Source organism: Lissotriton helveticus, chromosome 3_1 (assembly GCF_964261635.1).
Source record: "Lissotriton helveticus chromosome 3_1, aLisHel1.1, whole genome shotgun sequence".
Classification (NCBI taxonomy): domain Eukaryota; kingdom Metazoa; phylum Chordata; class Amphibia; order Caudata; family Salamandridae; genus Lissotriton; species Lissotriton helveticus.
In genome coordinates, this window is record NC_136061.1 from 1,939,723,894 (window position 1) to 1,940,012,251 (window position 288,358).

Genomic DNA, 288,358 nt, shown 5'->3' on the forward strand with positions numbered 1-288,358 from the left:
TGCTGTCCACCAGGTGTTGTCGGAGCTCGGGAAAACATTTCTCGAGTAGGTGCTCCTTAAGGATAAGATCATACAACCCCTCATAGTCCCCCACCTCGCTGCCTTGCACCCACCCCTCCAGGGCCTTCTTTGCATAGTCTAGGAAATCCACCCAATTCTGTGTGCCTAGTTTGTGGCTGCTCCTAAACTTCTGTCTGTATTTTTCTGGAGACAGCCCAAACTTTTTTATCAGCGCCACTTTCATGGTAGGGTAGTGGGTCTGATCTCCCTGCTCTAGGGCCAAAGGTGTATCCCTTCCTGCAGGAGGCATGTATTTATACAAGCCACCCCCCCCCAGTGTTTTTCCAATATCCCATGGGCTCTTAAGGAGACCTCATAGGCAGCCAGCCACTTTGCAATGTCATCCCCTGCGCTGTAGCTGGCGACTACGTCCTTGGGAAAATAGGGTCTGGGTTCCCTGGTTAGGTCTTTGGATTCGCTGCCACCAACAGGAGTACTAGGAGTCCCTATTTTCAGGGCCTTGAGGTCTAACTCCCTGAGACTCAACTCATAAGCCATCCTCTTTTCCTCCCTCTCCTTCTCCAACCTACCTAGTTCCCACTTAAACTGCCTTTTTTCTCTCTGGTCGGCTCATTCAGCTTCGATCAAGCTCCTTACAGAGACACTACTGCCCTCCCTCGAAAGTGTCCTATGACCTGTTAGAAGGTTCCCTCCTTCGGATTGATACAATACATCCACTCTGATGACAGTGTCCCGATCCCCCTCTTTCTCCACCTTCCTCCCATCTGGATGAGCTGCCACCCATGCTCTCAAGCTGGTTTGGAGTTCCCCCTTTTTAGCACCACGCTTGAAAAACACCCCCATACTTTGGCAGAATTCCCTGAGTTGGGCCAGAGTGTAGGTCTCCAACTCCTCCAGATCAAATTCCATTTTGCCACCAGGGTCTTGGATAGCCACTAGAAGGAGACAAGGAAGGGCGTGAAGTAAGAGTTACTTCCACCCACCACCAGGAAATAATTTGGAAAAACAAAATTTTAATTAGGGAGTCCGCTTGGAGAAAACTCCAGGTGTGGGCCTGTGGTGCACATCAAGCTACTACTAAGTGAACACAAGCACAAGCTCTAATCTCACCGCTGCCACCAACTATGTTAGACCTGGGGTTACCAGTCCACATAGGGTAGCCTGGCACAGAGCAGGGGGCTATTCTCGTAGGCTTGTGTGTTGTGCTTACATCAGTCACTTATAGTAACCCAGCGCCCAACCACCCTAAAATAAAGGACACCACACTGGTTTAGAAAAATACGGTCTGCTTTATAAATTCTCTTTGTAGTTTCTCTTTGTTTCTTAGCAGTATTTAGATTCCGCTCATTAAATAGCTCCGCATTTGATTATTAGCATAGACACATTTTCACATAGTATTAATTACACATTACTCCCTCATACAAAGGTAACTCAGTAATATCCCCGGCACCTTATGCAAGCAGTGATTATTTCCCCCCTGTTTCAGTTGAGGAAAACAGCAAAAATGACATTGCTTTACAGTTATACTTGGCTATACGTTACCCTTGAGTGCCCAAGGGTATTGCTGGCAAGAGAATACACGTTTTCAGTACATATTCCATAAACAGCCCCCTAGTACTCTGGTTTATACAGCTGGACATCTAGATAAAGATAGGCAAGATATTTTGTCATTTCACATAATCGTACAATTTGCTCTGTTATCACATTGGTTTAGCAGTTGGAACTGATGACACTCTATGGATTTGATTAACGCTGCGATAAAGAAGCAACTCCCCCTGCACTAATGCTTTCTCAGTCCTAGAACCGCTATATGAACTTGGCTCCCTCCAGCACTAAAACAAACTCCTTACAGGAATCTTTTTCCCCCTCAGTTAGGCCGGAAAAGGGGCTGAAAAGCAATGTCTCGTACTCTCAGGAGGTTCGATCACTATCACAGGTTAACAGGTGCTGATTATCTCCCAAGTCCGAATACGGTTTCAAGGTCACCGGTCACAGTCAGTTAATTCGCTTCCGCTGGAAAGTCAAGCCAACTCACTCTTCCCTCCCGCCACAACTCTCCAGGCAGCAGCACGGCCCTCTTAGCCCCAGGAACCCCACAGTGTATTTCACGGTCTTACCGGGTTCTGGGCAGTTCGTTCTACCTCCGCTAATTAAGCTGCAGCTGCTCGATCTTTATCCCGGCCCCAGCGCTGCAAGTTCCTCGCAGCTAGCTGGGCCGGAACCTCACGACGTTTCTCACGGCTCTGTCGTCAAGGAGGAAGGATGTTTACGCGGGCCAGCCTCTTCCGACCTCCGCCCCCTACTCTCAGCTGACTGACTCCCGCGTCTCCGCCTCACAGGACCTGCCGCTCTGTTACTCTACCAGCTGGGCTCTTCCCGCGGAATCTCCACAGCGGGGGGCCGCAATCGAGCGACGGCAATCTAGCGAATGGGACCTCAGCTGTCAACTGCGACCAGGTAGGGTTCTTTTAACGATCTCTTTGGGCACAGAGAGCACTCGGGGACAGACGCAGGGATACTCCAGAACCCCCCCCCCCTTTCAGCACTCTCTTTGAAGGCAGCTCCGGTTAGGTCATGGGTACTCACAAACTTTCTCTCGGGGGCCAAATTTACAGTGTGGTTTGTGTCCGAGGGCTGCACCGGTGAGGGCAGGGTCAGTGGGGGAGGGGGCAGGGCTAGAAAAAAAAACTGACCATGAGGTTGATCACAGGTCCCTGCAGCGGACGCCTTCGTCCACTGAGCCACCAGACCCGGCATACACCCATTTCTCTCTCTCTCCCTCTCGTTCTTTCTCTGTCGCTCTCTCTCTCTCTCTCTGTGTCTCCCTCCCTCCCTCCCTCTACCTCTCTCTCTCTGTCTCACTCACTCTGACTGTCTCACTCCCTCTCACTCCCTCTGTCTCACTCACTCTGACTGTCTCACTCCCTCGGTCTCACTCACTCTGACTGTATCACTCTCTCTTTGTCTCCCTCTCTCTCTCTGTTTACCTCTCCCTCTCTCTGTTTCCCTCTCCCTCTCTCTGTTTCCCTCTACCTTCCTCTATTTCTCTCTCCCTCTCTCCTTCCTTCTCCCTCCTTCCCTCTGTCTCCCTCTCTCTCCTTCCCTCTCCTTCCTTCCCTCTCCCCCTCCCTCACTCCCAGGTCTCCCTCACTCCGAGGTCTCCCTCACTCACTCTGAGGTCTCCCTCCCTCTCCCTCTGTCTGCCTGTTTCCCTCCCTCACTCTCCCTCTGTCTGCTGTGTCCCTCCCTCTACCTCTGTCTCCCTCACTCTCCCTCTGTCTCCCTCCCTCGCTCTTCCTCTGTCTGCCTGTCTCCCTCGCTCTCCCTGTCTCCCTCGATCTCCCTCGCTCTCCCTCTGTCTGCCTGTCTCCCACCCTCGCTCTCCCTCTGTCTGCCTGTCTCCCTCCCTCACTCACCCTGTTTGCCTCAGTCTCCCTCGCTCTCCCTCTGTCTGCCTTTGTCTCCCTCACTCTCCCTCCGTCTGCCTCGGTCTCCCTCTGTCTGCCTGTCTCCCTCCCTCGCTCTCCCTCTGTCTCCCTCCCTCTCCCTCTGTCTGCCTGTCTCACATCCTCACTCTTCCTCTGTCTGCCTGTCTCCCTTCCTCGCTCTCCCTCTGTCTCCCTCGCTCTCTGCCTCTGTCTCCCTCGCTCTCTCTCTCCCTCTGTCTGCCTGTCTCCCTCCCTCGCTCTCCCTGTCTGCCTGTCTCCCTCCCTCGCTCTCCCTCTGTCTGCCTGTCTCCCTCCATTTCCCTCGCTCTCCCTCTGTCTGTCTGTCTCTGTCTCCTTCCCTTTCCCTCCCTCTCCCTCTTCATCTCACCCTGCCTGTGTGTGCCCGGGCTGAGACAGCTTCTGGGCAAACACACACTCAGCAAGCCAGCCAGCCCACCCGAGCACTTGACAGGTCTTTAAAAGACCATTCGCATGCTAATGAGGCTCTGTTCACCTCTTAGGCCCCTGCAGCCCCACTCTGACGGAAATCGCCCAGCCATCACAGTCTCTGCATCGCGCTGCAGCAGGGGTGTTCGCTGAGATTCTTTAAAAAACAAACAAACACGAGTACGAAGTCTGCACGGTCCGCAGGCCGCCAGGGAAGGCTTGCCGGGCCGCCCCTGGCCTGCGGGCCGTACTATGAGTACCCGTGTAGGTCATACAGGTAAACGGGGAAAAACCGCACAATCCCTGATATAGCAAGTGGTTCTCTCCGTGGATCTCCCAGGCTAGTTTCTCACAGTTCGTTTCTAGCAACTAGGAGCATTCTTCCCCGGACAATTAGTAGGATTGGTGAGCTAGCGGTGATGAACCTATGTCAGGACTTAGTCAATAGGTAAGGGGCACGTCAGCCAGTAGTGTAGCCAGCCCAAGGGACGATCTAACCCCTAACAGTGCGCCAACCTCCCCACTCTATCGCTTCACTCCTCACCAGGCTCTCTGGTCACTCTACAAAATGGCCGCCCTAAACCTCACCTATTTATAGGCTGGGCTCTGGCTACTGGAACTGGCTAGAAGGTTCCAGAACTTCCCTATGTAGTCCTATGGGTCAGAACTTCTGGGGTAACAGTTTTGGCAGTTACAGGCCACCATTTTAGGTCTCTGGGTTCCCCATTTTATGTGTGGGCGACTAGGCCTAAAAAACTCGAGGGTCAAGGAAGCCCCTCACCCCTAGGACAACGTCAAAAATTCCAGTGGACATAAAAATAACAAGGCGTAGGAGGCAAAAAGTGGACAAAATAAATAAATAAAAGGAGGAACCACCCAAAGGGCCGACAGGTCTAACACTGCTTATTTATTTATAAATGTAATTCTTTTTTCAAGAAAATGGAAAATAAAAATTCTCTTCATAATAAAAGGAGATAGCAGTTTTCTCCTCCACCAATTAAATCTAAAGTGGTAGAGTCATCTGAACCTTCCTTATCTTTAACCCCTTCAGTGCTAATGACAAGGGTAACTCGTCATGGAGTTTCCATTGATTTCAATGGAAATTACATGAAGAAGAGCAAATACCCTTAGCATCCAAGTGGTTAATACTGGATGAAATTCAGGCACTTTGTGCTAATACAGATACAATTGCGTCAGAGGTTAAAAACGTACGCAAAGAAATGGCTAGTTTGTTAATGAAAATGTCTGACAATTCAATTAAAATACAAGGTAATGAGGTTAAAGTTGATGCTTTCACTCCAATGTGGCGAATATTTCACCTATGTGCTCACTACTGTTGGACATGGAAAATCGCAATAGACAATATAATCTACGCATATTTAATTTACCAGAAGATGTTGAGGGAGCTAACTGCAGATTATATTTGGAGAATCTAATTCCTGGCCTCTTACCAATCAAATTTCCAGAAAAATTTGAAATTGATAAGGCTCACAGGGTTCCCTCCCATCGAAACCCTCAGCACAGGAGGAGCTTGGCGGGCATCCGTGATGGCCGCGTGAGCACAGCGCTCTCCGGACCCCCGCCACTCCCGGCATGATATCCTGAACATATCCTGATTCTTCACGAGGATTTGTGTAGAGGACGCTGGGCTGATCTTCCTGGGATTTTTGGAATTTGATTTGGACCCGGGGCGCCGAAGATACGACGACTCGAACTTTTGGGGTCCGCCCTTGAGGTGCGCCCGGGACTGGGTGAGGCACTGTGGCCGTCTTGGAGTTGAACAACAGCAGCAGGGGGATTTGACTTGTGGGTCCCCCTCTTAAGTTTCGGTTTCGATTCTGCCTCGGACTGGGACATCTGGCAGGGGAGTCTAGCATTGGCTGGGCCCGGCGCACGAGACGGCTGTCGGGCCTTTGGCTAGCTTATTCTCCTTTCAGGCTGGTTCACTCCTAGTGGTACCCTTGCAGCTGCTTTTTTGGTCCCGACGCCCTACTTTCCTGCGGCCATTTCCATCGGGTCGAGTGAGTCTCCTGGTGACGCGATCTCCGACATGGCGGGCAGAGGGGACCGAGAGACACGAAAGACCAAGACGCCCCTGCGTGGGGGCCCGGTCCAGTCTAACGTTATGGACCGTTACACCCATTCGAAGGGGTCCCCTGGAGCCGCCCTGCCTGGCCCAAGTGCGGTGGACCACATTGTGGACGCGTCAACGGAGCCGTCCTTGCAGGACATAATGGGCGCCATTTCTGGCATGAAGGAAACAATAGGCCAACAGTATGAAGCTTTGGCCCACAAAATCGACACTGTGGCCATTGATGTGAACTTGATTCGGGCCGACCTATCTAAAACCAATGAGAAGGTGAAGTCATTGGATCTCAAGTCATCCAGCCTCACAGCAGACGTCTCGGAGATACAGACGGAGATTGGCAATCTCCGTAGGGTGAACGATTTCATGACCCGGCGCTTGGAGGACTTTGAGAACAGGGCACGTCGCTGTAATGTACGTGTGGTTGGCGTTCCGGAGAATCCAGAACCGCACTCTGTTGATCTCCTGGTCGAGGACCTGATCCAGAACTACCTCTCTCCGTCTGGGCTGAGTAAATTCTTCGCAGTGGAGCGTGCCCATCGTGTTCCGGGAGGCCAGGGTAAGCCGGGCGCCCCGCCGAGGCCTATTGTTGCGAAACTCTTCCACTATAGGGATCGGGACGCTATCCTGCAGGCATCGCGCGTGAAGGGCCCGGTGGCCTTTGAGAATGCCACGGTGAACTTTTATCCGGACTTTTCTCAACAAGTGCAGAAACAGCGTATGGGCTTCCGTGGAGTCAAGAAACGCCTCCGGGATATGGGATTACGCTACGCTATGCTTTTTCCGACCAGGCTGCGAGTTGAGTACAATGACCAAACCTTTTTCTTTGATCGGCCTGATTCTGTGAATGACTGGCTGGACTCTCTGCCGGACCGACCTCTTGCGACTGAGCCCGCCGCCCACCCGGGTGGTGCTGAGGGTGATGTAGAGAGCTGAACTATTTGTCTATGCCCGGGTCTTCGTGTAGAGTAACTTCTTCTGGGATTTTATGCCTAAGTGCCTCTGCTGTCTGTGTGTTCTCCTCGTTATTTGTTTTGATCGGGGTGGCGGGTGGGCCAGGGCCTTTCCTCCTCCGGGGTCTTTTTGTAGAATGGGGGTTCTTGGGCGACAGGCACACTGCATGTTGGGGTGGCTTTTTAGCTTCTTGCAGGGGTGCAGGGTGGGGGGTGTTTCCTTGATTGTTGGGGGGTGGGTGGATGGGAAGTTTGATGTTTGTGTTTTGTTTTATCAAGGCGATTTTATCTTGCTAATGATGTTTCTGATGTCATGCTCATTGGAGGGGGGTTTCGGCGTTGCTGTGTGGGATGGGGGGTAGCGGGATGAGGTTTATTTCGTGGAATGTTAATGGTCTGGGGGATCGTATTAAGCGGGGTGTGGTGTTGCGATGTTTACGACGTTTGTCTCCAGATATTGTTTTTCTACAGGAGACTCATTTGGTGGGCAATACATGCCGTGCAATGAATAGGTGGGGCTATCGCCTCGCAGCACATTCGGGGTTTACCACAGGTTCCAGGGGGGTGGGTATCCTTGTTCGAGCTTCCCTCCCCCTGGCTATTGATGATGTGATCCTTGATGATCGGGGGCGTTATGCCGTCCTCGTGGGACGCTATGAGGGTCGGACCCTTTCCTTGTTTGCCGTTTATGTGCCCCCCGGTCTACAGACCTCTACCTTTTCCGATTTGGGCCGAGTGTTGTTGGACCTCCCTGATAGTACTCTTTTCATAGCAGGTGACTTTAATTCCGTGTTCTCCGGTCTACACGATCGTCACCCCCCTAGGGACACTCCTTCGGCCCAACAGTGGCTGGGTGGGTTTCTGGATACGTTTGGCTTGGTGGATTGCTGGAGGCTTATGCATCCTACTCAGCTTCAATACACTTTCCATTCTGGGGCTCATGGGAGTCTGTCTAGACTGGATTATTTCCTGATGCCTGCGGCGCAGTCGCCGGCGGTTCGTGAGATTAGACACCTCCCCCGGGGCATCTCTGATCATTCTCCGCTCTGGCTTTGTTTTGAGGTGGGGGTGGAGGCGGCGGGCCGGGTGGCTCCTATCAACCCATGGTACCTCACCTCCCCCGAGACCCGCGATCTCTTGATTAAGTCTTTGGACAATTATTTTTTAGACAACGAGGGGTCCGTCTCCTCTGCAGTATCCCTGTGGGAAGCCTTTAAGACAGTGATTCGCGGGCAGGCCCTTTCCCTTATTGTTGAATCCAAAAAGGCGAGGAATCGGGAGGTAGTGGACCTTGAGAGGGAGATTGCTGAGATAGAGGCTGACCTAGAGTCGGATGTTACACCTGGTAAACTCCACGCCCTGGGTCTGAAACAATTTGCTTATAGGTCTTTGGTCACAGATGCGGCTAAACTGATGTTTCGGGAGCAACAGGGTCGTTTGTATGATGTGGGGGACAAAGCGGGTAAATTACTGGCATGGTTGGATAAGAAGGAGAGGGCGAATCATGTGGTGCCTGTGATTCAGACTTCGAATGGTGTGAGAGTGACCGACCCGGTTGGAATAGTTGAATGTTTTGTGGATTATTTTAGTGTGGTTTATACCCCTGTGTCTGAACGGGATGTTGATGACTCTCGCCTTTTGTTGCGGGATATAGCTCTGCCCAGTGTTTCCGATTTAGACCGAGTCTCTTTGGAGTCCCCTTTCACTACGGACGAGATAGCGACGGCCATTCGCTCACTCCGTTCGGGCAAAGCTTTGGGTCCGAATGGATTGCCAATTGAATTGTACAAGCTGCGTCCTGACAGGGTGGCACCCTATCTTCGCACCATGTTTTTGGAATCCCGGGAGCGGGGTATTCTCCCATATGATCAGCGTCTGGCTACGATTGTTGTTATTCCCAAAGAAGGTAAACCTCGGGACCTTTGTTCGTCTTATAGGCCCATTTCCCTGTTGAATGTTGAACCCAAGGTTCTGGCTAAGCTCCTGGCTACCCGCCTCTTGACGGTCATTAGTGGCTTGGTTCATCCGGATCAATCCGGATTTATCCCGCATCGCAACACTGCTCTTAACCTACGTCGTCTCCACGGAGCCGTTGCGAGGGCGGGGCTTCTGACGGAGCCGGCCATTTTGGCTTCGCTGGACGCCTCGATGGCCTTTGATATGGTAGAGTGGCCCTATCTTTGGGCAGCTCTTGAGAAATTTGGTTTCGGACCTGAGTTTATTGGTTGGGTGAAGTTGTTATACGCCGAACCCTTGGCACAGGTAGTGGTAAACGGTCGGGTTTCTGTTCCCTTCTGTCTTGGTAGGGGGACCCGTCAGGGATGCCCCTTGTCTCCGTTGCTTTTCGCGCTTGCCCTGGAACCGTTGGCTGCGTGGCTTCGATGGGAACCTTCACTCAAAGGGATTCGTTGGTCACCGGATTTTGAAGACCGCGTCTCGCTTTACGCGGATGACATTCTTCTGTATCTTACTTCCCCGCGCAAATCTTTAAATGTCTTATTTGACGTTCTTACTTCGTTTGGTGCTAACTCGGGTTTGGTTATTAATTGGGCTAAATCCTGTGTGTATGTTCTCTCGGGTGTTTTGCCCCCATTACCGGACAGATTCCCTATCCAGATTGTCCAGTCTGGCTTTAAGTATTTGGGGATCTTTATTACGCTGGACTCTTCACTCCGGTTCGAGCGTAATCTCCTCCCCCCGCTTCTTAGATTGCGACTGGATGTGGCCCGTTGGCGTAAGCTACCCCTGTCTCCTCTGGGCAGGGCTGCCCTTTTTAAAATGATGTCTTTGCCGCGATTCCTATACGCGCTTCAAAACTCTTATGACGACGTTCCCGCTACCTATTTCCGAGAGATCGAGAGTCTCCAAAGACAACTGATCTGGGACGGGCGTCCACGTATCGCCCTTGCGAAACTTACCATCCCTTGGTATGACGGGGGCATGGCGCTCCCCGATATCAAGAGATATTATTGGGCTACCCAGCTGTCTGCCATTAACCACGCAATGTATTCCCCGGGTCGAGATCCGGCCTTTGAGATGGATAGACTCCAACTGCCGGGAGGGGATTTTAACAGAGCGCTTTATTCCAGATCGGCCGGGCGCCATCTTACGGGCCCGTCCAGGACCGCAGTCAATGTGTGGCGCGCCGCGAATGTGAGTTTGGGATGGGAGAATCGACTGACAATGGCGACTCCGCTTTATGCTTCTGAACGTTTGGGGTGTCTCTGGTCTACTAAGGGCTTTGACCGCTGGGATATGATTGGGATATGTAAAGTGGGTGATGTCTGTGTGAAGGGTAGAGTGAAGTCTTTCCAGGCCCTTAAGACAGAATATGACTTGAGTGATAGAGAGTTTTTTCGGTATCTGCAGGTCCGGCATGCCCTGGCCTCAGTTCTGACTCCTGATGTGCCTCTGCCCGAGTCCTCCCCCCTTGAGGATCGCATACTGGATGGACACCTGCCCGATAGCACTATCTCCCTTATTTACAAAAAACTGATTAATAATCGCGCTGACTTACTGGTCCGACTTAGGGAGGTTTGGGTCGGTGACGGGTTGGACTTGGATGACGAGGATTGGCAGTCGGCACTCTCTTCTCCGAAAGAGGTCGCCATCCCCGCCCGTCTTCGTTTGGTTCAACTTAAGATCCTCCACCGGGTGTATGTGACTGGTCCGCGTCTGGTAGTAATGGGTTTTTCCCCGGATGGCTTATGCAAGCGTGGTTGTGGGATGAGTGCTACATTTCTGCATATTCTTTGGGAGTGCCCGGTGGTAGCAGCCTACTGTATTGATGTGCTTGCGGTGATGACTGTTGTGACTGGTATTACCCTGCGGCCTGAGGCCCGACGATGCCTGTTGAATGTGTGGGAACCCACCGACTATTCTGTGGCCCAGACCAGATGGGCGACCTTGGGATACATGGTTGCGAAGCGGGACATTGCGCAACTCTGGGGCGCATCCAGACCTCCCGACATCTCGGTGTGGGAGGATAACATGGACTGGTCCATGTTCCGAGAGAAGACCGTCTATGTGGCTAGGGGCAGACCCAGGGCGTGGACGAAGATTTGGGGTCAGTGGAACGCATATCGTGGGGATATTTGTACCCCTCCCTTGGTTGACACTCCCGATGCTACCCTATCTCCCTAGGCTGGCGTTCCCGAAATTTTTCATGCTGTTTTAGGATTTTCCTGTCCTCCCCGCTGTCCCCCCCCCCCCCGGCCTTGCCGAGTCCTATTGATTGTGCTTTTGTCTTCCTGATTAGTGGCTTTCCCCTCTGCCTTCTGGGCTGACTTGATTAATGTATATTCGCCTTGTTTAGAGTTCGTTGTTTTTTATGCCTAATACAGAAAATTGTTATGTCCTGTCCTATGTTTGAGCAATAATTGGTATCTGATGTGTGCCTGGCCACGGAAGTGATCGTTTGCTTCTTATGTTGTGCGTTGCTATTAGCGGCCAGCCCGTGTGGTTGTAGGCCCATCTTTGTAATTTTTATTTGATTGCTCAATAAAAGTCTTTAACCAAAAAAAAAAAGAAACCCTCAGCACATAAAACCACGACAAATGATCTTTAAAGTTCTTCGTCACCACCATTTGGTTTTAATCAGAAAAGCAGCATGAGAAATCCCTTCACTGATGATAAATGGGAATAAAATATTTATTCATCAAGATTTTTCCACAGGAACTGTTTCAATTCGCAAGGATTTCACTGCTCTTCATCTTCAGCTAAGAAGTCTTGGTTCCAAATATGTACTTTCTGATCCATCGACTATGCGCATTTGGAAAGTTAATTTCTCGAAATCCTTTAATCGTCCTGAAGAACTGAGACAATTTATAGATCAACAGTCACAGCATTCAGTGGATACTCATGATTCTGCTACTTGATTACTGCCAGTTATGCCTTTTCTGACAAACAGCTGATATTTTCTTACATTGGGCTCCAACGGTTCCGGTCATGCTTGTAGAGCGTGTGTGCGTTTCACATTTCTGTCTTCTGTTTGTCGTTTTTTTCCATGTTTTTCTTTTCTCCTTCCCTTCTGCTTGTTCTGGAACTACTTTTTTCTCATTCTCTTTACCTTTTCTTACTTTCCTCTTCTTGATCTCTTTTCTCTTTCCCTCCTATTATGGCTCATGTTCATAATCTTAAAGTAATTTAATTAAATGTTAAAGGTTTGCGCCATCAGTTAAGCGCACACATTTTTTTAGATTATTTAGGTAGTTGCAAAGCTGATATTTGTTTTAAACAAGAGACTCATATAGATGACAAAATCTTAGATTATATGAAGAAAAAATGAGTTGATACCATTGTCTCTTCTGCTAATGGGAAAAAATGGTGTGGCTATTCTTTTTGCAAAAAATTACACTGTCAAATTTTTTGTAAAAATTCAGATGCTGATGGTAGATATATAATCGTTAAAATTAAAGTTCATGATTCATTCTTATTTTCATTAAATGTTTATGGTCCTACTGCAGATGACCCTGTTTTTTGGGCTACTCTTACAACGGAGATTCTAAAGTTTGGTAATGTTCCTTTGATTTTTGGAGGTGATTTTAATGTAATATTGGATCCTTTATTAGATAGATTATCTCTTATTAAATTTCACCCTTCTAAAGTTTATTATGCTTCCAAATCATGTATTCAAACCACTAAGTTAGTTGATATTTGGCAATTACATTTCCTTACAGAAAACAGTTTTAATTTTTTCAAACTCTCATAATTCCCATTCTAGAATTGATTGTTTATTAGTTTCCAGGCAAACAATTAAATCTGTAATTACTCCTAAGATTGGTAACATTGATGTCTCGGATCATGCTTTGATTTCTTTTATTTTGAATTTAGATTCAACTTTTACTAGCAATCTAGATGTCGAATGAATACAGCCATAGCTTTAAATGAATATAACAAACCAAAACTTTTATCCGCCATTCAAGATTATTTTGTACTCAACCCTGAAGGTTCTACTTCTATGATTAATAGATGGGATGCTTTTAAAGCTTATAGTAGGGGTGTAATGATCTCTATTATGTCCCACTAAAATAAAACCTTTAACACAAATGTTAAAAACCTACAAAAACAAATTGCGAAATTTGAACAACTTTTTGTTACATCTAATGATCCTCAATATAGATTTAAACTACAACTTCGTTATGAGTTTAATTCAATTCTTAGTAAAAGAGCTGACATTCAGATTTCTAATGCTAATGCCGGATTTAGCTTTAATGACAACAGATCTGGAAGACTTTTAGCTAATTATTTTCGTATAAAACAAGATAAAACTCAAATCAATTCAATTCATGGTCCTAATGGTAAAATTGCTTTATCTCACAAAGAAATCGTTAATTAATTTTTGAATTTCTATTCTAATTTATATAATAAGCCCGATTTTCAGGATGTTTCCTTAATTGATTCTTTTTTAACTACATGTGGATTACCCAAGATTTCACAATCAGATAAAATTGGGCTTGATGCACCCATTACTAAGGATGAAATCTTATCAGCCATAAATTCTCTTAAAAAAAAGAAATCTCCTGGTCCGGATGGGATTGCGGCGGAATTCTATACAGAAATTCAATCACAACTTTTACCTTTTTTATTTCAACTTTTTACCTTTTTTGGTTCTACAGGAATTACCTCTGGTTCTTTTACTGAAGCCTAAATTATTGTACTTCCCAAGCTGGATAAAGATCCCACTCTTGTGTCTAATTATTGTCTTATATCTTTAATTAATCAAGAATGTAAATTATATGCTAAAATACTTGCTACTAGATTAAGCCCTAAATTAGATTCTATTATACACCCTGACCAATCTGGTTTTATGAAGAATAGATATTCTGTAAATAGTACAAGAACTTTGCTACATATTATTGAACTAAGTCCTACTTTAACTTTACCCTCAGGAATTTTGGCCTTAGTTGCTGAAAAAGCTTTTGATAAAATGCATTGGCAATTTTTATTTCATACCTTATCATCATTTAATTTTGGTGATTATTTTAGCCGCATGATTTCAGCTCTATATTTTGCCCCACTACTCCTTTATTTATCAATGGCCAAGTTTCGAATCAATTTTCCCTTTTTAGAGGTACAAGACAAGGTTGTCACCTTTCCCCACTTTTGTTTTTAATTGGCATTGAACCTTTCCTTAATTCTATAAGAAAATGTGATAATATTAAAGGAATCAATATTAAGGATGTTATTGTTAAAACCTTAGCTTATGCTGATGATGTGCTTTTATTTATTAGTGATCCTACATCCTCATTCCGCTCCTTAATGGAAATTATAGCAAAATATTCTTCAGTTTCTGGATACAAATTAAGTACTAACAAAACTGAATCTTTTCCCTTAAATATTTATTGTACTCCTGATATGATTCCCATGAATGGAATTATTTGGCAAAAGAGATTTACTCTTTTGCCAAATAATTCCATTCATGGGAATCATATCTTGGTATTTTATTTTCTTCATCCATAAAATTAACATTCACTTTAAACTGTGACTTCATGTTAAATTATATTAAAGACAAGACGTCACAATGGTCATCATTACATTTTTCATGGTGGGGTAGAATGGATTCTATCAAAATGACTATAGCTCCTAAAATCTTCTACACCCTTGCCATGATTCCTACTCAATTTCCATTAATGTTTTACAAAGATGTTGATAAACTTCTCTCCAAGTTTCTTTGGAACAGCAAGGCACCTCGTATTAGTTATAAAAAATTAAAAGTGCCCAAATATAATGCTTGGTTTGGTATCCCTGACTTTTTTCTTTATCATAAGCCTTTATTTTAAAACATAAAACAAAGTTCCATATGGTTTAATCACTCCTTTTTAAATAATCCACCCGCTTGGCTATATATTGAGAAATCAATAGTAAATCCATTTCCATTACCCACTTTGTTAACCAGGTCTAACAATGCATCATTTTTTCATAAATCAGTTATTCTTACATCCACTAAAATGATTTTTAATGACCTTGAATCAATTTTTTCTATTTCCCATGAATAATACTGAAAACGTGTCACTATGGTATAGCAATGTGATTAAATTGAATAGAAATATCAGTTTCTGGTATTCATGGATTAAGGCTGGTATTTTTTATCTTAAAGATGTTTATTACATTAGCACTTTCATTTCATTTGAGGCGTTACAAACAAGAATTAGTTTATTTCAGTCCGACTTTGTCAAATATCAATATTTGAGCAATTCGATCTTAGATTCTTTCCCTCATGCTATTCCTTCTAATGTTATAGCTGATTTATCAATTTATATTCAAACTGTTTCCAAATCATCTCATGGTGTTTCTATTCTATATAAAAAAATATCAAATACTTTAGGTAACAACATAGATATGATTTTCAACTTTTTGGAATAATAAACTTTCACTTTCCTTGTCTACTGACACATGGAAAAATATTTGGCTTAGTAGTATATCTGGATGGCTACGTTTCACTCTACCAAAACTAATTCTTATATTTTATTCAATTGTTTATGGACTTTGTTACATTTGTTCCAAGCTATACTTCTTCAATCTGCAAATTATTGGCATTGTAAAATACAACCAGGTACGTTACAACATATGCTTTTTGATTGCTCTTTAGTTTTTAAATTTTGGACTGAAGTTTGGGATATTATAAAAAAGAATTTAAAGATTCATGATGATGTCTCCTACCAAATGTTAATATGCAAATCTGCTATTTTGTCACAGAACTTAAATGATTTAGAAGGTAAACTTTTCAATTTCCTAATTTCAGCTGCGTTGAAATCCATTACTTTTTGTTAGAAAGATGTTTCTATATTATCTGTTAATGCTTTGTCGTCCTGTGTTATTTTTACGAGAAGAGTGCTCAATTGTCCACGAATGGGATTATTCATAATTCTAACTCTTATCATTCTTTTTGGATTCCTGTTGATGTATATTTATCCTCTTAATGGTATATTTATAGATTGGCTTTCTTTTTATTGTAATTATTTCACACTAAGTTATAAGATATAGTAGCTCTATTTATAGTTAGTGCATTCGTTTTTTATAACTGTTCCCTTCCTTCCTTCCCTCCCCTTTTCATATTTCATATGAATATGTAAAATTTTCTTACCTATTGTAATTATTTTGATGGTTTTGTAATTTATAAATTGTGAACAGGTATTTTCGCTCTATCGTTTTTTTCTGTATTGTCTATGTTTATTATCTATAAACAAAGTTCAATAAAATATTTTGATCTTTAAAAAAAAAGACTCAGCGATACCTAGCTGGATCACTTTTGAACGCTCTTTATTACATTCATTCTCTTTTTATGACATTTGTTCTATGTCCAACTGTACCATTATTTCCAAGTATCCCATCTTAAAATGTTCCCAACACTTGATATATTCACTGTTCACAGATGGCTCTAATTTTCATCAAGCTTTTCTTGCCTACTCCATCTGGTACAATAAATTCATTAAGTTTCCCCATAAATCATTCTATTTCAAATATTGGAAAGAGAAGGATATTTTATATGTTCACCAACTAGTATCCCATAACTCTGTCATACCCTTTAATACATTACAAGAACATTATAACTGACCCTCATCCTGCCTATCCCAATTACTCACAATTATCACAGGAACTTAAATCATTCTTGCTATCCAAAGATTTTCCTGATGACTCCACTCCATGTACTCCCCTGACTCCTTTGTACAATATCTCCTCTGACTCTAACCCCAAAGTCTCCTTATATATAAACTTTTATCTACTCCTATATCCGACAGACCAAAATCCTTAATCGAAATAGCCTGGGAACAAGACCTCTCGATACAATGATGGAATAAACTATGGCACAAAACCTTTACCACCTCCAGAGCCACCAGCATCACTTAATCCCTATTTTTCTTATATAATAGAGTGGTTCGTACACCCGTCTTTACCCATAAGATTAATCCCTCTTCCTCTCCCCTTTGTTGGTTCTGGCTTTTCCCTGATGGCACACTACTACAATTAATATATTATTGGCCTAATGTTTTTAAATTCTAGAAATCTACTTATTCTAAATCCTCTAAGATATTTCAATGTTGCATTCCATTAACAATTCAAACTGTTTTTCTTGGATCCATATCTGACGATTTTTATGACACTTCGAAGTTGAGATTGTTTGATCTTTTTTATTTCTCTTGCATTTAACTTGCTGGAAAGATCATTCTAAAGTTTGTACGTTAAAATGGTGGAATTTTATCTGTGATGAACATAGAATTTCTACTGTTTCAGTGTCAAAGTTATCTCAGAAAATCAAGTCTGATTTATTTTGGATTACATTTACTTCTTTCCTGTGTTCACACCTGTACTCTACACTAATCACTCTTTTACTGCATCTTACCCCTCCCTCCTCTTCTATCCATTTCTTTCCTCTCAATCTTTATTCTAAAAATTATAAATATACTATTATTTGATATGTACTTTTATTTCTTTTTCCTCGTTAACTGCATAAGATTGTTTCTCTTTAATGGCTTTTCTTCACCATGATAGTATCATCTCTAATATTGTAACATCTTTTAATAATACGTCTTTATTATGCTATTTCTCCACCTTATGCTAAATGTAATTTTGGTACTTTCTTATTATACCAATAAAAATGATTTAACAATAAAAAAGAAACAAATGACTGTAACTAATGTTTGTATGACAAAGCTGTTACAACCTTGTATAAGTATGGAAATGTCATTTATATAACATGTAAGCAGATGATTATTAACAAACTTCAATAACCAGATGTTTTTAAAAAATGAGAGGGAGAGGTAAGGCAGAGAAGTTACTGGGCAGTAGAGTAGAAACTGCGCTGAACCAGTCCAGTCATTAATTTATGGATAGGAATTTGGCCTTGGGTATTTAGCAGGCGCCTAGCAAGGGGCCCTCTTTCTCCTGGGAATTCTGTGAAGAGAGGTGCTTCTACAGCATTGTGTGAGGTGAGGTGGCAGGTGAGGGAGGTCTAAGGGAGGAGTAGAGCCTCGGGATGGAGGGGACATGAGGCAAGAGTCGTTTGGCACATTTGTTGTAATGTGGAACGTTGTGATGGGGTGGAGGGTCGTTGTATGCGGTGAGCTTGAGAGAGTTTACAAAGGACAAAGGGGGGTGGCTCCTCGTGTATTTTGACAACTGCCTAACAGTTTGTGTTAGAAAACAGGTTGCACCTCAGGCCTGCATGGCAACTTGGCCAGGCAACTACAATTAAGGGAGGTGTAAGATGTCAAGGATGCTGCGTTCGAGTGGGGTGTGAGCAGTGTGCATAAGGTGTGCTGGGAGGGGCAGAAGGGGAGGATAAAAAACCACAGCCCCCCCCCCCCCCGGATGAAGGTAATGAGGAATGGCTGGGGGTACTGTATAAATATTCTGGCTAGAATGTGGGGACCTCATCATTCCATTGCAAAGCTCTTAGCCTAGTTTTTCTCTTCACACTTTTCTTTTCCCGCAACGGCATCAGCATCGGTGGGGAGGTTAGCTGTCAACGTTGCTGGGCACTAGTAGGTAGGTATGCATACCAGGAAAGAGCTAGGTTTGTGAATTGCAAGCTATCTTAAATTTCCTGGGTCTCCAAAGCAGTTTACGTTGAAGTCCTTAAGACAGCAGCGGTGGCGTAGAGAGAAGTAAATGAACGCAGCACTTTAAAAGGGGGAGGGGCGCGCAAAAGATACAGAGTCGGAGCTGTTTGCATTTACAAAGGTTGGGGAGGAGGGGTTGTTCTCTAGGAGCTGTGGGATGGTGGGACAGTGTGGGGCCTACCAGGTGATACATTGTCATCTTGGAGAAGGGACGAGCGGTGCCTGGCACCAGTCGGAGCTGCGTCAATGACAGAGTTGGCCCCCTTTTCCGTTCCCCACGGGGGTGAGTGCCAGGGCAAGTGTGTGCAGTAAAGAGTGATGCCCACTTGCAGTTATGCCCCCATTCTTACATATGGGCCGGTGTGTAGGGAACCGGTGGAGGGTGCTAGGTTCTGGGCTGTAGGAGGAGAGCTGTATTCCTGGGGTCCGTTATTCATATTCCTTTTTGGCGGGTAGGTGGAGAGTTGTCACCACGCTCTGTCCTGCCAGCTTGGGTGCAAGCGGAGGTGAGGTGGTCCATGGAGCCCCATGTTCTTCCTTGTTCAAGCTTGCTGAAGGAAAACCGTGACTTCAGAAAGCAGTCTTACCTTCTCTTTCCTCCCCCATTCGTTCCCCTGTGAAATGGATTAAAAAAAGAAAGAAACACTTTTGTTAAAATGTCGTCTTTCTCTGGCATTTTTGTTCCACACTGCAGCCTCTGGACAGAAGGGGTAAATAAATGGAGAAAAACAACAGTTCTAAATATGGGGAAATAATTAATATAGTCAAACATAGTGGCTGCAAACTGACCAGATTGGTTTCAGTCACATGCAAGTACAATACTCCCATTTTACAGAGTGGGCCAGTTAAAGCGCTACTTTCGTTTTCTCCCCTTTCCTGGAACAGCAGCTTTGCAAGTGAAAGCACGCATGGTGTACTGAATGTGAGGAAAGCACGTCATGCTTGCAGTCGGGCAAAATCCATTAAAGAAAATAGTGCTTACAGACGAATTCAAACATACTGTGTCGCAACAGAAGTATAAGAACCAGTCGCCATGGGAGGTTTCAAATGAAGACTAAGGAGGGACTAACAAGGCATTTAAGGAATCAGAAGCCAGCATTTAAAAGGAAGACAGAAGCCAATGAAAAATATGGGCAGGGCTTCACATCCCTAACTCAATACAGGATGGCACGCATGTGCTGCCCAGGCTCAACCTAAAAAAGAGATATGATGTTGCTAATGCTGGCTGCGTCATAGCACTCAGCGGTACAAAAGAGGGTGGTGATGGACGGAGCATCTGAACCAATCAAACACTCACACCCAGTCAAAAGATCTGGGTTTAATCCATCACCGCTCTTTAGCCCACTCTGCCACCCCAGTTCAGACATGGCCATATGCAAATCAGTCTGACTCTGTGCCTCATGGGAACAGTCCAGCCCGAACTGCCAAACCATGCCTTCCCTGGACCGGAAACAAGCTTCCTAGGACCGGTTTCTGGCATTTCAGCCATCTTCAGCCAGGCTTGCTTGAATCCAGTGGCAAAGTGAGCAAGGGACTCACGTCTGAGCATACCCTGCCAACTTATGGCGAACAAAGCGGTACAAAAGGGGGTGGTGATGGACGGAGCATCTGAACCAATTAAACACTCAAACCCAGTCAAAAGATCTGGGTTTAATCCATCACTGCTCTTTAGCCCACTCTGCCACCCCCAGTTCAGGCAAGCCTGGCTGAAGCAAGCCTGGCTGATTCAAGCAAGCCTGGCTGAAGACGGCTGAAATGCCAGAAACCGGTCCTAGGAAGCTTGTTTCCGGTCCAGGGAAGGCATGGCTTGGCAGTTCAGGCTGGACTGTTCCCATGAGGCTCAGGGTCAGACTGATTTGCATATGGCCATTTCTGAACTGGGGTGGCAGAGTGGGCTAAAGAACGGTGATGGATTAAACCCAGATCTGTCGACTGGGTGCGAGTGTTTGATTGGTTCAGATGCTCCGTCCATCACCACCCCCTTTTGTACCGCTTTGTTCGCCATAAGTTGGCAGGGTATGCTCAAACGTGAGTCCCTTGTTCACTTTGCCACTAGATTCAAGCAACCCTGGATGAATACGGCAGAAATGCAAGAAACCGGTCCTAGGAAGCTTGTTTCCGGTCCAGGGAAGGCATGGCTTGGCAGTTCGGGCTGGACTGTTCCCATGAGGCACAGGGTCAGACTGATTTGCATATGGCCATGTCTGAACTGGGGTGGCAGAGTGGGCTAAAAAACAGTGATGGATTAAACCCAGATCTTTTGACTGGGTTTGAGTGTTTGATTGGTTCAGATGCTCCGTCCATCATCACCCCCTTTTGTACCGCTTTGTTCGCCATAAGTTGGCAGGGTATGCTCAGACGGGAGTCCCTTGCTCACTTTGCCACTGGATTCAAGCAAGCCTGGCTGAAGACGGCTGAAATGCCAGAAACCGGTCCTAGGAAGCTTGTTTCTGGTCCAGGGAAGGCATGGCTTGGCAGTTCGGGCTGCACTGTTCCTATGAGGCGCAGGGTCAGACTGATTTGCATATGGCCATGTCTGAACTGGGGTGGCAGAGTGGGCTAAAGAACAGTGATGGATTAAACCCAGATCTTTTGACTGGGTGTGAGTGTTTGATTGGTTCATATGCTCCGTCCATCACCACCCCCTTTTGTACCGCGTCATAGCACTAAGCCTAAGCACTCTAAAAACAAGAAAAAAAACCTTTTCAGCCATGTCCCCCTCTTCCTATTTCATCCAAAAATTAAAGAGGTATTTCCCTTCATCCTTTTTAGAGGTAGCATGCTCACTCACATAGTGACTCATGTTATGACTCAGTTACGCACACAGGTCAGAAAAGTGGGCACATAGACACTGCATTGCCCTACAGCAAAAAATTCAGGGAACATTGGTGGTAACACATTCCACTGGTTTCCAGCTTTATAGCTAAACTCTGTGCCTCTGGAAAGTAATTTCTTAAACCTGGGGATCCCAAGAATTTGATCCTTGACTGAAGAAAGGGTGTAGTTAGGGGTATAACTCAGAAATATTTCCTGCAGGTACTGTGGTTCCCCATTGTAGCTTGCCTGATTAACCATACACAGGTACTTAAATAGGATCCGTATCTTAACAGGCAACTAATGTAGTTTATGACTGAATGCAGTTACACGTGCCCTACCCCAAGACCAAATATCAAAGAAATCACTGTGCTTTGCAGCATCTGAAGTTTTGACAGTCCTGTTTTGCAAAGGTAAAAGTAGAGGCTGTTACAATAAACAAATATTCACAGGAATAATGCTTGTGGGGCTATTTTATACACTTCTATAGTAAAAAAAAAAATGGGAAAAAATGTCCTCCCTATTAAGTTGGAACAATCAGGTAGACTCAGTTTTATTTACCCGGACGTTGAGACATAACATCTTCGAGGTGCACCCTGAGGTTCTTCATTTGTGAGTAGTGTAACAGGGGGAAACCCACTTCCATTGTCCACCAACCATCTGACCAAATTGTCACGTTTCGACTAAAAACCAAAACTTCTTTCTTAATGGAGTTAAGTTTTAGAGCATAATTAAAGATCCTTTTGCTGTGGTGGAAAGACATTCTTTAAACCATGTTTTGTTTAACACATTTTCTACATCTATTTTCATCATCAAATGGGTATCGTCAGCATGCAGTGCAAAATAGAACTCAAAAGAATGGAGCAGTTTGGCCAAGGTGGTGATATAAATATTTAAAATAGTGGGATTTAGCAATGATAACTTTGGAAATCTGTGTTTTATCAGAATTATGTCACGCAGGGCTAAATTAATCCTCATTCTTTGTATACACCCTTGGGGATAACCACTGAGCCAAAGTGCTGCCCTTTCTACGTGGTTAGGCACCTTAGATTCAGCGAGCACAAGGGCTGTAAAACTACTTTAAGGTGAATGAAAGCATTATCCCAGGAGGTCATGAGATATTAGCTACTCCAAAAGGCCATTTTTCAACTACAGTTTTCAGAGGCGTTTCTTTTTCTACCAAATACCAACTCCTTGGACTTCTGCGTATTCATAATCAAAAATCTGTTGCTATGGGAGATCTCAAATCGAAGCTGTTTCAGGGCTCTGTTAAGCAAAACCTATTATTGGAGAACATGGACAATAGAAAAGTAGGGTCTTCCCTCCCACATCTACCTTTGAGATCATATATAGAAGTATCCTTTGAGAGATGGTGTGGAATGTAGCTAAGAGAGCTAACAGAGGCCTGCATTACTTCATCTATCCAAAATCCATCATATCTAATCTACCAGTGATATCAAAGCTAACTGAGTGCTATGCATAGCACCGAAACCAACAGACCGGCAATAAAAAGGTTACTAGATTGTGAGAATGTGGTGAAAATGCCATGCACATGCTTCTCCAAAATCTTAATTAACTGCAGCAAGGATACAGGTCGAAAATATGCAAGAAAAGCTCGATCTGCTCTTTTTTTTTAAGGATGGGAGGATGATTATGAGCTTCTAACTCAATGGAACTGAAGACGATCTGAGGGAGGTATTGCTCAAGTCCATCACAACTGGTACCAATTAACTCATGCCCTATTCCAAATTAACTGGACCGGGATCCTATGGGGATCCCGATTTCACTGAGACCAGTAAGCGGAGTGAGAGCCTCAAGAACTTAAGTCCAGCTAGCAGTAGTGGGCTCCCTTAGTCTCAGCAATATTCCCTCAGTGTTGGTGAATGTTTCACACATCTTAAGTATTTTTTGATAGCAGAATGTCGCCTAATTATCGCAAACCGTTTGCACATTCTGGGTGCTTACATTTAGGTACTCTAGGTAAGTGAAAGAGTTCACGATTTTGAAGATGTCCTTGATTTGGTAGATTCTCAGATTCAAAAAATCAAAAGAACAGGACACTTGTAACTACGTTACACAAGGTTTGTAACAGACTCCCCTCATAAACGCTATGTTATTACTTGTTGCGGTTTATGTTGTTTTTCCGCCCCACATAGTCGTTGTGGCATTTATTATCGGGTTGTCTGAATGTGCTGTATGCCAGCCTCAAAGCTGAGGCAACCTCTGGTGCTGCGTAGTAGTGTCCAGAGATATGCACAAATACCCCCGTTGAAGAAGGTTAAGGTAAAACACACATCTACATCCTAAAAAACCTTTTAATTGACACAGGATGTGATTAGTGATTAAAAGGAAAAACAGGTATGCACTGTGAACAGGTTACTGGTTCATTGCATATCACTTTATCGTCAACATGTTTCTGCTCCTTTGTGCCCAGCCGGGTCTATGGAGCATTCGTCAGGACAAGACAAAACAAAAACAAAAAAATACAGTTTAAAAGTACTCACACAACTTGTGCAGTATTCACTGAGTAATCTTAATTTCCTCAGTTTTGGTAAGGTGATTTAACCTGTCAATTGTAGGCTTCTTTCTTCGTCAGGGGAAATTGGACCCTCGGTCCCAGGCCGCATCGGAAGCGACTTCGCGTTCAGTGCTGGCTCTGCCCCTGCGTCCAGGGATATGCAATGAACCAGTAACCTGTTCACAGTGCATACCCGTTTTTCCTATTAATCACTAATCACATCCTGTGTCACTTAAAAAGTTTTTTAGGATGTAGATGTGTGTTTTACCTTAACCTTCATCAACGGGGGTATTTGTGCATATCTCTGGACACTACTACGCAGCACCAGAGGTTGCCTCAGGTTTGAGGCTGGCATACAGCACATTCAGACAACCCGATGATAAATGCCACAACGACTATGTGGGGCGGAAAAACAACATAAACCGCAACGAATAATAACATAGCGTTTATGAGGGGAGTCTGTTACAAACCTTGTGTAACGTAGTTACAAGTGTCCTGTTCTTTTGATTTTTTGATATCTGACAAGGGGAATTAACTGAACACTATATTCCTCCTCCCTCTTTTGATTGCGAATAGATTCTCAGATTCACCCAGTGAAGTGCTCTCTCCTTTGTGGTGTGGATCTTCCTTCAGGTGTAACTCTTTCTCTTCAGACGCATAATCTTTGCATCACATTCTTTCTAGTTGCTGAAAGGTGCAGAAGGTGAATTCAGCGCAAGTCTAAGTTCCTTAATTTTGCCACTGTATTTAATGCTGGTGTACTCCATTTACTAACTGATTTGTTCAGAACTTCAATATGTGTCTCCTTAAAGTCATATTGTCCAGGTATATCCTGAAGGGCAGCTTACCACGAGTCAGAAGCAATTTTGTATCAGGCCCATCTTACTATCTATCGTTCTAACTGACCTATAAGCTCTCTCTTGTACACTCACATTTCAAAGAAAGATAAGTAGTCTGTGATTTGTGTAGGACATTGGGTTGCAGTAATCTCCCCACTTTTTGCCTGCCATTTGAGGCAACTTTGACTAAAGTGCACTGGGTTCCTGCTAAACAAGTCTCCAGTGCCAGTGTTCTTTCCCCAAAACAAGACACCTGGTTATTTCATCCCCAAGCAACCAGGTGTTTAGCACCTCTGTAAGCCCCTAATAAGTGGTACCTCTGGAACCAGTTGGACATAGGTACTAAAGAGGGTCCCTAAGAGCTGCAGCATATCCTGTGCCATCTAAGGGGCCCAGCACCTAACTCCAGACTGACACTGTAGGCTGTGTAAAAAGGTGCTCTGAAAGTGAAAACGGGACATGTCGCAAACCTGTGTGGCATGTTCCCTAACACTGCATGTATTATTTGTACATCAACCCTACAGCAGACATTTAGGGTGGATTATATTACATGTTTGGCATATCTGCATGGGCAGATATGCCCCTGTGCTTGCCAGTTCAATTGCTCCCAGTACAAGTGACCAAGGAAGCCATTTTAAGTACATGTGCTGGACAAAAACGAGTTCCCCAGTCACATGATGGCTTCACTGACAATAGGGATGTTTGGTATCAAACATCTCGTATTGGTAAACCCACACTGATGCCATTGATGAATTTATTAACACATGCACCCAGAGGGCACCTTAGAGGTACCCCCTGAAAACCTAACAACTACTATTGTGGTGACAGACTGGTCCTTGCCAGCCTGCCGTCAAAGACATGTTTCTGTCCCCCAGGGGTGAGGGCCTTTGCTCTCAGGGGGGTAAGGAACAAAGCCTGCTCGGGCAGAGGGTGTTTACACCCACTCCCACACGAGGACCTGCAAATTAGCATTCCAAGGCAGGGAGCTTCAAAGAGCCTTTTGTATTCAAATCTGGTTTCCCTCCCCGTTCAGGGCCTCACTTGGCACATGGACAGGTGGGAAAATTAGTAGTCAGAGGTATGTGTTAACCTTCAGGCTAGTTCCATCCCTAAGGCGAGCTACCTGAAGTGAATACAAAAATCAGAAGTCTCCCATCTTTGTGATGGCAAACTTAGGAACTCCAGGAGAGGGTTATGTCCGCTTCCAACAGGACATGGTCATATAGAAGGCTTAGCCCCTTACCCCCTGAAAACCTAACAACTACTATTGTGGTGACTGACTGGTCCTTGCCAGCCTGCCGTCAAAGACGTGTTTCTGTCCCCCAGGGGTGAGGGCCTTTGCTCTCAGGGGGGTAAGGATCAAAGCCTGCTCGGGCAGAGGGTGTTTGCACCCACTCCCACAGGAAGACCTGCAAATTAGCATTCCAAGGCAGGGAGCTTCAAAGAGCCCACCGCCTTTTGTATTCAAATCTGGTTTCCCTCCCCGTTCAGGGCCTCATTTGGCACATGGACAGGTGGGAAAATTAGTAGTCAGAGGTGTGTGCTCACCTTCAGGCTAGTTCCATCCCTAAGGCGAGCTACCTGAAGTGAATACAAAAATCAGAAGTCTGCCATCTTTGTGATGGCAAACTTAGGAACTCCAGGAGAGGGTTATGTCCGCTTCCAACAGGACATGGTCATATAGAAGGCTTAGTGACCCCATGGCTAAGTAGCCCACTGGCTACTAACCTGCACTCCCCTAATGCCCCTCAATCTTAGTATTTAGGGGCGCCTTCTGACCTTATAGAGGAAGAAGGGCTGAAGAGCCACGAAAAGCAACAACTGTGGAAGGAGCAACTGACTTGGCGCCAACCCTGCGGGCCTGTTCGCGGTTTCTGACGATTGCACCAAAGTAGACTCACTCTGTAAGCTGCTGTGCATCCAAAAGCCCGGGAGGGCCGCCAGCACTTCTGCCAAGACTCAGAAACTCCTGTGGAGCAATGAAGCTGCTTCCCTGCACCCTGCAGGTACCAAAGAAAGAAATGTGAGGACTCCGGACCATTAAACCCGACACTGGACCCGACGCTTCGAGCCCGAGTGGAAGTAGATCAAAGGTGCCAGCGTGGTCACTCAGAGAAGAAGCCCACCTTGGGTTTGCCAAGAGAGGACTCATGGACACCACCTGCAGCTTCTGTGTGCAGCCCCCCGACCGCAAGTGACTCAGCTGTGAAACACCTGATGCCTTAAGACAACTCTGCACCCATCCACCCCAGGCCTGAGTGGAAGTGGACTCAAGGTGTCCCCACGTCAGACCTGAGCCTCCTTGTTGGTTCAGCCTGACTGGTTTCTGAGACCAAGTCTGTAGCCTCTTTTCGACCGGCCGGATCCCCTTGGGATAACATTGAGCACCCGAAACTGAAAAGCACCTCTGCACCTGGCTACCCCAGTGCTGCCCAAGGCGACCTGTTGTTGGTGTCTTGGACCTTACCCTATATTACCTTAAGTCCTGGAGATTGGTCCAGTAAGTCGCTGTGAAGTTCCCGAATGCAGTATATGTTTTCCCCCATAGGATAACACTGGGCACCCTAAGCTGAAAAGAACCTCCTCACCTGGCTGCCCTATTACTGCCCGTGGTGACCTGTTGATGCTGCCTTGGACCTTGCCCCATACTTATCTTAGGTCCAGGAGATTGGCCTGTAAGTCGCTGTGAAGTACCTGTAAGCAGTACATGCCATAGGATATTACCGCTTCAGAAATTGCAGTGTTGATTTTTCAAACCTGTAAAAATTCATTATTCTAAAAGTACTTACCTGATTTTGATGATCTTTATGGCAAAAGTTATATAAAGATAAGAGTTATTTTTATAAATCGGTGTGGATCTCCATATTGAGTTGTGTGCATCAATTATTGACCGTGTGTATTGCAGATGTCTAACACTCCTCTCTGATAAGCCTAAGGCTGCTCACTACCTCGTAGCAGAGCACCTTGGGAGCAAGCCCCTGTCCACTTATAAGGGATACCTGGACTCTTTGCACAGTATACCTCTTTTTGGTATACTGTATAAAAAGCCACCTTCCTACAATCAAGTCCATAGTAAAATGAGTTTTAGACAAATATATATTCTCTGTGGTCGAGAAAAAATTCAAAATTATGACCCATTTCATGAGTGGGTCCCTGCACAAACTGATAAAGACAGAGGGGACAACAAGCCTCCAAGAAGTTGCCCGGCCTTTCTTGGGAAGGGCAATATGCCTATAGATTAGAATCATCTTGTACATGCTCTGTCTGCCCCGACGACTAGAGTGCTGCATTAACCAGTGCCTATGCTCAGAGCATGCAGTTTTAGGCAGTCATGTTAACAGCACCAACATGGCACATACACTTTCAAACAACCCCGTAGAACTTTCCATGGTTTAAAAATCACTCCAGTAACTTTGCAACACAAAGAAACAATAAAGACGTATTTTGTTTAAAAGGCGCAAAATACAAAGTTAGTTGCGTTGATGCTTGATTTTGGCCAAGAAAAATTCTGAATGGAGTGGCAGTGTCTGTATAGTCACCGGAGTTCTGTCTTTGAAAAGTAGCAGGACCCACATCCCCACACTTAACTGTGGCATGGTTCAGGATTTATAGAGGAGAAGCGCAGTTTCACTGTATTGCCCACATTTAATCTATACTTATATGTATGAGGCATACATTTTTATCTTAGGGTACAGCAGGTATTTGCCTGGTTACTTAGTCATTTCCCTGGTGGTACTAAACTGCAAGTGAATTGCAATGGTGAGTCGATCACCACTATATTAGGGGATATGTAACAGCCAATTTAATCTAATCTTTTTAAATAAAAATTATGCTGCACTGCCCAGAGTGGAATTTGCATACAACTCCTGTTGCCCCACCTACCTGGTCGTAACCTAAGGCCTCACCTAAGGCCATGGAAACTTTAAAATACACCTTAATTCAGAGCTCTTATTAAGTAATTTTGCTTATAGTGACAGTGACTTTTATCAAGTGTTTTTAGTGGAGTATTTCTAGTATCTCATTCATCAGCATTAAGGCCTAGCCCACTGTTAATAAATGAGTGTAGCGTGCTCTATAAATCTCCCACTTACTTTTTAAGGTATTAATTCCATGCAACCGCTAATGGCCTTTGTCTCAATCAATCAGGGGCATTGTAAGCACAGTACTCACCGGTGAGGGGCTCAAAGTGCTGAGGGAGGTGGAGGGGGGAGGTGGGGGAGGACGCAGTTCTGCATTAGTCGAACAGCCAGGTCTTCAGTGCCTTCCCGAAGGCATTCAGGGAGGGGGCACATCTGATGTCGGTGGGGAGCTCATTCCTGGTCTTGGCCGCAATATAGGAGATGGATCTTCACCCTGCTCTGGCTCTGTGGATGCGCGGGGTTTCGGTGAGGAGGAGGTTGATGGAGCGGAGGTTGCATTTGGGCACATGGAGGATGATTCTGTCATTGAGGTATTGGGGTCTGGTGTTGGGTAGACATTTGTAGGCGTAGGTGAGTATCTTGAAGGTGACTCTTTTCTTGACGGGGAACCAGTGGAGCTTGCGTTGGTATTGGCTGATGTGTTCACATCAAGGGACCCTGAGAACGAGTCTAGCAGCGGCGTTCTGTATAGTCTGGAGCTTGCGGACTAGGGACTTGTTGATGCCGGCATAGTGGGTGTTTATGCGGGTGACTGTCTTTCTTGCCTCGGGGAATTCATTTGAAGATCTTACGGAGGATGCGGAGGGTGTTGAAGCAGGAGACATTGACCTGTCTATTCATGGAGAGGGAGGCGTTGAGTGCGATGCTGAGGTTCTTACCGTGATCTGTGGGAGTTTGGGGGCTGCCGAGGGCGGTGGGCCACCAGGTGTTCCACAACGAAGGGGTGGTTCCGAGGACGAGGACTTCGGTCTTCTCTGAGTTGAGTTTCTAATTTGCAGGCCAGTATTTGATCCCCATTTTGTGTTTCAGTGAAAGACTTGTTACATTACACTTTCATTGCTCCCAGTATAAAGCAGATTCCGCATTTAGACTGAGTGAGCACAAGGGTCGTTAAACCGTTTTTGGGTGAATGCAAGATACAAATATAGTTTTCGGACGTTTTTCTTTTTCTACCAAACACCGACTCTTTGGGCTTCTGCTTATTCATAATCAAAAACCTGTTGCTACAGAATCTCTTGAATAGAAGCTGTGTCAATGCTCTGATAAGCAACACCCCATCATCGAAGAACAAGGATAACAGCATCCTATTCCCTCCTACTTTTGATACAGCCGCCGCTGGTTAAGTCTTTGGCCAGTTCATGTACACACAAGTTGGAGAGTAGTGGGGCAAGGATACTGCCTTTACGCCCCTTTTTCAAGTTGTTTATATTTCACTTTATTTTCAACTTTAAAGTTGTTTGTATTAGCACTGTCCAATAACTGACTTTAATTCCACCCCTTCTCTGAGACAATCCTAGATTAGGTTTCCAAATAACTTAGCATGATTGTCAAGTAAAAATACTGGACAACAAGAAAAGTCATAGTAGTCAACCTTTTCAAATGGGGAACCATGTTCGCTTTCTTCAATGAAGGGTTTGACAATTAGGAAGTATTAGCATGAAAAGGTGATCCAGATAGGGCGCCAATCTTTGGGTTTACTTTTTTCTTTTTTAGAGCATACTAATCCAGAACCTTTCCTCATTTATGTGCCTTTAAAGTCACAGTGGCCTCTCGAAGTGCGATTGGTGCTGGCTCCTGACTCTCTGGTAAAGCTAATTGGATAGCTCTTGCTTACCCTTGTCACACATTATGATGGTTTTAGGCGAAGTCAAAGTGGGAAACTAATGTCTGTGCACTAGCTGCCTCATCTTCAACCTGTCGATATCCAGGACCCCTATGTGCTACAATTTGCCAAGATCTATTTTGCATCTTAGCTTGAACTGCTTCAGTCAGGGTTTCAAGAGTTTTTGTCTGTTTCTTCTTTTGTGCATTCAGTTCATTGGTGGCCTATTCTTGCGTTAATGATTACCTCATTATTTCTATATCTAGCTGCTTTAAAAAAAATATACATATATTTTTATAAGAAACATACAACAGTGCAATGTAAGTGCCATCAATAACGTCTCGTATTACATTCCAAGTGCAAGTCACAGCAATATTTTGTTTTGGGGCATTTTATATAGCGTAAACTCGACCCGAAGATATCAGGTATCAGAGCGCTTTACATGAGCACCAGTTTTGTTACAGATGGACACATTAATTATTAATTTTTTGTGAGGCTCGTGGAGATTGGGTGATTTGCCCAGATGCAATTCGGAGGCTGGTGGATAGTACATGGCGTAGGGAATATTTGCTGTTTGCAATTTCTTCTTTACTGGCAGAAACTCTCTGCACACTACCGGCATCGCTACAGTAACGTCTGGGAAAAATGCTACTTCGTAGCCCTGGTAGTGGATCTTTTGCTTTTGCGTGGACAGGCGCAGTACCATGTCACGATCTCGATAATTCAATAGTTTAGCAATAATCAGCCGTGGAGGGCCTTTCCGCCAGTGATCGATGCACTCGTTCCACAATCAACACGGCTGATAGTTTCTCTGAAAATAAGATCTTCTGCAGCATCTTTTCCACGTAGTCCTCAAAGCATCCAGTGTTCATTGATTCAGGGACTCCAATGATGCAGAGATTATTCCGCCTTGAGCAGGCCTCCATGCCTTTATTTTTAGCTTGAATGACCTCCAATATTTTCTGCACGTTTGAACATTTGGTTGTGGTGGCCTGGGTGTCATCTATCGCCGAGATACACTGCTCTGCTGTTGCAATACATGTAGCTTGTGTATCTAGTGGTCCATTCTCAGATGTAATGTTTGGATCTTCCCGTCAATGGATTGTAAACTGTGCTGCATGGCCAGGAGCGTATTTTAAATGCCGCAGCGCCTTGAGGGGGTTGGCATCTTGCTCCATGTCCGAAAGCGCATATTGTTGAGATCCTTAGGTGCGTCTTGTTACAACGTAAGGTGGGACCTACCCGAGGGTTGTTGTGGGGCAGGGGGGGTGGGGCACTCAGGTAAGCGCTGTCTACTGCATGGGCAGAACAGACCCCTTTCTGCTTTAGTTGAAGTTGATCAGGAGCACCACCTGTATGAAGTTCAGTGTGAACTTGCGGCCTTAACTGAGTGGGTGGGCCACAGGAACCTTATTTTAACTTTGAGGCATAGGGCCTTACCAGCAGTGTCTATAGGCCCAATGGCTGCTCTCGTGCTCTCTATGCTGCTTAGTGCTACCCCTAGTGCTTCCCAGCTAATGAGCCTCCTAGTCTCCGTATTTAGGCCTGGGGAGGGTGGAGATAGTGCGTGGGTCTGCGATCCCGCCCTCCACTCAGCGCTCTCAATCCCTGCATCACCAAGGACATTGGCTCGGCCCAACCGGACGGTTGCGTTGGGCCCGTCCAGATCGCAAGGCCATTCTCTGGGATGCTGCAGGCCTCTCCTCCCAGTCTTCTTGGCTCTTCCCGGCCCGTTTGCACAGACACATCAAATCAGCTCTCGAGAAGTGTGGGCCCGAAGCTTTTCATGCCTTCCTTGAGCACAGTTGGTGCCCAAATACTGCAATAGCAGCAAGGTGAATCGCAGTCCCAGCAGAGGTCTCCGTAATTCCCGGGAGACCTCTGCTTAATCTGGTATGTTGGTTGCAGTCCAGATCTAGGGCTCCGCACTTGGTATACCTCACCGTGGCAGGCGATCCCCCCCCACACCTGTGTTTTGCAGAGGTTTTCTCCGGCCCGCAGCTAGGCCCCAGCCACCATTTTGCTTTACTCGAGGCCATGGTGCTGCTTCACTCGGTTTATCGTTCTCGGGCGGCTGTAGGTTCTCGCCTCCAATTTGGAGCTCTTCACACCCAGAAGCCAGTTAGATGCATGTTTTATGCTGTGCTCATGGTGTCACAGAAGTAAGGCATAGCAGGCGTATTCTTTGCACTTACTAAGCTAGGATGACTGGCACCATCACTTCTGGAAAGCACATACATCGTGACCTACCTCAATCACTTTGGAACATATTTTTTTACACATGATATCTACAGTGTTCCAAAATTACAAATATAGAGACAGACATTAGTTGAATAAAACTTCCATTTTGTGTATCAGGCCTTTCAAAGTACACGCTTGCCTGACTTCTGTGACACCATGAGCACAGTATGAAACATTCTCAATTTTCTTTTTTGCTCGGGCCATTTCTTTTGCATCACATGTAGATGATGATATTAAAAAGATATAGAACAACAAGAGAATTACCCAAAGTGAATAGCAGGAGTTATAGTAAGGGTCAATCCCAGCAGGATTAGACACCCTTCTGAATTTGACAATAATAACAGTTACATATTCCCGAACAAGAGCAAACACTATTTTACCAACAACAACAAATCCACCAGAAGAAGAGTGAACCATTGCTGCCTGGGAAAAGTATCCCCTCAAAACAAGCAAAGGTGTTAGCACCTAGACCTCTACACCCAGTACAAAACTGAAAAAGAGCAACATCGACCATCTCTTATATTGGCACGGGATAACAAAAGACTACTAATAGTAATTCTATTTTTGCCAGATTAATAAAAATCATTATATTGAACAAATCATGAAAAAGGAACAGTTTTTTCAAAGATAACAAACACCAACTAAAATCTACATATGTGTCCTAGATGAAATAAAAAGGTAACTTAGCAGGGGTCTAACTCAAAAAGATCAGAAGTCAGTAATTGCCAAATGTGGTCCTGCTGTGGCACACTTGGAAGGTTAACTGCTCACCTTTCAGTTTCCGATTGCCGTATTGAAGGAGCCTGCTGCAGCCAGCTGGAGCAGGGAGGTAGGTGCATTCAGATCTTGATACTTTCTTTATTTCCTCTCAATAGTTTGGTGTCAACTGAGGGAGAGGTTTACAGCGAATCTTATCTCGTGGTATTTTCCCTGACATAGTGCTAACAATTGGTATATCAACTTTAGTAAGATTATTTTATAAATCGAGGGAAAGGAAGGAGCCCTACAACAGTCATCTAGCTATTATCAACCCATGTGATGGCTGAACTGTGATGTTTTGCCTCTGACTGGATTAGTAAACAGTTGAGATGTGGACTGTACAATGATTTGAGCTTTAGTTAGCACTATAGAGTCTAGTGATTTTAATGCTTGAAAACTCCTGGTGCAGTTAACCCAAAAGCCATTTTTTGGTGTTGCACTTATGATAATTAGTTATCTTGACCTTATTAAGGTGCCGACAAGAAGCTCTACATACAATTTAGGCATGGCAGTCTGCCGGTTAACACATTCACAAACTCTTGGCTGCGTAATGATGCCCAGTGTAAGGGCTGCCCTTGTTGCCCTGCTTCCCTAGAATTAATGGGCCATGTTCTCTTTGCCTGCAAAGCATACGTAAAACCCAGGGGGAAATGGCTACTCCCCATTTGTAGACAGCTTGGAACTCGCGATTTCAGAGTGGCACTGCGCATACTGAAATCTGATACAAGACCCTTATTTGGGTGCGCATTAGCGAAATTCCTAGGCCACTCCTGTGGGGATTAGAAGGAAGGCATTGACATCAGCCCCGATCCATCCTTGAGATCCCTAGACTAAGCTGGTGTAGGAACTAAGATCTGTGATGATTTCCTTGTAAGAAATCGGTTATTTTTAAGCCCCAGCGATTATACTCTATTTTGTTTTTGCGTAATTAACCTCCCATAGCCTCATACAACAAAAGGCTGGTTTTAACCTTTTATTATTCACTATGAATTGGACTGTGGACAATAACGTGTTACTTTTATAAATTGTGAGATTGGATGATCAAGTTTGCATTGATGAATTGTAATGTTTTAACTGAGTAAAGGTCCACTTTGAGCATGTCTTTTAAAACCTTTGCTGTGTAATGTTTACACATGAACTTGTATGGTCTTGCAACAGAATAACGTTTTTTATTGATAACTTAATCATTAGTGCATGTTTTTACTGATTATACTTTTTTTTTTTATTTCCAATAGAACATTTTCAATAGTTCCTTTCTGGGATAAAGTAGCACCAACTATAGTATTTTTATCTACCATATTCTGAGTAGATAAAACATTTATTGTTTATTTCCTGTCCATTTAGTGAGTGGGCTTTCAAAAGTCCGACCACATCTTTTGGGATGGCATAGAGTGTGCGGTTATGTGCACAATGACGAGCAGAGGCGCCATCTGGCTTTCCTCTCTCGTCATGGTGTGCGCACATCGCTCGCGATCACTTTCACTTTCGCCGCGTGCACCACTCGCAGGCTCACTTCCTGCTCCTCCTCTCAGTTAACAGCCCCTTCCCCGCCAGAGAGCGCGTCTTGTTTTACTTTGCGTCTTGTTTCTACTGCCACTGGTCTCCTCTACCCCCATCCCCTCACCCGTTGCTGGTATCCTTCTCTGTTTTCTGTCCAGTTTTAGTATGATTGTGATAGAGTAGGCACGTTTGTTAGAGTTGTCTTTTTTAGGAAATAGGTACACTGGCGCATTGTGAAACTTGCCCAGAATAACACAATTTGGTAACGTGCCAAACCCCAGAATACAAGAGTAGTGTTTTGCCTCTACTGCCAAAGACGTAAGTACCATTCTACATGGTTTCCTTATAGTTCCTTTCTCCTCTTCCTCTTCACTGTGATATTTCTCTCCAGTGCTTTCCTCTATGCCATAGACTGTGTACTACTGCAACAGGTGTCTTATTTATGCGCCTTTTTAGGTTTCGCCTATTATCATTCGCTTGCGAATGTAATAGGCGAGAATTCAAGTGCTCCATCGACTCGTCAAACCACTGCGGTTTATTCACAGTGCATGTGAGTCACGTGACCACAAAAGCGGGTCACGTGACCACACAAGCACGCGCATCTCCCTAATCCGCCTGCCACACTTCTCCTCCCCTCGCTCGCATTCCCGCCCCCCCACCAGGCTCTCCCGCCCCCATCCGGCTTCCCTCCGCGCATCTCCCTAATCCGCCTGCCACACTTCTCCTCCCCTCGCTCGCATTCCCGCCCCCCCACCAGGCTCTCCCGTCCCCATCCGGCTTCCCTCCGGCCATTTGCCAGCATTGCGAAGCCATTTGCCAGGAGCTCTCCCCCGCCCGCAGCTTGACAATGTAAACTCCTATCGCTACAATACGTATCAGTTTGCAGTTAGTAATCTCTCTTAAACTGCCTATGCACTCCCACCCACACAGAAATAGTACTGCGACTTCCTCATTTCTATCTATGTTTGCATCTGTTTCTCACTAGAGCTAGGGGTTGCACACGCTTCCCCTGGCACAGTCGTACTCTGTTAACATATTGGATTCTACGCATGCCCGCCCAGTGAAGCCCCCAGGCACCACGGGTGTAACCCCACCCTCTCGCAGATGCGGGACTGCGGGACAGTAGTATTGGTTTTGTAAATGACATTTTATATTTATATATCGTTATTGCCATTGTCAATAACAATATATAAATTTAAAATGTCATTTACAAAACCAATAGCTCCAACTTTCCAAATGCGAAACCTATTGGCAACGCCAGTGCTTGTTCATTTCTCTCTTTCACTCATCCTCACAGTGCATGCGTCTTTTACACATCTTTTTCATTGGTTGACAGTTTCTCTCATCCAGTGAAAGAATCATTTTAACACCCTTCAGGCCCACACGGGAGGCCTTGACAGACACAGCAGCTGTACAGACAGCAGTTGGACCAGACTCTGTGCTGGAGGACGTCCGTCCAGGCGTCTAGGGCCGCTGCACACGGGAAGAGCAGGCAGTCACACACTCTGCTCCCAGAGTTACTGAAGAGGACTGCATTCCTGGGGCACGCGCATGCCTGCCTCCAACAACACAACGCGCTGTGACTGTCTGTGCAAGCACTGTCGACTTCCGGCCGCGCAAGGCACCTAGAGGCAGTACCCCAGAACAGCAACGCCTACCTGCAATCTTCTGCAAATGCACCCTAAGCGTGTGCTTGAACAAGAACATAGAGGACATACACTACGCACTCCCTAAATCCTTAACTGTGTCACTGAAAAAGTGATTACAACTCTACAGACAGATTGTGCCATCTCGAGAGTAGCGGGAGTGACACCGGGCCCAGCTCCGGTATCTAGGAGCGTTCAAGAGGAAGCATGGGGTTGCCTGGTGTGTCCCGGGCGTCTGATAGCTGGGTCTGGGTGCTGGATGGTTTAAATTTACACTATATTTTCTTGGGGTTTTTCCCTATGCGCTTTATCTCTTCTGCTCTTTCCGCCTCGGCATCCTTACTCTTGGCCACACCCCTTCGCTTTACCCTGCTCTCCTGCGGATATCGCTCTCTTCTCTGCACTTCTCCCTTCTCACTCTTTGCCTCACCCTCCATTCTCTCCGCCCCATCCGCCTCTGTCATAGCTGCGGCTTCCTCTCTGTCTGACCCACCCTCATTTTCCCCTCATCTCGCCCTCCTTTTATGCTCCACCTAGTCATCCTCTGAAAGTGCATCATGCATCAACCTCCAACAGAGCTGCACTCCTTCTCTCTGCGTCACCTTCTCCTCTCCACCTCACCGTTGGCTCTCTGAGCCGCACAAGTGGCGTAATGAAACTTGAGGGGGCCCCTATGTAAAGTACAAGAGCGCTCCCTCCCCTGCACACAGTCAAGAGCTCTCAGGCCACGGGCCCGTCACCCGTGTACAGTGCTGGCGGGGTCCCCATGTAGCTCGGCCCCACCCCACCTCGGAGGTGGCGGGGGGCTAATGTTACAACTCTGAGTCACACCATCTTATATTTTCTTCTCACCCTCCTCTCTCCTCACCTCACCCTCCTCTCTCCATGCCTCACCCTCCTCTCTCCAAACCTCACCCTCCTCTCTCCCTACCATGGCTCCCTCTCTCTGCTGCACCCTCATCTTTCTCTTGCTTCATCCTCCTTTCTTCACCTCACCATTCTCTCACTGTGTGTCAACCTCCTTTCTCTAAACCTCACTCTTGCTCACCTCTCCATTCTCTCTCCAACTCACCCTCCTCACTCTGCCTCACCAACTTACCATCTTTCTTCTCTCCACCTCATCATCCTTTATCTCTCTTCCTCGCTATCCTTCCTCTCTCTACCTCACCCTGTTCCCTCTCCCCTAACCCTCCTTTCTATTAGACGCCATATTACACTCCCCTCTCTCTGCTTCACCCTCTTCTCTCTCAACCACACCCTCATCTCTCGCCACCCTACCCTCCTCTCTCTCCATCACCAACTCACCTTCTCTTTCATTCCACGTCACCCTCCTCTCTCCACCTCACCCTCCACATTACCCTCTTCTCTTAGACTCAATTCACTGATGCTGCAAATGGGGTACTGTTTTTGTGTATGTAAAGGAACCTTTGGGACTTTATAAGTGTTTAGCCATGCTAACAGCTTATGTTGTTGCGCCAAGGATATTGTGCTGGATAACTAAACACTTATAAGGTCCCAAAGGCGAGACCTATTGGCTATGCCATTGCTTGTTTTCTAATGTTACCAAATAGCTCTTTTGCTGTGATGTAGTGGTTATTCTTTTTTTTGCTGAGGGCCAGAAACCTCATCTAACTTACTTTTGTAGTGAAAAACCTATTTTCAAGTCAGTAAATATTGATTGTTTTCATGATCCTAAACCTACTGCCCAAAGTAGGCCAAATACAAGGACAATCTCTACCAAGGAGGGAAACTCCATCCCACCCTATACCCCCAAAAAATGAGCCTAGGACATTCTGTGCCCCCACTTCTGTTTCTTAATGTGCAGCCTCTAAACCCCTTTTCTAGATGTTTGTAGTTATTTCAACCCCTTCCAGCACCCTCCTAGACTGTCTTTTTCAGTTATGAGGTCTTCTATTGACACTCTTTGGCAAAGCTGCCCAGGTTAAATTAGTCGTGCAACTTTGTGTGGCGAACATTCGTTTCACAAGCACAACCTACTTCAGTCCTTACACAAAAGAAAGCCATTTGAGCCAGGGGTCTCTTATCTTCAGGTTCAAACCGAGTCAGCAATTTAACCCAGCTGTCCCAAGAGCCTATACAGAGCACTGTATCAAAACAGGGTGAAAAGAAGTCATCCAGCTCTTGCTAAATAAGGAAGCCTTTAATTATTCTCACAAAAAAATGACTGAAAGCTGAAGTAGAAGATAGTCGTGTAAATGTACTGAGGAGGTCAAAGCACACAATTAAATGTGTAATGCAGTGAGCGTTTGATGTTCTGGACGGACAGGGATTGGTCTCCTCTCACTGCATCACATTGTGATGCTCCAATCTTTTTTCCCAAGTGTGTTTTGTTTAGGTAATGCAATTGATCCATTAGTAGACAAATGGGGAATCGGTTGGGCTCTGTGACTGCGGGCGTGTTGAGTTAGCAAACTTCCCGTATTGCCCAGAAGCAATTGGGAGGGGGGCGGAGCCCTAGACTCCGCTGCAGGTTTCAAATTATTGCCTGCAGCGAGGACGCGTGTTTGATTGGAGACACCGCGCCCAGAGCTTTCTTAAAATTTGCTATTTTACTTACTCTGTCACTCGAATCTGTATACTGCTTAGGCTTTTAATTCATTTTACTTTTGCCTCATTTTAAAACTAAAGTATCCCGTTTACCTTGTTTGTGAACGAGGAATCAGTTGGGCTCTGTGGCTGCGGGCGTGTTGAGTTAGCAAACTTCCTGTATTGCCCAGAACCAATTAGAGCGCTAGTCACTAGATGGGAGGGGCCGGTGGATCCCTAGACGCCGCCGCAGGCTTCAAATTCATCCCTGCTGCAAAGACGCGCAGCAGACGCGCCAAAGGCAAGCCCATCTGCGCCTGGACGGGGCAAGGGGCATGTCACTATGGTCAAAAACATATTTACTCAGAGGCCACCCTTAAAAATGTGGCACCTTAAGATAGGCAAGTACTTGATCAGCAAGTTTGCTTGAAGTTATCAGAGCTAGGTCTCCTTTGCCCCTACCCTACACCTTACTGTAATAATCAGATGGGAGGGGGGCAGAAACCTGATCACACAGATCTGGCTAAATCACCACCCCCTTTTGTACCGCTTTGTTGGCCATAAATTGGCAGGGTAGGCTCAGACATGAGTCCCTTGCTCACTTTGCCACTGGATTCAAGCAAGCCTGGCTGAAGACGGCTGGAATGCCAGAAACCGGTCCTAGAAAAATTGATTCTGGTCCAGGGAAAGCATGGCTTGGCAATTCGGGCTGAACTGTTCCCATGAGGCACAGGGTCAGACTGATTTGCATTTGGCCATGTCTGAACTGGGGTGGCAGAGTGGGCTAAAGAACGGTGATGGATTAAAACCAGATCTATTGACTGAGTGTGAGTGTTTGATTGGTTCAGATGCTCTGTCCATCACCACCCCCTTTTGTACCGCTTTGTTGGCCATAAGTTGGCAGGGTTTGCTCAGACGTGAGTCCCTTGCTCACTTTGCCACTGGATTCAAGCAAGCCTGGCTGAAGATGGCTGAAATGCCAGAAACCGGTCCTAGGAAGCTTGATTCCGGTCCAGGGAAGGCATGGCTTGGCAGTTCGGGCTGGACTGTTCCCATGAGGCACAGGGTCAGACTGATTTGCATATGGCCATGTCTGAACTGGGGTGGCAGAGTGGGCTAAAGAACGGTGATGGATTAAACCCAGATCTGTTGACTGGGTGTGAGTGTTTGATTAGTTCAGATGCTCCGTCCATCACCACCCCCTTTTTAGCCGCTTTGTTGGCCATAAGTTGGCAGAGTATGCTCAGACGTGAGTCCCTTGCTCACGTTGCACTGGATTCAAGCACGCCTGGCTGAAGACCGCTGAAATGCCAGAAACCGGTCCTAGGAATCTTCATTCCGGTCACGGGAAGGCATGGCTTGGCAGTTCGGGCTGGACTGTTCCCATGAGGCACAGGGTCCGACTGATTTGCATATGGTCATGTCTGAACTGGGGTGGCAGAGTGGGATAAAGAACGGTGATGGATTAAACCCAGATCTGTTGACTGGGTGTGAGTGTTTGATTGGTTCAGATGCTCCGTCCATCACCACCCCCTTTTGTACCACTTTGTTGGCCATAAGTTGGCAGGGTATACTCAGACGTGAGTCCCTTGCTCACTTTGCTGCTGGATTCAAGCAAGCCGGGCTGAAGACGGCTGAAATGCCAGAAACCGGTCCTAGGAAGCTTGATTCCGGTCCAGGGAAGGCATGGCTTGGCAGTTCGGGCTGGACTGTTCCCATGAGGCACAGGGTCAGACTGATTTGCATATGGCCATGTCTGAACTGGGGTGGCAGAGTGGGCTAAAGAACGGTGCTGGATTAAACCCAGATCTGTTGACTGGGTGTGAGTGTTTGATTGGTTCAGATGATCCGTCCATCACCACCCCCTTTTGTACCGCTTTGGACGGGGCAAGGGGCATGTCAGTATGGTCAAAAACATATTTACTCAGAGGCCACCCTTAAAAATTTGGCACCTCAAGATAGGCAAGTACTTGATCAGCAAGTTCGCTTGAAGTTATCAGAGCTAGGTCTCCTTTGCCCCTACCTTACACCTACTGTAATAATCTGATGGGAGGGGGGCAGAAATCTGATCACACAGATCTGGCTAAATCTGAGGGAAGTCAACCTAACAGGGACCTAAACATTATGTACCTTAATACCGCCTCTGTTGTTAGGCACCTATTGGAACTCTTTGATCTCTTGACCACTGATTCACCAGATATGTTGTTCCTGGTTGAAACATGGTTAACAGAGCAGCCCTCCCTGGAAATTAATACAAACCAATAGGTCCTTGGGAAAAAGAGGGGGCGGGGTGGTTGTTGCTATTAAAAAAGGATTGCTTATGGAAATGCATTGTATCTTGGCCGTCCGCAACATCAGAAGCACCGTCTTCGGATGATTCAGAACCAAGCCGCTAGAATCATCTATGAAAAAGATAGACTATGCCACTTTAGCCCTCTGCTGAAAGAACTCCACTGGCTTCCGGTGGAGCAACAAATTATGTTCAAAACAGGGTGTATCCTTTTTAGAGCCATTCAGGGGACGGGTCCTAGCTATATCTCATCTAGAATCAGCAAGTATGCCAGCGCACCGTAAAACATCTATGCATTTGAACCAACTGGTTATACCGAGATTCAGTAAACGCACTGGAGGGTCGCGGTTCACTACGCCGGGCCCGAAACTGTGGAACTCACTGCCAATCACTCTGAGACTTGAAGAAGATTATGTGCGGTTTAGAAAATTGCTCAAAACCTGGCTCTTTACCTAAGCTCATAACTAGACTGCTCCAGTTTCGAACCCTCTCTGCTCAATTCATACGCCAAGAGACTGCTGGTGAACTTGCGCTCAAGAAATACCCATATAACATAACATATTTGAAGCAGACAGTGGCCTTGTTTCCACCATAAAGTTATGTGCATAAAATTGTACTTTCTGATTTGCCAGGCTTCGGTTGAGCTTATTGACTACACTATCTGCAGTTTCAAAGGTTAGTGTAGGACAGCTATGCATTTCTAGACTGGTATTGCTCTAAAATCTGTCTTTTCTGTGAAAAGGTAATTCCTCCATGAGTTAATTAACACAACACCGACCTCTCTGTGTACTTTATTAAAAGTGCCTTGGGTGTAGGCCTGGACATACTACACAGACTTGTATGCAGCATACAGGTTCAATTTCCTGATCCCAGTACAAATGGCTCAGGCATTGCAGGGAAGGTCACAAGTTCCAATCCTTCGTAATGTTTCTTAAGCAGGATAAATTCATGACATTACCAATTGTAGGTCTGAAAATGCATACTACAGAGCTGGTATATATGTACAAATACATTAAATACATTTAGAGGTTGTAGGATCTTTCCTTGCTTCCCCCTATAAAACCCTTCAATATAGGGAGGTTAGGGTGCATATATATATATATCTATATACACACAAAACTGAAACATTCCAGGGAGGGTCATGTATTCTCCCTACACACCTGCTTCTGCTCCAAATCAATGAAATACAAAGCAGTCCGATTTTAGGCCTGGCTATAGGTCATATTAGTTCTTTAAACAGCTACTGTTGTTATTCTTCTGTTCTAAAAGGAGTGTTCCTCCCAACAGTGGTGTACAATTCTGGCTTAAGTGCTACCATTGCTTTGCAGGAGGCACAATCAGGAACTATTTTACATATCAATAGTACCACAAATTATCACGCCTTTGTCACAATTGTAATTGCATTTATATAGCGCTTACTAACCCTGATGATGTGTTGAATCGCTTCACACCAGGCAGGACGCTGCTCCGGGACCCAAGGTTAATGATTAGTTACTGGTTACTCTTAATTAAAGGGATCAGTATTGTGCGCTCAGAGAAAATCATTCCATGCAGTCACTTCAGTTTGTTATGGTGGACTAAAGTAATAGCGATTGGTTGCAATCATTAGTCGGGGTGAGTTCAAGTACATGGCTGGTGGGATTAATGCATGAGTTAGAGGAAATTAGGTATTGTTAGGTAGGATAGGTATAACATTCAGCAGAGGGAGGAGGGATTGTAATCAAGTAAATGAGCAGTGGGAAATTTGCTGAAATAGAGAATAGTCGAACTTGCATGTGTCAGAGTAGGTTCTGCCCAGAGAAAGAAGGCATGCCGAGCATGGAAGGGAAGGAGAGGGACATCTGATAGAGAGAAGAAAAACAGAAGTTTTAATTAAAGGACAGTTCTTAATGCCGGATTTAAAGAAAGCAGTGAATATTTTTCATCAAGCAGTTTGAGGATGCAAGAATGTAGAAACATTATTTACTTGTGAAGATTGTACTATATTGGAGATTTTAATAGGTACGAAAAACAGGTAAACCATCTCTCTGTTGTTAAGACTACTGCTAAACCACTGCTCCAGCCAGGTCAATTGATCAGCTCAAGGGTTGAAAGTGAAAAATAATGGCTGGGCGCATATGTTGAGGAAATACATGGAAAATAATGTACACATTGATAAAGAGATTCTGGACTTCATCCTCCAGTTTGAAATAGAGTATTAATTATACAGAAGAGTGGGATACATTTTCATGCCAGCTTCTCAGACAGTGGAAGTGTATTACCTGCATTCCAGTGGCTGGAGGGCAGGGCAATGTTCGAAAAATCATAAAGGTTTTATTAGACCTGCAGGTCTAGTAACTTTAATAATCTACTCGACCTAACTGCAATGCACTTGACCCGTAAACTGGTCTCAAACTGTGTGATCAGAGGCCGATATTTTGTCTTTTGGAGCCACTTTTTTTTTATTATCACATAAGAGAGAACCTTCAAATATATAAGTTCACTATTTCTGCTGTACAAAAAACCTCTTATTTACTAGACTAAATGTTTGCTCCATGTATACTAAGAATCAAGCCCATATATAGGGTACACATGATTCCTGGCTTGCCTCTTAGTTCACTAATAGCATTGTCATCTGGGCTGGAGCAGTAATAATTCTGAGTTCATGTTTAAAAGCTCACTTTTCCTAAATATATTACCAAAGCATGATGTGGTGGTGCTTTGTCATTTACATGTAGCATATTTTCCATTAAAATGGCCACAAATCTTTCCCCACTAACATGTATCTTTACTGATAATAGTGCATACACAATTTTGGGAAATTGGGTTTCAGGCAAAATATTTAAAATTTGCACATCACCATGTAAAATTTTCTAATTTGTTTTGATCCTATGAAAATATTTCTTTCACAACAGAATTACAAAAATGGGTCTTCATAACTTATGAAATATAGTTGAAATGTTTACATTGTTCACTTAGGCTTTTTTCTAACGCAACACTGAAATAGCTGACATTTTACAGCCTTTCATTTAACATGCTTTGCACAGTTCAATTGTCACACAGTTCACTTTACAAAATCCTCTAACTTAAGTCACAGGAAGAAAAATAAATGTAATAACATAAGCTGACTTTTGACCCGTCTCTGAAAGCTAGCAAATGTGACAAGATAACAGGATTAAATGAGATTTGTATTGCTCTTTCACTTTGTGAGCAATAAAGATGCCTTTAAATCTTGCTACCTTGTCACATTTGGTCTGCTTTCAAGACAGCAGTCAAAAGTCAGTTTGTCTTCCCTGAAGTTAGAGAGTTTCAACTGACCAGCCAGGGTAGTAGTCCCTAAAAATAGCTCTTTGGGGGGCGTGGCCAAGATGGCGGCATGAGCGGTCGTGCAACTCCCGAGCTCCCACCAACGGTATAGCGCGAGCCAAGAGCCTTCTTTAGCTCTCTGTCGGCTATTGTTCGAGGGCTAGGGGGTCCCGACAGCATCTGGGACCGGTTCCGACTCAATCCTGGTGACGATCGGGCCCACGGAACCAAACACGCGAGGTCGGCGGTGCGGCCGAGAGGGCCGGGCCGAGCCGCCTGAGAGCTGCAGAGGGAGAGAGGCGGTCCTGCGGCCGAAGGCTTGTCTCGCGGTTTTGGCTAGCGGACCCGAGCGAGAGAGGGCCGACGAGGAGAGACCGAGGCGGAGCAGAACCGGTGAGGTCCGGCCTACGAGGGGCCTACGTTAGGCCCTGGTCATCAGGCCCGAACGGGGGCTGCTGAGGGCCTGCCGGCTGGGGTTACCGCTCCCACGCTGGGTGGTGGAGTAGAGAAAGCAGAGACCCTGCGGACATCGAGAGTGAGCAGGGGAGCTCGCTTACAGGACCCCGAGGTGTGGTGAGGCAGCGGTGAAGCAACGTCGGTGTGGGGCGAAGTGCACAGCCTCGGCCGCGTACATCTAAGGGCCTGGGCCCCCACGGAGACGCTTGTGGGCCCGCCAGTGACTTCTGGCCCCCTCTTTTCTTTCTTTTCCCCCTGACCCGCAGTCGAGAGGCAGGAGTGGTGGTAACAGCAGAGAGGGCCTGTGCGGCGTTGGTCGGGGCGCGATGCCCCCCTCACCCCTTAAGCGGACTTAGTCTGGTGGCGTGGACCGCGAGAGCCCGGAGCGGAGTGGGCCTCACACTGCACCCTAGTGCCTGAGGAGAAGGGTCCCCCAGTGAGAGGACCTGCTAGGGCGTTACCGACGATTCTTCGGAGGGACGCCTGTTGGAGCCCGAAGCCTGTGAGAATCCCACTAGTCAGGTAGACCGGCATAGTGACCGGTAAAGGGGGCCCCTGGTGATCTTGGCTGGTACCACGGGGGAGGCATCGGGCGAGCCGCGCTGTGGGGAATCATCACGCCCGCGGTCCCAGGAGGCCTGCCAGGGAGTGGATGGATCCACTGCCATCTTGAGACTGGGCTCCGGCAGGTTTTGGGCCTACGGGCCTGCAGCGGTAGTGGTACCCCCCACTGACGAACGCTGGAGGACACGCGGCCTCGGGTGTGGAGTGAGAGTGTCGGGGTTGGTAGAGCACCTAGGGACACGGCAGTGCGGAAACAGAAGCGGTGGCTTGTGCGAGTCTGCCGCGGGGGTGGACGTCTGCTTTACGACAGGGCCTGAAAGAGTCCTTCCTAGGGTTCTTGCCAATTGGACCCATCTGCGCCCCTTCGAGGTCTGATCCTAGAGAGGTGCTAGCGCGAGCAGACTGGGGCCACTGTGATGGACATAGCTTTGGGGAACCTGAGAGCTGAGTGATCCACACAGGACTGTGGTGCGGGCCCTGGGGCCCACGACTTCCCAGAGTGTGAGGGTGAGCTCTTTGGTCTGCACGGGTTGTTGAAGCCCGATTCGGCGCCCTTAGGCCTGTCCACCCGATTAGCTTTATTGAGATGAAAGCGCTCCATCTGTGAATCCGGGGGAGTTTGGTATACGCAATGTCCACTTCCTGGGGACGTAAGGACAGGACCTTGAAGGATCTGTCTGCTAAAGCGCCGGTGAGTCAGCAATACGACCCCATGGCGACGAGCGCTACCCCACCCACCCCTGGCGAGGGGAAGGATCGGAACCTATCACTAAGTCCTTCCTGGAGTCCTGATTCAACACCCTGCAAGATGATATCCACATCCTAAAGAGGGAACTCAAGGAGGATAGCAAAGAGGTTCACAGAGACTTGGCCGGCATTGGGAGCGTGTGGCAGACCTCGAGGGCAAAAGTGAGGGGAGGGATACCGAGGTGGAGGCACTGCAGCAGGAACTTATAAGGATCCATGAACAGCAAGTAGATTTACAGACCCACCTGGAGGATGTGGAAAACCGCTCCCGGCGCCATAACGTCAGGATTAGGGGAGTAAAGCTGACTGACGACACGAAGGATCTGTTCAGTTTTGCACGAGAACTTTTCATCCACATACTGGGGCTCCCTATGGACGTGGAGCTTCGCTTGGAGAGGGCGCACCGGGTGGGTCCCCCACGCTTTGCCTTGGCCCCACCCCCGGACAACTTAGTATGCGTGCAGGACTACCGAACCAAAGAGGAGATCCTTCAAAAAGCCCGTCAGATGCACCCTCTCTCCTTTAGAGATCACTCGCCAGTCCTATTCCAGGATCTGTCTGCCCTCACTCTGCAGAAACGCAGGACCTTCAAACCAGTTACGACATTGCTGCAAGAACGCAATATCTCCTACAGCTGGGGCCATCCGTTCCGCCTTGTGTTCAAATGAGACAATAAACTCTATCAGCTGCGCTCCCTGTCAGAAGCTTGCCGCTTGCTGGGTATTGACCCACCAACTGACGACAGTGCCTCAACCACCGTAGCCATGGACCGCGACGATTCTAGGCCGCAGAGGCGCCAACAGAGGCGGCGACGTCGAGTGAAAAAGCCCCCTATGGCGGAGATTGCAGAAGGCCAGCGTGCAGCAGTGGAGGCGGTGGCAACGGAATTAGCTTCGACCCAACCGGGCTGACTTTTCCAAGTTTATGGCCAATAGTTTCTTTGTTTTCGGCTTTGGGCCGTTGGCAGGAGGGAGTACATCGGACATCAGCGAATTACCTGTATTGTTGTACCAGCAAACATCTGCGGATGATGGACACTATGTTTGAATGCATTTTTCTAATTTTTTGGGGGTTTTCTGGTGAGGGGGGTTTGGGGGGGATGGGGAGGGAGTTTACTGTTCTTTGTCCACCAAGCGCTTAAGTTTCTATCGGGTATCCGAGGTTGGCACCCCTTGGGGTACGGCACTGATTAGGCGCATGGCTCCTTCTGGTTAGCATACTTCGATGGCTGCTTTAACACACTATAGGGTAGATGCCAGGCACGGAACTTAAAATACTCACACTTAATGTGAGAGGTTTAAATAACCCAGTAAAGCCCAGGGCAGTACTGTTATGCTTAGAGCAATCCAACGCCGACATTTGCCTCCTACACGAGACGCATCTCTTACAACGAGATTGCCACCGTCTCCGGTCTCGGAAATTCTCCCTCCAGTTCTTTTCTTCTAACTCCACTAAGACGGCAGGGGTTGCTATACTCGTGTCCCAGAGATTCAAGGGTAAAGTCCTGCATAAGGTGACCGAAATTTAAAGGTAGGTTGTTAACCTATAGGTTTTCATTAGGTTCCACTATGTTCACCATTGACTCCGTCTATGCACCCAATGAGGGTCAGAAGAGGTTTTTTCACACCGCACTTACAGAAGCCACGTCAACGCCAGACCGCCACATAGAGCTGGGGGTGACCTCAACTTGGTTTTCGACAACGTCTTGGATATGTCGTGCCAGTGCACCATGCAAGCGGGAGCCCTTTCCGCAGAGGGACTATTCCGGTTGAGAGAGTTAGGCTTCAGGGACCTATGGCGTAGCTTCGACCCCCAAGAGAGGGAATATTCTTATTTTTCTAATGCACATAAAACATATGCTCGTCTTGACTATCTGCTCGCGACCTTGCCTACACATGTCCTAGCTACTAAGGTGGAGATTGGAGTCCCTACCCTATCTGACCATGCCCCAGTGACTGTTGTCCTTTCCCTCCCCCGATTCAGTGCGCGCAGCGGACATGGCGCCTTTGGGAGACATTACTGCACCGCAAGGAAGTGGTCACACGAATACAGCGCGTTATCACGGAATACCTTTCCCACAATAGCAACACAGAAACCACACTCGCGACACAGTGGGCAGCTTTGAAGGCCGTTCTAAGGGGAGAGTTTATTGCGATCTCTGCCGCGGATAATGTAGAAAGGTAGCACAAGCGAGATGATCTCACCCAGCAAGTTAGGGAACTTGAACAAATGCACCAGAGAACGGGAGCGCCTAGGGTTTGGAGGCAGTTGAAAGCGGTTAGGCAGCAGTTAGTAGCAATTGACCAAGACAGGGCGGAGTTTGCAGCTCTACGACTACGTCACTCATATTGTACGGGAGGGGATAGATGCGGGCGGTTATTGGCACACAAATTGCGTGAATCCCGACAGCAGCAATCAGTACAGGAGATCGTTAGGGGAGATGGGAGACGCGTCACGGAGGATCATGATATTGCCATTTCCTTTAGGGATTTCGATGCCGACCTCTACTCCGGCGAAGCCACTGACTAGCTAGAAGAAGGCGCCTTTTAGACTCCATTCCCCTTCCAACACTTTCGGGAGATCAGGCGGACTATCTGGAGCGTGACATCAGACCGGAGGAGGTCATTGCTGCGATCTCTCGCCTAAAAGTGGCGAAAACCCCAGGGCCTGATGGGTTCCTGCAAGCTTTTATAAAACATTCTGTGCGCAGATCGCCCCTCTTCTAGTATGCCTTTTTAACTCCTTTTCGGCGCCAGGAGCGATTCCGAGTGATCTCTTGGAAGCCTCAATTGCGGTCATACCGAAGCCAAGAAAGGACCGGTCACGGTGTGGGGCGCACCGCCCTATTTCTCTTCTCAATCTCGACCTCAAATTATATACGGGGATCTTGGCTGCCCGGCTTGGACCTCACGTGGGAGGCCTAATTGACCTGGATCAGGCGGGCTTCATCCCGGAACGCCAAACCTCGGACAATAATAAGCAGGCCCTACATATTATTGAGAAGGCGACGTGCATGGCTGTACATGATGTTGGCTATCGACGCCGAAAAAGCTTTCGATAGGGTCCACTAACCTTATCTAGCGAAGGTACTTGAGAAGGCAGGACTGGTTCCGAAGTTCCGCACTTATGTCCTGAACTGTTACAAATTCCCGACGGCTACGGTGCGCGTCAACGGCTATACATCCCCTTGGTTTGCCATCGGGAGGGGAACAAGGCAGGGGTGCCCATTGTCGCTCCTCCTCTTCGCCCTCTACATGGAGCCGCTTTCACAGAAATTGAGGCTTAATTCAGGAGTAACGGGGATCAAATTTGGGGGCTACGTTCACACGATCAGCTTATACGCGGACAAGGTCTTGATCTCCTTGTCCCACCCAAAGGAAGCGTTCCCTGCGTGTATTGAAGACCTGGACGCGTTTGGTTGGGTTTCCGGGTTCACGGTCAACATGGGTAAGTCAGTGGCCCTTGACCTGTCTTTAGAGAAACACACCCGGGATCTGTTGCAAGGCTCGTTCCCCATCCAGTGGGTGACAGAGGCAGGTCCCTATCTGGGGATTCAGCTGGCTCCTTCCCTGAGGGATACAGCTGACATTAATTATGCTCTGTTGCGGACTAAGATTCGAAGGGAGTTGGGGCGGTGGAAGCACTACCCACTGTCTTGGTTGGGCAAGGTCGCGTCAATCAAGATGACTGTTCTCCCTCAGATCTATATTTATTTCGCACTATCCCTTTACGGTCTCCTCTAGGTTGGATGAAGCAGACACAGTCGGAGTTGGCTCAGTTCATATGGAACGGGCGAAAGCCGCGTCTGAAACTTCGACTGGCGATGCTCTGGCCAGAAAGAGGAGGGATTGGCTTCCAGACTTGATGCTCTACTTTCAAGCGGCTCAGCTACGCCTTTTGGTCGAGTGGAGTAGATGGGAGTCTGAAAAGCACTGGTTGTTCCAGGACCAGGCAGTGGCAGGCAGGGCCTTACAAGAAATTCCTTTCCTCCGTAAACAGCACAGACCCCCCCAACCTATATGCCTCATATATTACCAGGGTTCCACTGGAAGTTTGGGATCAGACAAACGTTCGCCATGACCTTACCACCTTCCCATCTCCCCTTACCCCTATCATTGACAATACAGATTTCACCCGGGGTTGGAGGCCAGCAGGATGCCGGTTTCTCTATCATGTGTATACGACTGAGGGGATAATTCCCTTCTCCCATTTCAGGCAGGAATATGGGTTGCCTGAAGTAGGGAGGCTCAGATACCTGCAGGTTCGGCACTGGCCGCTTAGTGAGCAAGTGTGCTCGGGGCGGATAGACGCCTTACACCCTACAAGTACTGACTGATCACGCGTAAGACAGATAAGAAATTAATATCCGATCTGTACAAGATGCTGCAAGTTAAATACACATACGTTTATAGTGCTGGTAGGGCACGTTGGGAGAGGGAATTAGGTAGGTCACTTAGACATAAGGACTGGGTGGGTATTTATTATAGAGCGCGTCACTCTGCATACCATATGGGGCTCACAGATACCCTTACAAAAATTGCGACTTACTGGTATTACACCCCCAAACGTCTCCATGAAATGGATCACAATAGGGATGCACTGTGCAGGAGGGGCTGCGGGCAGGTGGGTACATTGGTGCATTTGCTTTGGGATTGCACACACCTCCAGGGGTATGGAAGCAGATTCTAGACGAGGTAGATGAGCACTTTGATACAGAAATTCCCCGTCTCCCATCATACGTTCTTCTGGGGCTCCCAAACTTCCTGACATATCTGCTTCTTTCTCGCAGAGGTCGCCTGATTGCGATCGCGCTGGGCTCAGCGGTGCAAAACATCCTCACGCACTGGCGGACTGCGTTAGTTCCCACACTACATGGGTGGCTCCATCGCCTATGGCTAGTGCTTGGCATGGAAAAGCTCTCCCTGACAGCAGCTGGAGAGGGAGCCAAATATGCAGAGCTGTGGCAGCCCTTGTCCTTGCTATCTTCGGAGTTCCGTGAGGTCACCTGTACCCGATACCTTAGATTATTGCGTCTCTCGGAGATGGAGGGTGGAGGACCCGGTTAAGCGAGAGCTGGGTCTGGGTGCATTAAGTGGTGGACATTGAACATGGGTGTTCAGTGGGGTGGGATGGGCAGGGCACTGGGTTAGAGGGGGGGAGCTTGAGTTCTGTGTTCTTTTTCTTCTGTTCTTCTTTATGACGGGATTGCATGCATTTACGCACTTCGTCAGTCTATATTCCCATTAGCATGGTTGATTTCATTAACCTTCGTGGCTTAAATTCTAGTTATATCGATGAACGTAATAACTATGCCGGTTAATATATGATTATTTGTGTGACAAGCCTCTGCTTGTTAAATCTCTTGTATTTAATACATTTTAAAAGGGGGGTCTTATCAATTCCCATTCCGAATTACTGTTTTCGTTCGCTTTTGCTATGAACTTTTTTTTCCTTTTGTAAACCTTCCCTTAGATGAACGCATTTACAATACTTCTACAAAAGCTGTTCACGCAGTTTAAGCCCCATTCACTGTCAAGCTAAGATCTCTTCCCATGGAAAAGGCAGACAGCTTCTAACAGTATGCCGGAATTCCTGCTTTTTCACACTTAGTTGTGTAAAGCAGATGCTTTAGCCTTAGAACGTTTAGGCATTTCACATTTATGCCTCAGTACATTTCTGTGCACTTTATAGGCATTATCAGATTGATTTTTTCAGCTTAATCTATTTGGTCATTATGATCAAGTGCTAAATGTTGTATTAAACAATGCACGTTAAAATATGAAGTTAATAACCAAGAGCTATGCTATATTTTACTACTAAACAGGCAGCCACAAATGCAGTTACTTTGCAGACAACAGGGTCATGATTTGAATGGTGCAACAGGTGCAGTAGCACCGAGCCCAAACGTTGTCAGAGCTCCTCTAAACACATAATATTGCTATATTTGACTACTAAACAGGCAGTCACAATTGCAGTTACTTTGCAGTTAAAGGGGATTTGAAAGGTGCAGTGGCACCGGAGCCAAAAGCCCTAGGGAGACTGTTAAACCCAGATTATGGTAAGATTTACAACTTAAAAGGCAGTCACAAGTGCAGTTACCTTGTAGACAACAAGGTCATTATTTGAATGGTGCAGCAGGTGCAGTGGCATCACCCAAAAGTTCTCAGAACTCCTCCAAACACCTAATATTGCTATTTTCTACTACTATATAGGCAGTCACACGTGCAATTACCTTGCAGGCACTATCGCAAAAGGGCCAAAAGCTCTGGGAACCCCACTAAACCCAGATTATACCTAAATGTTACTACTAAACAAGACAGTCACAGGTGCATTTATCTAGCAGGCAATAGGGTCATGTTTTGAATGGTGCAGCAGGTTCAGTGCACTTGGCCAAACTCCTCTATACACATAATATTGCTATATTTTACTACTATACATGCAGACACAATTGTAGTTATCTTGCAGTTAAAAGGAGCTTGATTTAAATGTTGAGGCAGGTGCAGTGGCACTGGGACCAAAAGCTCTAGGGACTCCACTAAGCATCAAATCTTGCTATATTTAACTGCTAAATAAACAGTCACAAGTGCAGTCACCTTGCAGGCTAATGGTAATGATTTCAATGGTGCAGCAGGCGGTGACACCAGGGCCCCAAGCTCTTGGAACACCTCTCACCACCAAATATTATAATATTTTAGTGCTTAACAGGCAGTCACAAGTGCAGTTATCTTGCAGGCACTATGGGCATGATTTGAATGGCGCAGCAGGTGGAGTGGCCCCGGGCCCAAACGTTGCCATCCAAGCACTGCACTATCATCTTGTATCGCCACACTACTACCAAACTACCATACTACACTCTAACCAATACTGCACCACTATCCCTTGGTCTGCTGTTTCTCTACAGCACCGTAGAATCATTCCACCGTCTTCCGTCACCAAAAACTATCTCAGGCAGCACAATACCACCCAGTGCTGATGTATTACACTCTCAATGCTTACACTACCACCTAAAAATACCTCATCACCATCTTTCATTACACTGGGACAGCACATGAAATACACTATCACCTCACTGCACCACCCATCTGCTCCAGCACCACTCAATACTCACAACACTAATCTACCATCTCATTCCACTGACCTGTCACTGCACACAACTAAACACATCAGTTAACACACCACAACTAAACATTGCAACAAAACCTTGCACCACTCCCCCCAACAACACCACACAGACAATCCATAGCAGCACACTACTAACTGCACCACATAACGACCTTACACCACCATGAATTCACATATTACTACCATACTATCATTTCATCACTACACTGTGACACCGCCACTGTATTACCATCTAACTAGAACTAAACGAGAACTAACCCACACCAAACTGCCAAATCCACCAACTATCTTACCACTTTCCATCAATGCATTACCACCCCACCGCCTCATAGCACCACATATCGCCCCTCACAACTAAAATGCAACCACTGCAGTTCCACCCTTTTCCGCTGCAGTAACCGGTCATAGCACTAAACTACCTCTGCTATTGCTCCTCTAAAACTACAGAACTCCATACTGTACAATAACCCCATACTACAGAAGGACTGTGGTTGAGGTACATAACACCACTATATTACAGCAACATCACTTCACCAAACACCCACAAATACAGAACATCCCTATACATAAAAACAGACAACACAAATAATATAACACAATAACAGAAACACGACGCACCCCAGCAAAACAAAGCGCCCCATTTTAAAAATCAAGGCAACAGGTCTAGAAGGTATTATTAATACATGTAATCACGGTTTGGTTTGTTTGTCCCCGGTGCGAGATGTTACAGCTTAGACCAGAGTAAACAAGCATTTGAAATGCAATAGGTCTCGCATTTACGCAAGTTTAAGCTATTGGCATTGTAAATGACAATGCCTTTTATTTATGTTTTAAAAACGATAACAAAAATAAAAGGCATTGTTATTTGCAATGTCAATAGCTCAAACTCACGTAAATGCGAGACCTATTGCATTGCAAATGCTTGTTGTGTTTGTACCTCTGATAAAGTATAACCACTTTACCATCCTTTTGGTTGTCTACTTAAATCCTTTCACTGAGCACTTGTAAGGGACCACTTTTTGTATTTTTGGTTATGCACTCCATGAAAGTGCATGTGTTTGCCAGTTCTCTCCATCGTGTGCTTCTCCCCAAGAAATACTCTGCTCACTTTCTCTTGATTGCCACTCTTATGCCAAACTTCCTCTCCCTCAAACTCGGTGTTTCTCTCTACCTCCACTACGTCTCTCTCGTCCCCCCTTGTTGCTCTATTTCCCCGATTCTGCTCATTCTCTCTAATGTGATTCTTCCCTGCCAAATTACCCCCCCCCCTCTCCCCCATGCTGTGTTCTCATCAGGTGTTTCTTTCCCACTGCCCATTTGCTCTCTGCCTAGTTTGCGGGTTTGCCCTTCTCTCCCAAACCACTCTCCATTGCTCCCCCACGCCCACATAACGATTCCCCTCCCCTCCTCCAACACCGCAACCCTCAATGTGGTCTTTTTTTATTGTATTTTACAGGAGCAGGCAGTAAATTGCTGCCAGACCCTCCCATTTACAAAAAATGATTATGACCTAATGGCATTTATTTATTTTATTTAACTTTTTATCTTGGATCTTTAAATTTAAAAAAAAAACAGTACCTCTTTAATTTCATTGGCAGAGCATACGTAATGAGGCATGCTCGCGCTTGCGTGATGACAAGTGTGCACACATATTTTCATCATGCAAACGTGCACCTTTGAAATGGCGGCCACTAACTGCATCATCAATCCCGTTATCAATTCTGATAAAGTACCCAGATATTTTTGCACCTTGTAAGTGTCGTCATGCCGATGGCCTTGCAGATGACGCGTCATCCTCTAATGATGCCATGTTAATGGCTAAGGGGTCATCAACCCCACAACGCAAACCCTGTAGGGCCAACTCTGACTCACCCACATGCACCATGGTATTTTTGCTATTAGTATCAGCAGTAGTAATAAGGATATGGTCCTAAGGCTGTGCATGCGCACTATTAATAATACTATTGTAATTATATTATTATAATACCAATTGATATGGTTTAGATGGGTGTGCAAGTACACTGTCATTATTAAAATGATCGTAACATTAATTGTATTATTATTGTTAATATTATATTATTAATAATTCTTATTATAGTTTCACTTTGGATTTATGACGTTTAGGAACAATAGATATGGTAATGAAAACAACAATATTATGATGATGGTGTGCATGGGCACAGTAATTACTATTAACAATATTGTCCCTTTTACCATCGACATCATACAATAAACCAGCCATCTCTACGCTTTACGCTCACTTTAGAGAAATACAAGGGGGCATCTGGAAGCATGAACTATAAGAGAAGCTGCAGGCAGTGCCATCCTCCAGTGTGGGCACTCCCAGCACTGGCCTGAGATACAAAGAGCACAGGGCACCCTGGTGCCCGACTCCTGCCCCTGTGCCCAGGAGTGCCACCCATGCCCCGGGCACTCTTGTACCCAGTCCTGCCCCTGTGCTCAGCAGTGCCACCCTCCAGTGTGGGCACGCCCAGCAATGAGCCCCGGGCACCCTTGTGCCTGACTCCTCCCCCCTTGCCCAGCCCAGAGCCGCCCCCAGCTGCATCCACTGCATGAATAAAGAGGTCCCAGCGTGCAGACGAGGCCGGTCGCTTATTTATATGGCATTTTATGAAGACATAAATGCATTGCAATGACTCCTAAGCACATATAGATGGTTTTTGTCCTGACAGCTCTGGCACCAGCCACCGGAGCCCCCATGTGAAGGCGCTCCTTCCTGCATCCCTGAACCATGCCCCCCTCATCGCCGATGGCTCGTAAAGGATAAACAGCTGAGGATGCAGGATCTTATCTTCTGTCTTCTTTAATATAAATACATAAAAACAGTCCCAACGCTTAAACCCACGCCAGGCGTGACTTTCAAGACTCACCTCTACGTGAAGACAAAGAGAGACAGACACTGATGTGCGATCGGATTTTTAACAAGCGTGCGGTGGGAGCGTGTGAGGCAGAGAAGAGACGCCATGCGTGTGCACATCGCCTGTCTGTGCGCGCATATGGTTTGTCTCCCTTTGCGCACCAAACCAACGACAATACAGTCTCGCCAAGGCGATACAACGCATGCGCTGCATTCGCTAGGCGAGACCTAAAAATGAACACGTTTTTAGAATGTGTTGCCACTGGGAGCTGGGTTCCATTCTATGCAATGTTTTAAGCATAAAATGTTGTACTACTGTCATGTTTCCAAAAAGTAGGACCAGGTCCCTAGGCATTTCGTTGACTCGACAAAAAACAGTCAAGAGTGCACCGTATTAATTTAAGATCCTTCTTTACCGAGAGCCTCTTCCATAGTCAGAAATGAGTTTTCTTTTCACAATGAGAAAGGTTTTGTCTTCCTGTGTTATACTTCAGCAAATTTTTCAAAAAAATATAGTGAGAACGATCAATTTAAATTTTTTTATGATCAATGATACATCATGGCAAGATTAAACGATATGGAGTTTGTGATGGAGCTCAAAAAAAGAAATTATTGTTGTAAAGACTGTGTAAATATGTTTAATCATCAGTCAATTTGTTTTGGAGATCAGCTATTTTTAGGATTCGCTTGCGCTGTGCTTCTGAAATCTATTGTATTTAATACAAATGCTAAAAGGGGCTTACATCCTATTCCCTTGCTTTTTAATGGTTTCTGTGCTTGCCACTTACTTTTTCACTGTTTCTATTAACTGCAGCATACTCTTTCCTGTGGTTCCTCGTGTGCTTCTCTTATCAGTTTCCCGTTGTTAAAGTACTGTTCCCATCCCCTTTTCTGGATCTATTTTTCAACATTTATTTTAATTGTTATCCCCATTCCGCCCCTATCGCTCTTTATCTCCGCAATTGCTTTCGCTCTATTGTTCCCCTTAATTGCCTAGGAATCCACCACTCCAGAGCACAACGCAGTGCAGCGTGTGCCTTCTTCTCATGGTTAAAGCATCTGTAGCAGCTTGCTCCTGTTGAACTGCCCACTTCTTGGCCCATATGGGAGCCAGTAGGCCTGGAACACACGCGTTCCAAACATTGATTTGCTCATTTTGATAGTCCAGGGGATGGTACTCCGTTCAGCATTTCTTTAATTGGTACATTATCCTCATTCTGCTTGCCTCACTCCTACTTGAGTGTCTCACTCTTTATTGCCGTAAGTGCTTTCTCTCCATTGTTCCCCTTAATTGCCTAGGAAACCACCACTCCAGAGAACGATTGCCTTGTTCCCATTGTTACAGCAGCGGTTAACAGCTTGCTCCTGTTGTGCCGCCTACTTCTTGGTCCATATGGGAGCCTGTAGGCCTGGAACACATGTTCCAAGCCTCGATTTAATCATGGTGAGTGTCCTGCGGGATGGTGCTCCAGCGTCATCCTTCGGACACTGGGGATTAGGCTGATGCTCACAGCCACGCTTGCCTCATGTGGAAGACATCATGCAGTAGGACTACACATTTGGGCAGCCACAAACTCCACTCGATGGCAGGCCAATCTGCAGACAACACTTTGTTGCGAAATTACAGCAGAGAAAAGCTAGCATTGGTGCCAAATCCACTGATGCCAATCCAAACTAATGACTTAAAAGGAAAGGCAAAATCAGACCTTGCCTCGGTTTCTCATCTGTAGAAACAAATAGCAAGAGAGACCTGGGGGTTTTTACCAAGCCGCCAGGGGGCTATCTCCCCAGAAACCAAGCTAAAAGGTGTAGTGTTTAATAAACTGTTGCTTGGTCTATTAATGCACGCGCGACTTGTTCCCTGCACGAGCTGCCTGCCGGGGCATTATGACGTCAGGGTGTTCTACCTGACCACCGGCAGGCTGACAGTTAGAATGACAGTTGCTCGCCTGAGGCACTTGCTATCAGACGTACCCTTGGTGTCAGGTGTTGTCTTATAATAAAGACTTCATCACTTACCTGCATCCTGTCATCTTTACAAAAGGAATACCATTTAATTTACTTGACAATGCCGTGGCCCTAGTCTGAAAACATCACAGTTGTTTGAGTGAAACTTTTCATAACCGGTAAAATCACAGATAAGCTACGTACACAGGCAACGTCATGCGCCATAGAGCTCCGTGGGTTAATACAATTATTTCTGCATCCCCTCTTGCTCAGTTCGACTGCTTGTTTGTTGTAAAAACAGACGTCAACACAACAGTTATATATTGATAAAATAGGTTTGAATTTACCTGAAATAACTCCTGAAAGACAGTACTGGAAACAATGTTGAAAAACTGTGGTCCTTTCCACTAAAACTTCCTGCACTTTGCCATTTGATTCCGGTGAGACCCCACTAAAGCGGTCATTGGTGCCAAATCCACTGGATGACACCACATGTTCAGCGCTTAGTGGCACTATGTCTAGATCTCTCACTTGCTGCAAGCCTTTGACAAGTAGAACAGGAAAGCAGTTCCACTGCTTTATACTTGTCCAGTAATTCCCCCACATTCTACTACAACAATTTCAAGGTTCGCCATTTAGAACGGTCTGAACCATCAGGAACAGGGAGCACATTTGTAGTTCTGAAAAAAAACATGGTGGTGGATTCCAATTATGTCAGTCATTTAAAGGGGGCCACAAGGCTGGAGGCTGAGTATCCCCGTCCACCATTACAAGCAACTGATGACAGATAGTTGGGTTAGCCTTTCAGGTCACAGTAAGAATGCTGCCTTAGTTGGCAATTGGGAGCATCACCCAGCACAGGTGCCAGAATCACAACCCCATTGTGACCACTAACATGGATTCCCTCTTTTCTCTAGCCCTTCATAGCCAGAAGTGAATGAGGCATCTGAGCTCCATTGCCTAGGCTTTGCCATACAAGTGGAGGTCTGTATTCCTTGGAGTATAACTGAAACAACTTTTCTCTTTCTATGGCTATTGTATTTCAGGTTTGGATAACATCTACAAATCGGTGTATCCAATAGTTTATTTTTGTACTTAAGAAATCTGGAAATAAAAAAATCTATTTTGCCCTTACTAACTCCCGACTGTTCCTCTTCAGGCAAAACAACTGCAGAAAGTGAAGAGCTGCTCTGATCAATTGAGGGATAATCTCACTATTTACTTGCTATGTATGGTCCCATCACAGAGTATACAGAATGGTCTCCTGAGTAAGGAGACTTTGCTCACCCTTTTTGTCTGTTTCCATGTAGCCCACTTCATTTGACAAATGACCGGCATAATGAACACACATTTAACTGCACAGATGTATGGTTTGCTGCTTTCCCTTTTTAAATACAAAATCAGAATACAACTTTTGCGCAATTACCGCCTTGTTATAACTGCGACCATTGTGAGGCAATAAGGATATATACTGCAAGGATATTCCTTTGGTACGCAATTTGTAATTATGTGTACACTGCTGTTTGGACTAGACCTTATTTGACAAAGAAGGGTTTTGCGGTATAAAAATAATAATTCGCCATAGGCCCTTGTCTAGTCAATTCTATATATTGTGAACAGACTCTAAACGAAAAAAAGAAGGGTGAAGTGACATATAAACAGTAATCTTTCTTGCTCTCACTAATTTAGAGTCAGGCTACTGGAACAAAGATCCTATGGACACGTTTTTATCACCAATTGACCTGATTCACTAAAATCAACACGTGATTAAGTGCGCTGAAAGTCATTTTGCAGAAATAAATCAGGTACATCTTCAATGTAGAGCAGCTAAGATAGTGTCTAATAGTATATGGTAAAACATTAGTGTCTAAACAAGATCGCATGTCTATTTTTCAGCATATCAGACTCGATACTAATGAAATAGTAGCTGTCGCCATAGGAAGCGAAGTTTCTGTGTTGATTCAACAACGTGACAATTATAATGTAAGTAAAATTGGGTGTATCCCTCGTAAGGGCAACTTTAGGTTGATTGAATAGGTACTTCATCCACATCTAAATCTATCTTGTTTTCTTGATTCTTCTCTTTTCGAAGCATCTGCCTCTAATATGGAACTGTTGGTCTGGGAACCCTTTAGAAAAACTATCATAGTTAGGAGTGAAATAAAAATGTTTAAACTTTATGTGATTTTTCAATAAAAGTATACTAAATATAGCTAAAATTGAAAAACGATCATCTACAAGTTAACCTGGCATGTTTAAATTAAATAATTAGATGGTCTGGCTTTAATTTAAATTGAGTGGTTGCACTAAAATGTTAACACTGTATATATATATGCATCTGTACTGTAAATGTTATAGACCCTTGAATACAGAAACATAAATTGTGCTGTAAATTGCTGAAATTGACGTGTACGTACGAGCTGTTGATATATTTATATTTTTTCTGTCTTTGTTTTGTCTGTTTAGGTTATATCACTTTTTTTATTTATATATAATGTACGAATGACGGTCACCTGACGAAGGCCTTGGGCCGAAACGCGCGTAGTTCTATTCAACCGCATTGCCTTCATCAATCATTCCAACGACTGAATATCTCGTATATCACTGGTGTAATTTGTTTTTGATATTGTGGTTATGTAATTTTTCTGTCTACACTTATTGTCTATGTACGTCTCTAGTTGTAAATAACCAATTTCTTTCTTGTGTTTGAACATTATTTATTATATATAAATGTTTTTTAGTGTGAAAATTGAAATGAATAAGTAAAAGAAATTTAAACAAAAGACAAATATAACATGAAAATATACTATAATCAAAATAAAAAGATTGAAGAATTTTTGTATAACTCACTGTTTCAGCACATATTTATTTGAATGTTGTGGAGGGTCTATTATTATGTTTAGATTTTGATCTAGGGATTATCTATGCCCTTGGAGTTTGCTACACTTTTTCTCTACATGGTTTGCTGCTGATTCCTCTCTTTTGCACGCCTTTAAAGTCCTGCTTTACTGTTCCTTTTGCAGCTGGTCTCCTCCATGACAACTTCTTTCAGGGCGCTGAACTTTGGTTCCAACCTGCACTTAGGATCTCTGGATTTTTAAACCTTTTAGGAACAATCTCAGACCATTTAATCAGAATCAGTTTATCAGAACGGCGTCAAACATTTCTAAGGAAACATGAAGGGAACCTGTGCAGATTGCAAGAAAGCATGTTCAAGAGTAAAATGGTTTAGGGGAAATCTATTTTATTACTTGTAGGTCCCTATACGTGTTTTTGCCTATTATCAAAATGTAGGTACGGTGAGGAGATGTTCTATACTGCTTGTGTGATTAGCAGTATTTTTCTGTACTTGGATTTTTTGTGAATTTGTTCATTTGTGAAATTCTATGAGCATGCAAACAACTGCGCCAAGTAGTGTTTCAAGCAGTATATTTTTATAAAGCAGTTCCATTACAGAAAACACGTAGATGCACAAATACATTTTTTTCTTTCACATAGATTTACCTTGTACTTGTCAGTGAACCTCAGGGATGAATGTGAACCCTTTTCTGAGTTAGCAAGGGTTTCCTGCTCTTTAAAGAGTCGGTGTGTCAGTCTCAAACAATGTTCGCTTGGATAACTTATAAACATGCCTTTAAATGGAGCCTGCCACCTCAGTATTCCTTGAACTGCTAACTCTAAAATGAAGTTAGTGGTGAGCAGTGACAACAAAGTTGCGTTCCCTCCGAGTATAATGCTATAGATTTGAGGGTTCTAGTGCAGCCAGAAATTCTTGTTGAGTGATGACACGCAGGACAATCTCCACTAACCTAAATAGATTTTTCAGTCTGGCAGAACAGTGCAAATGTCACCTGACCTTTAAATCAAGGCTACTCAGCTGGTGTCGTTCCTCTTATGCCTGGTCTGAGGTTGGGAATTTCATGGCTAATTCAGCAAAGTTCCCCCTCCCAGCTGCCTGCTGGTGCACCATGCCTGTGTAGGTTAGTGTGCCATCGTGAAGTTACAGACATGTCGACTCCGTGCTGTCAGGAGTGTCCCGCTTCCTGGAAGAGTACCTGAGCACCACCCGCAGCAACTAAAGCTGCTAGATGCTTTGCTGCTGTACATCCTACGGACAGGGGGCATGTTATGTTATTATATATTTATAACACACACGAATACTCAGGAGTGTCACGGCAAGGAAGCCAATGGGAGGAGACGGAAGGGCGAAGAACGCGGCTGGATATTAATTGAAGAGCAAGGTTTTTAACTGCTTTTTAATCAGCCTAAGGTCTTGTGTGTTGGGCAATTCATAGGGAAGGGCATTCCAGGCATACAATTTGATGTATACTGTCTGAGTGCGCACCTTCCTTACCACCTGTTACTGCACAATATATTGCCTTTCTCAAAAAAAAAAAGTCATAACACTTCTACTGGGTTCCTTTAAATTATTTTGCACAACTGCTCAGCAAGTTAAAACTTTTTTTTATTATTCATCACAAAGGCAAAACCTAATGTATTTACCAATGCTTGTTAATCTCACTATGTGTATGTTTGGAAGACAGTAACAGGAGAATCGTATATACACAAATCAATATTACCAGTGTTTTCATTCATTGGTTCGGTGTTACAAATCTAATAAGGAGCGATAACAAGTTTTGTACAATGTAACATTATTTATTTCATTAAAACGGTAGTTCATGCACCATTCTCTATATTGTGCTCACATTTTTCATAATCCACTGTCCTAGTTATGAGCATGCGGGGGTCGAGTCGTTTTACTTATGCAGCAGTACCTGACTTTAATGTTTTTTGTTAAAATAGTGTTGTGTGCACGAAGTGCAAAACTAGTACAGCAATTATACGGTGTGTAACTGAATATGAAAAAAACTTGAATTAACACTGAAAATCTACGAGGAAGAATGAGTTAAGATAGTTTTTTTTTTTACTGTACATCGGTTTTAGATAAATGTGTTTGTAAAGGAAATGACGTGAACAAGTTCATGCCAATCAGTAGCCGTTTATTTGGTTACACAAGAACTCTAAAAAAAACAAAGAATTTATATTTTGCACTTAAGATGTGCCAGTAAGCAAACAAAATAGTTTGCAAGTCATGTTCCAACGTCTTGCTGTCTATTTTTATGCCAAATGACTTCATTTGTTTCTTGTGATTTGCACATGTCCACTGTTTTTTATAATAAACTGTTGTCAGCACACTGCCCAAAATCCACTTGCATAGTAGCTCCCCAAAGGTTGATTTCCCGGTTTCAAATCCAGTTTTGAGCACCAGAAGAATATTCATTACTATTAGCGTATATACTTCAACCCAATATAGTGAGATAGCGACGCTAGGATAGGACGTTATAAGACCTCTAATTACTAAAAATTATACACCGAAACCCCAGGGTATCCTGATTAATGTGAGAATACTGACGAAACCTACCATGCCAAGTTATTCAAAGGCATTCTGGAGAACGTGCAGCGTGTACGGAGATGAAGGAAGGCACACCAACACTGATACATTCCAGGGTGTTGGGAGTCGTGTTGTGCCACTGCCTGCTCATAGAAAAGACTGGGAATGTGTGATGGTATTCCGCAAGCCGGAATCACACTGTGCCTTCAAAGCGCCGTCATTAGAACGAATGCGACTTTAGTATGCATTTGTTCAGCAGGCAAGTCGTTATAACGACTTGCCTTAGGAGAGCACTGGATTTTGGAATAGGTTAATTTACTATTCCAACCCCAGTATGAGCAACAGTAGGAAAGGTGTTGGACTTTCTAAATCCTACACCATTCCACCAATGCATACCTACCCCCCTGTGCCCCCCAAAGGACTTACGTGGTGACCGAATGTGTACTAAAGGCATGTTGTTCTTTTGCTAGCACTGTAAAGGCACATCAGGATTCCGGCTGAAGGACGTTTCCCCAAGACTGGAGGACCACTACAGGCCCAAGTTCTCGCAGTTGCAATACAGAAGACCATTCCTCTGTTATGGCAAGTAAAAAACATGAATGCCAAACACATGCCTATCCAAGAGCAATCTGCTACTTGTTATTGCCAATTCAATCAATCAATCAATCAATGAACTTGTAAAGCGCACTACTTACCTGTGAGGGTCTCAAGGTGCTACGGGGGGGGCTGCTACTGCTCGAAGAGCCAGGTCTTGAGGAGCCTTCTGAAGGTGAGCAGGTCTTGGGTCCGCCGCAGATGGGTGGGGAGGGTGTTCCAGGTCTTGGCAGCGGGTGCCGCCGGAAATTGTACGTTGGATGCCCGGGACGGTGGCAAGGGCGAGGCTGGCAGAGCGGAGCTGGCGGGCGGGGGTGTAGAAGTTGAGTCTGTTGTTCAGGTAGTCTGTTCCGGTGTTGTGGAGTGCTTTGTGTGCGTGGGTGAGGAGCTTGAAGGTTATCCTCTTGTTGACGGGGAGCCAGTGCAAGTCTCTTAGGTGGGAGGTGATGTGGCTGCGGCGGGGGACGTTGAGGATCAGTCGGGCAGAGGCGTTTTGGATGCGTTGGAGTCGTCGCAGGTGTTTGGCCGGGATTCCTGCGTAGAGTGCGTTGCCGTAGTCCAGCCTGCTGCTGACGAGGGCTTGGGTCACCGTTCTTCTGGTTTCGGTCGGGATCCACTTGTAGATCCTGCGAAGCATGCGGAGGGTGTTGTAGCAGGAGGAGATGATGTTGACCTGTTTTGACATGGAGAGGGAGGAGTCGAGGATGAATCCTAGGTTGCATGCGTGGTCCGGGGGTGATGAAGCTGTTCCCATGGTTGCTTTGGTCCAGTGCTTTACATGGAAATACAGAAGTGCAATTACTCACTATTCAGAATACCTTCTTGCTCCTGAGAAGAGGAGAAGTGCAGGTAGTCTCCCAATAAATGTTTTGCAACAGAAAAGTGCAGGCACTTGCACTTTCCCTGTCAAATTAAAGAAAGACAGTTAATCAGCACTCGGCAGTACCTGCTGATTTAAAGCACTGCTTTGATCTTTATACTTCAAATTGAGCTCTGAACAGAGAGCTGCTGGGATTAGGCTTATTTATTTTCTCGAATGATATAGGGTTGACTTGTGGCAGAGAGCCACATTGGAGCGCTGAGATATAAAACATATTTTCATAGATATTACAAGGCCACCTGGCAAACCAGGTACAGGAGAACACATCACTCACTTTCTCTACAGTCAACTCTACTGTCATAACGCTAATCGCTCTGTAGGATAATAATGAGGCATGCGGAGTACGGGCAGGCGGAATGTTTCATTCCGCCTGCGGAATTGGGCGACTCCATCTTACAACGCGCAGTTCCAGCCAAATTTCATTAACCGTTGAATGACAGAATTTTTTACCCACAAGTCTCCAGAAATGCCAGCTGGCTGGCAAGATTTGGCACCCCCTAGTACAATTTTCAAACGCAGGTGGTCGTGGTGAGTGGGCTGCTTCTCAAGTAGGTTTGCTGTCACTCAAGTAGTTTTCTACTCCAGCGATACAAAATCAACTTAAATAGCCATGGGCTCTTGCTCACCGCATGGTGCAGTTCACGCTGATTTTCACCACTGCTCGTACTACTGGCACTAAATTGCAGCGCGATACGCATATTTCCACTCATTGGCAGAACTTCGCTGAATTTATATGCAACTCTGTTGGAGTGAAACTCTGCGATTTCCGCCTACTAATGTTGGCTTTGATCAACTGTGAACTAGGCATGGTTAGACACTCACTGGAATTCATATCATAATGCCTATACCCAACTGCGGAGGGCTGTTCCATCAGCTGGCTCTGTTCCTGTGCTCTGAGGTGCAAGTTCAGCAACCTTGTTTTCTTCAATATCCTCCTTTGACTGGTATTGTGGAGCCTTCTTTCTGTACCTAGCCCGATAATTTTGAGTTTTGTGGATGGAGCTCTAAGGGGGTGCTTCTTGAACGGAGTTCTCGTCTGTTCCCACCTACTGGTGTTTTTTTCATGACAGGACAGGTACAGTATGGGTGACAAGGTCACTGATGGCAATGTTTATGGACTCCTGGCACCGCTAGCTGCTGGTATTTTTCTGTTGTATTCCTTTCTAATGAAGGGGGGGGGGCATTCTTCTGCTGGCTGCGGACATGTGAAGGGCTTGTGCTGCACGTTTTGTTCTGCTGAATCCACTTAAAATGGCTCTTCCTATCACATATTTTTCTGTCCCTGGTTTCTCTGGAAGTGGAATGATATGCTGGGTGTGTGTGGCTCCTGTCTTTTCATGTGCCTGTTTCTGCGGTTGGCCGGCAGTGGGCTTTTTCTACAATGTTCAACTGAATTTGTGTCCTTGGAAATTTGTATGGTGCACCATGCCTGAGGCTGCTTTCGATTTGCCACTATGCTGCAGTTCCTTTTCCTGCTCCCCCTTGGTGTGCGGTTACAATAACTCTTGGTCTGTGGGTGACCTGGTTTTGGGATCACACTAGACTGGGGCAGAGATTTCTCTCTTGTTTTGCTGCATATTTTTTTTATTATATTTTCTGGCCAGGGTTCTGACTGATGGTTCCTGGTTGTAACTAGTGGTATATCTGTAAAGATGGGGTTCCCAGAACAATGCTGCTCTTATTTGTTCTTCCCCAATGCCTGCCCCCTCTTTCTGTAATAGTGACCTGCACTTTAGACATATGCTGGGAGAATACTGGTCCTGTGTTTCTTGTGGGTTATTGAAGTACTTTCTCCTGCCAATTGTAGCCCGCTCATGGTTTGCATTTGTAGGCTGCTCACATGGGTCTGCGCTCAGCCTCTTGTTTTGCAAGTTGCACCCTGCCTTGGGGTCAGTTCCATGTGACCATTTCTACAAGAGGACTGTCTTGGTCCAGTCTTCCATTGTTCATGCTGTAGCCCACCACTGCAGCCTATCGGCATTGTACTTCCAGGTGCTAGTGTTTTCCTTACATTTAGTTGATAGCTGGGCTGGTCGTTCTGGTATGGCCTTTTTGGTCTCCTACGTGGTCTTTTGATCCTGCTCCCCCAGACAAATGGTGAATGTTACAGGTTTAACATCCAGATGTTTCCCTGGGGGCACTGAACCCTAATTCTTGGTCTCCCTGTCCTGCTATTCAAGGTTGCATCACAACTGGCTAGATCTTTGTTACAGGCAAGACCAGTTGTTCCGGGTCCCCTTTTCGGATTAGCTGTCACCATAATAGGGTATGGTTCAGCCATTGCCCCCTGTGTCTTTTTCAGTGTTGCACTTTTGGTTACTTAGCCCTGATAATCCCCATAAGTCTGTGGTATGGGGTTCCCTCTTTGTTCCTGCAAACTATACTGCCACTGGGTTATTTCTAGATTGACTACTTTGTTGTTATTCGACTTGAGACTTTTCTTGGTGTATGGTCATGCTATTTCTCTGATATAATACATTCCGCTTTCTCCCTCAAAATCAACACACAAAGGCCTTGGCACCTCTTAATGAAACAGCCCCAAACAGCAAACAAAATCTTTGATTAACCAAATTTTACTTCCGTCATACTTCTGACTCCTCGATGCTTTTAGTGACCTGCTTGTTGCCAGTGTTGAAAAGATGAAGTGTTAATTGACATAAGTGCTTTAACAGTTTAAGTCAAACGAAAATATGAGCATAAAAAAGGTCTTGACAGCACAGAGGGCCAACTGCAATTATTTGTTCATTGGACAGTCAACTCCCCATCTCATATAGACCCTACCGCCCCTTAGTATCCCTGGAAATGTAAGTATTATTCCCCCATCGCCTGGGAGTCTGCAAGTAGCCCAAGTACCTGCGAAGATGTTGGGTTAGGTGCAGGCTGATTATTCAATCTGCCTCATCCCCAACCCCCAGGATCGAGGAGTGGGACCCCCACGTAAGTTGGTTTTCACCCACTGTGGTTGAGAGCCCTCACAGAATGATTCACTCTACATTACAGACAGTCTTCCCTGCTGGGGTCAGTAGAGTGTGGACTCTCAGCAACCTTCCACCACTATCTTGCAGAGACAGGCATGGACCAGAATAGCGCTGGAGAATCTGCCCTCTGTTGACTTGATTCAGCGTACTTCTGTCCCGTCTAGTCCTTGAGCTCTAAGAATACGGTCCTTGTCTTCTGAGGGAACCACCCCCCTCTTCAATTCTAGGGCTTCCAGAATGCCTTGCACTCTCTCAAGGCCGGTGTTCCATAATCCACTGTCCCCCATGTGGCATTGTACCCCCTATCGATGTGCGCATGCGCGTTTTCATGACGTCTCACTACCCCGCCCATTCGGGACTGTATCCCCTGTTTGTGCACACATTTACGTAAGTGCGGGTGGGGCCAGTTCTACGTTGCCATGTGTAAACTCTTCATTCATTGGCTCATCAACTGCTAGTCAACGCGCTCTCTTTAGACTACAGCCGAACGTGTGAGGGTTGGAGCTGTGAGTGAGGCACCGCGCGCGCGCGAGCTCCTCCGCCGCTGTGATTAGTCAGCTCTGGCGGGCGCTGCGATGGCGCTTCCTACCAGAGGCAGCCTCGGCGGCAGAGGGGCAGCGCTGCGGGCTGAGGCGACCCTGCTTTGACCGGCGGCAGCAGCAGCATGACCCGCTGCGGCTGAAGGGGGAGCCCGGGGCTGCCGCCACCTCTCCGCCGACCCCCGCCCGGGAGCATGGAGCCCCCCGCCGCCGTGCCCCCGCTTAAGGAGGTGCGCTAGAGTTCGGCCTCGCTGCCCCTGGACCAGCTCATCAGCTCCTACCGGCTGCCCCAGGTGGTGCGTCTGGACACCGGTGAGTGCAGCGGCGCCGCGCCGGGAGGGGCCTGTGGGGAGCGGGGAGCCAGGGTCCGACGCACCGGCTACGGTCACTGGCTGTGCAGGCGGCACCGGGCGCAGCCAGCAGCTCTCCTGACTGACCTCAGCCTCCCCTTCAAAGGAATGGCTGCGGCATCAGCTCGGGAGATTTTAATTCATATTAGAGTAGAATTCCTTTCTTAGGTATTACAACGTTCAACAGAAGTGCAGGTGACTTAAATACCAAGGGGCAGATTTCAAAGCCCCTTGCGCCACTTTTGCGTCACTTTTCCTATGTTGAAAATGACGCAAAAGTGGCGCAAGGGGCTTGTAAATAAGCCCCCAAGCTTGGGGGGCGGTCAAGGTTGCGAATTTGCAACCGAGACACGACCAACTTTATTTCTCCTTGGACTCCAATTAGGAGTGATATTGTACTTGGGACAAGTTGAGGATGGTTGCTTGTCTAAAAAGAAGCCGATCTCTTGTTCAAAACGAAGACAGACTTGTGTGAAGTAGTTACCGTCCCACCGTTCTCCCTACCTCCTTGCTGTTGTGAGTACCAGTGTTCTGAATATGATGGGTCGCTGAGGAGTCCTGGTGCTGTAATTATGCCATACATCCCCTCCGGACGCTTGTGTGGCATGGATCTCTACCTGGCATGCCCCTCAACTCTGCTTCATTTTCTGATGATTTGTTTGTTGGGCTACAAGAGAGGAGTAGAATTGGGGTTCTTGAATATTCATGTGTTATACCGCTTTGTTTGTCTATTTTGTATGTCAATTACACAAAGGCATTAATACAGAAAACATACAGAATCACGTCTCGGGCTTACAAATTAGAGCACATCCGCATTCAAATTAATAAACTACTGTGTTTTCGTGAGTAAATAGAATACTCCAGGGTGATACTTTTTTCCAGTTAAACGAATCTTTAGGGCTGACGCTAGCAAAAGACCTGATATATATTTTTTTATAAGTATAACATTTTTATATTTATAGGGTCTTCTTTCATCCAGCCCTCTTCCTCAGTCGTTCTGTTATTGTGTCATTCACATTTTTTGAACGCCACTACAGCATGAGGCAATGTGTTAGCCCATTTCACCTATTGGCTAAGGTGACTATGAGTAACAGCATTCTGCCCTTTAATAAACCGCACATCCACACACCAAGTAGTTCCATTAAGTGCCAAGGTATAGCATGGCAATGCATCCCCCGACCTGTGTCTCCTACTCGGGGGATGCCGCCGTCGTTCAATCTGCGGACTGCGCCTGGGGCGGGGGACCTGCTGTCCGACCCGGAGCATGCCTGGCTCGAGGTGCGGGGCGGGCGGAGCAGTGGTGGCTGCTCTGGAGGGCGATTTAAGGGTGGGGTGGGAGGCGCTACTGTGCACCCTCCTGTAAAGATGAGGCCCGCAATCGGAAGTATCAAGTTGTCAAGATTAATTTAAATAGACACGTTTTCTATTGTTTTACAAACTTAGCACACAATGTTACCGGTGTCGTGTTTTGCCACATTAATAGACTAACCCTGCATGTCCCACTATTGGAAATATAAATTCGTCCGCTAGACCCCTTATACTTTAACTGATGCTTAAGCCCAGAGCATCTTTACAACTAAACAACGTCATTCTTATACCAAAACGTCCATTGTGGACATGTGTAGGTCACAGGCTCGATCCTTCCGAGGTCATATCAGTCAGTTGGTGCTATGGTTAGCAAATATTTTCCCACATACAGACGTGAAAAATTGTATAAAGTGTGCGTCATGTATACTTATTATTAAAAGTTTTTTGGTAATGCACGAACCCGTGCAGAAGACATCAGTGTGACCATTACACTGGAAAAAGAAGTCAGAGGTTTATTATGAAGGAAAGCCTTATCACCTGTTCTACATCTAAAGGGCTGATCCCACAAACAAAATCCCCTTTTGTTGCACTACCCTACACAGCCACACACACTTTGATTACATTACTGTGCAAACTGTACTATTGCAGCTTCCCTTTGCCGATCCAGACATTCATTTTAAATATCATCTTTAAAAATACTGAATTCAGTGAACTCCACGTTACTACCAAGCGGTAGCCGGTGACCTGCACGGACAGGTGTATGGTTGATATGAAGGTTTTAACTTAATGAAACCTATTTTGTTTTCTCATACATTTAAAGTATTCAAGGGCGTTCTACGGTATGCCGTAATGCTAAGCTATGGCGCTTTCTGGCTATACACTCGATTACTTTCGATAATATTTCACACTCCAGATCCTTCCCTAAAGCCTTTATGGTTAACAGCGCAAAGTGCTTTGTTGTTGGCCACATAAACCACCAACATAGAGTGTTCTGCTACCATCCACAGAGCGCTCGATAGAAGAGCAGAAGGGTAGCACCGACCCTCCCCCCCCCAGCCAACTCGGGTGTCACCCCCAACTTTGTGCCCCCGTCTGGGGCACCCGAGAGCAATGTCAGGACACCCCGCTGCTTCCATGTTGCACTCCAAGAGGCCTTGTCCCCACCCTGCAGAGTTACAAAGCTTGGAACCCCCCCCCTCCTCCATCCGGACTCAGTCAAGAGCTCTCAGGCCAGGTTACTGTCCTGAAGAAGCCCTCGGGAGCTCGCTCACGCTCCCCCATCGCCCGCACCGCGGGGGCTGCCGAGGCTAACGCCAATGGTCCAACCCCTCCCAAACCTTGGCCCGGTACCTACCCACGATTAAACCCAATTTAAGCGAGACCGCCCCATCTGAAGACCCGAGCACGGACTCGGCGTCACAGATTTGGGTATTAGGAGTGCAGTAGGTGCAGGTGCTGGTACAGTCCCTGCCTCTGCAGAGCCCCCATGGCTGGAGAGTCCCTCAGCTCCCACCATGGCCATGGTACACTCCCTGCCTCTGCAGGCCCCCCATGGCTGGAGTCCTGCAGCTTCCACCATGGCCATGGTACAGTCCCTTACTCTGCAGGGCTCCCAGGTCTGGAGCCCTGAAGGTCCCATCGTGGCCCTGGTACAGTCCCTGCCTCTGCAGGCCCACCATGGATGGAGAGTCCTGCAGCTCCCACCATGGCCATGGTACAGTCCCTTCCTCTGCAGGGCCCCAGGTCTGCAGATCTCATTGTGGCCCTGGTACAGTCCCTTCCTCTTCAGGGCCCAGGGCTGGAGAGTCCTGTGGCTCCCATCGTGGCCCTGGTACAGTCCCTTACTCTGCATGGCCCCCAGGTCTGGAGCCCTGAAGCTCCCATCGTGGCCCTGGTACAGTCCCTGCCTCTGCAGGCCCCCCATGGATGTAGAGTCCTGCAGCTCCCACCATGGCCATGGTACAGTCCCTTCCTCTGCAAGGCCCCAGGTCTGCAGATCTCATCGTGGCCCTGGTACAGTCCCTTCCTCTTCAGGGCCCAGGGCTGGAGAGTCCTGTGGCTCCCATCGTGGCCCTGGTACAGTCCCTTACTCTGCATGGCCCCCAGGTCTGGAGCCCTGAAGCTCCCATCGTGGCCCTGGTACAGTCCCTGCCTCTGCAGGCCCCCCATGGATGTAGAGTCCTGCAGCTCCCACCATGGCCATGGTACAGTCCCTTCCTCTGCAAGGCCCCAGGTCTGCAGATCCCATCGTGGCCCTGGTACAGTCCCTTCCTCTTCAGGGCCCAGGGCTGGAGAGTCTTGTGGCTCCCATCGTGGCCCTGGTACAGTCCCTTCCTCTGCAGGGCCCCAAGGTCTGGAGAGTCCTGCAGCTCCCACAAAGGCCCTGGTACAGTTCCTATCTCTGCAGGACCCCCAGGTCTGGAGAGTCCTGCAGCTCCAACAATGGCCCTGGTAGTCCTTACCTCTGGAGGGCCCCCATGGCTGGAGAGTCCTGCAGCTCCCACCCGTGTCCTGCAACAGTCCCTGTCTCTGCAGGACCCCCAGGTCTGGAGTGTCCTGCAGCTCCCACCCACTCTACCGTCCTCACTCTACCGCCCTCACTCACTCTACCGCCCTCCCTCTCTATCTATCGTCCTCCCTCTCTATCTATCTATCGCCCTCCCTTACTCTATCGCCCTCCCTTACTCTATCGCCCTCCCTTACTCTATCGCCCTCCCTTACTCTATCGTCCGCCCATACTCTATCGCCCTCCCATACTCTATCGCCCTCCCTTCCTCTCTATCGCACTCCCTTCCTCTCTATCGCACTCCCTTCCTCTCTATCGCACTCCCTCTATCTCTCTCTCTCGGTCTATCTATTGCCCTCCCTTACTCTATTGCCCTCCCTTACTCTATTGCCCTCCCTTACTCTATCGCCCTCCCTCTATCTCTATCGCCCTCCCTCTATCTCTATCGCCCTCCCTCTATCTCTATCGCCCTCCCTCTATCTCTATCGCACTCCCTCTATCTCTATCGCACTCCCTCTATCTCTATCGCACTCCCTCTATCTATCTCTCGCACTCCCTCAATCTATCTATCTGTCTATCTATTGCCCTCCCTTACTCTATCGCCCTCCCATACTCTATCGCCCTCCCATACTCTATCGCCCTCCCATACTCTATCGCCCTCCCATACTCTATCGCCCTCCCATACTCTATCGCCCTCCGTTATTCTATCGCCCTCCGTTATTCTATCGCCCTCCCTTACTCTATCGCCCTCCCTTACTCTATCGCCCTCCCTCTCTCTATCGCCCTCCCTTACTCTATCGCCCTCCTTCTCTTTCTTATCTATCGCCCTCACTCTATCGCCTTCCCTCCCTCTATCGCCCTCCCTCTATCGCCTTCCCTCCCTCTCTCTATCGCCCTGTTCTCTTCTCTTCTCACGTGCTGATCTGCTGCTCTCTTCCACCCCACCTCCTTCTTTAACTCCCTGTTCTCTTTTACTGTGCTTATCTGCTGTTCTTTCACCCCGCCTCCTTCTCTAACTCCCTGTTCTCTCAGACACAACCACACCACACACAACCAAACCAGACCCAACTACACACGTTTATAAGCATTTTATCTTCTTTATTTCTCAAGCTCACTAATGCAAATGAAAACCTGTACAGCAGTGTCCTTACTGCAGTTTTCAGAATTGTAGCCAAGAAGTATCTACACCTACCAGAATGGCAACAACTGCTGCTTAGCCGACGAATTCCTTGACCACCCAACATTGGTTCTTGGATTATGCCTGCCATTATTATAAAACTGTTAACACATTTTTGCACACCATGTAACTTGCCATATCTGCATACTCTCTGCTAATTTTATGATATCAATTTGCAGGATTATGGCGGTATGCAGAGACCTGGAATTGTTGTCGACTACCAGACAAATCTGGTATTTGGTGGGCCTGCTGGAAGGTGGATGAAAAGAAAGATGATGCAATCGCTTAATAAACCCATTGGAGGGGCGTTTGTCGGCAAAAAACCTTAATTGAGAAAACCTGGATCAAATGGCAATGCGGTCTAAAAAGGTATGTTTCTAGATAGACAGCTTCTGTTTTTTAGGTTTCGCCTCTCACCCCTGGACCAGAGTACCCCTACTCACCCCTAGATCTGAGCACCCGCCACGCACCCCTGAACCAGAGCACCTGCCACGCACCCCTGGCCAGAGCACCCGCCACTCACCCCTGGATCTGAGCACACGCCACTCATCCGTGTACCAGAGCACCCCCCAGTTGAAAATTAACTTGGGTGAATCTGAAGGAGCTACATTTTAAGGTGTATTTCAGAGTGCAAAGTCTGTTACGATGAGACCCAGGGGCTTATTATGTCTGTGGTGCATTGAACCTAGGGGGCAAGTCAGAAGTGCTCACTATATCCTAGTTGGCTATTATTACTAAACCTTAGGCTTGCATTAGAGTCTAATGGGCCAGTTTCACTTGGACACAACGTGTTGCTTGTATCTGATTTAGGATATTACATAAAATGTGACAATCGTGGCAGATCAGCTCTTACCTGTGCCCTCAGCTCTTACCTGTGCCCTCAGCTCTTACCCCTCTGCCCTCAGCTCTGACCCTGTGCCACACATTGAATTGGAGATCTCTGCCTCGTTCACAGTTGATAGATGGACCATATCAGTAATATTCATTGGCAGTCTGGGATGGGACAAAAACCTGACTGGAGGGGGTAGGGGGGTTTTGGGGAACTTGGACGATCACATTGTTTAAAGTTTGTCACTATTAATGTGTACTCGCCAGACTGGCACGCTGCTGCAGCCGGTGACTGCTCCTCTGAACTCTTCTCTCCTTCCCAGAGCTTAACACCAAGATGATTGGCTTTGACGAGTTCAAAGCCAATCATCTTTGGGAAGAACAAGGACCAGGGTACCTACGATGACTTTGTGGAGGGGCTGAGGGTCTTCGACAAAGAAGCCAATGGCTCTGTGATGGGCGCTGAGCTGCGACATGTACTAGTCACTCTGGGTAAGAGGCCATTTTGGCACAGTACTATTTTCAAGGCAGAGTATAATTGACTGCTGAACTCCCCAGCCCCCCTGCAGTGTTCAGGGCCCCCCTTTCTGATTCCGAGCTTAGATTTCTACCCGCGTCTGGATATTACAGTTAATGTGCCCTGTTTCAGCCTAACAAAGTGTCCTATCAATCTCATTTAACTGTACATTCTTTTGGGGCGAGGGAGGACGGGGACACGGTTGGGTTACAAGTGGTTTTTGTGTTGCCTCTTCTACAGGCTAGAGCTTTGACTGACTAATAGTTAGTCTTGGTGAGCCATGTCCTGGAAATTGGTGGCCTCCTTGTCTTGTGGGTAGCGGCCACTTCAGAACATCTGCTCTGTCTGGTTTTACCCTGGTGGCTGGCTAGTCTCAGCAGCCAGTGCTGCTTCTGTGGCGGAAGTGTATTTGGTGGGTAAGTGCTGGGTCTGAAGCTGTGCGTGCTGCTGCATTCTGGGCAGTTAATCTGGAAGGTGTTTGATCGAAGCCTGTGTGCATTTTTGTCCTTTCCTTTGTGCAGGTGAGAAGATGTGTCTGTGTGTGTGGCTGTGTCTGTGTGGCTGTGTCTGTGTGTGTGTGTGGCTGTGTCTCTGTGTGTGTGTGGCTGTGTCTGTGTGTGTGTGGCTGTGTCTGTGTGTGTGTGTGGCTGTGTCGGTGTGTGTGTGTGGCTGTGTCTGTGTGTGTGTGGCTGTGTCTGTGTGAGAGTGGCTCTATATGAATGTCAGTGCAATCCATCACGTCATTAACAATTACAGACCTTCACATCGCAAACACCTTGGCATTGGTTTGATAGTTGAAATAATTGGGCAGTGTGGTGGTTATAATATTAATTATGGGTATCTCAAAATAAAGGCTTTGTCAATGTGAAGGGCATGTCTTTGAAATTGGATGGCCTCTTCTCCCTACTTCATTTTTTTCCAAATCCTTCGGCTCTCTCATTGACCAATCTGTGTCCTTCAAAGGGCATGTCCAGAAAAGAGCACAGACATCGGAGTCCCAGCTTACATTAAAGCACATTATAAAGCTGGCCCTTCCTCTTAAACATTTGTGGTTCACGTTCCAGGTACTTGTCTTATCATTTGACCAATGAGGCCCCAAACTACTCTCCCACAGTTCTCATTAACACCTGTCAAAGTTTCTCTTACGCGGTCGCTTTTCTAATCGCCAACAGACAATGTGAGCTTGTTTGCCCTTCTTTGAAATAATTACATGAGTTCCCTCTCCATTTCATAATCCACCTCGAAGTGTGTTGTATGAGCTACAAGGCACTTCTCTTGAGTAAACCTGAATACATTGCCTCTAAACATGGCTGGTGGACCAAACACTGCTGGCAGTTCATCTCTGGCTAGGTTCTGTTATCTGCCGACATTCCATTAAATTCAGAGGCTGCTGTTTCATGATACTTTGATTTGCATCTCTGCACCACCACTGCCATGCACACACACACACCACCACTGCCATGCACACACGGACACCAAAAAAAAATGTATGCAAAGCATTGTCATTTACAATGCCAGTAACTCAAACTTAAATGCTGCGAGACCTATTGCATTGCAAATGCTTATTTTCTATAGCTTTGCTTTTGAAGCAATTGCACCTCCTCGTCTTTATCTTACGATGTTTACAGCTAAAGCACGAGTGCGTCAAAGGTCTCGCATTTGAGAGACTTTGATCTATTTGCATTGTAAATGACAATGTTTTTTTATTTGTGTTCAGAAAATCTACCAGAGGTTTTTCCAACCATTCAATGAGACTCGGTGTAACCCGTTGCCTTGCAGTCTGCCTTGGAGTCCTGCTCACCTTGTCTCTTGGCTGTGCTCTTTTCCCTTGAGGGTTTCAGGTCACGGCCTGCTTGGTGGGGTTTGATTGCTTGCTTGTGGAGGGAGCGAGATTGCGGGTCATTCCCTAACAAGAGTCCCTGGTGTTTTTTAAACGCTTATCTGGCTCACCCTGGTGGCAGAGTAGTTTCTAAAGGGTTTCTGTCCACATTGAAGGCCTTCTCTTCTAGGTTCCAACCAAGTTATTGTAGTTGAACTAGCAGTATGTGTATAAATTAACGTTTATTTATCTAAAAAAAATTCCAGGCTTACAAGGAACAAATAACAAGCATTTACAATGCAATGGTTTTGCCTTTGTTAAAGTTAGAGCTATTGGCATTGCTCTTGACATTATTTTTATTTATGTTTTTTTAACATAAATAAATGGCATTGCCATTTACAATGCCACTAGCTTTATCTCTCGCAAATGACACACACAAACACACACAGAGCCCCCCCACACACACACCCACACAGACCCCCCCACACACACACCCACACAGCCCCCCACACACACAGCCACACAAAGCTTCCCACACACACAGCTACACAGAGCCCTCCACACACACCCACACAGCACAAGCAGGCAACAGGGGCACACGGAGGCACAAGCAGGCAACAGGGGCACACGGAGGCAGAAGCAGGCAACAGGGGCACACAGAGGCACAAGCAGGCAACAGGGGCACGAAAACGGAGGCAGAAGCAGGCAACAGGGGCACACTGAGGCACAAGCAGGCAACAGGGGCACACGGAGGCACAAGCAGGCAACAGGGGCACACGGAGGTACAAGCAGGCAACAGGGGCACACGGAGGCACAAGCAGGCAACAGGGGCACACAGAGGCACAAGCAGGCAACAGGGACACGAAAACGGATGCACAAGCAGGCAACAGGGGCACGAAAACTGAGGCACAAGCAGGCAACAGGGGCACGAAAACGGAGGTACAAGCAGGCACCGTTACAAGCAGGCAACAGGGGCACGAAAACTGAGGCACAAGCAGGCCACAGGGGCACACGGAGGCACAAGCAGGCAACAGGGGCACACGGAGGCACAAGCAGGCAAAAGGGTCACAAGCATGAATTGTAATTTAGACGGGGCTGAAGTGGAGAACGGTCAGTAGGGAAGTAGTGTGGCTGGTGAAGTGGTACCAGGCCGAAAGGTGAGAGGGGCTGTCTGCACCCCAGTTTGGACAGTTTCCACTACCTAACAGGGATTGGTGGGAGGGGGGCGTACTTCTTGCTTGCTTTAGAGCTGTTACTTCGGGGACGCAGTGCACGCTCCTGCCTGCTGCCGCCGGGACACGACAACAGGCAGGGAGAGGACAGGCTGTGAGAGGGCAGGGAGGGGACAGGCTGGGAGAGGGCAGGCTGGGAGAGGGCAGGGAGAGGACAGGCTGGGAGAGGGCAGGTTGGGAGAGGGCAGGCTGGAAGTGGACAGGCTGTGAAAGGGCAGGCTGGAAGTGGACAGGCTGGGAGAGGACAGGCTGGGAAAGGGCAGGCTGGAAGTGGACAGGCTGGGAGAGGACAGGCTGGGAAAGGGCAGGGAGGGGGCAGGCTGGGAGAGAACAGGCTGGGAGAGAACAGGCTGGGAGTGGGCAGGCCGCGAGAGGTCAGGCCGCGAGAGGACAGGCTGCGAGAGGACAGGCTGCGAGAGGACAGGCTGCGAGAGGGCAGGCTGCGAGAGGGCAGGCTGCGAGAGGGCAGGCTGCGAGAGGGCAGGCTGCGAGAGGGCAGGCTGGGAGAGGACAGGCTGGGAGAGGGCAGGCTGGGAGTGGCTATGAAGGAGATTTGAAAAAAAATTGGTTCAAATGAATTTCCGTTAAGAATGGGATGGTGGGAATTCTAAGCAATTGCATGCTAAAATGAAGCCTGTTTCTGGCAAAAAAAATATGAGTCTCCAGTTTGAATTGGGAATTGGGGCATGCATGCCTTTTTCCTCTTTTCTAGCAGAGCCGTCCTGGATCCTTAAACCATTACAGCTTTTTTATCCAACCACAACTGCATTCTGAGATTTGTAGTTTAATGCTTATACATTGCAAGAATGGGCTGTAGGCTAAAAAGGCAGCACTAACTGAAGGGAACACATGCCATCTATTTGGTTTATAATATTTCCTTAACTTAACTACCAGGCAGAATTTGGAAGCTAAGAATTCAGCAAAATGCAGCCTTGATGAATTCAAACGCTGGGAATTAGTTAGGGCTCATACATGTCAATCTAAACTTTGTTAGCTTTGCTGTTAAAATGCTCGCTGCTCTATTGATTCTTATTGGTTTCTCATCTACTCCTTTGGGTCGTTTTCTAGCCTCCCATTTGCTGAAGGTCTCTCATCTGTCCCTCCCAATCCCTGACGGGCCTTTCATCTGCCCCTCCCAGTCCTGAACAGACCTCTTATTTGTCCTGCTGGTTCCCCCTGTAGGAACCTCATCTCTCGCTTCGGATCTTTGCCTTCTTCCAGCTCCCTACAGGGCCACTTACCTAACATCACAAGCCAAAAGCGAGGGGACAAAATAAATTACTTATCCAGCAAATAACATTAGAGCAAAAATGGAAGTAGATTGAAAGAGAAAAAAGAGAGAAAAAAAATATAATGAAAAATATATTTTCCCCTCTTTTCCCTCCCTCCCTTTATGTCTCTTTGTTCCAACAAATCGAAAACAAGGAAAATGCAAATCCATATTATACACTGCTGAAACAAGGAAGGAACAGTGCCAAAACCCAGTAAGAACACAGCTGAAACAAGGAAGGAACAGTGCCAAAACCCAGTGAGAGCACTGATGAAACAAGGAAGGAACAGTGCCCAAAACACAGTAAGAACTCTGCTGCAACGAAGAGAAAAAATTGCTGACGCGAGGGAATACTACAGAAACACACACTCCATACCACCACCATGGGAACACTAATAAAACAAAGCAGATAAACTGGTGAAAATGGGCTCGCTACGGCTACAGAGGCTGTGCAGAAACAAAGTGGTAACACTGCATCAGGGGCGAGCGGAAAGGTGCGCTGTGTGACTTTAATGTGTATTATTGTTAACACGTACATGAAGCGTGTGTTTGAGGGTGGGACAGACACCCTGCCTGAAACTTATACTCGGGCAACTGTCGGTGAAACACAAGTGGTCATTAAATAAACATTAATTTTCTACGTGTTAAGGAACGTGTCTTATTTGCGCACCTGTTACAAAAGTAACCGCTGCTGCCTTTGCTGCTGTTTTGCGGCTTGGCTCGGCCTTCGGCTTCTAGAGCCAGACCGGTGCCCGGGCTCGGCTCAGGCTGGCTCGCCCATGAGTGCTCTGACTCGCCCACCCCGGGTGCAAGCAATGCCTGGGGCCAGTGTGTCACGGTGGGTGAGGGGTGGCAAGAGGTGCCCTGCACAGCCTACCTCATGTAACCTCACTCACTCGGGCAGTCAGTCACCCCTCACTCGCCCAAGCTGTGCCGGCCCCAGCCCTTCCCTTTGCTCCCCGGGGAGGCCCGCCTGCTCTGCCCCTCTCAGCCCGGCGGATTCCCAGGAATCCGGGCTATGTTTTCGGTCCGGATTCCACGAGGGGTCCCCTGGGCCGGGCCAACCTTGGCCGCTCCGTTCCCACCGAGTCACCGCTGCTGGGGGCCCGGGGGCGGGGTCACCGACTCACCCCCCTCCCCCCAGACATTCCAGTGGGGCCATCAATAACTGCCTCATCATGAGCTGCAACACCCCAGACACAGCTGCAAAGCTTCCAGTTCCAGTGAGTCCTCTCCCGGGGGTTCTCTTAGAATTCTGGGATTTGTAGTCCTGGTTTTACACTGGTTAAATAAAACCACAAGTCCCCAAATTCGAGCTTCTAGCGAGCTTTCTTTGCACGACATCCTCTCTAGTGACTTGACTGGCCTGCCACACTTCTGGACAGGCGACAGTGCCTGTGACAAAGCCAGTAGGGCTGGGACAGAGTTAGTCACGGATCCGGACGTGTTCCCAGTACACACGGGTCTCCTCGTGGTAAGGCGCAGCCACCTTTTGAAGGCCTCACACTGCTATTGCCAGCTGGCGTTTCTGTAGCGCACACTCTGACACTGGCACGGCTTCCCGGCGCTTTCAGTTGTTCTGGCACACATAGGCCGTGAGCATGTGTGGTACTTGTGTAACTAAAGCTGGCAAAGACGAGCTGCACAACAGTGGAGGGGGGAAGGGCGCAGGTAAGATGAAGAGAGGGAGGAGGGGAATTTGACAGGTAGAGGCGAGTAGCGCCACGATGTTCAGCCTTCAAGCCTGAAGCGCTTCCCATTCCCTCCACCCTCTTATCGGTACCAGACGGCGCCCTGAGGCTGCCTGCATCACGTCACGCCTTATGAAGCCACTAGCCATGGGTTCAAGGGAGAACCAGATTCGGGGGCGTTCCCGAGGCTTCTCCGCGGCCGCGAGGCCAGCATCAGGCAACAAGCGGGAGGGGGCGGGAAAGGGGGGTGGAGAGACGCAGAAGTGCCGGCAATGCCGGACCAGATTCGGGGGCGTTCCCGGCTTTCGGCTGACGTCGCGTGACGTCGGCAAAAGCCAAAGAATCTCGGGAACGCCCCCGAATCTGGTCCGGCATTGACGGACAGGCCCCTCGTCCAATGGCTAGGCTCCATTTATGGAGCCAGCCAATGAATGACGAGGGCCGACCCAAGCCACACTACAGTTCTCATCAGGTTTTCGCCTGCGCGAAAAAGATGCGCAGAGCGCATCTTTTCGCCAGGCAAAACCTAAAAAGGGAGAGCGTACTCATTGCTACAAGTATCCTAAACAACCCAGCAGTCAAGTCCCGGTACGAACAGTATGCAAAGGTAAGATTTTTAGAAGCCATATCTGAAGACATTGAACCTATTGCCTCAAGTTGAATAATTGCTTGGCCAGTTAAATCGGCAGTCCAACTTTTTCTATGAGAGCTACCACAATGGTGAGTGACCATGCCTCCCAGAATTATTGTTCTGACTACTCAGATGTCTGTCACAATTAAAGTTTTACAACCCACTGAAAAAGCCAAAGGTTCCAGGGACGTTAGTTTCATTTTTACCCACACAACCATAGAAAAGTCAGCACTTAAAATTTGAATAGGTTTTTAAAAAAAAGCAATTGCCCATGAGGAGGTCCCTCCATGTGTCCTATAGGTTCCGGATACCTGTATCCTGACTCATGTTTTCACACTGTCAAACCCCCAATCTTCCAGGGTATTGGTGAGCTGCCAGTAGATTCAGAGCTATCCGTTGGAGATGTCTGCTTTAAATATAAATGTAATCCAGCAAATTCTTTATTGGTATTTCTAGTAAGTATATTTCTGTTGCAGTCTTGTATTCAACCAGAAATATGGCCATTCTGCAGTTCTACTTAAAAGCGAATTTCACACCACTTATGGGTAACCCTTCAGCCACAGGCATAAAAGCATCAACAGCTTACCTTCTCTTTCAATAAAACTTCTCAATCTGCCCAATCTACCTTCTCTTTAGGAATGCTGGAAATCACAATGGATGGAAAGCAATTTCCTCCAGCTGAACGCTGCAAAAACGGAGGTTCTGCTCTTTGGAGATGCCCCCTCCTCTGGTCACCTTCCTGGTGGCCCCCAGAACTAGGCACACCCCGACCCCGGCAACCACAGTCAAAAACCTCTGTGTTCACCTTCAACAGTCCCTAAACATGAAGAAACACGTTACTCACACAGTCTGATCCTGCTTCCACACCCTTGGCTTACTAAGGAAAGCTTTTACTTATCTCCCCGACACAACAAGGAAAACCCTAACACAGGCCCTGATACCAAGCAAGCTGGACTATTGCAACGCCCTATTGATCGCAGCAAATGAGTCCTCCTTGAACCGATTGCAAATGATACCGAACAGAGCCGCCTGCACGGTTCTGAATGCTCCCCCCAGATCAGCTTCCTCTCCCCTCCTTCATCAGCTACACTGGCTGGCCATACGACAGCGCGTAAAATTCAAGATCTGCTGTCTCACACACAAAGCTATCTGGGGCAATGGCCCTCCCGATGTAGTAGAGAAACTTCGGCGCTATTACCCGGCTCGGACTCTGCGCGCCAGCTCCCAATCGCTCCTCAAAAGCCCCAACATAAAAAAGGCTAGACCCGGAGGCAAGTCCTTCTCGCCCCCTTCATCTGGAATCACTGGCCCTAAGACAGTGTCTGGACCATCTTAAATTCAGAAGACTCCTGAAAACTGCCTTGACAGAGTGAGGGAGTGAGAGTGGGAAAGGGAGACAGTGAGGGAGTGAGAGGGAAAGGGAGGGAGGGAAAGGAGGGAAAAGGAGTGAGAGTGAGGGAGTGACAGGGGGAAAGGGAGACAGTGAGAGGGAAAGGGAGGGAGGGAAAGGGAAACAGTGAGAGGGAAAGGGAGTGAGTGAGGGAGTGGGAAAGGGAGACAGAGGGAGTGAGAGAGGGAAAGGGAGACAGAGGGAGGGAGTGAGAGGGAGGGAGTGAGAGAGGGAAAGGGAGACAGGGGGAGGGGAACAGAGTATGGGAGAGGGAGGGAGAGTGAGGGAGGGAGACAAAGAGAGAGCAAGAGATGTGTGTATCCCGGGTCTGGTGGCTCAGTGGACGAAGGTGTCCGCTGCAGGGACCAGTGATCAACCTCATGGTCAGTTGTTTTTTTTTGTTGCTCTAGCCCTGCCACCTCCCCCACTGACCCCGCCCCCACTGGTGCGGCCCTCAGACACAAACCACAGTGTAAATTTGGCCCCTGGGAGTGAGTACCCATGACCTATGCTGTGCTTCCAAGCGCTGAGATACCCCCCTGGGGGTGATTCAAGCGCTATACACATTAAATAAAATCATTAATTAAATCAAACAGGTACACATGCTGCAAACGGATAAGTTAATTACCATCAACAATTAGCTTGCAGCCTGTAATGCTGTGGATGCACTTTCACCCTTCCTGCCACCAGGACTCACACGGCATATTGAATGTTCAGATCTGTTTACTCCTTCCTCAGCTTTGCAAATAACACTTCTTCCGTACTGAGTTTCACCCAAAAAAATTGTAGTTTCGCAGGAAATGAATTTGTTGGAAATGTGAAGACCACCCTCAATATTCCAGTCATCGCCCCCTCTGTACAAGGATTCCTCGGAGCTCATGGGCGTTCATAGACCTGGCATGGACTTTTTCCATCCTATGGTCTGTCTGGACATACTCAAAAATTTAGAAGTCCTGCATATGTTCTCCCCGTTGTAAGATGCCTTTTCTAATAATATATTCTTTCTGCTTTTTTGTGATCTGAAATCTGAGTTCTTTACTTGCACTGTACACAAGACTTTTGCTGTTACTTTTGTAATAGTTAGTGTGCATTTGTTCTGAAGAATTTTGCTAAAGATGGTTTAAAACTTGTTTACTTTTAGGGTGAGAATCCCTTTGAAATCGTTGAACAAACGGGAGAATCGGTAGTTGAGGAAACAACTGATGCGAATGATGAAGACAATGAGCAAAACGAAAAGGAGGACATTGATGGTGAAAACGATGAAATGAGGAGCAGATCATGTGGAGGCAGAAAGTGCAGATGCGGATGATGCTGCTGACCCAAATGATTACTCTGGGGACTTAACCACCACTGATGAAAACTAGTTGAGAAACTGCCCTGAAAGACCAAACACTTTAGCACACTGCATTGGTGTACTTAAAGAACAATTTTCCGCAAAGTTGAGCAGTTCGTTCACCCTGCATGCATTCCACTTCTGTTTTAATTGCATATGGTCAAACCGGTTTTAAGTTTTGTTTTTTTAGTAAACTAAAGCTTGTATTAAGCACAGCAAATGCTTCAGTATTCTTCCAGTGTAAATTGATTTGTTCATGGTTACGTTTTAAGTAATTTTGAGCAGTTGGGGTTCTAAACATTCCAATGTGATTTTTTTCCAGTTTTTAGCGCCCAATGCAGTGTTGTATATAATTCAAGCTGTTGTAGCAAAGAAACCCTGATTATGTCCTGCAGTAATAAAGGCTTGAAACAAGATTATACACTTATTTTGCACCTCTCCTATATGGTACTGTCTACCTCAAAGAACGGGTACACTCAAGGTGGTGTATAATGTGTTTTATGCCCGGAGGTAGCGCCCCAGGGGGGAGCACTCGCCTGTTTAATGCTGATCAAAGGCTCTTTGCTGAGGTGTGAGATTGGAGAGGGGGCCGAGGGTATTCTGGGTGACGAGGTGTTACTGTAAGGCCTGGTAGCCTCTGGATAATCAGCAGAGGTGGGGATGGCAAGAAACATCCGCTCTGCCTATGGGGGCCTTGTGACACCAGCTGGGTGATTCAGCCACCGAGGTGTTCCTTTCTTGCTTTAAAGCGTTCGATTTGTCTTGTGTTTTTTCTGCACTTTTATTTAGCGCGAACCCTATCGGAAGGTATTGCAGCGCTTTAAATGAAAACTAGTTACATCACACAAGGTCACTTTTTAAACCAGAAAAACAAGCATTTTCGGAAATTATGTAGAATATTCCATTTGTGGAGTGCTGCAGTCGGGGTCGGAGCTGAATTTTAATCGGGGGGACTGCAGTGATGGGCTGCAGTGTGTCTGCTGTTATACCAATGGCATAAATCACGCCGAGCCAGACTCTGCACCCACAGGCACCAGCTCCCGACTGTCAGGGTGGTCGAGAGGCAGCTGGAAAGGTCGGAGGTACCAGGGAGAGGGGGCTGGACACAGACAGGGACGGAGGAACCAAGGAAACAAGAAAGAGCGGGAAAGACGAGGGAGGAAAGGAGAGGAGGAAGAAAATAATATGATAAGGAAGGAGGAGGGGCGAAGAGAGGGATAAACTGAGGAGGGGGTTATGAGGGAGGAGAACAGAAGTGGATTGACAGAATAAAGACTGCGGAAATAAAGCGCGAAAATGAAGGAAGCAGTAGAGGCGGGCATGCAGGGTGGAAGGAGTAGTGGGGAAAGATCAACAGGATAGAAAGAAGAGAATGGAAGGAATAAAGCCGGGAAGCTGCACATTGGGGACACAAGAAATAATGAGCAGAAGTAGAGACGGAGAAAAGCAGAAGCACAGAGAAAGAGACTGAAGAGGATGGGGCAATGTTGGAAAGAACGAGGAATGAGGTAAGAAAGAGAAAACCGGAGCGAGAACAAGGAAGGTGGAATGAAGAAGAGGAAATCAAATAAAGAAGGCAGTAATAAAGAAGATATGAGAATACAGGTGATGAAGTTGTAGAAAATATGGAGGAAGGGGAAGAAAGGAGAAAGTACCCAAAAGCATGTAAAAATAAAAGATGCATCGAAGATGAAGAATGGGAGACAGGGAGATTGACAAGAAGGAGATAGAAATGGGAGGAAAGTGAACAAGTCAGTGTAAAGTGGTAGGTGGAATGAAGCATGGGCCGCAAAGAACACCAAATAAAAAGCGAGAAAAACTAGCTCTGGCATTGCGCGGAGTGGGGCGGGGGAGCGGCTTCCTTTCAAGTCTGATGCCGAGGCATGGTGTGGGATGTGGCTGGCGATGTGCACGCGCCTGGCTCACATGAACTGAATTGAATCCGCAGTTTGGGGAGACTTTTCGGAACAACTACACAAACACAATTAGGAGGGGACCCAAGGGAAAGTTTAACGACCGAGCTCTGGATACATTCCCTACAGTATACTCCTAACAACAAAGGTACCAGAGGGTCAAATAGTGTCAAGTGTACTCGGACTGGGACTAGATACTGATACCAGCAGCTACACCCTGACTCTTACCAGTAAGATAAGCCAAACCTGTGGATGGTCTTGAACACCCATCAGTCACCACTCGGAACCGCCCTTCATCATTTGGGGGTTCCGTGAGAGACCCACACACCAAGATGTCTTATCACAAACAGGAATGGGCCGAGCAGATGACCATTGGTCCCTCCCCAGTCGGCACAGATGCCGGTTTGAAGTACCGACGGAAAGAGCGGTGCTTCACTTTTGCCCTGAGCCGCTGCCAGGTGGGGTGAGGTCTTCACACCTTACAATTCGGTGAATAACTGAAATTGTAAGAGGAGACGGGACATTGCACCTAGGAGTTCCAGGTGATATTTGTGCCAGTCTGCCTATTGATCCACTATTTGTTTATTGATTTCACAATTTGATTACACGTTTTGGTATTCATTTGCTGCAGTAGCCATAGTCGTCAAATAGGTCCTGAAGAAAGCAAGGCATAATGGCCGTGAATTGCTGAAACATGTTGACCACGTTCCACCATTAGACAGTGTATATCTTTACCTCTCTTGACTATTTTTAATGTTGGAAGAGGAAGCATTATCCGAATAAATTTGTTCTTCACTTCCCAATCCAATTTTAACACACTTATTTATTTTAGTTGCATTAAATGTTTGCACTGCACAGTCTTCTTTATCTCATCAGTCACACCCTACAGCTACTCATAGTGTAGAGAGGCCTCCCCACGCTCTCAACAGGAGGGACCAATGGTCATCTGCTCGGCCCATTCCTGTTGGTGATTGTTAGAAAGGCGATCCCGGGGAGGCAGAAGATGTCTGACTGACCACCCCTAGGTCCACCTCTCCGTCGAGAAGTAGCCGAGCGTTATCGAGAGGCCTCCTGAGCGAGGGCCCTCTCCTAGGATCGTACAGTAGAGTAACCACAACACTACAAACGGACACCACACAAGAGGATAAGTTCTTAGGCTTTATCAGGAATAAAGGTTGCTGGATCTCAGCGGTATGTACAGGCAGATCGAGGGATCTGGAAAGTCTCGTAAATAAGGGATAGGGTAGTGGGACAGTCTCAAGATGGGTGCAGGAAAGGATACCCTGCGCACAGCTCTCAATCCTCGAGCCGAGGGTCGAGCCGCGGCAGCAGGACTCGACAGGTGATCTTAACGGAGAGGAGGCCGCGGCAGCGCCAGCAGGCTCTTGAGATGGTTCACCCGCGGCAGCGCCAGCAGGCTCTCAAGATGGTTCAGCCGCGGCAGCGCCAGCAGGCTCTCAGGATGGTTCAGCCGCGGCAGCGCCAGCAGGCTCGTAAGATAGTACAGCAAAGGTGGGCCGCGGCAGCGCCAGCAGGCTCTCAGGGTATCTTCAGGTTACAGGCAATGAGTTTATCTGGTGTCGGCCGTGACAGCGTCAGCAGGGCTTCCAGTCCAGGATACAACTGGCGTCCTACTCCGGGGCTGGCCCAGATATAGGACGGAGGTCCTTTGATGTCCGGACCCTCTCGCCTGGGGGCCAGAGTGGCCGGGATGATGGTGTCCAGACACCCAGCAGGAGGGTGGAGCCAGCGCCCAGGGAGGCCGGAGGGCGATCGATACCAGGCGTCCGGGGACGGCTGGAGGCCCATCGAAACTCCTCTTCCTCCGGGATCTGTCGAGTGGCCACTGGGGTGCCAGTCTGCGCCAGTCCGCGCTGGGATCACGCTGTGCACCAGACCCCCCGCCTTCTGTAACTCCCACAATACACCAAAGGTAATAACTTACTCCCGAATACAGCTTCTGCGTATAGGCAAGACTTACAATGATAACCGATGCTCTGTTTTTCATGCAGACTCTTTGCGCAATTTGCCTACTAACCCATGCCCAAACTGCAACTGCGCTTTTAAATCAACTCCTCCACACTTTAATCTAGCCGCTCCTATGCTTCCGTTATGTGCTGAAAAGCATATACATTGTGCCCTTATAAACGCCCGCTCCCTTGTAAAACACAGGGAAGAGGTAGCTGAACTTATAACCACTCATAACTTAGACATCCTGTTTATTACAGAGACCTGGGCGGATTTAGCATCCGGTCCGGATTTCAACATAGCCACTCCTGATGGCTATTATGTGACCCGATTAGATAGGTCCTCTGGAAAAAGAGGAGGTGGTTTAGCTATTATACATCGCGATAGCTTAGCTTTAAAAACCGAGCCAATGATTTATCATTCTATGGAAGCTTGAGGTTTCACCTTTACTCTTTCTTCCACTCAAACCTTTAAAGGAACTCTTCTCTACCGACCTCCCATTTCACGAACATCTTTTTTGGAAGATCTTAATTCTTTATTAGAACCAGTAGCCGCCCATACAGAATATACAATATTGGGTGACTTTAACTTTCACCTAGAAAATCATGCTGACATTAAGATTCTCTCTGATTTTCAGGCTGCGGGTCTAGAACAACGAGTTTCCACAGCCACTCATCAAGCTGGTCATACCCTGGACGGGCTATTCACAAACAACTCATTTATGAATCAACCGGCCGTGATTCCACTCATTTGGACTGATCACTCGGCAGTGACTTTTTCTATACTAGTTAAGAAACTGCACGCCCGTTGTACGCTCTCAGATAAAAATGTCGTGACTGGAAAAACATTGATCCCCTTGTTTTTAACAATACACTCAAATCCACAAAAACCAAAGACTCAAATCAACCATGTGAAGCATCTAATAATTATTTGCGCTGGTTGAATAATGCTCTAGATCATGAGGCACCTGTTAAAAAATTGCAGCCTAACCGTAATAAGCCTTCTGCTCCTTGGTTCTCCGAACTATTAAGGCTCGAGAGACAACGATGTCGTAACCTAGAGAGACGTTGGCGTAGGAATTACGACAATAACGATAGAGAGAGATACATGACAGCCTTGTATAACTACAAAAAACTTATCATTAAGGAAAAATGTAATTTCTATACCACACAAATAGAGTTAGCTCAAAACTCGAGCAAACAGTTAGTCCATGTTGTAAAAAATCTATCTAACCCTACGATTCCCGATTCCATAGAACCATCACATGGGCTTTGGTGCGCATAACAAACACCAATAGGCCATAGGCGGAGTTAAGCGACCGCCTATGGCCTATTGCATGTTTTGTTATAAAACAGCACGCATGCAAAGCCCAATCAAATGGACCTTGAAATGCACATGCACGAGCTATGTGGAATTTCAAGGTCCATTTTTGAAACCCTAGTAAAAGTGCTTTTCGCTTCGCTTGCATGCCCTAAAAAGGTGAAAAAGATATTGTACCTGATGACAAGACACTGGGGTAACACTCTTTTGTCCAAAACTGGAAAGATAGTGCAGAAATTACATGTTAGAATGATTAAGGAGCTGCAAATGGGGTATACAAACACCATCACCCTAGTCAACACACACTGTCAACCAAGATTAGGCCTGTATAAGTTCCCTTTTGACTTAGGGAGTACACAAAACAACGGGGAGCAGAAATACTACCTGCTACCCATCAACGCCAGCAAAACCCTAGTCAACGCACACTGGCAAACTAGAACAGGCCTGTATAAGCTCCCTTTTGAGTTAGGGGGTACAGGAAACAACAGTGAGCAGAAATACTACGCCAGCCAAACCCTAGACAACACACACTGGCAAAGTAGATTAGGCCTGTATAAGCTCCCTTTTGAGTTAGGGGGTACATAAAACCACGGGGAGCAGAAATACTACCTGCTCCCCATCAACGCCAGCCGAGCCCTAGCCAACGCACAACAAACAACTTCAACAGGCATATATAAACTCCCTTTTGACTTAGGGGGTACAGAAAACCACGAGGGGCATAAATACTACCTGCTCCCCATCCACGCCAGCCAAACCGTACACAACGCACACTGGCAAAGTAGATTAGGCCTATCATCACCGGATAGTATGTATGAATAGGCCATTATCAATAAGGGAAAGTAGAGAAAAACCCTTCCCCTGAGGAATATTCTGATTTGGGAGGGAGTGAACGGAATAACTAACGAGAAATATTGGCTCAAGCCTATCCATTCACCCTCTGTTGGAAAATAATAGTCTAAAACCCGGTCCATTGGAAAAAACAAGCGAAAAATCAATATGCACACATTTGGTATAAGAGCGCCCGCCATGTGGGGAAAATTAACCCCACAGCAGAGTCCCGTGTCATATATCCACCAGCTAACCTGGCCCTCCCACGTTGAATGAATCGCAAGGGACTGAAGAACCTGGAGTTATAGGGGAGCGCCAGCAACGCAGTTAAGCGCCTGACAATTTTCCGTTGTTATCGGAAACTCTGAACCCAAAAAAGGTGATTGCTTACTTGACGGCGGACATGCCAGAAACCTTGGTAATCAGGACACAACCCTTGGCCATGGGTGTTGAAGTCGGCATGGAGGTCTTCATACATCAGAAATGCTAGGATCTGTTTCTGCTGACAGTGAAGGTGTAATAATAATTCACATTGGCAAAGCGCAAACGATCACCCGTAAGGGTCTCGAGCTGTAGGGGTCGTCAGGAAGATTAAGCAAGCTATTGCCAGAGTCACATGGTGCCAGGCTAATCTGGTGCCGAGAATCGAACCGTGATCCCCAGATTCCAGCGTCAGTCGCCTTAACGCCACACCCCTTGCCAATATAAGGCCTTAGAAGGGTGTCTAAGGGAAAAGGAGTCAACCCCTCCTTTAGGAGGAGGAACAGGAACCTCCTAAGTTGGCGGTAGCTCCGTTTACAATATATTGGAAAGAGCCAAAGAGGCTAATGGGAACGAAGGTAATAATACCAGCACACCAAAGCGCCCGAAGGAACCCTTGCACGGAGAGCTCCAGAGTGAGCTTCAAGGGGAAGTATGTGAAGGATTGCACCCTCAGACAATGCCAGAGAACGAGATACTGGATGAACCCCCTGAGGCATAGGGGAACGGAAGTGCAGCTGGAACTGGCCCTGATATTGTGTATTCCCGAAAAGGGACCGGAAGCAGAAACCCTGAAGCATAAGGGGTTATAGGCGAAAATGGCGATAAGAAGGTGCAAACGTAAAGGACCGTTATTATGACGTATCCCCGGGGGTCTTGGGGAAGGCTAAACTTGCCCCAAAAACTCCAGATACCGGCTCCCACAAAGTTAATGGTGAACGACCCCCCATGTGGCATGGATAAATCATCCATTTCCCAGAAAAGGGATTTACATCTCTTGGAGGAGAAGGGGTGAAAGACGTACCCAAAACCGTATTGTGGACCCTGCAACCCGCGGAGTCCCCAGAGAGACTGAACTATCTAGTACGACAGTGCTGGATAAATCCATCGTATTTAAGATCTAGAATCAGGCAGGAGTGGATGTCAATGGTAGGAAGACCGACCTTGGCGGTAGGAGAAATGAAATATGAAAAAAGAAAATGGATAAGAAACAAGACAAAACAACAACGCTCAAAGGATATGCGTAAATAATAATGATGGGCGGTCATAGGGCTTACCACACCGTGTTGAGGACTGTATACCTGGGGCCCTGGTGACCGACACTGGGACGGAAAAATCCCGATTGGCACCGAGTGCATTCTGGGGCGAATGCTCCTTTAATGTACGTTTCATCCTCCTTGTAACTCACCCAGCCTTGTAAGGGTGTCCGAATGTAATATTGTAGTACCAAGCACCAATCACGCCCGTGTAAGGGTGTCAGAATGTACTACTGTAGTGCAAGGCACCAATCACGGAGGACTAAGAGGGTGAGCCAACCCTTTGCACACCAGAAGTGAAATTAATAATATAACCGGCTCCTCAGCAGAGCTGTAGTCCAAATCATTGCAGCCCACAAGGGCGTAAGAGCCATGTCTAGTTATAAGGAGCGTGTGCGCACTCCGAGGGCCCTCCTGTTGTTACAGCCGGTAAGGCGTAAGTAAAAAAACTGCTCAGTCTGAACTTGAGGCATTAGGAGCCTAGGAGCAATTTGGGAACACGAGCAAAGGGCGTAATCCAAACTGGTATAAATGGAACCTGATTGGGTTACGCCCCCCGGCTCGTAATCGGCTCTAATCCGCACTCAGCCACTTGGGAAGGCCTGTAGCGGATAAGCGCGAAACTGCGCCATGATAGGAAGTAGTCCCCGACGTACCATGGAATTACATTGTGAAGGTACTAGTTTGGGACAATATATAGTATCTACATGCACTGAAAACGGAACCCTTGGCATTAGTAAGATACCTTACCACCACCCGACAGTGGCGTAGTAGTGTAGTAGTAACGCTGGAACCCCAGAGCGGGGCCAAGCTCTCCCAGCCCCGTCTGAATTTAGCGTCCAGTTGGGCCAACGTATGTAGAGTCAATCTATAAAATAAGTGCACGCCATCTCCACACCAACGTGAGCGCCTTAAGGCTGCGTGACCGGAAGTGTTAACCATTTCGTGTTATGACACAAAGCCATCGTCTAGGCAGTTGAGGCATGAAGCTTATAATGCAAATTGCACAGGCAATGCAACTAGAAGCGCACATTGGTAAAACCACACCGGTCAAGGAACATTTCAAGTATCCCGCCCGTGGGCGAAAACAATTCCTGGGGGGAACACTTAGTAAGCGTGAGAAACCAAGGGACAGTAAATAACACAGAAAAGCTGCACGGTCCCTTCTATAACAGGTGGAAATACAAATGAACACATATAACAGAGATCCGTCAGGCCTTTATTGTAAAAGGGATGTAAAACGGGTATAAAAACTACGTCTAATAAGGCCACCCGCGTTGCGGATAGACCGCCGTATTTTGATCTTAATTTGATTTTGACTTAAGACTGACTCCTCCTCCAAAGACACCTCCAAATCTAATTCACACCCTCGCTATCATCTGAAGGAAGTCCTCCCATTATTGAAAAGTCTATTGTCCAGGACTATGGAAGTTCCTTCCGAGTGTGTTCTGGTAGTTTGAATGTTTACCATTTTTTCCAGTATTATCCTTGTACCTGTGATGGTACCCTTTTGTAACTTGCACATGTCACTTTTCTCTTGTAACACACTGTTTGCTACCTCTCACATTTTGTTTGCTTTAGATACTTGCACAAGTGCCACCATTGCCTACGTAACATTTGTTGTTGTTGTGCTGGAGTGTCTGCGATTTATTGCAGTATTATACCTCTACTTGTACATTGTATGCTTTTGTAACCTGCACACATATCACTTTTTTCTCCTGAAATGTACCGATTGCTACCTCATGTATTTTGGTTGCTCACTATTGTCACTTTTGATCATGTAATTTAAGGTTTGCTTTTATAATTTGTTCATTTGCAATTGTTTCCTCTTGTATCATTACTGGTCCTCTTGTGAAGCGCTCTGACACCTTTGGGTAAAGTCCGCGCTATATAAAATCGCATAAATAAATAAATACATAAATAAAAAAATACAAAAGTACAAGTTGCAACTATGCCGAAACCCGGGATTGAACCAGGGTCCTCTAGCTCTGCAGTCGAACGTTCTCCCAACTGAGCTATTAAAGCTTGCTTGAATCAAAGCAATGCGCGCCTGCCCTTTTGTCTGACTGCGCCATGAAGCCTCGTGCACCAAGCCATCCAAAAACATGAACGGGAAATGGCGCAAGACCACCAGTACGCCGCTTCTTTTTATTTTATTATTTTTATTTATTTCTCCGGAACACTCCACCATGCAAGCAGGCCATCGGGGGAAGGCAAACCTGGCCGTAGGGGCCGCACAGATAATTAATTGAAGCTTCAAATAACCGGGAAAAACTACCATGCCCGCAGCCTTCAGGGAGTTAAAGCTGGTCGAAGAGGACGCACTGTCAATGTAGGAAAAGCTCTGTGGAGTACACCGCGCGGGGGCCGCTCCGCCCTAAATAAACATGAAAAAAACAAATGGCGCCGCGAGCGCAGTATCAAGAAGTATCAACGGAATTTGTTCTAGTACACTGAAGCACGAGAAACGCTCCTCCCCCATGACGTAGGGGGTACAATGGGCCATGGGGGAGCGACGGCGAATAGCTTGGTGCTGAGAATCGCAGCACCCCGTGACGTAGGGGGGACATAGCCACATGGGGGGAAAATGCTTCTCAGAACACCGGAACTCCACATGGTAGACCGCAACAGCTAGCTGATCCTCCGAACAACTGTTACTATATTAATCTTGAAGCATGCTAACTCAGCTCCTCCTATGCAGTTTCATTTTATGAGACAATGTAATCGAAGTGGTTGGGTGGGTGCAGTCAGTTAATTACTGGGAGAAAAGGTAATTTTTAGAATGTATAGATTAAAGACTTATGAGAAATTGCATTCTATTTAATGATTCATTAAAATGATTGGCAGTGAAAGTGATCCCTTATAGAGATGGAGCACGGAGTGAGTGGTTCGAGACCCCCAGAAACTCCCGCCCACTTGATTTGGAGAAGCATGCCAACACTTTGAAAATGATCTGTCCGAGAGCTTGTTGTGGCCGATGTCATGCACAGACTAGACAGTGGGGAGTCATTTAATAGCAGATCTCTTAGCTACGGGTGCTACCTGGACTTTTTTTAACCAACATAAACGATAGTTTTTTATCTAGGGCGGTAAAAAGTGGGCATAATAATTACAATAAGATATTTACCCCATTTGTATTCTACGCTTAACAAATAAAATACGTACAAAGTAGTTCGAGAGTACTGTAGCGCAATCTAAGATCATCATAAATGATTATTACAGCATAAGGGGCAGAAAAAAATGAAATATGGAGGATGTGACAAAATAATTTTAAGTATTCGTAAGTATAAGTATTCGCTTTAGGGCCTTTTAGAATCAGAAATAATGAGCAAGCATTGTCTGCGAATGGTGGAATCTCTACGCCCCAGTCCCAAATCGCTATCAGCAAACTCCGAAGCGCTTAAAATAGCGCGCGGATTATCTATAGGAAGCACGATGGGGTGAGAAATTGGCGCGGGGAAAGGAAATTGCTTGCCAACGCATATATCCCAACCGCATATCAAAGAATTTGTAATCTGGCTCCAGATTACCCTCCGGCCGAAGATCCATGAAAGCAGATCCAGCATCACGTGGGAGGAGACTCCGATCCTGCAGGGGTGGTAACTCCCTAACAAGAGGATCCCTCATAATAAGAGGACTGGCAGATCACGGCAAGTGGATCCCGCGGCTGGATAGTTGTGTGTCGCGCCGCTTACCTACCACCAGCCTCCGGATCATTCAGAATATTCTAACGGAGCCGCTTTCTCGGCCCCGCCGCGTTATATGGAACGCTTGCGCTGCAACCCCAATCGGCCATCCTCTGCGGCCCATCATTGGTCATTCACAGACTTAGGGATCTAAACTCAAGCCGTGATTGGCTGACTAGGCCATCAGTCCCAAGTAGGCTCCGCCCACTAGAGATCACGTTAGTGTTGTGCAGGCGCGGGTGGATCCAGCTGATCCCAGAGAGTCGGCTTTCGTGATTATCGATTATCGGATCGGCTGGTGGAGAATGGACATGAAGAAGAGGATCCACCTGGAACTGAGGAACAGGACGCCACCCGAGGTAATCGATCTTCACGGGGGTGGTAAGGTGTTTTGTAGAAGTGGGAAGCCCGTGCTCTGCGACCCTGCGTGATCCCGTGTGAACTGCCCCGCAATGGTGCAAGGGGGGCGTGAGGGAGAGAAGCGGGCATGTTCCCGTTACCCCGGGACGTTCGCTGCTGTCAGGGGTCTTTCTCCCACATTTAAAACTACCGTGGACCAGGTGCCATGGTAAGTTTGTAGCGAGATGCGAGCCATTTCTTTAAATGCGCGGATATTTGCGCGAGGAGGGGTTCAGCGGGGAGCGTAGTAAACCCGTCACTTATAAGGTACGGAAAGAAGCCCGCTTCAGTATGCGCTAAACGGAAGGGCGATGGAAACTTTTTGGGCAATGTTAGTGGGGTCAGAAGTGCCGTTGCGCGCAGTGTCTGCGCACGAGCCGCGGAGATCTATTATGTCCTGTCAGGTTCTTCTGTCACTGCACCGATTTGCGCGGTATTCCGACCACTCAACCAAAAAAAAAAATCAACAGTCTACATGAAGCGCTTCAACGGACCGCCTCACGCACCCTCGGACTGTTTTGGTTTTACGCAAAATTCGCGCGGCTGCAGCCTCGTCTGCGCAGGTGTGCTGGGCCCCCGCGCGCGCTGGGTGGAAGAAGGCTCGGTTGCGAGGAAGTAATCTGGTGGGGGGGTGGCTGTTATAGGGGCCCCATTGGCTGGAGATCTCGCTTCGTAAGACAGGTTAATACTGGCTGGCCTGTGCGGACAAACACCCCGTGCCAAAGGAGGGGAGGCTCCTGCTTACGATCTGGTGGCAATAGTCCAGTTCTTAAAACGATCCGAGGAGACAGTTACGTACAAGAAGCGGCGCTCCCCTCAGGTTTTGCCAGCTGTGGCCTCTTCCGCCTGGTGGACGGGGTGATGATGGGCATCTACGAGCCTCTGGTGTGTCACGGCAACCGGCCTCACCCAAAAGGAGCCGCCATTTTCTACTCTGTGTTCGCTGGTAAACAGAAACGTCAGGGCGCGCGAGCCGTACCACAGGACCAGGGAGCGGGTCTTTCAAGGCTCTTTGCTTTACCTAAAGGCGCATTGTGTCCGTGGGGGAAGCGCTTGGCTCCGGAACATGACTCCGTCCAGCTCCAGCTGCTGCCATTTTGTTGATGTAGCTGTTGTGCTCTGCCCTCGCCCTCCCCCCCCCCCCCCCCCGCCCCCCGCCCCCCGAGTATGGGAGAGCCGAGCTCTGCAGGGGAACACGCAAGCGGCGCCTCTTTGAGAAGGTGTAGTTAGAGCCCGCGGCAGTTCATGCCCATTTGAAGTGGTTGAGGACACTGGGCAAAGCTCCTTCGAGCCTAGCTAGAGCCCTCGTCGCGATCACATTGCGACAGTGGCCTTTCTGAGGGGGGAGGGGAACATGCTGTAAGAGTGGTCTGGAGATCTACTCGGAGCGTTTGACAAAATGATGGATCCGATGTAAGCACGCCGATTTAAAAATTAGTCATTGATAGCATTGGTGGCGTTCAGAGACCATGCCCCTGCGAAGCGGTGAAGTTACGACAATACTCTCTCTGGACTGGGCAGAACGACGTACCACAGCGCCTGTGACTGGTGGTCAGCACAATGCAACGCTCAAGCAGACTTTGTTGGTCTTGTGATCGGAGCAGAATAGCTAACCAGGTCCTCCGCCCAGTCCCCCGCCCCGGCTGAGGGCGAGTGATCCACGGGTAGACGAACGACCGCTTTATTCCGTTCTCTTCCATTGGATCATTGTGCATTTCAATCATACGCACCTATTTGCCCTTGGACTGACTTTTTTTAGGTCGAAGCCTACCAGACGGCACAGCTGTCTGGTTTGCTAAAGACATCGTGGGGGACATTCAGAAAAATACCCTTATTGGATTTGTGGATTGTAACACACATTTTCTGTCTTTGTATATAGTGGCTTTTTTTTTTTGCTTCAGTCTGTGCAGCTTGAGCTCGCACCTTCAAATTTTGTTTACTGTAATTTTCCACAAACTCTGTCTGTAAACAGACCTTTAAATCTTGTTCTTATTTTGTCACATTTGCTGTGCATTCAGAAAGAGAGGCCAAATTTCAAGCTCTCTCCCCCGAGGGAGATTGGTGTTTGCTTTTCTTGCTCTGATTTCAAAGTGAGGAAATTTATGTGACAATCCTGTTGAGTATCCTTGTAAGACGATAAAGTGTAGGATGTGTTTTTTAGGCCGAAGCTCGTCAGACAGTGTAGCTGTCTGATTTGCTTAACGGATCCTTTGGGCATTTTGACAGCTTTCCTGGGAATGTATTTCACCCATTGCCTACTATTGACTTTATGGTTTGTAACTCACAGTTGCTTGCTTTCTATTTGCAGCCTCTGTTTTTGGGTGTCCCGTTTGGATTCATCCCTCCAGAGAGCATTCCTTGTATACAGTATTCTTTTGAGTACTAGTTTTCTGTAGATTCTCCTTTAAATCTAGGTATAATCTTGTCATATTTGCCATGCTTTAAAATGTAAGAAGTCAACTGTCGCATGTTTATTTTCCAAGGGAGGTTGGTGTTTACTTTTCTTTCCCTGACTTCAAAGTGAGAGAATTTGTGACAATCCTGCCGAGTAACCATGTAGGAGGAGGAGAGGGTGTAGGATGTTTTTTTCTAGCACAAAACAAAAATGCACTGCCCTGATGTTTCAGAATATATATCAGAATTACCAAATTACAAATGAAGTGAGTTGGAAACAAATATTTGAATACTATCAAAACTAATCAATCCATTAGGTGATCCATTTCCACACATCGTTTGTGTGCATTAAAACTAAACTATATATGTGCAAATATAATGGTCATTTCAATTGAAAATGTGTTGTCTGTAATGGCAGTGTGGTACCACACCATGCATACTCCACTCTACAACACTAGACTACTCCTGCTCCATTCTACGCTACTTTACTGCATGCCACTCTACGACAAGCCTCTAGACGGCACGCCACTCACTCCACATTACTTTTCTTTTCCCCACTTTCCACTCTGTTCCCCTCTACACCACTTACTCCCCTTCATTTTACCCCACTTCACTAAATCCAATCTACCCCACTAATTTACCCCACCCCAATCCAATCTACCACACTTCACCCTATCTACCCCAATCTAACTCCAATCTAGCATACTCCAGTATACCCAACACGCTCCACTACGATCCATTCTATCCCTATACAATCCAATCTACCCCACTACAGTTAACCCCACTCCACCCTAATCTACCCCACTATAATTTTTCGCCAATCTTCTCTACTTCACTCTAATCTACCCCACTCCTCTCCAATCCATCCCACCTCACTAAATCTAACCCAATCAACCCCACCCGCTCCCCGGCTCCAATCTATTTAAATCTTCCAATTTAAATCTACTTCAATCGTCGCCTCTATCCCACCTCACTAAATCTGACCCAATCAACCGCACCCACTCCCAGGCTCCAATCCATTTAAATCTACTTCACTCGTCTAGCCCACCACATTTCAACCTACTCTACCTCACTCCAATCTACCCAACTCCACCCCAGTCCAATTTATTCCACTCCGATCTCTACTCCACTACAATCTATCTCATTCCACTAAATCTACTCCACCTCAGTCTGCCCCACTCCAGTCTACCTCACTGTACCCCACTACAATCTACCCCTCCCCAATCTATCCACCCCACTCCATCTCAGTGTGCCCCAGCCCAATCTCCTCCACTCAAGTGTACTCCACTCCCATTTACCACGATCTACCCACTCCAAACTACCCAACTTAATTCCAGTCTGCCTTACTCTACCCCACTCTACCCCACTCTGTTTCAATCCAGTCTACCCCACTCTGTTCCAATCCAGTCTACCCCACTCCAATCCAGCCTACCCCACTCCGCTCCGATCTACCCCACTCCAATCCAGTCTACCCCACTCCAATCCAGCCTACCCCGCTCCAGTCCAAGCTACTCTGCTCCAATCGACCCCCGCTCTGCTCCAATTGACCCCGGTCCAATCTACTCCAAACCGTTCTACCCCACTCCAATCCTATCTACGCACTCCACTGTACCCCAGTCAGTTATTTATTTATTTATTTCAACGTTTTATATAGCGCGGACACGACCCTTGCGGGTATCAGAACGCTTTAACAGTACATGGGAATAACAGTGACGTAAGACCAAGAAGAGTACAAAAAGCCATAGGGCAGGGCAGTAGGAGGTGACCTGAGGAGTGAAGTTAATACAATACAGATAAGTAAGTCAAAAAAATAAAAATAACATCAAAAGGAACAACAAAAAGCAGAGCATTAGGATGACAGACAATAACGAGCTGAGGAGACATGATAACGACAGAAAGATTGCTTAGGTGGGCTACATTAATAACATGTACATATGTCCTCATGGCTACTATAGTCTACTCGACTCTACCCAAACTACCCCACTCTGTCTCACTGTGATCTACTTCACTCCATTCCAATCTACCCCACTCTACTCTACCCCAATGTACACCAATTAAATATACCAAACTCTTATCTACCCCATTCCACCGTAAACCACCCCACTCCTCCCCAATCATTCCAATTCCACTCCAATCTAGCCCACTCTAGTACACCACAATCTACCCACTCCCCCTGCCTCAATCTACCCCTCTTCACTCCAGACTAACTACTCCACTTCTATCTACCATATTCCACTCTAATCTAACCCACTCCGCCCAATTTACCCCACAGTACCAGTCTATCCCACCCAATTTACTCCACATACTGCAGTCTATCCTACCCCTCTTCCAGTCCAATCTACCCCACTCAAATGTACTCCACTCGTCTACCCCATTCCAGCCCAATTTACCGCACCCTTCTCCACTTCAATCCAGCACAATCTACCCTGTAAAATTTACTCCACTGCAATCGACCCCCACACCAATCTTCTCCACTCGACCCCACTCCAATCTACCTCAATCTGTCCCCGCTTCAGTTTACCACAATCTACCCCACATCAATCTACTCCACCCCAATCTAGCCCAGTCCACTCAGATCTAGCTCACCATACAATACTCCAATTTATCCCACACCACTCCAATTTACCCTCCCCAATCTACTTCACTCCAGTGTACCCCACTCCAACCATTTCATCCAAATCTGTTCGACTCTAATCTACCACGTTCTGCCCTACTCAAATCTCCCTGAATCTGCCTCACTCCAATCTATCATACTCTTAATACACCCAATCCATCCCACTCTTCTCTCCCCAAATCCCCTCTACTCCACCCTAGTCCACCTCACTCTTCTCCTATCTATCCAACTATGCTCTGCTCCAATCTATTCCACTTCACCCCACAACAGCCTATTCCACACCACTCCACTGCAGTCTACCCCACTCCAGGACACTCTACTGCAGTCTACCCCCATGTACTCCACTATACTTTAATCCACCAAATGTAGCCCACTCTACTCTTCCCCAATCTACCCAATTCAATCTTAACTCCACTTGACTCTATCCTACGCCAGTCTACCTCACTCTATTATCCCCCCTCCAGTCCATCACAATCTACCCACTCCACCCAAACACAATCTACCCCACTCCACCCTAATATACTCCACTTTAAGCTACCACACCAAACTACCCTACTCTAATCCCACCCAATCTACTCCACTCCAATCAAGTCTACCACACTCCACCCCACTCCAGTCTACCCCCTAGTCAGTGTACTTCAATCTCCCTCTCCCTACCACAATTTGCTACCCTCCACCCCTAGAATTTACCCCACTCCAATCTACCCCATTACACCACTACAGTCTACCCCAGTTTACCCCCCTCACTATCCAGATCTGCCCCACTCCACTCGTATCCCAGTCTACCCCACTCCTCTCTAATCTACCCCATTCCACTTTTCCGCAGTCTTCCTCACTCATGTCTACTCCCCACTACATTCCACCAACTTTTAGCCACTCTTAACAGCAACCACACTGGTGTTCAACATGGGTAAAACACATTGCCAAAGCCAATAGCTCTGTGTTTACACAAAAATTAACTGTGCTTATGTTGCAGAATTAGTAGAGGCGCAACCAGAGCCAAATTTCGGGGGGGGGGGGGCTAAGAAAAATTTCAGGAGGGGCTAATTCTTCAAGCAAAAGGCAGAAGCGAGGTGCATGGGCTCTAAGAATGGGTTAAAAACATCAAAGCCACATTAACAACCAAAAGGTATTTTAAAGACCTGTGAAGTACTCGGGTGCTGCTCTGTGTGTGCCCGGGAAGCTGTCTCATCCCCATCTTTACAATCTTCAGTATTAATGAGGAATGCTAATGACTTTTTATTCTTGATTTGTTACCTTTGCCTCAAATTGTAAAGCGCTCTGAAATCCTTCGGGATCAAGTTTGCGCTATATAAAACTTTATAAATAAATAAAGCACTTTTTAGGTCTCGGCTTGCGTAGGCTGCGCAGTGTCGCTGGGGAGATCTTATGTTTTTCAGAGTGGGGCTTGAACCCGCCCCTCTTCTCCATTGGCTGGCTTCCTAAACGGAGACCAACCATTGGAGGAGAGGGGCGTCTGTCCATTTAGGCCCCGTCTTTTTCGGATTTGGGGGTGTCTTTTTTTAGTTTCTTTTTCTCCTCTTTCCATTGGCTGGAATTTTACATTCCAGCCAATTGGAAGAGGAGAGAAAGAAAAACATGCCCCCGAATCCAAAAATGACGGTGTGTTTCTCCGAGGCATTTCTGCATGACCTCGGAGAAACATGGTGTCGTTCATGGCGTGGTCCACAGCGGAAGTTTGGAAGTTCCACTGCCGTCCGCTCTGACCTTCCACCCTTCCCTCATTCTCTCTGCTTTCTCGTGGTTCACCTCCCTATTCCACTCACTATACCTACTTCCCTCCCTCCCTTTCTTCGATCTCCCCCCTCTCTCTGCGCTCTCATTGCTCTTCGGGGAAAGCTGGCCCTAGCACACGCCATGCTGCTCCGTCGCCTCCGCTCGGGGCTCGTGGCCGCCGGCGTTTGGGGGAGACCAAAGCTGGCGCCCGGGAGAGGTGTGTGCTGGTAAGGAGAGACATGGGGCGGCAGGACACGGGGTGTCCAAGGTATGAAGGGGGCGAGTCCCCTGGCTCCATGGCTGCTGCTCTGAGCTCAGACCCCCACCGGCCGGTGCCGCCGGAGGGCACGGACGGGCTGCCCCGCGTCTTCTTGCAGACGTTCTTTGATATCCTGGACGACGGGCGGCGGGGCGCGGTGCACATCGCGGAGATAGAGTTCCGCTGGCGGGGGCGGACACCCTGGAGCTGCCCTGCGGAGTGCTGGAGTGCCTGCGCCGGGCGGCGCCCCCGTGGCCTGCTCACTTTCGAGCGCTTCGAGCTCGCTCTCCAGGACCAAACTGGGTCAAGTCCGCGCTTCCAACGCCGGGGGCGGCGATGAGAATAAAGGGAGGCCGGTGCTGCGGGTCAAACAGGGCAAAGAGAAGTACTGGGGAGTCATCAGCCGCTGTCCGAGGAGCCCAAGAGGTGCGGGAATAATCCCCCTCCCCTGGGGGTGCGCTACATAAACGGCGGCTCAGACCTCCTGCACCGGGTGGTAGACAAGCCTCCAAGCCCGCAGGAGGGGGGCCCTGCAGCATCGACCCCTCCCAAACCGAAAGGGCCCGCCGTGGACCCAGAACGGAGCCACAGGTAACCACAGAGACCCTTGCTTGAACCTCCAGCGCAGTGCTGCGTGCCGCACCACCGCCCCCTCCACACGTATAATCCAGGTTTCGATTTATTTATAATTTGGGGTGAAATCCATTACCAGCTTGCCCGGCCTTGAAGAGTTGGCAGAGAACGTCTGGGAAAAACCTCTTATCGCTGTCTCAAGCCTTAGCCACCGCCAACCCCTCCCTCAGCCATCGCTGATATCTCCGGAGCCACTGCACGACTCAGCTCATCACTCCCCCTCGTTACCCACCCCGCCTCCCCTTGATACCAGAAGTATTTTTTCAGCGAGGACAGCCAGCATTTGACACCCCCACAGTTCCATCGAGCACCCTTCCCTATACTGCTACACAAAAAGATATCAGAGTCACCCCTTGTCACGCTCTAACAGTACATTACTGGTATATACGACGGGACCGGGACTTCTCTGAAGTGGACGGATGGCGACGTGAAGTGGAGCGCTACCAGACCTCACAAGTGATAGCAATGCGCTATACCGACAGATGGCAATTAATATTAACCTCTGTCATTCATGCTCGATCTTTGCTTTTGTCAGTCTCCAGCTATTGGCATTTCGACTTCTCCTTCCATCATCCTGTTTTCTCTCTTCTCAACACCCTTCTTCAGTTCCCTTCTTTTCACCTTCTTGGTTCTCAGTCCTCTCACCTGCACCTTCCCCTGCAAGTTCTCCGCCGCTACCTGCTTTTCTCGCTCTCCCAGGAGTCTCTGTGTCCTTCCACACTTAATAGGCTTCATAATGGTGCAATGTATATCTCTTGACAATGTCTACTATACACATGTGTTGTATAAATATGGCTCTGTGTGTGTGTGTGTGAAAATGCAATAGGTCTCGCATATTCGAGAGATTAAGCTATTGGCATTGTAAATGACAATGCCATTTATTTATCTGTTTTCAAAACCAACCCATAAATAAAAAGTTTGTCATTCACAATGCCAATAGCTCTAACTTTTGCAAAGGCGAGACCGCTGCATTGTAAATGCTTGTTTTATAGTTCTGTAGTGTAGAGCAAGCAAATATTTGAATATGATCAACACATCAATACACTAGATGTTGACATTTGCGTTTGTATTCACTAAACTGTTTTCCCATGCAAATGTCATTTCCATTGAAAATGTGTGTAATGGCAGTACGCTACCACACCATGCATACTCCATTCTACGACACTTCCCTCTGACAGGCCACTCCACTCTACGCCACGCCATACCACTCCAGTCTGTCCCAATCCAATGTACCCAGATCTACTCTACTCCACCCGTCTACCCAACTCAATCTACCCCACCACAATTTAGTTACTCTACTCCAATCTGCCCCATGCCACTCATTCTAACTCAGGCATCCCCACCCCATTCCAATCTACCCCACTCCATTCAACTCTACTCCTTTTTGCTGCAGTCTACCCCAATCCAACTTATTCCACTCTACTCGACCCCAATCTATCCAAGTCCAATTTACCTCACTCCATCCAATTTACCTCACTCCACTGCAATCTTTACAACTACTCTCCAATCTACCCCAGTCCAGTCTACCACAATCTACTCTGCTCCAATTCATCCAAATATATCACGTGTCACTTTAGTCTACACCACTCCCTTTCAATTTTAACCCACTCAACCCCAATCTACCCAGTCCACTCTACACCTTCCCGATGTACTCCAATCCAACCCACTCTTTTAATCTACCACACCAGTCTACTCCACTCCAAACTATCCCTTTCCACCCCCACTGCAATCTACCCACACTCTATCCCGCTCCACCCAAATTTAACAACTTCACTCCAATCTACTTCACACAACCATCCCTCTTCAAGATACCCCACTCCAATCTCACTCACTCCAATCTAAACCTCAATTCCAATCTACCCTACTGTAATCCACCCTAATCTACCCCACTCAACTCTTGACTTCACTCCAATTGATCCAACTCCAGTCTAATCTACACACTCCACTACACCCCAGTATAACCCACTCCAATCTACTCTCTAATCCACCCCACTTCCCTCTACCCAATCTACCGCACTCCAATTTACCACATACCACCCAATCTACCCCACTCAAGCCTACCCTACTCCACACCAAACAACCCTACTCCAAACTACCCTATCCTATTCACCCCAATGTACCCCACCGTAACCCAGTTTACCCCAACCCAATGTACCGCACACCACTCTATCCAACTCTACTTCAATCTACCCTACCATAACCCATCCAATCTACCACGCTCCACCCCAATATATCCCACTCCTTCCCAATCTACCCACTTCATGCCAATCTACTCCACTCCCCCGTGATCAACCCTACTCCAGTGTACCCTAATCTAATCCACCCCACTCTACACTATTCTACCCCATCCATCCTGTTCTGCTGCGGAACGGTGCGTGCTGCACCCTACGAATTGCGTGGGAGCACTTATAGATGTATTTTATATAATGTAAAAATATGATGAAAAAATAGGAGTGGGGATATTTTTGTGTGAAAAAAAGACGTTAAAAATACCTGCTTAGTAGGTAAATGCTTATTCATTCTGACCTGTAGTTGTTATGGTTAACAATCGGGGTTGAGGAGGAGTTGATAGCTATGTATCTGCCTTTCTAAGGGTCCAACACGTTCCCTATGCCTTTTCTTCAAGGCCAAGGATCTAACTCCCTAATACCAGTCCTCTTACCCTATATAGCTGCACACACTCTGAATGCTTAGAATATACTTAAATATATATACAGCACCTGCTTGGTGTTAACTGCTTGGAAATCTGTGGATATATAATGAATGGGAGAGTTAGTCTGACAAAAGACTTTGGCAGTATGCACACTAAAACATACAATTTTACTGGTAATATTGAGCGTGTCAAGCTGGTGAAATACAGTAGTAGCATACCTGAGGTGAAATAAATTTAGATGAAACCAAAATGAGACTTGTGACACAACAAATAACACAATCATGTAAAATAAAACACACCATACATAAGATTGAGCACTCCTGCATCATGGGTCCGCCGGTGGAGAGGGAAGCTTGTAGTCACACTCTAAAATTAAATAGAGCAGGAGAGAGAACGCCTGGCTTGTCAGGATCGTAATATTCAGAGATTTGAAATGGTATTTCATGCAGATTGTGCCGTCCTTACTATTCCAAAGCTTGTCCTCTGTGCAGTGACCTACATTGCTGCTCGAGGTCTGAATCTTACAGTGATGTGTTCCAACAGTGTTTTTAAATGAAAAGCTAAAGCTCAAAGCCAAGCGGGCGCTATGCACTCGCTACTTTGAAAACTAGACTGCACCTACAGTCCAAAATGGCAGCTCATAATGGGCCGTTTCCGCATTCTCAACTCCAGCAGCACGCTTTGAATTGAGAAACTCAAGTTCAAAGTCAAGCGGGCGATGTGTCACCGCTGCTTTGAACACTGGACCGCACTCGCATAACGGCAGCCAATGATGGCACCTCGCCGCATTTCTTAATCCCAAGCCTCTTGTATTGGAAATCAGGCAGAGCAGAACAATTATTTAACCAAAAGTAAGCAATATTATTGTAAAAACTTTTCCTTTCCCTTTGCTGAAAATACTGGCGCGGTTTAACCTGCTTTATTCAAAATATGTGTTCTCCATCAAACTACACTCAAGATGCATATGTGTCATTTCAGTGCTGTATGCCTGCATCCACTTTGATATTACTTAGGGGCAAAGTCAGAAGCACTCTGCGAGTGTGCCAGCCTGTGTGGGCATACGGGGTACTGGAATCATGTAGCTGTCCGTCTTATGCCACCAGCTTTCTGGACTGTTCCCTTTAGGAGCAGGGTCAAGACTGATTTGCATATGGCTGGGTCCAAACTGGGGAGAGGGGAGGGGGTGGGAGAAGTGAGCGAAAGAACAATGGATTTAACCCAGACCTCTTGACTGGGGGTGAATGTTTGATTCATTCAGCATTTCGTCCATCATTTGTTGCCACACAGAGAAGTAGAGCATTGTGGAGACGTCTGTGTACCAAACGCTTCAAAGCCTTGTTCGTCTAAGGTAGTAAGCGCTATGAATACAATTGCAGTACCAGACCACTCCTCTTTCTATGATTATGCCCAGCCCAAAAATAAAGATCGGAGAGGCCTTAGTGTGCTTGGCATTCCTAACCCCCACGTCAGCTGCTTTCACCCGCTTGTCGTGCAGGCAGAACTGAGACACGCAGTGATTTAAACAAGCATTTGCAATGCAATAGGTCTCGCATTTGCGAGACTTTGAGCTATTGAATTGTTAAATACAATGCCTTTTATTTGTTAGTTTTTAAAACAAATAAAATACATTGTCATTTACAAAGCAAATAGACTCTCGCAAATGCAAGACCTATTGCATTGCAAATGCTTGTTATGAGCTTAGTGGTTGCTGAGTGAAGCTGCGCTTGTCCAGCCTGTCCAATGCAAAAATAACAGTTGATGGACAGAATGCAGAACAATGTCGTACATTCACCCCAGTACAGAGATCTGGGCCTAAATCCATCGGTTTTTTTGCTCACCATGGCATTCCAGTTTGAACCCAGCCATATGCAAATCAGTCTTGTTGACCCTGTGCCCCATGAGAACAGTCCAGCCCGAACTGCCAAGCCAGGTCCTCCGTGGACTGGAAACCAGTATCCTAAGACCGGTTTCGGCCTTTCAGCCCTCATCAGCCAGGATAGCTTGATTCCAGTGTCATTGAGAGCACGGGATGCAATGAAATGAAGGGTATCGTGCCATTTTGGGGTCCAATAGCCTTAACATTCGTTGGCTCACAAGAGTTGCTGAGCTCCAGGCTATGAGACTCGTTGCTTTACAAAACCGGATGGTTTTAGACATCATCCTTGCTGATCGGGGAGGAGCCTGTCACGTCATTGGCAGTAGTTGCTGCGTATACAAACAAGATCACACCCGTAATGTATACAAAAACAACAGTTGATGGACAGAATGCAGAACAATGTCATACATTCACCCCAGTACAGAGATCTGGGCCTAAATCCATAATTTTTTTCAGATCAGTTGACTGGGAGTGAGTGCTTGCCATATTCAACATTCTGTCCATCATCCCCTTTGGTTTTGCTTTGTTTGCCTTAAGTTGGCAGGGTATGCCCAGATGTGGGTCCCTTGCTCACTTTGCCACTGGATTCAAGCTAGCTTGGCTGATGAAGGCTGATTAGCCAGAAACCGGTCTCAGGATGCTTGTTTCCGGTCCAGGGAAGACATGGCTTGGCAGTTCAGGCTGGACTGTTCCCATGAAGCACACGGTCATACTGATTTGCATATGGCCATGTCTGAACTGGGGTGGTGGAGTGAGCTAAATAATGATGATGGATTATACACAGATCAGTTGACTTTGGGTGAGTGCTTGCAATGTTCAAGACTCCGTCCATCTTCCCCTTTGTTTTTTTTTTTTGTCCAGACTATCCAGGCAGAAACCAGGAAAGGGGGATTTGTGATGAGACCGATTAGGCTGTCTTCGGAGCCAGATAAGAGCTGCAGCTGTGTTTTCAGCTCCCACTCTGCGACCCAACCGTGTGTCCCAGAGCATGGGGACGGAAAGTGCAGCTCTGCCTGACCCAGTGCTGTAAGGCCAGAGGCAGGCATGGGAAGGGAGCTCGGCTGGGCTTGTGCTCTGGAGGCAGAGATGGGAGGAGAATAAAGGGGACTGCTGCTGGCTGGGAGGCTCCTCCCTAAGAACGCGGGGAAGGAAGAACAGGAACGAAATGCTACATTTCCAGGCTAATGAGCGGCACAGACTTTGTAAAGGAACAGCGTGCGGAGTCTGTGGACCCAATAGAAGCAGGGGCAAGAATAAATAAATATCAAGCACTGCTTAACGATGTACCTGAAGCTGGAGCCAAAGTAATTACTTTGAAAAAAAAATCAAAGTGTGTCTGGGCTGCTTGGAAAGTGAAAGCGTGCACAGCGTGCTGAATGCTGCAGGAAAGCATGTCATGTCAGCAGAAGGAGAAACTTATAAAAAAAAGTAGTGCTCACAGACGTACCGGGTAACAACCGAAGTAAACGGGTCAGTCCACATGGGAGGTTACAAAGTAAGGCAATGCGGTACTAAGGAGGAACTAACAGGCCTATAAACGAATCAGAATCCGGTGTTTCCGAAGGACAATGACACAAGCCAATGACAAATATGAGTGGAGAGTCGGCTACACTTCAAATCCATACTCCAATACAGCATGCCTCGCAGAGCAGCACAAGCCCTGCCCAGGCTCGACCTAAAAAAAACTAAAGGGAAACAGAAAAATTACTTTTGTTCAGTAGCGGGGACGTAACGTCTATTTGTGCAGTGGGTCAGTTGCCTATAAGGCCCATTGAACCCTACTTATTGCTGTATTACAAAGTTCAGACCGTGTCAAGGTGGCCCATTTATTTTCTTTGCACTATAGCCCAATAAACACTGCCACCTCCTAGCAATGAAATGTGTTCATTGAAAAAAAACAGAAGACTAAAGGATTTTACCCTCATCATTGCACAGGACTGTTGAAGGTGATGCCGGAATCATTCCCATCCCACTCATAATTGCAGCGTAATACATGAGGGTAAAAAACTAGCAGAGATCAGTAATCAGTATAGAAAAGACCCCTAAAAGTGAAGTATGGAACTTTTAGTTTTTTATTCACTTCTTGATGTGCTTGCTCAGCTTCGTGAGACAGTTTTGTGCCAGCTGCATACCTCTGAGCATATTATTATAAAATCCCATGCAAAATCGTCTCTGATTGTGTGAGCATGCTGCAGAAGAAGCTTTTCAAGTAGAGACCCTTGATGGATACCAGTAAATAGTCTTCTGATAGTTGTTAATCACTCTGATAATCTGTCTTCAGAAAGAGTGGCTGCTTTTGACTAAGTTATAGGTTATCATTTGATTTCATCTTTGCACAACCCTGGTACTTGAACATGACAACACACTTTTGAAGCTTATGAGCTGGAAAGTAGGCTGCAACAGAGCTGAACACAAACAGCAACAATGGAGTTATTTTCTGAAACAAGTATAGGTTCGAAGAATGCATCTACCAACACTAAAGATACTTCTAAATGCACCACAGCAAACTCGTGATGAAATTCCTCTCTCAACCTGTGAGACTCGAGGAGTATGGAGACCCTGGGTCTGTGTTTGAGAACAACAAATATTTTGAGTGAGTGATTTCCACATAGACTAACCCTTAAGTATAGGAAACTTTTGTTACAAATGATGCTGACAACACTCTCAATCAGGACTGGGGAGGTACTGCGTGAAGTCATGATACCCCTTACATGCACAGATGCCACTTCTATTGCAAATTCATAACAAAACAAGCATTTGCAATGCAATAGGTCTCTTATTTACGCTAGTTTGAGCTATTTGCATTGTAAATGACAATGCCTTTTATTTATGTGTTGGTTTTTAAAACCTAAATAAAAGGTGTTATCATTTACAATGCTAATACTTAAAGGCATGCCACCGCCTTTTGTAAAGATAAAGTGCAGAAAAAACGCAGATCTCACTAAGGTGATCCATGTAGCAATAAAACAAATTATGTGTACTTAATAAAAGGGAAAGCCTACATGGTGCGCCTAATATTGCAGGAAAGCACGTCGTGCCTGCAGTACCAGAAACTCATTAAAGGAAATAGTGCTTATAGACGAAATAAGACGTACCATGTAACAACCGAAGTGAAGGGGTCAGTCCTCATGGGAGGTTACAAATGAAGACATGGCTGTGCTAAAGAGGGACTAACCAGCCTATTAACGAATCAGAAGCCAGCGTTTATGAAGGACAGTGACACGCCAATGAAAAATATGGGCGGGACTTCAAGTGCTTACTCTAATACAGCATGGCCTGCAGAGCAGCGCCTTCGCTGCCCAGGCTCGACCTAAAAGTACTGTTATGTATAGTTTTCCGCACAGCTTAGGGAAAAATATACTTGCAAAGCTGCAATAATCTTTTAAACAACACGTCCTCTACATATAGGTCTAGTGAATTATCATTAACACAGGAGCTAATTCAAACACTAGACTGCCGCTGCCCCAGGCACCTCTCTCCCAGGTAGGCGTTCGAGGCCCTTCTCCACCGCAGGCTCCTGCCTGCGCCTCATCCCTGGTGGTCCAGTGGGATAGCCTTGCTCTTCTGCTGCTCCACTGTTGTCTGCATTGTTGTGCCCGTTTTGTCTTTGTGTCTTTTGTCTGTCTGTCATTGTAATTTTGTGCTCGTTTGTCTGTGACTCCGTTTTCTGCCCATTCGTTTATTTAGGGCTCGGCTGTAACGCTCTGAAAGCGCGTTCTCGCCGAGAACTATTGTCGGCGTCTCAGCAGTCTGAGACGCCGAAGGGAGATAAGACCTGGCCGCGCGCAGCGTTTTTCCATAGGATAACGTTGTGCGCGCGGTCAGGTCTTGTCTCCACGGCATTCCAGGGCTGATCGGATCGCGTCGCGCGCCTCTGTGGAATGCAGGGGGAGTCTGCAGAGAGGCGCGCGGCGCTGATAATCAGCACAGTTTGTTACAGTGTTTCAGTGTAAGTTCAAGAGATGGATGCAAGTATTTGCATGCTTTTAGTCAAATGGAAACCGAATTGAGTCCAATTTAATCGGGTTGTGCAGTTGTTGCTTTTTTTTGGGGTATTTTGCACATGGTGGCTCAGATCCTTCACGACACCTCGTCATTCCCGACTTAAACAGGCTATTTCTGTAACTAGTGTGATTTAGGAAAGACTAGATGTAAAAGCCTCTTAAAACGGTATTGTTCTCAAAAGTGAAATCTGTCTTCTATTCCCTTTGTAATTCAGAGCAGCAGTACGCCTGATCACATATCTTACCAGCCAGATTACAAAATTATTTAATTATTGACACAATGACATTTTAAACATATATACTGATCACTGCACTGTGAAACATTGTCTTGCTAAGCAGTGCTACTTTACATCTACTGGACACTATTGTATTTTCTATTTCGAGGTTATAGTTGTAGCATTCCATTCTGATTGAGTTATTATAATTGCCCTCACTCCTCATAGTCTGCCCGATATTATAAGTTTTAATGAATCCTGAATCACGATTGCTGTCTGATTACTAACACTGGTGTTCATATTTATATAGCTATCAATTTATCATTTTTAGGTCTCGGCTATAACGCGCTGAAAGTGAAAGGGCACTCGTCAGGAGGCTACTGTAGTTTGCCATACACATTACGCGACTTTGAGCTATTGCCATTGTAAATGACAATGACTTTTATTTATGTTTTGGTTTTTAAAACATAAATAAAAGACCTTGTCATTTACAATGTCAAGACCTTAAACACTCGTTCATTTACAATGCTAATAGCTCTAACTTTTGCAATGCAGAGACCGTTGCATTGTAAATGCTTGTTGTGCCCTTGTTTTCTCCTCTGTGCCTATTTCTCGCCGCCCTGTTCCCGCTGCTTCTCTCCGGTGTCGTTCCCGCCTCCCAGCTGCACTTCTCTATGTAATGGCAGCTGATACGCAGCCGCGCAGCGGACACGCCGCTGGTGCGCCAAAGGCAAGCCTCTCCACGACCAGCACCAGAAACCCTGGATCTCCAACCACCCACCGGTATTACTCAGCTGCCCTCCTCGCTCTCAACCCCTGAAGGAACAGCCACGGCCATCTGTCTACACTGAAATCCACCCATGGCCAGGTTTCCTGCTGACACTGCCGCTGAACCTTCACCACCCTCTGCGCCCCCATGCCGAACGCCAACACCCCCGAAGCCCTGAGGTTCATCTTTCTCAACATGCGCTCCCTGCACAGACATGCCATAGAGATCTGGATCCTCCTCGACACCATCTCGCCTGACGTCTCCTTCACGGAAACCCAGACCAACTCCACCTCCACCCACAACATTGCCACAGCTCTCCCAGCGGATACAAGATCCAGAGGAAGGACCACCCCAACCGCCCGGGGAGGAGAACTTGAAATCGCACACAAGAGCTCCCTCTGGCTCACCACCTCCAGCATGAGCGACTCCCCGTCCACCAGCGAACACCTCCATTTCCAGATACAGACCAGCCCCAGAACCACCCTACGCGGCACCCTCGTCTACAGGCCTCCCGGACCTCGAACAACGTTCACCACTACCATCACCGACCTCGTCGCACCCCATGCCATCGCGTCCATGGACTACCTACTCATCGGAGACCTCAACTTCCACCTCGACAACCTCAGCGACCCCCAACTCCTCCACCCTCCTGGACAACCTCGCAAACCTCGGATTGAAACAGCTTTTCACCACCCCCACCCACAAGGCAGCAGACACCCTCAACCCCATGTTCGCAGGAGGGAAGAAAATCCACTTCAGCCACACCATACAACCCCTCTGGAAGGACCACCACTGCGTACACTTCCACATCAACAAACTCACCGTTCCAAACCTGCACCCGCCCACCGCAAAGGAACTGGAGCAGGGTCACCGAGGAGCACCTCAACTGCACCCTCAGCCGCGACGCCCCCTCCACTGACGCCAACCTCGCAGCCAAGGAACTACACAAATGGATCACTAATTGCGCAGACGAACTTGCACCCCTTCACAACCCCGACAGATAGCGCCCCAGAAAGGCCACTTGGCTCACTGCCGAACTCCAAGAATAAAGACGCACCGGCAGACGTCTCGAGAAGAATTGGCGAAACAGCAAAACATTGGAAGACAGCACCACATGCACAAACGTCATGACAGAATACCACCAACTCATAAGATCAACCAAATAGACCTTCATTCAGAACAAAATCACCTCTAACTCCAGCAACTCGAAGGAACTCTTCAGCATAATCCAAGAGTTCACCAAACCCCCCAGCGAGGCCACGGACATCACCCCCTCCCAGGACCTCTGCAACAAGCTCAGCTCCTACTTCCATCTGAAAATCAGGTCCCTCTACCACAACTTCAACAAAAGTCACCGGACTCCGAAACCACTCCCCCCTCCAACAACGCCAGCCAGTCCACCATCTCCGCCTGGACCCCAACCTCCTTCAAAGACACAGAATCGACCATGAAATGCATCCACACAGGAGCACCCACGGACCCCTGCCCACCGCACATCTTCCACAGATCCGCCGCCACCATCGCACCAGAACTACGACGCACCATCAACACTACCTTCAAAACTGGCATTTTTCAAGATGACTGGAAATGTGTAGAAGCTAAGCCCCTACTCAGGAAGCCCACAGCAGAACCTCCGGACCTCAAAAACTACAGACCCATCTCCCTCCTCACCTTTGAGGCCACAGTTACAGAGAAGACCGTCAACGCCCAACAGACAAAATTCAATGAAGAGAACTCCATCCTCTACCCCCTCCCAAACCAGATTCCTCAGCAACCACAGCACCGAGGCCGCTCTACTCGCTGCCACAGACAATATCCGCACCCTCCTCGGCCAATGCCACACGCGGCCCTGATCCTACTCGACCTCTCTCCAGCCTTCAACACTGTCTCCCACCACACACACTCCAGCAGTCTCCACGACGCCAGCATACAGGGAACCACCCTCAAATGGCTCCGCTCCTTCTTCTCCGGCAGAACCCAAAGAATCAGACTGCCACCCTTCCTATCCGAGCCCACAGAGATCAACTGCGGAGTACCTCAAGGATCGTCATTCAGCCCTACTCTCTTCAACATCTACCCCCATCGTCAGACAGCACAGACTCAACAAAGTCTCCTACGCCGACGACACTCAGCTCGTCCTCTCCCTCACCAGGGATCCCGTCACCACCAGACTCAGCTTCCAAAGGAATGAAGGACGTTGCATCCTGGATGAGTAGCAGCGGCCTGAAGCTCAACTTTGAGAAGACAGGTCCTCGTCCTCGGACCCTCTCCCACCGCATGGGACAACACCTGGTGTCCAACCACCCTCTGCAGCCTGCCCACACCCATGGACCATGCCCGGAACCTCTGCATCGTACTCGACTCCTCCCTCTCCATGACCTGACAGGTCAATGCCGTTGCCTCCACCTGCTTCAGCACCCTCTGCATCCTTCGCAAGACCTTCAAATGGATCCCCCCCGAATCAAGAAAGATCGTCACCCACACACTCATAACCAGCAGACTGAACTACAGAAACGCCCTCTACGCCGGAATCAACAAGTCTCTGCTCTGCAAACTCCAGACCATACAGAACACCACAGCCAGACTTGTCCTCGCCATCCCCGACAAAAACACATCACTCAACACCTGCAAGACCTCCACTGGCTCCTCGTCGAGAAGAGAGTAACCTTCAAGACACTCAACGAGAGAATCTCCCTCCATATACCCAAGAGAAACCTCCGACCGTGCTGAAATTCGGCGCACCTGCAGATCCTGAACTGGTGGAAAAACCTTCTCCTACGTCGCGGCTAAGATCTGGAACGAGCTCTCGATAGACATCAGACCCATTCCCTCTCTGCACATCTTCAGGAAGACCCTCAAGACCTGGCTATTCGACTGACCGGAGCTACTTACCCCTCCCCGCACCTTGAGACCGCCACGGGTGAGCAGCGCACTTGACAATTCCATGATTGATTGATTGAGACTGCAGGTCTTGCAATTTTATACATAGGCTGTGGGGTTTTAGGTTTAAACCTATAATACCTGATAAACCTCCACTGAAAGAAAAATAGCCCTCACCGGCGAAAACATATAAACACTGGAAAAAACACCTGCACAACCTCAAACTAAATGCCATTCAAAGAAAGGAAAATGAAAGTGAAAGAGTCATTTTGTTCTTACTGAAGGGGTCAATAAAATGTAACTTTGTTATACAAGCTAGCAGTAAGAAAGACTGGCTGACATTATTCTGCTTGAGTTTTGTTCTTTAGAGATGCCACTAAAATATTGTTTCTTCTTCCTTTTACTTTTTTCAGTTTTATGGCCTTTGGTCTAAAGATGCAGGGTTTAGTTTCACGTTTTAGGTTTAGTTTAATTATTTTATAAACTGTAGGGAATCAGGACAGCTGCATTATATTCTTTCACTGATAGGTAAAATGGCTAGTTACATAAAAGTTTGCCCACTGAGAATGGGTAAAACCCTTAATACATCAGACCATAGTTTCTAGTAGGTCAGTATTGATAGTAGGCGAATTGCCAATACCTCAGGCTTTAAACATTAAATGAAAGGTATAGTGACAAGTATATATATATCACCAAGCATCTGGGATAGTGGTTATGCTCTGCAAAAAAGGTTATTTCCAAGTTCAACAAAGATTGGAGTGATATTGTTTGTATTTGTAGTGATTCAGCTACGTATATAAAAAATGTGTGTGATTGCCTGTCAAAATTGATACCCGAGCTTAAGTGATTCCCTGTAGGAGATCCTTGCCACTTGTTAGATGGTATGCTGAAAGCATCTTTACAATCTTCAGAGTTAATGAGGGATGCTATTGACTTTTTAGTCCATTCTGGTGCACTGTTTTCTTATGCCCAGGAACTAAAACACAAATATTTATCATTTCGTGCTTTATGTGGCATCAAAGAAAGAGTCATCCAAACTGTGCCCCTTAGCTTGACGGTTCTCAGCCCAAAGGTCTATGAATGCTGAGAGGGCCTTTTCACAGAAATTTACATGGGAAAGAAAGCGTGAGCGCACATGACCAAAGCCTCACTGAAGAAGTATTGTATGGTGTACTACAATAAGATTAATTTGCAAAAATCTCTTTGGACCTCATATACACTATACGTACACTGTCTATATACCATGTTCTTTCAGTGCAGAAAGCAAGCAATGATAGAAGCAAAATGTTCCATAAACACCGGAAAAACACTTTTTCTGTTTTTAGTGGCGTGAAAATGTGTAACCACTGATAACAACTGTTTTTTAAGATATTGAAAACACTGATAAAACCCCACCAGAATTTACCAAAAATAGAAACTGAAAACAGGACAGCCTATTTATACAGTATCTGGAGCCTTGCCAGGGCCTCGAATGCTTTCTTTCTTCAACCAGACTGCAGGTGCTAACTGCGCAAGGCTGAAATGTGGGCCTGTTATTACTATGCATGTGTGTCCGCCTCTAACAGTCCCATGTCTGATTTCATTTAAACATTAACATTCAACTGCCTCACCTAAATGGAGTGCTGTACCCCCTGTGTCAAACTACCCCTGTCGTACCCCTAAGCTTACCCCTGCCGTACCCCTAAGCTTACCCCTGCCAAACTGGTTTATTACTACTTTAAACACAAGGAAAGTGCACCATTGCATAAATTATCCAATGTCTGATATTCTGACCTCAGTCCACCCAGATGCACTAGTCTCCAACCTCTGCACACTTTAAAGTCCTAGATCCCCAGCTGAAAATAAGACCCTTCGCATCACCCTCTTCACTTCACATTGCCATGCAAAGATCTCAGGGAAGCAGTAGGAAACACCTTGGCCAGGCAACACAAAGTCATGAATAGATGCCCCGAGCCATGTTACCATGACAACTGGTCAGCAAAAAGCTCTAATGGTTGAATCATTTAACCACAAAAACGGTGTTTTAGTTGAGAGTATTAGCAATAGAAATCCGGATGAGCTCAACCTTCCTGTTCCGCTTTATCCAAGGTCAGTAGCCAGCCCGAACCCAGCTGGTCAACATACTGTTCATATTGCTGAGTTTCGACTTTGGCAACGGATATATGGCATTCTTGACAAACGTAAAGAGAGAACAGAGGCGTAGAATTCCTATCACCCGACATGCAGGACATATTTTTTACGGTCAGTGACAACACATTTTCGTGGTTATTTTTGGACAGCTATGCCCAGCCCCCTGCAGCACAGACCTTTTGGATGCCATTTTACAGTACCACATTATGGATGTTTAAAAGTGGATTGTCTGGCACTAAAGGCAACCTTTGAACCATTGTGTATGTTATTCAAACTATTATATGTGAGTCACTAATATTAAAGCTATTACTATTACGGTGTTCACACAAAGGAAATGCAGTTAACTCTGAGCTCTGCTTGCAGTTCTGACAGTGGTTCCAGTATCGAACCATATAAATGTTTCAAAATATAACAATTTGAGACTACTTGTAACGCTTCCAGAGGGCTCACTGATTACATTTAAATATGCATGAAAGCGAGATGGATGATAGTTTGCTGTCAAAACAACCTATAGAAACCAGCATTTGCAATGCAATAGGTCTTGCATTTGGGAAAGTTTGAGCTATTGGCATTGTAAATTACAATGCCTTTTATATATGTGTTGTTTTTAAAACAAATGAATAAAAGGCATTGTCGTTTCCAATGTCAATATCTTAAATTCTCGCAAATGCGAGACCTATTGCATTGCAAATGCACTGGTGCTATACATTTTTTTTAAAAAGTGGTAGGAGAGCGCGTGTCCTGCCTACCAGAGCAGGCAGGACAAAGCTGCTTGTGAAAGTAGTGCTCTTAAGCTGTAATTAAAGCCTTCTGTGTACCAACACACGTAACGGGTGTCGCCATGGGAGGTTACAAAATGAGACAAGGCGATACTAAGAAAGGACTACTAAGCCTATTGACCAATGAACAGCCACAGTTGACAGTGACACAAGCCAATGGAAAGTATGGGCAGGGAATAAATGGAACTTTAAGTTTCTGGCAGAGCAGTGCATGCGCTGTCCAGGCTCGACCTAAAAATTGCAACTTGGATAAAAAGTTCTCACTCTGGAAAACATTTTTAGGTCTCCTGGCGTTTAACAGCGCGTCAGCGCTGTGTCCGCCAGGAGATCTTTTGTCGCTGACTCTGCTTCCCAGGAGACAGCACCTGGCGCGCGCATTTTCTCTCCGAGGAGGCGATTAGAGCTGGCCACGCGCACGCGAACGAGCGCTGTGGCCAGCTGCTGTCTCCTGGGAAGCTCCTACACGCATGCGCGTTCACACAGACACAGACACACACACGAGCACCCATGCACGCACGCACGCACATACATACATACATACATACATACATACAGAGACACACACTCTCCCATGCATACACACACACACGAGTGCGCCGAGGCCCCCCCGCCGTCGCACACATACATACACACACGAGCATACACACACACACACACACGTGCACCGATACCCCCTCCTACCTCCTACAACTAAGTTGTCCGGTCCTGTTCTCTTCCGTGCAGTCCTTGGATTCCGCCGGTTTCTCCTCTCGTTGCCCGCTGCCCGTCTCTGCCGGTCTGTGATCCCACTTCTGGCCGTTTAGCGCGCATGCGTGTGATTGCACGCATGCGCTTTCCAGATCCAGCGGCGAACACTACTCCTGCTTGAGCAGCGTTAACCCCATCGCTGCCAGCCAAGGCTGAAAACAGAGCAGAAGCAGCCAGGCAGCGGCTGCACAGCTCACTAAAGGCAAATCTTTAACATTTACAGTTAAATCACGAGCAGTAGCTTTGTCAATGATGCGAGCAAAAGCACCCCCTTGGCAAGGCACAGATGATTCTCTCACCAATATTTGGCTTGATCTAAGCATTGCACTGATTGTTACTTTCAAATGAAATTGACATTAAAGTATGTTGGGAAACAAAACCGATTCATACGGTAATTTCATTGGCCAACAACCATTTCGTCGTGTCACTGTCGGCGTCAGCGGCGGGATTAGCTTGCCACTGCCAGTTCACCCTTCAGGGCACTCAGAATGCTGGCATCTAATACGAGAGCACATATTGAACAACAGCTGCACCATGTCGCACCTCAGGCTGCTCGCACTACTTTACATTTATATTAGACGTTTGAGCACCGAAGCCTGACTGCTGCATCACAGGGCGTCAGTCATACGTATAAACGACGTGGACCTGTTCATCTGGATGAGGCGTTCACACTTAATCAGCAGGCTGTGGCAGTCGGGATTATCTCAGGGATGAAAGCGCGGGAAAGGCCTTTCTTCTTGCTACAAAGCCCCAAAGCATACCTTTATCACTGACAAGAAGAAATAATTCAAGTCACTCGTAGTAAACCGATTTGTACTGACTAAAACCCAGATTGCTTCGTACCAAAATATAAGACAAGGTGAGCAACTTGAACCTGCTTTCCAGAGTCGGAAGTGGACGGTGGCACTTCCGGTCTCAGATCTTTGTGGAAGTGCTAACCAAACCATTAGGCTTGATGAATATGTGCACTGAGGCTCAGAATAATGCAACTGTGACCTGAAAAACAAAAATAATGCCAAATTAATCAGGGTGTCCATTAGAATTTCTCCAATAACTGGACAGTGTGAGGCCAAATGCCCTTTGTTCTTACTCAGTAGACCAGTGGACCGAGCTAGGGATGCCCGCTTCCAGCCTGGGACTGCAGCCCAGGGCAATCTAAGTGCTGGAGCCTGACTATTTCTGTTTTTTAACGTACTCCTGTCTCTGATTCAACAACAGATTGCAGAGCAACATTCAGTTTTCCATTTTCAACAGTTATTCCAGCTGCATTCTGGAAAAAAATTAAATGAGTCGCAAACTGGTCCCACTTTGTCCTGGTGCAGTGTACTCACAGAAGTACACATAAATTCACATTTCTATGCCTGCTATGCATTCTGCAGTCTGGTGTGCTGATATACCAGTTGTCAGCACAGGAGGAAGGGGAGAAGGGAGAGGGTTTGAGTTGCAGTAGGAGCAGCTCCCTTCACATTGTACAAATTCGAACAGTGCCATCCACTGTTAATATCACTGACTTTTCTTGGCAGCAATGTCCCCTCCGGTGTGTGTATGTGTGTGTGTGTGTGTGTGTGCGTGCTTGCATGCATGCATGTGTGTGTGGTAGGACAACATCCTCAGATGTGCATTTTTAGGTCTCCTGGCGTTTAACAGCGCGTCAGCGCTGTGTCCGCCAGGAGATCTTTTGTCGCTGACTCTGCTTCCCAGGAGACAGCACCTGGCGCGCGCATTTTCTCTCCGAGGAGGCGATTAGAGCTGGCCACGCGCACGCGAACGAGCGCTGTGGCCCGCTGCTGTCTCCTGGGAAGCTCCTACACGCATGCGCATTCACACAGACACAGACACACACACGAGCACCCATGCACGCACGCACGCACATACATACATACATACATACAGAGACACACACTCTCCCATGCATACACACACACACGAGTGCGCCGAGGCCCCCCCGCCGTCGCACACATACATACACACACGAGCATACACACACACACACACACACACGTGCACCGATACCCCCTCCTACCTCCTACAACTAAGTTGTCCGGTCCTGTTCTCTTCCGTGCAGTCCTTGGATTCCGCCGGTTTCTCCTCTCGTTGCCCGCTGCCCGTCTCTGCCGGTCTGTGATCCCACTTCTGGCCGTTTAGCGCGCATGCGTGTGATTGCACGCATGCGCTTTCCAGATCCAGCGGCGAACACTACTCCTGCTTGAGCAGCGTTAACCCCATCGCTGCCAGCCAAGGCTGAAAACAGAGCAGAAGCAGCCAGGCAGCGGCTGCACAGCACCCTAAAGGCAGAGGGCACAGGCAGCTCAGAACGATGAAGCATCAGTTGTATTTATTAATAGCAGCCACAGCAGGTCAGCTGCACTCCTATATACCGGCGCGCGCCGCGGGTTCAGGGAGGTACACTGGCAGGGAGAGCTATATCAATATAATACTATACTGCTGACTTTCAAAGGGGCTGCTTCCATTAGGACCGGAGTATCACGGGGTCAACTGGTGGCAATGGAATATTTATATACCTTATATAGCTGCCACCGAGCACTCAGGATGGTTTGCAGTGACTGCTAGGAGTCAGTGAGCTTACAGAGAGCCCCCTTTTCGGTCACAGGCTGCTCTGAAGACAGGCAGTAGCAGTAAAACACACTACTGTGTGTGTCACTACACTGTCCGAACACCGTTATCTTACTGGGACATGTGGTATGGTAACAGTTATGTATTACACTGGTGGCCAAAGGAGCTAATGTGCCTACTCCAAGGATCTGTGTTTGCTCTCCTATACTCACATGTTCACTTGTTTGATTCCACATGAGTTTACATGGCTTTTCATCCTTCTAAGGTCGATAAAATGAGTACCATTGAACAGAGGATCTTTGACCATTCAATAGCACAACTAAACTTTCAGTGAGCTTACAGAGAGCCCCCTTTTCGGTCACAGGCTGCTCTGAAGACAGGCAGTAGCAGTAAAACACACTACTGTGTGTGTCAGTACACTGTCCGAACACCGTTATCTTACTGGGTCATGTGGTATGGTAACAGTTATGTATTACACTGGTGGCCAAAGGAGCTAATGTGCCTACTCCAAGGATCTGTGTTTGCTCTCCTATACTCACATGTTCACTTGTTTGATTCCACATGAGTTTACATGGCTTTTCATCCTTCTAAGGTCGATAAAATGTTTACCATTGAACAGAGGATCTTTGACCATTCAATAGCACAACTAAACTTTTCAGTGAGCTTACAGAGAGCCCCCTTTTCGGTCACAGGCTGCTCTGAAGACAGGCAGTAGCAGTAAAACACACTACTGTGTGTGTCACTACACTGTCCGAACACCGTTATCTTACTGGGTCATGTGGTATAGTAACAGTTATGTATTACACTGGTGGCCAAAGGAGCTAATGTGCCTACTCCAAGGATCTGTGTTTGCTCTCCTATACTCACATGTTCACTTGTTTGATTCCACATGAGTTTACATGGCTTTTCATCCTTCTAAGGTCGATAAAATGAGTACCATTGAACAGAGGATCTTTGACCATTCAATAGCACAACTAAACTTTTCAGTGAGCTTACAGAGAGCGCAGAGTAGTGAATGCAGAGTAGTGAATGGAGAGTAGTGAGTAGTGAGTGCCGAGTAGTGAGTGCAGAGTAGTGAGTAGTGAGTGCAGAGTAGTGAGTAGTGAGTGCAAAGTAGTGAGTGCAGAGTAGTGAGTAGTGAGTGCAGAGTAGTGAGCAGTGAGTGCAGAGTAGTGAGCAGTGAGTGCAGAGTAGTGAGTAGTGAGTGCAGAGTAGTGAGTAGTGAGTGCAGAGTAGTGAGCAGTGAGTGCAGAGTAGTGAGTAGTGAGTGCAGAGTAGTGAGTGCAGAGTAGTGAGTGCAGAGTAGTGAGCAGTGAGTGCAGAGTAGTGAGTGCAGAGTAGTGAGTAGTGAGTGCAGAGTAGTGAGTGCAGAGTAGTGAGTAGTGAGTGCAGAGTAGTGAGCAGTGAGTGCAGAGTAGTGAGTAGTGAGTGCAGAGTAGTGAGTAGTGAGTGCAGAGTAGTGAGCAGTGAGTGCAGAGTAGTGAGTGCAGAGTAGTGAGTGCACAGTAGTGAGCTGCCTCAAGTGAAGTACTCTGGTACCCAAGGATGACTAGCAAACAATATTATTCACAACGTTGCTTACTATTCAGCAACATTTGACAGTTTGCAAATCATCTTTATACAACAATTCAGAGTTTGATAACAAGTTAATGTAACACATTGTAATATACAATGCCAATAGCTCAAACTTTAAAGCTGGGAGACCTATTGCATTGTAAATGCTTGTTTAATCCTGCTGTTGTAAGGAGTACATTTCCAGCCTTTTCCACTGTGGGAAGAGATTAGAGAGGAGTTGGTAAATATCCTTGACCGAGCAAGTATAGGGTGTGTACAGACTCACAATGTCTTTCAACCTTGGAACTACCCCTTCCTGCCTACTGCCATGCTCTGTAAGCAGATTTGCAGAGAGGTGGCAGAATCGCAAACCCTTATCTAATATAAGCCCTGGCACAATCTCAGAGGTTTTATTCAGAGCTCAGAAACAACAAGAATACTCATAATTTGTCACCTTGCTGCCTGTCACCAATGGGGACAAATAGGTTTCAGAAGCTTCTTGTCCTTCGGACAAGTAGATATTTTATATAATTCCAAACTCTTTCGGTACCTCCCGCTTTATCAGCCACTCACTCCATCAGTGATAATAGTAATGTCCAGAAGTTTGTGATGTTCTTCTTCCAGTACTCCATTTGTGTTCAGTTTTATATTATCTTTATGTTCATGAGCAAACCTAATACCCATGTATTTCAGTTTTTAGGCTGTGAATGCAGATCTGTGTGCCTGCTCACATTAAGGTGAGACATTTTTCCAGGAGGAAACAGAAGTTTGTATGGAGGCCTGAAAGGACTCTGTGTTCATGTAATGTCTTCAGCATTTGTGGGACAGCCGTTTCAGAGTCATAAGTATTTTGGTTAATTCACTTTTAATCCATTAAGAATTTCTCCATATTATTCATAGGCCCTTTATTTTAGATATCCAACATTCCTCACAAATCTATTTAACTTTCTAGTCTTCAACAGCCCAGTTTCTCTGATATATTTCTCAAACGCCCCGGTCAGTGTCTTAAGTATAGTGACATTATGTGGATTATAATCGGGGCTCCCGGTTTTATGGTATTTATTTTTTAACATTTCAGTCTGTATTTATTCATATTTCTTTTTAGGTCTCACCTACTGTAGCATAGGAGGGCATTTAGCCGTCGCTCTGCTCTTTTTCAAGCACACACTCTGTGTGTGGTGGCATCCACCTTCAGGGAACGAGCAGAGGCGTGCCACAAGCACAAGTGTGTGCTTGAAAATGAGCAGACTGCTCTCCCAAGCGTGCGCACCACTCGCGGACTCACCTCCTGCTCCCCCTCTCTCTTCACGTGGCCACTCCCCTTCCTGTATGCGAGGCTCGCCGGGGCCGCGCTTGTTCTATAATTTATTTATTTTTATTCCCAAGATGTCACTTTCTTTCCAAGTGTTGACGTGTGCCTTACAGACCCTGGTCCGTTCATTTTCGCAGTGTTGTGCGTCAAAAACGCCTTTTAAATCCTCGAAATCCTTGTGGGTTTAAATTAAAAATCCGTGTACGTGCCTGGAGTCCGGTCCGATTCCTGGCACGTCTAGTGCTGACGCGAATATTGTCTGCTGCTGTCGTACTGTGATACTACTTATTGCAGAACGTGTTGCCCAAGGGCGGTTTCCTCGTGGAAGGTGCCACTGCCCGTCGACATCGCTGTAGTTTTCTCATGTGATCCTGTACTTCGCCGGATACGTTGTTGTGATGAAGAGCAAACTCAGACGTTGCTCGCGCGCTCTTGGTCAGTCATGAGACAATCATTCACAGGTTCCACCCTGGTTGGTGCGAAGCTGCGACAATGCCATGATTATTTTGCACCGCCACTGGAGCTTTTCGTTTCGTTCACAGTAAGTGCTGCCTGCCCTGGAGGTAGCCGTTGTCATGGCTTGTTATATTGCATATACAAACCGTTGTTCGCAAAAGAAAGATAATTTACAGGTGGGAAGACTACCCTCTCTCGTCGTGGCTGAAGTACTTGATAGCCCTCCCTCAATGTCGCGTCATTTTTTAAACATACAAGAGTGACTACGGTTTAATGCTCATTTCTTTATCGTGGCTCTGCAGAATGTTCTAGACCTCTCAGCTCACAAAACTCCGCCTGCTCTTCATCCCGCTTTTTTGTGACCGTGTTCGTACCCTGCATCTGCTCTCTTTCAGGTCTCCACTACCTCTAGGTCACCTTACTGAAATGCGTGTTTTAACTCTTTACATAGTTTATACCAACCGCACGTCCACCACCATTCAAAATAAGCATTGGAATAGCCAATAGGTCTCGCCTTTGTGACCTTATAAGTGTTTAGCCATGCAACACTTGATGTTGTTGCACCAAGGATATTGTGCTGGATAACTAAACACTTATAAGGTCCCAAATGCGAGACCTATTGGCTATGCCAATGCTTGTTTGTTAAACTTATTGGTATTAATCCATATTTATTTTGTGTTTTGATAATAAATAGAGCTGTAAAATGTGATATTTCCACGTTTATTTAACTCTTGGATGTGCACTCATACATGGATACCTCCTGTTTTACAAAATTAATTTGCCATGTATAACAAAACATTACACTCACAGGTACATATTAGCGTTCTACTACAAATATGTTTCAAGATATGTGTGTATTTAAGGAAATATCACACATGTTTTCTAACTCCTTGTTGTCTATCTGATCAGCTGTTGCTTTGAATTAATGAAAGACAGAATGGAGTATCTCTCCCAAGAAGCACCGTTTCCAGTCTTTTTCTACTTTTAAAAATAAATACAGACTGGAAACAAATTGTTTTCTGTCTGTATTTATCTGTAAAAACCCAGAATCATTAATTATAACGCTTATCTAAGTCACCCAGTCAATTATCTCCCCTCACTATGTTTTCCATAGGCTTCATGGCCAATGTAAACTTCAACATCAATAACAGTCAGCCATGCCAGACACAGCTGCTTAATTTCCATTCCTCCGATCTCTCCATTCTATTTCTCATTGCTCTTGTCTGAAGATATAGTCTAATCCAGCTCCTGAAATATTGGCCAATATGATTTCTCCATAAAGATGGAATGCTGAATCAATCAATCTCCCCAGTCACAGATCTGGGTTAAATCCATTGTTTGTTTTGCACGCCACGCCATTCCAGTTTAGACCCATATGCAAATCAGTCTTGACCCTGTTCCCCATGGGAACAGCCAAGCCCGAACTGCCAGGCCCTCCCTGGACGAGAAACAAACTCCTAGGACTGGTTTCAGGGTTTCACTCAATATCAGCTAGGATAGCTTGAATCTGGTGGCTTGGCGAGCATGTGACCTGTGCCTGGGCAAACCCTTCTCACTTAGGGCGACACATGCAAAAAGAACAGATGATGGACGAAATGCTAAATAATTTCTCCAGCACCTGGAATAAACGCTCCCTAAACGGCATCAAATGTCTTTTCGATGTCAGCCTGTTTATGATAAACCAACATTGGAGCTACCCTCGTCATTCTCCCCTCAGTGGCTTTCTTAAGAATCTTTGTATGTGAGTTGATCATAGCCAAGAGTCTATGTGTCTTGAAATTGTTGTGATCCTTGTCAGGTTTAGGAACCTCTATTGGAGGGAGGGGTAACCAGCATCTGAGGTATCTACATAGAAATGCAGGTGTCTATTGAGAAGAAGATCAGAGACGCCTTGATAAAATTCTCTTTGGAGCCTATTGCTGTCTGCAGTCCCCCACCACTTACTTTAGAGTGTAGTCGCCCAACTCCTCCCTGATTAGAGCCAGTTTCAGATCTCTCATTTCTAAAGACAGTTTTGGTAGACCAGCCCTGTTTAAATAACCTTGGAATAATTAAACATTCTGCAGCGACGGTTGTGAACACAAGGCCTGACTGTAATAGAATAGATGCCTTAGGGGGAAGCATCTGTAAGATAGTCTCTCAGGCTGTAGTTCTCTTAGTGGCTTGTCTTAAATTTCCCTGCTTTTTACCCTCTTTATGGATTGGCTACTGATATGATGTGTATGAATATTTATCTAGTGATCTGTATAGTTCACCTGACCTGCATTTCTGGTCCGTAATCTCTCTAGCTCGCTTTTCTCTGTACAGCCTCTCTTTGCAATTTAGCAATCGCCTAAGATTTCCCAACATCGTATTGCAGCGGTTTATTCACTCGATTCACATTAGCAATGCTGGCCCCTCTCACCACGGCTTTCATCTCGACACTGTCTCCCACCGCATCCTAGCCACCAGACTCCACGACGCCGGCATCCACGGCAAGGCCCGTGACTGAATATACTCCTTCCTCACTGGCAGAAGTCAGTGAGTCAGACTCCCTCTCTACCACTCGGAACCAACAGAGACCAACTGCAGAGTGCCCCAGGGCTCCTCCTTCAGCCCCACCCTCTTCAACGTCTACATGGCCCCCTCGCAACCATCGTCAGGAGCCACAGACGACATCTCCTACGCCAATGACACCCAGCTTATTCTCTTCCTCACCAACGAACCCAACATCACCAAATACAATTTCCAAGAAGGGATGAAAGCCGTCGCCACTGCGATGAAGAACAGCTGCCTGAAACTCAACTCTGAGAAAACAGAAGTCCTCATCTGTGGCTCCACCCCCTCCATATGGGACGACTCTGCAATGCCACCCACCGCCTCTTACAGTGCCCCTGCTATTACTAGTGAGCGAGAGGCACTGAGGTATTGATATTGGTGGTGGCGAGTGGCGGTATTGGTGGTGTCGGCGGCATTGGTGGTGTCGGCGGCATTGGTGTCGGCGGTATTGGTGTCGGCGGTATTGGTGATATTGGTGGTGGTATTGATGATGGTGGTGGTGGGGGTTTTGCTGTTAATAAAACAGCCCGTCAGGTGGCTTAGTGCAGATGACATGCAAAACAGATGTCCTGTTGTCAGCTTCAGCCCATTAGCACACGAATATGTTCTACCTGGAATTCACATGACTTAATTTGCTAATCATTTGTAAATCCATTTTACTGGTGGGGGAAGGGGTATTGAAACAGACACAAGATAATGCAGGGTTAAAGTGATTGAAAGCGGGCACCTGTTTTGCAGGCAGCCCTGCTGCTTAAATAAACACAAGCGGTTTCAGCTGAAGCAGCTCATGTTCGGTCTGCGGTAAGAGAAACTCAAAAAAGTAAATAGTGCTTACAGACTAAATAACAGGTCCTGTGTAACAACCGAAGTAAAGGGGCCAGTAGCCATGGGATGTTACAAATGAAGACAAGGCCGTAGTAAGGAGGGACTAACAAGCCTATTAACGAATCCGAAGACAGCATTTACGAAAAACAATGACCCAAGGCAACGAAAAATATGGGAGGAGTGTGGGCGTGGCCTCCCTCCCATACTCTACTACAGCAGTCTCGCAGAGCGTGGCTCGACCTAAAAATGTAATGTTCAGTCTTTCACAAATATGGCTGACGTCTGAAGGAGGTGGTAGTTATGGAGAGTGGTCAATATTTAATGTCTGAGGTGTATTTCGACTTTGAATATTTTTGACTGCTTTAAATAGGTAGCTTCAGCAAGGAGTATTACTTTGAAGGGAGAATGCGTAGATCAAATCTGTGCATCTCTGCAAGACATACTGTGATGGAATGATTTCCATTGCCGATGGAAGTACTCTTTTGCAGGATGGTCGGAAGTGGTGTCAAAGTATACAGTTTGGTATCTTGTCACTTCATGGTTTTCTGTGCTCTCTTGCTACAGTACTGTCAAATGTCAGTGTTATTGGCTGCCACCAATTGCCAAAATGTATATCAAATGTAAAAAATTTGAGACATTCTGGTTTACCGTTAAAAAGTATGTTTTTCACTTCTCAGTGTAAACTAGAAATTAAAAAATGCTCGACCTTCATTCACATTATCTATACTACTATTATAAAGTAAGAAGTGGGAACCTTAGAGGCGGGTAATCTCGGGAACCAGAGCGCCAATCCAAACACCCAATACATCATTGGAATTGGCAGGGTCTGCAGAGTGACATAGGCTATATACCCCCCCAAAAATAAGTTCTTTAAAAAATATACCATAGAAAAAAAAGTAGTCCCTTGGAAGTAGCGCTGGCCGTCGTGTGCGCTAACGCGCTGACATCATGCGAGGAGGAGCGGCGGACAGCAGTGGGGAGGGAAAAGTAACGCGGCGTTCAGCGGGAGGAGCGGAACCTCCGGCCGTCGTGTGCGCTAACGTGCTGACATCATGCGAGGAGGAGCGGCGGACAGCAGTGGGGAGGGAAAATTAACGCGGCGTTCAGCGGGAGGAGCGGAACCTACACCCGGTTCACTGAAGTGCGGAGCCGTGGGGAGGAAAACGAATGCGGCGGGAGGAGCGCGGAAGACAGCGCCGCCGACAGTGGGGCCGTGGGGCTGAGACGGCCCCCGAGGATGACGCGAGGTAAGGGAGTTCCTGATACCTGGAAGCGTCATTGCCCCCGGGAGGTCTGTAACTGTGGGGTTTTAAAAGACGGACAAAATGTGTAGTATGGAGGTCTCTAACTGTGGAGTTTTATAGGGTATGCATGTAAACAAAGAACCTCCATAGACCCTAAGATATTTCTGTTGGACAGCCTGTCCCGACGTTGTTCGGGGGCAATTGACGCGAGGTAAGGGAGTTCCTGCTACCTGGAAGCCTCATTGCCCCCGGACAACGTCGGGACGGGCTGCTAGTTATTTTATAAACAATTGCACCGACTGCCGGGGAGAGCTAGCATAGCACGATAAATTGGAAGGCCCTCCTGAGATCGAGTCTAAGGCCTACTAAAAGGCTGGCTCTAATTCCCAAGACTGAATTTTCTGTTGTTTGGTGGTGGGCGGATTCCACTGGGTGCGACACTAAATTGAGAACACCATAACTTGTAATGTGTCCAGTGAAGAGAAATATTTCAGTATGATGGGAAGATTGTCTTTCATTTGAAAGTGAATCTCTAAACAACTGACATGATTCGGCCTGCTAATCAGTCGGTGAGTTTTTTCAAAGCTTGTTAAACAGTTCTGGTAATATTTCCTGGTTTCCTTTATGGTCAGGGCCATATGTGACTTTCCTTGCAGGCAATACTGTTGTGACAGTCACTGTGTAGCATTCAATCTCTTGTTATTACAGCCCTGACCACAATACTGACAGGCAACCCTGGTGATCATATGGCTGTTTCCTTATTTTCTTTCAAAAACAAATAAACCTCTAATTGCCCCACTCTCAATTTAAAAGCCACAGATCCATTTCACTCCTCAAAAAGGTGACTATATTGCTGTTATAAACTTACATAGTTCCACACAGGTTGGTCTGTATGTATTGTGTTGAATTTTAAATGCCAATAAAATATGGTTAGAAAAAAATAAATAAGCCGACATAGTTTATTTAAAAAAAGATGTACTTGTTTCCCATCAGACCATTAGCTGCTTTAGGACCTGGCTCAGCTGAATGGTAATTGGTAGTGTAACCGTGAGCCTTTTTATGTTCTTGTCCACTTTATGAAGAGGGACTCTGTTGTCAAACTTTTTATCACTTCAAAGTGAAAAAAAAAAATCTCTATGCAGAACGGAGGGTACTTATGGATTTTTCAGTGGTGCAATCGCACCTTGGTCTTTTCCTGACGGGCCCTCAAAGCAGACCTGTGCGCCCACCAAGGACAGCACGCAAAGAAATGTGACATACATAGGCTGACAGACCATCTTCAGCCTAGTTGGGTTTGGCTACTATTCTCTCCTCATGGCAAAAATTAAAAATTTTCATAAGTCATTCAGACCACCTCATGGCGCTGTGCTCCTGTCTAGAGTGTCCCTGCTCTCGCTCAAAGATTTTGCAGTACATAGGGTGGTGATCCGATGTTGAATGATTAATGTAACTCCTTGCCCATTTGGCTCTACTTAATATAAAAACTTAAAGGCATGCTTGAATATTTTTGCATAGGGCAGCAGACTCTTTTCTATTGGTCTAGCACCGTTGCTAAAGTACAGTGGTACCTTGTGAGAATGAGGGCTCCTATCCACAGGAAGATGGAACCTCATGCATGTTATTTTATGTACCATCACACTATATGGAAGGTTCAGTGCTTGCTTATGGCTGACCTAGATTATTTTTACTTTTCTAATTCTACAGCTCTTTATTTCCTTCACCTCTGTTTAGTAAGAAAGAAACATATATGCCCTGTGATTAACTACACGTGCCGTAATTAACGACATCTTCTGAAACCCTTTACTAATGGGTTTTACAAAGAACAAAACAAAGGCATATGCATATTTAATAAATAAGCAGTTTCTTTCTAAAGCATCGCTTTTTACATTCAATAATTCCAAGAGAAAGCTAAGAATTATTGACTACTGTAATGCCTGACTGTTTGAAATGGCCGTGACAGTAAGCTGATGTTCCAGTTCACGTTTTCCGGATTGCCGACAGAGAGAGAGCAGTGTGGAGGCGAGCTGCAAGGAGAGCCACGGCGCTGCGGAGCTGAGACGCCGTGAACCTTCTCCCCCCGCCCTGTGGAGCCCTGTACAGCCCGCGACAGCTTTGGCCCCCAGCCGTGCCGTGCAGCCTGCGCCTGCCTTGTTCCTCAGCTCTTTCAGAGCACGGGGGCCGACAGAGAGAGAGCAGGTGGAGGTGGAGGTGAGCTGCAGGGAGAGCCACGGCGCTGTGGAGCTGAGACGCCGTGAACCTGCTCCCCTCGCCCTGCGGAGCCCGGTACAGCCCGTGATAGCTTTGGCCCCCAGCTGTGCCGTGCAGCCTGCGCCTGCCTTGTTTCCCCCCGCTCTTTCAGAGCACGGGGCAGACTGGACTCACGGGGGTCAAAGGAGAGCAGCGGTTTGTGACCAGAGGAGGGAGCCAGAGAGCCACAGAACGGCATAGAACGCCAGAAAAACGCCATTGTTCCACCGTCTGGAGACGGGAGCGGGCCACTTGTCTTGCCACCTTGCCATCTCCATTCCAGCCCATCTCCATCCCGTTGCCACCCCGTTGTGCTTGCTAAAGCAGGGGTGCAAGAATCAGCTGGAAGAAGCAGCACAGCGCAGCAGTAAGAGAGCGAGAGCATCGGCAGACCAGCGGCAGCGGAGGCAACCCGATCATAGCTGACCACATCCAGTAACCGGTGAGCAGGAGCTGAGGAATCAAGGAGGGTGGGTGATATTGCGGAGCAGGCAAGCTGCAGGCGGGTGTGAGCGGGTGTTAGCGCTGCACTGGGATAGCAATCAACACCGTCTCCACTCTGCCGCCGCCTACATCTCCGCCTCCGCCATCTCCTCCTAATTCATCGTCAGAATTTGAACTATGAGCCTTGAGCCCCGACCCCCGAACCACGAGTTCTAAACCCCCTGTAAGGTGCAGGCTACTACAAAGGCGCCGAGCGCCCAACGCCAGCCCCTGTTGCTGACACGCCACAGGCAGGAGGCAGGCGCGAGAGCCGAGCCCCACGGAGGAAGGTGGAAAGGGGGCCTGTCCAGTCCAGCCGAGCTAGCCCTGCCCAGTTCGCCTGGCCCCTTGAAAAAAACTCCCAGGGGGGGGGCCTCAAAGCCGATCTGGTACCCTGTAGTCGGATGCTGAGGAAAGGCGCTGGGGGGACAGCTGGGGGACAGAGAGCATCGGGGCCAACGCCGAAGTCAGAATCGGAGGACAAGTGGACCCACCCATTCAGCCACCCCAACCTGCGGTGTGCTAAAATAGAGGCATCCTGACAGCAAGCACCTGCCGGGGACAGGGCAGGGGGGTACTCGCAGCATACACACGCAGGCAGAGGGAGATCAAGACAAAGAGCGAGAGCAAAGCTTACTCATCTACAAAAGTCGTGCCGAACGGAGTAGTGGGCTAAAAGCCCTAACCGGGGGACAATGAGGTCAGGGAGAACTCGACGACCGGTGGAAAACAAGAAACCCCCGAAAAATTCAAAGAAGTCAAATGTAGCCGACTCATCTTTGGCGGCTCAAGCCAACCAAAGGGAGAGGTTGATCTCAGCGACCACCCCTGAATCAAGGTCAAAATTCGCAAGAAACTCGGGGCTCCTAAAATTCTTCTATTTAAAAGATCCAATTGCAGCGATCTATACGTCAACAGCTGAAGCCAGCAACTTGCCAAACCCAATTTCCCCAATTAATGTTCTACCCTCTCTGGACAAAAACAAGTCAAGCACGAGCGACGGGACAAATCCCTGTATACAATCCAAGGGTCCCTCACCCAAGGGAAGCACACTGACAATTACCGCACAAGTACACCATGGATACCCCCACGAAGGGGAAAACGACCATATAGAAGCTCAAAAGCACACCATGACGGATGCCACCACAAAGGACAATAGCCGGAAAACAACTGACAGAACAACACTCACCGATGTGGTAGAAGTAAACGATCCTAAAGGACCGACAAGACCAAAGGAGGGCTCAACAATCCAGGACAACCTACACGCTGAATCCCCGTGCGATAGTGACCTATGGCACAAACCATTGTTTTTGTCAAACGATTCCGAATTGGAAGAACTGACGGAAAGGATATCAATGTACCTAGAAACCCAAGGCAGAGCATTACAATCTGAACCAAGTCCGAAAAATCTATACCCGAGTCTAGGTCTGGCGATGTCTACTCCCCGAGGGCCAGTAGAAAAAAGAAACCAGCAAAACCTCACAATAAATGACAGTAACAATATGACAATAAACAACCCTTACGTAAATCAAACTGCACCAATAACCATCTCGTCGGGCAGCTCGATGGACATTAATACGAAAGTTTCAAACAAGACTGAGGGAGACCAGTCGACCATTTGGATCAAGACCTTACTAAGCTCTTTAGATCAAGCCATAAAAGTTCTGAACCTTCAATCGAATAAAATGGAGGTGCAAATCGACCTCATCACTCTAGTGGCAGGCCACATTGCGGGCTTAAACTCAAAAATGGACGCACTTACCTCACTGTTAAAAAATCAGGGGAAATTAGAGGCCCAATCAGAGTTCAATAAACAACAGCTTTGCTGCGGTTGTGGCTCAATAATTGAAAAACTAGCAAGTCTACCTGCAATTCTGATGGACATTTTACGGGAGGTAAGATACCCTCACAATTCAGTTGAAAAAAATCACAAATCTTACCCCGGAAAAATTACGCTCCCCCCACAGGTCATTTATAAAGGATCTCTCAACCAGTAATCACTTAAAGGACTCAGAATACATCTTTAGGGAAGTGGGGCTAGAAAGATCAGCACAAGATCAGGAACCAGCATTGCCCCCCCCCCAAATTTTAGTTGAAGAGGAAAAAATTGTCGCTAAGGAGGAAAAAACAGCAACCAAGAGACAAAAGAAAAAGGCCAGTAAAGCCAGATTAAAGTATAAGCAGCAACAAACTTCAGACCCAGGGAAGCTGTTTCCGATCTTTAATGTAAACACCGCTCAGGACTCCAATTCCGTTTCTCCCACCATGCCCCAAGATGGCACGGTCGGTCTAATTCATATGCCAGCAAATCGAAGGTCCCAAATACCGTCGAGGGAGGACAAACCTAGGCAGAGTGCAATAATAACATCCGTTAACCAACACAGCACAATGAACTTGGTACTAGCCGAAGCTCTTAGCGGCACAATGGAAACAAGCATTGAAAATGCAATAGGTCTCGCAGCATTAGAGTTAGTGCTTTTAGAATTGTTTATGGGTTTTTTTTGTAAATCTTTAGCATTTTTGTTTCCTGTAGCCAATGCTAAAGAATTTCAAAAAAAAAAAGCCATAAACATTTCTAAAAGCTCTGAAATGCAGTCTGAAATGCTGGATATATATTCAGTACAGATACACTATATTGTTAATGAAGACATAGGATATAATATGTTGTACTGTATACACACAATTAGATGGGAACGTGCTGTGTTTGTCAGCGATTGAAAGAGACTGCACTCAGAGTTGCTGTGCGCATCAGCGAAAAGATTGCAGAGTAGACACGCAATACTTGTACTAAAGTGTTGTGCGATTGTACTGTAGGCACGCAATTTAAAATCCAGCTAAACGCGTCAGCAGAGTTGCTGTGCGCATCAGCGAGTGAACTGTAAACTAGACACGCAGTTTTAAAATCAAGATGTGCGTATCAGCGCTGCTGTGCGAGTCTGCAAGAAAGCATGGAGCTGCTGTGCGCATCAGTGAGTAAACTGTAAAGTAGGCACGCAATTTAAAATCCAACTGTGCGCGTCAGCGCCGCGGAGTTGCTGTGTGCATCAGCGAGTGAAACCACATATAGTCTTTAAATTAAGCTAAATAAGATTTTAATATAACATCGAGTCGAAATGATTTTAATAAAACCGAGTCGAAATGATTTTAATAAAACATCGAGTCGAAATAAGGGGCAACCCACAAGCTGGCTCAGGTTGTAAGAGTTAAAGTTGAGTAAGTTAAGTCATCAAAGTTTAACACACAGACTCTCTCTTTAGTGTTAAATGCACAAGTCCTACACAATTTCAGACCGTGAGCAGTCTGCGTGTTATAGGTTGGAATGATAGCAGTACTGATTCACCCTTTCACACCTTCACACCACAGTCGAAAGACTCACTTCGCAACCCGAACAGTATTTTGCACATAAACAGGTGGTAAAAAATGTCAGCTCAGTGAGCAGTCTGCAAGTCACCGGTTCCATACCTTGAAGAGCAGATTCTCCTTTTCGACAGCACAGTCAAGAGGCTGACTACAAAAGCATAACAACATGTTGCACAATGGGAAGGTGACAACAATATATCTAGCAGCCTGTGCATCACAAGTTATAACCCCAACAGAGTATCCCTTTCAACGTCCACGGTGGGGTAAATACGAGGAGCAACTAAGGTGAGTGGGAACATAGTTGCACCTTTTATTTGCGAATCTAAAAAAGCTTACACGCGACATAAAGTACTGTAACAATATACCATTCTTTCTCAATAAAGAGCACATAACCCTGCTACATGTATGGTCTTGGTAACTCATTTTACGCTCAGCCGTGGTTCTTTACATAACGTTATCTGCCTACATCGGTAAAGATTGGGGAAAGCAAAAATGCAACATAAAGCGCTTAAAAAACTGGAAATCAACAGTATATGAAGAGAGCAAGAAGATACAGGGAGGCTAAAGCGGGAGACGAGAGGAAGAAAGGTGCGAAAGAAATTGAGAGAAAGGAGGAGCTAACACGGATAACATGAGAAGAAAACATTTATTTCCGGTAGTTGTGCATTGCAATGCTTTTTTTAAATCACCTACTATATACTTTGAAGAGAACAGGTTCTGAATATTTGAGAAATGTAATAGGGAGGAAACCGGGTGGTGGCACTCTGATTATAAATGCAGAAACAGGCACAGCCTCTGCACTTCCTGCTTCTGGGGAGCTTCTGCTTATTTTTCCAAGTAAAGTTGCCAAGCTTCACCAGGCTAGGCGTTGTGACCCGACAGGCCTCTCCGGACACTTACCCCGGTGCCATTGTCGCAGACAATCACTTTCCTTCCCTGGCTGTCCATGCTCCGCTTGCCCCCTTGATCACCGCTGGCGCCTCTTCTAAGCTGGTGGCCTCGCCCTGGTCCTGGCAGAGATGCTTCCTCCCTGCCTGCCACAGGAGGAAATGAGGTGGGCGGGGCCGAGTCAGGCAGCTCGAGACCGAGGCTGGACGTAACATCCTGGGCTGGGCTCAGATGGTAAGGGAACAGGAAACCGAGCTAGAAAACACGGTGCGCGCGTAACAGCAACCAGAGAAATTTTGCTACGTCCGCATCCGTTGTTTGCAAAGTAGACTCCAAGGATTTAGCAGATGGGAGGGCGAAAAAGTAAACAAGCGGCTGTGGAAAAGCGTAGCTAGCAATTTAGAATAATATTCCGGGCAAAGCTAATAAGTCTGGCTTGCATTTTTATTCCTGCCCAAAACATAACAAAGCTTTTCTGTAGTGAAAAAAACAAGTAAATAAACCGGTTGTTTTCTGTATACAGTGCATCTTTGAGCTAAATACTTTAGTATAACAAGAAAGGGTGGAGGGGGCAGGGGAGGAGGGGGCAGGGGAGGAGGGGTCCGGGGAGGAGGGAAGGGCCAGAGGGACTTGATGGGAGTGGTGGGGGGGAGGGGGAGGGTATAGAGAGGGAGAGGAGGAGAGACAGGACACGGCAGTAGGAGGAGGAGGGGGGAGGAGAGTAGGGGAGGCACGGCCTAGCGGCAGGCAGGCAGGGGAGGAGAGGAGGAGGGGGGAGGAGAGTAGGGGAGGCACGGCCTAGCGGCAGGCAGGCAGGGGAGGAGAGGAGGAGGGGGGAGGAGAGTAGGGGAGGCACGGCCTAGCGGCCGTGCAATCAAGTAGTGAGGGGGCGGAGCTGGGGGAGGCTGTGAGAGAGAGTAGGCAAGGCAGGCGGCTGGGGGCATGTGCACGCGCTTTTAAGCTCAATGCACATGCGCATTGAGCTTAAAAGTCACGGGCACTGCAAGGAATCGCCACGATTCCTTGCAAGTTAGATAAAGTCTGGATGAGCCCCTATAGTCTCGCTTGCTCGATGCGCATGCGCATCGACAGGCGAGACCTAAAAACACCAGTAACAAAGAACATCCTGATTCTCATGGAAGGAAACGCCGATTTTACCCGGATTACCGAAAAGGGAGGCCCTGAGCAAATAAGGCCCAGAGATAATACGGGAGACTACTTAGGGGGACAAGATCAGGCAAAACCGGCTGACAATAATAGTCCGAAGTCCACTGGAACACAGCTCAGCCGCCAGAATCCGGAATCCATCCCAAATAAAAAGTCAGGAGAAACTCAAGGATCACAGCTTAAAATTGCACCTACCCGCATGTGTGTTACCATTTCGGAAAAGCAGCACACCTGTGCCTTATTACAAACTATTTACAACAAGGGGTGGTGAGGGACAGAGTCTCTGAATTAAGCAGAATACTCTCACCCAGTCAAGAGATCAGGGCTAGATCCAACACCGTTTTTTAGGATTCAAGCAAGCCGGGCCGAAGACGGCTGAAATGCCAGAAATCGGTCCCCGGAAGCTTGTGTCCTTCCCAGTGTAAGAATTGGCTTTTGTAGTCTGGTCTGCCCTGTTCCCATGATGCACTGGGCCAGGGACAGACTAATTTGCATACAGCCAGGTTCTGAAACTGGGATGGTGCAATGAGCTAAAAAAACGGTGTTGGATCTAGCCCTGATCTCTTGACTGGGTGAGAGTACTCTGCTTAATTCAGAGACTCTGTCCATCACCACCCCTTGTTGTAAATTATTACAAACTAGGCAAAAATCTTTTTCAAAGGGGTATCTCAATCCAGGTCCAAGCCAAAGTCCAACTAATCTGACATCGTCACCTAATATGGACCGGAAGCGAGACCCGTCTTCTACAATTTCCATACTCAAGGAAAATAAGAAATCTCAAAAGCCTAAAGATTCCAATGAAACCCTCCACCATTCTGAAACGACACTCCATAATCTAACATTTATCCCAGGATATCCATCAAAGGGGCCTCAGGACTTCTTAAACCGAGGAAACTTACTAGAATTATTCCAGGAAATAGAGGAGTTAAATGAGATAACATCACAGAACCTTCTGACAGTTGAATTCAAAAGAATCCCCCATCACATAGAATCTGAAGTCACCGTCACAACGTGGGCCTCAAAAGCCATCGCTGATAAGATATTCTCCACAAAAGATCACTTCGAAACATGGGGAATCTCGCTTGTAAGAAACACAAGCCCAAGATATCCATTTCCGCTACAAATAAACACCTACAACGAATCAAAGGGTAATGGAAAAAAACGTCCTCCTTTTTCCTGTCTTTTAGGAGCACGTGCTGCCTCTCCAGTCGCTGCAAGCATAGCGGAAGGGGTAATCTTGATAGATTCTAACCAACCAACTGGGCAGCACGATCGGGACAAAACAGATTGGTCCTGGGTCCCAAAGTTCCTGTGTAAAAAGGGACCCTAATACGGAGAAATATTTCTTCCCGTCTCCATGCAGGAGGGAGGAAACGCAGAGTGCCAAAATAATCATAACAAAAATTTCAGTATGCACATGGAACGTACATGGATTCCAAGAAATGGAGTTGGACCATGAAACACAATTCTTTTTTTCCAACCAAGACATAATTCTGATGCAGGAGACTTGGAAATTAGCACCAAGTGTAATACCAGGCTTTAAGACCCACCACATCCCGGCAGAAAGACACTCAAATTTTGGGCACCCCCGGGTGGTCTATCAACTCACATCTCTCAAAAATTCAACTGGTTATCAGAAACACTGGATGTAGGCCTCAACTGGGTACAAGTGACCAGAATCACAGAATCCACATTAGCTGGGCCCAAACAGTGGCAAATCATAATCCTCAATGTCTATATCCACCCGGATCGGAAGTTACAAAAAGAAAAACAAATGTGCCTGATGGCGCTGATTAAAATGTTGCAAAAAACCTACCTAGGATTTCCACTACTAATCTCAGGGGACTTCAACTGTGATCTTATCGGTAAACATAGGGCAAAAGGAAGCATGCGACAGCCCAATGAAGGCCTCAGGTTAGCCTTCGATCCAAAAGTCCTGGGTCTGACGATTTTAAACGGCAATACGATGGGGGATAGGCCGGCAGGTATTACGTACCTGAGTGGAAGGGTCCACTCAACAATAGACTATACAATAGTAAGTGACGACTTAATTCCAGACATTGAGACCTTCAAAATCGTCCAACGGCCAGAAAGCGACCACTTCCCCCAAATAACTTCTCTAAACACCGCGCCCAACATGGCACCGAAAATATCAAGTCTGCTCCACCAAGCCACTAAATTCAATTTAAAGAAATTAAAATGGCGAGGTGAAATGCTGGAAAAGATCCAGCTCGCCGCAACTGCTCGAAAATCCGAGTTAGGGCTGCAAAAAAAGGAGGATCTGGTAAAAAATTGGGAGCTATTGGCCCTGGACCTTCTTTACAAATTTCCAGCAACTTCAGGTGTACCAAGTAAGTCTACCCTTAAAAAGGAGCCCTGGTTTTCCAATGAATTGAGAACAAAAAAAAGGAGGGTAGCAAATGCGGTCCGACTTTTAGCTCGGCAAAAAAAACTGGGGTTACAAACCAACAAAGGGGATTTGACAGAAGCCAGAAGCGCCTATAGGAAGTCTCTAAACATCGCAAAATCTGCCTACAATGAGAAGCTATGGTATAGATTGCTAAGTGCAGGAAAACACCCCAATAGTCGAGAATTTTGGGGCATCATTAACGACCTAAATAAAGGACAAAAACTCTACCAGGAAGCAGGAGTAGGAGCCGACTCTTGGTCTCAACACGTGCAATCCCTTTACAGTACAACAGCAGGCCTCCCAAACAACACACGGGCAATAAATACAGTAGAGAATGGCCAGTTGGGAATTTACAACACTGGTACAGTAGGACCGGTGATAAAGGATTGCTCAAAAGAGGAGATGACAGTCCCAGAATTAACAACTAGAGGGGAACTCTGTAAAATCATCTCAAGGCTAAAGGCTGAAGGAGCACCAGGCCCAAATGGTCTGCCCAACGCCATCTTTAAACATGACCCGGAAATCTGGGCAGAAATCCTAACGCCACTGTTTAACCAAATCTACCATGACACACAGGTACCTGCATCATGGAAGGGAAACGTGATACATCCAATATTTAAACAGGGCGACCATGGCAACCCAACAAATTACAGACTCATATCGCTGATAGACGTTGAAGCTAAGCTCTACGCCTCTTGCATTCTCCTAAAGCTACAAGACTGGATCGAAGAATCTCACAGAATCCCCTGGTTCCAGACAGGATTTAGGCGGAACATGGGGACAATTACCAACTTAACTTGCCTGTCATTATTAATGGATAGAACAGCAGCAAAGGGCGCACGATTATATGCCTGTTTTGTTGACATCAAATCTGCCTTCGACAGAGTTAACCGAGAGCGTCTATGGGGTAAATTGCAGCTTTGGGGGACGCCATCAAAATTAATACAGGCAATAAAAGTTTTGCATGAAGATACATGGGCAAAGGTTAAATTGGGAAATGGAGCTTACACAACAAGGAACATACCAACCTACCAGGGCCTAAAACAAGGCTGTGTTTTAGCGCCCACCCTTTTTAACCTTTTCCTTTCTGATCTCGCAACTGTGCTGGATACAGATGAACTGCACCCTCCTTCATTGGCAAACCGGCGAATTCCCTGTCTGCAATACGCCTATGACATAGTCCTGCTGAGCAAAACCCCAGTTGGTCTACAAAGAGCTTTAAACATCTTATCAGTGTACTTAAGACAAGAAGGTCTGGACTTAAACAAAGAAAAAACCAAAGTGGTCCGTTTAGTAGACCCAAAAAATCTTAGTTACACATGGACGTTCAACGGGACGAAGGTGAACGAACAAGGTTCGTATAAATACCTCGGAGTAACAATATCCCAGGGAGCAAAAGAAACGGAGCATATAACTTCAATACGCGCAAAAGCCCAAAGTCTAATCTTTGCTTATCGGTTGCTAAAAACAAAAATTAATTGCCCGAACTACAATCACCTCTTGAAGGTCATGTCGGCACAAATCTTACCATCACTGTCTTATGGTCTCGTCACCTGGTGTGGCAAGGAAATAGACCTACTAAATGAGCTCCAAACCAAAATCTATAAAGCAGTTTTTAATCTTCCAAAGAGTGCTTCAGCCCCGCAAGTAAGGCTGGAATTCGGACTGCAAAACCAGAAATATAGGAGCATGAGCGGCTTCATAAAACTGTGTCACAAGTTAAGATCTGCAGATCCGGATTCAATGGATTGGTTAAACTGGGAAGCCATAAAAAATCAAGGAGTGAAGGGAACCCCGTGCTCTTGGGGAAAACATTTGAAAAGCTGCGTAACAGAGCTGGGGCTGGAAGGAGCATGGGAGTCTGTGACGGATAAAGCGACCATAAGTAGATTAGCCAACAAGGCAGCAAGGATGAAATCTTTCCAAGATGACAAAGCGTTACTTCTCAAGCGGCGACATGGTTGGACCATAATTAACTCCTTCAAAGCTGGACGACCGCATGTATACTTAACCTCTCACTTCAATGTGCACTTAAAAGGAGCCTTTACAGCCTATAGGACGGGTATGCACATTTCGAAGGACTTAGTACCATCCTGGAAAGGTAACCACCAGACCGAGAGTTGTAGACTTTGTAGTTACAAAACAGAATCACTAGCTCACTTTTTGTGTGTCTGCCCGGCTCTCCTGGTACTACGTCGTCGATTACTAAAACAGATCTGCAATGATTTAAAAATTCGCACCTGCAGGCAAGCGGTAACTTGTTGGCTGGGAGGGAGCTCAATTATTTTGGCATGCCGGGGAACAAAATTCGTGGAAGAAGTGAAAAAACGCCTGAGTCTTGTGGAACAAGGACAGGGTGAAAGAAGCGGGTTAACTAACACTGCCTTGATCCCAATGACTGGTAATCCTTGCAGAAACATGTAATAACATTTTGACCTCCTAACGCCGGTGGGAGTTTCCCCGGAAGAAACCCTTTTTATAATTATGTTATATCTTTTTAACAAACGAAGAGTCTAATCTTTTATTAAGCACTTTTGTATTATAATACTAACATGTGGAAATTGTAATGATTTTAATTAATTATGCAATAAACCTTTTTGACTTTGACTTTGACTGTTTGAAATATGGCCGTAAAAGACTGATCACGTTGAAATATGTGCAACAATTCTTCTAGTGTTATCTCTCTGAAAGCAACTACACTAAATTACACTGAGTAACAATAATGACAAAGCCTATTTGTGAGTGTTAGACTGTCTTGAAGTGTCTATCTTTGTTCGAGTCACGCTTTTTATCACCACTGGTTGAAAGTTTTTACATTAAATCATTATCGTAGTACTGTTACCATGCCTATGAACCTCTGATCTCCAGTCTTATATTATGGCTTTAGGTTTAATGGTCTATATCTGAACCCTTGTCAAATGTTTTCCGAAGCAATGCTCCAGAACACGGCCCAGAAATAGGCTTTCAAGACCCTCAGGTACTAAAGACTTTGTCAATGTGCCAACCCGAGACAGAAAGTCAATTGGGCCACACCCATCCCGCAACTCATTGAGCAGTAAATATATTTTTTACATCTTTAACCCTTTTAACTGTTGCTCAACAAAAATGCATTACATATGATGCCTGTTGACTGGGACATAAATATTATAGCACAGTTGCCCAAGCACATACTAGTTTGTAGTTGTACACTGACATACATGCAAATCGGAACTTGTTGGGCAATTGCTTTAATGCAGTCCTCCACTACGCTCGCCTTCTGGTGCAGAACACCATTTTGTCATTCCAGGGGTTTGTGTTGATGCATAGCAACCGTGTTGGTCCCCAGGTATACAACATGGCTGCATTCAGTCATCTTGGTTCAAACTGGCTTACGTGCGTGTCTTGCCCCTTGCTATTGGGGAATCTATAAAAAGGGTGCCAAAAATCTATGGGCTTGATGGAGTGGCCTGCAATATTGCACTATGTTTCATTTTATGTCATTGCATTATTGCATTCCATTATTGCATTTACTTTGTATGTATTATCACGTTCTGATAATACTCCTTTCCTTCTGTTTCTTTACTTCTTATTCTTCTATTGTCTTTTGTTGTGAAGAAAGAGGATATGTTGTAATGGTTAATTCCTCTCTTCTTTCTTTACATCAATACTCTCTCTTCAGTTCAGTCTGCATAGCTGGAGAATGCTGTATGATGTCATGGAATGTTGGTGTGTGGACTGGTGGAAAGAGTGTCAGTTGAGGACGAGAGGCTGAGCAAAGGGAGACTGCTCCTGGTGGGGCTATACTTCAATCTTATTTACCATCTTACCTTCTTCTTCTACATCTACAATTGAAACCTAATAAAGGAACTACTTGTAACTTACCACCTGGTCTACAACTTGGATTATTTACTTAGAACACTCACCAATTTATATGAATATGCCGTTATTAAATAGTTAGCCCTGTTTGTTGATATCTTTCTGTCTGAGCTGCTGACCTGCTTCAGTTTCCGTAGCGAAAGGGAATCCTGGATTGCTGTACAATGGCATGCCAGGATAATCTAATCATGATACTGCAATGTATTTGGTCAGAGGTTTCAAAGATCTTGCTGTGCAAGCCACTGAGATAATATCCTTTTCATTTGGTAAGCAGCTATTGCTGTGTATTGAAATAATATCCAGTCGGGCATATTGAAATAATATTAAACCAGTAATGCAATATAGGCACGATGACCAATTTTAGGTCTCTCCTTGGCAGCACTTGCACTGTCTCTTCGAGACATATTGTATTCGGAATATGGTCTTTAAGTTCCTCTCAGTGCTTCTGGATGGTTGTTGGTTGTCCTGCTTTTTGGAAATTCCATTATTGTGGTTGGTCAATAGTGTCCATGTGTCCGCCTTTTGGTGCTTGGTACCCTCCCATAGGACATCACCGATTATTTCTTTTGGTTGGCCTTCTCTGGCTATCTGTTGTTTCCTCACTCACAGACGCACTCCCACACTCCCATTATTGCTGCCATTTTTCCTGGTTTTCAGCGCACAACTTGTTTTTCTATTTATTGACTTTTGTGGCAATAGCAGCACTCTGCTCTTAAGCTTTAAACATTTAAAGCTAAAGCGCGGCGCACCGCCATTGCTACAAAAGTCAATAAATAGAAAAACAAAGGATGCCACATTTCTTTTCCATTTATTGACTTTTATAGCAATTGCGGCACACCGTGCTTTACTTTTAACCCCTTGCCTGCTATGCTGCCCGTCCCCCGTGCTGAGCCTTTTTTGGCTTTTTGGGGTAGCTTAGGTACCCTTAACTTTTTGTCATCGCCAAATTTGCATCCTTTTCTTTCAACATCCTAGGAATTCTAAAGGTACCCAGGTTATGTGGATTCCACTGGAGGAGACCGATAAGTTAGCCAAAATACAGCTACATTTGGGTTTTTTGGGGGGGGGGGGGGGGGGGGGGGGGGGGGGAATGGGAAAAGGTGCTGCAGAAGAAAGCATCTGGATTTTTTCCTGCAAATGGTACCAACAAATGGTTTGTGGTGCTATAATCACAATTTTCTCAGCTTTCAGGAACAGGCAGACTTTTGTCAGAAAAACAACATTTTCCACTCAATATCACTATTTTGTGCTCTCAACTCCCTTCCAGTTAGGCGTAGAAATGGGTATGATACCAATAACGGATCTCGGAAAGCTATACATTTCTAAAAAGTAGACAACATTCTGAATTCGGGAAGAGGTCATTATGTAGATCCATCAAGGGTTTCCTATAGAAGGTAACAGTTGAAATAAAAATATTGAAATTAAAAAACATTAATTTGTATTGCAGATGTTTGAAAGCAATATACTGTTACGTCCACTGGAACCTACTGGTTTTAGGTATATATGGGACTTCTAGGTTTGCCAAGAACCAGAGGTACCCAGAGCTAATAACTGAGCCCGCCTTGCAATAGTTTTTCATAGTGTACCGGGTATACTGCAATTTGTTTAGTAAAATATAAAGATTGAAAAGTTGATATCAAGAAAACCTATGTATTTCGGAAATGCGAAAAGTATAAGTGGTTATTTGCATATCTCCCAATTTGTGGGTACCCATACTGCAATGAAATTAGAGACATTTTTCAAAATGACTTCTTTTTTTATATACTGTCTTTGGAAAGCAGAAATGCATATAAAGTCAATTGGTAATAACACTTGTTCTATTGTTGGGTGTTCCCCTAAGTCTCCGATAAAAAATAAACCTCACTTGGGTGTCCAATGCAGTCAGCTTAAAAATATATATTTTTTAAAATGTAGTGCTTAGATCTTACTGTGCTATCCCGTCATTCTCAACCTTTTGTGGGCCTTCCCAGTCACAGGCCCTTGGCCCATCTACACAAGTGAGGTATCATTTTACTCTGGAGACCAAGGAGAATGTTGGGTGGTAGCAAATTTGTGTTGGCGCAGTGATCTCACACATAAATGTCAGGAAAAAGGGATTTTAGTTAGCTAGAGTTGAGGTTTGTAGAGGGTTCTTGGTAGGCAAATGTTGGGGATCCACGTAAGCCACACCTCGTTGGACTCCCCCAGGTGTCTAGTTTTTAGACATGTCCGAGTATGGTAGGTTTCTCTAGATGGCCGCTGAACCTGGGATAAAAAACGCAGATGACCCCCCCTGCAAAACCAGGTCGTTTTGTGATGGATAATATTGATGTCTCCACAACACATTTTAGACTGTGCGGGAGACCTGGGGGGAACGCTGGATGGTAGGAAATTTGTGTTGATCCCGCAACTTTCTCACACAGAAATGTGAGGAAATATATATATATATATATATATATATATATTTTTACAGCTAAATTTGAGATTTGCAGGGGATTCTGGGTAGGAAAACATTGGGAGATCCACATATGCCACGTATGCCACACCTCCCTGGACTCCCCAGCTGTCTGGTTTTCAGAAATGTCTGGGTTTGGTAGGTTTCCTGTTGTAAATTGTTTATTTATTTACTTTTTCTCTGTAACGGAAGAAGATTTGTTGTATATTGGTTCTTCATGTAACATGGCTGACAATGGTCATTAGCCCTTCCTTTGTGTTCTTACCTCCTCAGCCTCTCAGAATACCTGTGAGTGTTCTAACTTGTACCGGAGTTTTCTACTCTTGTGAGTTGATGGTCTGGGCAGCTGGTGAGGTGTGCGCTCAGCTGTGTCTACAATAAAGCTTACAACAATTTGGCGATGATTTGGCTGACCGAACCAGAGAGGAAGTCATCACAGCTTCGAGCAACACCTCGCACCAAGAACCTATGGCGGTCCACCCATCTGCTGCCAGTAACGTGAGCAACAGAAACAAGAAGAAACGAGCGAAAACTAGAAAAAACGAAGGAAAAGAAAAGAAGAAGCAAATACCTCACACGTCACTCGCTCCAACCGTGAGTCAATTGCTGGTCTGTGTGTGTCCCTCCCTGAATGCGTCATCTAAAGTGATTACCACAAGACTGTCTATTTATTCTTCATTAATACTGAGCCTGAGCAAAGATCGGATCCCGTTATTTGGCAGTAATTATTAACATTGTGAAATGAGTTGGTCGGGGGCATAAATCGGACCCCAGTCTTATTTGATGGTGTTGATCGGGGGCAAAGATCGGGCCTTAGTGTTAACTGTTAATGAGCACAAAACGAGAAGAAAACTCTTCTAAACTGTGAGTCAATCTCATTGTGTTGTTCGAGAGAAAATAACGACTTAGTCTTAACTGATAATGAACACAAAATGAGAAGAAAAAGAAATGACATACGAGGCACTCGTGACGTCACTCTTGTAAACCGTGAGTCAGTTACTGAGTGCGCGCGCTTCCTCTTGCATGCGCGATCTCTGCATGTCCAAAGCGTTGCCAGGCAACAGTGACACGTGCTTCCTTCTACTTGCGCGACCTCTGCATCATCAGAACATTGCCAAGCAATGGCGTCAATACTGCAGCATAATTAAAAGGGGCATTTCTTCCATGATTCGGCATCAACGTCGTGTCCTCGCAGCCATAAACATCACGACGCTGCATGGAGCAGCCATCTTTGATTTCTTCATGCATCGCAGCGCTTTACCTGCGCTTCACGCTTAACATCGCTCATGGTGATGCGCACACCACTTTAATCTCTTGATCAAGCACACATCCCAGTGTGAGTTCAGCTTTATCGTCTTCACAAATCTGCCTTCCAATTTAGGGTGTTTCTTTCGGTGATTTTTATCAGTGCTTGTGTTTTGTTTGATATGCCTCCCTCCATTTTTGTATATGGTTAACCCAGGCATACACAGTTTACACAACCAGGTATTGACAATAAAGTTAATTGGAAGTTCAAGATTGCTGCATGGGATCGACAGTAACTCAGAGAGATACGTAGCTAATTCTTAGAACAGTTTTCTTCCTTCCGTCGTCTGCCAACTACATTAATTCTAAAGTCAATAGTGTTAATAATAAGCTGATGATTTCCTGGAATATTGATGAGTGAATTTCGGCAGTCGGTCTCAGTGCCAACAAACCAGAATGGCGACAGAGAGTTAGGAAAGGGGCAGAGAATCCAGAACAGGAGCTAGAGTCCAGAGTGAGCACAATACTGGGACAGGGATTCTAGTAACCAGTGTGAGCCCAGAACCGGGACAGCGATGATACGGCCACAGAAGTAACAAAAGAAGACAATTTAAATACAGTAGACGTAAAGAAAGTGTTAGTATCACAAAAGTAAAAGAAAGATACAAACACAAGAAGAAGAAAAAAAGAAGCTGGCAGCTCACAACGGGGAAGGTTCCAGAACCAGGAGGGGACAAAGGTCCCAGAACCGGTACAGAGAGGGAGCAAAGGTCACAGAAACAGCAATGGACAAAGGTTCCAGAGCCCACTATGGGGACAAAGGTCCCAGAACCAGGAGGGGACAAAAGTCCCAGAATCAGTGCAGAGGGGGAGCAAAGGTTCCAGAAGCGGCATTGGGCTAAGGTCCAGAACCATGTTGGCGAGCCAGGACAGAGAGCCCACTATGGGGACAGAGGTCCCAGAACCAGGAGGGGACAAAGGTCTCAGAACCAGTATCAAGATGGGCAAAGGTCCCAGAACCACGATGGAGAACCACAACAGAGGGTCCACAATGGGGACAAAGTTTCCAGAACCGGGACAGATAGTCCAAAACTAGGACAGGGAGTCCAAACTCTAAGAAAGAAAACCAAAGCCTGGGCAGGGAGCCCCGAATGGGGACAAAGGTCCTGCAACTAGAACTGGGTCAGAGAGCCAACTGAATTAATACTAAGAGCCCAAAAGAAAAACAAGGGAAAAATGGGCCACAGAGTTCACAACCAACAGAGAACAAAAAAGAGGCTCAGAACTGGAGAAAGAGGCCCAGAAACGGAGAAAGAAGCCCAGAAACGGAGAAAGAAGCCCAGAACCGGAGAAAGATCATCAGAACCGGGACACCTATTCCAGAACAAGGACAGAGAAAGAACTGGCTTTATTAATTTCTTTGGGCACATTAAATCCTGATATTTGTAATCTAATACATGGAGGTATCTGTTGAGATGTTAATCTTCAACTTGGAGCGTAAAGCTGTGGTGGACAGAAACAGATTGAAGAAAGTGAACTGTCTCTTTCTGTTTTTGCTGGACAAGGACAGATTTGAGAAAGTGGAGTGTATCTTCCTGTTTTTATCAGTCTAAGGGGAGTAGGTGGTGGTGATGCCTGTCAGTTTTGTTGGTGATGCCTCATCTCACCATTCACCCTTGACCCCTCAACGCTCCTTTGCCTTCACGAACTAAAATAATTCACAACATCGTAGACCGCTTACCTGTCTTTATTATTATTGTTGTTGTCTTCCATACATTAAGCTTCATTTTTGTGATTTGTTTATTTATTTCCTTTTTCTCTGTAAAGGAGGAAGATGTGTTGTATATTGGTTCTTCATGTAACATGGCTGACAGTGGTCATTAGCCCTTCCTTTGTGTTCTTACCTCCTCAGCCTCTCAGAATACATGTGAGTGTTCTAACTTGTACTGGAGTGTTCTACTCTTGTCAGTTGATGGTCTGGTCAGATGGCGAGGTGTGCGCTCAGCTGTGTCTACAATAAAGCTACTTATAACTTAACTAGAAGTGTCCTGAGATCTACATACAACATTTCCCTTGATGGCTGCCGAACCTTGGACCAAAAATGCTGGTTGACCCCCTTGAAAACCAGGTTGTTTTGTAATAGTTCATTTTGATGACTCCACAATATGTTTTGGACTCTTTCTTGTTGCAAGTATTTGGCCCATACAAGTGAGACAGCATTTTTATTGTGAGATCTGGGAGAACACTGGGTGGGTGGAAATTTGTGTTTTTTTCTGATTCTGGAAGATTATGGCACAGTAATGCAAGGAAAATGTGTGATTTTAGTCCCATTTTGAGGTTTGCATGGCATTGTGGGTAAGAGAACATGTTGGGATCCATGAGAAAAACACTACTGTGTACCCCCCTGGGTGTTTAGTTTACGAAAATATCTAGAGGTGGTAGATTTTCCCTAGAGACAATGTCCACCCTGGCAGAGAAAGACAAAAAAGACAAATATTGCTGCACAGCCATTTATTCCTCAAGTACACACACATACTGGTTGGATTTGGTATTAGGGTGAGTGGTGGTTCAATATATGACATTTTATTAATAAGAGATTTCACAAAAATGAAATACACTGTTAATAATTGAAAGTTCAAAACACTGAACCAGTGCCTCACAGCTCGTGAGCTGTAAAGCTGTGTCGAGGCTCCAACCGCTTTACAGACCATTCACACACCTTTCATACGTGATATACACAAGACCATTCACACCGACAGCCATGGAACAAAAACATTACAAGGTTCACAAAAAGAGACCATGTACACCCTGGCAGGGAAAGACAGAAAAGGCAATTATTGCTGCACAACCATCTATTCCTCAAGTACACAGACATACTGGTTGTATTTGGCACGAGTGAGTTTGAGTGATGATTCAATATATAACATTTTATTAATAAGCGATTTCACAAAAATGGAATGCACTATTAATAATTGAAAGTTCATAACCCTGAGCCAGTGACTCACAGTTTGTGAGCTGAAAAGCTGCATCAAGGCCCAAGCCGCTTTACAGGCCATTTTCATACGTGACACACACAAAACCATTCACACTGCCAGCCGCGGGCCCAGCACATTACAACACTCATATCAGCAGACAGCGCCATTCCAGTGCCAATTACTTTCATACGTCCACATGCCTGACACAGCAACTACACCGGCTGACTAAGTGTACAGACTGACCTTTGGCTACCAGTGTGTTGTGACCAGCAGCAAGTCACTACTCACACGCTGCCAGCCAGGCGCCAGTCAACGTGCATCGCCAACCAGGCGCTGGTCCACGTGCACCACCAGTTCAAGCGCCAGTCCACGCACCCTGCCAGTCTAGCACTAGTCCAGGCACATAGCCATCACATTTTGGTTTTTGTACAAAAGAAGAAAACCCAAACCAATTGTAAGTAAGTACAACACTGCTAACACAAAAGTTCTTAATAAATACTTTGCACTAATATCAAACTTGAAACTGAACCAAAAATATAAAACAATACAGACCAGGCAGTTTGGTTTTACACTCTATGATGCTCCCAAGATTGATTTTGCGTGTGGTACATTCTAAAACAAGTAGGCACACAGCGCAGTTTTAGAAGTACACTCGCGGCAGTACATACGAGTCTCATTCGGCACAACTCTTTGCATACACACTCTTCATCTACTGGGAAAGTCTTTTTTGGGCGTGGGAGGAATGTGATCAGTGAAGTGGTGATCTTTCAATCTAGCCACATCCTCCACCACTCCAACTCAAGCAATACTTGCCTGTTCCACTACAACAAGGCTGCCTATCACAGACTCCTGAAAATTAACTAATGTCATCCTTGACTCTGGAGAACAATCCTTAAATACAACAAAAGCATTAAAGGTTGCTAAATTAAAAAGATGGATAGGCAACTTATACTAAATGTGAGCCTCACGAAGAGCAATGTTCGGTTCCGACCTCTGATCTACTCTATCAGTACCACCCATGTGACTATTACAGTCTAAAATGCACACAGGTTTGCGCACTTCAGCAACCTGAACCCAAACAGTCATTCTGTGAAGTACTTTCATCATGGATGGTAGTCGGCATGTACACTTCTCTCCTGTCTGCAAACTGCACAACTAGAAGTTCATCACTATACACAGCACTGCACGGTCCCCTCAAGTTTATTTTGGGTTACCTTTTACGGTTAGAACAGGTTGTTCCACAAACAGTGTCCACTTTGACCAATACCGTGAACAGTTGCACACCAGTGTCGGAGTTATCTACATATAAATGGTGATCTTTGTTAAAAGGTCCTCTATCAAGTCCCCACACAATTTTTCTCACTCACTCCGACAGTGGACGTACAACCGAGGCTTTCAATTCTAGAATCCCTACCGGTGTACATCCTGAAATTAGAGACATATCCAGTCCTACTCTCACACCACATAAACATCTTCATTTCAACACATGCTCTCTAAGCTCGGAATGTACTGCCTAAAAACCAAGCGGCCCTTAAACAAGACCAAAGACTCAACCACAGGTATTTCTTTCCCTGTAGCATAGATTTCTGAAAAACGATCTACAAAGTGATTAACAACAGGCAGAATCTTAAAAACATGGTCACAATCAACAAAATGCAGCATCCCCAGCAGAAGCAAATACCAATCACGATTGCAGGAAATATAGCCATTGTCATCAAGGGACTAGTAGACCAATATGAAGACATTGACTGTTACCTTATCACGGCCATCAAAAAAGTAAATCCAATAACTTTTTTAACTCATCCAGATTCTTGGGAGTCCACCGGGTAGCCCTAGAGCGTTGCTTAAGTCTGGCACTGTTGTCCCTCCAATACCGTTCAGCATACAGTCTGCTCAACAATCTCATCCAAAAATATATAGTCCATAAACAACTGAATGAAATTTATAGACAAAAAGTTTTCAGTATCCACTCCACACCCTGCAACACCAGTAAAGGCAGGCAACGCCAGCTGCACCATGTCGGGGGCAGCACAGAGGTCATCTCTTCTAATGAGAAGCCTTGCAGCCCCAGGCTGCAATCCAGATGCCTCTCTGCTGCGCTATCGGCACATCAATGTCCTCCTCTAAAACAGGCAGTTCATCTGCATTGAGAGTAGCTTCATCATCGGATGAGTCCTCTCAGACAGAAAATTAATTGCCAGAATCTCCCATTCCCTCCTCTGCCTTAGATGCAGAGTCAGTCACTGAACCATGGTTCTCCTGCTGAGCGGTCATCCTGCGGCTAACCATAATCCTTACTAAGAAAAGTAACTTCACAAATAAGTCAACAAGAACCACCACTGTGTACAATAAGTCATAAACAAAGTTTGGCTTGATCACAAAGCTCTATATACTAAAAAATAATACCACTCACTTGTCAGAGACAGCTAGACTCACCAGCGCCTACTCTGCACAGACACAGCAAATAACAACGATATCCCACTAGAAAGAAAAAACTATGACTTCCTGAGGAGGGATCGCATGGTTGCTTTGCACAGGCAGCGGGTAGTCGTAACGGCGGTTTATGTGCCATCCTGCACAGCTAAGTGTGTGCTGCGGTCACATTTTTAAATCAAATTTTAGCAACAAAAAAAAGGCTTTAGTGTCTCAGAGTTGTTCAGAAGTGGCGAGGACACCTGGATGCATAAGTGTTAATTAGACAATGCCCTTCCGTTTAGTAGCGTAGCAAAGGTACCACGGGCCCAATTACAAGCAAAGAATATGCGCCCACTAACGCTGCTTGGCTAGTTAAGGAAAACAATATTTTTTATGGAGTAGGCCCTGGTTTCACGGCAACTGCTGCACTAAGGGTAGTTATACCCATGCCTTCAAATTGGGCATCTGGAGCATATATTTTTTTCAAAACTGTATTAAAAAAGCAATAACGCAGGCGCTAGCACACATGTGCCCCATTTAAGGTGCTCATTGCCCATGTCACTGTTAAATCCAGCACAGGGACATTGTGCTTTGAAAAATACAGTGGCATAGCAGGGGTGCCAAGGGCCCTAATGTGCACACGGTAAACGGTCTCCCTGCCCCTAGTTTATAGTAAAACGCATCAATAGGGGTGAACCGGGCCACGGGGGCACTGCACCCACTGCAGCAAAGATATTTACACCCCTGGAATAATGAGAATTCGTTAAAAAGACAAAAACTAAACAGGGACCGCTTAGACGCGAATATTAACCCCCCTTTGCAGTCAGGCACGCAGTGGTGAAATGAAAATGTCTCCGCTGCGCCCAAAGACCATACCACAGTATCTGACATCACAATGCAACACACCTGACGACATAATGTGCATCAGAATGGTGACCCTGCGTGAAGGGCCGCGCAATTCAATGGCCGGTGACAGTGTATATTGTTGCATGTGATCAAGTTCAGTCTTCATTCAGCACACGTCCGCTATAGTGATCAGCCACTATTTCTATAACGCACACACCAAAGGCTATGCATATATGACTGAGGTTACAAGAGAACTTTCGTCCCACGTCTGCGGTAGAGCAATGCTAATCAGTACTATAGTGGGAGCACATGTAATCCGTTTCATTTCCACATAGTTAAAATGCTCGCCTTTAGACAAGAAAGTTCAGTACAGTAGGGCTGTGCTGCACTGCGATTTCCCACACGCAATTGGCTGTCTGACGAGAGGTAAAGGCCATCTACCACACATTTTGCAAAGTATGGGGCAAGAAAGAAAACAAACAATGGCCGCGCCGTGAAAGTGACACGTCCGCGCTGCGAAACTGAAACAACAAGCATTTACGGTTTCGCCGTTGTAAAAGTTAGAGCTATTGGCATTGTAAATGACAATTTTTTTATTTATGTGCTGGTTTTGAAAACAGATAAATAAATGGCATTGCCATTTACAATGCCAATAGCTTAATCTCTCGCAAACAGTAACAAGCACTGATAATTTGGTGGCACAGGGCCTGTTAAAATTTACTCGATGAATAGATTTATTGGGGAAAGCGTTTGTTTTTTGGTTTTATCTGGCTTTCTATGCAACTCGCCACTTCCATGTGGGCGTGTAATATTAAGGGCCACACAGCTCTTCCTACCACAGTTAAGTTGACTAAATCAAATCAAATCATTTATTTGTTTCGAAGGTTAAAAACCATCATAAAAAATACATAATCATCATAATGCATAATCACAAAAAGGAACATTCTGAGCAACATGACAATTGTTAAAAAGAGGACAGAGAAAAAGACATCCAATTAAAAAAAGAAGGATTTTTGTGACAGATAAAAACCTGTAAGCAAATGTAATGCAGGACCCCATATACTATTTCAGATACCTCCCTAACCCACCAATTCATCATCCCCTTGTATTTCTCAGTTTAAAAGCAATTTTAAGGAAACTTATAACAGCAAATAGGGTTCGCGTTTCAGTGGCTCTTTGCAGGAACAATAAGGCAGATTTAGCATGGATAATATTTGAGTCCTTCAAAACACCCACCAAAAACCTTTGGCGCGGTGTTTTATAAAAAGGACACAATAAAACAAGGTGAAGGGTGTCCTGCGGAGACCTATTGTCGCAGCCGCAGGCACCCTTCTGCTCAATTGTTTGAGTAAAGCCTGATGGGTAAGCTAAAATATGGTGCAACAAATTGAGCCTAAAACGAGTCATTAAAAACCTCTCGTGCTGACTGTACATTAAAAAGAGGTACGGTTCCATGCCAGCTTGATTAGAGACAAGGGAGTGGGCAACTGCCGAGGATTTAATTAAATCCAACTCCCTCCTCCTGCCATTAAATTTATCCAACAGTAGGCTTTGTACAGAATGTCTACAGTATATATCCACCCTGGTGGGGTCCAAGAATAGCATTTGTTCATCAATATCCCCCAGAGTATCTTTGACGTATTTCAGCCATGGGATTTGAAGGTATTTCTCTCTCAGCAAGCAATCCTGGATAATCTGTCTGGATAGTTCTGCCTTGGGATTTGTCCAAATTTTGAGCCAGGCCATTATAGGTCTCAGTCTAATAGTATCAACAATATATGTGGTTCCCAGCTCTTCGTGAGTGATTGCTGCAGTGATGCTCGGCGGAAGTTTTAGTAGTTTTTTAGAAATTTATCTTCCTCCCTTTGGATTAGTTGTGCATCTCTGTAGCCCCACACTTCTGCTCCGTAAGTGGTCTTTGAGATACTCACTGATCTATACAAAGTCATCACTTGTTCTGGGGACCAGCGACCCATTCGGCGTGCAAAGTTCAATATGGCCCCATTAGCTGATACTAGTCTCCTCGCCCTCTCCTCAATCAAAGGGGCGAAGTTTAATTTCTCGTCAAATAAAAGGCCCAGATATGGGAATGTTTTAACAGTGTCCAAGACATGATTCCCCAGTTTGAATGCAAATTTCTTTTGAGGTTTCTTCCCCACTATCATGATAAATGATTTTGTCATATTGACAGAGAGGTCCAATTTCCTCATGAAATCCGAGAAACCCTTGATTAACAATTGCAAACCAACAGCCGTTCGGGCTAGGAGAACCGCGTCATCGGCGTACAAAAGTACTGGCAGATGACGCGTGCCCACCTTAGGGCAGTCGGTTCCCAATGCTATGAGGTCATTCTCCAGGCCATTTATATAGAGGGAGAACAGGAATGGCGCCAGGATACACCCCTGCCTCACCCCGCCCGAGCACAGGAAGGGATCAGTACTCACCCCCCCCCGCGCTGTAGCGGACCTTGGCAGTAGTGTTCCAGTGTAGCTCCCTTAAGATGTTAATGAGATCCGGGTCAATGCCTAGGTTTGACATGAGTGTCCAGAGTTTAGCTCGGTTAACATTATCAAAAGCGGCTGCTAAGTCCATAAACCCCATGTAAATGGTGCCATCCGATGCCTTGGTGTACTTAGCGGAGAGCAAGTACAGGTTAAGGCATTGGTCGGTAGTTGACCTGCCTATTCTGAACCCATACTGGGTGTACACCAGGATGTTATTGGTGTCAGTCCAATCTAGTAGACGGTTGAGAAGTGCCCTCCCTAGTACCTTGGCAGAAACGTCAATGAGCGAGATTGGACGGTAACACTGCGGGCTGTCCCTACAGCCTTTTTTGTAAATCGGGACAATCACCGCAGTGGACCATGATCTCGGCAGACCCGTTTTGATTGCTGCATTCAATACTCTTGTTACCATTGGGGCCCATAGGTCAGTGTTACTCAGGAAAAGATCAGGGGGGGTCCCGTCCGGACCCGGGGCTTTATTTCGCGTTAGACCTAAGATTGCTTTGAGTACTTCATCCAAAGATAATTCTAATTTGTCTGCCCTTGGTCCCCTCCATATTCCATCACCAGTGTCTATCTCCTGTTGATTGTACAGGGATTTAAAGTGAGCGATCCACTGTTCTGGTAAGATGTTAGAACTGATGACTGGGGAGTTTGAATCACGAAAACATGGTCTATTTATGATTTTCCAGAACTGGGCATAGTCTTTGTTCTCACCGGCCTCCCTTAGGTCTGCCCAAACTTCTTTTTGAAGAGTCCCTTTCCTGATCTTTACCTGGGTTTTATAGTTTTTTCTGCAGCGAGTGATTTCAACCTTGTCTCTTGGGGTTTTTTTCAGGCTCAGTTTTAAGTCTCTTAGCGCTTTAGAGCAGATTGAGTCAAACCATCTTGGCGTGGATAGCTGCGTTACTGGCTTCCTGGTTGTCAGGAGTCTCTCAATTATTTTATTCAAGTTCTCAAATGCCTCTACTACTCCTTTGTCCTCTGTTGTATGTTCTAAACAGGTCTCTATGTGGGCTTTCCCTTCATCCACTAGTTTGACGTAAAATTCCTGGGGATTAATTACTGTCCACCTTAAGCGTCTCCCTTGGGCAATAGGTTGAATTTCTGATTGGTGAATCAACCCTGGATCTTTTTTGGTTAAATCATTCCCTTTTATTTCTATTATAATGGGATTGTGATCACTGAAGGGACTCCACTCTGTCCTTGTGTTTAAAATCTGATCTCTTGCACTAGCTGAGATCATTATGTAATCTATTATGGACCCCGCGCCTTTACCCTTAAATGTCGGTGTTGGGGATTCGCCTACCTTGAGAGCCGCTAAATCCATAACATGAGCGAGGGCAAAATTTTCTATTAACTTCATCAAGGTTATTCCCTCTTTGCAATGAGTAAAGTGGGGGCCCTTTTCTAATGGACAAGCTGACCAGTCAGGGGTCGGGGGGAGTAATTTGGGGCATAAATGGCAATTAAAATCCCCCATTAACAGAACAGTTGGTTCTGGCCCCGTTGTCCTTTGCTCTAGTTCCTCATTTAGTCTACTTTCCAGCTTCGCTAGTATTGGGAAGTTCCCTTCCACTGGTCCGGAGTTATAGAAGTTTACAAACAGTAGACTCTCCCCCTTGTGAAGAAGTCAGTTCCTCATTTAGTCTACTTTCCAGCTCCGCTAGTATTGGGAAGTTCCCTTCCACTGGTCCGGAGTTATAGAAGTTTACAAACAGTAGACTCTCCCCCTTGTGAAGAAGTCTAACTGTTTGTATATTGTCTGAGAGACAATCTGAGTATGACCAGTTACCTTTCAGATCTAAATCTACATAGACTACTAAGCCTCCTTTTGCTCTACCCGAGTTTGTTCCTTGGGCAGGTTTAAAAAAACACTTATAGCCCTCCAATTGGCATGGGCCTGAGTCCTTTGCCCAAGTTTCTTGGAGTGCTATGACATGGAAACACTTTATAAATTCTAACCATTCCTTACTTTTGAATTTGGCTTCCAGCCCTGCGATATTCCAAGAAAGGATGGTCAGACCCTCCATCTTGTCCTTGCCTTTTGTTATGGGTGTCAGGATTAATCTGTCCTCCCCAGCTATTGGTGAATCTATTTTAGATACTTTGGTTCCCCCCTGCCTCCGCGGTAAGTCTGTACTCCCAGTTTGGATGCTCTCCTCAGTCCCACGTACACCCTGTGTTTCTGGGCCAGAGCAGCCACTGGTAGCCAGGCTTACATCGCTATTATTTTCTGTGGGTATGAGTCAATCAATATCTTCTAGTGATTGGAATGGGGCAAATCTATTTGACCATTGTGCGTAATCTCGGGGGGGGTAGGGCTGTTCGGGGCGGCTTGCTAGTCTCGGTCTGTGTGGACGTTGTGCTCTAACCCGCGTCCACCCTCCTTCGTCGCCCCCACGATTGTTATTCCTAAACCTAGGGTAAAAATACCCAAGTGGGAGTGCGCAAATGGTGCTGGTTTGGTTCCTGTTGGAATTCTTCAAGATATACTCAACCAAACTCGTATCCGTGAAGTGTGCAACTATGCAGTCCCTCTGATATCTTTATTTCTCCCTCCAATCCAGGTTGCCCTTCTTACACTTGCTATCTCTCCTCTCTCCCCATTGTTTAAGGGCCTATGGATGTTCAGCCACTTGGAGATTTTGGGCAGCAGTTGGTGTTGGGTTTCTCTCTCATTTGACCTAATTTCCGGGACCCCTGCAAAGATAACTACAAAAGGGCACTCCTCGGGGGGGAGATCTATGTGTGGAGCATTGTTGTTATAAAAGGGGTCAGGGTCTGTGTGACAGTAGTTATAATTCCCTTCCCTCTGGGTGCGATCGTCTTGTCTCCATTGCATTAAAGGTTGTGGGGTGGGTTTATCTCTTTGTGTATTATTTGCCCCTTGGTTATGTCTCCCTCTTGAGTTATCATTAGTACCCCCTTTGGGGTTTTGAACAGTTTTAGGGGCCTCGTGAATCTGGACTATTTCTTGCTGGGAGTGACTGACACAATTGTTATTATGCGCTCTCTTTGGGTATACCTTATCATTTGCGACTTCCTCAATTAATTGGGGTGGGTCGGGGGGAGATTTAATAAGTGTGTGCTCTAGTACCTTAGCTTGTTTGGCGAGCTCACACATTATTTTATCCACCTTACTTATAATAGGCTTTAGTTGTGCCGTGATGAATGATTCTAGTTGTTTTTTCAGATCCATAACTACCGTGTCAATCCACCCTGGTGGTATAGGTTCTACTTGAGAGACATTTACTGCTAATGTGTGCTCTTGGGTGCGTGTTAGAGAATTGTCTCTTACTGGTGCTTTCCTCTGTCTCTGATGTCCCTTGTTTCTCCCCAGTCGCTTCCTTTTTTTCCTAAGGGTTATATCATTGAGCTCAGAGGTTTCTAGACCTGAGGTTTGTGCACAAGGGATGTCCTCTATATCATTAATTATTTGAGATACACTGCCCTGAGTATTTGGGCTATCTACTATTAAGACATCTCTGGAGGGTGTTTGAGTGATGGCATTAAGGTTCGGCGAGGAGGATAAACTCCGTTCCATGCGTTCAATTTCACCTGTCACTTTCTTTAGCATTAAGTCAATTGCCGTTGGTTTGTTCCCATTTACAAGGGCTCCCTCCTTTGTTGTTTCCCCCCTGGGTGGTTTCAGGGTGGGTTTTTTATTTGATTTATTCCCAGCCGAACGAGTGTTAGGGTGGGTAGACATGGTTCCCCTGAAGATTCCTGCCTTTACGCGACAAATCTATGCAGCGTGGGTTACTGCCACTCCTCTTGCGTGAGGTCAAAGGGTAAGACTAATGTCTTTCAAAGGGCTTCAATACCCTATACAGCTTCCCTGCGCAAACAAGCAGTGCAGTACCTGGCAGTGTTCTCAGAGGAAAGCGTTGGAGCCAAGGGGGGTGGCCCGTCCCGTCCCTCTTCGTCCCCGGACGGCCACAGACGGCCCGCCCTCTGCCCGGGCTCCGCCCGGCACCGTCCGCGCGCGTCCGTGATGCGGAGGAAAAGCCCCGTTTTAATAGCGCCTCCGGGCGCGCTGCGGGAGGAAGTGGGCGGAAGTTGTCGCTCAGCCCTCTGGGAGCTGTAGTCTCCAGCCGCCGCGATGGAGCTTGGGCGGCGAGACCACAGCGTCAGGGCCCCAGGAGCGAAGTGGCGTCCCGCTGGTGTGGCAGGCTTGGCTGGACTGCCTGCGTGCTGGTAAGAGGGTCCTTCAGCCAAATCGGACCTAGTCAGATAGGCTTGGGCTACCCCCGGGCACTTACTTGGCAGCTGCCTCTAACGGCAGCCGCGCTCGTGCTTTAAACCTGGGCCCCGCCCTGTACTCGGCTATGCTCGACTGGTCATTCTCCCTTGGCCCCCCCTAAATCCTCCTGAGTCACGCGGCAGTGGCAGTGGCAACAAGGATGAACGCCTGTATTGCGCTATTGCAATATCGTTGCTCGCTACTTGCCTGCCCAAGCTGGATGCCAGACGCCGCGCCCTCCTCTCTCCTCTCGGGAGGAAAAGCCGCTCCTCACCGGTCCTTAGCCTGCTCCTTTGCGGCTCCCAGTGGCAGCAAACTAGCAAAAAAAAAAAAAACAGGCAGGCGGGCGGGTCCGTAGGTGGGGCGAGTCGCGCCGGTGCTAGTGTCGACTTTTGCTATACAGCCGCACTACTCAGGACCTTGACCGATTTCGAGATGTGGCTGTGGTCGGTCGACGGGCAGGGCAAGCAGGACTCCCCCCAGTCCTAAGGGCTCGCTTCACACTTCGCCTTCGGCCTCCTTCAGCTTCTGCTCCGATGCAGCTTCTGCTCTGCTGCTCTGACACAGCTCTGGGGCCGCGCACGCAGTTAAGTTGACTATAAACCCTGCATAGTAGAGATGTTATTGTAAAAAGGACCCTGCATATGTGTGTGCACAGTCATGAGGAAAGGAGGGCGCTTCTTTATCTTGGGGGGCACTGGCGTCTCTAGAGGGGAACCTGATGGGGACCGTGCCCTCCTGGCCCACATTGTGTTCCACAGCTGCTGAATGTGCCAAGACCTGACACAGGAAAACAACCATTGGCAAAGCGAAATAGGTATCGCCGATGAGAATTATTGACTTTGTCGATGTGTTTTTAGCTATGCTATACAGCAGAGCGGCTGCTGTGCAGCACGGCTGGGGAAAAAGCCCCGATGCAGCCAGTGAATGCAGCGCCATAGTGTGTTTTTACTTTATTGCTGGGGGGGGGGGCATTATGACTGGGGCGACAGGAAGGGAAGGCGAGGGGGAAGAAACCCTGAGGCAGCTAGCATGTTCATGTTTATTGCAAGAGAGGGGCTGGGAGGCGGCAAGGAGCAAAGGGGCGGGGCAAGGGGGTCGGACATCAGAGGATAGTGCTGAGGGTAAGCTCACGACAATGGGGAGTAGGAGGGAGGGGCTGGGGCGGGTAGACGGGCAGCGGCCGGCTGTTAAGAGCATTGTTTTAAATGTGTATACATCTGTATATGCAAATAAACATGCGACGTCCCATTTCAACATTTCAAGCAACCAGGGAGGCATTATGTAAAGTCCAGTCACTAAATATGATATTGAGAAAAGAGTGAGCAGCGACTTTACCCGAGGTGGCCATCTCTCACTCTCGATGATGCCTAGTAGGTTCTCCAGGCGGTTGTACTTGTCGCCAGGGCCCCTCTGGACCGGGCTGCGGGGGCTGGCACTGAGTGGGCTACCGTTGGGGCTAGCTGCAGGGCTCCGCGGATCCGGGCTGGTGGCAGGACTTCCGGGGGTGGTAGAAGCCCGCAGCTTCCTGCCCGCTTCCTTCTGCTGGGGGTGTCAGAGAATACATTACACTCGGAAATACCACACAGGGGCATCACTCAGGAGTGACTGGCGTCGCCATTTAATATTAACTAAAACACAGGCAGTGAGAGGGTTAATTCCATATGTCAGGTCGCCTCCAAGCTCACTGCCAAATTCAAGGGGGTGTACATTAAACTACATCCTAGGGACAGAAAATGTGCGCAGGCCTCATACTCGATGGCGAAGTGAGGCTATCTGTCACAGGCTCAGTGCTCCACACAGTAAACAGAGGCTCGAGCATGTTTATAACAAGCGAGCAAACCCACACCACATAGCTTACTATGAGGTGTTAGGAGACAACAGGCAGCCAAGAAGATTTCAAACGTCTAGTTAAAAACAGCCTGAAAAAAGTACGTGAGAAGGCAATCCACATGTGGTTTGGGCATACTTTGAACAAGCATTTACGATGCATTTACTCACGGACAGCGGGAGGGTGACGGGCTCACGGACAGCAGGAGGGGGAACGGGTTCACAGACAGCGGGAGGGGGGGACGGGCACACAGACAGCGGGAGGGGGGGGGCGGGAACGGGAGTAAAATATGCCGCTTACCTGCTAGCTGATGCCAGGCAGACGTCCCTCGTTGCGGTGCCTTCCAGGTGAAATGACCAAAACAAACCTTCAACAACAACAAAAAAACACCGCCCAATGACGTGGGCAAAAGCCTAAAATTCTCGAGATTGCCCACGAATCTGCTCCGGCATTGACGGACAGATCTCTGTTCCAATGGCTAGCCTCCATTTATGGAGCTAGCCAATGGAACAGAGGGGCGGTGACCAAGCCACATACTGTTGACATAAGATTTCGCCTGCGCCGGAAAGCTGCGAGGTGCGCAGGTTTCGACTTGCGAAACCTAAAAATGAAGAGCTGACGAGGAGGGAGTGGGATACAGGAGGGGTTAGGGGAGGGCATTCACGCGTGACCAAAGAAACCAAATGGCAGCTGTGCACGCTACACACGCTCTTGTGCGCGTAATAGCAAGCTGGTGGCGGGCAAGGTAGCACTTTTAAAATCATCTACTGAATGTCTCGGCCAGAGCAGCGCATGCACTGGATCAGGCGAGACCTAAAAAGGACAGCGCTATAGCTCTGTATGTTCTCGGTTTCTGGTGCAAAGTCTCTCCCTCTCTTCCACCTCCAGAAAAAGGCCTTGGCAAACTCCAGCCTTCTTGCATTCTGTAAAACAATGCTCATTATCAATTAATAAACGAGAAGTGAAATTATTCGCTTCTATGAAACCTTGATCATAATTTCAAAACAATTATTGAAACCGAGAGCTCTATTCGGATGAACTAACATAAAGGTTTTTACACAGACTTGGTTATCACGTTGCAATAAAAGTGACATGAGTAAATGTACATTTGATCTACAAATAACTAGCAAATGGAATTTAAAAAGGGGGATCCTGAAAGGAAGAACATAATCCTAACATTTAAGCCTCTTGTCGTGAGACTTATGGGTTAACCCCTTTCCATTGTAGTCAGCCGTCCTTGCTCTGTCTCCAGTTTCTTCATCATTCAGAAGATTTGACTGCTCGAATTGGGAGCAATATACTAGATATAGCCTTCAGAATTGGAGAGCGCGCCAGATGTGGCCTGTAGAACTGGTTATAATACTCCCAATCTGTTCTCCTGTACTGTGAACAATGTTTGAGGTGTGGCCTACAGAACTGGACACAGTATTCTAAGTGGCCTTCAGAGCTTGAAACAGTACACCACATACGGCCTCCAGAAGTGAACACATTACAAAGTGCGCTCTGTAGAGCAGGCCAAAATACTCCATACGTGTCTTTAAAAACTGCAGAGAATACTGCATATGTGGTTCTTCGAACTTGAAAGAATGCTCTAAATGTAGCTTTTCCACTGTGCGGCCGAGTAGGCAAAACTAGTGTGAGAGCTAAAGCACTGATAGCCCAATCATGGCTACACCTTAATAAGTTGTAGAGCCAAGACTTCAGCACTCTCAAGGATTCTTCCGTGAACAAAGATGCATTTTGTATTCCCGTGTGCCAAGCTTCTGGGGGAAGAACAGCTCTCATTCCTCCTGCTTGCTGTTCAGTTGTGGGCCAACAGATAAAGTAAATATTATTGTGAAGATTGCATAAGAAGTATGACAGTACCCATTTTGGATTACAAAGAAGAGAGCGTCTCTGCCTCTGATGCGGTTTGCGTGGCTTGTCCAGGTATCGCTGCAACAGGTCGCCATGATTTATAATCCTAGGCCCTGATTACCCTCACTTATTACTCACCTGCAATCCGATTTGTACCTCCTTTCTTCTCCTGCCAGTCCCATTGAATCCTTCCTGCTCTCCCTGTGTACCAGCAAGACGCCCAAAGTAGCTACTTACAGTGCACTCAGTATTCAGATAGTTTTGTTGGAAAAAGCCCACTCCATCTGCAAGACTCTTTCCTCACTCCTTTTGTTTGTTCCCTACCTTTTCTCTCTTGGTCGCTTTTTTTTCCATCTCTCCTGTCTTGTTGAGGGGACCCAAAGGTGGCCATAGGCGAGGCACAAAGAAATGTAATATTGTCCTTTTGTTTTCACTTTCAGGTGAAAGAGCTGGTTCTTGACAATTGTCGGTCCAATGAAGGAAAAATTGAGGGTCTTACAGATGAATTTGCAGAGCTCGAGTTCCTCAGCACAATCAACGTGGGCCTGACCTCCGTGGCAAACCTACCAAAGTTAAACAAACTCAAAAAGGTAAGTGTACCACCTCTGCTTACCAAAAAAGCCCACGCTGTTTTGCTAACTGCGGCTGTGTAGGTGTGGGGGAGTTCTTAAACATTGGGAAACTAAATCTTGGAAGGCCTGAGTTAAGACACTTAGGGCAGCGCTTGGATTCAAAGGTAGATATGAAAGTTCTTTGCTCTAAAGATTAGAAGACAATCTTAATAAGTGCCTACGTTTAGTATTATAACAGCTGAATTCTATCTAAGCGCACTCGAGAAATGTGATTGAGCAGTCGCAGCATTTTCCACATAATCAATGGCTGCATAATCCATCAACTGACTAATTTTGAGATTTTAGCAAAAAACACTGTTACTAGCTTAAGCGGATCAAAAGTTAGGGGAATTGCTGCACATGTGCTACAAAAGTTTAACTGGTCAGCTTTCAGCTGTTTAAATCGATCACGCTTTAAATGGGATAGGAATTAAGGTTGGAAAGTGTAAATATGATAGTAAAATGCCAAAATGTTGATGATAATAATAGCACATACTGCTGCATAATGTGCCTTTTCTTGCTACATATTTCGGACCGACCTTCTGTTTAATTTGGTGATCTGCTGACCCAGATTATGTTTTGTAGCCTATACTTTGTGAATAAGCATATTTCACGTGGCATCGGTCCAGATATCTTAGACGGTTGAAATTATTAGTTTATGCTCCTTAAGATGGTGGTCGATATCAAGTATAGAACTGCAGACAACCATCTTTCTGAGGACACAAGCTGAATTTAGGGATTTTGCAGTTCAGTTATGCGCTGCTTAATTTTGAGTCTTGTTCTCAAGAAGGGTCTCCGAGAGGTTCTCCTTAACTGACGAAGACCATGTTTCTTCAACGGCTGAGCTGTTTTGTCCTTCTGTCGAATGTTTTCCCAAGAAGCTTTCGTCACATGAGCCAGTATGCACTGATATTTCGCAATTCCCACATTGATCATATTAGATTTGCACGGTTTGTTAAAACCATCTCCTGAGAATAAGCAAGAATTTGATTTATTTCCCCTGAACTTTCACAGTTCAGTCATTGGTTGAAAATGTTTTGGTTCTCTGAATATTGGTGCAGTGCGAGACGTCTGAAAGGTTTTCAAGCGTCTGCTGAACTGAAACTAGTGAGATTCGGATGCACAGGGGCGTTTATGGACACAGAAAGATTGCCCTCTGCACTTTAGTCCCTTCATGGGGCGTTGTTGGATCAGATCCTCTCAAGTGGATTGCTGATTCATGAATGGTATGTTGGGATCTAACCACAGACATTGCCACACTAAAATGCAGATTATTGATATCACCAGAAACAACTGGAGATTTGTTGACCTTACCATAGAGACATCTGTGTTGGTGCAGGCATAATTTGGCTCTGATTTTTCACTTTTTTACCGCCTAGCAATGACATTTTTGGGATTGCTGGTTTAAACTCTGGCAGTGTGTTGAATCAATCCGAGTTTAACGTAAACACAACAGGTGTTAGCTATATTTAGTTATTGGTTTGAAGTAATGGAAGGACTGTCTGGAACAGAAGAAATTGGCAAGTTAGTTTCCCTTGAAGGTGTATTGAATTTCTGGACCACATTGAGGCCTGAATCAAGAATTGGTCGTTTTTAAACAGCTCAAAATAATACAGTAGATATTCTTTTGACATGCCGATACATGTTAAACGGAGGTGACAAAAGCGTCCAGCATTAAACTGTGGGTTGACATTAGTGATACTATACAGATTTGCCCATGTCTGATTCAGAAGGGTAAGAGTTGTTACATATGAAGCTGAAATAGTATTGCCTTCCAGAGAATGCACTTCAGGAAGCATGTTCATCTTACTGCACAACAGTCTGAACAGGGGCTCTCTGATGGTATTTTGTGCCTCTCAAAATGACCACATCAGGAAGAATGTTTTTCTGTACTGTTTCATCATATTATGACTTTAAATTTCCATTCTTTACCCCAAAAATTACATTGCTGTTTCCTAACTTCCAGGCCATTGGAGATCGCAGGTGCCTGGTGTTGTGGAAAACGTACAAGAGAATAGTATTTTAAAGCCTCTTTTGCATTCCATGCTACGGTTGGGTCTCGTAACTTGTTTGGACAGCAGCTTTTGAAGCGTGTGAAGATGTGGTCACTTAACAACATGCTGCACCATTCTCGCTCTGAATAGCACAACTACACCTTCCTCATGTCAGATGGCACATTTGCACCAATCCTCGTCCTTATTTCAGAGCTGTCATTCATTCATGGATCCAATCACATCACAATTGCACGATGCCTGCATCCAACACAGGTGTATCATCTCTACATCTGATCCCAAAGCAGTACCAGCCCTGCACATAACTACACACTTGCATCAGCCCTTCACACAAAGGCACTGCCGTACTATCTCTGTGTTGGACAGCACAACTGTGCCTCCTGTTCACCAAGCATCATCTTACATTCAGCATGGATGCACCATCCTTACACCCAGCAGCTTGACAGCACGATGCACGCATGTGGAATGCTGTCTACTGAGAAACTGTGGTGCTTGAATGGCAGAAAAATACTCAGTACGAAATGTAGGCAACCCTTGACTGGAACAAAGAGAGCCCCAAAAAAGTGGGGTGGCAGGGTATACGAGCATTTTGAGAGGAAACGCATGGATCGCAGCACTGCTACACTCGGCAGAGCGAAAGCAATTGGTGAAAGGAGTAACGATGGTCGGTGCTGACCTTCCACCTACAACTGAGTGTCCATAACAACTAATAGTTTGGAAATGAGACTGTGTTGGACAGTTGATATTTGCGATGACCAGTATTTCTAATCCAAGATGGCAGAAGCACAGACTTGCATAAGACAACATCTCATCTTGCTTATTTATTATTAAATGTATAATACGCACAGCTACCCCAGACAGGGTTTCCCGGCGCAGGCATGTCCACTACTGCAGACTGAGTAAATGGAAAGTTGGTCACTGAGAGAAAAGCCAGGTCTTAAGATCTCGCCGGAACTTAAGATAGAAAGATTCCTGTTTCATGGAACTGGGAAGAGAATTCCACAGTCTAGGACCGAGAAATGAAAAAGAGCGGCCGCCCATTCTGGTTAGTCTACAACTAGGTGTTACAAAGTTACCTTGAGTGGCTGAGCGTAAGGACCGAGAAGGGATATATGGATGGACAAGCTCCTGAAGATAAGATGGAGCAGTCCCTTGTTTGATTTTAAAGACAAAGCATAAGGTCTTGAATTTGATGCGGCTGTCGATGCGGAGCCAGTGTAGATCCCGAAGGAAGGGAGAGATGAATAATTTCCTTGGGATGAGGCATAGAAGGCGGGCTGTGGAATTCTGGACCACCTAGAGTTTCTTCAACACCTCCCGACTTCCACCCTAATACAGAACGTTACCGTAGTCCAGGCAAGAGGTGACAAGTGTCTGGTCTACTGTTCCTTTGGTGGAGTCTGGGAGCATCCAGATGATCCTACGCAACCATCTTAGAATAGTAAAACAGGTGGCGGCAACGCTAACCGCCTGTTGCCGCATTGAGAAGTTGTTATCAATAATAAACCCAAGATTACGGACTTGGGTAACAGGTAGAGGGAGAATACCCATTTCCTGAGGCCAATGTTGGGGACCCCAGAGATGCTTGTGTTTACCTAAAATAACAACCTCGGTCTTGTCTCTGTTTAGTTTCAGCAGATTAGCACACATCCACTCCGACACCCGCCGTAGACCAAACTGAAGGGAGGATACAGAACCTTCCTTAGTAGAGGACAGAGAAAAAATAATTTGCGTGCCATCGGCATACGAGTAAAGGGATAAGCCTGCATCCTCCACAATAGACGCCAGGGGTCTAACATAGATGTTAAATAGCACAGGGCTCAAAGTGGACCCCTGGGGAACTCCGTACACAGATGACCGGACGGTAGATGAAGATTTAGAGCAGAAGACCTGGAATGTACGGTCACTGAGAAAGGAGAACAGTCAAGTTAGAGCAGTGCCTTCAACTCCTGCCGATTGGAGAGACTTTAAAAAGAAGGTATGTGACACTGTATCGAATGCGGCGCTCAAATCAAGTAAAATGAGCGCCGTAGTCTCCCCCCTATCAAGGCATGAGCGCAATTTCTCAGTGACCCCCAACAAAGTAGTTTCTGTAGAAAAATTAGTTCTAAATCCTGATTGGGACGAATGTAAAAAACCCGAGCTTTCCACGTGAGCTGAAAGCTGACAGTTAACCTGTTTTTCCAAGATTTTGGAAAGTACCGGCAACAGTGAGATTGGACGGAAATTTGACAATTGTAGGATCAGCTCCGGGCTCTTTTAGCAAAGGAACAACCCTTGCACGCTTCCAATCTGGGGGGACGCTTGATTCTCGTAAGGATGTGTTTAAAAGTGCTTTAAGAACCTCAAGGGCATCTGGCGAAAGCTGTTGCAGGATGTTAACAAGGAGAGGGTCTAGAGGAGAGCCAGATTTTACCCTAGCTAGGCAGTCAAAGAAAGAACTATCATCGAAGAGAGACCATATAGAGATCTTGACTGCTAAGGAATGGTGACTCCCGCAAGTAATATCAGACAGAATAAAGCCTGTGGGCGGTTCAGCGAGTTGGTGATGGCATTAGAGACAAAGGAGATTTTCGCAGCCTTACAAGCAAGATGGTACGTATTTAAGGCGGCCTTGTACTCAGACTTGCCGCCGAGGTTATAGGTCTTAGGCCATCTTCTTTCCAAGTGCTTGCACTTGGATTTAATGACCTTTAACTCATTATTGAACCATGGGGCGGGTGGGTGGTGAGTAAAACGACATTTTGGTGCCAAGAGCAGGCAGGTATCAATGGACTTAGCTAACCAATTAGACACTGCGGAATTTAGGGAGCAAGGTAAATTAATGTCCGGAGGATTTGCCATTAAAAGCTTGTTAAAAGCATCTAAGTCCAAATTCTTCCAGGGCCTCCTACTAACTAAGTCATCTCTGCAGGCAGGCATAGTATCCCCTGAAGTGACTAATTTAAATCGAATGGCATAGTGGTCAGACCACCCATGGGGAAGCGCGGGTAAACTGCAGTCCCACGCAAGTTTGGACAGAATTGGATCCAACAGATGACCTGCCTGGTGAGTGGGCCCCTGATTATGTAACAGCTTACACCAATGTGCACTGTATTATTCCTGCAGACCAATGAAAAACGATAATTGATATGAATATGTGTGAGGACTCGACCAAATATTTGGGGATATATATCCATAAAGAAGTAGAACAAATTATCCGTGTGAATTACGGTCCGGCTATCCATAAACTAGAATTACAGGTAGAAAGATGGCTGCGGCTCCCCCTTTCGCTTACGGCTGGGACGCGTTAATAAAAATGATTGTCCTCCAAATTTTTTATATTTAACAATATTCCGATTCCGCTCCCCAATAGTTTCTTACGTACGCTGTGCTCTCATCATATTAGACTTGTTTGGGGGGTAAGATACCTAGAGTCCTTTGGGAGGTCCTGACCCTACCTTATGATAGAGGGGGCTTTAGTGTCCCGAACCTTCAATTTTACTATTTAGTTGCACAAAGTAGCCATGCACACTCCTGGTTTCATCCAGATGCCTGGATTCCATACATTAGGCCGGAGGCTGACTTGATCTTACCTGGTTCCCTAAACACGGTGTTACCTCGGGGGTATCCTAGGGATGTACAAACTGTGTCGACCGCCAGCTGGGCCTGGAAAAAATTGATTAGAGTCGCCGGAGCCCACATCTTCTATTCCCTGAGCTCCCAATTGCTAACAACCCTTTGATGCCCATCATGGAGGAGAAGCTGGTACAAGGTACACTTTACAAATATGACATAGGTAAAATCGGTGGCCTATTTACTGGGGGGCAAGTCTTCTCCAGCACAGAGGAGGTGAGATTCAGCTAGGCCTCTTTTATGGACCATTTTATCCTAAATTGTGTGCGCTACGCATTGCGAGCGGTGATACTGGGGTTCTGGCCTTTCTTTAAAACCACTGCCATCATTCTGTATATTACGTTACTGGGGTTCCCACTGGAGGCCGCACCGTTTACCCCATTGACCACAGTTATTGAAAGCACGGGGTGAGCACCTCATTTCAAAGTTATATGTGGCGTGTGCGGCGCTGATGCTCAGTGGTGATGCTAAGATTTGAGAAGCTTGGGAAACAGATCAAGAACATCCCATCTTGGATGAGCAATGGATCCATTGCTGTGCACAAACTAAGGAGGTCTAGCTCAATAGTAGACATAAATTGATTCATTTTAAATTGCTGAGGAGAATATACATTACTCCAGAGAAGTTACACACTATTGACCCAGATAGTCCGCACTGCTGTTTGAAGTGTGGGGCGCCACATGCTGATTTTGCGCACAATGCCTGAAACTGTGTTAAAATTAAGACTTCCTGGCACAAAGTGTTTAGTGTAATTGGGGAAATGACGGTGATGTCTCCAGCTCTATCGCCTGAAATTGCGCTGTTGGGATACGCGCTCGGATTCCCGAAAGAGATTCACACGTTTATGACAATTGTGTTGCTGCTGGCGAAAAGGGACATAGCTCTTAAATAGGGATGCACATCCACACCCACATTAAAAGGGTGGGTCAGCAGTTTAACATACTGCAATATGAATAGTGAATTATATGCTAACACTCAACCATTGGCGTCCCACCCGAAAGATATTTGGTGACTTCTCAAGATTTTTTGCTGGCTTCAAGCTCGCCTCCTGACATGCAACTAACTAATGGGATAGTTCCCACTGGCATAGGTTAAATTAGGTCGTTCAGGATCCAGGGGGTTTACTGATGGAGTAGTCCTCCCTGTTGGAAATTGAGGATGCTGTGGGGAATACAGATGGGCATGAGGGGCTAATGATCGGGCAGTGGATTCGGGAAGCGGGCAGGATATGCAAGAAATACAATTGTGGTCTACTTTGCATCATGATTTGTAGAATTGTAAGCCTTCAGTGAGTTCATGTACTGACTATATCTCTTCTGAAACTGGTAAATAAAGTTTAATTAAAAAAATGTAAACAAAAAAAAAATGATATGATTATGTGAAGCGTCCTCCAGCAGCATGCTGCCCTGTAGCCCATTTCCTTCTTCATACTAATGTGATCATGTCCTTCAAGTAGCGAGAAAGCACTACTGTGCGAAAAGCTATGAGTGGAGCGCTTTTTAGAGGAAGAGGGTGCTGCATGTGCGCTAAGAGGTCTATGCAGGTCAGTGTCATGTAATGACCTCCAGTGATCTGTAAGGCAGTCTATTTCTTCTTTCCATAGTAGTCTCATTTTCATATATATTAACTTGTCTGCCTTACCGTTAACCGTGTTGCATTTGTTTATTTCAATCATACAAAAGGAAAACAAGTTGCTATTTTGGGCTGCCATGCCTTGCACCTACTTCGAAAGGTATGTTGTAAATTGCATAAAAGTCAGTAAATGGTGCAGCAACTGATTGTGCCATTTCCTGACATGTACCTTTTAATATACCTTCAATTTTCTTAACATAGTACAGTGCACAACTCACCAGAGACCAGGCATCTAACATTTGACAGAATAGCCATTTAAAACAGCTTATGCTCTTGAATTATGCACAATGCGCATGTGGTCCTCCGTCAATGCTTTCTGCCAACTTTGCTGTCTGGTCCCTAGCTGCTTTATACAGTGCCATGATAACGAACCGAATCTAAATCTTCCATTCTCCTGTATTTAATTAACGTTTTGCATTATTTATTCGCAGGCACGTAAAGGATGAATTCATTTGATAGATTGTAAAAGTTCTAGCTGTAACAATATTTTTCTGGTTTGCCGTCCATGATAATGTAATCTTAATTGCAGACACCCTTTTTACTCCCATAGGTTACCTTTAAAAGTATTAAATGACTGTTCTGGATGCAGCCACGAGGTGGCCGAGAATGCCAATACGTGACTATGAAAGAAAGCAAGATTCAAAATAGGGGTAACAGGTAAGTAACTTACATTTTTCAAATCATTGTCTTTGTCCAGCTCTTCACCATCATTCTTGTACTGGTCCAGGTTCGTGCTGAAGTTGTTTTTCCCTTGACAACCAAAAGCATTTATTTAACTTGCAGTAAATGTGCAAACAGTGGGGCCACGAGCTTGATGTAGGTACCGTTTATTAGCAGGAGGGATTACTGGTAGAAAACCATTGTTCTCAAGCATATGCAATAGCCCTTGTCTTTGAGATCATGTGATGTGTGTTGTTACTCCTAGATGATCGGACAGTGTGTAGCCTGTGGACAATGTTGAATCGACCAATGACTGAAACAGAACAATTTAGGATACTAATGATTGGTAAATTATTTGTAGACTGATGTAGAATATCGTACTACAGTTTAAATTCATATTTGTTCATCAGTCGTAAAATAACCAGAAAATTATTTTGCAAGTACTCTAGTCATGTGACAGATTGATGTTGCATGCAGTATTCGTAGTATAGTCAGATGGCTATAATGGTGCCATATTCAGATGGTATAGTAAGTTGTTAAAAGTTCAAGAAGCAGAGTAGATGTTGATGGGTACACTATGCAAAACGCATATGGTAACATGGTAGAAGTAGTACATCTACACAGCAAGCCCTCCAAAGTGACTAGATAGTGACACTTACTGTTAAAATACCCTAAAAATCTAAAATAGATCTACAATTGCATAGGGTAATTAATAAGTAAAGGTACATTGTATGGTCACATCATGGTGCATTTAAGGACGTAGTTACATTAGTAAGCTACAAAGTGTGGTTATATTGTTCATATTTGTTGGTTCATTTCCAAAGCATTGGATTTTTTATATAGTCAAATGGTTTTGAATTCTATCTCAGGCTCCGTATATTTAACTTGTCAGTATTGAAGGCATACATTGGTCTGTAAATCTCTTTCCCTTCATTAAATGCCTCCAAACGTTCGCTAATACAGCGAATAGGATTAAAGACTACTCCTTTGAGGCCATTTTCTACTACACGTCACGTCGCATAGGACAGAGTTTATCTCCTTTGAGATATTTCCTTTTTTTTCCCTAAAGAATTTGGCAAACAATCTCCTAAAAGCAACCTCCTAATAGGTAAGGTGTCTCGTGGACGGGACTGTGTTTCTTGGATGCCTTCTCTCACAGCTGCTTCCAGTTCTTTCTCTCCATACTACCTCGAGGGATTGTGTCTGGCTTGTAAGCTCCTGGTAGACAAGCTCATAATGGAGGAGGCATTGCTTATTAAACTAAGCATAGGTCTAGATCCTTGTAACAAAACAGTCGTAGATGAAGGTCCCATTATGAAGAACGCATATATTCAGTGACATCCTTCAGGGAAAGCGTTGTTCTGTTAGATCTAAGACATGCAATATGCCTCTTGGGGGTGCTTCTTTCTCTTATGAGATCATTGCAAGCACATGGCACTGAGCAAAATATCTGTGAGAGTGGCCAGCAGGAATGGCCGAGGCATAATTAAGCTGATAAGTGCAAGTCTCCTTTGTGACCTGGCGGTAATTGTGGAAAGCAGTACTATTATATAGTTTTCTCTATATAGAGGTATAAAATATCTCCCATTCCTATACAATAAAATAATGAAAAACCCTTTCCTATCTTTTTTTTAACCACTTCAGTATATGTGTATGCGTAGCCTCCTAGACCTCACACGTAATTTAAAAAAAATCATATTTATTATTCATTACCTGAGATACAGTGTCACATAACAATCACAGTTGTGCAGAGGGAGGCAATAACAGTGCATTTGAACATTTTATCATAGTGCTTAAAACCAGGTGAATGCTTGTACTGATAAGAAAGGGTTGTTAATACTAGGGTTCCCAGAGTTCATATATTGAGATTTTGTAAAGGACTTCCTTAATTTAACACAATACATTAATAATTCCCCTTACAGATCTTTTTCTGACACCCTCTGGTGAGTACAGGCTCTATCCCACAGATAACACCCCCACACCTCCACAGAAGCCACACTTGTTTTCGAAGCACTACCATCTCCATTTTTTTACTCCTTCTACCGATGTTCACCTCTCCTTCGTTAATCTTTTTGTTCGAAGGTTCCCATATCTGATTTCTTGCGTTTTCAGATGTATTTCCTGCTAGATTTGACAAATATTGTTGAAGCAATTCCCATGCATCCTTGGGTAGAGCTGTGGGTGGCATTAATGAGGCATATACATCTCTAGTATCATTACAGAATATCATGTCTGCCAGTTATTGTTTTGTAATGGTTCTGGGCCCTATATCTCAGCATATTACAACTCTATGCTTTGTGAATAGTGCTAGTGCCGCATAGCATTTGACTTTAGTAGGAACATCCTTGACATATTCCAGCATGGTTACGAAAAGGGTTCCAGGTTTGGGGCACTCAACAATTTTATATATGCTGTTAGATGCCTCGCTTCAGAATTCAGCAATGTCTGGGCACTCCCAGGCAAGATGTAGGAAATTAGCCACTGAAGGACAGCAACACCTGTTTTGGCTCTACTTCCGAACCGAATCTCTGTAGTTTTACTAGTGAGACATAAAGGTGGTGGAAAGTGTTATAATGTAAAAGGTAATGCTTACTTTTCATGGATTTTATACCACTTTAAGCACAGTAGAACATCCACTGCTCATCTGTGATTCAAGTTTTTATATTCTGTTCCAATCTCTGGAAACAGGCGGAGGTCCACCCTATATCCATCAACCCCAGCCAGCTTCAAACCCATCTCTCTCCTGCCCTATCCGGTCAAAATCTTGGAAAAAGCAGTCAGCCAGACGCTGTCATGCTTTTTGGAGGATAACTGCCTGCTAGACCGAGACCAATTTGGGTTTATTCCAGGCCATGGGACTGAGACGGCGCTTGTCACCATGATGGATAACCTGCGCATGCGAGCCAACAACGGGAACGCAACTGTTCTAGTGCTTCTCGATATGTCGGCAGCATTCGACACGGTGAATCATTCCATCCTAATGTAGAGACTTAGGAGGTTGGGGGTGGAGGGGCGTGCACTGCAATGGCTCCAGTCCTATTTGACGGGAAGACAACAGGTTGTTTCCTTAGCATCATTCTCCGCCAGAAAATCGCCAGTTATATATGGAGTGCCGTAGGGCTCCGCGATCAGTCCTATTCTCTTTAATATATATACCTGCTGCCCCTGCTATCTATTATCAAATCTTTTGGAGTCAGCCTAGTTAACTATGCTGACGACACTCAGTTAGCGTTCTCCCTAGAAGGGGAACACGCGATCTCTCTGGATACTTTCCAGCAATGCATGCAATGCACGGCTGGTTGGCTCAGGAGAAACTCCCTCCAATTCAACAGCGGAAAAACCGAAGTGCTGTATTGCTCCTCTGCAAGGATATCCAAATCTTTACCTTGCGAATTTAAACTCACTCCTGAGGAGGAATCAATACTGCCGGTTAAGAAGGTACGCAACCTGGGGGTTCTAATCGATGACAATCTTCAGATGGAGTCCCATGCTACTAAGACCGCTAATGTTTGTCTCTCCTAAATTAGGTTGTTACGGAAAGTACTTCCGCTACTACCTACTGAGTCACGATCATTGGTGGTAAGAAGCACCGTGCTAAGCAGGCTGGATTATTGTAATTCTCTGTTCGCGGGTGCCCCACTTTATATCATCCAGGGACTGCAAAGAATAGTCTGCAGCGGCGAAATTAGCACTCAGCAGGCCGTGAATTTCATCCTCCACCATGGCTCTGAGAGAGTTGCATTGGCTCCCTCTTAAGGAAAGGGACCAGTTTAAATCTTTATGTCTGATCTTCAGAGCAGCGCATAAGCTAGGACCAATCCCCTTGCAGGAAAAGTTCAGGTGGTACCGACCCAAGAGGCACCTTCGCTCCTCCAGTGCTGGCCTTTTGTCAGTCTCCAGGTTCAAACGGGCCAGGGCAGGAGGGAGGGCTTTCAGCGTCGTGGGTGCACGCCTCTGGAATGAACTTCCCTTGAATTTGAGACAAGCAGCTACTCTATCAGAATTTCGGAACAACCTTAACACCTGGCTCTTCCTTAAAGCTTAGTTCTCTGCCTCCTACACGTTCGACTCTGCCTTCTTCCATCTAGGTCCCTCTCTTCAGTCAGAAGCGCCAGGATACCCGTAGGGTGACAGTCTGCGCTATATAAATACCGAATCAATCAATCAATCATTCAATAATGATTGAGGGCTTTTAATTGTAGTTATCTGATTTTAGACCTATGAAATGTTTCAGGTAATGTGTGGAGTTTCTATTAATTGGGTGTTTGAATTCAGTGAGTGTGGTTCCCCTGGAATTGTTAGGAAGCTAACCCTTATTGTGTGTCTTAAACTGTAGTATAAGAAAATATCAAAGTTACTGGACTCCTTCATCTCCTGGAATTGAGCCACAGAGAGAAAAAAACACAATTGGGGGAAAATCTTTCACCAGTTTTGGTGAGACCCAACATCAGTAGTTGGACTAGCCTTAAGTTATCAAGTCAGTTGAACATATGTGTTATCCAATACTGTTAGTTCCACTGTGTACTCTAGGAGGTCTGTCAGGTTATTTGGTTGTTTTCCACCATGCTCTTGTAGTACAATCAAATGTATTCAGTTGTCTAAAGGGACTAGCTATGTAATGAGTGACTATGTTTGTTTATTGGGACCTGGTGCAACCATCTCTTTTTCTATAACGGTATGAAGACAGGATAATACCTGTATCTGAGGAAGTGCGCTGTTGACACACAAAAATAGGGTTCTGTAGCTGTTCCTTACAAGCCCATCCTCTGTTCTAGAGAATAGTTTCCATGTGAATCAGGGCTGCCAACCTGCCCACTAGAACTTTATTAATAAGTAACGGGTTATAGAGAATAGTATTTAAGGCAGCAAGTCAAGAATAATTTAGCAAATTGGGTTATTGTGTGGGATGTGAGGCCTGTACATGTAATAGATCCCCAATTTCTGCCTTACTCAGAACAAGGCACCTCACTGTAGTGCTTGACTCTCTCAGAGTAGTGAAACATATCAGTCCAAGGCCTACTCAGGGGTGGTGGTGTGGGCTAGTAATCACCATTCATTGGCACGTAGTAATAACACTCAATAAATGATTGTCCAGTCCGTGCATTTTTTTATAGAAAAAAATTTGTACATTTCTTACGCACACACTTGTAAATGCTACGCATTGATGTGTACAAATATATGCATACAGCAGATCAAAAATACCTTGGATTACGTTATGAATCATCTGACCCCAAAAGGTCATGTCACTCTAAAGCACAGTGCCCTCCACCTATACCAGACAACACATCAAAACATATGGGGGAGGTATCACTTTAGATAAAACAACCCTTTTGATTTCATCAAGAGGTCACCATATTGCAAGAACAACAAACTACTTGGACAAAAACCCACCATTTTGCATAAATGCCATAATCAATAATAACCATGTGTAAATGCAATCATTCATTTCAATAAAGCATATCCACATTGCTCAATAATCACTGTGGATATTATTATACAAATAAACTAATTTAAAATGAACAAAACTTGTCTGTTTGCTTTTTATATACTTTCAGGCCACATAAACTACAACCATAAAAACAGCCTTAGAGGGCACCACTTTCAGGCCACATAACGTGCAGCTATATAACGTGCCCCTAGGGCACTACACTCTGCCTTGTTTTTACATTTTCAGACCACATAAAACAAAAGCAAAGATCATCTCTGGAGACTAGTGTGCTTTATGCTCCCCTGGGAGGGAATTGTTGGTAAACCCCTCCCCGCCCCCGAACGCCCAAAATTTGTCAGCGATCTGCATAGCACTCTGAGAAAAAGTTAAGTCTTGGGACGCAAGCGATGTTCTTTCCTCACGTTCCAATATAAAAAAAATTTAGAAGAAAAGTGCTTGTATCAAAATTATTTTCTTTAGCACTGTTGTGAGTAATCTGATTATATCCACTGCACCGTGAAGGTACTGGGTTGTATGTGAACGGTTTGTCCACTGCATTTAACTGGTTACTGTTACTACTACTTCCTTCATTGCTCTAATCAAGCCCAGGTCTTTCTGGTGGTGTTCTACCAATTTGAGGCCTGCTTCTAGTTTTGTTTTAGGTAAGTCCCAATTAAGTTTCTATCCGCTTTGATAACTAAAGATTGCCATCTGATAACCTCCATAGAGGCATCCCAAATGTTTCTCTGTTTACTTCTTGTCTGTTATTTACCACTAAAATACTCCACTATCTGGGTTTTTAGTTTATTTTTTGAAAACTCTAGCTTTCAGAATTGATTTGTAAAACCTCCATGCTTTCCTCGGTTATATGTCTGATGTGCCTGTCTCACATCAAGAGGGAGTGGTCAGTTTGTTATGGTGCCCACATTAACCCTTTTAGTTATGCCTATCTTAGTTTCCATACTCCAGATTAGGTTGATTTGAGAGTATGTCCTATGTATGTCGGAAAAAAATACATTTTCTATCATTAGGGTGGGTTGTTCTCCAGCTGTCAATCAAGGTTCTGTTAGCTTCGAAATGTCTATCGCCCAGGAGTCTTATCTGTTCCGGATATTGGTATCGGATTGAAGTCAGGTAACCATATCATTTCTCCCACTACTTTCTCTTTGATAATCTATAACAAGTTTCGACATTTCTCTTGACCTGCATTTGGAGCATACAACATTAGCACTGTCAAATCTTGTTCTATTTACCTATTAGTATTATGAATCTGCGCTCTTTATGATCATTTATATTATATCCTCTATCTGCAGAGGGAGATCTCACTAAAGGCCACATTTACCCTATACCTTGTTTTACTGAGGTATGATACTGGGTGGGAAAGAGTTTGTGTGAAATATCCTTCTGTAAGAGGTGTGTCTCCTGTAGACAGTTTGTGACTGGGTATTCTAAAGAGCCTTCTAGATCATGTGTCTTAATAGGGGTATTAAGTCTCCTGACGTTATATGTTATAATTCATACAATAAGCTATCTGGTAAGGTTCTCCATCATATGCAAGGTTTGCCGGCTTATACCCTTTGCATCTGGTATCCTCATTTGTATATCTGTTAATCTTCAATCCATTACCTTTCCTTCCCTGAAAATCCCCTCACTTGAACATTAGCAAACATAACCATTATTCCTTTGCAGGTGACTTCCCAAGTGAGTACTTGATAACGTCAAAGGCGCCTCACCCGTGACCAGTCTCTCCCTCCTCTCAACGACTATCACTTATGTTCTCATTATTGCCTAAATATTGTTACCTTCCTCCATGCATCTTAACAGCATAGGGAACATGCTAAATCCTAAAGTTCCTGTGAGCTGTCATTTCCCCCCCTCACCTTCCGTAGACTCCTAGCTAGTAACCTGCTAGTGCCCTTTTCTTCTGGGTGGTCTTGGCCGTTCACATCCTACTTAGGTCCTTCATCTTAAGAATGTTCTGCTGGATATGGGGCCGTCCTCCGTCCTATCATCATCTTTACTGCCCTAGGGTGCTTGATTGCTTGGCTTTTAGACTGGTAGGAACAGCGTAGTTCAAATGTTATCTTTTTCACTGGACAGGTCTCCTGTGATCTCTTACATAGCTTGTCTTTTGTTCAGTGTATTTTGGGATACATCTTGAAATCATTGAGTTGTGCAAGTCCTCACAGTCCATGGAATCAGTCTTTTGGCTTCTCTTAAGATTCTGTCTTTTACATAAGATTGGACAGGCTTTACAAGCATGCCCCTTGGATGTGTTGAAGAGGTCCCGATTGATCTTTCATTTTGTCCACCATTCACTTTCCCGTTTGTCTTATCTACTGTCATGTTGAGTTTCTCAATTGCGTTCTCATTTATGCTAACTCGATCTCCCAAATGATTACACATTCCTGGTTTGTTCCAATATCTTGGAGAGCATTTTGGCTCAGACAGTCTTCAATTGTTCAGCTTCCCAGTAGGTTTTTCTTTGTTACGGGTGAATGTTTCGCTTTTCTTGAAGCTTTTGTTGCATTTTTTTCCTGTTGTACTAGTACCCTGTTATTAGCTTTGTTTTTTTTCTGGATGTTTCCTTCTTCCCAACTGGAGCGCAAGTCTCTTTTGGGTTTATTAAAATACGCTTTATTCATTAAGTCCTTTCCATTAATTTCTCATTTTCGTTTCTTTCTACCTTTGTTAATGATGAAAGGCACCTTTTAAATAAAGTTTTAACATCTGCTATATATATATATTTATATGTGAGCAAGGCCACACGTGGTGGCCAAAACGCGTCATACCGCCATGCCTAAAAGAATAAAATCGGATTAAGCACTAATCTCTGGAGTCCGTGTCCCTGTGGTGCTCAATCAGCGCGTTATCTGGGACTGGTTGTTTGTATATATATATATACACATATATATATACGTTCTGAGATCTATTTTGTAAGCATTTAAGAAATAGAATGTTATGTGTGTCGATGCCATGAACTGCGTTAAGAGATAGTCAGTTGAAGCCAAATAAAAATAGCAAAACTATGGAGGCCGGAAAATGGGAGATGTTGGCTGCAAGATGAATATCTGGAATCAGTCCCACTGTTTAGGTGCTCTTATTTTAACGGCTAAGTATACTGTCATTCCTCATGATTTACCTCTGGATCCAAAATGTTATTGTTTTAGATTATGGTTGCCCAATGGATCATTTCCTTCACCTTTTTTGCCTGTGTAAAAGCCACAAGACATGTTAACTAGTTTGCAGCTATAATTAACTATTTATTTTAATCTTTACATTTGTCTCTTCCGGCAGCTTGAATTGAGCGACAACCGAATCTCTGGAGGATTGGAAGTACTGGCCGAAAAATGTCCGAACCTTACACATCTCAACCTCAGTGGGAATAAAATCAAGGATCTAGGAACCATTGAACCCCTGGTGAGTTCCAATGATTATGGAAGTACAGTGTTAAAGACTTAATGAGAACATTGGACTTAAAATGACAGATTAAAAACCAGCTTCTCTGTCAAATTGTTTGTATGGGATGATGATCAGGAGTTGGGGAGTTTATAGTAACTTTTACTTCTTTTGACTGAGGAAAGGAGGAGTACTTCCATTGTTATCTTTAGAGTCCCAGCAAGCTTCTTGGCTCATGGACCTCATGAGCTGAAGGAGATTATCTACCTCTGTTACGTAGGATGTGCAACTTCAGCATCATTATCTAATAAAAAGACTGGATTTGAAGCTCTGTAAGGGGAGTAAACTCACAGTATGTGAGAGAGTAAAAGGGTAACTTCATTTTTGCTTTCAGTACCTCATGTCGTATAGTGCTATGAAACGAGTAAAAGGTAATGGTGCTACATAAATGTAATAAACCCAGTCCATCTCTTATACTTTTAACATGATCTGAAGCCATCTGTTATGACTTAATGTACAGTTATGAGGATTATGAAGTAAATGTGCACTACAACAGGGTTTTTTTCGTTGCAGAAAAAATTAGAAACCTTGAAGAGCTTAGATCTTTTCAATTGTGAAGTTACTAACCTGAATGAATACAGGGACAACGTATTCAAGCTCCTCCCACAGCTCACCTACCTTGATGGCTATGACAAAGACGACAAAGAAGCACCAGACTCAGATGCTGAAGGGTACGTGGAGGGTCTTGATGATGAGGATGAAGACGACGATGATGGTAAGTAGATTCCTTTACGTATTATTATTATTGGCATGCTTAATGTTTGTTTATTCCAATCCCTTTTTAGGTCGAGCCTAGGCAGCGTGCATGCGCTGTCTGCAGGACCTCTTGTTATCTCCACTATCGGCTTTTGTCATGCCCATGACTTGCCATTTGTTTGTTGTTGTGCCACTTAAAAATACAGGGTTTTCATTGGTGCATTGGGTCTGATTCTCCCGCCTTTGCGTGCTTGGGTCACACCCAGGCGATTTCACTCATTGTGTGCTTGCGTTGGCCACCCCAATACGTCCACGGTTCCTCCTGGTCATCCTGATCTGCCTTTTTATTTTTTAGGCTATCAACATTGTTTTAGGCTTTAAGGCCGTTTCACAGAGCAATGCTCTGTTCGGCACCTGCAAAGTGGCATTTTTGGTACCTACTGTAGCATTGTCGTTTCCCGAACCCTACCAGTCCTTCTCTAGTACTGAGCTATTAAAACATTTTCCCATAGGACCAGTGAACCTAAATGAATCCTCTCAAAATGTCTCTGTACAGAAATTATTGCCCACAAAAAACTACACCAAACCCAAATAGAATGTGCTGCTGTACCCAGTGGGATCTACCTCTAAAATGTGCGTATCTTTTTCAATTGGATATTACTAACCTAACCTAACCCCCATCGAGTTGTTCCGGGTCTGGAGACAATAGTGGTCAATCACCCCTTTCTGCTTTCCTTTTGCACCCAACTCATTGACACAATCCATCTCACAACAAATGTACTCCTGCATCTTCCTCCTCATTTAAACATAGGGTAGTGGCCTCATTTTCCGACTGACCAACCTACCAAGTGCCCCATGAGACATATTTGCTGTGCACCTTATGTAAGTAAACTCACTTAATGCCCACCCCTTCAAGCAGCTCTACCCGCTTCAAAGCTAATGTGATAATTTCCATTCATGAAGTTTACTGCAGCCCATTCTTCCTCCTCCATCTGCTGCACCATCTAACTCTTCCAAAACTCTTGAACACGTTCAACCAACACATCTCTAATCTAAAGATCTCTGCTACATATTTCATTCTGTCTTCCGTATAAAGTTCTGAAAGAATGCACTCTCCATCACCTCAGCAGAGTCTCCTATTTTCATCTACCCAATTTGATCCCCTTTGAACATTGCTGTATGTAATATGGTCGATCACAACAAACATCTGAACGCACCTTTTATCTTGGACGTCTCCAGGTTGGCCTTTGCACAGTTCTACTTCACCAGTTGTATTCTGTGCCATGTTTTCGGTCAACTCTATCCCCACCCCTCTAATTTTTGAAGTTCCTTAAAGCCCTGTTGCGGATGTTTCCCAAATCTTCATTTGCTTTCCCTGACACAGACGCGCTCCAATCCTGTATGATGGAATTCATCGGTCATTCACCGCTGGATGGTCAAAACCCTTCAAAAATGTAAATCATGTTTCCCTTCTCTAAGTGCTCTGGAATCGTTTCATATTCCTTTCCTTCATATTTTGTTAGCTCCTGTACGTGCAGTTTGAGACTTTACTTTTTTTGCCACCAGAGCCAACTTAAACTAGTACTAACTGCAAAATATCCTCAAGTTACATCCACCTCATCTTCTATGCAACCACAAAAAAACTCACATATTCTAACTATTTTCAAATGGCTACAGCAGCAGCCTTCAAAGTGTCACTTCTTGCTCCTTCTTACAGCCACTTAGTAAAGTTAGCTGTTTTGCCACCCTCTGAGATCACCTCTCCCAACAACTTCTGAACAGGATTGCTTATAGTCTTTCACATGTTCCTGTACAAGTTCTTGAGTTCGGTCTTTAACCCGTTGGATGCTGCTGTTGGCCAACGGCCGTCGCGAGCACTACCTCGGTAGTGCTGCGCACGTCCGTTGGCCGACGCGGCCCGCCCGTTTCTTAGAACATTCCGCACTGGTGGGGAACGTTCAGCGCAGCCAACGGGTTAAACTTGAAAATGGCCAATCTCCATCCCTCCTTTTTCAAGAAGTTCTATGAATGGTCCTTACTATTTTTACTGCTTATACAGAAGAAGAGTACGATGAAGACCTACCGCCAGGTGAAGATGATGACGACGACGAGGAGGATGAAGAGGCAGAAGAAGAAGAAGTGAGCGGGGAAGAAGAGGTATGTATTGATTAGTGATATTTTTATTGTACCTGTAAATTGTTGCAGGTGGTGGAGCTGACATAGCCACCTGTCATGCCAGTCCGCTCTGTATGCAGACGTTATGAGCCTGCTGTGGCCAATGTACTGCAGTCGATGAAAATGAATGGGGTAGCTCTCTTCGTCCTTGATAGATTCTTTCAGTCACTGTCATTCTCTTTTACAGTTGCACGTTTAATCAGTCTGAACCTTTCCTCGCCACACCATTACTTGGCACCTGTATTAGCTGTCTCTAGTGAGCCAAAGGATTAAATTAGCATAGGGTTGGAGTTTCCCTCTCATCCTCTATGGTAGGGTTGATGTATGCTAATGGGTTCTTTAAGGAGCGGCACTAGTGGTGAGTGCAAGGAGTTGGCATGTGTGACAAACAGGCATGTACTGTGAGAATTTAATGAGCGATGCACAAATCTAGTGAGCAATGAGCATGGGTGGACAGTTACAGACTTGTGCTCATGGGCAGTGTGGAGAGTGAGAATCTGGAATTGCTGATCAGTATGCCAAACGCAGTGGAATGTGAAGGGTGCGCATGAAGAGCAGAGGGAGAATTATAGGCAGTATGAGAAGCTGGTTTTTATAAGCACTGTTTTCAATTTGAAGGCATACTGAGAAACTTATTGGTGGGAAATTTTAGTTGGCATTTATCTGAAGTACAATACCCTAGCTTTGTTGTGTAGTCCTTCAGTTCCCAGTGCTTGTAGCCTGGTATATTTCACTAGCACCACATATACATCTGATATTCGAACAAGTGCTGTGAAGATAATGTTTATAGTGTGGGCTTAAAAAAAATCCTCTTTTGTAGGGTAAATGGGAAGTGACTGCCACATTACTAACATTAAGATATTTTAGTGATCACTGATTTCTTATTAATGTGAGAAACTAGTTCTTAAGATAGAAGCGGGAATTTTCATTGAACGGTCGTGTGGGTTAGACACATTCTACATTTTTCTTTGTTGTCAATAATGGCCCTTAGTTACCATTTGGTTTCTTATAGCCTAGTGGAGAGTCCTTAGATCTTTAGTATGAATCATTGCCAAGTATGATGATGTGACTAACTTCCTATGCTAAATTTATGCTGCACAAATTTAGTAGGGCAGTTCTTTTCTTACAGTCTCTTGTGCTTTTTCCCCTAATAGGAAGATGATGAGGATCTCAAAGACGGTGAAATAGACGAAGATGAAGATGAGGACGAAGCTGGTATGTTTCTGTTCACTTTCATTCTGCCCTGCTCCTTCTGAGTATTTATATTGGTTCTTAATCAGTTTCAGCCCTCAAATTATGAATTGTTGAGGGGTGTGTCGGATACTGGTTCCATAGGACTGGCAAACCTGCTTGTAATTAAAACAAGTACTGCAATACAATATCTGACTGTAGCCTTATTTTCCACATCAGCTTTAATCCAAATTTGTGAAGTATGGCATGCATTGCATTGTTCTGTGAGCACAAACACCACTGCACCCAAGATTTCACATTCATGTCCAAAATTGTTACATTTGCTATTTTGTGTGTTGTTACACAACTTTTTAGTCTACCTTATTTAATATTTACAAGCACCCCTACAAATTTGCTGGCTACCAGCATAATCTTGGTATTCAAAGCCACAGACCACTGCAACAAACTACATATCCACACAGCTTGTTACCCCACCAACTCCTAACCGACAATCAGCCAACCAAACCTCCTTGTCGAATCTACCGTGTGTGGCATTCCCCAATGTAAATATTTTAAATTGTTAAAGTTTTGTAATGGTTTTAACTGTTCCAGCATCACTTATCATTCATTCAGTCCCTACACAATCTCTACATTTACTCAACAAATCTGCTAATGGCTTGTGTACTTTTGGATACTGTTCTTTTCAACAGCATTTGTTGTCGAAATGCTATTGGTGTTCATACATAAATAGAAATGTTGTTCAAGAAATTGGGACACAAAAGGGCAAAATCACTGAGTGTCTTCCTGAATTATACATTTTCTGTGATGAAGTCCTCTATGATATTAATGAACATGAGAATATCTGCCTGTAGGTGCAGGATCCCAGGACACACTTGAATAGAACTACTATTTACAAAAAAAAATGTCCTTAAGAAAACGCCTATTAGAGGCAATGTCTGGTTTTTTTTTTAAATGAGAAAAATAAAATAGAGAACTCAACCAAAGTAGGAAATAGTGTTTGTATGAGTGCACACCCACGTATGTGCGCAAATTTGTCCTCACAAAGGGTAGGAAAGCGCATTAGCAATACAGTATGTTCATTACTTCTTTGGGTGCTTTTTTGGTCCAGTGAAATATGGGTCATCACCATAATGACAACCCGAGGCACCTTGCAAACGTTTTGCAATATACATTGTGTAGTTGACATTCTAATAACAGTCACTGCCCATTGTTAGAGGCACTTCACAGAAAACAGTTCAACAATATATGCCTCAGTACGTTCTTTTTCTAAAATTCTTAACTGCAAAGTAAAGCATTGTTTTCTACAGAAGCTGTATAGTCCAGCATTTCACTTCCTAGTTTAAATTAACAGTTCTTTGTCAGAAATAATAACTCCTTTTCAAGACACTCCCCAAAAATGTAATATAGGTAATGCGTGAAATGTTTTTGACGATACTTATAGAGCACGCAGACTTCAGCCTTATGCTTTGATGTCTGATGGTGTTTTTGCAAATCAAAGGCAACGCTTGTTTGATCGTAGTGATAAATCATGATGAAAACTAAAGAAAAGTTTTTTTGTTTTTTTTTGCACAATTGATTACTGTAAGTGGGACCAGAGTATAAACAAGGAATATTTCTCTAGGAGGTTTGAGGATATTATCATATCATATCCTGGTGAAGACCCTACAATCAAATAAATACCAGAGTCAAAACGTAGACATGACCTCTTTATTGGCTGAACATTGAATGTGTAGAGGCACAGGGCCTGTATTTACATTGTTGTCAGGGTTTTATAAGCCATTGCTGAACATAGTCAACATTGATTGTACTTTTGTCCAGTTTTCTGGCTGTGCATATTCACTTTACTCACCAATCACCTGTACTGTGCCGTTATATGGAGCACCTACTTTTATTAAAATTGCAACATTGTCTCTCTTTGCTTTGATTACCAACCATAGAAGCTTATTTAGTAACAAAATAGTTTTTGTATGTTCCTGCCATGTATGGCTGCAGATGCACATGCTTTGCATAGTCCTGCTATCTTATGTTAGGCTTGAACCTATTACAATTTGTTCAAATAAGTCTTTCGAGTTACGCGGTACCATGTGGTTCCTACCTTAGGTGGTAATATACATGGGTACCGACTGTTACATTGTTTTTCTCCACCATCAGGTTCGGGCTTGTTTGACAGTGCTTCTTGGCTTGAAGCTCAGTTCTTCGGACCCCCACGGTCGAATCTGCCACTTCCATCACCAAGAAGAACTTTTCTGCTTCTTTTTATCTCTTTCCGCTCCCTCAACGTCCTTTGGAGACTCCTGGGGCCATTGTATTTTCCATTGACGCCCTTTTAGAAATGCTCTCAATGTCACACTAAATACCCCTGGAGAGACCCCACAAGATCTATAATCTGACTCTTCTTTGACTGTGCCATCTGCAAGAAGACCCTTTTCCAAGGAGATATAGACACTGGGTCCACATCAGGATGAGGCAGTTCACTGAAGAGTCACTGTACATCTTTGGCAAAGTCAGCTCCCTCAGACTTGAGGAGTAGCAGGACACAAGGTCTTTAGACGTCCCCACCCACCAGCCTTGTCTGGTCGTCATCGATTGGCTCTTCCGAAGCAGAGAAAAACTTTCCATCTACTTCGCTTGACACCTCGCACAAAGTTGACGCCGAGAGCTGTGAATATGGTGAAGCCAAAGCACCTTTACCTCGCTCCAAGCTGCATGCTGGGCAGAGCACTTTCCTCCAGGGAGTCGAGTCCCATGCATAAGCCACTGCTGCCTACAGGTCCTCAGCTGTTCCCTATATCCCAAGTAGGCACCAAAGCAACGCATCAGAGCAGCCTAAGGGTTTGGACCTCCATTGGCTTTTGAGCAGAAGAAGCCTGTCGGCACAAAAACATTCTTCCATGGCCGACTCTGAGGTTTCTGTCTGACCCATCCTCCAGAGACTTCAAGAGGAGATTGACTAGAGGCAAGGACTGATGTCATCCATCCTCATACAGGGAGGACATGCCAGCACCAGAGGATGCTTTTGAGCCTGCACCGCCTAAAAGGAGTCAAGGCTTCTCCTCTGCCTAACCCCCCCTCCACCTCTTGTCATATTACAACAGTGCCCAGTGTGAGGAGATGGAGGGTCTTCTGCAGCCACTCCCTGGGGAATTCAGAACGCTGGGGAAGGAGATAGTCTCTGAGGGCAAAATTATTTCTGACGCCACCATATGGTCTGCTCTTGACGCAGCTGACACCAAAGCCAGGGGAGTCAATGCTTCAATTATATTTAGGCGGCACTCCTGGCTCTGTATAACTAGCTTCAAGCTGGCAGTCCAGCGGCATTTTATCAACTTGCTGTTCTACTGAAAGCACTTATTTAGCCTGCAGGATGATGAGATGCGTGAGAAGAACAAAAAGGACACTGACATGGGCAATGCTATGGCTGCCCTCCAAATCTCTACTCCTTGGGATACTCCTTTCGGAAGCCACAAAAAGGAAGAGTTCCAACGCCACCTCTCCTGACCGGACCCAGTTGTACCAAACGCAGCAGCAGGCCTACCACTAGCAAGGGGGTGGAGGGTACACACGGGGCACCTTTCAGAGCAGCAATTCTATCAATGGCAGAGGTAAAGGCACGCCCAGTAAGGGAGCCTCTTTCTCGATCAGTGGTGGCAACTATAGAGTCTGGCGGTACCTTAATTTGTATAAATGGCAGAGGTAAATCGTTTTCACAAATATATTTTGATTAAGAATTTACCTTTGTGTGTGTTGTTGTTCAGGCGCGATCCCTGGTCCACCACTGACTCTTCAGATTGATGTGGAGGGATAGACCGCCATAGCAGGAAGTGTGCTACTTCACTTCCGGTTTCACCGAGGTTAGCAGTCCAGCTGCTGGTCTCCACCGGCATATAAACCCCTGACCTTAGTCTGCTCCTTGGATTTCTTGGGACATCTACATGCTGAATGCACGCACCTCATGACCAGACTCAGGCTGCATTAGCGCTGCTCATGCCATCAGACACTTCTATTTAAAAACGCTGACGGAGGCTCACTTTTGAAAGGGCTCCTAGCGGTTTTTAAAATCTTTTTATTTCGTTTTGCACTAAATCGTTTTCACAAATGTATTTTGATTAAGAATTTACCTTTGTGTGTGTGTGTTGTTCAGGCGCGATCCCTGGTCAACAACTGACTCTTCAGATTGATGTGGAGGGATAGACCGCCATAGCAGGAAATGCGCTACTTCACTTCCGGTTTCACCGAGGTTAGCAGTCCAGCTGCTCGCCTCCACCGGCATATAAACCCCTGACCTTAGTCTGCTCCTTGGATTTCTTGGGACATCTACATGCTGAATGCACGCACCTCATGACCAGACTCAGGCTGCATTAGCGCTGCTCATGCCATCAGACACTTCGTTTTAAAAACTCCGATGGAGGCTCACTTTTGAAAGGGCTCCTAGCGGTTTTTGAAATCATTTTATTTCGTTTGCACTAAATCGTTTTCACAAATGTATTTTGATTAAGAATTTACCGTTGTGTGTGTTGTTGTTCAGGCGCGATCCCTGGTCAACAACTGACTCTTCAGATTGATATGGAGGGATAGACCGCCATAGCAGGAAGTGCGCTACTTCACTTCTGGTTTCACCGAGGTTAGCAGTCCTGCTGCTTGCCTCTACCGGCATATAAACCCCATGCCCCCTCTGGCACGCCAAAGGCAAGCCCGTCTGTGCCTGGACCTTGCCCAGGGCCCCTCCGCCTGGCCAAAAAGCCTCCCATCATAACGGCACTCCTTTGTGCTACACCTCTGCGCAGCTAAAGGAGATTAATGTAAATGCTGCCTCCCTTATTTGTCGGCCTCTGCCCCTCTCCATCTGCCCCACATCTTCACCTACACCATGTCCCTCCTGCACTTTTATACTACCTCCTCCCCTTCTCTCTACCTATTCCACCCTCACCTACGTTCCGGCCCCCCTATCGCTCGGCTCTCATCAATGCGCGCTCCCTTCCCAAACATAATCTTGAAATTATGGAGTTTATCATCAGTCAAGATCTGGATATTCTGTTTATAACTGAATCCTGGGGTGATGCATCCTCCGGCCCGGACTTTTGCTCGGCTATACCGGATGGTTTTTGCGTGATAAGACTAGACAGACCCACAGGCAAGGGCGGCGGACTCGCTATAATTCATAAAGCCCTATATCCTACAAAAATAGAACCTATCTTCCGTTTAGACTGTGAGGCATTTATGTACTCCATTGCACTTAATAATAACCAAGTCTTCAAAGGCACACTCCTTTATCGCCCCCCAGGCCCACGTAAACGCTTTCTCTCAGCCCTCGACGAAATGATCGAGCCTCTTGTAGGACCTTCTGATTACACCATATTAGGAGATTTCAATTTTTCCCTGGAATCCCCCACTGACAAAGATACCATCCAACTCACTATGGATCTGCAAGCGGTGGGATTACATCAGCTAGTATCAGTCCCTACGCACCAAGCAGGCCATACTCTCGATGGACTATTCACCAACAATCCTGATATTTCGTTGCTCACGGTTCTCCCCCTGACATGGTCAGACAATAACGCAGTCATTTTCATTCTTAAGGCCCACTACCCTCACCCGCCACAGTCTAAAGCTCATGTCTCTCAAACCACTCGAGACTGGAAAACCCTAGACATTCCTTTACTTACCCACACCCTTACTACTTCTCCATATAAGGTTTCCTCTAATCCCACCCAGGCATCCAATATGCATCATGATTGGCTTCAGGATGCTCTTAATTTGATAGTTCCTACTAAATCCATCTTCCCTACTCAATCCAAACCGTCTGCTCGATGGTTTTCAGAGGACCTCAGACTTCAGAGACAGTATTGTAGGAATCTTGAGAGACACTGGCGTAAACACTACAGTCCCCAGGATAAACAAACGTATAAAGACGCCATAGCCATATATAAATCTCCATTCCCTCATTAGGTCCATCTATTGAGGCATCTCAAGATTTATGTAATTCCTTAGCGGATTTCTTTGCTACCAAGGTCACTAATATATATTCATATTTCTCTTCCTTAACTCACCCTGAAGGTTCTGATTCCAATCCCCTGCCTACACCAGCCAGACCTACGTTTTCACATCTTCACACCGTCTCTGCTGAACTGAGTAGTAAACAGGTTGTTACAATCAAGTAAGGTACTCCCCTAGACCCGTGTCCACCTTCCATAATCAAACTTCTCTCCGAGGTCATTACCCCCTCACTCACTGACATTTGTAATTCCATGTTTCTCACAGGCGACGATCCTCAAATATGGAAAAAAACAGTTATTAAACCTTTGCTAAAGAAACCATCCCTTGACCCCTTAGAATCGGCTAACTACAGACCTATAGCTTGCCTTCCCTTTCCTGCTAAGATATTTGAATCTCTGATGAATCACCAGCTTTCTGAATACATCAATCAACACCAACTTTTAGACGACACCCAGTTTGGATTTAGGCAGGGTCACGGTACGGAAACAGCACTGATAAAAGCGTCTGACGAGATCAGGGCAATCTTAGATCAAGGAGGGGCGGCGGTCCTCATACTATTAGATCTCTCCGCAGCCTTTGACACGGTTGATCACTCCACCTTGATCAACTGTGTCTCAACCTTGGGGGTTAATCACCTAGCTAAGGACCTTCTTGCTTCTTTCCTGGCTAACCGCACCCAATCTGTGAAACTGGGCACTTTCTACTCGCCCATCTTCACCTTGCCGTGCCGTGCGGGGTGCCCCAGGGATCATCGCTAAGTCCGACACTATTTAACATCTATGTGTCGGACTTGGCGAGGGTCATTAAAGCACATGGGCTGAGTTTAACCACCTATGCAGACGATACCCAGTTGGTGCTGGCCGTGCATAAGGATGGGGCAGCGGTTGTCTCTAGATTCCAGGAGGGTATGCTAGCCATAAGCTCCTGGATGTCGAGGAACTGCTTAAAATTAAACTTGGACAAGACCGAGGTTATGACCTTTGGCAACCTTTCCCCTGGATGGTCCGCCATCTGGTGGCCAAAAGAAATGGGCCCCCCTCCAAAACCGGTTGTCAAGGTCAGAAACCTCAGGGTCATGTTTGATGACAAACTTTCATTCCACCACCACTCGAACACAGTGGTTTCTTCCTCCTTTTATATGCTAAAAAAAATCAAGAAGCTGCTCCCATATTTACCGGCATCTGTAGGAAAAACCCTTATAACTACCCTAATTTTTTCCAAGTTGGATACTGCAACGCCCTTTTTTTGAATGCTCAAGAACAGGTCCTAAATAAACTCCAATCTATTCAAAATGCGGCAGCCAGAGTTTTACCTGCCATCCCCAAATATAACTCTATCACTGCGGCCATACGTCAACTTCATTGGTTGCGTGTTAGAAGCCGCATAAAATTCGAAGCACTTTGTATAGCTTACAAAGTGATTCACAACTCAGGACCACGGTTCCTTAGGAATGCTTTTTTGATTTATACCCCCAACAGATCCCTCCGCTCATCATCTTCTTGTCTTTTACCAGTCCCACGCACCAGAACCTCTTCTTCGGGAGACAGACGCTTCCTAGTGGCCACCTCTAGGCTCTGGAACACCCTCCCTCTGTCTATTAAATCTAGCCCCACCCTTGCCATTTTCCGAAAACAACTGAAAACTTGGCTTTTTAACCAATGATCTCCTTCAGCTTCTGCCTGTCCTATGCGCCGAGACACCTTAGGGTATTTGCGCGCAATACAAATCTACTACTATGCCCTAGCAATCAAGTGTAGGTAAGCATTAGCATCTTCAGGAGGGACGAGCAGGATAAAGATCCGGATCATTTGGTGTTATGGGATCTGTGTCATATATGTCACATGGGTCTGGATCTCCTAATGTGTCTCCCATACCCCTAGTGTTTGGCCTAGGTGACCCTGGAGGTGTAGGATCTAGATGGTCGTGATGTGGAGATGCATGTGAAGGAGAGGATGGTGGAGGTGCTGATGATGGTGGAGGAGGTGGTGGGTAAGGATGATGGTGATGAGTAGGGCTGGTAGCCCTGTCCTTTGTCCTCTATTTGAGAAGAACATGAGTGTCCAATGCATCCTCAAAAGTAAGTTGCCTATTTGGTGGAGGAGAGGCCATTACTTGCCCAATGCCTTGGTGAATTCGGATCTTTCGCTTTCGAATGTGCATGGTTTGAAGGATAGGCTCGACAGGAGACATGGAAACTGTTGGAAAACGAGGCAGCATCTGTGACGCCTGCACAAATAACATGTCTACATTTGTCCTTCATTTGTAACCAAACACCCAATTGTAGCACCTGACTCTCAGAGGGTAGCGTTGCAGAGCAGTCTGAGGCCTACTCAAGGGAGGTGGTGTGGGCTAGTAATCGCCATTTGCGCAAAAATAACACTCAATAATTGATTGTCCAGTCTGTACTTTGCTTTATAAAAGTAAGAGTACATTTATTAAACACACACACTACTCAATACTATGCACCAATTTACAAATATACATAAGCTGTTGAAATTACTTTGTAACATTGCATAACATCTCCACCCCTCCCGCAGGGGGGTGGGGTCTAGTACCACCACTTCCATGTATGCACATCATCTTGCCCCCCAATGGAATTAGTTGAACATAACCTGGAGCAAGGGCCCTGCACACTGGCACCACCCCAGTGGCGTCCCCCTCACTCCCCCACACTCCCCCATTACCTCAACAAGCATTAAACAGGTTACACCTGCCTTGGTGTCACATGACCCTGACTGAGCATCTCCTACTCACCATACAGTATGCACCTCTACATCTTAAGGGCTCGTGACCTAAGCGCAGCCGCAAGAATACATGTTTACGCACACTTTAGAATGACTATACTCATAACATTTGGATATAATTAGCGAAGCATTGCAATTACAGCCCCTAAAGGCATCACAGATGATCACAGGATTAAGTAAATAGTCAGACACCCTAGCAGGAGTGTCTAGCCACTTAAATCTACTTTGCTTATGACATCCCCATACAAATTGTGAAATTCAGTCCCTACAAGGGAAATAACCATTAGTAAATGCATTTCAATGTCATCATACCATTTCACCTCCAGGGAATGCCCTTCTCGAGACATCTCCAACTCAACCCTTCAATCTTTGATGCACTTCTCAATGAACCCCCAGCTGTAGAACAAAAGTTCCAGTCTAAGAGGTGATGCAATCTTCACCGAGCGTTGAGGGGTTATTCTTTTTAAAGCCTCAAGAAACTTATGGTGGCACTTAGCTTTGTGCTGGGGCGAGACTGCGCTTCTCCAGCAGCTCCCCCCAGCACCTATTCGCACCCAAGGGTGACCCCTCTCCTCTGGGGGCCACCAAAATGCCAAAAACGATCCATTCCCCATGCCTTGCAAGGCATTATGGGGTGCTTCAAGCTCCTGCTGCTGATTAATAGATGGGCGGCTCTCCTGCTGTGCCGGGGAGAGCGGCGCTAACTCTTCGCCGCTTTCTGGGGCTTCGGTGGGGGGCCCGGTCCCACCTGGACCCCAGGTGAGCACAGACGGCTCCGGGAGCCCACCCCCGGCCGCTCCTCCTCTTTTCTGGGGCCCGGTCCCACCCGGGCCCCTCGCACCGCTGAAGTCTTCCCTTGGGGGCTCCGGTCCCACCCGGGACCCCCGCTGTCCTCCTTTGTTGGAGGGCAGCCTGGGGAGCCACCCCCACGGGAGGCGGACGATCCCTTCTGGTCTGCCCACTCCGTGCAGATGGGAGGACTCCTGCGGTCCAGCGGCACTCCCCTGGCCTCCTCCTCTTTGCTGGACATCTTCGGGGGGGAGGGGGGTGGCGCGGCGGCGCTCCCTCCCCCTCCATCCTGGCACTTCGGGGGATGGGGTCCTGGGCCCCTCCTGCTCTGTATGGGGTTGCGCGATGGCGCGCTCCATCGCCATTTTCGTCGAGGGCCAGGGTGGGCTCCTGACACCCCTTGGGGGCATTTTCATGGGGAGCGCAACGGCGCTCCCCGGCCTCCGTCTTCAGTGGGGGCCAGGGTGGGCTCCTGTCCCCCCAGCAGGGCACCCCGGCTTTACTTCTCCTTGGGGGCAGCCCCCGGGACCTGACCCACCTCGGGGACATCTCTGAGATGGGCGGCGGAGCCCCACGCACTTCGTCGCTGGTCTTCTTAGGGGTCAACGGTCGCCTACCTTCCGGGGGCATTATCTCTGCCCCTGAGGTCCGATCTGCCCAATTTTCGCGTCTTCTCCCTCCTGGAGGCGTCCCCCAGCCACTGGGAGCACTCTTGCGATCTTCACTGGCTCCCTGCGGCTCTCTTCTCCCTGCGCAGAGGCCTCTTCTTCTGCGCACCGGTCATGGGCTCTTCTTCTGGCGCTATTAGGGGCCGGGGGGCAGTCAGGGGTGTACTCCTTCCAACTGCCCATTGCTCTAGCACCTTTTGCCTCAGCAGACCACAACCCACAGAGAGCTTCTCTTCTTGTGCAAGTACTTTTTAAAAGTTGAGTAGGGGGCTGGCAGGAAGTCTCTGTGTCCTATCAAACAGCGACACATCACTTACCTGCCCCTGCTCCTTCCTTCTTGTCCAGTCTCTGGGTTGTTCAAAATGGCGTTGTACAGTGTCTCTGGACACATGGCCTCTGAAACCCAACTCCTTCCCCTCCTCACTGCCTTCCCTTCTTGATACAACCTGGTGCCTGGCACCCAGCGACAGCAGTTGACGGATTGGCTTGTAGCTCTACCTATCTTTTCTCCTTGGAGGGAATATCTTCACTCTGGGAAGAAAGGTCATTAATCTAACCTGCCAGGGCCAGACCCCAGTCAGGGACTCAGAGCAATATGACATTTCTGGACGACCCTAAAGCAGTACAAATATGACTTTAGACTCTGCAGAATACTCATGTTCACATCCGCTACACTGGACTTTAGTGCGTGTCTGGAATCTGTAGGCCTTGTGGAAGTCATTTTAGCCATGGGCCCCACATCCCCATAGTGGAATAATGAAGTGAAAACACAGTAAAACACTCTGACTTTCTCTGGCATGTTCCTTCCCAGGGTATAAAGCCTATTCCATGTCACCACCCAATTCTGCATAAGTCCTACCACACCATTCACTCAGTAGCTGCTCCTGGACTGCGCACGCTAGGAATCTCCCCTGCGCAGCCCCTACACGTGTGCACACGCATGTACACCCGTTTCTGCTTATAACCAGCACGGTGTCCCCTACTACAGCTGCTGTGCAGCGGCCTAGTCAAGCCAGGGGGACACCAGTAAAATCCCCATGCAGTCTCCTTCATTATGAGTGTACTTTTGGTGAGTCCCAGATTGATTATGAGGTCCCCCACAGTAAAAGCTCAACAATGAGGTGCTCAAAAAACGAAAAATCCAGGTGGCCCCTGCTGTCAGAACCACCTTCTAACAGAAACAGAGGGAGGCCTTGAAGTTTTTGGCTCTGATGGTTTTGGAACCGAAGAATGGTTCGAGGTTTGGTCTCTGACGGTTTCAGAACCAAGGGTTTCGAAGCAGGGGAGTGTTTTTTTTGGTCAGTACCGAGGCAGAAGCAGTCCATTGCAGAGTCGGTTCTGAAAATTGGGAGGAGATCAACACTTGTGCTCGATCCGAGAAGGTCGACACTGAGGATTTAACCTTGGTGTAAATTTTCAGTGTTGGCCCCGTAGTCGGGGCATCCAAAGTGTCTTTTCGGATCAGACCATGGCCAAATAGAGGTGCCAGTCTGGCGACATCTATTATTGGGAAAGGCAAGTGTTTAAAGTTCTGCTTGGGTTGTGGAGCAGGGTCTGGGGCGGTAGTACTCATGCACTTCCCGGGTGACTGGGTGTACTCTAGTTCCTCCTCCACATCGGAACCAGAGATTTTTTCCACAGAGAAAGCCCTTTCTCCTTCTTCCTCAGAAGGCTCCTCCTGGGCGTGCTTGCCCCCGAAAATGTCTGAATGGTCGTCTTCGCTTCAACGAGACACCACTAGCCGTCGAGTCCTTTGATCTCGGAGACTCTTTTTAGAACGGACACACTTGCAGGCGTTGCACTCTGTTGGAGAATGGACTTGATGGCACGGACTGTAAACCCTAGGCTGTGGAGGAGGTAAAAAGCAGCCTAGGTGTGAGCTAGGAACTCCTGTATGCTGTCCCCCTTTAACAGTCAATTGACTAGATAAGTGAAGGCACGAGTACCCTCTCATCTGAGATGGGCCAGTACCACAGCTAGGCATTTGGTGGAGATACTTGGGGTTGTGATGACACTAAAGGGCAACACTCTGAATTGGTAGTGCTGGCCACTTACCACGAAGCAGAAGTAGTGCCACATGAATGATATGTGAAAGGTCTAACATGGTCACAAAATTGCCTTGCTGCAGCAGGAGAATGACATCCTACAGGGTGGTCATAAGGAAATGTTCCAAGAGGATGTATCTGTTGATTGGCTTGATGGAACCATCCTTCTTGTGGATGAGGAAGTAGAGAGAGTAAATGCCTCCGCCCCAGTGTTTTGGGAGTGAGCACTGGCTCTATTGCTTCCTCGAGAAGGAGCACCTGACCCTTCTCTTACATTAGACAAAAGTGCTCTGGGCTGAGGGTGTGTGGGCAGAGTGGGATGTTGGGTGGGGTTTAAAGGAATTCCAAACAATATCTGTATGGATGACTGATATTCTCTCATTCTATTAGATTTGAGTGCCGCATTCGACACTGTGTTGCATAACATCTTGCTCAACGCCCTTAGGTCTCTTGGGCTGGACGGCACTGCCCTATCCTGGTTTGCATCATTTCTTGATGGTCGCCCTTTTCAAGTCTTTTCTGCTAAGGCATCATCTAAGATCTGCGTATCAGCATATGGAGTCCCACAGGGATCCATTTTAAGCCCCCTGCTCAGGAAATGGGTTCCTTTCCCCTACCTGTCACCCATGTCCGTAATTTGGGCATCATTATTGATGATAGTCTCTCTATGAGACAACCGGGGTCGAGTGTTGCTGCCATCTGTTTCACGATCTTGAGGTGGCTTCGTAAGATCATTTGGATGCTTCCTGCCTCAACCCAAAGCACGATATTCCAGACACTCATCACCTCTCGCCTCGATTACGGCAATGTTCTCTATCTTGGTAGCTGCCAAACGGTATTGAAAAAGCTACAGGTAGTCCAGAACTCTGCAGTACGCCTTCTTTGTCAAGTTCCTAGATGTGCTTCCATCTCGCCGTATTTACGTGACCTTCACTGGCTTCGAATTGATCAAAGAATTAAATTTAAACCCTGTGTTACATCTTTAAAATCAAACAAGGTGTGGCACCAGCGTATCTGCAAGAGCTCATCCATCCTTACATTCCTTCTCGTCCCCTGCGCTCTACAGCCCATGGAGACTTTGTGATTCCCAGATTTAAACTTGCAAGAATGGGAGGACGTTCCTTTTCTTGTCTGGGCCCTAAAATCTGGAATTCTCTTCCGGTGTCCCTGAAGAATGACCCGTCCTATCTCAGTTTTCGAAGAATTCTTAAAACCTGGCTTTTTTAGTAGCAAATGGTTCTTGACTGCTCTTGTCTAGCAATTTGTGTGCTAGGCGCCGGGAAACCCTTTTTGGGTAGCTGCACACGTTACAAAACTAATTTAATAATAATAATAAGGCCTCCCAATGAGGAGTCTCCCCCCAAGTCAGTGCTTGCTCCGGATTAGGGGGACAAAAAAGAAATACAAAATATAAATAAAAAAATGACCCAAGCTAGATTGTGAACATAAACACCATGATTATGAGTGTTGCCCTTTAGTGTCATCACAACCCCAAGTGCATCCTGGTAGTGTGTGGTGTGTTGCGTGTCAGGCCGTGTCAATAACAGTAGCCTAGAGGCAGGGTCTTATTGATAACGCGGGCACTCGGGAAGCAGCCGAAGGCAGGTAGCTGAGTTGTAGCTGTGGGCTGCTTTTATGGACAGCCTGGGGGCTGTCTGTTCTGTTAGGATGCCACCAGCGGCCCAGTGGGTGCCTGAGTGGCCTTTCTAGAGGCAGATGGGCGAAGGTATCACTCCCTTCTCTCGCTGGGCCGGCCCATTAATCTATGCTGATTGAGCGGGGCAGGGGTCCTCGGCAGAAGTGGTCTCACTTGTTTTCATGTGTGGCTCAGCAGTGTGGTCTAATCTGTGCATTTATTTTATCTACGTAAAGTTAATAAAACATGCCCCCACTCCCTTTCTTATCATAAAACTTTGCTGAAGCAGTGCTTTTTGGAAAGGCAATACGCAGATGTGGGCCACTTTTTAGGTCTCGCCTGAGCCAGCGCATGCGCTGCTCTGGCGAGACTTTTAGTGAGTGGACATTTTAAAATGCGACCACACGCTTGTGTGGCCTCAAGCTTGCGAGCACGCACTCAGCAGCCATCTGGCTTTCCTCGCGGCACCCTTACAGCGCGACTCGCTCCACCCCTCCCCCACCACAGAGCACCGATCACGATGGCTTTCGCGGCCGCGTTACTTTTACGGCCGCGTGGCCAATGGTTGTTATATTCCAATACCCACACGCAGCAGTCCTCTCTGCTTGTACCAGCCATCGGTCCCTGTACCTCGTACTTCCGCGTGGTGTCAGCCGTATCCTGTTGGCTCTCCAGTGATCTCCGCTCTTCTGGCTTGTGGATACTTTCCATGTTGCTTCCATGACCGGTGCTCGTTGGGGCTTCAGATACTTTTCTACCGCTTTCACTTCTCTTACCTCATGGTGGTCGCAGCCGCACTCCTCCCTCGCACCACTCGCGCTTGATTTCTGCTGGAGGGCCGCCACTTTATCGCCCGTGTCCAGGCGTCCTTCGTTTTGGTAGCAGCACAATTGCATGTGTCACGACCGTACAGGCTGTACTGGTTGGCAGAAAATGGCGGCTCTGCCGATTCCCTCGTCTTGGCCGTAAAAATGCCTGGCTCAGTGCCCTCACGCTGCTTCTCACTCCTGGCAACCACCGGAAATCAATATCCTGAAGGGGGAGGGCAGCGGGGCATCTGTTGTGTGCTGTAGGACTTCCAACACCCACAGTGGGCCCGCTGCCTATTTCCTTAGACCCACATATGGCAGGTCACTCTGCTTTGGCCATTGCCATCCCACGTTCCCCTACCTCATACTTGCGCGTAGTATCGGCCGTGACATGTCGGCTTACCAATGACCTGCTGTCAGAGCTTGCTGAGACCTCTCCCGCTTTCTCCCTGATGGTTGCTCGGAGCAGCTTCTCAGGATATTTCTGCCGCTGCCCATTACTCACGCCGTGGAGGCCGTAGGCACGCACTTCTCCCGCTCCCCGGCCCTACACGCTAGACTGCTGCTGCAGAGGGCCTTCACATTATCGCCCACCTCCAGACATCTTCCACACTTCTCAGTTTATTCTCCGGTGCTTTGCACTGTTTTTCAGGCTTCCACAGCCCCTTTAGGTGCAGTATAATGTTGTTTAGGCGTCTTGAACTGCAGGAGCCTCACTACTCTGCGGCCATCTTGCTAGCTGGCCATCTAGCCCCCCTCCCGTGGGAATTAGTTATTCAACTAAATTTATACCAGTAAACAAAACAAAAAAACATGGCAGCGTCAGGCAGTCAGGTGTTCTTCCCCATGGAATCCTTGAGCCAATCTCCCCTGACTTCTGATACAGACCGCCGTCTAACCCATAGTAGAGGGTCAACTGGAATGCAGGCGTGGCATGTTAGTCTAAAGCAGCTCAATCTGCTGATACAGGAATAGAATATATCTAATCCTGAATGATATCCAGCAGGCACACACAGCCCAGCCCATGCAGGTCCCCTCTTCTACATTCAGTGGTGCCGTGGGCCTTGTTCCCAGTATGCAAACCTCACATTCAAAAACTTCACACAGTGTCAGTCAGACAGTCAAGGGACCAGCCTCGGGTGTCAACGTAAGTAAGGTGTAGTTCGCTGCCTAAGATGAAACCACTGCTGTGTCTTCTGGCCTCTCATCTGACATCAGGTTCTCCAACATATCCCCCAAGCCTCTAGATAGCGTTCTGCATTCTCATCAGTGCAAACGCGCTCCTCGACCTCACTCAAGTAAGCCCTCCATTTATCCAACTGGGGAGGGTTGTAGGGTGTGTCCAGTGAATGGCAATGTGGCGTTTGCCAGCAAGAGTCTCAGGACGGCAAATTTTAATCGCATACCGGTCCCAGTCTTGGGGACCAGGAGAACGCCAATAAGACAATGCTTAGCTGATGCCTCAAAGCGACCCTTGTGACTTTCCGCAACACATGCAATACTTCTGTCCAGTATGTCCGGAATCGGGCACAATCCCAAGTCACGAGTAGGAACACCACTGACCCCACACCACATCGGGGGCTAGTCGGGGAGTGCGCCGCATTAAATCTCGACAGTCGTTGAAGTGTCAGATATGTGCTTAAAGCGTGCATTATTGGCTACCTCCCGGACCTATTCAAACGCTTGTCGCCACTACCCCTCCCTGAGTGGCACTGGTAGGTATGCCAACCATCTATTTTTGATTTTTGATACATCAACCATATGGTCCACCGTCAGGGCTTTATATATGCGGGAGATCAGCTCCTCGGAGGCAAAGCATCTTAATGTAAAAATCAAAGGAAAGCATTCAATGAAAACCAGGAAGTGATGTATCAGAGCCGATGAGGAGATGCTGAACTCTGTGCAGGTGCATGAGTGACTTCAATGGCTAAAACATTCCGAACGAAGATTAAGGCTACACTTGTGTCAGGTGAGGCAACTCAATCAGCTTTCTCAATCAGAGTTAATAGTCAAGAAAAAGGTTAGGTTAGAATCATTCTTCCTTTGGTGGTGATAATTTCTTTGCATTGGCATAGCCAATAGGTCTCGCCTTTGGGACCTTATAAGTATTTAGTTATGCAGCACAAAACCCTTACTGCTACAACATTAACTGTTGCATGGCTAAACACTTATAAGGTCCCAAAGGCGAGACCTATTGGCTATGCCAATGCTTGTTTTTTGGTGTGTCGGGACGATTTTTTTTATCCCAATCCAACCCTGCCTAGAGGTTACGCTTCACTCCTCTGTCTCCACACTCCAAGGAAGACAGCTTAAGCACAAAGTCCCATAAATCAGCAACACACGGAGGGAGGAACAGACAATAAGGCATCATAAGAAGAGACTCACAAGTTATCACAGGCAGAGGTAGAGGACGGTGGTCCTTGTTTAAAAATTAAAAAAAGGCATAATCTTCTTTATAGATCCTAGAAAATGTCTCATGGCCATCTATTTAAGAGAGGCTGCCATGAGCTCACATCATTACATTCGATACAGATAGAAAACGAGTAAGACATCTCAGGGGACTGGGCAACCATGGCAGTAATCCTGCAACTGCAGATAGCATGTTTAAAAATCATGGCACAGTCAACTCAGCCTTTTTCTTTTTCATTTTCATTGGGTAATAACATTGACTCGTGTCACCTTATTTACAGTGCTTAGAAACACAACCTTCTTAACGTTATAGAAAATGAGCTCTTTCAATTTTCCTCATCGAGCTGTTTCCATATTCCAGTAATCTAAATATGCTGGAGACCCACCGCTTCCATGATTTATATGTGATAAATAATCTTGTTGTCTGGATCACAGGAAGTACATAACATACCCAGTGTGCTATTTACCTGCATGTAAGATGACGTCTTCTCACCGCTATATACTTGTTTTCAAAAGAAGAGTAAATTAACTTGTGTCACTGAGGAATATACGACAACAAATCGACTTTTTAATATAATCAAGACAAAATCAATATATTCATTGACCTGCTCTGTTTTTCAGAAGAAGAAAAGGGACTGAAAAGAAAACGGGAACCTGAAGACGAAGGGGATGAAGATGATTAAATCCAACAGTGTATTTTAATAATCTGTCGTAAATTTGACTGTTTTTACCCTGTATTCCTGTAAATCCTGTATCCCTCCCAGACTTCCTATTGTTTTGTTTTTCTTTCTTCCCTTGATCGTGATGTTGCTGTGGGAATGACAGGTAATGTCTGTTGATCAGAGAGGGAATAAAAGCGACTATTTTATTGCCAGTCCTACAGTTTTTTAATTGGTTAAATTTTCTTTGTGTTTAGTTGAATTTCTATTCATATGAAGCCATGTGGTAAATGTGTTTCTTATTATTGGAGTGATGGCTGGACACTTTTAAAAAAACTGATATTGAAAATATAATAAAAATGAATTAATAAAATTAACATGAGATTTAATTTGAGATGGCTGAAGCTGGGGGACGGATTCCGCCCAGTCTGGGATACTGATGTGGGAGAACTAGCCTATTGTATGCCTGTTTATGATTAAGTGTATGTTGTGGAAGGAACATGAGCTTTTTGGGGGATAATGGCCCCAGCAGGTATTTGTGTACACAGCTCCTGTCTAAGATGACCCGTTTAAGTAGCAGTCCTTTGCAAGTGAATATTTGATGTTCATTTCTTGCTTTGGGTTATTTGCTTCACATACACTTTTTTGTGTAAATCTCTACACCTCAATCTCCAAGGTAAATTATGAAACATCCAAAATAGCACTGCACACGAAATGAAGGCACCCACATATTTCCCTTTCTTTTCTTTCGAAGAGGTTCAATAAATGGTTGAGGTTTGTCTAGATACCTAAGACCTAAAGGAAGCAAAAAGTAGAATGAGGAGATTTTGATATATGTACGTGTATATAATTCTCCCAGTACCCTTTATGAATCCAGTATGAGATTGCCTGTAAATAGTGGTAACATTGTTACGTTCCCTTATTATTGCTCAGTTCCCTTATTATTTTGTGCGACAATTCGCATTATCAATGTTTTTGGCTGGTGCATCCAAACAAATATCTAGCCAGTGTTTAGGTCCTCAAAGGCAGAAGGCGCTTTCCTATCCCTGACTTTCTAGAGAACATTTTTTTAATACTTGTAATTTTAAAAAAGACATGGTGTGCCACTTTAGGCAAAAGTATAAGCTAAGCTAATTAAATGTAGTAATAAGAATTTGCTTTCCATTGTGCTACAGAGTTTGAGTTCCCTGTGTGCAGAAGAGACTTAAGGCATGTAGTGTAGATTTTTTTCCTACACACCCGCATGATATAAGAGTGTAAATTTGTATTTTCCTACCTTGTGGAAGTTTGTGAAAGTGACTGAAATTCCCCAGTGAATGTACAGTTTTCATTTTTACCCCTTTCCAGTAGTTTTCCTGGTGACTTCCTTTCTAAATGACAACTCATCTGTAAAAAAACATCTGCAGCTGTCTGCCCCCTCCCCTAGAGGATCCAATCTTTGAATTTTACTTTTGTTTGTCATTGAAACATTTCAAATAAATCTGTTTTATACAATTTTGTTGACTTTTTCCTTGTGTTCACTTGGCCGCAGGAATCTAGGAAACTTTACAGGGTTTTCTAGTCAGTAGTGTCATATGTATGATTCGGTCTTGGATTCTCAAATTGGTCCCTATGCTTAAGCACTGCTCCCTGAATTGAAATGAAATGAAAATTTATAAAGCGCAACAATCACCCGGGAGCATCTAGGCGCTAGTCGGACAAAACAGGCTAAGAGGAACTAAAAAAGGTAGGATTATTTAAAGAAGAGCCAGGTTTTATATGTTTCCTAAAGTCCAGTAGATTTGTCTTGGTTTTAAGTTCTGTCGGAAGAGAGTTTCATAGCCTGGAAGTACAGACGATGAAGGCTCTCCCGCCCCAGTTGGGTTTTTTAAATCTGGGGACGATGTGATTGCTGCTTCTGGATAAGCGTATTGGACGGAAGGAAATGTAATGTTGGAAGCGCTGAATCAGGTAGCCTGGGCCTACAGCCTGTTGAGCTGTAAAGGCAATACATAGTGCCTTAAATTAAATATGCTTGTCAATGGGGAGCCAGTGCAAGTGAATCAATGCTTGGGAAGCTGATTTATGTTTTGGAATGCCCATTAGAAGTCGTGCCGCGGCATTCTGCAGTGTCTGGAGCTTTTGAATGAAACGCTTTGGTTGTTAACAAAGAGAGTGTTGCCATAGTCAACTCTAGAGGAGATAAGAGTTGTAACAACCCTCTTTTGAAGATTTGTGGGAATATATGGCAAGACTTTCCTTAAGGTTTTTAAGATAAAAAAGCATGATGAGGTGATTTGGTTTATCTGCCCTTCAAAGGATAAGTTGGTGTCAAAGATTATCCCTAGGTTTTTTGCTCTGTTACTGGGAGTGGGCAGGGGGGCCATTTCCTGGGGCCACCAGTTGTCTTGAAAGAGGGGTTATTACTGAACAGCATAACCTCAGACTTTGAGGAGTTCAGTTTCAAACAATTGCTTCTCATCCAGTTCCCGATGTGAATCATACAATGGTGGAACTGAGCTGCAGTGTCCCCGGGATTGTCCATGCCATCATGGACAATCCCGGGGACACTGCAGCTCAGTTCCACCAATTTGTGTATCATCTGCGTAAGAGACCAAAGAAAAGCCAAAAGATCTGATCAGGTCTGCAAGTGGGGCCACTTAAAGGTTGAACAAAGTGGGGCGTAGAGATGAGCCCTGGAGGACTCCACAGGGCAGTGGGAAGGGTGGTGAAATTAAATCGCCAAGAGAGATGGACTGGATACGGTCTTCCAAAAAAGAGGAAATGAATTTGAGCGGGTTTTCTTTGATCCCTATTGTTTTAAGGCGGTCAATTAGAAGAGCATAGTTGACCTTATCAAATGCGGCTCCCTGGGAAGCTTATATTGTGGATGGTGTTCAGCTTTATGCAGGTGAAGCTAAATTTCTGTATATCAGTGTACCTTTTGAGTAGCTAAGTTTCTCATGAGCTATGCTGTCTGTTAGAGAGTAATCAAATTCGCACCTTGTTAATGTGCTTTGCTAAAATGTCTTAAAAGTCTTGAATGCACCACATTGTTAAAAACATTCGCCATTTGCTTCCTTGTTTTGCTTTTTAATTGCGCTATTTATGAACTGAACAAGGGGAGAGGCATTAACTTGGCAACTAGAATAAAGAGTCTGTAACTACTAACAGTTTGAAAACCTGGGCCAAAAGGAATTTGCTTGCTTTTACTCCAGTCATATAATCCTGTCTCTATCATGTTAGTGGCATAATTGCAACCAGCATGCAACTAGTTGTTTTAATATTTTTTAGTTAATGTAGGTACTTTCCTGAATCGCATTGTGAATTCTATAACCTCAGGAATGTGCTTACCAAAAGCAAACTAGACTAGTGCAACAGCTTGCTCATAGAACTCCACAATTCATCATTCACTTCCATCGACAAAGTTAGGAACTTTGCAACTTGAAAAATCTACACCTTCTGACCCAAACCTAAAAGTTGATTGACTTGAAGTCAGTAGTAGAGGGTAGCTTCTTACCTTAGTCTCCAAAGCAGTCCACAAATTGGCCACTTTTTACCATGACACAACCCTTAGCTGCCCCAGCAATCTTAAACCTTCAGTTGTTCACAGTATCGAAACCCAGTTTCACTTAATTTTGATTAGGCTCCATCTGATCGAAACTTCGAACTGCAGATTCCTTACCTTAGAATTATCCCCAGGCGTCCGATTGGATCCAGAATTTTTTGGGTGAGCAGGTCCTCTGGGTGCCAAGAGGGTGGCGTAGTTTGGCTCCACTCAGTGTCGTCTGTGCCAGAAGTTACATGCACAGTGCCCGTAGGTGGCACCCCAGCGCACTGACGTCCGTTCTTTTCATTACCACCCAGCGTGTATCCGGAGAGAGGTACCCCTCAGTTGTTTTCTGACTGTTTTTTATTTAATTTTTAACTTTTTGATGAATCTGTTTTGAGACTTGCCTCCTGGTATAGCAGGGATGTCCACGAGGAATGCTGGATTGAAGACCTGCGGCACCTGTCTCTAGACAAATGTTTGTGACGGTGTCAGATCCACGTTTGCTCCCTGGATTCGATATGATGCACAAAGGGGTCCACCTCCCGATGTCCCCACCTCTGGATGAACACAGAGTAATGAGGCAATCAGGTGAGGGGAAAAATAGAAGGTGTGGGCCGGAACCGCTGGGAAGGGGATACCTAAAAAGAAGAACACAGTGTAAATACACAGTCTAAACAGTCTACTCTCAAAATGTCTCGCTAAGACTGTACTAATACCTGTGGTCTAGCTGCCGAAGCCTCTTCAGCCAAGAAACCAACTATAATCGTCCATAGAGATACTTCTCTCCAAGACCACGAAACGATAGATCTATAACAAATAAGGTACACCACATTATTCTCACTATCGCAACGTCAATCAACCCAATGCTCTGTAAATGCCCATACATACCATGAAATGACATTCAGTGCAACCAAGAAAGATGCACTCCAAACAAAAAGAAAGGGAATATCCCCACGATAGGACTCAAGAAGAGAATGTAACTTAGAAGTAACAGGACCTGAGTTGTTCCAAATCGAATCCAGCGTTTAGAAACAAAACAATAAACTCAGAGTCATTAGAGAATTCAAAGAGTAATACTCCCAGCGCCCGACAATAGCGCGAGTAAACTCCGGGTTCTTTAATCCCTCACGCAATCCAAAGTGTGTAACAAACAAAGTCTAGTTTTGACAAATCGGCGCCAGAGGGAAAAGAATGATAGCGCCTACCTGAGCTCGCCTCAGCTCAGTCGTCCACAACCTCCACGCTTACGTCAGCGGGAGGAAAACCAGGAAACCCTCGTCAGCTTCCAAGACTGGACAAGAACCCCTGGGAGCCAGCTCAACTCTCGAACGCTTCCTTCAGCGTGAGAGGAACCGGGAAGGGGTCCGAGGTAGTGCTCCTACAGCGCGGCTCTAAAACGAGAGTCCTAGCGCAGAAGTCGGAGCTGCAAGTTTCTGCAGGTTGCCACTTTCCTGCAGCAATCGCGCGGACCCGAAATAAATCCGAACCAGAAACAGGAACCAAAATAAGCCCTAGAAAGGCTCCTTAAACAAACTGGAACATATCCAAAAGCGGGAAAACCGAAGACAAACAAGCCTGCTTGCCTCCATGAAAGGACAGTATTATGCGCACCTCCTGTGCGCACTGGATGACCTATATAGATTATGCTCCTCCCCACGATAGGGAGCATGCTGGGAGATGTAGTCCGGATTCCTAAGTAGGCGCAAAGAACACCTCCTGACAGATGGACCCGCACTTCATCTGTCTCTGGTGCCTTGAGCATGACAATGACTCCAAGACCTGTGTCGATTGTCGCGCCAAGCACACCCAAGGCCTTGAGGGATCGATCTCTCAAACTCCCTGCCACTCCACATGCGACGCCGCAACAGTCTCGATCCCCATCAAGATAAAGGTCCTGGGATCGGTCGCAGAGCCATTGGTTTACAGCGAAGTTGGATCATTTGGGTAAGTCTCACAAGAAAAAAAAGAGCAAACAGTTAAAGAGGTCTTAGGCTTCGCCCTGTCTGTCTAAGTCCTCCAACGATATGAGGGAGCGTCGACACTTGCGGCCTAGCTCTGCGGTGGAGCCTGCACCTGGACCGTTTCCGCACCTCCCTGAGTTTTCGGGAGCAGGAGAAACCCCCCTCTCAACTTTGTGGGCAGTATAGGTTTGATTAATGATGTCAATCGTGAAAGAACTTTTCATGATTACCCCACTGGAGGAGAGATCCAGCAGCATCGGACATTTGTATTGGATGCAACAAGGATTTTGGCATTCTAAATACGTTCTTTGAAGACCACGGCGTGCACCAGCGCTGCCGAGGATTTCATTTTTAAACCGCATCTCAGCTGATTTCGAGCTGCTGCTCATTTTAATGATATTATTGGTTCTCTGTGTGCAACTCAGCTGAATACGAGCTGCTTGCGCATACTTTTAACATTCTCTGCTGCTTGTGTGTTATGTTTACCGTGTTCCGCACTATTTGCTAATAGTGACGCTTATTTACTTACCTTGCTCTTGACCCCGGTCCGCCCCGGCAGTGTGCCGTTTGTGCGGAGGGTCCCTGCTCGAGCACCACTTCCTGGTCCTGCACCACTTCCGCCCTGCCTCTCCACCGTGCAGGTGAGCGGTCTAGTGGTTGCAGAACCAGGGTCTATATCTTGCATTCAACCTGGCCCCGCGGTAGACTAACGTGGCTTGAAGGCCACGGGCGTGCACCAGCGCTGCCGAGGATTTCATTTTTAAACCGCATCTCAGCTGATTTCGAGCTGCTGCTCATTTTAATGATATTATTGGTTCTCTGTGTGCAACTCAGCTGAATACGAGCTGCTTGCGCATACTTTTAACATTCTCTGCTGCTTGTGTGTTATGTTTACAGTGTTCCGCACTATTTGCTAATAGTGACGCTTATTTAGTTACCTTGCTCTTGACCCCGGTCCGCCCCGGCAGTGTGCCGTTTGTGCGGAGGGTCCCTGCTCGAGCGCCACTTCCTGGTCCTGCACCACTTCCGCCCTGCCTCTCCACCGTGCAGGTGAGCGGTCTAGTGGTTCACGTTGGCCAGTATAAATGACGGTCTGGAGGAAGCGCAGCGGACGAGCGCAGCGGGAGCGCCGACTTCGCGCCGAAGTCGCGCACAAGTCAAGCCCGTCTGCGCCCGTCCGCGGCCGATCGAGGCCCGGGGCTACGCATGCTGCCCGTTTCATCACCTACTCCTCACAAGAACGACGCTCTTTTCTTCCCTGCGCTCCCCTTGCTCCTCACATAATTGCCATCACTCAGAAATATGGCATTTTCTCCTCCTCCCCTCCCACCATCCCCCAGGCTCCTTCCCCTGCCACCCCTCCTTTTAACTCTGCCGCCCCTATATCTATCAAGCCCAGCTCCCCTGGCAGTCATCCTATCTCTCTAGTGTATCTCAATACCCGTTCCCTCCCAAAACATCACCTTGACGTATTCCAACTCTTGGACGGTGGCAATATTGACATCTTGCTCCTCGCTGAAACTTGGCTCCACGCTGGCTCCTACCCTGACATCTTGGCCGCCATACCCTCGGGCTACTATATTCTTCATTCTAATAGGTCATCTGGTAGACCTGGCGGTGGAGTTGCCGCCATCATCCGTTCTAATCTACATTTCACCACTTTAATAACTATCCCCATACTAAATTCTGACATTCTTACGTTGAAATTCACTTCTCCCACACACTCTTTTATTTGTGTTTTAGTGTATCGTCCCCCTGCCAATATGCCCTCTTTCCCATCCTTGTTCAGCGACTTAATCTCGCAGCTCACTATCAACTCTGCCAGGGTCTTGATCAGTGGCGATTTCAATTATTGGCCACTAGACCCCCTTGAATCCTCTCTCTCACTTGAATTTACCGATCTGCTACTTGGTTTAAATTTTTCTCAACATATCTCTGTTGCTACCCACAACAAGGGCCATACTTTGGACCAGGTTTGGACCACCAATTTGGATAGCTCTTCTCCTGTGGTCTACCCCTGCACCTGGTCCGATCACTGTTTTATTTCTTTCTCCCTAAAATTATTAGTTCCTACCCGCTTCCCACCAGCCTCTAACTTTTCGGCATGCAACTGGAAGCATGCCGATATTTCCCTTTTTCATTCGACCCTTACTTCTACACTCCCTCTTGACCTCCCTGACTTGAACTCTCAAGCAGCCACCTTGGACCAATGGCTGTCTCTAGCCAGTGATGTGGTCGCTCCCGTAAAAATTATCAAAGCTAAACGTCCTCATGACGCTCAGCGCTGGTTTACCGATCAACTGAAGGCTGATAAACTCCTTCTTAGACAGGCTGAGCACCGCTGGAGGCGTAATTATGATCCTTCATTAAAATTTATTTATATTGATCTACTAAAATCCTATAAAAAGTCTATTATTTTGGCCAAATCTTCCCACTATTCTCAGAAAGTTATCAACTCTGCATCCTGAACAAAAGAAATCTCTATTGTAGCTGAACTCTCCCTACCTGACCGTGTTACTCCTCAGCCTCAACCCTCACAAGCTCTGTGTGACTCCCTTAATGCTTTTTTTTCTGATAAAATCTCCATGATCAAAAACAATATCCCCCCTACTACCATGTCTCAGGCCAGCGCCCTCCCTTCTCCGAATCCTCACTCTCTGCATGAATTCCCCCCTATCTCCCTGGATACCTTTCGTTCTTTACTCCAGGCTGTTGGCTCCGGTTCCCCTAATGACTGTTGCCCTCCCCAAATCCTAAGAGATGCCTTTATGGCCTGTCCCGGCCCTCCCCTTGACCTTTTAAATCGCTCACTTTCCACAGGCTCTGTCCCCTCCGCTTTTAAAAGCGCTGTGGTGGTACCTATCTTAAAAAAACCCGGCTCTGACCCTGCAGTCCTGGGCAACTACCGTCCTATCTCCCTCCTCCCTTATTTGGGGAAGGTCTTGGAAACCTATGTCACCCGATGCCTGAGCTCTTTCATCGAGGAAACTCACTTCCTCGATCACCAACAGGCAGGTTTCAGACCGTTCCATTCTACGGAGGCAGTGGTGGTGGCGGTTATGGACACGCTGAGACAGGGGGCTGACAAGAACATGGCCCAGGCCCTAGTGTTACTCGATCTCTCGGCCGCTTTTGACACGGTCGACCACGACATCTTGGTCGACCGTGTCAGAAATGCTGGCATTTCTGGCCTGGCCCTGTCTTGGATTGTATCTTTTCTCCAACTACGCTCCCAATCGGTACATCTGTCTTCCTTTTCTGCTCCTCGTATTTCACTTTCCTGTGGTGTTCCCCAGGGTTCTGCCTTGTCCCCTCTCTTGTTTAATCTTTATATGCAGCCCCTCCTTGTCTCTCTTCGTCATTCTTCTGCTACCACTTTTAACTATGCAGATGATCTGCAACTTATCTTTCCTATCGACCCCTCTCCTCTTTCTTGCTCTAATTTTCAAACCACAATGCTTAACATCTATGAGTGGATGAACTTCAGCCAGTTGAAGCTCAATCCGAGCAAGACAGAGCTGGTCCTGATTGGCGGGCCCCCTCATCCTTGGACTTCCAATTTCTGGCCCCCTGCCCTTGGTCCCCCTCCCTGCCCAGTTAACTCCGTGAAGAGCCTGGGTGTTACCATCTCTAGCGACCTTTCGATGCGGCCGCACATCAACGCTGTTACCTCGGCCTGCTTTTACCATCTCCGCAGAATCGGGAAGATCCGAAGGTTCCTATCACCAGAGGCTCTCACCCTTGTTATCTTGGCCCTGGTCACCTCACGTTTAGACTATGCCAACTGTCTATACGTGGGGATCCCGGCATACCATCTCCAACGCCTCCAATTGGTGCAAAACCAGGCAGCCAGATTAATTTATCAGCAGCCCAGACACCAACATGTCACCCCGCTGTTGAAAACCCTACACTGGCTCCCTGTTGCGCAACGTTGCATCTTTAAACTGGGATGTACTATTTTCAAATCTCTTTTTGCTTCTGCTCCTGTCTTTATCTCCCTCCGCTTGCACCCCTATGTTCCTTCTCGACACATCAGATCTTCTGCTTACAATCTTTTGATCACTACTAGGTTTAAACGTAAGAAGCACGGTGGTGCCTGTTTCTCCTTTCTTGCCCCGTTCACTTGGAATTCCTTCCCTCTCTCCATCCGGCTCAGCTCCGATTATTCCTCCTTTCGCAAAACCCTGAAAACACATCTGTTCCGCCTTGCCCATGGCTAGCTGCACCCACCCCCTTGTGCCCTTTTCCACTGGTCTTTGAGCGCCAAGAAACCAATTGGTGTATGTGCGCGGTATTAAATTTTTTTTTTTAACATAACAAATGGAGCAAATGACTACTTGGAATGCATTTTTTAATGTTTTTTCCTTTCTTTATTCATGTCAATGTCTATATATATATATATATATATATATATATATATATAAATATATACAGGTTAAAGGAACTATAACGTTCCTTTAACCTGTGTTTTCTTTCAATATATATATATATATATATATATATATATATTGAAAAAAAACACAGGTTAAAGGAACGTTATAGTTAGGCTGACATTTCATGCGTACAAAACCTGGGAAATGCAACCGTTATAGTTAGCTGAGCTAACTATAACGTGCGCCCCCGCAATGCACTGCTGATGACCTCACATATCATATCACTCATGACATGGTCAGTGACATCACTGATTACATCATCCAATGACCGTTTCTAAAACGTGTAAGAATGTTTTAGATGTATATATATTTATATATATATATGTTCGAGGCATATGGGCTGCAGATGGTACATTTATGAATAGATCGCCATCTGGTGTTGGCCTCGGATGATTGCACTTGTTTTTCTCTTGGAGAAGTCTTTTGTGGTCACGAGACCGATGACTCCTCCTTTGGGTGCTAGTGCGCATGGGCATCGGCTCCATCCTTAGATTGTTTTCTTCCGCCATCGGGTTCGGATGAGGATCGAAGCGCTCCGGATCGACTTCGAGAAAAAAACAATATTTCGGCGCGTATTCCCTTTCCAATTCGACGGTATTGTTATCGAGCGCGAGCACATTTCCATTTCGACGGGCTTCGACGTCAACAAAAAAATTTCCAACTTCTACGTCGACAAGACCGGGAGGCCTATCTCGACGTAGTCCAGCCCGGAGTCCATGGAAAGGACTCCATTAAAAAAATGTCCAACGTGTGGTGCTAAGTTCCCACACAAGGACCTACACGAGGTGTGCAACCTCTGTTTATCACCTGAACACGAATCCAGGTACTGTGAAGCCTGCGCGGCATTCTCCTCCAAGTCGACGATTAGAAACCATCGAGCGCGAAGACACGAGGCGTCGAGAATGCAGTCAGAGGCAATCCCGGGGCTGTTCGAGACCCAGCACCCCGAGGAGGAAGAAGAAGATGAGGACGCGTCAGGGTCGGAAGCGGACGAGTCTGACGTCGAAGAAATCGACGTTCATCAAACCGTGAGGGACGACGTCCCTTTACCAAAAAACCGACCCCGTTTGGTGTCGACCCCGCCTTCGAGCCCGGTCAGACAACCGAAAAAAGTTTCCGACGCCTCGCCTTCGGGCTCGGCAACGAAACCGAAACACTCGGCCTCCCACCATGTTGGATCCGAGAAACGGTCGACCTCGACATCGACACCGAAGCTCCATACCAAGGAAAGCTCAAAGTCGAAACATTCCATGTCGAAACCGAAACATGCTTCGACATCGAAGACTTCCTCGAGACCGAAAATATCGGATTCGAGCTAACTCTCGGTGCCAAAAACACAAACTGACAGTCAGAAGCAAAAGCACCTTTCGGAACCAAAAACTTCGGTACCGACACAGGAGCATCAGACAGATCCAAAACAAAAGACTTTGTTTATTGATCCGCAAACTGGCAAGGTGGTGACAAAACTGCCTAAAAAAAGGAAGAATGAACAGTTGGACGACAAAGCTCCTCCTCCTAAGAAGAGAAAAATGGGGACAAATACAACTCCTCCCCTCTCTCCACAACCTAAAGACACACCCTCTTCTCCTCTTCCTCACACTCCATGCCCATCTACACCTCAAACAGATGTAGAAAGTGACACAGGGGAGGGGGAACTTCCTAGGGATGATGACGACACTGTCCCAGAAGACGCAGACCCATGGGAAGATTATAACGCAGTGTCAGATAATGATAACGACCCTGAACTGTATCCCTCAAAACCCTTACCTCCTGATGAAAATACAGGTTTTGCACAGTTAATTAATAGGGCAGCAAAATACCACAAGGTAGACTTACATTGGGAACCTCAAATAGAGGATTTCCTTTTAGAAACACTACCTGCTGCGCAAAGAACATCAGGAACACTACCAATGCTTAAGGGTCTCCTCAATCACACATCAGAAATATTCAAAGACCCTGTGAGGACTAGGGTTTAAACCCAAGAATTGATAAAAAATATAAGGCAGCCCCAAAGGACCCAATAAACTCATTAACTACAGGAGAAGCTCCTCCTCCTGACAAAGAGTCCAAGTTAATAGATGCCTCTGGCAAAAGAGTAGCATCCCAAGCGGCAAACAGCTGGCGCATAGCTAATACGCAAGCGCTACTTGCACGTTATGATAGAGCTCATTATGATGAGTTAGAAAAACTCATTACACATCTCCCTAAAGAACATCAAAAAAAGGCAGATCAGCTCATACAAGAAGGGAAGATAATAAATAACACTTCCATTAAGTGTGCCGCAGACGCAGCAGACACTGCAGCAAGATCCATAAACACCAGTATCATGTTAAGAAGACATGCATGGCTCAGAGTCTCAGGGTTCAAACAAGAGGTACAAACATCCTTATTGAACCAGCCTTTTGATGGGAAAACACTTTTCGGCTCAGGTACAGATGAGGCGTTAGAAAAGATGAAAAAAGATACAGAAACGGCTAAGTCAATGGTAGCATTGCAACAGCCAACTCAAAGGGGTTCCTTTCGTAGGTCCACCTTTAGAGGCAGATCACAGAATACAGGCACAAGCCAGCAATCAACCTCTTTTACACCAACATCACCCAAAGGTAATTCTAGAGGCAGTTACAGAGGTAACAACAACAAAGGTAGAGGTCGCGGAAATAACAACAACCGCAACTCTCCTACCCCAAAACAGTGACTTCATACAGCTCCCCCCAGACCATATAACACCGGTCGGGGGACGCCTATCACAGTTCCTACCTGTCTGGGAAAACATCACATCAGACAGGTGGGTGAGACAAATTATTCAACATGGTTATTGCCTAGAACTCACAGCTACCCCACCAAACTCCCCCCAAACAGCGTCCAATGAGTCAAGATCATCTAACATTGTTAAAACAGGAAGTACTATCACTACTACAAAAGCATGCCATAGAGAAGGTTCCACAACATCAACAGGGAACAGGAGTATACTCTCTATACTTCCTAATTCCCAAGAAAGACGGGTCTCTAAGGCCAATACTAGACCTCCGACCTCTCAATGCATACATAAATTCGGAACATTTCCACATGGTCACGCTCCAACAAGTACTTCCTTTACTGAAGAAAGGGGACTTTCTTTCTACACTGGATCTAAAAGATGCTTACTTTTATATCCCAATTCACAAAGCCCACAGGAAATACCTCAGGTTTGTTGTAGAAGGACAACATTATCAGTTCAAAGTCCTTCCGTTTGGGGTCACAACAGCACCAAGGGTGTTCACAAAATGCCTAACAGTGGTTGCAGCTCATCTAAGAAGACAACAAATACATGTCTTCCCTTACTTGGACGACTGGCTAATAAAGGCCAAGTCACAAGAAGAATGTCTTCAAAACACACAAAAGACAATTCAGTTGCTGCACCAGCTAGGGTTTACGGTGAACTACACAAAATCCCACCTGCAACCAAACAAAGTTCAACAATATTTAGGGGCTACTATAGACACAGAAAAAGCCAAAGTATACCCCAATCCAATCAGGTTTCAAACAATGCTTACATTGATTCAAAGATTTCAACAACAACACTCACTAACAGCGCGAGTGTTCATGCAGCTATTAGGGTTGATGTCCTCTTGCATACTGCTAATACCATATGCCAGACTACAAATGCGTCCGCTGCAAGAATGTTTAGCAACACAGTGGAATCAGGCTCAAGGTCAGATTACAGATCTGGTGTTGGTAGACAACCGCACACATCGCTCTCTGAAGTGGTGGAACACAACAAACATTTCCAAGGGCCTGTCGTTCCTAGAACCAATTCCACAAGTGATACTAACAGCGGATGCATCGCTCACCGGATGGGGAGCGCATATGGAGAACTATACAGTACAGGGAAGATGGAGTGTACAGCAAAAAAGACTGCACATCAATCATCTAGAACTACTAGCAGTGTTTCTAGCATTAAACGCCTTTCAAAATGCACATTCTCAACAAAGCAGTCCTGATCAGAACAGACAATATGACAGCAATGTATTATATTCAAAAACCGGGGGGGACGCACTCTCTCCAACTATCCAGACTAGCACAGGAAATTTGGAGATGGGCCATTCCTCAAAACATCTATCTGTTAGCCGAACACCTACCAGAAGTTCAAAATCAGATAGCAGACATCTTAAGCAGAGAGTCAGAACAAATACACGAATGGGAACTGCACGACCAAATACTGCAGCCATTCTTCCAAAGATGGGGACAACCAGAGATAGATCTCTTTGCCACTCATCAGAACGCAAATCCAGGTACCCACACCACCTGTCGCAGGGCAATGCATTATGGATAAATTGGTCCAACAAATTTGCATACGCTTTTCTCCCTCTCCCACTAATTCCATTAGTGGTTCGAAAACTGCAACAACATTCAATGACCATGATACTAGTAGCACCCACGTGGGCACGACAGCCGTGGTTCACCACGCTCCTGCAACTCTCACAGGTGCCACATCAAAAATTAAGAATCTTACCCATGCACCTTACACAGAACCATGGAGAAATAATGCACCCAGATCCCAAACAACTGAACCTAGCGATCTGGCTCCTGTGGTCTTAGAATTTGGATACTTAAATTTACCTCCAAACTGTATGGAGATCATTAAGCAAGCGAGACGTCCCACCACCAGAGCATGCTATGCAGCAAAGTGGAAAAGGTTTGCTGTATACTGTAACAGTAACAACATCAACCCTCTGGACGCATCAACAAAAAATATTATTTGCTACTTACTACACTTACAGCAATGTAACCTTGCTTACACCTCCATTAGAGTACATCCTGCAGCTATAGCAGCGTATCTGCAAAACAGGCAACATCTATCCCTGTTTAGAGTGCCAGCAATTAAAGCCTTCATGGAAGGCCTCAAAAGAGTCATTCCACCAAGACTACCACCTTCCCCAGTCTGGAATCTCAACATAGTACTCACCAGACTAATGGGACCACCTTTCGAACCTATGCATAGGTGTGAAATACAATTCCTTACATGGAAGGTGGCCTTCCTTATAGCCATTACCTCCCTCAGGAGAGTGAGTGAATTACAGGCATTAACAATACAAGAACCATTCCTACAGCTACACCAGAATAAGGTGGTTCTTAGAACAAACCCAAAATTCTTGCCTAAAGTAATTTCAGCATTCCACATCAATCAACCAGTGGAACTACCAGTCTTTTCCCCAAAACCACAGACGGTAGCAGAGAGGGCCCTACATACATTAGATGTCATAAGGGCAATATTGTATTACATAGAAAGAACACAAACTTTCAGGAAAACCAAACAACTATTTGTAGCGTTTTCCCCAACACATAAGGGCAATCCTATCTCTAAAGCAGGCATTGCCAGGTGGATTGTAAAATGTATACAAATATGTTACAGAAAAGCAAAGAGAACATTAACTGTTCCTCCTAGAGCTCATTCTACACGTAAACTAGGGGCATCTATGGCATTCTTAGGAAACATTCCCCTAGATGACATTTGCAAAGCAGCAACTTGGTCTACACCACATACCTTCACAAAACACTACTGTATTGATGTGCAGGCAACACAACAAGCTAGAGTGGGCCAAGCTGTACTGAAAACTTTATTTCAAACTATTGCAACAGACACTGGTGACCACCGCTAGGGAGGTAACTGCTGTATAATCTATTCATAAATGTACCATCTGCAGCCCATATGTCTCGAACGGAATATGCTACTTACCAGTATGCATCTGTTCTTGGCATAGAGGGCTGCAGAGTGGTACATGCCCTCCCTGCCCCCCCGGAAACCTGTGTCTGTTCCAACACTATCTTATTTAGATTCACTTACATGGGCATCTCTTTCTGTATTCTATTATACTACTCCATCTAACCCTACTATGGCAAAACAATCTAAGGATGGAGCCGATGCCCATGCGCACTAGTACCCAAAGGAGGAGTCATCGGTCTCGTGACCACAAAAGACTTCTCCAAGAGAAAAACAAGTGCAATCATCCGAGCCCAACACCAGATGGCGATCTATTCATAAATGTACCACTCTGCAGCCCTCTACGCCAAGAACAGATGCATACTGGTAAGTAGCATATTCCATATATATATATATATTCACTGAAAAAACCATAGGTTTCAGCCACGTTATCGTTCGGAATTAGCATTTAAAAAAAAACTTAGAAATTCACTGAATAAACCATAGGTTTCACACATGTTATAGTTAGCTGGACATTTCACTCATACAAGATGCAGCACTGACGTCTCTCCTGATAACAGGTGAGTAAATCTGAATTCGTAAATCGGCTGATTTTTGAGGAATTTTTTAAAGTTTCAAAACTCCACACTTAGAAAAATTCCCAAGTGAAACCAGTCAATGTTAGCCTATGGAAGGAAATTCAAGTTACTGTAAGTATGGTTAGAATTACTTTTCAGGATCAGTAGTGGGCTGAAAGATGCAGCACTAAGGTCTCTCCTGATAACAGGTGTGTAAATCAGAATTCGTAGTTCGGCTGATTTTAGAGAAATATTTTGCTCAATAGTGAAGGAAGGGGGAGGGGTCTGAGGTGATATGTGTGCAAACACGCCCTGTGGCACGTTTTAGGTTGGGGAATTAATTCCTCTTCAATCCTGAGGTCCCCTGTGAGCAAACTAGCCCACCACGTACCTCCAGTATGCACCAGGGACCTGTGTTGCAGAGAGCTGTTCAGAGGGCACGCCCCCTTTTTACAACACTCTGCAACGCAGCTCTGTGGCGCTTACTGGAGGTACCTGTTGGACTAGTTGGACCCTAAGGAACCTCTGGATTGAAGAGGAATTAATTCCCCAACTTAAAACGCGCCACAGGGCATGTTTGCACTTATATCGCCTCAAGCCCCGCCCTCTTCCTTCACCACTGTGCAAACGCGCCCCGTAGCGTGTTCTAAGTTGGGGGATTAATTCCCCTTGCATACTGGGGGTCCCTGGAGGCCAACTAGCCCACCAGGAACCTCCGGTATGCGCCAGGTGGCTGCGTTGCAGAGGTGTAATGAGGCCACGCCCCTTTTTACACCTCTGCAACGCAGCCCCCTGGCACATTTGCAGAGGAGGAACTAATGCCCCTTAAATACTGGGGGTCCCTGGGGGCCAACTAACCCACCAGGAACCACCAGTATGCGCCAGGGGGCTGCTTTTCTGCATGGGGAGCAGCTAACATGCTGCTCCCCATGCAGAAAAGCAATCCGCTTTGATTTTTGAAAGAGAGAGCAGGTTTCCTGCTCTCTCTTTCAAAAACCAAAGCAGTTTGCTATGGTAGGGCGGGAGCCCCGAGGCTCCCGCCCTACCATAGCAAACAGCAGTGTCCCGGGGGTGGCCACCCTGGGACACTGCAGGAGCCAGCGCTGGGGGGTGGCGGTCCCAGGGCCATCAAGGGCTCCAGGACGGGGGGACGCGCGAACCCCCTTATTTTTAAAATATTAATACCCCGGGGAGGTTGCGGTCCCCGGGGCGTGTGGGGGGGGGGCTTGAGCCCCCCCCCTTTTCCCCACACCCCCCCCCCCCCCCCCACAGGTTTTTAATTTTTTTAAATCGAAGCCCTGGGGGTGGCGGTCCCCAGGGCTGCGGGTGGGCCATGAGCCCCTCCCCCCGCATACTTGATAATAAAGCCCCGGGTTGGCGGTCCCCGGGGCTCGGGGGCCTTAGAGGCCCCCCATCATGAATATGCAAGCCCTGGGGGGGGGGAGGGGGGGGTCCCCGGGGCTGCGGGGGGCGTGAGCCCCCCGCATACTTAATAATAAAGCCCGGGGGTGGCGGTCCCCGGGGTCCCATCATGAATATGCAAGCCCCGAGGGGTGGCGGTCCCAGGGTTGCGGGGGGGCCGTGTGCCGCCCCGCTATTATAATTACTTTGCCCCGGGGGTGGCGGTCCCCGGGGCAGTGTGGGGGGGGATTGGGACCCCCCTCCCACACTCCTTTTATATTTTGCCCCCGGGATTTGGTCCCCCCGGGGGTTAATTACAACAAAAATCTGACCAGGTTTTTTTTTTTAAGGGGTACGCGTACCTACGCGTATCCCACGATTTAAAAAAAATATATATTATTTGGGGGGGGGGGTCCTTGTGGGACCCCCTGAGCAGGCCCTAGGGGTCAGGGTGTCTCTACCCTGCCTCCAGTAAGCCCCCCTGTGTGACATGTGGGCTAGTTGGCCCCTAAGGACCCTGAGCAGCAAAGGGGACTTCATCCCCCAACCTGGACCGTGCCAGGAGGTGCGTTTGCAGAATAGTGGAGAAAGGGAACGGGGCCTCCGGCGAGTTGCCGGCTACATTTTTTTGTTTTAATTTTAGGAAGGGGGGCTGTGTGCCCCCCCACCCCCTTTCCTTTACCCTTTGTGGTCCCGGGGCTGACACATTTTAATTTTTGTTTTAACAATTATAAAAGAGGAGGGGGGCCATGCTGCCCCCCTCCTGGGGCCGATTTTGCCCCGGGGACCCCATCCTCGAGGGCTGGCCTTTGTTTTGTTTTCAAAGGAGAGGGGGGGCCTGTGGCTCCCCTCCCCAGGCCAATTTAAGCCCCGGGCCCGGCAATTTTCTTTTTTTTAAGGAAGGGTGCCCAGGAAGGAACAGAAAAGATAGTAGCTCATCTATGGATGTGGGGAAACTGTCAAGTAGATCACTCCAGGATGTCGATCTGTCCAACAAGGTCATGATCGTTTGCAAGTCGTCACACCAGAGGGACGAAAGTAGGCATGAACCTCTTTCAAGACCTTATCCACCCTTTTGTCCTCTTTTATTGAGCGGTCATTCCCATAGCTCGTAACTATAATTGTAAAAAAACTTTCCAATCTCTGAAATTTCCCTTGCTTTTTCAGTGAAGATCAGTAGGGAAGCACTATACAACCAAGATAGCCAGAGCTTAGCGAGTCCTTAGGATGCCACATTGTTTGTTGTTTTTTTTTTGTTTGCTGCATAAGAGATAGCAAGTTTCATCTTCAAATGTCCTAGAGCTCCTTAGGGGAAGATGTCTGGAAAGCCTATTTGAGAAATAATGAGGAAGGAGATTAGGTTCTTGTGCTGATCCATAGTTGCATTGTATTTGCTGGTGCCTAAGTGATTATTGTCATTTCCTTTATTGCAAACAGGTCCTTTAGACGTAGCAGCTAGATGGATGGTAGGGTGTGCACATTGGATTGAAGACTGGGAAATTCGAGTCACTGGTTGCATTTTTTTCACATTCAAGAATAAAATTGCCACACAAGTACAGGTCAGCACACTGATCCTTGCAGTCAAACTGTATTGAAACCTTCTTTAGACAGACTTTCGTGTTTGTGGAAAGTTGTTTTGTCTCACTTCCTTCTTTTGTTTGAGACCACAACCATACCAAGAGCCAGCCAATTAAGCTTGCTCTAAAAAGATATGATCAGACACACCGAGGAAGACGGTAGCTAGGATGTTGCCTGCTATCAGGGTCGCAGGTTGTGACCACGGGTACAAAGTAAGTTACATATGTAACAATATGTTTGTAGCATGAATGGCAGTAAATATGTATGCTCTGCATACTCCTGCCATTTATTGTTAAGCTTGGACATTACAACTTGTTTAATGTTAGAATATTTCTGCATCACAAGACCTGTGATTCTTCCCAATAGTCCATAATGTACTAGGACACAAGCTCCACGTCCTATTGTTTTCTTCCCCCCATCGGATTCGGGCCTTTTGAGCATGAGCTCCGAGACCAACCCGTTCCCGACGACTTTTCTGACCTAGCTCTTTGATACTTGTACAACTGTGATTTGGACTACCAGTGAACTTTAATGCTTCCTCAGTGACTAGCAGGAGCCCTGTGACTGGTACTTCCATACAGTTGCAGCGGGCATGGCTCGCGGGTTGGGGGGATAATAAAATATTAAAACTTACCTCAAGGCCGGGTCCTGCATGTTCTCTGCTCCTTCTCTCCTGCCTTCGACAGGAACAGGAAGCAGGCAGCCAGGCTCCCTCTCCTAAACCAATCACAATGCTGCAGTGCAGTGTGTTTGATTGGTCTGAGCGCTGTGACATGGCGCTCAGCCAGGGGCTGAAGAGGTGGTCATGTTCTGCATGCAGGCTGTAATGCAGCCTGCATGGTGAAGGGGAAAGTGCGCATGACTGGTTTGGGCGAACCGAGAGGGGTGACCAGTCATTGCGAACTCAGGAGTGGGCAAAATACTCCTCCCATGCCCTGCTCCATAAGCAGAGCAGCCCCGCCCACTGGCAAAGGCAACAAAATGGTAATAACTAAGGGGCATATTTACAAGGACGGAGTTAAAATTATCGCCGCTGCCGCTAAAGCGGCGATAATGGGCTTGATAATAGGCTCTTGAGAATTCCAATAGAAGTCCAAGTTTACACCAGAACATGGGCTTCTATTGGAATTCTCAAGAGCCTATTATCAAGCCCATTATCGCCGCTTTAGCTGCAGTTCCCTGCCGTTAAAGTTGCGATAATTTTAACTCCGTCCTTGTAAATATGCCCCTAAAAGTTATAACCATTTTATGTTTTTGCTTTTCGCACTGCGAGAGAGCAGTGGGTCGGCGCTCCTTTGCTATAGCGGAGGAGCTGCCACTGGTTCTATACCCTCCACCAACTAGCCCCCTGCTCTCAGTACTCTCGGACAAAAACTTGTATCATCAAAGTACACGTAGAGGAGGATGCTGAGCATACAACCTTCCAATTCTGTCCTCGTTGCAACACTAAACACCCATGGTAGGAACATCAGGATGTCTGCAATCTATGCATCTCCCTTGACCATGACAACACCACCTTCTGTGCTGCCTTCCATTGGAATAGACCCTTAGGGACCGGAGGCAGAGATGCTGGGCACATCATATGATGCAGCGGCAAGCGGCGCCCAAGACATCTGACATGTTTGGGAAGCAAAATCCTCTCAAGGCTGAACAAGAAGTAGGCACCTTGGGCCTTTCAGCAGTGCAGAGAATGACCAATTCTTTAAGAATCTCCTTCAATGCCTTTGATGAGCACAATCAATCAGAGGTTCCAGCACTGAAACGTTCTGGTCTTTGTACCAGGAACACGCCTAGGACTGGCGCTCCAGCTCCAAGACCCAAAATTCAGGTAAAAAAGCCTTGTTCATAAAAACATGACCAGGCCAAGCCATAAGAGACAACGTCTCTTATGGCTCCACCACCTGGGGCCATATTTATCAAACTTAGGTTTTGCGATTCTCAAATAGCGATTTTTAGAGAATCGCTATTTGAGAATCGCAAAATGGTATGTACCTAAGGCAGACCTCAAGAACTTCCGGCCCATCTCTCTGCTCCCCTTCCCGGCCAAGGTAATCGAGAAAACCGTCAACAGTCAGCTAACCCGATACCTCGAAGAAAACAGAATCCTGGACCATTCCCAGTCAGTGTTCCGCAGCAACCACTGCACCGAGACTGCCCTCATCGCCGCTACGATGACATCAGGACCCTGCTGGACAACGGCAAGACCACAGCACTCATCCTCCAAGACCTCTCTGCCGCCTTTGACACCGTCTGCCACCGCACACTACGCGCATGCCTCACACCGCAGGGATCCGAGACAAGGCTCTGAATTGGACCACCTCCTTCCTCTCCCAGAGCTTCCGCCTCCCCCATTCCGTTCCAAAGCCTCCGAGATCATCTGCGTCATACCCCAGGGATCCTCCATCAGCCCGACACTGTTCTAAATTTACATGGCCCCGCTTGCACACGTAGCCCGACAGCACGGCCTCAACATAATCTCCTACGCCGACGACACTCAGCTGATCCTCTCCCTCACCAAGGACCCCAAAGCCAATCTCCATGAAGGAATGAAGGCCGTCGCCGACTGGACGAAGAGCAGCCGTCTGAAGCAGAACTTGTACAAGACTGAGGTCCTCATCCTCGGCTCCAACCTTTCAGCCTGGGACGACTCCTGGTGGCCGACGGCACTGGGGGCAGCCCCGACACCCACCGACCACGCACGTAACCTGGGAATCATCCTCGACTCAACGCTCTCAATGACCAAGCAAGTCAACGCCGTCTCGTTCTCCTGCTTTAACACACTCCGCATGCTCTGCAAGATCTAAAAATGGATCCTGACAGATACAAGAAAGGCAGTCACCCAGGATCTCGTCAGCATCAGACTCGACTACGGAAACGCCTTCTGCACGGGAGCCCCGACCAAGCCCAGCAAACGGGTACAACGCATCCAAAACGCCTCGGCACGACTGATCCTTGACATACCACGCCACAGCCACATCACTCCCCACCTGAGAAACCTGCACTGGCTCCCCGTCAACAAGAGGATATCCTTCAAGCTCCTCACCCACGCACACATGGCACTCCACAAGACCGTCCCAGCCTACCTCAACAGACGGCTCTCCTTCTACATCCCTAACCTCCAGCTGCGCTCCGCCGACCTCTCGCTCGCCACCATCCCGCGCATCCAAAGAACAACCACCGGTGGGAGATCCTTCTCCCACCTAGCCGCCAGGACATGGAACACCATCCCACTGAGCCTACGACAGACCCAAGACCTGCTGACCTTCAGGAGGATACTCAAGACCTGGCTGTTCGATCAGTAGCGCCCCCCCCTTCCCAGACCTTAATCCCCCCAAGAGCCTTGAGACCCTCGCGGGTATGTAGTGCGCTTTACAAATGATTGATTTATATGTAGGATTTGCAAATAATTTTGCGAATCCTACATATTCCTTAATTGCGAATCGCAATTTGCAATTCGCAATTAAGGAATACCTCCCCATTCATTCCTATGGGCCTAGAGGTCCATAGGAATGAATGGGAAGACATTCTCAATTTGTGATTCTCAATTAGAGAATCGCAAATTGAGAATGCAATTTCAAGGGTGCCAGGGTGTCAAAAAGACACCCTGTTCCACCCCTGAAATGTGCAAATGCAAAAGAAAATCGCAACTTGAAGTTGGTGGTAATTTGCGATTCCCTAAGGCCAAATTGCACTTTTTCTGTGCTTCTTACATTGCATTTAAGGAATAGGAATTTGCGATTCCTTAAATGCAATTGCAAAATAAGGAATTGCAAATTTTGCGATTCCATATTTTGTAAGGCAGTTTTGCTTTCATACATACCACTGAGCCAAATTGCGATCACAAACGCCGAAATTCGCAGAATTGCGGCATTTGCGATCGCAGTTTGGAATGATACTTATGGCCCCTGGTGCTGTTTGACCTCGAGATTAAACCTCAGCACATTCCCCTGCCACCATCTCCTGATAATTTGGATAGGTCCGTTTACAATTTATCTGACCCAGGTACCCTTATTACCTGCTAGACGACTATGATGAGCCTCTAGGATGGATGTGAACCACTTGGAGCACTATGATATAGACTACTACCCAGCCAAACCGTCACCATCCGACAACACGATTGCTTCCGTGTGGTCATTCTGAGTGCTGGCATGCACCATAAACTGGACATGCTTGCCCTTCAAGATGAGGACAACTTCCTTGTGTAGTCCATCTCAGAGACTGACAGGGCAGTGAAGTTACTTCCCATGCTGAAGTACATGTTGAAGACTGCCCCGGGTAACTTCAAGGAGCAGGTTAAAGTTGTCAAGCCTAGAATGAACAACAAATAAAATGGCTTATCTTCTGATCGGCTCTACAGTTCACAGTCAGGTTCTACTGGACTCCCTTGCAACAGAGCATGGAAATGTGCTTCACCACAGGCAATAGGGAATGCTCCCACCAAACAAGGAGAGCAAGTTTATCGATTAACCTGGCAAGCGATTGGCAATGAGCTCTGCCACCTACTAGCGCATTACCAGTTCTATGGGCTTCCTATCCCAAAATGATAGACATCATTCAGAGAAGATGAAGGAGCTGGTCAAGCACTTCCCAAAAAGGCATCAGCACAAATATCCTCCTGAGGTGCTTTGCGTCTCTGGATTAAGGTCAGATGTGCAGCCTCACCTCCTTAGCCTTCTATTTAATGGAGATAATCTTTTCGGCCCTCACGTGGATGAGATACAAGAAAAAATAAAGAAGGACACCAAGACAGCTAAGTCTATAGATGCTTTCCAGGCCATGTCTCCAAAGATGTGTTTTGGGCACAACTGTTCCAAGGCGGAGCCTGGACCGCTCTACGCAGATTATCGGTGCTAAAAGGCAAGGGCAACCCCAGGGATGGTTACAGGGGCAACAACCAGGGTGAAGGGAGAGACAGCTCGAGCAGGGGCGCTTTCACTTCCAAGCAATGACTTGCAGTTGGTCCCCCGATCACATACTTGTCAGACGGGAGACTTTCCTTCCTCAGTGGGTCCTCACAGTGCCACAACAAGGCTACCACCCTGTGTTTCACAGCACAGTTCTCCCAACATCCCACACCTCTGCAATGTCTGAGTCACTATGGTTCCAAAGGTGTTTACAAAGTGCCTAGCTGTGGTGGCCACACATCTGTGCAGAAATGCCATCCACATTTTTCTGTACCTGCTGATAAGGAGCCACAGCAAACTACAATGCCTAATATACACTCAGATGGTGGTGTCCCTACTCCACAAGCTAGATGTCACCATCAATGTCAAAAAGTCCCAACTTCGTCCTCAGAAATCTAGCCCTTCCGAGGCTCCATCCTAAATAGTGTTATGAGGAAAACACCTCAACGAGCAGACAGTGATGGCATTCCAACTGGTACTGCCTCATTTTCAGATAGAGCGCCACCCTTCTGTAAGGACTGTTACAGAACTATTTAGGATGATGGCTTCATGCATTGCAATAGTGCCGCTTGCCAAACTGCTTTATGAAGCACTGCTCACAACCGGAGGGTCATTTGGAGGATCTTGTGCTGCTAAAGGCTGATCTTCCGTGCTCTGCAGTAGTAGAAGTGCAGCAACCTGTTGTTCAGAATATACTAATCAAATGGAAGGGGGAGAAGGAAATAGCTGATCCCTCAGTTTCCTTAGGTTAATGCAAAAAATCAAATGGGGAGGGATCACTTGTCCTGCATGAACCAGGGTATGCAGGAGATCGTACAACGGTGTCTCCAATAAAAAACCCTCATGCACGTGTTGGGTAGTGTGGTAAGCGGTATATCTTGGTTCTCCGCTCTTCAAACACGTGCGTGCATAATCATAGGGTTAGTTTCGGTATGCAGCCTCCACCAGGAGGATCTTACCCTTGGTAAAAACAGTAGTGACCCAATGATGTGGACAATGTGCAAAATAGTTAAAAATCCCCCGAATAACCAGAAATAGGAATTTTATTAGGTCTGGGTTCGGGTGGATCCCTTAGGGGAATGCTCAATTAGCGTGCGCTCCATATACTCGCCCTGCTTGACTGTATGACACACCACCAAGAAACCTGATTTTTGCATTTCTCTTTTTGCATGACACATGCTTGCTGGATAAGTTGCTTCAACTTGTTTTGTCTAGTAGTGAATTCACTACATTATGTGTCTCCCTTACCCTTATTTCCCTTTGTGTATGTCTCTATTATGTTTGAATTATAGGTACATCGCGACCTTGAAGAAAAGAAACAGGTTGATAATTTCCCTTTTCTAAACACTTGCTTGCTAAAATTTAGTAAACCAGTATCACTTTCACCTATCACTACTGGTCCTGAAGAAAGCCCTTAAGTCCGAATCCCGGCATAGAGGGCTGAAACATGTCGGCCATTTTAAATCTTCATGAATGCTAGTGCGTCCTGAAAACTTAATCTTTTCAATAGAGCGCACGCTAATTGAGCATTCCCCTAAGGGATCCACCCGAACCCAGACCTAATAAAATTCCTATTTCTGGTTATTCGGGGGATTTTTAACTATTTTGCACATTGTCCACATCACTGGGTCACTACTGTTTTTACCAAGGGTAAGATCCTCCTGGTGGAGGCTGCATACCGAAACTAACCCTATGATTATGCACGCACGTGTTTGAAGAGCGGAGAACCAAGATATACCGCTTACCACACTACCCAACACGTGCATGAGGGTTTTTTATTGGAGACACCGTTGTACGATCTCCTGCATACCCTGGTTCATGCAGGACAAGTGATCCCTCCCCATTTGATTTTTTGCAACCTGTTGTTCAGCAGACCTTTCCTTGATCCTCTTCTTCAGCTGACCATTACCACTGATGCTTCATTGACGGAGTGGGTGATGCACCTCAGTCACGTCTCCATCCAATTTATCTGGACACCCGAGCTGCCTAGCATACACTTCCATAAACTAACACTTAGCTACAGTTGTAGTGCATATGGAAAATAAGGAACATTCTCCCCTCTTCAGAATCCCTCTTTAAACACTTTCAGGAGGTGTGCAAATAGTGATTCCTCCTGGACTACTCCTGCGCCCATGTGGAATTCCAACATAGTCATCACCTGGTCCACTCTTTGAACCCCTACACTTCTGTAACTGAGTTTCGGTCACAGAAGATTGTTATTCTATTAGCAATAAAATCTCTCAGGTGTTTAATGAGATTCAAACCAAGAATCTTTAATTCAGGTCCACAAGATAGGGTGATTCTCAGGACCAACGACAAATTCCTGTCCAAGATAGTCTCAACTTCCCACAACGGTCAGACCATTGTGCTGCCTGTATTTTTTCCTCAATTATTGAAAAGGGCCTTATACTCTAGACTTTAAAAGGAGGATTATGTAATATATAGACAGGACTAACCCCTTTTGTGAAACAAATCAGCTCTTTATGTTGTTTTCCAAATCCTACAAGGGACACCCAATTTCTAAACCTGGTATTGCAAGCTGGATTGTTAACTGCATCCACACGTTATGTTAAGGAAAAGCACGCATTTCCTGTGACCCCCAAGTGCACTTCACATGCAAAAAGGGTACCACAATGGCTTTCCTTAGAACCATCCTATTAGCAGACATCTGCAAAGGTGCTACCTGGTCAACACCACATACATTTACCAAACACTACCGTGTGGCTATTCTAGCCTGCCAACAGAAAATGGTTGGCCGAACTGTATTAAGGATTTTGTTCCAAACATCTACATCATCTGCCTGATAGCTACTACTTTGGGGGAAACTGCTTTACACTTTGGAGAGCATTTAGGGCTTCTGGTATGATTGGTTGTTGGACCAGTTGTGGGACTAAGAGTAGGGTTAGGCTTTCTATTGGAAGTAGGGACTAGGGCTATCTGTACCATTGGCTGATTGGACTTGAGTTGGGACTAGTGGTAGGGCTAAGGCCTTTATTGGATGTAGAGATCAGGGTTTTTGAACTGATTGGGTGCTTGGACTAGGGTTAAGATTGGCTGCAAGGTCCTGGTATCCTATTGGTTCTAGATGTTAGGGCTAGTGTTGTGATTGGATAGTGCTAGGGTTCCCATTGGCTGAAGGGGTCACCTGATTACTAGGTCTACAAAAAAGGCCAGGCTTAGGGCGTCTCAGCCCAGGCGTCGAGGCGAAGGGCGGAGAGGACAAGGGTAGTTGCCTGTTTGTGCCTGTTAAGGGCGGAGAGGACAAGGGTGGTTGCCTGTTTGGGCCTGTTCGAGACTGTTTGGGACTAGGGCCAGAAATGCTGCCCTTTCTCTCATTTAACAATACCTAGCCCACACCATCCACAACCACAAACAGAGCAACACACTCACACCAAATATACACCACGCACAACACTATGCACAGATTAATGTGCCAGCATGCACCACCAACTCAACCAAACCACATCTACACACCCTACTATCCCAACTACCACACATATCCACCATCATCCACAAACAGTACACAACTCTATCCTATACCACTAACCAATACACTCATTATTAACACGCCAATAAACACCATAAATAACTACATCCCACTTAGACACACTCTCCCTGCTGTAATTACACCTAACAGTCTACCTTTTATCACTAACAAATATATAATGATCCTTCCATCAATTGACTTAAATTTTTTTTTTTTTTAAATCCTTCACTCTTTTATCCCTCCACTATCCATTTTCTATCAAAGTTAACAGACTAACATGTTCACTTCTCAAATTCCATATTCCATATTCAACTATACTAATATACTGCCCAAATAACTGAATAACATATCTACGACTCAAATTACTTCATATTTATACTACACTAATTTTCAACACTAATCCTTTATGGGTTCCGGAGTGGCGTGCTACTCGCCAAAAAAGCGCTTCAACACCCATCAGGGGTAACAAGTGCTATATGAATGCAAATCTTTCTTCCCCTTTTATCCATCCGCTATCCTTCTCACTCCAAGTAACAGACTATTATCCACCACTGAAATTACCTCATATTTCACCATATTAATTCACCACTAATCCTTTATAGGCTCCCTGAATAGCATGCGTCAACAAGCGAGCGATAAATAAATACAAACTTTTGTCCTACTCTATCCTTCTGCTATCATTCCAAATCCAAATAACTGACTAACCTATCCACCACTTAAAATGTACTTGCATGTTTCACTATACTAATTCAACACTAATCCTCTGTGGGTCCCGGAGTAGTGTGCTACCCACCGAAAAAGCGCTTTGACGCCTCGTCAGGGGTAGTAAGCGCTATATAAATGCAATTACAATACTTTGTGAGCATATGTTTGTAGCGTGTAGTACTGTAGATTCACATGCCCACCCTTCACAGAAGTTGGTGATGATCACAAAAGTGCCTCTTTTTTCAAATAACTTGCATATCACAATGCACTCTTCTTCAACACTACACTACACTTAAACTACTCGCAGTCTGAACAGAAAATTATTTGAAGTGGAGCCTGTGCCCTTGTGCATTTTGGACTGCAGGGAGTCACAATAGGTGTTGTGACTTAATTTTTCGAATTAAAACAAGTTTTAACATCTAAGTCTAACACTAGATAGCAGGAGTATGCAGACCATGTGAATCTACAGCACTAAACATTATGACCAGACAGATGCTTACAGGGTAAGTAACATTTTACTTCTTGTGGATACCTAATCCTCCCTCAGATTACCTTCCTTAAGAATTCGATTTCCAGGTTGCAGACTGGCTCTGAAAAGCTTTTCCATCAGCACTCCAGTGCCACAAGGTGGCACCATACACCACCAGTTGGTACTCCATTTCCAGATATAATAAACCCTAAGGACCTTATTTATGAGGCCTTCAACACTTTTGCGCCGCCATTGCGTCACTTTTTGTGCCTCACTGGTGGCGTGAAAAATGCGTCATGTTGTGCCCTATTCACAAAGTGACGCATTTAAGAAGATGCGTCACTTTGTAAAGCCCTGCGCTACATTATACCTGTGTCAGGTATAATGTATGCAGGGGGGGGCATTCCCACTTAAAAAAGCCTCGTAGAAGTGGTGCAGTGAAATCTATCAGATTTCACTGCGCCACTTCTAGGACACCACTGCGTCAAAATCTCACGCCTGCCTCACAGCAGGCGTAAGACTGACACAGGCCCTTTCACATGGGGCTTGCCCCATTTGAAAGGCCACATTGCTGGAGTTGCGTCACTTTTGTGACACTGTCAGCAACGCGCCATTACTGCGCCAACAGATTCGTCAGATATACTGACGTATCTGTAAGTCCTTGTGATGCATCCATCATGTCGCAAGGAGGGCGCAATGAAAATTGTTGCTTCGCTGTTTTCACGCAGCGATGCAACAGTTTTCATAAATAAGGACCTAAGTACATTAGGCACCAGTCAGTGCTACATCAGTTCTTGGATTTTTCTATGCTTTATTTAGGTGTGTGAAGTGAACCAAAAGAGAAATGAAAGCGACAAGTACATCACTTAATGTTTGTTTACATTCTGATATTATTAAATGGGGCACTAACTCTTTAGGGAAAAGGGAGGCTGTTTAGGCGTCTGCAAGAATATGTATCCACCAGAAGTACTGTTACAGAAGGTAAGAAACATTTATTTGTAATGTATGGATCTTCCCGCAGATTCCTCACCTTACGGATGGATGAGTCCTACACAGTTCGGGCAAAGTACCCATCACTTTGTGCCTGAGAGGTGAGGTAGTGGTGATTAGCAAAAGTATGCCAAGATACGCATGTAGCCGTCTAGCAATCAAATTATCGGTGTAGAACACCGTGAAAGTGGAAGAACTAATTGAGCTTGAAGTTCTCTGGTACCTGCTTCTGAAGAACAGCAAGATTGAGCATAAGTGGATCCGAGGTGAGAAACTACATACATAGTGAAACTATAAATGTATGACAAGGTTGCATTTTTAGCTGTAGAATCAGCAAGCGTGTTTCCAAAGGGCAGTTCAGCTTGAAAAACTGTCTGATATGTGGCACACTTTCCTACAGCAGTGTCCTTCAGAAGCTGCAAAGCATCTGGCAGACTCGTTGTAACATTTCAAATCAGTATCTTTTAATAAAGGAAGTCACTTTGCAGACTCAGCAAAAATCGTGGGTGATTCCAAACTTCAAATCAGAAAACCTTGATTTGTAGCTAGAATACAAGTTAAAGTAAGGACAATAATCTCAGCCACTTGGCCAAAGTACACCTGGGAGGACTCCAACTCTCCACTACTTCAGATTTGTGCACACAGCATAATCTGTCGTGAGCTTCCCATCATTGCTTCCTAGGCAGGACCTATATGCAAAGAACACAATATCAAACTTGTACATGATGGATATGAAGAATTTGCTGGGGAATCCTGTGGGACGCGGCATCTTACCAGATCGGAAGCGAGCCAAGGCCAACGTAAGGTCCACACTGGTCAACTTCCCCTCCAACAATTGTCTCAGCTGTGGAAAGTGTCCGGAGGGGCAAGTTGGCAACAGATTGGAAGATCCATGACTTGGGTAGAGTGTTGCTACATGCATACAGTCCTGCATAGTGATATGCGGACTGCAGATCGATCTCTGCATCTTGAAGTACTTCATTTCAGGTTGGGTTGCAAATGTATAGGACTGGGCCACAGTATGTGACAGCAGAGCAAAGGTGATGGAGGAGCTTGATGTCTTTGTCACCCCAGTAATACAGGTGCAACTGCGCCACGAGCTACACAGTCTTGACCTCGTCCATCAGTACGCTACACAACAGCTCCTGTGCCTGGTTAATGTCTCCATGCCGGGTGTTGGGAGGGTCCTTAGCTAACTGCCCCTCGAACAGGCAAATCTGCATCTTCAACTCTTGTATTTATTGTTGCTTCCTGCATTTTTTACCGGTCTGGTAACTGGTTATCTCTGCCCACATGGCCCCCAGCATCGCCTCCCATGAGATGCCCGGGGAGGACACCATATCCCCATTCTCCACGAGACAGTGATCTGAGGTGTCTCAGATGTGGGAGGCAAGCTGGGCATCGTGAAGACACCATAGCGACAATCAGTGCGGGGGCAGCATCTTCTGATCAAGTCGCAGAGTAAGTGACACAGGGGAGTGGTCAGAATTTGTGTGCCAAAGATTTCATGTGTGAGTGTCTTGGAGACAAAGAAGTAGTCCAGTCAGGAAAAGGTGTTGTGCGCCCCAGAGTGAAAGGTGTATCCCCGTTTGCCTTGATGAAACAGCCCAAGGCCTCCAGAAAGGGTTGCAGAAATGAGCGGGCAGCCTTCCTACCCCTGGGTCCCCGGAGCTAGTCAATCACCATGTCTACCACCACTTTTCAGTCACCCCCCAACACCAATGGACCCAGTGGGAGTTCACCCAGAAGTCTTGTGACCCCCCTCCAGAAAGGATGAGGACAGAGGGGGTGGGGCTACAGCAATTTACCATAGAGGTGTCCCATGAGCCCTGCTCGGTGGATCGGACCATGTTTTGGTGATGGTGTATCGAAGATGCCTCTTCAGCAGTATCGCAACCCCTCTAGAGCCCCTCACGAACCATGAGTGAAATATTTTTGGTAAGGTGTTTTGTTTACCAAGAGGTGGGTCTCTTGAAGGAAGAAGTTGTCGGCATGGAACCCGTACGCTGTCCGAAGGACCGCAGTTCTGTACATCTTATCTAGCAGGCCATTAACCTTCCAGGATAGCAGCCAGGAGTCGTCCCAGGCTGAGGGGGTGGGGCCGAGGATGAGGACCCCCGTCTTGTCTGAATTCAGCTTCAGCCTGCTGTCCTTCATCCATTCGGCGACAGCCTTCATTCCTCTGTGGAGGTTGGCTTTGGCGGTGTGGGGGTCTCCGGTGGGGGATATGATCAGCTGGGTGTCATCGGTGTAGGAGATGATGTTGAGGCTATGTTGTCGTGCGACATGGGCGAGTGGTGCCATGGAGATATTGAACAGCGTCGGGCTGAGGGATGATACCTGTGGAGCGCCGCAGATGATCTCGGTGGTCTTGGAGCGGAAGGATGGGAGGCGGATGCGCTGGGTTCTGCCGGAGAGGAAGGACGTGGTCCAGGCCAGGGCCTTCTCTTGGATTCCGGTGTCATGGAGGCGTGCTGTTAGGGTGCGGTGGCAGACTGTGTCGAAGGCTGCTGATAGGTCCAGAAGGATGAGAGCGGTTGTTTCTCCTTTTTCCATAAGGATCCTGATGTCGTCGGTGGCGGCGATGAGGGCGGTCTCGGTGCTGTGGTTGCTGCGGGAGCCGGACTGGGATGGGTCCAGGATGTTGTTGTCTTCGAGGTAGCGGGTCAGCTGTCTGTTGACGATCTTCTCTGTGACTTTCGCCGGGAAAGGGAGATGGGCTGGAAGTTCTTGAGGTTGTTGGGGTCTGCCTTGGGTTTCTTCAGTAGGGCGTTGATCTCGGCGTGCTTCCAGCTCTTTGGGAAGGTTGCTGTTTCGAAGGAGATGTTGATTGTTTTTCCGGAGATGGGGTGCAATGGCTGTGCTGGCTTTGTTGAAAACGTGGTGAGGGCATGGGTCAGATGGAGATCCGGAGTGGATGGAGTTCATGGTCTTGACGGTGTCTTCGTCGCTGACGTTGGACCAGGCGATCAGGCGACTGGTACGGGTGATGGTCGCGGGGGTGGTGGTGGTCTCGGCGGTGGATGTGGGGGTGGCGGTGTTGAAGCTGTCGAGGATGTCGGTGATCTTGCGGTGAAAAAAGGTGGCCAGTGAGTTGCACAGGTCTTGTGATGGTGGGATGTCGTTGGTGTTGGAGCTGGGGTTGGAGAGTTATTTCACGATGTTGAAGAGCTCTTTGCTGTTGTGTGCGTTGCTGTCTTTGAAGGCGGTCCTCTTGGCGGTCCTGATGAGTTGGTGGTGTCTGCGGGTGGTGTTCTTGTGCGCTGTGTAGCTGTCTTGTGTTCAGTCGCGGAGCCAGGTCTTCTCCAGCTTCCGACAGGTGCGCTTGGAGGTCCGGAGGTCTTCGGTGAACCATGCGGCTTTCTTGTTGGTGTGATTGGTGGCGGTGGTCTTGTGATGGGCGAGGGTGTTGGGGGTCGGTGGGGTCGGTGGGTGATCCCAGGGCAAGGGGGGTGGTCAGTTGGTCCTCGGTGACCTTGACCCAGCAGCGGTGTGGCATTTTTTGGGTGCAGTGGTGTGTGGTGGGTTTCCTGAAGGTGAAGTGAACTCATCTGTGGTATGTCCAGTGGTGTTCGGCAGTGTGTATGAAGGAGACGTGGGGACTTGCGGATAAGATGGGGTCCAGTGTGTGTCCAGCAGCATGGGTGGGTGTTGTCACGAGCTGTTTGAGACCGAGGTTGGCGATCAGGGTGGTGGAGTTGGCGTTGTTGTTGTTCTCGAGGTGGAAGTTCAAGTCCCCGAGGAGGATGTAGTCCATGGAGGCGAGGGCGTGGGTGCTGATGAGGTCGGCGATGGAGTCGCTGAACTGTGGTCGGGGTCCGGGTGGTCTGTAGACGAGTGTTCCTATGAGGGTGGTGTTGGGGTCGGTGTGGATCTGGAAGTGCATGTGCTCGGCGTGTGGTGAGGGTGTCGTTGGTGTTGGTCGAGACTCTGAGGGTGTCGTGGATAATGGCGATTCCCCCTCCCACTCCGTTGGTGCGGTCCTTGCTGCTGATCTTGTAGCCTTCTGGGATGGCTATGGCGATGTCTGGTGCCGAGGTAGCGTTCAGCCAGGTCTCCGTCAGGAAGGCGACGTCGGGGGTGGTTGAGTCTCAGAGTTCGATGGCGTGCTTGCGAGCGGAGCAGGTGTTGAGGAGGATGCAGCGGAGGTGGTTGGGTTCTCTGGTTGATGGTTTGGCGGGCCGGATGCTGGCGAAGCTGCAGTTCCGGCAGGTGAAGGGTCCTTGGGTGCGCTTCGGGGTGGCCCGGTAGCAGGAGTGATTTCGTCCGGGGTTGAGTGCGTGGAGGGTGCTGGAGTCGTAGTGCGGTCTGGTGTTGTGGCGGCTTCGGGGTCCTGGGGTTCTGGTGCTGGGCGCAGTCCAGGTGCGGACGGGCACAGACGGGCTTGCCTTTGGCGCGCCAGCGCCCCGGCCGCCATAAGAAGGGGAGGTGGGAGGGAGGAGCAACTGGGAGGGGGGAGGGAGCCAATGGGGAGGGGGCGGGGCTGCAGGGACGCAGCAGCGGGAACGGGCAGGAAGGACAAAACAAGCCTAAGGCAAGGCAACAGGCTAACGGAAAGCAGAAAACAGGTAAAAAGGTCACAAATGCAAGGGGTAACTGGGGAACAATACAGGTGGTCACAAAGGATACTGTGGGCACAAAACAAGTGGCAACAACAAACCTAAGGCCCACTGGCCACCAGGGAAGAGGCGCAGGTGGAAGCCTGCGGTGGAGGTGGGCCTCGAACACCCACAGAACGAGTCAGCACCGGGGGCACAGGAACACAGGCGCAGTCAAGTGGAGCTGCGCGGCGTGGGGGGTTACCTGCCTGAAGACAGGGTCAAGAGTCGCTCCCCCCTTTAGAGGGGAAATCACTATTTCCATCTTCAGGACAGGGAACATACTTATTCGAGCTACTGACTCCCACCTCTCCATCTTTGATGAACACTTCCTGTCACTCTTTGCCTCACTCTTACAGCAGGGCCATCTGCCCCAAATTCATCTCTCCCCGTTACAACGTACAATTAACCCTGAACCGGCAAGTCTTCGCCTCCCCCACTGATTCACTATGCAATGCTGTGACACCGCCGACACACTTAGCAACCTTGCCGCCCCCATTAACACACACTGCCGGCAAATTCCCACTAGATTGACTTCACTTGCTTCCAACCTAACCTGCAGTCACAAGGTAACAAAACTCGATGCACACCCCAAGCCAGGTGACGCTGGCCCCAACTACAGACTGTCAGCTACTGAACTCTCAACGGACGAACCCCTCCTTACTAACGCAGGCCCAACTCAGCTTACACAGACGGTTTACAATTCCAGTCGCAATGACAATGACCACCCCAATGGTGCAGCGCTCTCTCTTCCCTCATACTCAGGACTTGCCGTGTACCCTCCCACTCTCATTGCTGGAAGCATCAATGACACACTTACACAGCTCCTGAACTGAATACAGCAAAAACGTGACTCCCTAGCTAATGACATAGCGCATATACGACAGAACCTCGCAAGCCTGGCCAAGTTATCCTGCTCTTCCACTCCTGATAGTGATAAATTGCCTGCCCACACATGTTCTCCTACGGCCTTACATCGCACCCTTTGGCCCTCTAATCCCTTGTGTCATCAGTCCCACAGACCCCACTGTGCTCACAGCCCCATATCCACATGGGATCTGATGCTATCAGCGAATTTTACCTCACACCATGCCAGAATATGGCCCTAAAGCCTCACAATACAATCCTAGTAACAGTGGGCACCAAGCTGCTTATAACACATTCGAGAAACTTAAGGGCCACACTAAATATAACTTACTACAAAAACGGCACAGTACTCATCCAAGTGGCCAACAAAGACTTTGAGCTGTTTGATGACTACTTCCCCACTCTATACGAACAGGTTCATAACTCCCCTACCTCAGTTCACCAACCAGGCAACACCGCAGACAACATCACAAATACACCACTGAGGGTAACCGCTAAGAATGAGAACAGGACAGTTCAGAAGAGTCAGCACCCCAATACTCCCCGTACAAGACACAATACTAAGACTTGCTTTATAGCCAACAATCCATGTCAGGATGTACACAAATGAATTACTCACTTAATCCCAGGAGCAAACCAATTATACTCTACACATGTCTAACAGGCCGTCAAATCTGCACATGTCTGGAGCTAAAACCCCCACTACTCTACCAACAGATGATCCCTCCTCGGTCTCAGCCCCCATCAATCAGTCCCTTGTGAAGTTTATTTACAAGATTGATAATAATACAGAGCGGGCCCCTAATCTACAAAAATACCTTCAGAAGGCACTAAAGATAGCCACAAGCCCTCTGAAGCGGAACCATCCAACATACGGCTCCACAGTCCTACAGCCGCATTTCAAAAACAGCATCTTTCCCCTCTTTCAAGAAGGGAATTCGAAATTCTTCATATCCAGACAGATAGGATAGCTACAGACATGCAAAACATTATCAGGAACATGAAGAATATTCTGCTTCTTTCAGAAAGCTAGCTCTCCAAAATTATCCAGAGCCCAAAATCAATACACACTCTCCATAATAAACTTATCACTACACCACTGCTGCTGTCTAATAGGATTTACCATCCACATATCTTCCTTAGATACCTGACGGACATTGAAAACCAAATCCTACTACTATCCTCTGAGACGACACCCAGTCTACCGGCTAAGGTAAATGACCAGAAAATACAAGTAGTCCCAATAAAAAAGAATCACACAAGCTAAGCACAGAGAGCTAAACCCCTACAACCAGAAGGAAATAACGCCAATTCCCTCAGGGCAGGACTATTACTCAGATACCCATGCAAAAAAGATCACGTCTACTTATCAACTGCCGCTCAGCAATAAAACATACCACTGACATTGCTGACCTAATCCTGAATCAAGACATTGACATATCTATTCTAACAGAATTGTGACTATCAGAATCATCCAGCCCATGCCTAGACCTCCTTGTTCCACCAAACTACATCATCATAAGACTAGACGGGTTAAACAAAACCGGTGGAGGTGTAGCCTGTATCCACAAATCAGACATCACCATCTCCAAAGTTATCACAGACCCCATTGAGTCATGTGAATACTTGGGGCTCTCTGAACAATTTACAGACAACCATCTTTACAAATTGCACTCATTCTACCACCCCCAGGTAAAAACTTGATGTTCATAGACCAACTAATGGAAATTATTTCAGCAAACTCAGAACCTAACACCAATGATATTTTCCTAGGAGACCTCAACCTTCATTGGACCGGCAGTAATGATAATCAGGTCAATATTCTTAAAAAATTCCTAACCAACCACACACTAGTGCAAGCCTGTACCCTGCCAACCCATTCCAAAGGGGCCATTTTAGACTGGATCATATCCAAAGAAAACACGGTCCACTCTGTCTCAATCGTTCCTTGTGACTGGGCTGACCACCACATCATCACGTTCCAAGTTCCATCCACTAAGAATAAAATAAGCTCCCAACCAGTCAAACCCAAGCATTGGGTTAGAGACACTGAAGGTTTGAACCCTGATAGTTTAACTTCAGACTTTGAGAATGAACTTGAACCCCCTTCTGAACTGACTGATGTCAGCAAACTGACGAATCATTACAATCATACGATGTCCAAAATATTGGACAATATAGCCCTTTTCAAAACTGAAAAGAATTCAGGTCTATGGTTCAATACTTCACTTAATGAAGAAAGTTGGAAACTCAGACTTACGGAACGAATTTGGAGACAAAATCCATCAACCTTTCACCTAAAACAATTAAGAAAGTCCCGAAAAACATACAATAAAAGCGTACTTAAATAAAAAAAAGAATTCTTCAGAAATGAGCTTGATAACGCAAAGAACAGGCTGAGAAAACTCTTCGGTCTACTAAAAGATTAATCGAACAAATTAGCCACATCATCCTTACTAACCTCTAAATTGGAATTGAACTGTGAAGACTTCTCAACATTTTTACCCACAAAGCCAGCGAACTGGAGATAGAACTCAAGAATACCGCTTAAAAAGACCTGAATATAAGGAATAATCAAAAGGAGAATACAGACACACTTTCACAAGCAACACCCAAAAACAATGCTCATTGGTCAGACTTCAAACTATATGACCAACATGACATTACCAAAACCTTACTATCCCTGAAACCCAATAACCACTATAATGACCCTCTTCCTGCAAAATGCTGGTCCTCATTCAACCACCTGGTCATCCCCTATTGGACTAAGATAATAAATTAATCACTAGCCCAAGGTTCTTTCCCTGATTGTCTAAAAACAGGACAGGTCATCCCTCTTTTAAAAAAACCTACGGAGAACCCTTTCGGATCCAAACAACTTTAGGCCGGTAACAACCACCCCCTTACTAGCCAAAGTACTAGAAAATGTGCTCATCAACAACTGAATCATATTACCAAATTTAAGCTACTGAATGACTACAAATCAGGATTCAGATCAGATCACAGTACAGAAACAGCACTCCTACACATAGTAGATGACGCTCTGCTTGCTCTCGACTGCAATGAAACCTGCCTCTTGGTCCCTCTTGACCTGTCATCCGCATTTGACTCCGTAAACCATCCAAACTATTAGACCGGCTCAAAAATAGGATGGGCTTATCAGGAACAGTCTTGAAATGGTTCTATTCCCTCCTAGAGAACAGATCCCACAGATTCCTACAGAACAATGAGCTATTCCTTCCATCTCAAATTCAGAGTGGGGTTCCACAAGGATCTACTCTATCCCCATCACTATTCAACCTGTACATTGAACCATTAACAGAGGTATTGCAGCAGGCTAACATTTCCTTTCATATGTATGCAGATGACAACCAACTGTATATGAAACTTACATCGCCAGAAGAGATCGTCATAATGAACCAAGCACTACTGAGAACCGTTGAATGGCTAGGTGACAATCATCTCAAGCTCAATGCAAAAAAAACTAATAACCAGCCAATACTTATTACCACAATGCTCATAAAAGGTACAATAATCAGAGACACTATACATCTGCTGTGTAATAGCTTGCAGTATTTCTTTCTCATATTAGTCCTTTTTTCTTTACTGTTCACTAGTTTATTCAAGTCAGACATCATGTTCAACCGCTTCACCACCGGGTGGACTTAGACAATCAAACGTCGACTGACCTTCTAGATCTCAGTTTGGAAGTGTACTCTTGCTGGGGAGTCTTTTCCAAAAAGGGGGGCTCAAAGTCTGTACTGTCTTTGTTTTTAGCAAATGTTCCGGTAGTCCCAAAGTATTTTTTACAGTGACTGGCATGCAGCCACCCCTTTCTTCCCTCGACTTTGATGGCAGTCCTCGTCGTCAGCAGGACTAATTTTGGTGCCTTCCACCTGGGGTCCAGAGGGCTCGTCCGGTCGAAATTTCTTATCAGCACCCAGTCCCCTGGGGCTATGGTATGGTCCTCGACCTGGGTGTTGTCAGGGAAGGCAGCGGCAACCTGCGAACGGCAAGAGAGTAGTGCAGACATCAAGGAAGCCAGGTAATCTGTGAGCATAGTACTGTCAACATCAGTTATTCTTTTAGGTATTGGTGTACCCCACATATTCGGTGGTCTTCCAAAGACCACCTCATATGGGGATAGGCCGGTTCTAGAATGAGCTACCATGCACATGTAAAAGAGGGCAACCGGTAAGGCTACCATCCAATCCACGCCCTTTTCTGCACAGACTTTAGCTAATTTTGTTTTGAGGGTCTGGTTATGTCTCTCTACTAGACCTGCTGCTTGGGGATGCCTTACACAATGGAACTTCCAGGTATATCCCAACAGAAGGGACACCTGTTTCATGAGCTCAGAGGAGAAGGGCTGGCCATTGCCTGAGTAAATGACACGTGGCAACCCGTATCTAGGGAAGAACTCCCTCACTAACTGTTTGGCTGTTGTAACTGCAGTATAATCCGGCACTGGGTAAGCTTCTGTCCATCTGGTTAGGGCACACACCACTACCAGGACGTACTTGTGTCCTCTACATCTGTCCATTTGAATATAATCCATTTGGAGAACCTCAAAAGGGTGATCAGGGGGATGAAATCCACCCTGTTCCACTGAGATGCCTTTTCCAGGGTTAAATTGGCAACAAATCATGCAAGTCTTCACTTTCTGCTTTGCTGCCGTGTGGAAAAGTAAATTTTGCCATGTTCTGTGTCCCTACGCCTCATCCATCATATGTTATGTATGCATGACCAATATGCATATGTTATTCCCCATTTCTGATTAAAGACGCAATTACAGTTGTGTCCACCTCTAGTGTGCTATTTTCTAGTCCTCGTGAATACTACGAATATCAGGCCTATGTAAGTAATGTTGCCACGTTTCTCAGTGTGCACGTTATTCCATTATAAAGTCCCCGTTTCTAGGCCTCAAAAGGGCCCGGACCACAGATTCAGCTCCTGTCTCCTGAAAGCCTCGCTGAGGAGCGATACAGCCCCCACCTGTATCCTCGACCTTTCACTTACTTCCTGCCTCGCAGTGCCCGGTGCAGCCCGGCTCTGCCTCTGAGTCTGCCAAAAGTATGTTATAGTTCCAGCTATCAGTTCAGTCCTCCTCTTCTGCATTCCTAAGCTACTGAACTGCATCAATAGTTTCCGTCATTGTCTAGCCTTCTCGTCTCCACGTTAGAGAAATACTGTATTTAATGGTCATTTAATATTCTTCACGCACTACATGTAGAATAATGCATGGTCCAGTCTTAGAATCAGGTTAGCCTCTCCCCTCATGACTTCTAGTTTATATCAACATGTTCCCTAAACATTAGATACCAGATAGGGTTTAGGTACATGTCGCTCCGACCCTCCAGACTCTAGTCTCTGCTCCTAGCACAGAGTTCGTAGCCCCCAGCTTCTCCTAGTAACACGTCATTGCTAGTTTTCGCGCACCATTAGGTTAGAGGTCCCGGCTCCTTAGGTAGCCCCCTCCTATGTGTCCGCCCATTCATGACATATTCTGTTACGTTTTGCATCACATGTCTAAGTAAACTCCCAGTTACACCTCTTATTACTGTTATCTCTCGCGACTGCTACGCGTCACGCCTTCTGCTCCACCCACTGTTACGCCTACTGCAATGTAATGCTATGTGTTTGCGCTATGTATATAAGTCAATGTTATGTTATTAAATGTTAGCGCGCTCATCCCAGACCAAGCCCCGGCAGCTGCTGGGCCCCAGTTGTCCTGCTGGGCCCTCTTTTCCCCTGCCAGGCCTTATTGTCCTATTCCTATGCAGGTTGTCCTGATCCTGTCCTTATGCTGTAATAAACCTGCAGAAACTCCTACTACCTCGAATCTTGACTCTTATTTATTGAGCTATCTGTTATGCTATAAGCCTAGTCAAAAATAGGGTATTATTTATTTATTTACCACATAATGGCGCCCGAATAGGGACTTGCCCTTTCCCCACGCGTCGGTGAAGCCACGCCGACCCCCTGACCCTCTGCAGTCGTGACGGAACCATACTGGCCAGTGCAGATATTTCTGCTTCAAGTATCCCTCAGGCCCACGGAGGAGACGGAGGAGGCGGTCCAGCATCCGAACGAGACGGTGGAGGAACGCGGCGAGTCCCGACCAGAGCCCAAGCCGAGAGTCCAAGGTCCGAGGTATCCGGAGGTCCACCCGTAACTGAAGTCCGAAGTCCGAAGTTCGTCGTCATAGTCCAGTCCCGTCCGAGGCCTTCCGTTCCGTGCTGCCCGGTGAGTACCATTGCTGGGGTAGTGTCTAGACAGGGTCAGTCTAAATTGACTCCTGGTCCGTGGGTTGGTGGTACCCAAGCCCACAAACGAAGTGTTCACCTAGGTGGATACGGGTCTTGATGTGTTCCTTTATGGGACCGGTATGTTCCGTACTGTTATAGCAGTGCATCCAGTAACTCTAGTCTGTTCCGTTCTCGAGAATTCTGTTCTGTTTCTGTTTTCAGTATTTTCAGGTAATATTCTGTTCGAACTGTTATTTATAATGTTGTTTAATGTATTTCCAATGTCGTGGTATGCCTGAATTGTTTTCCCAATTGTTATTGTTTTTCGTGTATTGTATTGTGTTCCGATTCAAGTTTAGAATGCCGCTCTTTTCCAAGTTACGTCAGTTAAAAACTAGAAAGGGTCTGCTGGAAGCAGCAGTTCCTGTTCCGCCTAGGGACAGTCCAGGTCACTTTATGTATCAGAAACACGGCATAAGCGCCATATTGTATCTAGATTTATGGGTAGAGTATACCAAACAGTTAGAAGAAAAGTATAGATGGCCCGTATCGGGTACATGGGATGCCGAATGTATCATGCGAGTAGAAGAAGCATTATGGAAAAAGAAAGCCAGACAGTCACAGAAAGATGCCATCGAGTTATGGCGTAAGGAAGCGCATAGAAGAACGGAAAAGGAAGTCAGAAAGTCAGAGTTAAGTAGAGAATCCCAAGAACGAGCCCAAGAAAGAGAATTAATCGAGATAGGTGAACAAGTCAAAGCCGAACAGTCAGACAGACAGAGGCATGCCCTTATTAAGGGTATGTATCCTCTCCTTGCCGAAGGCTTGCCAAAAGCGACCCCAGAGGCACCCAGTAATTTCCCGCCACCATTAGTTCCGACCAAGCTACGCCACAAACCGACCGCAGCTGATATTTTTATTTCGTCCTATTTGGATGACACAGTTCCAGAATATGCAAATCCTGTTCGTGCTCCGCCTGTCCCTGTAAATCAGGCACTTCCCGTTTCTCCAGACACCGGAGTACCTGTTACGGTACCCCCGGGTCAGCCAGCCATACAAGTTCAGCCCACGTTACAATTACCGACCCTGCAAGCACGAAGAATGTCAATCGACGATTCTAGTCTAGGGGCCGCGGGAGGAGGTCCTCCTCAAACCCCGCCGCCACACAAGCGTTTATCAGCACTCGAATTACATGCTCAAGCATCACAGCGTACTCCTAAAAGTAATAAGTCTGTTACAGAAATCAGACAAGCCCTTGCCGAATGTGTCTATGACCCAGTCCCAGGCGAGTATAATATGGTTTTATATTCCGTACGCGTAAGAAGGGTGACCGAGTATCTAGTCACCTTACCAAATATGAAAGAAGATCTAGACAGAATATATCGTTTCATCCGTACAGGGGATGATCCAGAAAGTATTGGCGAGATTATGTCTCAAAGGAAAGCCGAGATTCAGCTCATGATATTAAAGTTCCTGATCAATTGTCTAATAAGAGAACAAGATTACCCGTCTAAAGATCCCGCCGAAATGAGAATCCTAACAAGGTGGAGTGATAATATAGCCGAGGGTAAGCACAAGACCATTAGTGCCATGGAAAGTATGTACAAGAAAATTCGTAAAGAAATAATAAGGTTACACGAACAGCGTAAAGCAGCACAAGTAAGCGAGAAAGAAAGTATCTCTGATCCTGAAGAGGAAGACGAGAATCCCGCCAGAATAGCGTATGTAGGAAAATCCAGATTTCCAGATCGCCATTTACGTCTAGAACCCAAGTCTATTTTTCAACATCTAGCACCAGAACAAGGTTCTCTAGAACAAGTATTTCAAGCTACCGATCACATTCTGAAATCACGAGTCGGTTATAGCGAATTAAGCACCATGCATGAACAAGAACTAGCCCGATCAGCAGTCCGATGGATTACTGATCCTACCACTTTTCCAGACGAAATAGTGGCACAAATGTTTCTGAAACTGCCCCCAGCCGAGCAACGACTGGTGGGTATGTATATGATCCAGCACCTCATTACCCTGTATGAGGGTCAACATTCTGATCCAGGCCCGTTACACGATATCCTGAACGAGTTACTCCAGTATAAATGGAGAGGTCTAGGTACCGATTTAATAAGTGTCATTCTAGAACAGCGCCACAAGTATAGAACGTTTCTGAACCCGCATTTTGTTCATGTCTCACCCCCAGAAAGTAAACCATTCTACATAGACAGACAGAATCCGTTACGAGAAGTCCACCCAGTCAGAGGAGCGGGTGGCGAAATGCAACGAGTGTTTGTATACACTCCGATTTCAAAGATGGAACTTCTCGAAATGAAGAAGTTAATTCCCTGTCATGACAAAGATCCAGCAGGGTTCCATAGAGAATTAAAAGACATGCTCCGTATGGGAGAATACACGTACCCAGATATCATTAAAATGTTAAAAGTTCTGCTACCCGCAGGGGTGTATGAAAAGTTAAAAGAAAAAGAATGGGAGGTGGGAGAGAAAAAGATCGATTGGACAGCTCTAGAAGCTGAAGACAAGGCACGAGTACCAGGTACCGGTCTTGGAGATAAATGTAAAGAATTACCAGAATTATTGATTCAAGTTTTACCCAGATTATTGACAACTAGGAAAGAAGACTGGGATGCAATCTCAGCCTGTAAACAGAAACAAGATGAAGACATTAGTGATTTTTATTCTAGATTTGAGAAATGTTTCAGTATTAATAGTGGTCTCAAGACAAGTAGTGAGTCATACCCTCATCTTTTCGTTACCAAATTAGTCGAGAATTCAAGTCCACAAATTAAAAACCGAGTTTTGAAAGTCGAAAGCACCTGGCAAGCAAATACTCCGTCCCAGATGCTCCAGATGCTCCAGTATCACCAGAATAGAATCAGAGAAGAGCAAGAACACGAAAGAAAACGTATGAAAGACACGAAAATGAAAGTACTAGTTGCACAATCTATTCCTCAAGACAGTCAGAAGAGGGGTCCGATTCAAGCCAGTCATCCTGCGGCTCCCGTTAAAGGGAACTGCAATTATTGTAAACAGCCAGGTCATTTTATAAACGAGTGTGCAGTTCTGAAACACAACATAGCTACTGGTAAGACTAAAGAAAGACCACGTCCGCCTAGACAAGAACAAGTTTCACAGATTCCTCAGTCACAGAATGCACAACAGACAGTTACAGTACCGCAGCCTATTGCTGCAACACAGCACGTTACATCGCAGATGTACCAGTATGCACAGTCCGAGTATCCAGAGTACCAGTCATATTCATGAAACAGCCTAGAGAGGGAGGTAGGCTTGCCTCTCATCGAGATACCTGTAGACCAAGAAGGTCCCTATGTTCACAGTCAAGTATTAGGGAAAGACAGAAAATTTTTGATCGATACAGGGGCAAGTAGGACCACAATTAGTCACGCCGAAGTTCCAGGGGCTCCGCTCTCAGGCTCAAGAAATGTTTCCCTTGGATTTTCAGGAAAACCCATCGTTAATGAAATATCTAAGCCAGTTACTCTAGAAGTAGGTCCATTGTCCCGTACTACTGATCTGTTACTTACTAAGTCATGTCCAGAAAATCTGTTAGGTATTAAGACACTGAAAGAGTTAGGTGCAGTTATTTGCTGTTCCCCAGAAGGAATACGTCTGTTCCTACGTGACTTTAAGGGTCACTATGTATTACGAGATTTTGATTCAAGATTGTCTAATGTTCCGCAGCATTTATGGGCGCAAGGTCCAACTGATGTAGGTTACATGCAAATCACACCCTATCGTGTGACTCTCAAACCAGGTGTAGTGTTACCACGAATCAGACAGTACAGATTGCCACCTGAGGCTGTAGCAGCCTTATCCAAAATTATTGACGAGCTCATGGCTCAGGGAGTAGTTGTAGAAACTGACTCCAATGTATGCAATTCTCCGATCATTCCAGTCATGAAACGTACTGATCCAAATGCACCGCCAGTATATCGATTAGTGATTGATTTACGAGAGCTTAATAAATGTATTATTCCTCAGTACCCAGTTGTTCCAGACATTTCTTCTCTGTTAACTACCATTGATTCCGAAGCCATGTTTTTCACTGTTATTGATCTCAAGAATGCATTTTTTAGTGTTCCAATTCATCCAGACAGCCAGTTTCTTTTCGGATTTTGTTTAAATGGAAGGAGCTATATGTTTACACGCGCTCCTCAAGGTTTCACAGAAAGCCCTAGTATTTACAGTCAAGCACTCAAGAGACAACTAGACAACATTCACATGCCAACTGACACTGCCCTGCTCCAGTATGTCGATGATCTACTGATCACAGCCCGTTCTGAACGTGACTGCGAGCGAGCATCACTTACAGTTCTGTATTTTCTAGCCGAGATGGGGCACAAGGTGTCACCTTCAAAGCTTCAATTCTGTGTCCAGCAAGTGGTATACTTAGGACACTTGCTGTCCAAGAGGGGTAGGCAGTTGACACCCGACCGTATCCAGTTAATAGCGAGTCTTCCCCAGCCCAGAACCCAGAAGGAGGTACGTGCTTTTATCGGCCTCACTTCTTATTGTAGACAATGGATTCCCCAGTATGCATTCCTAGCCAAGCCACTGATACAGTTAACGACACAGGAGGCAGCCGTATCGACTGTCCTCCCTTGGACATCTGAACATACACTTAGTTTCAACGAGTTAAAGAAAGCCCTATGCCAAGCTCCAGTCCTAGCTACACCGAACTACAGTAAGCCTTTTATACTTTTCGTTACAGAACGCGAAGGTACAGCATTATCTGTTCTCACACAAGATCAAGCAGGTCAATACAAGCCCTGTGCTTATTTTTCGAGCACATTAGATCCAGTCGCCCAGGCGTTGCCTGCGTGCCTCAAGTCAGTTGCAGCCACAGCACTAGCTATCAGACAAAGTGATTCCATAGTTTTAGGACATTCCCTGACAGTACAAGTTCCACATTCAGTAGAAGTTCTTTTAAACCGAACACAAACTCAGCACTTGACAATTGCACGTTTAACAGGTTATGAATTGACACTGTTCCAGCCACACATAGAAATTAGACGCTGCAACGTCCTGAATCCTGCTACACTGTTACCATCAGTTAATTCAAATCCAGACCCACATGATTGTGTGGAAGTAGTTAACATTACGACAAAGCCAAGACAAGACCTGACAGATATTCCGTTACCAGATCCTGACCTGACACTTTATGTGGATGGTTCATGTATGAGAACTAGTACAGGAGAACTAGTCGCCGCGTATGCAGTGACTACTGACACTGAAGTTATTGAAACACACCGTATTGATACCCTGTCCGCTCAAGCAGCAGAGCTAGTTGCTCTGACACAAGCCTGTACACACGCCAAAAACCTGAAGGTTAATGTTTACACAGATTCACGTTACGCATTCGGAGTTGTACACGACTTCGGAGTGCTCTGGCAGGAGAGAGGTTTTATGACTTCTCATGGAACCAAGATTCAGCATGGTCTCCTTATTCAAGCTCTGTTAGATGCCATACATTTACCGACATCTATTGCTATCATGAAATGCAAAGCACATACGAAAGTCACTGACATTATTTCCCAAGGTAATGATTTAGCAGACCGCACAGCCAAGCTTACAGCACAGACTCCAGACATTCCAGTTAATCAGACACATATTCCAGATCTGATTACATGCATGACAGTTAAGGACCCTACTCAAGATGTCATAGATATTCAGTTACATGCTACTCCCGATGAAATCAAGAAATGGTCTGTACAAGGAGGGGTCCAGACAGATCAAGGATGGTTAACGAAGGGTAGAGCCACATGGTTTCTCCCCGATTCTATGGTTCAAGTCATTATCAATACCGCACATAGTCCAGCACATTTAGGAGAAAAAGCTATGTTAGACAGTATCCAGAACATTTGGTTCAACAAGCATTTACGAGCTGCAGCCAAGCAGAAAGTCCGTACCTGTATGATATGTTGTCAGTTTAATCCAGGTAAAAGTGTCCCGGTGGAACAAGGTGGTTTCCAGCCCCCTGACCACCCTTTTGAGGTCCTCCAGATGGATTATATTCAAATGGAGCGATGTCGAGGTTTCAAGTATGTCCTTGTAGTTGTATGCGCTTTGTCCAGATGGACAGAAGCATATCCAGTCCCAGATTACACAGCCGCGACCACTGCCAAGCAGCTGGTTCGTGAATTTTTCCCTAGATACGGACTCCCTAGAGTCGTATATTCTGATAACGGTCAGCCATTCTCATCCGAACTTATGAGACACGTTTCCCTGTTGTTAGGGTACCAGTGGAAGTTCCATTGTGTACGCCATCCAGAAGCAGCTGGACTAGTCGAGAGACATAATCAGACTCTGAAAATCCGTATAGCAAAAATCTGTAAAGACAAGGGTGTGGACTGGTTAGTAGCTTTGCCAGTCGCTCTGTTTTACATGCGTATGGTCGCACATTCCAGATCAGGTCTGTCCCCGTATGAGGTCGTATTCGGCCGCCCCCCTAACATGTGGGGTACTCCTAGACCCCGAAGTATTACCGATGTTTCATGTAATATGCTGACAGATTACCTAGCTTCCTTGATGTCTGCCCTCAACTCATGTCGTTCACAGGTTGCCGCCGCATTTCCAGACAATACCGAGGTGGCACCGCACGAGATCGTTCCAGGATCCCTTGTGATGATCAGAAATTTCGACAGATCAAGTCCGCTGGAACCACGTTGGAAGGAGCCACGTCAGGTCCTCTTGACCACCCGAACTGCCGTCAAGTTGGAAGGCAGGAAGGGGTGGGTCCATCTTTCTCATGTAAAACTTTTCAAAGGACCAAAGCCAGACTTCAAAGACATTGCCAAGAACATTTCCCAGGATTCGAAGGATTGCCAGAACATTGTTTTAAAGGACTGTCCCGCACCAGACTTTATTACAACCCCTCCCTTGTTAGAGAAAACTCCGCAACAGGAGTATAAGTTAAAGCTCAGGTCTAATAAGTCAGCCAGTTTGATTGTATAAGTCCTCCCCTAGGTGAAACGGTTAGACTGTTTCTGACATGTATAAAATAGACCCCCATAGTGAGAGAGTCAGTCGAAGTTCACTTCAATGCATCGTTTTTCTAAGTTTCATATTATTTCTTAGCATAATGATTTCCTGCACCAGTTATGCTTTCTATCTGTGTTTTCCAGTTCCTCATGTAAATATGTCTGCTCATGCTACAGTAGAGCACACGTTTAGTGATCTGCCTCCTCACGAATATTCATACCGCCTCGCCATGCGTAATAACACATTCATCCGTATGTTACATTATTCACACCAGACCAGCAATGCCACTAATTGTTGGGTGTGTGGTCGACTCCCCCCTTTCCAGACATCGAAGGGAGTTCTGCCACTCTTTCCTTATCCATTCTCACACAATGGTTCGTGTGGAGCATGGTTCACGCTAACGTCATCCTCAACAGATATGTCTTTTCTTAACAGTACATGTTTCCCAGACAAGCAAGGTTTCCCCCACAGAACAGGTTTAGATCTAGAAAATGAAGTATATAATTTAGGAAATTATTCGTCGAATTTCATGGTTCTGAATGTTCAGTCTGATACTACTCCAGACTCACCCGCTATTTCAGTACTACCAGTCAAAGGCGAATTATGTGTCCGTAGTTATGGTTCTGTACATATAGGTCATAGTGAATGTACTACTGTTATCCAGTATAGTGACAGTAGGAAATCTATTTTTAGAGCTTCACGCCATTCTTATTTTGTTTGTGGTCAAACTGCATATGTCCGTCTGCCCCTCGATTGGGAGGGAACCTGTTACATTGCTTTCCTACTACCACCTGTTTTTCTAGCCCCACCTGATTATCATAGGAATTCTTTCTTAGTACACACTAGACACAAGAGAAATCTCCCGATTGTCGATTACACTGAAACCGCCGCAGAGCAATTCATTGATATAGATAAAGGTGTTTTCCCTTATTTAGGTACAGTTGTAAATAGTAAGCTTATTCGTAGGTTAACAAGAACCCTTGAAGCAGTAGTAGATGAGACTGCCTCTGCCCTAGGTAATTTAACTGAAGAGCAATCCTTTATGAGAATTGTCGTTTTACAGAATCGTCTCGTCCTTGACGTCATACTGGCCGATAGGGGCGGGGCCTGTAGAATTCTCGGATCCAGTTGTTGCATTTTCATTCCAAATAACGCGCCGTCTGTTTATTCAGCTATAACCAGACTCCATAAAATTGCCCATCTGTTACATCAAGATCCAGGCACCTGGACATGGTCCGGTTGGTTCTGGAATGTAATTTCCGCATGGGGTTGGAAAGTCCTGTCCTTCCTAGGTATTGCAGTAGCGATCATATTTAGCTGCTGCCTCTGTATACAATGTGGCCCTGCGATTTGCAGCATGTGTGCTACCTCTTGTATTCCTAGTCCCAAGCCCTGTTCCAGATCTCGTTCCAAGACAATTCGAGACGAGCAAATGGTACTGTATGAAATGATAGACGGTATCATGAATATTGATGTTTCCTGATGGAAACGTAGTGACAAGGAGGGAATGTGGAAAAGTAAATTTTGCCATGTTCTGTGTCCCTACGCCTCATCCATCATATGTTATGTATGCATGACCAATATGCATATGTTATTCCCCATTTCTGATTAAAGACGCAATTACAGTTGTGTCCACCTCTAGTGTGCTATTTTCTAGTCCTCGTGAATACTACGAATATCAGGCCTATGTAAGTAATGTTGCCACGTTTCTCAGTGTGCACGTTATTCCATTATAAAGTCCCCGTTTCTAGGCCTCAAAAGGGCCCGGACCACAGATTCAGCTCCTGTCTCCTGAAAGCCTCGCTGAGGAGCGATACAGCCCCCACCTGTATCCTCGACCTTTCACTTACTTCCTGCCTCGCAGTGCCCGGTGCAGCCCGGCTCTGCCTCTGAGTCTGCCAAAAGTATGTTATAGTTCCAGCTATCAGTTCAGTCCTCCTCTTCTGCATTCCTAAGCTACTGAACTGCATCAATAGTTTCCGTCATTGTCTAGCCTTCTCGTCTCCACGTTAGAGAAATACTGTATTTAATGGTCATTTAATATTCTTCACGCACTACATGTAGAATAATGCATGGTCCAGTCTTAGAATCAGGTTAGCCTCTCCCCTCATGACTTCTAGTTTATATCAACATGTTCCCTAAACATTAGATACCAGATAGGGTTTAGGTACATGTCGCTCCGACCCTCCAGACTCTAGTCTCTGCTCCTAGCACAGAGTTCGTAGCCCCCAGCTTCTCCTAGTAACACGTCATTGCTAGTTTTCGCGCACCATTAGGTTAGAGGTCCCGGCTCCTTAGGTAGCCCCCTCCTATGTGTCCGCCCATTCATGACATATTCTGTTACGTTTTGCATCACATGTCTAAGTAAACTCCCAGTTACACCTCTTATTACTGTTATCTCTCGCGACTGCTACGCGTCACGCCTTCTGCTCCACCCACTGTTACGCCTACTGCAATGTAATGCTATGTGTTTGCGCTATGTATATAAGTCAATGTTATGTTATTAAATGTTAGCGCGCTCATCCCAGACCAAGCCCCGGCAGCTGCTGGGCCCCAGTTGTCCTGCTGGGCCCTCTTTTCCCCTGCCAGGCCTTATTGTCCTATTCCTATGCAGGTTGTCCTGATCCTGTCCTTATGCTGTAATAAACCTGCAGAAACTCCTACTACCTCGAATCTTGACTCTTATTTATTGAGCTATCTGTTATGCTATAAGCCTAGTCAAAAATAGGGTATTATTTATTTATTTACCACAGCCGCTCGCAAGTGTTTGTTAAACCAGATATTCTGCAGGCCATCCAACATTCCCTTCTCTCCCAAGTGTGCCGGGCTATGTGCTGTCTCTATTATCACCTGTACCATAGAGTCTGGGAGGAACCATGTCTTTTTGTTTTTAGTCATCCAACCCTGGTCAGTCTGGACCCCTCCTTGTTCAGTCCATTTCTTTATTTCATCTGGAGTGGCATGGGTCTGTATATCTTGTACATCTTTGGAGGGATCCCGGACTGTCATAGTCCTTGTCAGTGGTAATACCTGTGAGTTTGTTATGTCAATTGGAGTCTGAGCTGTCTGTTTAGCAGTTCGGTCTGCCAGGTCATTACCTTGGGAAATGACATCTGTGGCCTTGGTGTGTGCTTTGCATTTCAGGATCGCTATGGCTGTAGGTAGGTGTATTGCTTCTAACAAGGCCTGTATGAGAGGGCCATGCTGTATCTTGGCCCCGTGTGAGGTCAGAAAACCTCTCTCCCTCCATAGTACCCCAAAGTCATGAACTACCCCAAACGCATATTGTGAATCAGTGTAGATGTTAACCCTTAACTGTTTTGCTCGTTTACAGGCTTGCGTCAAAGCAATGAGCTCTGCTGCTTGTGCTGACAGGATATCTATTCTTTGTGTCTCTATGATCTCATGGTCAGTAGTTACGGCGTATGCTGCCACTAATTCTCCTGCCCCTGTTCTCATGCATGATTCATCTACATAAAACGTTATGTCAGGGTCTGGGAGTGCAACATCTGTCAAGTCTTGTCTTGGCTTCGTCACTACATTTATTACTTCCACACAGTCATGGGGTGTGGTGTCATCTGTGCTTGAGGGTAAAAGAGTGGCAGGGTTGAGTATGTTACATCTTCTAATCTCTATGTGGGGTTGAAATAGTGTCAGCTCGTATCCTGTCAATCTTGCTACAGTCAGGTGTTGTGTCTGTGTCCTATTCAGGAGAACTTCCACTGCGTGTGGTACTTGTACTGTCAGGGAGTGTCCCAGCACTATCGAGTCACTTTGTCTTATGGCCAAAGCTGTGGCCGCAACAGATTTCAAGCATGCTGGCAGAGCCTGTGCTACAGGGTCCAGTGTACTAGAAAAATAAGCACATGGCTTGTGTTTCCCTGCTTGGTCTTGTGTGAGGACAGATAGTGCTGTTCCATCCCACTCTGTCACGAACAGGGTGAAGTGTTTCTTGTAATCAGGAGTGGCTAAAACTGGCGCTTGACATAATGCCCGTTTTAGTTCCTCAAATGCTAAGGTGTGCTCTGATGTCCAAGGGAGGACGTTAGAGGTGGCTGCCTCCAATGTAGTCAATTGTATGAGTGGCTTGACTATGTGGGCATACTGGGGAATCCATTGTCTGCAATAGGAAGTAAGGCCAATGAATGCACGTACTTCTTTCTGTGTTTTGGGTTGTGAAATGTTGGAAATCAATTTAATTCGTTCTTCTGTCAGCTGCCTACCCTCCTTGGACAGCAAGTGCCCTAAGTAAGCCACTTGCTGTTCACAGAACTGTAACTTCGAAGGGGACACCTTGTGCCCCTTGTCCGCCAGAAAATGAAGGACCGTGAGGGAAGCCTCTTCACAGTCAGTTTCTGATCTTGCTGTGATGAGAATGTCATCCACGTACTGTATTAATGCTGTGTTAGTAGGCATACTAATACTGTCAAGTTGTCTCTTTAATGCCTGACTGTAAACACTTGGGCTTTCTGTAAAGCCTTGGGGAGCTCTTGTAAATTTAAAGCTGCATCCTTTTAAACTGAATCCAAAAAGATATTGACTGTCAGGATGTATTGGAATGCTGAAGAATGCATTCTTCAGGTCGAGGACCGTGAAAAATGTTGCCTCAGAATCAATGGCAGTAAATAATGAGGAAATGTCTGGGACCACTGGGTATTGTGGGACCACACATTTGTTCAGTTCTCGAAGGTCAACTACTAATCTGTAAACTGGGGGTGCTTGAGGGTCTGTGCTTTTAAGAACAGGGAGGACGGGGGAGTTACACACATTCGAGTCTGTCTCCACCACCACCCCCTGTTCAATGAGTTCTTGAATTATTTTTAATAAGGCTGTTTCAGCCTCAGGTAGAATCCTGTACTGTCGTATTCGGGGTAGGACTACTCCTTCCATAAGAGTGACCTCGTGTGGTGTTATATCCATGTAACCTACGTCAGTCGAACCTTGTGCCCATAGATACTGTGGGACATCCTGAAGTCTGGGATCAACATCTCTTACCGTGAAATGCCCTTTGAAATCACGCAAAAACAGTCTTACTCCTTCTGGTGAGCAACAGATAACTGCTCCCAGTTCTTTTAGGGTCTTTATACCTAGTAAATTTTCTGGACATTTCTTAGTGAGTAGTAGGTCTGTGGTGCGTGTCAGTGGACCCACCCCTAAAGAGACTGGTTCTGATACTTTGTTGACAATTGGCTTTCCAGAAAATCCCAGGGATATATTCTGTGAGCCCGAGAGAGGTGCCCCTGGGACCTCGTCATGACTGATGGTAGTCCTGCTTGACCCTGTGTCAATCAGAAACTTTCTATCTTGCCCCAGCAAACGAGCATGTACATAAGGACCCTCTTGGTCCACAGGAACTGGGATAAGGGGCAAGCGATCTTCCCTCTCGAGGCTGTTTCATGAAAAAGATTGGTATTCTGGGTAGTCTGACTGCATGTACTGATACATTTGAGGTGCAGCGGCAGCGGGCGTCTGGACCTGCTGCGGGGTGGGGGCTTGTGTCTGCTGAGTGTTGTACTGTCTAGGTGTATAGGGCCGTTCCTTTGTTTTACCTGTGGCTATATTGTGCTTTAGGACGGGGCATTCCCTTACAAAGTGACCCTGTTGTTTACAATAATTGCAGGTCCCTTTAGTGGGTGCAGTACCATTCTTGTTCGTGTTTGCAGGTACTGTTTGGGCAACTAGCACCTTCATTTTTGTATCCTTCATGCGCTTCTTTTCTTGTTCTTGTTCTTCCCTTATTCTATTTTGGTGGTATTGCAACATCTGTAACATTTGTGAGGGGCTATTTGCTTGCCTAGTACTCTCAACCTTCAGCACCCTATTCCTAATCTGAGGAAGGGCGTTATCTACCAGTTTGGTCACAAAAAGGTGGGGATAGGCCTCACTACTGTGTTTTAAACCACTGTTGACAGCGAAACATTTCTCCAACCTAGTGTAGTAATCGCTTGTGTCTTCCTCTGGTTTCTGTTTACATGCTGAAATTGCATCCCAGTCTTCCTTTTTGGTCGTCAATAGTCTTGGTAAAATTTGTCTAAGGAGTTCGGGGAGCTCCTTAATTTTTTCACCAAGGCCATCCCCCGGGGCCCTACCTGCATCTTCAGCTTGCAACTGCCCATTTCAAAGTTTTATCTCCCACATCCCAGTCTTTCTCTTTAAGTTTCTCGTAAATGCCTGCTGGTAACAAGACCTTTAGTAACCTTAGGATATCAGGGTAAGTATAGTCTCCTATACGGAGTATATCTTTTATTTCTCTGTGAAACCCCCCCGGGTCTTTATCATGGGAAGGTAACAACCTCTTCATTTCCAGTATTTCTAGCTTGGTGAGAGGGGTATAGACATATACCCGCTGGACAGAGCCATCTTGTTTTGTTATGGGGTGGACCTCTCGCAGAGGGTACTGTCCTCTGGGGCGAGGGTCTGGTGTCATTGAGGCGGACAGGAATTGCTCATATTGAAGACGCAAGTCTAAAATGGTGTTAATCAGTTCTGGGCCCTGTTCCATCCATCTATCTAGTATTACCTTTTCCAGTATTTTATATAATTTGCCAGGGTGGGGATATTGGCTCTCATACAACGTGATCAAGTGTTGGACCATATAGATGCTGGCCAGGCGTTGTTCGAGTGGTAGGAGGCTCAGGAACATCTGGGCCACTATGTCGGGATTATATACATGATGTTGGGACACCCACTGGGTGGCCGACCGAGCCAACTCCCTCTCATGTGGCGTGAGGGGTGGCTCGTCGTCCATCCAATGGTCTAGGGCTTTTTCAGTTGTTTGGAACAAATCCTCAGGAGAGATGTTTGTTTCCTTGTTAACCCTTGTTTTCTGAGGTCGATGGTGTTTGGCGCCATTACAGTGCCGTGCTATGCCCAGAAAATTCATTTTGTCTGGCGTCTCGTTATTATCCCCTTCCTCTGACACACTATCCCTGCCTTCCTTCTCGGCGTTACGTATTGCTAGTATTTTCTTTTTAATCTTATTCGTCATTGCTTCTGTCTGCGCTACGTTATCATGTTTACCGTCATTGATGCTGTCGCTCCACTCTATTAAACTAACCTCCACGTCCCCATCCCCCTCATCACGTTCCCTGATCAGACAGTTGACAATAAAACAGAGGATGTTGTTCTTAGCTTTTACTTTTCTATTTTCCATAGCTTGAGCTACGCATTCATGGTTCCGTCCTGTTCTGATGAACTCATACAAGGCATCTAAATGTGTATTCATATCAGGCAGTCCATCTAGCTCTGCGATGGCTTGCCTTACTCGTATTGATATGGCGCGCATTGGACCAGTAATACCTGGCTGTAAATCATATATACATCTAGGGAGTTCAACGTCATCCTTTATTTCCTTATCCCCCCCCCCTTCCGCACCCCCGGAAACCTGTTGTTGGTCCTGGACTGGCTGGGGCACGGCCTCTGGTGGGAGCGGGGGAAATGGTGTGTCTATGTAGGCTGGGGGTGGCCCTGCTAGGTAGGCGGAAAGGAACGCCTCTGGTGTCGTTGGTTTAATTTTAAGGGGTACATTTTGGGGAACTTCCTCTGCAATCTCCTCTGAGAGTACAGGGTAGATACCAGCAACAAGAGCATTTCTTTCCCTATCTATTTGTTCCACTCGAACCTGTTCACCCTCTTCTAGTAACTCTTTTTCTTTTGCCTGTTCTGACATTTGCCTGCTTTTCTCGGCTTTGTTAAGTTCTTTCAGGGCCCTCCTATTAGCCTCTTTGTGCCATAATTCAATGGCCTCTTTCTGCGAGGGCCTCGACTTCCTTTTGCATAGTTGTTCCTCTACTCTCATAATACATTCTGAATCCCATGTGCCGGTCGCAGGCCATCTATGCACCGTCTCTAGATCCTTTGTGTAATCTACCCAGAGGTCTAAATAGAGAATAGCGCTGATGCCATGTTTGTTATACATAAAATGGCCGGGAGTATCTCTTGGCGGGACATTAACTGCCTCTTCTAATATTCCCTTTTTAGTGCCTATTTTACGCAATTTTGAAAACAACGGCATGCTGGAACCTAACTAAAACAATTTCAAACTCAAAACATATACAACATATACTTATGTACTGGAATACAGTACAACCATACCGGTCTCGTGAAGGAGACACGTCTTCACCGTGTTCATTAAATGAACCCGTCTTTATGCGTTCTCAGTGGTACTCACCGGGAAGCAGAACTTGAAGACCTGGTCATCAGACGCTTGACGCTTGCGCAGGAATGGCGGACCTCTGAAGACCTCGGACTCGGCTCTCTCACGGGTTGGGCTCTGGGTCAGGACGCTCCACAATCTTCCTCACCGCCTCGTGTGGCTGTCTGGTCGCAGTCCGCCTCCTCCGTGGGCCTGAGGGAGTTGGCGGGAAGTCCCGCTGGCGTGTACACTTGAAGTCCGTCTAGGCTGTAGAAGGGGGCAGGGGCCGGACCTACATCACCGGCGCATGGGGAAGGGGATGCGTCCCCATTCGGGCGCCAGATTATGTCGTAAATAAATTATTTACGCTATCATAATTTCTATAAATAAATAAATATCAAAAGGGTCAAGCATAAATGAGGAGCAGAGTCCGTGGTATTAGAGTCAATGGGCTTTATTGCATTAACTCGAGTTAAGGGAGAGCTCCTTTCACCAAGCAGGTTCAGGAGAGTTCTGAGCTTTATTCACAGAGTACAATATTTATACATTCTTTGCATACATAGGGAGGAGCCCTCCAAGCAGAAGGAAAGAAAAAGATATGAGCATGTAGGCGTTCACTGTAATGAGTCATAGGTGGGTGGGTGCATAGAGGGGGCAGCAAGGTCAGCTAAAACTCGCAATGCCTGTTTGCGTAACTTTATCAGACTTCTCCATGAAGGCTGTTTCCTTTCTGTTGGCCAGGGAGGGCCCTGGGTGTCAGAGTGACTAGCATGTCTGGTCTTATCTCTAGCTCGGGGCAGCATGCAGATTGCTCTCATCTGTAGAAGTGTTGCTGCTTCATACTAGCAGTTGGTTTGGCCCTTCCTGTCCACCCCTTGTGTAACTGTCTTGGAGGTTTCCCTTGACATGGGCCCCACTTATCTCTGAGAGCCGACATCAAAACTGGGCCTTATCTCTGCAGAGGGGCTTCTGCTCGCCTCCTGCTCGGGCCGGAATGCAGCTTTATCAGGTCGACCCTTGTTTGACACTGTTAAGACACCCCGGGCTGGGCCTTTTCTCCGTGACTGCTCAAAAAAATATCTAATGTGCTGCAGAGAAATGTAACGTGTGCCCTTTTTCAGAGTCTGGCATGGAGGGGCCTGGTGACAGAGAAATAAGGCCTCTGAATGTGAAGTAATGCAGGGGTTTTTATTCAACATGGCAGATGGTGAGAGGGTAGCGCTTGGGGGCACAAATACATATAAATATGTAATTTTCTTCACCATTCAGAACTCGCAAGAAAACATACAGACGGTGAATACCATAAGGGAGAATAACATAGTAGATACGATTCCAATATATAATCTCTCCAACCACATTCCTACTGAAGCAGAAATTTCCATTCTATCAAAAGGATTGTCTTTTGTTCCGTCAGTCTTACAAAATCCTATAGAGACTAAAAAAGAAATCTTGACTTTTCTCAGAAAGATTCGGTTGAAAGCCTTCTTTTTGGAAAGAGAAACAAATGAGTCAAACAACATTAGTGGCTTGAAAAACAAGTCCAAGTTTGTCCCAGAAAGTGTATTATTACCTCCAGAAATCCTAGTATTTGAGGATGTGATACTAAGGGAATTGGATGAATTATAATCCAAGAAAATGTATTTTAATGCTAACTGTGATAAGGCCGAAAAAACAGCCCTTAAAAATCTTTCTGACAATCCGTCGTTGATAATCAAACCGGCGGACAAAGGTGGGGGAATTGTCCTTTGGGATACTGACAAATATGACCTAGAGGTGAATAGACAACTATCTAATGTAAATCATTATTGAAAATTAGATGATGATCCAACAGGGAGGTTAAAAGCAAAAATTCTAAACATAACATCGGAAGGTTTAGAACAAGGATGGTTATGTCAAAAGGAATTCGATTACCTGAATACAGAACAGAATAAAGTACCAAACATATATGTGTTGCCCAAAGTGCATAAGTCCACTATCGATCCTCCGGGAAGGTCCATAGTATCGGCCTGTAGCTCTATGTTAGAACCCTTGGCAAAATATATAGACTTTTTTCTTATCCCATTGGTCAAGGAAACCCAATCATATATAAAGGACACAATGGACTTTATAACTAAAATAGAGGATCGGCCGTTTAATTGTGACAACCAACTATTAGTATCATTCGATATTGAATCGTTGTATACTAATATTCCCCAAGATGAGGCTATTGCAGTAATGAGATATGTATTAGAACAGAGGGAACGTCCACACCAACTACCTACAGATTTTCTTGTGTCACTGGCTACCATTTGTTTAAAAAACAAACTTTTTTAACTTTAAAGGCCAATTGTACTTACAAATATCTGGTGTAGCTATGGGATGTAGGTTCTCCCCTGAAATCGCCAACTTGGTGATGTCAGAATTCGAAAAAAGGTGGTTATATAATGACACCAATCCGTTTAAGAACGAGGTACATTTTTGGTGTCGTTATATTGACAATATTTTTATGGTGTGGAATGGTAATGACACACTATTGCAAGAATTCCACAATTGGTTGAATTCAACAACCCAAGAACTGAATTTCACAATGTCCAGCAACCAAAAAAACCAAAATTTTCTGGATGTTAACATTCAAGATGATAATGGCCACTTGGAAGTAAGTTTGTACACTAAAAGTACGGATCGTAATACTTTACTTCACTTTACGAGTTGTCATCCCCGTACCCTCAAGGAGAACTTGCCGTATGGGCAATTTCTCCATGTGAGGAGAAATTGCAGTAAAAAGGAGGAATATTTTAAGAATCAGAAATTCTGAAGGACAAACTAGTAGTCAGAGGTTATCCTAAACGGTTAGTAAAGATCGCCTTGAAAAGGGCTTGGTTTACCCCTAGAGAGGTGCTTTTGGTGCCAAAAATAAAAGAACAAGACACTCCTTTGACTTGCGTACTTACGTACGATCCGAAAGCTAACAAAATAAAAAAAGTTATTCAAAAACATTGGAAGCTTATTGAACATTTAGGAATAAAAAAGCCTCTCTTTGGCTTTAAAAAAGGCAAAAACATAAGACAGTGCTTAGTAAGAGCAACTAGAAAAGTCGACCCTCCACCTCAAGACTTACGAGGACTCCTAAATCTACCTCCTATAACAGGACACTATAGGTGTCAAAATTGTGTGGCATGTAACCTAACTTCAGACACAAAAGAGTTTGAAATTAATGGATATAAACATCACCAAAAAAGTTTTACGAACTGCAATACAAAGAACACGATATATTGTATTAAGTGTCCATGTAATACATTTTATATTGGACAAACTACCCAAGCTGTGAAGAAACGTATCCTACAGCATAAATCGAGGGTCAAATGTAAGGTACAAGGAGCCCCCCTGGTGCAGCATTTCGAAATTCATCAACACACAGAAAATGATATGACCTGGACAGTCCTATGCGCACTAGGAAAGATGAGACAAGAGGAAATTAAAATTAAGTTGGACAGGTTGGAGGCTAGACTAATAGAAAAATACAAGACGGCAAGTATTGGTTTAAACGACAGAGATGAAATTTGGGCGCTAATCTGAATGTACAACTTTTCAATAATATACTACGTTATTGTATCTGATATTGTGTCCCAAGGAGTAACATTTGTTAGAGCTGATTGAATGTATTTTCTTTATTGTATATAAATTGTATAGATTAGGTCTTGACATATGTTGTTGTCATTATTAGACTGTAAGGAGTGGCAGATTGGGGTTTCTATTTCCTTTTTTTACTGGCCCTTTTGTATCACATAAGTAGTAATTTTTAACGTTTTTTATTTTATTTTATATTCCTATTTCCCCTATCCTTCCTCTGGTCTTCCACTTTCTCTCTGCACTAATATCTGTAAATAAACTAAGATAAGTGTTCTCGCAGCATAATGTTATAACTTTCAGCCTAGGCAGTACTACATCTGTTTTCTATTTTCATCATGGTAACAGTCCATAGAGTCCTTTTTTATGGTCGAGTAAGAGAAGATGGTGTTGCTGGTCACGTGATCGCTAGTAGGAGCCGGCTCGCGTTAAGTTACACACATTATGGAATTCTTCATATATTAATAAGTGAGTACCAATGGATTTTATGGCCCTAGTTAAATAAATCGTTCCTTTATGCTATAGGTTGTCAGTGATTAATTACGCACCGCTTGTCCCTTCCAGGTACGTAGAGGGGAAGATTTAGGACACGGGTTGAGGGAAGGACATGCCGGCGTCAGCTTGTAGGACAGTGTGCCCATTTAATATTTAGAGGCTCCGGATGTTACCACGTAAGTAGCATATTATCGCCGTGAACTCTATTCAGTAAAGCGATTTAGCTCGCTGGGGCTTAACAGTTATTTATTTATTCCGCCCCTTTCTTTCTTGCTTTACCAGTGTGCGCCGTGAGTTAAGAGCCTTTGAACTTATGTAAAGGAACCCCAATTTCATGAGGGACTCCACACTGAAATTAAGAAATATCAGCATTCAGATCAATGCACAGTGTTTTGCACATATACTACAGGTGAGCCGTAATAGAGAGTCGAGGCATATGTGACTTTAAAAATGACACATTTAGTATCTAAAATGTGTCGTGTGTTGTCGTTCTAGTTTCCCCTGATGGAATGAAAGAATTTTAGTGGACACATACACTATAGAAGGCCAAGATAACGGTAAATAGGTTGATTGTACGGTGGAGGAAAAGAGGTTGTGAAACTTGTGATTTTTCTACTAAAACACGACACAGGGTGTTTTTCTGCATTCACAGTTACAATGTATGTGGAAGACCGTCTGAAAGGCACTGGGAGCACATATGTCTTAGAGCAAAAGCACGAAGGGTTTGATTTTTTGGCAATCTGACCACTTCGAGGTTACTGGGTTGCTCCAGTATGTATATATGTAAATATTAAATATAGAACCCTAATCTCTTTACATATTTATTTATAGGATGTATATAGTGATATACGATCTTTTTGATCCTGTAGACCGAATATTTTGCTAGCCCGAGTCCTGATGAGGCCCATACTGTGAGGGCTGAAACGCGTCGACATTTTTTCAAAGAAGACACCAGCCAAAGTATTTTAAGTTGAGAAAAAATATTTGGTTTCTACAAGGGGCAAAGGACTTGAGACAGGTCTAAAAAAAGATATAGACTTGATATACCCCTTGTGTGTAGGTCTGGTTGATCTTACTCGAGAAGGAATGCTGAGTCTTTACATGTTATCAAGCATCCTTTAGAAAGAAATTGGGCTACAACTTTTGAAAAAGAGAATTCATTAGATCAATGTATGTATATTTGTTTGTATATATTTATGTAAAAAGTGATGTGTATATATATATATGTGTTTGTTCGTCTAAACGTAGAAAATGGGCATAAAAATTATATTTGCCTAAATTCAACTCGTTTTCAATTCAATTGAATAAATAAATAAGACTAATAATACATTGTCTGTTCTATGCAAAGGTGGGAAGCCGTATATAAAAAATATTATAATTTGTTGTGTTCGAGATAATATACTTGTCATCTCTTAGTATTATAAGTGCGTTATTGGTGTCCTTGGCATCACTTGATTTTTATATATGACTTTATTTACCCAGATGCCAAAGGTTTACCGGGTTCTCCCTTATTTTTGAATAATTAACCAAGATCATCTGCGACGCACCCCAAGGATCATCCTTCAGCCCGACACTCTTCAACGTCTACATGGCACCGCTCGTCAACATAGCCCGATTGCACGACCTCAACATCATCTCATACGTCGACGACAACCAGCTGATCCTCTCCCTCACCAAGGCCCCTACCACCGCCAAAACCAACCTGCACAAAGGAATGAAAGCTGTCGCCGAATGGATGAAGAACAGCCACTTGAAGCTGAACTTGGACAAGACGGAGGTCCTCATCCTCAGCTCCACCCGGGACTACTCCTGGTGGCTGTCCACACTGGGATCTGCACCGACACCCACTGACCACGCATGCAACCTGGGGTTCATCCTAGACTCCTCGCTATCAATGACCTAGCAAGTCAACGCCGACTCCTCCTCCCGCTTCAACACCCTCCACATGCTCCGCAAGATCTACAGATGGATCCCCACTGGAACCAGAAGGACGGTTACCCAGGCCCTCGTCAGCAGCAGACTGGACTACGGCAACGCCCTCTACGAGGGAACCATGGCCAAACTCCAGGAACTACTACAGCGCATACAGAACGCCTCTGCATGCCTCATCCTTGACATCCACCACCACAGCCACATCACAGCCCACCTCAGAGACCTGCACTGGCTCCCCGTCAAGAAAAGGCTCACCTTCAAGCTCCTCACCCACGCTGACAAGGCATTCCACCACACCGGACCAGCATACCTCAACGAACAACTCACCTTCTACACCCCGAACCGCCAGCTTCGCTCCACTGACCTCGCCACCATACCACGCATCTGCAGAACAACCGCTGGTGGCAGATCATTCATCCACTTCGCCGCCAAGACCTGGAACACCCTCCCCATCCACCTGCGGCAGAACCAGGACCTGCTGACCTTCAGGAGACCTCTCAAGACCTGGCTGTTCGAGCAGTAGCAGCACCCCATTTTGCCCCCCCAGCGCCGGAGACCCTCAGGGTTGAGTAGTACGCTTTACAAATGTTTGATTGATTGATTGATTGAAACTGGACTAGTAAACATGCCTTGAGTGTACGTTTGGTTTGTTTGTAATTGTTGAAATAGACTCATGAATCTGCACAGAGACCCCACCCACAATAAGCAATAGCTTTTATGAAGTACCACACCCTCACCCAAAGTGTACCTCTAGAATTTGACACTCCTACCTGAGCTTCGGGTACCCGCTTCTCATGCGCCAGCCAATAAGAGACCTGAAAGGCCTCCTATTAGAGATATTTCTTCTCAGTGTAGTCCTACAACCTAGTCCTCGTGCTTGGTGATAACAGAGTTTTATTTCCCTTGCCTGGGTAAACTGCTTCCGTTTCACTTTCTGCCATTTATTTATTTATATTTTTTACCGCCTTAAATTAAAATGCGCGCTACTTCATTCATACATACCTGTCTCTCACATCTTTAAATCTGCCTTGCGTTAGGATAATAACGCTTGGTACAGAACAGATTTTGATGCTGGTGTTGAAATTCCTGATACCAAGTGAACATAAGTCAAAACAGTTAACCCAATGCAGGTCGAATCTTAGTGGAAAATCTTAAATTCTTAAGAGGTTCTCATTTTCAGTTAGATCTCTGTAAGTAGCACATCATACTGGCACCCATTTAGACACAAGAATGCCTTCCAATTGGACTGAAGACCTTTCCTTTGTCCATAGGGAAGCCTTCTTGGGAAGCAGATCTGATGGCCAGGAAGGTCATTGTTCCAATCCTATTGCTGGAAATTGAATTAAGGTGCTCCTCTTCGCCGCTGCAGCGTATAGACTGGAGTGCGACTTAATAGATTCAGACTTGGTGTGACCTCTTCACTTGCAGATCCTGCATGTCTATTACTGCATGGACTCATGGCATCTTGAAGAGATGTCAGGTGCGGCTATGAGGAGGTTCTGTAAGACAAGTGTCATCACTGGTTGTAGGTGGACATGATAACGTCTCATCTCACCTCTTCTGAGCCCTAGAATTCACCATAGACAATTTCATGGCTTTTGTTGGGGAAGGGATTTTTCTAGAGTGCATGGTGTGATGCTACTGGAATTTACCTTCCTGCTCCACTCCTTTACAAATTGATCCCTGCTACGAGTGCAGGGACACATGACTGTGAAGGTGCCTATGGTGTCATGGGCATGATACTGAAATCCCAAGTTCTCCTCAGGTGGTGGGTTCTGTGTTCAGGCCTGTAAGAGTTCCACCTTCCAGGTCTGCTGAGCTTCACCCTCTACTTTTCACATTGGTTAAGAGGGTCTTATTGAAACACAACATTCTGGTGATGTTGACAACAGTTTACAGGGTAGCTCCACCCAGTGACATGGCTGCGCAAATCGAGAACACTGTTTCAGAGGGGTATGTGAACTGCCTAGTGGGCACGCAGTCTTCGGCTCTATTAGCCGTCTTTATGTGAGCAGAGTGCCATCTGTCATCTCTGACTGCTGTTCATAGTGGGAGGTTAAATCCATAGGAGGATGAGGATCATCTAAGAAGGGTGCTTCTCTTCTCTCAAGAGTACTCAATTTACAGAGAGGTGTTTTGTGGTCTGTGTCAGAGGTTCAGACTACATTTCCGGCTTTTTTATTTTCTCAGGATAACAGAGTGGTTCCCCAGTTCTTTAACAGGTTCTAGGATCTTCTGGCCTGGGAGTTGAAAGGGTTGTGTTGTCCATGGATCTTCTGTATGTATTTGCTTCTCGGCCTCCAGTCCCGAGGAGGCTCCTCTGTGAGTTTGATGAGTGTGGTTACCCTAGTTGCGCATTCGAGAGGCCCCATGTGAATCTCATGGTGTATCCCTAGGAAGTTGCAGTTGCCTTTCTGTCCTCCCTCTAGTATGCTGGATTTTGTGTTTGAAGCTATCTGTATGTAACTGGCAGCTGCCAATTTGGAAGTTTATTAGGAACTCTAAGTTTTTAGAAATTCTTGGGGTAACTGGGGGCGACAGAGATTTTGTTTCTGAATCCTCTGATGGTGTTGCTTTCTTCTTGGGGATCTTCCTTTAGTGTTAATGGTTTCACCGGATTATCCAATCGAACCATATTAAGACTAAATTGTAAACTTTGGAAATTTTTACAATCACATGATTAATCACTCAAACAGAACGCCGAGGGCGTAGCTCCAATATGAGAAACAGGGTCCGCCAAAGGTCTAAATAAACAGATGATTGTGAGTAAAAGACAACAATTTGACATTTAAAAAACTATGAGATTCTAGTACCTTGCACAATTTAAAATTAGAACTTTATCCTGACGCACATGCCACTTTGTGGAAAAGTGTAAAATCTATGTTACCATTAGGGGCAGCCATTTTGACTGTTGCGTCCATTTAGTTTCTGTCGTGTTCATTTTGTTCTCCGGTGTTCGCCTTTTCACCAAGCCTGTGTCCTCAACCTTATCTGACCTCTCTGACATGGTCAATCTGATGTACGTGCTGAGGGGCTGCAGCTGCCAGTGCACCTGGTCTCAGATGTTATCAAATGATTGCTTATTGCCGCCATAAACATTCTTATTCCCCCCTCATCTGCTGACCACCTGGTCCCCCATCTGCCCTTGTTTCTTCCAGTTTTCCTTCCCATGCGATTACACTGCAACAACAGTATATAAGGATGATGGTTTTCATATTCAAGGTACTTCCTCCCATAATACTCTAGGGTGTTGCTCGGACGAGGTCCCACTCATGAGTGATTAATAAACTTGGTTTGTTTCACTTCACTCCAGTGCCGATCTCTCTTTTGTTAGTCTCCGGACCCGTGGACAAGAGGGTGACCCTGCACCAGTGTTCCCTCACGGGGGTACATTTCCACAACTGTATTAAAAACTTAGCTGAAAGCTATGGGCCACAATCAAAAGGAAATAATTTGTTTGAGATGCCAAATGTTTTAATATCTCGTGTCCTTGAAATATCAACATGCAAGTCAAAGAAACTGATTAATAAGAAATGAGAGTTATTTTATTGCTAAATGTTTCATTACTGTTTTAATTGTAAAATATTGTGACGGTTTTTATTAACTTATAACAATAAACATGGAAATTAAATCATAGCAAGACATACTTTCGGACCTGTTATGTTACAAACTGGTGTTTTAATGATAGTAACAGCCCTATGACGTCTGGATGATTTAGACTGTTTGTTTCATAATGTTCCTTTCCGGTTATCTCAGACTCATTTCACTAATAAGGGTTTTCCTTCACATAGAAAGATTTTTCTTCTTTTTATCTGACCAGGATATTGTGTGGCCTGGTGCTCCTGATGGCAAGCAGGAATTGCACAAAGGCTTGATTGTTCCAAAAGGGTGTACTGATTTATCTGTAGCAGACAGAGGATTAGGGTACTGTGCTTTTTTGTTTTTACGTTTGGTGCTCTTAGCAACTTGGGGGCATATTATCAAGCCCGATTTCGCTGCTTTTTATCGGCTGTTTTGGGCCGAAAAGCGGCAAATTAAACATTACCCGATCATCAAGCACACGCTAACGCGTGTGTCCGTGTGACAGCCGTTTTTTTTTAATACGCCTCGCATCACATCTCTTATGAGATGCAAAGTAGGCGTTCCTCAACTAAATACATGTGAATACCTCCCATAATTACCTTCTCCATATTCACATGGAAGCCACAGACCTGCATTGCGATAATGGGAATCGCGCTAAACTCCCATTATCGTCTAATCTAACGTCTTCTGAAATCCGGATTTAGCAGTATTCCCTATGGGAGGTGGATTGTATGTTTACATCCACACTCCCATATCAGCGAGCTGAACAGTTAACACTGCTCGCTTATCATCTCCGTTTCTGTGGTGATAAGGGGCTTTTCCGCCGCTACCGCTGGATTATATATCGCCCTTGAGTTATGCATTGATGATAATGCGCTAACTGGGTGATTTAATTCAGCGATAGCCGGCGTTAAGGATCAACGCTAGGTGTGCTGGGCAATAATTATCGCCACTCGTTGTTGTTATGCCCCTTGGTTTGTACTATAGTTTCGGCTTCCATAGGTTTCCCTCCTGTTGTTCAAGATCAATCCACATGGAGGTAATGGCATCCTGGTGTTGCGTTCTAGGCTTCCTTTCTTGGTTGCTTTTAGGGCTGCCACCAGAACCATTTCTGGTAAAGGACAATTTACTAGTTCCTCCTGATTCTGCCTGGAATGTGTGGTGGAGGGGTGTTTTGTCAATTCATGCTTTTTAAGTATTTCTTGTGGTTTCTGTTAGTGAACTTTTATGGTTCTTGAATTTGATTTTCTGTGTTGTCCTTCTTTTTTGCACTTGTTTCCCGCATTGGTAAATGCTGAAATGTCTACAAAAAGGTTTTGGTTGAGGGTTTTGGCCAGGGGGGCGTTCTTTCTTACAAAGGTTTATTCTTAAGCCTCAATAATATGGCAGAAGCTGGAAAGTAGGATCAGGGTTTGTAGGCTTTGCCCGCTTCGGAGTAAGAACTATTTTTATACGCCCACCAGCAGATGGGGATGGTTGAGAACATCTGTAGTATCGTGTGCAGCAGTCTAGTGTTTGGGATAGATTCGTGGGAGGAGCAGGAAAGGGAGGAGCAGGAAACCGGAATGGGAAGGCAGATAGAGTAGGGACAGGGACTGTACCAGACGTGTTAATAAAGCTCACTGAATAGAAAGCGCATACCACGAGTCTGTCATTATTTATGTCAAGACATGACAACATCCAGAGGAAAAAAAGTGCACAAACCAGCTAGTCCTTTTCGTACTTCTCTTTCGTTCCACAATATGCAGTGGGGCAGGAAAAAAAATATTTTTGTCGATTGGAAGATGTTGAGTTTGGACAGAAAATGTCCAAGGACTTCCAATAGAGTTTGTTTCTTTCCAGATGTGGCGAAAACCCTTCGGTAGCTATGTTTTTTTAAGATGAAATAGTTTGGTTGAACAAGAACTTTAAAAATATTAGCAAACATTGTGATGGAGGATGTGTATAACAATACTCCAGGAGAAGAAAAAATGCTTTTCAGGTAAATATGCAATATCTCAACAGATTAGCATTTTATAATCATTAGTTTGGAAAGTATCATCCTTTTGAAACTCCTGTTGTGCCCCCTGTATAAGGTGCTCGGGCTAGATTTCAAAGATGCTTCATTCTCTGTTCGCCTATCATCAGACCCATCAGAAGTATGTCCTATTTTTTTAGCATTGGTGGTGGTAACTTACATACCTTTCTCGTCCTTTGCTTCATGTTACAAAGTTATTAACGTTTCTCGTTTCTATTTGGGTTTGCATGGAGTTTACATCCTTATACAGATTTCAAGGTATTGGGTGATATCTTGATAACGTTGAAGTAACTGAATCTATTACTGGATCATTTAAAAAAAGCTCTAGGTTTATTTAAATAGTTTCTTTTTGTTAATAAGTAAAAATCTGTGTTTTCAACAAAATCTGTAGACTTTTCAGATTTCCAGCTATATACATTGACTTCTGTTCAGGTCTCTCAGTGGAGATAATTATATCAGATAAAGAAGAAAATAAGAAAATAAAAGGTTCATCCAAATGGTTCTAGTTCCCTGAGTGAGTTAGAAAGATGGTCTTCAGGTAACTATACTACACTACACTACACTACATATTCGAAATAACCACTTGATGCAGTGCTTAAAAGAGAAGATGCCACATCCCCAAATAAACCACAGGGTTTCAAAACAGTAATAAAACCTTAAGTACGCTCCAAATATATATATGATTATGAAAAAGTTCTGAAAAAATTCTTCTGATGTTGATTCTACTTATTAATCAATATTCAATCTTTATTGGTCTTCTACCAACACGCGTTTTGTCGTTTTTGTGCATCTTCACCTGCGGCTTCATCAGGGAGAAAATAAAACAAAAGCATATATATTTTACATAAGCCAAACGTATGTTTGAAGCCTTTTTTCAAGACCTACTACATTCTCTGACAGAGTGCATTCATTTTGTGTCTGCAGATTATATAGGCCTGGAGGTGGTATGCAACTTGTGGAAAAAAACAAGAACATTTCTGGAATCATATGCGCGCCTGAAATTGGGATGTGCCTGGCATGGCAGCATGTCTATCTGCTGCAAGTGGTACTTGACAGCTATACATAAATTGCCTGGATTTCTTAGACGTTTTGCTGTGATGAGTCTTCATGAGCGGTAATATCGGTTGTATCCAGAGTGTTTGTACCACATTTTATGGCCCAATTGATAGACTTTTTCTTTTGGCTACTGAGCCGAAGGTCCTTGCAATGGATGGTTTTCTCCAGGAGTAACCTCATAAGGGAGGTTATGTACTTTATACTCTTTTGATGATTCCCAGAGTGAATCTCTAAGTGAGGAGGTGTCAGACCCTTTTTGCTGTCATTATACCATGTTGGATGGCAAAAACAATGGCACCGTTTGTTGCTGGAGCTAACAAAAGAGAATACATCTTTTTTAATGGGTTTGTTTAATCTTTTGACCTGGGGCATTTCTTGGTAGCCTGGTAGTTCCGGTCATATAGGGATCAGCTTCTCAGGGACATATATCTTCACGTAAAGGAAGAAAAATAAATCAGACTGGAAAGGCTCTAATGGTGCATGATATGATGTGTGGATCTCTTTCAAGAACCTTTGGTAAGTATTGTGGGCCTTGTGATGCTTGGTAAATCTGGAGTAGGGCAAGGCAGCGCAGGTAGCTGCCTTGTGTTACTCTACCCCAGGGAGGTGTTCCCACGCACCGCACCCCCACACCCAATGGATTTTAGTGCATTACCCAGATTTACCATGAGTGGTAGACCTGGGAATTTGTCAAAATGCTACGCCTTTCTAGGTGAGGGGTAAGAAAAAGAAATATCTATATTTCTCCTGTTTTGTGCAGGAAGGCTCCATTCCTGCACAAAACAATCCTGCCTGCAACACAGGCACCCTTGCACCATGATGTAAGGATGCCTGCCTGTGTTGGTGCTAAGCAGCCAAAGGTGCACAAGCACAATGAGAGAGCAGGAATGTGCCATATCTTAATACATATGGTGCATTCCTGTCCTCTCCCTTTCACGCAGCACAGTGCAGCGTGTCTTGCTGTGTTGCATGACAAATTGCTTCATATGGCCCTGCATTCTTAACTTTACTTTTCAGCCCAGAAATGAGTTGTAGAACTGTTAATCTGAGCATTTGTAGCAAGACGCATACAGGTCTTTTAGAGACACAAGGGTCTGCGGGTTGTTGAAAAGCATCCTCCCACAGTCAGATATTAAAAAGAATAGGACCATAATATTGTATTAAAGTATTAGGCCCCTGGTCTGATAAAACAACACATTGACGACTGTAAGAGGGGCCTGTTACTCTAGTGGATCCGGGACTTGAGGGCTTCGTATTTTTCTAGTAATATATTTTACTCCAGATGAGTTGTTGCATATTTACTGAAGAAAAAAATAATTCACAGCATCTGTTTATCCTTTATTTTAAGATCAGCCTAAAGTGTGTGTTGTTAGTTTCATGAATACATTGAAATCTAAAAAGTCAGATGTGAGGTCGGCAAGAGATAATCAGTATGTGGAAAGTGGATATTTTTCGTTTCTTATGTCCCATTATACACCCTCTCTTTTACGTCCCGGGCTCATCGTAATGGTAACTAGAAAACTCGGACACATAAACGTAAGATTGCGCGCGGCACATTTCTTCCTCTAGCTGCAACCACACATTCTTATGGTCAAGCCGATTCCGAGAAACCGGCTCCTGTTTGCCAAGACACGACACCAGACATCCTGTCACGACCGTTTTTTTCTTATCTAAGGAACCAGCCTAGGGTTATTTCCCAACACACCGCTTCTGCCGTGACTTCTGTATGATTACAACACAGTAACTGAAATTTGCCCGAGGAGAGCTTCTTCCTTTTTCCTGTGACAAGAAATGTATAAAATGTTGTACTCGTGATGATTAAAACAGAGACTATTCCCGAGCCTCCTTAGGTGACGGAGCTCTCCCTTAACTCGAGTTACTGAATAAAGACTCCTGAAATTCTAACCACCACGGACTCTGCTCTTTATACTTGACCTCATTGATATTATAGAAATTCCGATCAAGGTAAATTACTAAAATATTTACCACAGTAATTTGGCGCCCGAACAGGTACTTCCCTTTCTCCCCACACGCCGGTGATGCGGACCCGAACCTGTCTCTCCAGACACTGACGGACTTCAAAGTGCACACTGCAGGGTGTTCCTGCATGAACTCCTTCGTGCCAAGGAGAGGCTGTGCCGCGGCCTGGCCATCCACACGAGGCGGTGAGGACGACAGCGAAAGTCTTGACCCAGAGCCCGAACCTTGTGAAGTTGCCGAGTTCGAGGTCTTCAGAACCCCAACAAGTCCCTGATCAAGAGGGCGGCGCTATAAGTCCAGTGACCAGGTCTTCATGTTTTCTGCATCTCGGTGAGTACTGCTGGAGATGTATCAAGACGGGTTCTGATTTTCAGCACACGGTCAAGACGGGTTCTAGGTTTCTAGAAAACGGTATGTTTGTACTCTGATACGCAGGGTATATCGAGTTATCAAGTGTAAATTTATTATATACTGACGCAATGCCTTTATTCTCTAAATTGTGTAAACTGGGTACCCGGAAGGGGTTACTGGAACAACCTGTACCAGTTCCCCCGAAGGATACTCCTGGTTACTTCATGTACACGAAATATGGAATTGGTGCCATCCTGTATTTGGATCTTTGGGAAGGTTACACCAAAGATTTGGAAATTGCGATTAGATGGCCAAAGAGTGGCACATGGGACTTAAATTGTATCATGGCAGTTGAAAAGAAATGTTGGGAAAAGAAAGCAAGACCCTCGATGTTAGAGAGCGTTGAAAGGAAGCACATCGAAGGGAACAGAAAGAGCAAGGGAAAGTGGAGAAAGCAAAGAGAATGTCGGAAGAAAGTAAGATGAGAAAGTTACAGGATCAGAATGATGAGATTGATTTTGAACAAAAGGAAAGGGAGGTCTCGGCCTCCGTGACGGGTATATATCCCGTCCTTTCGCAAAAGACAGGGTCCGATAGTAGTCCAGACCCTAACGTCCCAAAATTACCCTCACTTCCTAAGGCTCCTTCCGTGCCCGTAGACTTCATTACCACCTATTTAATGGAGCCACCTCCTGCTTATACTAATCAAATAACGGCCAGACGAGTAATTGCCTAGACGGAACCCATCCCTGACACCTCGGGTCATGTTCTACCAATGTTGGAGTGTGGGTATGACCCGACTCCAGGGGAAGGTCCACAAGCAGATGTTTCCCATCGCTTACGGGAAGCTCTAGAAGGCATACGGGAAGTACCAGATATTACAAGTTGTCTGAATAAAATTTACGAAGCTCTCCGGACAGGGGAAAATTTAGAAGTCCTACAAGGAGCTATTAAAAATAGACCCATCGCTCATAAGAGATGTCTCTCACGATTCATGATTACCTGTTTCATCCGTATAGTCTCGAGTACTGGGAAAAGGGTTCTTGACGACCTACTTCAGCTAGACCAAGCAGTGGTAGCGGGAAGTTATAATAAAATAAAATAAATAGATCTTTTTATCCCTCTATTTATCAGTAAGGTTTCTGACTCTCACCAGAAGAATGCCCCTATCCAGGAAGACGAGAATGAGGGTGCAGATGAAGACAGGGAAGAAGTACCTGCTTTTCAAGGAGCAGTACGTTCCCGTCTCCCTCGTTCCCAAGGTATCGGACGACTCAGGAGTAAGACTGAAAAATTGTCATCTTCCTCAGATAGATTGCTCCAGCAAACACAAAAAGCCCTGGCTGATTGGATGGATACCGAACCTCCACTCACCACACAGGAGGAAGAACTCGCTCGATCAAGCACCCATTGGGTATCCCAATATTCTATATACGGCCCTGATATAGTCGCTCAAATGTTGTTATCGCTCCCTATGACATTTCAAAGGTTGGCCAGCATGTATATGGTTCAACACCTCATTACATTGTATGAGGGCACTGGCTACCCACCCAAAGTGTTTCATCTTCTCTTATGAGATTGTCTAGAGGGGTGATGGGTGGCCAGGGGGCAAGATTTCCTCAACATTTTCCTGGAGCAGTGACAACGCTATGTCCAACACCTTTCTGATATCTATGACTCAAATCCCCCACAGTACGACCAAGGTCAATTTCCCCTCCGTGAAGTACATCCCGTTGTAGATTCCACAGGAAAGTTACAACAAACATTTGTCTATACTCCCTTAACAAAACTAGAGATATTAGAGATGAAGAAAATGGTCCCTTCTCATGAAAAAGATCCTACGGGATTCTATAGGGAACTCAAGGATATCCTTCAAATAGGCTCCTTTACTTATAAGGATCTCAATATTCTCCTCAAATTCCTGCTGCCTCAAGGAACATACGACAAACTAAAGGGAAAGGATTGGGAGGTTGAAGGGAAAAAGGTAGGATGGGCAGCTTTGGAGGCAGAAGAAACTACTCGTGATCCTGGAAAGGGCTTGGGACCTTTGGTCCTGGAACTCCCCCGCCTTCTCCCGAAAATACTCTCCCGGTTATTGGCCACTAAAAAGGAAGATTGGGATGCTATCTCTGCGTGCAAACAAAAACCAGACGAGGACATAGGGGACTATTATACGAGATTGGAGAAATGTTTTCTTATCAATAGTGGTCTCTCCTCAGGTGGAGACGCCTATAGTCGATTGTTTGTCTCAAAACTTGTAGAGAATGCTTTACCTATAATTAAAAAAAGAGTATTGAAGGTTGAAAGCACTTGGCAAGCTAGTTCCCCTTCACAAGCACTCCAGATGCTCCAGTACCATCAAAACAGAATTAGGGACGAACAAGAGAAAAGAAGGACAAAGGATACCAAAATGAAGGTATTGTTAGCACAAACCAATACAATTCCTCAGACCCATAAGCAACCTCCAGTACCACAAGAAAAGGCCACCTGTAATTATTGCAAAAAGCCTGGCCACTTCGTGCGCGACTGTCCAGTCTTACAACACAATATCGCTACTGGAAAGACACAACCTCGCACCTATACCCCTTGTCCCTCTGCTCCAACATCAACTGTCCCACCTGACACTAAGGTAGCCACACAACTCTATCAGTATCCAGTATCATCTTATCCTGAATTCCCCACAATTTCATGAGACAGCTGGGAGGAACACGATAGTCGTCCACTGATCCCGGTCCCGGTCGACCAAAAGGGTCCCTATGTACATGCTAAGCTCTTAGGTAAAGAAACAAAATTTCTGATCGACACAGGGGCCAGTAGGATGACAGTACAACACAACGATGTTCCCGAGGTACCCCTCTCTGGCTCGAATAGTATTTCCTTGGGTTTTCAGGTACACCAGTCATCAACAAAGTTTCTGAACCAGTGTCACTCCAGGTTGGCCCTCTTACAGCTTCCACCGATTTGGTACTCACTAAGTCCTGTCCCGAAATTTACTTGGCATCCAGACATTAAAGGAACTGGGTGCTGTGATATGCTGCTCCCCGGAAGGGGTCCGACTATTCCTCCGAGATTTCAAAGGTCACTACACCACACGAGAATTAGATGACAGATTGAGGGATATTCCTGCTACATCATTGGCCACTGACCCAACTGAGGTAGGATTCATGGATATTACACCACACATAGTCACGTTAAAAGAAGGTGTTGTCCTGCCTCGTGTCCGCCAATACAAGTTACCTCCAGATGCGGAACAAGCCCTTATTCAGATTATCGACGACTTGATACAAAAAGGAGTGGTCAGAGGGGTACCTTCCAATATATGTAATTCGCCAGTTCTGCCAGCTATAGATCCTGATGCAAGAAAACAGATGACGGCGCACCACCAGTTTACAGACTTGTGGTTGATTTACATGAGCTTAATAAATGTGTGGTACCACAATACCCTGTGGTTTCAGACATTAGTACTCTGCTAACAGCTATAGATCCTGATGCAACACATTTCACCGTCATTGATCTTAAGAATGCTTTCTTCAGTATACCCATTCATCCAGACAGTCAGCACCTATTCGGATTCTCACTACAAGGTCGTAGTTTCTGTTTCACACGAGCTCCCCAAGGGTATACAGAAAGTCCCAGTATCTACAGTAAAACACTAAGAAGACAGATAGACGACATTGTTCTGCCTTCCACTACAACATTGTTACAATATGTCGATGACTTACTGATCACCGCACGTTCCGAACAGGAATGCGAACAAGCGTCACGAATTGTCCTAATGTTTCTTGCACAACATGGCCACAAAGTATCACCCTCTAAATTGCAATTGTGTTTACAACAGGTGGCATACTTAGGACACCTGTTGTCAAAGGAGGGTAGGGCACTCACACCTGAAAGAATCCAACTCATTTTTAACATTCCTGTCCCTAAGACACAGAAAGAAATCCGTGCCTTTATTGGCCTCACTTCCTATTGTAGGCAGTGGATTCCCCAGTTCGCCTATTTGGCCAAACCCCTGATACAATTAACGACCTCCGATTTTGCCACCTCTTCTCCATTGCCATGGAAACCTGATCATACCTTTGCTTTTGACATTCTTAAACAAGCATTATGTTCTGCACCTGTCCTAGCTACACCAGATTATGCAAAACCTTTTGTCCTCTTCGTAACGGAACGGGAAGGTACAGCCTTATCAGTACTCACACAAACACAGGCCAATAAACATCGTCCCTGTGCTTATTTTTCCAGTACTTTCGACCCTGTTGCACACGGCTTGCCTGCCTGCTTAAAATCCCTTGCAGCTACGGCTCTAGCAATTCGACAAAGTGACTCCCTTGTGCTAGGACATCCTCTTAGTGCATGTCCCACATGCAGTAGAATTACTTTTGAATAGGACACAGACACAACACTTGACCATAGCTCGTCTCACAGGTTATAAAGTCACATTATTCCAACCCCACATTATCATCAAACGATGCAATATCCTCAACCCAGCTACACTGCTGCCCACTGTTCCAGTAGACAACCAAACCCACGACTGCTTAGAGATAGTCGAACTAGTCACAAAACCCCGGTCTGATCTTGTAGATGTACCCTTAAGTGCACCAGAACACACACTGTTCGTAGATGGTTCCTGTATGCGCCTCCAAACAGGCGAACTCTCAGCAGCTTATGCTGTCACTACAGAAAATACAGTCCTCCTGGCAGCCAGAATACTCGTACATTCAGTCCAAGCAGCAGAACTCATAGCTCTTACACAAGCAAGCGAGTGGTCAATAGGAAAACGGGTTAACATCTACACCGATTCCCAATATGCTTTCGGGGTGGTCCACAATTTTGGAATTCTATGGAAAGAGAGAGATTTTCTGTCCTCCCATGGAACTAAGATACAGATCTTATTCTTCAGCTACTAGATTCAATACACAGACCCGCAGAAGTAGATATACTGAAATGCAAAGCACAAACAAAAGTCATGGACTCTGTTACCAGAGGTAATGCTCTGGCGGATGCCACAGCTAAACACGCTGCTCAGACAGAAACACTGAGTACTGAAATTACCATTAAGACTGTTTATCCAGTTATCGATCCTACCAAAGATGTAATAGACATCCAAAACCAAGCTACAGAGACCGAAAAGAGAAAATGGGAAGAAGAGGGGGGTTCCCACACAGATCAGGGCTGGATAACAAAGGATAAATCCAAATGGTTTCTCCCTGACATAATGGTTCTTGTAATAATAGAAACTGCCCACGGTCCCGCGCATCTCGGGGAAAAAGGGATGTTGGATAGTCTAAGTATGGTATGGCATAACAAACATCTGCGCTCAGCAGCCAAACAAAAGGTACGCACCTGTATGATTTGCTGTCAGTTCAATCCAGGGAAAAGTGTCTCGGTTGAACAAGGAGGCTTCCAACCCCCAAACTACCCCTTTGAAGTCCTCCAAATGGACTACATACAAATGGAAAGATGTCGGGGACATAAGTATGTCCTCATAGTAGTCTGTACCTTAACCCGATGGACTGAAGCATACCCCGTTCCAGATTATGGTGCCCAGATAACAGCTAAATAATTGGTGAGGGAATTTTTCCCTCGATACGGGTTGCCAAGAGTCATATACTCTGACAATGGACAACCGTTCTCCTCCAAACTAATGGAGGCTGTCTCTTTACTGTTAGGATACACCTGGAGATTCCAATGTGTTGGACACCCCATGCAGCAGGCCTAGTCGAACGGCATAATCAGACTCTGAAGACCAAATTAGACCAAATTAGCTAAAATATGTGCTGACAAACAAATAGACTGGGTTACAGCTCTTCCGGTTGCTCTCTTCTACATGCGAATGGTAGCACATTCCCGGACGGGTCTGTCTCCCTTCGAAGTCACATATGGGAGGCCTCCGAATATCTGGGGCGTCCCATCCCCTAGAAAGTTAACTGATATGGATTCTAATGTTCTGACTGATTACCTAGCCTCCTTGATGTCTGCACTACGTTCTTGTCGTTCACAGGTGGCTGCAGCTTTTCCAGACAAAACCACGCCAGAGGAACATGCCATCCAGCCTGGGGACTGGATCCTTGTGAGGAATTTTGACCGCGCCAGTCCCCTGGAAAGAAGGTGGACGTCTCCCAAGTTGGTGCTACTCACGACGAGAACTGCGGTCAAGGTGGAAGGAAGGAAAGGATGGCTCCACGCTAGCCACTGCAATAAATTCTTCGGACCAACACCTACTGACATTGTCGCTGGTTCCGAGAATATTGACACTGAGACAACAGACTCTATTTCACCCCTTCCTAAACTTTCCCCTCAAGAGGAATACAGATTGTGGCTGCGATCCCATCAGAAACAAGCTAGAGACATTGCATCTGACCTCGACCTGCCGGCAGCTAACTAAGTCCAAGACGTAGTTTTGGTGAAGCGGTTGCTGGGAAGTGTCCGGTCACGTATGCATAATTGACTCCGACTAGCAGCCAAACATGAAGAATATGTTTAAATGTGTAAAATGATTGTATAACAGGGTTTCGATCTTTTTATTTATGATGATTTTTATATTTTGTATCACGGCTTGCCTAGGTTGGTTCCTTCATCTAGCTTTCCCACCATCTTCCCCTGCGCTTTTGAACAACACAGCTATGTATTCCCATATAGATCTCCCTCCACATCTCGAAAATAGAAGAAAAGAATTGATCAATAACACATTTATCTCCACACTCCACCAACATCAAATGGTTATTAACAAAACCAACTGTTGGGTCTGTGGTTTAATGCCACATTCGGTACATGGGGGGATGCCTTTTCTCCCTCTCCCTTTTGGCATTTTCTATGATATTCTCCGCTTCTGTTAGAAACATTCCTGAGACCAAGACCAAGACCACTAGTACATGGAACGAAATAAAAACAAAGACAGTACGAGCCGTTGAAAAGATGGTGAACTTCACCATGACATGGGGACGGGCAGATAATAATGAAAATACCAGTTATTCCCTCTTTAACGACACTACCTCCTTTAGGGAAACGTTTTTGGTCCAAAAGAGACAGACAGTACAGGGACGATGGGCAGTGCCCCATAAGGGCCTATTCTGTGTAAGAGGAAAGGGCAAGGGTCAGATAATGGGAGAAAGTGAGTGTAATAAGACATACACCCTACCGGACCTCAATTTCCCAACGATGGTCACTGCCCCCAACACCTATTTCATCTGTGGACCCCACGCACGTACTTGGTTACCCCAAGGCTGGTCTGGGAAATGCTACATTGCATTTCTCCTCCCCCTTTACTTACACAGCCCCAGCAGATTACCATCTGATTGACCCTCTGACCGTAATTAAAAGACGGCGAAGGGGGGCCACAGATGCCGAAGATACAGCGGGACAAGAGGCTGCCGATTTTTTCAAAGGTCTCGTCCCTTTCTGGGGGCCCATGATCTATAGCCGCCACATAAGGCAACTGACTCGTGTAGTCCAAGCAGCCATAGACGAAACGGCTGGTGCATTAAACAATATCACAGCTGAGATGACTGCCGACAGACTCATGACGTTACAAAACCGCATGGTTCTAGACATAATATTGGCTGACCGTGGTGTCGTATGTGAATTGATCGGGTCCAGCTGTTGTATATACATTCCAGATAATGCACCCTCGGTGTATTCCGCTATTTCCCGCCTTCACGTACTTTCCAGTAAAATAGATAAAGACACTGATGCCTGGTCCCTGACGAGATGGCTCTGGGGCCTCCTGTCCACATGGGGATGGAAGGCACTTACCATCATAGGCCTTGCTCTAGCTATTCTCTTCAGCTGTTGCCTTTGTATTCAGTGTGGCCCAGCACTCTGTAGTTTTTGTATCACTGCCTGTATTCCCAGACCCCAAACTAGAAAGAAAGAGAAGGAAAGGATCATGTTGCAGGAACAAGTGGACAACCTAATGAACATAGAGGTAGATTAAGGAAGACAATTTTAAAAGGGTATATATGGGACAAGGAGGGAATGTGGAAAGTGGATATTTTTCGTTACTTATGTCCCATTATACACCCTCTCTTTCACGTCCCGGGCTCATCGTAATGGTAACTAGAAAACTCAGACACATAAACGTAAGATTGCGCGCGGCACATTTCTTCCGCTAGTTGCAACCACACATTCTTATGGTCAAGCCGATTCCGAGAAACCGGCTCCTGTTTGCCAAGACCGACACCAGACATCCTGTCACGACCGTTTTTTTCTTATCTAAGGAACCACCCTAGGGTTATTTCCCAACACACCGCTTCTGCCGTGACTTCTGTATGATTACAACACAGTAACTGAAATTTGCCCGAGGAGAGCTTCTTCCTTTTTCCTGTGACAAGAAATGTATAAAATGTTGTACTTGTGATGATTAAAACAGAGACTATTCCCGAGCCTCCTTAGGTGACGGAGCTCTCCCTTAACTCGAGTTACTGAATAAAGACTCCTGAAATTCTAACCACCACGGACTCTGCTCTTCATACTTGACCTTATTGATATTATAGAAATTCCGATCAAGGTAAATTACTAAAATATTTACCACAAGTAACTGACTTCATATGTTAAGCTTTCAGGCCAGATTTGTAAGATATAGCCAAGGAGAGTGATGCTTTCTGTACAACATAAAAGCTGGATCTTTAGATCAGAGTACTTTACTTCTGTTCTAGAAGATTGAAGGCTTTATTGCACAGTATCCATGTTTCCTTGCCTCTAATGCTGCTTGCTACATTTTTATGGTCCAAAGTCTCCTGCAGACCACAGTAATATGTGCTCTGCTCTGGATTACCACTTAAATACCTGGCTTAAAGCAATGCAGGGGGTCCCATGCAGTTCTTACACAGTGAAAGGCAGAATCTGGCTGTGCATCAAGTTGTGCCTGAGTACTCCAGTCCTTATTGTACGGTCTATGATGCCATCTTCATGAGGCCTTCATTGCCGTGATCATTCAGTTTCCAATGACGTTGGAGTAAAGAAGATGTTATCACAAAGAAGTCAAAACAGAAGATTAGTATTCTTCACCACCTCTCCACCTCAGAGATGTCATCTTTTTCCATATAAATTGGGGGGAGAGGGTGTTAACATTTTGGTTATTTTACATAATAGTTGGTTTTAAGTACTGCCGGCAATCCGCACTGCTCTCCCTTCCCACTTCCCCTTAAGCACCCCTCATGTCCTGTTTCTCAGATAATGTATTTTATCATGATATGGCAGCATGATTGTTGGGGAATCCGAAACTCACCCCCATTCTTACTGACCAAGCTACATCTGTGGGAAAGATCTGAGTCGTGGTCGTTGATGCCGGGTCCTATTACACACTGAGACCTCTTGAAGATCTTCGAAAGACCAACTATCTTTGGAGCTTGCTTAAGGTCACAAAATGGTCTTAATGTATGCACATTTACTGGTCTAAGCCAGAGCTGCTTTGATATGCCTAAACATCTAAACCCTTCAATCGACCCTGAGGTGCCAGCCAGGTCTGTTCCATCATGCTTTTTTGGCGTAACACTGGGCACTGTCACGGTTTGTATCTGGCAGATGTGCTAAACAAGATTCTGAACCTCACCACCACCTGTACCGCAACATCTTTAAATCTCTTCAGGTACACTGAATTTGCTCCTCAAGTTGAATTACCTAAGAGAACACAAGACACCCCTACTGAGTTGCTGCTTTGTGCCCTAATGCGTTCGGGTCTTCCAGCCCTCCAAAATGTGAGTCTGTGACCACAGCTGTTGAGAGAAATTGCCTAGCAAAAACATATCCTGTGGTTCATCCCTAGTCTCAAATCTCAAATTCTAACAAGCGGGGTATCAAGCAAGGAGGGAGGGAGGGAAGGAGTATACTGCCAGCAAATCCGTACCAGTCCTTTTGCGTTATTGTCAATATCATTCTTAGTTTTTTTGAATTACTAACAAGTAGAAAAGTGCTTGCCACTAGTGTGGGCATAGCCAGTGCAGCATTTCCGTGTTCATTCCCATTTTCAGCAGAAAAGTAGCAGGTAGGGAATGGGGATGCATGAAATGCTGCTTCTAGTATATCTGGTAAAATGACACTCCAAGGCATGCAGCTTCATCCCATGGTTCCTCAACCAAATTACTCTTGAAAAGCCTAACAATTAAGGGAGGATGGAGCAACTGATCCATCTTAAGGAACTATACTTTTTTCTCCTATGCTACTACCTTTAAGCAAACACTGAGAGGTAGAACTCCAACCTCCATTTCAGCTTACCCTCATTCTCACACTACTTTCACGCTTGGTTAATTCTGATATAGGTCTGCACTTTAGCACTAACCTGTCAAAGCAAATGCTGGAGGAGGTGGCGGATGTTTCTCAAGAATACATACTTTGTCCCTGTCCTGTATGACATCATTGTCTGGATACGGGTTAAAACAAGAGAACCTTCACCCTGAGATAGGCGATTGGCTCTGGTCCCTTGTTTCAATGCACAGAAAGATCAAGCATCGAGATTCAGTATTTGTGCTGATGCAAATCTTTCTTTAGACACCAGATTCATTTTACATGTGTATTAAGCTTGCATCTGATAGAGAATTATCCCTAGGTGTCAGACTGGATCCAGACATTATTCATGAGCAGTACCCCAGCGCACTGGTAGGTGGCATTGTTCGGCTGCTTGTGGCTTCTTCTGCATCATCCCTGCAAGAAGTAACATGCCTGGTGCCTTCTATGCTCCACCCCAGCTTGCTGTCGTCAGTTCTTTTCTTTCAGTGCCAGTCAGGGCAGATCATGAGAGAGCTGCCCTCATTCAATTTTTGACTGACTTTTTTGATTTTTTGTCTAATCCTTTTTGAGGTTTTTTTTCCTGGTGTGGCAGAATGTAATCTAGGAAGGCCGGCTTCAAGCCCTGCGGCACCTTTCACTGGCAGATGTCGGTGATAGACCTGCACCTTGTTTGCCTTTGGTGCCTCGAGTGCGACCACGACGTGAAGTACCTGCATCGGCTGATGAACCATGCATTTTAAGTTCTAGAGGACGATCCCTCAAGATCCTTGCTGCCCTACGTGCAACACAGTGATGATCTTGATCCCAGTCAAGAGGAAGGTCCTAGGATCAGTTGTGGAGTACAAGACCCTCATCGCACTCCAAGTCATCATCGGTTAAGTCCTACAAGCGTAAGTAGTCGAAAAGGTCTTCGACTTCGCCCCGTCTGTCAAAGTCGTCTGGTGAGACGAGGGAGCACCGTCATTCAAGGCATGGCTCCACGGTTCAGCCTGGGCTTGGACTGGCTCCACATCTCACTGAGTTTCTGGGAGCCGGAGAGACTCAAGCCCAACTTTGCAAGTTCTATGAGGCAATGCACCTCATATTTGGGCTGCCCATTCCTGCTGGCATGCCAGTGTGTCCCGTGGGCTCAGAAGGGCCCCCCACTGGTTCTCCACCGGCAGTTCCATCCCTGGCTCCAGTTAGGTCCCTTGGATCCTCGGATAGATTCGGACTGGTGTCGGATTTACGACAATCGACCTTCCCCAGCACCGTTCCACATGTCAACACTGTTGTCCCAACACTGCATCCGGTGCCGACAGGAGCCATGCCTTCCAGGCTAGATTGGAAGGAGTCACTGGACGATGAAGAATACCAGCCCCTAGGCCCAAACATGAACTGGTGAGAGGAATTGGCAGACTTCAGATGACTGGACAACTCTCCAGATACCGCCATGCTGTCTCCTACAGTGGCTAAGGAGGAGGGAGCTTCTTTTGCTACGGAAGTGAGAAGGGTCCTGTACCTTAGCCTATCCTCAGTGGCAGTTAAGAGTAACACCTTGACAGAGGAGCTTCAACCAGATGTGACCCCCCTCAGAACCGCTTCTCCCATTTAATCAAGCCCTCACGGACACCCTGCTTGGAACTTCGTCCAAACCAAGGGGCTCCTCTGAAAAGGACAATTTTCCACCACCACCGGCCCGACCCAGTGGACCACAATTTCCTCACGCATCACCCTACCCCGAAGAGCTTGGTGGTCCAAGCACCCACCTCACATGAAACTCGTGGCTCATTCCCTTCCACTCCACTGGAGAGGCAATCCAAGAGGCTGCACACTTTAGGACAAAAAATTGTTTTCTTACTCCAGCCTGGAACTGCGGTCCATAAACAGGATTCAGTTGCGCAGGTGC

The 288,358-nt window shown here is 46.0% G+C and overlaps 1 protein-coding gene and 2 long non-coding RNA genes across 5 annotated transcripts; 2 read left to right on the forward strand and 1 right to left on the reverse strand.

Annotated features, from left to right (window-relative positions):
- Nucleotides 1–11,509: 11,509 nt before the first annotated feature.
- LOC144823994 (uncharacterized) lies at nucleotides 11,510–96,166 on the reverse strand. Its single transcript, XR_013608865.1, has 3 exons — nucleotides 96,068–96,166; nucleotides 43,166–43,233; nucleotides 11,510–19,110 (listed from the first exon to the last, which is right to left on the reverse strand). It is a non-coding gene; the product is annotated as an uncharacterized LOC144823994 (long non-coding RNA).
- On the forward strand, nucleotides 68,769–85,225 carry LOC144823995 (uncharacterized). The gene is made up of 3 exons (XR_013608866.1): nucleotides 68,769–69,086; nucleotides 74,295–74,484; nucleotides 84,635–85,225. It is a non-coding gene; the product is annotated as an uncharacterized LOC144823995 (long non-coding RNA).
- Nucleotides 96,167–96,281: 115 nt separating the features above from the next.
- On the forward strand, nucleotides 96,282–206,139 carry ANP32A (acidic nuclear phosphoprotein 32 family member A). 3 transcript variants are annotated; one of them, XM_078683009.1, is made up of 7 exons: nucleotides 96,282–96,417; nucleotides 165,854–166,003; nucleotides 182,669–182,791; nucleotides 183,344–183,545; nucleotides 185,586–185,683; nucleotides 186,856–186,916; nucleotides 204,608–206,139. In XM_078683009.1, exons 1-7 carry the CDS (start codon nucleotides 96,364–96,366, stop codon nucleotides 204,667–204,669), a joined length of 750 nt encoding a protein of 249 aa, XP_078539135.1. In that variant the 5' UTR covers nucleotides 96,282–96,363; the 3' UTR covers nucleotides 204,670–206,139. The 3 variants fall into 3 exon arrangements, with proteins under 3 accessions (XP_078539135.1, XP_078539136.1, XP_078539134.1); XM_078683010.1 differs by lacking the exon at nucleotides 96,282–96,417 and adding an exon at nucleotides 96,559–96,626; XM_078683008.1 differs by lacking the exon at nucleotides 96,282–96,417 and adding an exon at nucleotides 147,927–148,088.
- Nucleotides 206,140–288,358: the final 82,219 nt, after the last annotated feature.

Coding starts and splice junctions, on each gene's coding strand:
- ANP32A (XM_078683008.1), top strand. CDS start 147,963: ATGGCGGTCCACCCATCTGCTGCCAGTAACGTGAGCAACAGAAACAAG. Junction 183,546..185,585: donor GGATGAAGACGACGATGATG/GTAAGTAGATTC, acceptor CTGCTTATACAG/AAGAAGAGTACGATGAAGAC. Junction 186,917..204,607: donor TGAAGATGAGGACGAAGCTG/GTATGTTTCTGT, acceptor TCTGTTTTTCAG/AAGAAGAAAAGGGACTGAAA.